Genomic DNA, 285,105 nt, shown 5'->3' on the forward strand with positions numbered 1-285,105 from the left:
ATATATCCATATATGTTTCATTAAGTAAGAGTAAACACTATGAAAGTCTTCCATTTGCTCTAGGTAAAAATATAATGCATCATATTCACACATTCTGGATGGTGGTAACAATGTTGCTACTATGTAATCTCATTTCTAAGAATAGGGTTATTTCATTATGAAAAAAAATTTAAGTTAATATTTACCTGCTAAATCTAAAGCTACTTTCCTAATATTCCATTTACTTTGAGTAATAGATGAGAGATCAAATTTATCATGGTTGACTCCTTTTCATTTTTAATAGATACAAATGCTCAACTTTGAAAGTCCATAAAAGTCTAATGAATGTCATTCAAAGCAATGCCATCCTATCCTTCATTGTATAAAGTTAGCAATGCTGTTAAGATAACATCTTATTTGAAGTAAAATTTTATAGCTTATATTTTGCCTTTACACGTTAACATGGCTTGGGGAAAAAAGAAGAGAGAGTGCTATTGATTCCATTTAGTTTAATAAATGTTTGTACTAAGCACTGTAGATCTACCAACCTCATTCTATCATGGGAAGAAAAACACATCAATCAATCAGTCACCTCCATAAAGTGCAATGCATGCTGTGAGAGAAGTCTGTAAATGTTGAGGAATTGTCTATCTATCCCTAAAGCCCAGTTGGTTTTGGCATACTACCCCCATGTAAAAAGTACATGGTCAATGGGCATGGTGGCACACAACTGTAATCCCAGCTGCTCAGGAGGCTGAGGCAGGAGAATCATAAATTCAAAGCCAGCCTCAGAGACTTAGGTAAGCAATTTAATGAGACCCTGTCTCAAAATTAAAAATAAAAAAGGGTTGGGGATGTGGCTCAGTGGTTAAGTATCCCTGGTATCAGTCCCTGGTACCAAAAATAAAATAAAATAAAATAAAAAGTGCATAGTCAATTAATTACATCAGCCACAACTAGTTACAGTTGTATTCACTATGTTTGAAAAATAATTGGAAAAAAAATTGAGAGACAAGATTTGAATTCTTGCCCATATTGTGATTAGTGGGGGATCTGGAATTAGAGTTGCCCACAAAGAGTTACGTAGATAGTGATCACTTAAGACATTAACTCCATTCTCTGCTACTACCTATCACGGTATAAACTGGAAATCCAAAAGATGCAAAATAAGCCACTGTTGCCATAAATTGCCTCACAAATGCCCATGTAAACAGATAAATTTTGTTTTAAGCAGCATCTTTAGAAATTCATTACAAGATGTGTATCCACATGAAAAAGAATGAAGCTGGACTCTTACCTCCCACCATTTACAAAAATTATTTCAAAATGGATCAAAGACCTGAACATAAGAGCTAAGGTTATAAAACTCTTTGAAGAAAATGTAAGAGGAGATTTCATGACATTGGATTTGTCAATGGTTTCCTTGGATATAACACCAAAAATAAAGGTGAAAAAAATAGATTAGTTGCACTTCATCAAAATTAAACATTTTGCCAGGCATGGTGGTACACATCTGTAATACCAGCTACTAGAGTGGCTAAGGGAGGAGGATTGCAAATTTGAGGCTAGTCTCTGCAACATGGGGAGACCCTGTCTCAAAATAAAAAAATAAAATGGCTGGGATGACAGAGTGCTCAAGTACCACACACACACAATCACACACACACACACACACACACACATACATGTAAATTGTAAGTCAAAAGGCACTCTCATAGTGAAAAGGAGCTGGGATGAGGCCACCCTCCTGTAATCCCAGCTACTAGAGAAGCTGAGGCAAGAGAATAGCAAGTTTGAGGCCAATCTGGGCATTTTTTCAAGAATTTGTCTCGAAATAAAAGAAGAAGGGCTAAGAATGTAGCTCAGCAGTAAAGCACTTGCCTAGCATGTGCAAGACCCTTGGAAAGATCACCAGTATAGAAAGAAATAAAAAATAAAATAAAAATAAAATCCATAGACTGACAGAAAATCTTTACAAATCATATATTTAATAAGGAATTAATATTCAGAATATATAAAGAACTCCTACAATTTAACCACAAAACTGACTTGTTTAAAAAAAAAAAACAACAGGAAAAGACTAGAGCACAGGTACATTTCTCCAAAGATACAAAAATGGCCAATAAGCACATGAAAACATCATCAGCATATTGTAATACATATTGTTAGAGAAATTCAATCAAAACCACAAGGAGACTCCAATGCATTAGGATTCCTATTATGCAAGAAACAGAAAATGATAGTGAGGACATAGAGAAATTTAACTCTGTGTGTTGCTGGGGAGAATGTAAAATGGCACAACCACTGTGAAAAGCAGTATAGTTGTTCCTTAAAATAATAAAGCAGAATCACCATACATGTCAGCTATTTCATTTCTAGATACACAGCCCAAAAAACTGAAAGCAGAAACTTAAGCAGATACTTGTACAACAATATTCATAGCAGCATGACTCCCAATAGTCAAAAGGTTGAAAAAACATGCATGTCCATGTATACCTATGGTGGAATATTATTCAGCCCTAAAGAATGGGATTTTGACACAAGCTACAACATGGATGAACTAAGGACCATGTGTTAGATGAAATAAACCAGACACAAAAGGTCAAATATTGCATAATTTCACTTATTTAAATTACCTACAATAGATAGAAAGTGCAATAGAAGTTAACAGGGATTAGAGGAGGGGGAAAACTAGGAGTCGGAGTTTCATGGAGACAGTTATTTATAGGGATAATGAAAAAGTTCTAAAGGTGAATGGCATTGATGGTTGTACAACATGCAAATACACTTAATGCACAGAACCGCACACTTAAAAATGGTTATGATGGTATCGCCTAAGAAGAAAAGGAAGGTAAATTCCTAGAATCCTAGCTTTACAAAGATCCTGGGCTCTTCCACCTTTCTCTTACTCCAACCTCTCAAAATCCAGGAGTCCTATTCAAAGCAACTTGTAATGATCTTTGTTGTTGTTGTTGTTGCTGCTGCTGGCAATATTGGTGAATCTAGAGGCACTACCACTGACCTCCATTGCCAGCCCTTCTTATTTTTTTTCTTTTTTATTTTGGGACAAGTACTTGCCAAGTTACCCAGACTGACCTTGAACTTGTGATCCTCCTATCTCAGTCTCCTTAGTAGCTTTCCTGGGTATAAGGAATCTTGTGAAGCATCAAAAGGCAGTTTTCTAAGTGAGAGGGAATAAAAAATGAGATATTATGTAAAGTGCAATAAATAGCTAATGTTTTGTTTCTCTTTAAATGTATTGCCAATCTTCATCTCAAATATAAGTCCTTTTGTGTGGGGAGAGTGACTTCAAGAATCATTACAAGTCAGGAGTGATGGCGTGGTGGCACATGCCTGTAATCCCAGCAGGATCTAAATAAACTATCAAACAGTGGAGGTAAGATCCAGACACTATACTAAGCACAGTTGTCACCAAATATAGAAGACGCCCCAGAAGATAAGATGAAAGGAAAGCAAGGAGCTGAGAACCTTTGCTTTTCACACTCCAGCTCTGGAACTTCTTATCCTCTACTTCGTAATGAATCGTTCTCATTTCCATGATCAAAAGCCAAGCCTCCGTCTTGAGACCCAGATGGAACTGCAGTGGCACACATATGAGCGCTCACATCTGGCACCCAGGTGCTTGTCCTTCTGTGAGTGCCAGATTGCCTATCTATGGAGACGCTGGATTCCTTGGCAGAGTCCTCCCAGGACCCCATAATGTGTTGCTCCATTATTGTGGCATCAATGTGCTGTTTTTAACTTCCTTTCTGCAATGTTAAATGGGCCAGGGCTAGGGCCCCAGATGGGTCCCTTGCAAAACCTCTAGTACAAGGTCTGTCAAAGATACTTCTCCATCCTGCTTCTACTGGGGCTGCTGAGCATCCTTTGGAGCCCACTAATTCAGACAGCCTCAAGAGTACGGATGATTGTGGGGCATAGGATAGCCCGCTGGAAACCCATCTCTTACCACCTCTTTGGCCCCTGTTCCTTTCTCTGTACTTTATGTCACTCTATCCCCCTGGTCCTTTCCTACCTCAAAATATCCTTCAATTCTCCACTCAGTCAATCTAACTCCTGCACAGTTTTCAGTCTCGATTACAAGATGATTATGTGATTGTAGCTTATCCAAACCATACAGAAGGGTACAAATTCAAAACTGAGAATCACTACCCTGCTGTCTTTTGCCCAATCTCACATCAAAAAGCTACCTGCTGTTTACAGTTTGATAAGCAGCCCTCTGGGTTTTTCTCTTATTTTTGTACCGATACTGGACCGTTTTCACAGGATTGCTAACTATATTGTCCTGCTGCTACTGAGCACTCCACAGCACATTCAGTGATGCTGTCTTTCCAAACCAGCCCCTTCAAAACCACCTCGTTCATTTCAGCATCCCCAGGCATCCTCGCCAAATCTCTTAAATTCCAGCTCTACTTCCTTTTTCTCAGGGTCTCACTGAAGAGCCCCGTTTTCTTCCCTTGCAGTTTTCCACGTAGCTATTTTGTGCCTATGTTGTTACAACTCACTGTTTAAGTTCTTGTATCTCCTTCCCACGTCTTTCCTGCCTTATCTCCCCCACTAGAATGTGATTCTGGGAGGACAGGGTCTGTTTCTGATATTTGCTTATCATTAATAGTCACATAAAGTGCCTCCCCAGCACACTCCCTGGAACATAATATGAACTGGGTGAATAATAAAAGTCCTAGTGAAACAGCTCAAAATACACACAGCATTCCATCTTGTTAAAAATCTAAAAACATAAATTGCCTAAGGATCAAGCAGTCATTTCTGGTGGTATGGGAGATTTTTTTATCTTATTATTATTATTTTTGTTTGTGCTTTCTGGTTTTCATACAATATTATATTCCATCTGCAATACGAACAAAAAGCACAATTTTATTTTAAATGTGTGACTCTATTGACTTGATGAAGATGACAGTATAGCATAGGGTCATAGCCTAATTCTGAGGTCAAATCCCAGCCCTGCTTCTTTCTATGTGATCATGGACATTTTATTTAAGATTTCTGATCTTTAGTTTCCTCGTAGATAAAGTGAAGACAATGATATAATACATCTCAGGGGTTATTGTGAGAATCAAAGAAGTAGTGAGCACTGAGTACTTAATTCAGTGCTCAGAACAGTCTATCTCAGTACCCATAGTGTCAGTGGCAGAGCAAGGGCTAGACCAAGGCTCCTACTTCCCACTCCAATGTCCTCACCACACTCTGAGGATCCTCCGAGGAGGAGAACCCAGGGGCTGATTCTCCCTCCTGGCAGGAATGCTGGTTTGTTCATCAGCAGAGAAGAGACTGACACAGCACCCAGTAATGAAATTAGAACACACTTGCTGGTGAAGGTGCCTTGCTGAGTTGGTAGAAGAATAGCTGCAGCTGTATCTTGGTGGCATACATCAAGTAGCATTGACTGCATTCATTTTTCCTTTTGACACAGTCCACTGAATAGAGAGGAGCCCAGTCTCAGAGTTGGGCCATCCTCCACAAGATGACTACCAACTGGGCCAACCCTTTGAACTTCTCAAAACATGTTTTCTAGTTCTACTTCAGAAGGCAACCCGCTCCCACAGAAGGGACGCTGAGACAATTCATGTATTCCCTGATCTATTCTGGATAAGGTGGTCCTAACCTTGCCATCCTTCATGGAAGTCTGCAAGGGTTTCTGAGAGACACTCTGAGCTCTGCTTCCTCCAAGATGCTTAGAAGCTGCTGCCTCAGCTCCACACTCTGTCTGTGACTTGGATAGCTCTACTCATGTCCTGTGCCTGCACTAACTCAGTAGCATCTGCTCAGACAATATATGCTTCCAGGGCAAGACCTTCGTGACCATGAATTCTAGAAGCCGTGAGTTTGTGAGCTGGGAAGAATCTTAAGGGATTCCTTGACCTTATCACCTTTCAAATAAGTAGGCAGAGTCAGAGAGATTCATTTCTTGATTAAGAGAAAGCTGATTAAAAACAACTTGCCACATTTCTACAAAGCTAACTGGTTAGCTTACCTGGAGAAACTAAGGCCAACTGTATATTGGGTACCTTGGGTAAGTCTTCAGGTCTACGCTGAGAGCTGAATTAGCCATGTGGAAGAATGAAAATTTAGATTAATTTATCTGTTGATGGAGTAATCCTCCCATTTTCTCACCAAATGTCTGGAACTTCAAAGTATACCTCAGACCCCAGTAGACCAAGGAGAGGAAAGAGCAATTCCATGTACCACAGAAAGATCATCATGGGTTTGGCTCTTTCAAAACATTGCCTAGAAGCAGAAGTCCAGTAATGACAGGCATGAGTGTGCTGAGAGATTTAAAGAAAGCCACCTTCATCTAATGTTAATATACTCATTATTTTGGCCTAAGGCTGATGAATGATTGAAAGTAGATTGGTTTGTTTTTTAGCCTCTTTTTTTTTTTTTAACATCATTTCATCCAAATGCCAGGTTAGCTTTAGCTGCTGACATCTTTATCCTGAATACTTCTTCTTCTTCTTTTTTTTTTTTCCAACAGAGCCAATAAGATCCCTGCACTCAGGGACTTGGGGAGACAAGGTAAGATGATCCAGATGTCTCAGATAGTCATACATCTGGTTTCAACCTGAATTCTACCTCTGCAAGGAGATTTTCTCTGACCACTCCTCTCTCCTTTCTCTTACTAGATTCTGTCTTCCTACTGTATGTTTAAATCCTGTACTATGCTGCCTCGTGTATCAAAAATTATATCATAAATATTGGTACAATATTCCTCCTCTTTGTTTATTATAAAACCACAAAGCAGAGAAGGTCTAAGCATTGTTTACCATAGTTTTTCAACATTAATTATTTTGCCTGAAATATAACAAAAAGGCTAGATAAATATTTGATAGATGGATGAATGAGTAGATGGATGGATGGATGGATGGGAGTTTCTATGAATAAATAGACTAATGATGGACATATGGATGGTTGGATAGATGAAGAGATGGGTAAATGGGTATTTGGATGTTGGATATGTACAACCTAATTTATCTAATCATTTCTTACCTCTTGGTTCTTTGATCTTTCATCCTTTTGTCATTGCTTCTGCTGGTGTCAAAAGCATAATATCAAATTCCAGCACCCATATCTGTCCTCTCCAATACATACCATGCAACTATTTTAGCATGCACTTTTTCCCAATCAACACAAAAATAAACCTGTCAGGAGAGTAATTTATCTTTAATGCAGCCAAAAGTGAAGTGAAGAGCTGACAATTAACCAGAAAATTCAGGCTGTGTAAACAGACAGAATGAGTCACCACTTCACACCAGATTTCTTTTAGTCTGTTATCTGGGTAATTCAGCCCATACATTTGGTGTGGTTTTTCCTGATTATTTGAGTAGTTATCTCAATACATCCCTCTTCTTATTTTTCCTTAAGGAGGAGTGAAATAAAAGAAATCGACTTGTAATTTCCAGACTGAATCAAGCCTTGGGGGCTTAGTTTGTTTTCCATGGATTTCAGGTCTAAAGATCACCTGAAATAGATCACTCATTTTTTTTTAATGTCCATTGACTTCAGAACATCTCTCATAGAGTACAGATGTGTAGAAATAGGACCTTTGTCTTGATTTGAGACAAGCATAGAATATGAAAAAGCAAAAGCATTTTGGTTGTACAATCCAGTATTTGAACTCCCTAATAAGTATAAAGCACAATTCACCCCTTGACTTTCTTTCTTTCTTTTTCTTTTCTTTTTTCCTTTTTTTTTTTTTTTTTTTTTTTTTGCCAGCTAAGGAAATCACATAAACTTGAACTCACTCTTGTACCTACCAGAAAGCATTTGAAATACCCAAAGATGTTGACCTTATTCTCAGTGACACAGTGACATGCTTATGACTGGAGACAAGTTAGCTCATTATCTAATGAAATTGAACTCCTAATCAGGGCTGTTTCTTGTATCTTGTATCATAACTCATCCCTGGTCAAGGCACAGCATGATAAAAAGTCTAGCACTTTTTATCTTATTTTGGTGGCATTTCAAAAATGTTCTTGGAAGTTCTGGTTATTTGGATAATAGATACTTCTAAAGAAGACCAAAAGAAACAGAGTAAAAGATTAAAAAAAAAAAATTATTGTTCCTTGCTTAAAGTAGGGCTCAATCTTCTTAAGGGTCATGGGTATGGAAGGGTCATATGTCATCCCTAAAGATGATCAAAATTCAAGGGAGTTTAGGATGCAAAATTCATATTGAAATTATGAACTTAGAGTCACTTATTTCTTTCTCTCTCCCCTCCTCTCCTCCCCTCCCCACCCCTTTTTGTATTGCTGGGGATGGAACCCAGGCCTCACTTTTAGGCAGTCACTCTACCACTGAGCTACAATCTCCCAGGGACTTTAATCTTGAATCCAAAAGAAATGCTGCCTTCTATCTAATTTTTCAAATAATCATTCTTCTGAAATCTAATGGTAGTATGTTAATTATTTAACACTTGGGAAATATGGAAGAATTCAAAATGAGAAGATTGAATTTATCTATACTCCCTCACCTAGACACAGTCAGTGATGACACCTCAATGGATATTATTTTTTTCCAGTCTTTTCCATGCAAATAAGAGTTTTTGTTACACAGAATAAAACAGATCAACTCCAACTCCTCCTCCTCCTCCTCCTCCTCCTCCTCCTCCTCCTTCTTCTTCTTCTTCTTCCTCCAGTATTGGGGATTGAATTCAAGGGCACTTTTAACACTGAGTTACACCTCCAGTCCTATTTATTTATTTATTTACAGGCAGGGTCTCACTAAGTTGACCAGCCTGGCCTCAAACTTGTGATCCTTCTGCCTCAAATTCTAGAGTACCTGGGATTACAAGTGTGCACCCTACACCTGACCTACACAAAGTTTTTTCACTTATTTTTTCTTAGTTACAAATCTTAACCTACTTTTAATGTCATTAAATGATTACCTTCCACGGTATTTTTTAAAAGTCTGTCTGATATTTTCATATGTATTCCTTATAAGTCAGAGCCTTTATTTCCTACTAACTTTTCTAGTAATGAGACAAATTCATGGCACTTGGATTCAGTTTCTAGTTTTACTAATCAGTTGTGTGTTTTGGAACAAGGTCTCTCTGGACATTGGTTTTCTTATCTATGAAGTATAGAATCACATAGTTGATTTTCTGAAGTCCAAAAGGAAGACTTCTGATATATAAATTATATAATGCAGTTTCTTAACTGCTACCCTTTGCCAACTATGTGTGTTCCATATGAGAGGGATTTCCTCTTTCCCTTCATCCTTTGATTTGTTTGCCTTTAATTTTTCCATTTCCTTTCCCCTGAAACAATGAAATGTGATGCCTTTTATCGCTCATCAGAAGATGGGTTGGCTTCACCAGCTTCTGTTGCAAACTCAGCACCAGTCTCCTGCTGGAGGTGAGAGGTCTGTTCTGAGCCCCAGGGATCATGTAGTTACTTTTACATGTGCTCCTGCCACCTGGCTCATCTGAGCTCCCTGCCTCTGAATTAGCAAAACCAACTCCTAGAGTTCCAAGTAAGTGGCTACCTTCTTGTAGGCTCCAGCCAGAGTAAAATTATGAAGAAATATAAAAGGCACATTCATTTTCTTTGGACCAGAAACAGTAAAGTTAATCTTTCCTCTTTTAAAAGACCCAGTAAGGATTTTGTGTTCCACATCAAAGAGAGGCTAGGAAGAGTCAATGTTTTCCACTGTAGCCTCTGAAATTGAATGGAAGCCTATGATTTGTAATATAAAGGAATCTCCAAGGTCTGATATCATAATTCATAGAAAGATTAGCCAGGTTTCCTGAAATTTTATATGTAATCCTGCACAACTGGGTTCTTGAGAAAATTTTTATGCCCATTGCCTGATAGAAAGGATTTCCCCTACAACTCCGACTAACCACTCATGTAACAGTCTAACAAAGATGTGGAGATTAGCACAGGTTTGCATTTTATCTCTGCATATCTCTGGTGTCTGTCAATTTGGGTATCTCAAAAAAGGTCAGCATTGGCTCACCAGAGAGTCTTCTGTAGCATATCCACGGAGAAGACACAAAGAAGCTTCTGATGTTTCACTTTTATCATGAATTCCACTGAGCCTAGAGACCTGAGATTCTGGTGTGAAATAGGAGGGGAGCGAGGAATAGCTCCAGTTCATCTCATTATCTCAGGAGGTGCTGAGACTCCCATACATCAGCAAGTAGGATTCTGGAGAATGACAGCATCCCACCAACAAGCATCTTCTGAGACACTCCCCATTTGACTCTTTCTCTCCCATCCTTGTTGATGTTACCAAACACAGCAATAATTGCCATTATTGCTGGGCACCTCTCCCTTCTATTGCCTGTGCTCCTAGCAGATCTCTTCTCATTGAGATGTTGAAAAACAAAATGAGATGAGAGAGAGAGAAAAAAAAAAAGGAGAGAGAAAACGCTTTGAAACATAAAACACTTTGCATATGAAAGGCACTGGAGATGTTGTTTGTAGGTAGTTCAGATGAAACTGGCCTTGCCTCAGTACAACAGTCAGTTATAATATTCCATTGTTGGGAATACAACTGCCTCGTGTTAGACATGTATCACAAACTTGGGTCAGTGAATTAACTCTATGGGGAAATATATTTTAGGTCGAAATGATGCAGTGCTTTTGAACATTTTAGAGAGCTTTTGAGCATTTGGAGACACTCAAAATAGAAAGGAGTGCCTAGAAAAGCAGAGGGTAAGTGGAGACCGCATTGTAGGAGCATCTAGCAGGAAGCTCTGGAGAAGTCTTTTGAATCAGACCAGAGGGCAGTGATGCAAACTTGGATGCAACACAGGAACAGTATTCAAACTTTTAGAAATGCTGTATAATTCATTTTTTCAAATTCCTGTAGATGTAAATATGTAAGAATAATCTGATGAAAGCTAATCCACTGGTGTTAGACCTCAAATTCCTGATTCTTCATCTAGTTCTGGCTTCCTTGTCTCATATGCCTCCTCCAATCCAAGGTAAACATACTTAGCAAATTAATATTTTAAAAAACAGAGGAAAGTCATGTGTGAGTGAGCACTTGTTGAGATTTGTCCTCTTCTAGTCCTACTGCCTTTTAACTCCTTCATTTCTTAGACTCTGTCTCTCAGGAAAATTAAGTCAATGTGCCTGGGCTACTTTCAGCCCCCAGAAGCTTGAATGAATTGAATAAAAACTCTTGATGGGAATTTATTTTATTATAGTGCTGCGTGTGGTCACTATCAGCTGGAATGTTCTCCTCCTTCTTGTCTCCATAACAAAATCTTACTCAGTCTTCTTCTCTCTGAATCTTCCCTGCCTGGTTTCACCCTCCCCTGGATCCACCAGGGGGATCTCTGCAGGATCAGGTATTTGCATTTCCAATTCACATTGCCATTTACCCTGTAGGCAAATGCAGTGATAATAAAATGGCTCTGTGGTTAAGGGCCATTTGAGTTCAATCCCGCCCGCCCCCCCCCCAAAAAAAAGGTGTATCTAAAGTATTAGTCAAGTGTTAACAAAATAGAATAAAAATAATTTCAGACCCGCAAAGTATGTGTTTACCTCCCACAAAGTCTTTCTACAGCAATAAAAAATATTTTAACAAAATGAAAATGGATCAAAGAAAAGGAGAAAACAGCAAAAGTGAATCTTGTCTTGGACACAGATGTAGAGTACATAAAAAAGAAATGTTTCAAATTAGAACAGCAGAGTATCTTTAAAAGAAGACAGATTACCCTGTAACAAATAATTATTAAAAAGTTGTATACAACATGATACCATCAATTGCTTTAATTAATGAGAAAAGAAAAGCAATTAGAAACACCAAGAAAAACAAAAAACTATAGAAGAAAGCTATATGATAAAAACTAGAACATGTCTGATTTTAACTAGTTATAGTAAGTATATAAGAAAGAGACTTCATCTGATCTTAAAACTTGGAATGTTTTTCACTGGTAAATGCATTTAATGACATAGAATCACACCTCATTCTGTAAAGTCTGGTTATGAAATTTTAATTCTGTGTTGAATAAACTTGATATGAATACATAATCATCTTAACACAAATATCAACTTTTAGAGTCAATTTATAGATGAAGTATAGGTGAGTTAATTTTGGTTACAAAATGGAAATACTAATTTAATATTGATAATATTAGTAGGTAGATCTGTCTATAAAAAGGTAGGGAGAAATATGGGGGTGCTAGATTCCTCAGTTTACATGGTAGGAAATCAGTGACATTGTCTAAAGATAATGAATCAAATAATAAAAATAAAGGTATAGTATTCAAAGTTATAATGATAACCAAAGAAAGCAAATCAATCAATGATTAGGAATTGATGAATTGAGTTGGGTGTAGTGTAATTGAACAACATATTTTTTGGTTTGAATTGATGGTCAATTTGTGTAGTTTAAAATGATTAAAATAAGAAGCAGCAGAACTATATTATATAAAATATGGAAATACCTACCCAAAATTAAAAATAAAGAATAGATATGATGCAAGTGGTTAGCTATTGAGAGATAGGAATATAATATAAATTTCTTTATTATATTCTGTTTTACTTGACTTTTTATTATTACATGACTTTCTATACATTTGTTTTTTGAAATTTCTGCTTTTTAGCAGAAAAGATCATTTGTATTAGAAGGTGCTAGCCCATAGCCATTTCTCCTGTAATGCTTGCTATGTCAGGATAAGATCAATCAAATCACCAAAATTCTCAAAAGGAAAATTAGGCTTTTTATTTTTTTGGTGCAGTTTACAGGGAGGCTATGAGAATCAAAAGAGACCAATTCCAGAAAAATCTTTTCATAAATGTTCACGCCTCAAGCTTCCAACCTTCAGCAGAGTTTTTGTCCGGCACAGTTTACTCCTTTACTCAAGAGTCCCAGGCATATGAAAGATTCAAACCCAAGCTGTGGGAAACTTTGCCAATGGCCACCTCACCTTCAGTCTATATAAGCCAGCAGCAATGGAAATGAGCTGCACAGTTTTATGTATTTATGGCATGCAAATGAATGTGCCAAATGTTGTTTAAACATCTCTGTATGACTTTTAGTCGGCAGCCCTAATGCTTCCCTTGGCAGAATCAAATTTCTACATGAACATCTTCTGAGGAAACTGCTGACTTATTGAACACTTTACAGCCAGCCACCCACACAGCTTGCAGCACATCTTAAAAAAAACACCCAGGAAGAGCCAGATACAGGATGAGCAGCTTCCTTCTCAGAGGTCTGCAGGGCCAACCTATCCTATCCTCCCTATCTCAAAAATGTGCTTTCTCTTTCCAGGTAACCACCCTTCCTAGTCCATTAGGTTCTGGTAGGATGGTGGAAGTCATCCTTCAAAACTCCTCTCTCTTCTCCTTGCATACTTGGCTCCCTTCTCTTCCAAACAAAGGCAGCTCCAGTTCCTCTCCCCACAGTGATGGTGTGTTTGTGGGGTGCATTGGGTTGGTGATGGGGGTGGACAGGAAATATACAGAAAATGGAAAACAAAAATGATTTGTGCAAATCCTCATCTGGGAAGCCTGCATTCCTGGTTGCCTGCATTTATAATATTAAGGGGGGGAATTACAAAAAGGCAGTCAATGAGTTAGTATGAATCAAACCTTTGTTCTTTGGCAAATCCTGCCTGGAAGGCTGAGTTCAGGCTTCTCATTGACTTGCAGCATCAATTTTATAGAAATGGCTTTAATATCTGTCCAAGCCCATTCTCCTCCCACTAGGCCAGAAGGAGTAAGAAAGGTGATCACACAACTGGACTCCCTCTGGTCCACTTTATGAAAGGGGCAACCTCTATAGTACCTCTATATTCCCCCAAAACACTGGAAAGGAGGTAGGAAAATGGTCCCATGGAGGGACCCTGGAACAGAGAAAGGCAGCCAAAGACAGTAATAATTCTCCTGGCTCTCTTCAATGCCACCCACATCCATGGGCTAGATACACTCTCTAAATGCCAAACCTGTCCTTCCCAGTCACCCTGCAGCCAAAATGTAGCTTGAGAAAGCAGCCAGAAAAATTCTGCAGTCCAGGCAAGAAAAGAGTTTGACTGGGGACCCGATGGTAAGGTTGAAAGGAAGAGAGGTAAATCATTTCAGGCATGTGTAAATGATTCCTTTCTAAGTTCAAAAAGCTTGTACTTTCAACACATTTGTCCTCCAGGGAAATTTTGGGAACAAGATGTATTTTCTCCACTTAATAAATGATGAATTTGAAACTCAGAGTTGATTTGGATGATAGCCAATTTGCACAGATAGGACTTGATCTATTCTTTGGCCTTCTTGCTTTAGGGCCTTCTCCCTAGACTACATTACCAGTAGATGTCATTCTCTAACCAGACAATAGGAATTCTAGCCACTTGGCTGGAAGTTAAGGTCCAGGGGAACTTGCTAGGGCCACACAGACTTGTGGTCATTATGCCTAACTCCACTGGACTCTGTCCCAGATAGTGTTTATGACTGGATACCTTTTGACGTGTTAACACTGAGTCTATCTGTTACTGTTTTTGCAAAGACTCAATTATACTTCACTGCCAGTCAGACATTCTATCCCACTACAGTCTGCCACCAACTCAAAGGAAGTGGTAGACTATGTTTTCCCTCCAGATCTCAAATATAATTCCAAGGGGTTTATTTTAATATTATTTCTATTATTATCTGTTGGTTTGGTTTTTGTTGTTGTTACTTATCCCTTTGTTCATGAGACTATTGCATATCTTCGAACAGGTAAGTCCAAGTTTTCTTGTTGTAATTTTAATTTACGTATGAACAAAATAGAATATTCACGGCTGCCTTGATGTCTCATTTCCCTGTGCTGATAAAAACAAAATCTCGACCCAGCCAACTGACCCTTCCAATCTTCCGCTCACTGTTCTGATACTCCTGCCATTATTAACATGGCAGCTGTCACAGCCGTTAGGATGGAAAGACCCATTAGCTCATCTGGTCCTATCTCCCTTCCAGGGCAGGATATAGGCCCAAAAAACACTTCCTGGTCTAATGACTGTTTTGGAGTTTATTTATCCTAGGTTACAGCAAACATGGCTTCAAAAAAAACAGGAAATAGGGTTTCATCTTAGCTAATTATGATACCAGTTATAACAATGTAGTGGAGGCGTTGTGGAAGTGAAGCTTGCATTTCCATACAAGGCTGTGAGGGAACTTCATTGACCACCAGGAAGCTGAAGTGTGTAGCTGTGACAACCTAACAGGAGCAGGGGAGGACTACCTATTCCTGCTTTCAAATTCCACAGGGCCATCAAAAGTAAAGAAATTACATCAGCTTGTGACATTCTTAAATTGGTACTTACTCACTGAGTTTCTCATGGGCAAATTCACCTTTCCTTGTGGCGAAACTTCAGACATACTCCATGAAATGTTTAATTAATTAAGATTGACTAAAAAGAAGCCCAAGTTTATCAGGAAGGAGGGGGAAGGAGACAGTGTGCAAGAATTCCCAGGATCATATCTATAGGGGGAGCTCCACTGAATACTATTTCAGCTCAAATTCCACTGGCATTCCCTACTAATGACTGCATTGTCAAAAATACAAAGAGCTTACTGGACATTTGCCGCTTGTCAGGTACTAAGCTGAGTATTTGATATGTGTTATTTTGTTCAACAAACTTTAAAAGAGGCAGTATTATTATTTCCATTTTGCTGAAAGGAAAAAGTGAGTCTACGAGGGATTAAATAATTTGCTGAAAATGACACAAATAAATGAAAAACTGAATTCAACTTCACAGAGTCTGATTTATAAGCTCATGTCTTGACTACAATACCATGGTGCCTTTCCATTTTTGGTTTATTTTTGGAGAACCAATGCTTTCAGAGAAGAGAAATGAGTGGCAACAGCATTGCTCTTATTCACTGGATAATTTCAACCTTATCCCTATATCTGAAAGGTGGTTGTTTGCCTTTCCCACTCTCCATGAGCCTCAACTGGCTCTCAAGTGTCTCCCATGCCCGCTCCACTTTCCACATTTTCTCATCAAAATTCTAAATGATGGTTGAACTAAGAAGCATGCTCATGTCATAGTCAATAAACTTGGATAACTTCACTTCCTTTGCATTCCTGTCTTGGGCTCAGGAGAGGAAATAATCTCTTAGATGCCATCTTTCAAGAATCAGGATGTAGCAACAATGAACACACAGCATCTTCATTCTTATTGTCATATTTGATGCACTGGATAATCATATGAGTTGGGCTGGGTGAGATTTTTAACCTATTTTACAGGTAACACAACGGAAACTCTAAAATCAGGTACAGTTAGAAGCTGAGCCACATCTGCTTTCAAATCCTACCTATTTTCCAAAAAATGATGATAGCAGTCTCTCCTGAGACTCAGAGGATGCCCATTCATGCCAATCTAAAATGTTGCTCAGTTCCACCAGGGACTTCAAGCTCCACCCTTGTAGCTCAGATGTCATTCATAGAGGTTAAGTGTTCTTGGTGAACTGAGGTTTCCATGAGAGTTCATATTTATGTTGGCTGCAGGATTGTTCCCCTCTTGCCATAGAAACCACAATATTTTGGTTTCCTTTGGTTGTATCTGTTTTGCTTTAAACATTGTCTTGATATAAAGAGAAATACAAGGTCAGTGTAAAGTTTACCGACAAGTCTAAACAGCAACATGTGCCTATAAATCCATGGTATAAAGAGCAGTGACCTGTGAGTCAAAGCACCTGGATTCTAGCCCAGGTCTCCCAGTGAATTCCATAAAGCCATAAGAGTGTCACCTATGCTGTTCAAAACTCACTTTCCACACAGGAATCAGCAAGGATGGGCTAGAAGACCCCTACAGAGTCCTTCCAGCATTAAAAACTCAGGGCTTTTATCATCCTTGGTCATGCTGACCCTGGTCTCAGCAGGAAAGCACATTTGTTCCACATAATTGCTGTTTTAGAAGACTAGGGTGTTTCCTTCCTGGGATGGCCAGGCAAAAAGTTGTACATGAGAAGATATCCAAGGAAGAGAATTTGTACTATGGGACTGAGTTAGAGCAAGCAGGTCTGGAGGGGAAAGCATAGAAATGCTAAGTCCTGAGTGCCCAGAGGACAGTGTGGTGCCTCCATGGGTGGCCCTCATGCTCTTTTATGAAACCTGTTTTCCGATAACTTAGCAGGATTAACTCATCCAAACAACATGTATTAAGCCCTCCTTTGTTCCAGATATTTGATAAGAAACAAAAATAAAAGATAAAGTAAGATTCTGTCCTTAAAGGGCTTGTAGCTTATCAGAAGAACAAATAAGATGTGATTTTCTTTTTTTTTTTTTTTTAGTGAAAGCAACTGAAGAGTTAGCTGAGAAAGGGTTAAGGAATCTATCAACTCTAAGGATTCACTCATCCCTGAAATGTATATAATTGCTCTATTTAAACATCACACTAGCTAGTGCATTCTTTTCCAGATCAGATTCTCCTTGTTTGCCTTCTCAGGGCTTGCCAACAGCTTACCTGAAATTCTACTGTCCCTCTCTATGTGACTTGGCAGTGTGCATTACTTTAGACCAACTTATAATGTGTTTTAGGCATTGAGGTGTGAGGAATCCTAGTTCCCTAACTACAGAAAAAGTTCTCCACAACCAGTCAGACTCATGTTTGATTTGTTGTTGTTTCTGTTTTCAACAAAACCTAACCTAATATTAAGCACATCAAAACTTGTTCATTGCATAAGTTATTCCGAATCTAGACACACTGCACGATCCTACTTCCTTGTTCTAAAATTGGGAATGTCCATAGAACTGATGAAATTCCAGCAGGGTCCACTTCTGGCAGAGGACCACTGAAGAGCTTTGGCCATTCTGTTTCTCTCTCTGGCATGTGTCAGGTAAGAGCTGCTTATTAGCCTGGAGTCTAGAGTACTTCTGATACCATAGAACCAAGCCCCCTGCCAACTACAGTGATGGTGGAGCTTGAGTGAATGTTGCTTCAAGATACTGAAGTTTGACTCTTGTTACCACAGCATAACATAACCCAGCAGAAATCTTCACCAGATATATTCTGATCTCTGTATTGATGACTCAAAGACAGAAGACAAGTAAAAAAGAAAATAAAGTAGCTTAGCAGTTGCCCTAATAAAAGCCTGGAAAAAAATACTTGGCTAGTTCTTTCTAATAGAGTAGTCACCCCATATCCACAGAGTAAACCTTACATCACAGATAGTAACAAACCCTACATACAGTATACTCGTTCTTGTACATACATACCTATGATAAGGTAGAATTTTTAAGTTAGGCACAATTAGAGATTGACAACACAAACTAATAATAAAATAGAACAATTGTAATAACACATTCTGCAATACAAGTCATTTAAAACTTGTAGATTTTTGATTTCTGAAATTTTCCATTTAATATTTTTGGACCACAGTTGAAAATGGGTAACTGCAACTGAGGATGTTGAAACTGCAGATAAAAGGGTGGGAGGGACTGTGCATGCTGTTTGCATGTTTCCAGGGACGCTCTTGACATTCCACACTTGTCAGCAGTTCTTTTGCTTTGAGGATGCTTTACTTTAGTGGGGAATGTCTCCCATCTTTGCCTGCAGACCTTAATGGTCAGGATAAGAAATCTAATGAAGAGTCCTGTAGAAAAGCAGAGAACTTTGGGAAGAAAGGGAGTGCACAAAGATCAGGAGGGAAGGGGTCCATGGAGGCAAAGCCTCACAAGGACTTTGTCAAACACCTCTGGAAAAGCATGGGGTATGGCCTGGTATGAGCAAGGCCCTGGGTTCCATCCTCAGCAGCTAAAACAAAACAAAACAAAACTGGAAATTACAAGAACTCAGCCCTCTGGCATCAGCCAAACCTAAGCTTGAACTCCAGCTACTTAAAAAAAAAATGTTTTATTTGTTCTTATTAGTTATACATGACAGCAGAATGCCTTTTTAACTTTGAATCAGCTATCGCAGGACTTTGAGCAAGTTACTTAACCCTTCTAACCCAGCAAGTTTCCTCATTTGTAGAACAAAGGTGAGAACAGAACTTAGCACTTAGGATTATTGAGAACATTAAGAAGACAATGCTCCTCAATAGCATGGAAATGTTTTTTATACTGGGTGCTTTAAAAAAAAAAGGATCATAAACAAAGGTAAGAGCCATGATTTTCTAGTACACTTAGCATAGTAACTACAACAAAAATTGTTCAAAAAAAGGGGGGGGGGATTACTCTAAGAAAATAAAAGGAGGTGGAAACATTCATTAAATGCTCATGAAAAGAAAGTCCTGCCCAGGTTTAGCTTCCAGGAAACTCTGAAACTCTCGCCCAGAGCAGAGTGATGTGGCCATTGGACTCATGCAACCTTGATGATTCTTTTTCCAGATACCAGAACTTACCTAACCCTCAACCAGTTTCTCTGTAAAGGGCCCAGCAAGGCTGGGGAAGCCAGAGTGACCACTGGAAGGAGAGAGCAAAGAAGGAGAACTGGTGTCCTGAAGACGGGTGTCCAGGCCTTGCCAGAAAGTTGGTGATGTTGGCCTTTGCTCTTCACCTGACTTTGAGACACTGGCCAGAGGCCTGAGAATGAGAGAGGAAGTCAAAGGTCATCTGCTGCTCTTCACTGGGCCAGCCTGGATTATCCTCTTATTCCAGCTGGATGTGGCCCCAGAAGTAGCAGTAAGCATGCTCTCTGAGATTTCCCCACTTCTCCTTTCTGTACCTTGTCCCTTAACAGGGGATCTTTCCTAGGGACACACATCCTGTACTGTCTTAGAGTTCTTCCCCCAAGAAAATTATTTTCCCTAATAGAGTGAAGAAAACAAAAGACTTGAAATTAAAAGATACCTGAATCTGAATGCTTTCACATGCCAGCTCTTTAACTAATTGTCCCAAAGCCTCAGTTTCCTTAAAAAAAAAAAAAAACACCTCACATTATGGGGATTATTTTGTTATCTTATGGTAGTAACAGATTCGGGTTTGATTTGAACAGCAGAGACAAAAAGGATGGATTCTTGCTCCTATAGGTGAAATGCAACTTCATCGGCTTGGATTAAAATCTCCCAAATTGCTCACCCTCTTCCTTCTTCTATCCATGCCTTCAACTTTTACTCTATGTGTTTATTATTGTGCTAACCAGTGCTAAGTGGCGACTGCAGAAAGGTCATGAGGACATAGTCTACAACATCATAGAGCTTCCAGCCTAAGAATGAATCTGAAACAGAAAGGAAGCAGATGCAGTGAGCAGAGTAGTCATGGCCTAGTCGGAAGTGCAATGGAGGATGACATCAGTTCAGGTTCATCACAGAGAGCTCAGGGAAGGCTTCCTGGAGGAGGAGGTGCCTGCCCCAGGACAAAATGAAGACTTAGACCAAAAGAGGCAGAGGTCAAGGAAGGCAGGAGTGGATGAGAGGAGAAAAGATCCGTTCAGGCAAAGGGAAGCAAGAATGTAAAGTGGCCAAGGAAAACCAGATTGTTGCTGGAACACTAAGCAGGAGGGGGAGAATGTGACAAAATATAGATTTTCTGACACTTGGCAAATCCTCACCTTATAAAGGAAAATCTAACACAAAACCCCTCTTCTTGCTCTACAATCCACACTCCATTCTCTGTAGGTTCCCAAATATGTTTAATTCATATTAAAATTATTAAAAATGGAAGGAAAAGTAAGATGTGGTCATCAAAATGTTCAAAGCTCCCTCCAAGCATGTGTGCATCTCTCTCTCTCTCTCTCTCTCTCTCTCTCTCTCTCTCTCTCTCTTTAGATTTCTGTCCCTTTTGTGAGCACCGAACCCCTCCACGGTAGGAAGCATTTGTCTAAAAATAGCCCTTCTCAAAGACCCAATCTTTTCTGAGTTTTATAGAACATCTGCTCAACAGTTTCCTATAACTGTTTTTGGCCATTAAATCAAAGCCTGCAGAAACAATGTTCTGTTTCTATCTTTCAAGCAAAGAATTGCCATCAGGTCTTCCTCCCAGACCCCACGACAATGGGCCAGAAATAGACACAGGAGGCTTTGAAACACCTAAGTCCTGAGTCTAAGCAGAGTTACTAGTGTCTTTTTTTTTTTTCTCTTTTTAGAGACACTGTACAGAAAAGAAACTTAGACAGGCAGAACCTCCTGGGAGAGGCGATGCCACCTCATGCAAATTACCACCTGCAGCGTGGGGCCATGTGGTTTGTGCAGCTCAGGGTTGGCAGAGACCAGAGACCGGTAAATGCCTCATCTTGGGCTGGCTGGGACAGCCACACATGTGTGGGGGCGGGCTGATATCTGACTGTGTGGTTGTGCTTGGTTCTAAGTGATGTCTGTGATATGTGCTGAGCTCCTATTTGTTTATATGCCACAGAATGTGGGAGTTTGCAGCCACCTGTGCTAATCCAGGGGAAAAACTCACAGGCATAGGGTTTAAAGTTCTGGTAGGTTCTGAACCGGCCATGCATACAACCAACCCAGAGTCCTGGGCTAGACATTTTTTCTCTCTGACTCTGTTGCCTCACCTGTGAGTTGCTGTAATGTGAACAAGCATTGGTGCAAAAATTGCTGGCCTTGCTTCCCAGACAGATGGCAAGAGGAAGATGAAGGGGAGCCAGGATCTAAACCAGGATGTCACCCAGAGTCGGGTCCAGGGGCAGGGTCTGCTCAGCAGCAGGGTGGTCAGGCACTAAGCACAGCTAAGTGCTGAGGATGTTCAAGGGGCCATCCTGGGGCAGAGCTAGACAGCAGTGCTAGAGTTGAGACATTTGTCCAGTTTTACAAGATCCAGTTAGAGGGTGGTGGAGGAGAACATGAAACTGGATGAAACTGGATCTGGAGCCCTAGGGGAAAATGCTTTCTCCCTCTAGGCCAAGATTTCAGTCTGTGCAGTCAACTTGAAGTTTAGGCAAAAACAAAACAAAACAAAAAGGCAACTTCTTCGTCTCAAGAGGCCAACACAGCAGGTAAGGGGATGAGGGACTCTGAGATTACCAAGCAAAAAGTTTATCCATGACATGCACCTACTGGTTTCATGGCCCATGCTTTTGACCTCAAGTCAGTGCTTTCTGAAAATGGGCAAATAGGCCAAAGTCACAGCATCCTAAGTGCCATCCTCAGGACCGACACTGAATGGAGATGAACCCTGGGGCCACCTTTACACCCAGGTGTACATAGATGGGGATGAGGAAAGCCAGCAGCGCAAGGCTGAGAGAGGGAGGACTTGAGGAGCACAGCCCTCTCCGGGGATCTAGGTCTGGATGCTTCCATGCACTTTCTTCAGTTTGAACAGAGCAGCCCTTGCAGTTTGGAGGAGAAACTGGTTTCCAAGATTTATGTCCATCATAATTTGTGATCGGATCATGAGACAATGCAGGCTGGGCCTTGAACCTGAGTGCACGGTTATGTGGTAACAGGTCTGTAGTTGTAAGAGCAGAATGAGAAGTGGGAGCAGGTGTATTCTTGTCATTGTGAACTTGCCCTGAATATTACCAAACTATGGTCACACCCAGGCAGAAGCCACCCTATTTTCTTTCTTTTTTCCCCCCTCTCCCTTTTTCCCTCCATCATTCTCTTCCTTCTCTCAATCACTTTCTCCTTTTCTTTCCTCTCTCTTTTCCAGTAGATTCCAGTTTGTATTAGTAACACTCTGAGACGAGTTTGATTTTTTTTAAGAAAACATGCAGATTAACGTTTTACCCAAACATTGAAGCCAAAAGTTAGTGCAAGTGAAGAAATCATCCCAACATCCCAACTATAAAACTCTCCAACAAAGACTGCTGCTGCCAGAAAAGTTGGGGCAGATCTGCCCCAAAATGCACAATCCCAGAGACACCAGCAACATCAGAGCAAACGACATAAAGACAGCCAATATTTTAGCTTGTTTGTGAAATCGTTTCTGCATGCTTGTCACTTTTTGAAGCAAAACACCAGATCTATTTATGGATCTATACATATTTGATAGAATAGCAACAGCACTGAATGAGCTGCTTAGGGACTGCCTGTTGCAAATTAAGTGAGCATGTATGTATGTGTGTGCGCATGCCAGGTCGGGGGGCAATAATAACTCCAGCCATGCTCACAACTCCTGAGTCCCTGTCCCACTCAAAGGCCTGCCTATCAGTCTTTCCCAGACACCATACCCAGGCTCCCAGGCTTGAGCTTGACCCTGTAGAGTGAGTGTTTCTGAAGAGCAAAGCAGCTCTGCTACTCAGGAAGCAAAAGCTCAGACTGAAAGAAGCTTGGGGCAGAGCATGACGTCAAGGGGGCCAAAATGGTTGGATCCAATATCCTAACTGGGGGAAAAGTTTCATAGATACTAGTTTTCAAAAATGAGTCCATTTCATTTGCCATTTGGTTCTACGTCCTTGGGGAGACACAGGAACAGACATGAATTTCCAAAATTAGGCCATGCATTACCAACAAGGTTGAACAACAGCTGAAAGATTATGGGTTTGACACAATGTCTAAACCAGGTGTATGTCCCAGTCCTAGCCCCTGCTTCTGTGCTGTACTCTCCAGCAAGTGTGGTGGTCACTGCTGTTCACCTGCGGCTGCCATGGATCCATCCTGAATTCCTGAAGAGTGGCTGAGTCTGGAAAAGCCCCTGCTGCTGCTCTTGCTGATGCCATAGTCACGGCATCTGGAGGAGCTACACAGCTGGTCTGACTGTGACTCTGGGCGGGTGCTCATCTTCTCCAGTCTCCTTATCAATGAGTTCAGGAAAAGCAGCCCTTGGGTCCTCCCCACATACACTTAAGGAGCCCTCTTAGTCCTCTTTTGTACCTCCCCCTCACTTTGGAGGTGGCTTGGGAGGCCGCATGGCCATGCAGTAATACTCAAATTCCCTCCAGGCCAACACTCCGTGTGCAAAGGGCAGGACTTTGGGCCTTTTGTTCCCTTGGAGGCAGCAGACTTCATGGGGCTGAAAAGGGAGTAGGCAGCCTGGGATCTCATAGTATGGGGCATTGGGAGCTCCAGGGTAGGTTTCATGACAATAAGGAAGCCTAACAGAGTCCTCTATAGGAATATTTAACCCAACTGGGCTTAGATCTAGGGGTAACAAGATAAAGTAGCCAGGGGCAGTCCTCCAGAGGGGAGAAGCAGCTGTCTGCACAGTGCAACTCCAGAGAAAAAACATAGATCCTCATGTGCATGCACCCACACCCACATGCACTTGGTCAGACAGACTTGGCTCCAGGTTGACTTTCCCGCCTGCTCTGAGTCTATGATTGAATTACTCAACCTCTCTGAGCCTTGAATTGCTCCAACGACAACAAAGAGATAGACATTGTAATCAAATTTACTTCACAATATGACTGTGACCATCAAATAAGACAGTATATCGAAAGTGGTCTCCCATTTATTCAACCAACACCTACTTAGCACCTATTCCCAGTATGCCTATGCCAGGTTCTAGAAAGACCCTGGGGAATAAAGCAACACACTATGGATGGGGTTGCAGTCCAGGGGGCAGAGAGGTGATAAACCTGTGAGTACACAGACAAATATGCCTTTCCAAATTGCAATAATGACCTCTGAAGGAATCTGGGTAAGAGCAGTAGGGAGAGGTGGAGGTCTCTCTTCTGTCTGGGGTGGTCCCTGAGGAAGTGACATTCAGGCCTCAGCCTGAGGGTGAGAAGGCACAGACTCTAACAGCAGCAATGCTGTGTTCATCACAAGCACCTGTCATGTAGCACCAGGTTCTGGGATGAAAAGGCAAAAAGGTCCCTTCCAGGGCTTGCAGCCTGGTGAGGGAAGAAAGACAGTAAGCAGAGAGCCTGCCTCTAAGGTCAGTGACTCATGAGGCTGAGGCAGGAGGGTCCCATGTTCCAGGCCAGCCTGGGCAACTTAGGAAGACCCTGTCTCAAAATAAAAAAATAGAAAGCACTGAGAATGTAGCTCAGTGGTAGAGTACCACTGGGTTCAATTCCCAGTACCAGAAAAATAAGTAAAGGAAATAATTAAATTCTGTGGGGGAAAGAGAGTATAGGATAATAGAGATGAGAGCATGTCGAGGGAGGGGACAGAGCCAGTCTCTTGCTCATTCACACAGAACCATCAGAGCAGGCTGTATCAATGGTGGTGGGTGGAGGAGATTTGGTACCTTTGAGAAAAGGCTTAAAGAAGGTGAGGGTAGAGGACAAAGTCAGGTGAAGAGCAAAGGCCAACTCCCTCCACACACACACACACACACACACACACACTTTCTGAACCATGACCTGTCTGTCCACTGTGACCTCTTCTGTGACAGGAGAGCAAGCAGGAGTCAGGGAGCCTGAGGGGCGGGGGGCAGCTATTGCAGAAGTCCAAGTGAGGCAGGCAGGAAGGTGGCTTAGATCAGGAGGACAGCCACATAGAGGGGAAGAAGCAGGTGGATCCTGGATAACGTTTAAAAGTAGAGCCTGAGAATTTTTTGACACGTTGGATGTGGGTTTCGAGAAACGGAGGAGTCTGGCACAGCTCCACATTCAGCCTCAGAAACTGGCAGTGTGGAAGTGAAATCACAGAGGGGGACAAGAATGGAACCAGGCGGTGTGTGGCAGAGAACAGGCTCTCAGTTGAGGTTGTGTGAATTCCAAGGTATCTGCTGCAGGAGCTCCATACAGGTATGTGGAGGAGAAGGGAGTTTGGGCTGGAGACTCCAGTGTGGGGTTCCCAGCCCAGAGATGTTTTCTGAGGACTTGAACCTGGTTGGGACCACCAAGGAGAAGTGAATGGGAAAGAGCAGAGGACCAAGAAGCTGACAAAGTGAAGAGGTTGAAAAGAAAACAAAGAAATGGGACATGGTAGCGCACGCCTGTGATCCCAGGGGCTCAGGGGGCTGAGGCAGGAGGATTGTGAGTTCAAAGCCAGCCTCAGCAATGGTGAGGTGCTCAGCAACTCAGTGAGACCCTGTCTCTAAATAAAATAGAAAATAGAGCTGGGGATGTGGCTCAGTGGTTGAGTGCTCCTGGGTTCAATTCCCAGTACCAAGAAGAAGAAGAAGAAGAGGAGGAGGAGGAGGAGGAGGAGGAGGAGGGGGGCGGCGGCAATGGACAAGCAGAAGGAGAGGAAAGTGAAGCCAGAGGGAAGCCAAGCATGTGTAGCGCCCTGAGACCCAGGGAGGAAGCACAGGGAGGACGAGGGACTGGCGGTATCACACTGCTGCCAGGGTGGAAAAATAAAACGAGGACCGAGCATCCACGATCTTCTTCCAGAGTGATCTAAAAAGCTTTCTGGTGTTGGCAGTACCCACCACCCCCACGTCCCAGCCTGAGATGCCTACTGGAATCCCTCCTTGGAGCAGAACTGTGATGCATGGGCACTGTGTCCGGGGAGGCCAATCAGCCTGCACCTGCAGATTCACAGAGACATCAGTGCCAACAACATAAGAAGGAGTCTGACATCAGAAAGTGGAACCGAATCCCGAGGGAAGGGGGTCAGTATTGGGAGGATTTTGAAAGGAAGGTGTGGGGGCACACTCCCTCCACACACACACTTTCGGAACAATTTTGAAATTTCCTTCTGATTCCTGTGCATGTCTCTTTCAAACACGTGGGGAGCCTAGTAAAGGGCACCTACCCAGACAGGAGGCCCGTGTTTACACTAAGAGGCAGCATGTGAGTGAGGGCGGTGAGGAAGGAAGATCCTGCAGGGGAGCCTCGTCTGCAGGTCCTGGAGCAGCCGACCACCTGCCCCCTGCTCAACACTGTTTATACAGAGGAAGGCCGGGGGCTGGGCCCCAGGGAGGAAAGCCAAGGCCTGGCCTGCCTGCCACTGATAAGTGATCCTATAAGACAAGCAGAAGGGTCCAGACAGAGATCTAAGAGCATCCAGATGCTCCGCGCAGCGGGCCCAGTTCCTGAGCTGTGACGGCCTTTAATGTGTGCCTCAGCTCCTGGGGAGAGGCCTTAGCTGCCGGCCCTCCCGCTCCCCAGTACAGACCCAGGCCCCCACACGGGAACCAAGACATTGTCTGTAAAAGGATCTATCCAGCCCCACCTGCTGCTTCTCTGCCCACCCAAATGCAGGATCCAGTCCCAGTACAGTTTGCAGAAATGAACATGAGGGACTTAAAAGCCACTGGATAATTGAAATGAAAAACATGTACCAGACACTGTGCCTGCCTCTTCAAATATTTTAATTGATTTAATTATCACACATGAACAATCTGAGAAGTAATTATTATTTTGTCTGTGTTTGATGAATGAGAAAACGAGGCTCAGAATGATGAAGTAACTTACCCAAAGTTGCACAGCAACTTGAAGCCAGCCCAAGTTATTCCCATAACTTCCCTAGGCTTGCTAAGACAGGCAGCCAGTGAACTGAGTCAGTGAGCTGATGGGTGTGGAGAATGAGAGTATGCAAACATTAAATGCAATTTTCCTTCTAAAGTGTTTTATTTTTAGAAAGAAAGGGAGAAAGAATCTAACAGAACTATGTACCACATACCAGAAAGCACAGCCCAGATGTTTCAAGGTTCTTCTTACCTGACATTCTTGTTTCTCTAGAAAGGGAAAAGTAAATTGCCTACTTCCTTCTCCCATGAATCTGACAGAACAAAGAAGCACAGGACAGAAATGAGGAAGGATGAAGTGATGGTACCACAAATCAACTTGTCCTCTCTCAGAAAAGCAAGGATTTAAACAAAGTCTTCCCATGTGCCTGGGGGAAAGAGGGGGTGCCCCAGGAAAGCGGCTCTCCTTTCTATCTTCAGACCACTCATCCTCCATGGGGCAGAAGGATGGGAACCCCAGGAGGTGAGAAAAGACACGGAGGCGAGAAAAGCACTGATTGATGGTGAATGAGGGAGGAAAAGAACCAAAAGATCACAGGGGCCCAGCAGGTGTAATTTTAAGGTATCTGCTGATTCTCCAACTCCATGGGATCTGGTGATTGGGAGGTAACCCAGAACCTGGTATTCAAGGGCTTCCACTAAAAACACCCAAGTGTCAAAGAACAGGCAAGTCTCTAGAATCTCAAACTTTGTGATGGACAGAAACCAAAGGCAGGCAAGGACCAACAGGGTAGAAACTGGAACACAGAAAATAGGGACAGGAGAAAGTGAGAGTGGATTGGAGATGTATAAAGGAAGGCCACTGGAAGACAGAACAACCAGAAGAATAGAGCTAGAAAGAAATACCAGTCTGAGAACCTGCCCTTGCTCCTGTACTCAATCTTCTGGTCCAAGATAGAGGTCTCATAGTTCTCTAGCTCAGGACCCTGGTTGCACCCATTCATGATCTAATAGTCCGTTTGTAATCCATGGTTTTTAAACCCCTTTGGTGTTTGAGTCTCACTAGACTGTGAACTTTGTGACGAGTGGACTCTGGGGGAATGTTGCAGGGATGGGTGGATGGATGGATGGATGGGTGGGTAGGTAGATGGATGGGTGGGTAGGTAGATAGATGGGTGGGTGGATGGATGAGTGGGTGGATGGAGAGATGGATGGGTGGGCAGATAGATGGATAGATGGGTGGATGGATGGATGGATGGATGGATGGATGGATGGATGGATGGATAGATAGGTGGGTGGGTGGATGGATAGGTGGGTGGGTGGATGGGTGGGTGGATGGATGGATGGATGGATGGTAGATGGGTGCACACGTAGGACTCTGTGGCCCAATATGACCCCTCTCCACAGGTCTTTCTCAATGTCTCACCCCACCACCCTGGGCTCTGAGACCCCATTAGGGAAACTGCTTCTCTCTCCTCTTGGTTTCTAGCTCTGTTTCCAAATCTGTCCCCACCTCCTCTCAAGCTAGCCCAGAGATGAGGCTTACAGAGTTGGCTCCTGTCTCATCTTTGTGTTCATCTGCTCCTCCAATCTGTTCCAGGGATGGAGAGGTAGGGGTTGGAGAAGAGGCTCTGCCATAGATATTTTAAAAAATTATTTATTTATTCTAATGTGTTATATATGATACCATGGATATTGAAGGAGGTGAGAATTTTAGCCAGAGACTACTTTTTTATTGCAACTAATAAGAGAAAATTCAGAAGGATAGAGATGTGTTTACCAAGCTGGTCCTTGGCTCAACACCAAAAGGCTGCAGTCAAAAGCAAAGTCAAGCCTCCAGCAGTGAGTCTGGAAGACAGGATCCTGGGTCTGGTACCAGCCGGCCCTTCACTCCCAAGTCAGATCCAAAGTACTTCTACTATATTTTCTCAATGAATCAAAATTCCATTCCAAGCCAACTATCTATGGTACTAGTGCTTCGAACAGGGCAGAAAGCAGTGTAGAAGAACTAGGTCCCTGTCCCAGTGGTACATAGCCTGCTGGGGAATGGGTCTTAAGGAAGTAACCATGTGATTGTGGTTGTAAAAGTAAAGCATAGGATGTGTTTTGGGAACATAAAAGAGGGGCATGGACACAGCCTGGGCAGTTTGGGAAAGCAACCCTTTGGAAGTAAATTTTGAGCTGAGGCTGAAGGATGACTTAGAGCAACTCAGTCCAAGATGGTGAAAAGAGATATCACAGGCAAAGGGCCTGGCTAGAAGAAGACTGGCCTGTCCAAAAGACAAAGAGGCCAGGATAACTACAGGGTAGTGATTAGGAAAGTGCAAAGGGAGCTCCACCAAGGATGGGCAAACAAAGGCAGGGGAGCTTAGACCCTCTTGTTTGTGGAGTCTTGGCCTTGGAAGCTGAGAAGTCCATAACAACCACAGATGTGCATACATGTGGCCTGCACCCACCTGAGACTTGCAGCCCAAGAACAAGTGAGTCAGGCCTGAGAGGCCCATTATGGCTGGGGAAAATTGGGATAGTGAAGGGAGGGGAGCACACAGAACCAAAGGCCAAGAGCTCCCAGCATTTGCAGAAGGCAGGGCCCAGGGTCCAGGCCCCAGGCCAGGCATCCAGTAACCTGTGTGCAACAGATGTGAGGCTGTGCATCACAAACTGTAAAGATGGCAAGCACTCAGGAAGAGAAGGGGACTAAAATAACTAGGGGGATCTCGGAGAAGGAGGTATAAAAGGTTGGACTTGAGGAAAACCAAAGGATGGTCAAGACTGATAGTTTCAAAGAGGGGAGTGTTCCCAGGGCGGATGAGAAGAACAGAATCAAAAGAGGTCTGTGTCCCAGACAGGTGGAAGCAGGAGCCAAGCCTGCAGGGTGCTGGGCCAGGACCCAGTGCATTCTGGTCAGAGGATTTCCAGGGTGAGAGGTGAGAATGAGAAAGAAGGAGCATTGACAGGAGCACTGGGGGATTTTGCAGCAAAGCAGTGCAAGTGGGAAAATGAGCTTAGACAGAGGTGCACAGCTAGAAAGGAGAAGGAAAGAGAAGCTGGTCACATACCTAGGCCCAAATCGGAGGGGACCAAGAGGTCCCCAGCAGGTAGGAATGCCAAGTGCCAAGTCTAAGAGGCATTTTCCAGGCATCAGAAGGAGTGAGGTGTGTGGGTGGAAATCATGCTTCTGGGTCTGAGGGGCTGGAGAACAGACGCAGTATCTAAGGAAGGAGAAAAAGGCAGAGGGACAGGGAAACAGATGGGAGCGGGGATACATTAAATTTGAGACATTAAATTTTTGCAGGTGCTGCCAACCTACAAGTCATTAGCTGCCACACTTTCTAAGCAGCAATACTTTTTCCAAACAACATCTTAGGAGAAAACCTAATGTATAAAATGAATTAAAAAGGAGATACTCTACTTAAAACAAGGGGTACTGTGAGTACTACCCCTCAGTATTCCTCTCCTAACCCTCAAATCTTGAGGACTTCTCAGAACAGTGTAGTAAAACCAATGCTACAGGCAACTGAAAAGATTGGCCCAACCTCAGGCCAGAGATTAAAGTCAGGGTTGAAGATTGGGGGTCTCCAGCTGAGAACTGATAACTAAATACATTTATGGCATCTCTGAGGAAGGTAGAGAGAGCGTAGTGCCAAGTGTGGGGACACTGTCAGTTAGGGACAGAAGGAGAGCAGCCTGTGACCTTGAGTAAAGCATCCAGTCTGGGTTACAGCATTTCAAATGAACAAATGTGTTAATTTCATGTTTGTGTGCAATTAACATCTTCTCTTCCCCAGAACTTTCCTTCTTGGGATAGATGCTCTTGTGATTCTGGTTCTAACTCCATCTTTCCCTCTCCCTTTGTGCACCTCTTGTCCAAGTGCACACTCCTTTCTTTTTCTCTCCTTTCTCCCCCAGAGCATCCTCATCTCCAGGTTCCTTGCTCTTGTCCCTCTCCAGTTCCCCTCCTTCCCTGCCCCTCCCTCTCGCCTGGGTCTCTTTGGACGGCATTTCAGGATTTATTCTTAGCTCTTTTGCCATCCTGAGGATGTGAACAATGCTCCTGAGTCATGGTTTTGCGAGGAAGCAGGGGCAGACAGTTCTCTGGACATCTCTGAAGATGGCTTATCAACTTGCCAGGCTTGCAGGGGTGAGAGCTTTATCTGCCAGTTCCTCCTTGGTATGGACTTTGCTCCTTCTTTTCCACCCCCCAGCTCGGCTTCCAGCTGCTACAAGCCGGGCGCTTCAGGCAGAGAAGCCAGCTGCTCCGGCTGGCTCCCAGGAAGCAAGGAGAGCTAAACTCACTTGTATCCACATCACATCCTCAGCTGAGTCGGTTTTAGGAAAAAAGAGATCAACGTGCCTCTGGTGCTTCTGTGATTGAAAACAGAGAGGAAGTCTATTCAGAGAAGACACAAGGTGAAATTGATTCTAAAGAGCCCTGAATTGGAGTCCAGAGACCTGGGTTCTGGGCTTGTCACCTTGAACAAATCATTTAATCCTCCTCAAGGAGTATTAACCAAATCCCTGGTGTATAGGAGACTCCCGCCTGCATTTTAGTTTCATCTGGGTAAAATAAGATGACTCTGCTAGAAAAGAATAAGGACTCTATTTATAGAGCAATCACAACCTGCAGTGCAACCTATGAGACCCTCAGAGACACTGACATTTCCCATAGGTGCAAACAAACCTCAAATGGATGATAGTGTCACACTGTAAGTTAGGATGTAAAATATTTTGGGTTTAATCCAAAACTGGAGCATGTCCACTTCACCACTCTTCCTCCCTGGACCTCTTGTAGCTCCAGTCTTCACTTGTCCTCAATGTAGAAGAAGAACAACTGAATCCACTTTAGGAACCCAGTGTAAAATCTAGTGTCTCAGGAGCTCAGAGTGATTAGGGATTTGGAGTCTCTGCACCCTATGGACAAAAATCACCAAGCAGAAGCCCACATTTGGTACCATCAGACAATGGCAAAGAAGCCCCTCTATCAGGAACAACCAGTGAAAGATCTAAACAGACTATCCCCCGCCCCCAATGACCTAAATGGGGAAGAAATGATAGTTTGTGTCTGTGATACTGTTTCACCTAATTCTATAACTATATTACAAGTGGTGAATTAAGTTGAATCTTGCACATAGAGTCAAATGTGGCTGAATTATTAAAATAAAAATACTATTACACTTTTAAATCTTAATGACACAGGTTCCTAGCCACCCCCTCGCCACCTTTTCTCTTTATTTTCTCTACAGCAACTCGATCCACTTCCTCCCCCACCACACACCTTTTACTACAACTTGAATATTTGAGTATCACTACTTGCCTATTAAATGCTTGGGATTTCCCAACAGAAAATATAAAATGATGTGTAAATCACAGGGCTGGGGTGAGAGGTGAGAATGAGAAAGAAGTCCTGAATGAAACACAGAGACTAGTTTCTTCCAGATGGACATGAACAATCCCAAGGGTGCTGCTCAGAGAGGGGCTGGTCGGCTGACCCTATTGCAAGTCCTGGGACTGGACTGATCCCTGTAGGATATTAGTCACTCTATAAAACCTCTAGGCCAGTTTCCCAGGCTATTGGGCTCTATAGGCAATTTCCCATAGGGTCTCAGGGCCTGAGAACCTATGCATCTGACATCTTGGTGGTTGGTTCATGGTGCATCAGATGTGATGTGTCTCTTAAATCTTGACTTCAGCAAATGTCCCAAGACAAAGCTGTAAACTTTCTTAACTTCTCTCACAGAGGGAACTGCATGACCCAATCTGTCACCACTCCTCCAGGCCACAAGTCCTTGCAGAGCCTGGAAGAACCCAGAGGCTTTGCCTCAGGAAATGCCACATGCTTATTTCCAAGAAAGTACACACTAGGCATCCCAACCCAGAGATGGTCTTGGGACAGATAAGATGACAGCAAAGAGCTGGGAAAAGAAAGTCAGGTCCCTAAAACACCTCTGCAAAGCACCTAAGGAAGAGAAAGAATAGAATCTCAAAGGGAAACCCAATTGGGTTTGTTGAGTCTTTATTCAAACTCCTTCTCCTCTTTCCTCCCCAAACACATTTCATCTTTGGATTCCTTTCCATGTTCTAATATTTTTTCAACAGCTGATAATCAAAGGGGATGGGGGGGTGGGTAGTAAAGATATCTCATCAATGATGGAGTAAGGGAATGTGTTTATTCATTATTCATTCCATCTGTCAACAGAAAAAGTCTCTTATTTATACAGAAAGGAATTCAGATTTAGATGAGGGAGAGAGATCAGAGGGTATAGAGATTAGAAGAGAAAGGGAGGGAATGTGGCCTAGACAGCAGAGAAGGGGCCAGTCAGCTATCTGGGCTGTGCTGCACCATCAGACCCATGGGCCCAGGCTGAGTCTCACCAAGGATGGACAGGAACCCAGTGAAGGAAGGGCACTGCTGAGATGTAGAGGCCTTTCTTCCTGCCTTGATCACCGGACACCTGAGACCTTGCATCTGGGTTTTCATCTACCCCAGAACAACACTTAAGATGAAGCCAAAACCTTTCCTCCTATAACACAACTGGTATTTTTCCAGTATTTTTCACTCTAGTGATGAAATACATGAACCATCAACAAAGTCACATAACAAATAAAAGATTCCTAGTAGCACACACCTGTAGTAGTCCCAGGACTTGAGAAGCTGAGGAGAGAAGATTGCCTTAGTCCAGAAGTTCATGGGCAGCCTCAGGAACATAACAAGATGCTGTGTCAAAAAAAAAAATAAATAAAATAAAACAGAAAGAAAGAAAAAAGAACAAAGAAGAGAAAAATAAGAAGAAAATCCAAGGCCATAACCTTTGTTACAACCACCATAAATGACCACCCACTTGCATAATGTGACCTTGAAATCTTTGAGAAAGTGGGTCTCCAAGCCCACCATTGTCCTTTTTTGAAGGTCTCACCCAAGAAAACTGAGTCTGAATCCAAGGATGAAGATAAGAGCAGAAGGAGAAATCTAGAAGCCTCGAAGAAACAAGAAGGAAATGGCCAGGTGGTAGAGGTCTATATATAAAATGATGTGCCATATCTTAGTCCAAGTTTCTGAGCTCTGATGAAATCTCAACTTTAGGTATGGGGGCTGATTAACACTGTCCTGGGGTTACTTCCTGTTTTTGAAGAAAAGACCTGGGTAGGAGCTCAGAGATGCATTCTGGGCACCAGTTTCAACACAACAGGATTCTCTTGATTTCAGCATAACTGGGCAGACCTGGTGAGATAGGATAACTTCTCACACAAGGAGAGGTACAATCAGATGAGCCCATGTACTTAGGAGAGGAACAAGATGTCAATGCAGAAGCTGGCTGGGGCCTGAAGAGGGAGGGACAGGCATCTAGTGAGCTGTCAGGGTGATCAGTTTGGGCCACTGTTTTTCAGTAGGAAACAAAGAACCCAGCACTGAAAGAGAGATGTATGCTGACCAAGGGGTGGCTTTCTTGCTGCTTATTCCCCCACTTAATAGTGAGATAGGATCCCACAATATGTGGCTGTCATTACAGGTTCCATGACAATAAGGTGCACTAGAATTCGGTAGGTTAGCCGCCCACATTGGGTTTTCTGGGCAAGACTCAGTTTCAAGTTGCCAGTCTGAATGTTTCCATAAGTAGAATCTAGCTTCCAGGCCACATATTCTACTTCAACAACAGGAGTGGGGTTGCAACAACCTCGAGCAGCAAGCAGCCTGGGTGGGAACGGGGTCTGGCTTGACATCGGGGATGCCCCTGCCCCAGGATCACTCCACACAAAACAGGACACACTGTCTATCAGGATTCCCTGCAGACTTTCTTTTTCTGAATAACGACAATTTCCATCACTTAACATTTTGCTCGTCTGTTGGTCTTTAGCCATCTTACTCCCAAAATGTAGTAAAGCATTCAATAAAGAGTGGTTAAAAGAGTGAGTCTGTGTGGGTATCTATTACAGTTTAAATACCCTAATCCAAATATCTAAATCTGAAATGCTGCAAAGCCCAAAACTTTTCAAGCACCAACATAATGCAACATGGAAGAAATTTCCACAACATGAAACTGTTTCATGCACAATATTCCTTAAAATAATGTATAATATACCTTCAGGCTAATTGCATAAGATGTATATGAAACACAAATAAATTTTGTGTTTAGATTTGGGTCCCGTCCCCAAGTTATGTCTTCATGTACATGCAAACACTTCAAAACTCAAAAAATCCAAACTCTGAAACATACTGTGTTGCTGTCACATTTGCCTCCCCAACAATTTCCATCTTCCTCCAACACTTTGTTTGCAGAGATTTTTCCCACACTAAGCTATTTCCATTCAGTGTTACCTGGTGTCCACATGGTTCCTAGCACTCTCATACTTCAGTCTACTAGACAGGCTTGCTCCTACCCCTAGACTAAAGATAAAAACCTCCTGGTTTTCCCTAGCAAGTCAGGCTCACTGCAGCTGATTGTCCCCAGGGATGAGTTTCTTTGACAAGGAAAGCCCAATAAATTTGAGGGTGGGGTAGGGAAGTATAAACATCCCAATTATCTTACTTCTTTGGAATGTCTAAAATATGCAGGCAGGTTATTATGAACCTGTGGCCTTTAGTGGCCATCCTGAGAACCACATGTTAATGTGTCCATTTCCATCTCTAAGGGGAAGATGAAGACACAGAAAGGCCAGCTCTCACAGCAAGCCTCTGGGGCCAAGTCCTCTTGGCCCTGCTCCCATGCACAGGGTCCCCATGCAATTGCTATTTGCTATGTCCAAAAATAAGGATCTGGGGTCTCTTTGACCCCAGATCTGTGGGAGCTCTGTGCAGGAGCAGGTACAAACCCTATCTCTGCTAGCAGATGCCTTCTAATTCCAGAGATAAAGGTGAGTAATCCAAAGGAAAGGGCCCCCAACCAAAGGGTATATTTATTTTAAGTAGTTTGACGTCTGTAGGAAGGGAAAAATAAGTGACCGAGGCCTGAATGGAGAACCATGACATTCACAGAGCCCGGCCATTGTGTAAAGAGAAAAAATTCCTCAAGATTGTGTTCGTCCAAGAAATCAGACAGTTTACGGTGCCCGAGTCAAAACACTCAAGGATTGGAAGCCAGAGTTTCCTGGGCTGAACCCAGTTACTAAATAAAATAAAAAGGAAAGAGCAATTAGATGCCATGAATTGTTGAGTGGGTGGAGTTGGTAGCCAAGGCTCCGAGGGACTCAATTCCAGGCCCTGCCACTCCCCACCCCCACGCTGCCCCACAGCCCAACCTGGCTGGGCATACTGGTACCACAGTGGGAGCTAGTTACTTATGGCTCCAACCCCACACAGGCCCTGGGACTCAGGGAGGCTGGGAGCCTAGCCAGGTCTTTAGGCCAGCTCATCCCAGAGTTCAAAGGAAACCCAGCTTCTCTTGCTAATTTGGGAAACAGTCTCCCCCCCATGTCTTATAAGGAATGGCCACCAGAAGGAGCACGCCAGCCCCTCTTCAGCCTTGTTGAAGATGTTGTGTGGGGTGGAGTGGATTTTATCACCTATAGGGAAAAGGACAAACAAGGAAAGCCACCCAAATGGGAACAGTAGGAAGGAAAAGTAAAGGGGGGGGGGTGCGATGGGGAGGCTGCCCCATAACACTCCAGGGCCTGTTCACCTCCTTCACATCTTCTAGCTCCTGTACCCCCCAGTGAGCTCAAGAGCCACCACTGAAAGCAGTTCATGAGCGCTCTTATCAGGACCACCCTGGCTGAGGGAACATGCAGGGACAGTGCTGAGGAAAGAGTGCTGCTTGACGTTGCAATGCCCTGTCTGCGCTCCAAGTCACCAAGTGTGACCTGTTTGAAGTAAGTTAGAATCCAGCTGCCTCCTGCCTGGAGAGGGTAAGAAATACACATGGCCCCCCGGGCCAGGCTGCATGTGTTTGGGGTTGCCCAGTGACCCCAGACGATGTTCAGATGTGTCCCACATGATCACACCTCTGAGGCCTTTAAGAAGTGGTCTCTGAATCAGGGATGCTAATGGAGCTGCATGGTGTTTGCAGCTTGAAGATTCTCCAGGGCTTCAGTTCTCACAATTACATTTGCTGAGAGAACCTGAAGCCGTTCCCTCAAGCCTTCAATAAGGTTGAGCTCAGCATTCAAGGTTATGACAATTCAGAGGGAGGTGTGAAATTTCTTGTTAAAGGTAAGATTCAAAAACATCTCAGAAATAAACGAAAGGGGGGAAAACCCTGGCCCAACCTGCAAACTATTAAGTCTGTTTATTAAAAAAAAAAAAAAAAAAGCTTATGGACTCAGCTTCTTTTCTTAATCATTTAAATGGCTATGGTTTTTGGTGGTTTTTTTTTTTTTTTAAATACATTTTAAGGCTATTTTTGCAAGTGACCCCCACTGAAAACAGAATTAGGTATTTTCCATAGTAGAGTCTGATTCTTCCTTTGCTACCAAAGAATGCTAAAGATTACCCATACCACATGGCAGAGGGCAGCCTGCACTGTTAGATCACATCTCACTGTTAGATCACATCAAATATTCAGATTAGGCAGGTAGGGCTGGGAGGGGAGACCGAGTTGTTTTTTGAAGTCAGCATCAGGAGATGCTATACGGGGACACACCTTATTTCATGGTGGGTGGTCTCAGAATCCACTTGCTCAAGATAGTCTGCCCTGAGCCAAACTGGAAGACAGTCCCTCATCCCTTTTTCACTTTCTGTCTTTTATCCTTTTGTTTCCTGCTCTTTTTTTTTTTTTCTAGTCAAGAAAGGAATATAAACTAAATCACATGAAGATATCAGAAACTAAACTAGTCATCCCTCCTGGAAGGGTCTGCATTTTACAAAGCAGAATTCAGGCTAGGGTTGTGGGAGACAAACAGCTGAATGTGAAGCTAGGAACACTAAGAGCAGAATGGGGGACCCTGGAGGAGATGTGGGAGGCCTGCTGGTACACCTACCTCAGGTTGGCCCTGATCTGTCTGCCAGTGGTGAGGGCTTTTTGATAAGGCTGAACTTGGGAGAGTGGGAGGAGACATGATGAGGGACAGAGCAAAAGCTCTCTTATCTGCACAGCCTTGCAAGCCCTGCAAAGGTGAAGAAAAGCTGAGTGAATTTGATCCTTGACCCTGGGCCTGCTGCTCAACAAAAATGGAAACTCTGATTATTTGCAGAGTTAGAATCTCAACATAGACACTCCAGTAGATGTGCAACATGGAAGCCACTTTACCCTCTCCACCCTGGAAAACAGGGATGCTCATAAGAGATTGTGGGGAAGAGCTGAAACCGACTAATGTGCTTGAAGGCTCTTTCATTTAGAGATGGCCTGGAAGCATTTGCCAGGTTACTTCTAAAAGCCACTGAATTGGGAGCATTCTCTATCTCTTCATTTAAAAGATGATTTCCCCCCCCCCCCCCCCAGTGCTGGGGATTGAACCAGGGCCTTGCTCACACCTCACACAAGGCAAGCATCCTACTACTGAGTTACATCCCCAGCCACATGCCCAGGGCATGTGCTCACACTCACTCCCTCTCTCTCTCTCTTATTTTATTGATTTATTTTTGAGGCACTGGCGATCGAGCCCAGGGCCTTGAACATGCTAGACAAGCACTGTGTAGCCACTGTGCTACACTCCCAGCCCCTGAAGAGTTCTCTTTCCAGCGGGGCTGGCTCTCTTTCACACTTGGTTTATGCCTGAGAGAAGGGACAGAGATACTTTGTGATCATGCTGTTGTGCACTGTGCATGGGCAAAAGGGCTACTGTGGGCCTTTTGTCAATTCTCCAAGAACTCTGGGGTTTCAACTCCAGTCCAAAACCCAGTGAGGCTGACTGTGGAGGCCAGTGTAGGTTTAGGCCAGGGGTCTAGAAGTGGACAGGACAACACCCCAAGTGGGCACTATTGGTGTTCCACGAGAGTAGCCTTGCCTGTTGAAAGCTTCTAGGAAAGTGACCTGGTTTAGAACCTCAAATTTGGCAAATAAGTAAAGGAAAATTTGGTCCTAATTATTTTCCAGGCCTCCCATGCTCTCTGACAATATTAGATTCCTGTCAGCATGAACCAGAGTTAAACATTTGTTTTATACTGTCATGGAAACAGGCTCTAAAACACCTCTCCTGACAAGGTTAAGGCTGAAGATTCTGACACTGATACCCTCTCCAGAGTTGTGTGTGTGTGTGTGTCTTTGTTGCTTCTTTTTTGTTTTGTTTTAAGGTAGCTTTATTTTTAAAGTACGATGAGCAAAGAAAAGAAAGAACACAAGTTGCAATAACCTTGACTTCTGAAAAGTCCTCTCATTCTTGCCGTGGAGCGATTTTGTTTGAAAGATCTGTTTTGTAATAAAGATAAAAGTCTTGGTAGTTTGGATTTCAGCCTTTGAGTTTTTCTTTTCAACATGAGTAATTTCAAATTGTACCGTGGGGTCCTTTTGCCCGGAACGCCATGAACATAGCTCAATGGCGCCCTCTGAAGGTCAACTGGGAAGGGTGCGGAACAAGAATATGCTGAGGCGCCTCAAGCCCTCCTGTCTGATCAGCCAATACAAGTTAGTATCTAGGCCTCAACAAAAGGTCAGCGTGCAGCAAAACCAAGTAGCTGTGTTACTAACCCAGTTCCCACACAACCAACCTGTTTATATACGTGCCCATGTAGCTGAGGAGACTGAGCTTTGGTACAAAACAGGAATTGGATTCAACTCCAGCGCAGATGTGTTATTTAACCTTGCTGATTCAATTTCCCTTTCTGTATATCTTAGAACAAAAATACAATCATCTTTTGTTATCTTCTTGGGATTGGTACCAGGACCTCCTGCAGGTACCAAAATCTGTAGGTGCTCAAGTCCCTTGTATAAAATATAACATTCACATGTAAAATATGCACATACTATCATATTCTTTAAATCATCTTTAGATGACTTATAATATCTAATACAATGCAAATGCTACGTAAATAGTTTTGATACTTTATTATTCAGGGAATAATAACAAGAAGAAAAGTCTGTTTAGTATAGATGCAATCATCCTAGAACTAACTATATCATATATAAGCCAAGGCTGGCTGGTTGAATCTGAGCATGCAGATGAAGGATAGATTGCAATACTTTTGTGATTGCTGACTATCTTTCAGCCTCTGTTCTTAGTTCTTAGGCCATTGAATCCTCACAAACCCCTCTGATTTACATACTGTTATTATCCACTTTGTACAAATGAGAAAACAGAGACCAAGAGGGAGTTAGGAAGCTCCACAGCTGATAATTGGCAAAACCAGGTTTGAACTTAGGTGGTGTGGCCCAGAGCCTGAACCCAACCACACAGCACACTGCCTTCCATACTTACCAGGCTGGGCCACTGAATGGAATGAAAAATATCAACTGCCTCACCGTGGGCCTGGCACAGAATAAGTGCTCAACAAACAGCAGTTAATACTTAGGTTCTCATTCTTGGTAGACCACATTCATAAAAGTTCCCATGGATCAGGGAATCATTTACAGGAGATGACTAAGACGAGCTTACTACATGTTAACAAAATCAGTGAACTCTTCTGTGATGGGCTTCTTTCACTTAGCATAATGTCCTTTATGTTTTATCCATGCTGTCACATATGTCAGGATACCCTTCTTTTTAAAGGATGAATAATACTCCATTGTATGTATATAACACATTTTCTTTATCCATTCAATTGTTGAAAGATATTTAGGTTGTTTCTGCATTCTAGCTATTGTCAATAGTGCTGCAATGAACAGGAGAGTGCTAATATTTTTGCAAGTTCTTGGATTTCAATTCTTTTAGATAAAGACCCACAAGTAGGATTGCTGGGCTATATGGTAGTTTTAATTTTTTTGACAAACCCTTCATACTATTTTCCATAGTGGCTGCACCACTTTGCATTCCCACCAAATATGCAAAGATTTGTTTCTCTACATCTCCTCCATTTTTTTTTAAAATAATAGCCATTCTGATAAGTGTCCTATGTGGTAGATAAAGTGCTATGCATGTGAAATGCCACAGTAATGGGTAAAGAAACACAATATTTGGACAACTGGTAGACTATATAAAAATTACTATGAGAAAAAAATTAATGAACTCTCATTATCTTTTTTTTTTCCTTCTGAATTCTTAGTGTTCTTATTAACCTGTAGCCATAGGAGAAACACTCAGTTCAGGAAGCACTTCTCTTTATGCACACTCAATGTAATACAGAGAAAGTCATTCTCTGCATATTGTATTTTAAAGAAAAGAGCCAGTGAATTTGGGATAGGAGAGGAGAGGCAAGAAGCTGTCTTCTGTGGGGATACAAGGGTCTGGAAACATACCTTCCAAAGGAAGGCCAAATTTAGAGGGAATTTCTTCTCGAAAAGGGAGGTGCTGGGTCTCTCTTCAGCGGTACTGAGCACCAGCTGGATTGACAGGGCAGCTGACTTCTTTACTAGGAGGTACCCCTTTCTGCCGCTTCCCGCGGCTGTAGACTTGAGAACCAAATTTGTGATCTGCGCTGCAGAGACCCCTTCTGGCCAGATGCTCATGGTGCAACGCAGCGAATTGAGGACATCTCGGTTGAGGCTGAGAAAGAGGCAGACAACAAAAGCTACGCAGGGACTGTCAGTCCTCTCTGGTCTCCTCTGCAACCTCATCCAAACCCTGGACCACTACACCATTCAATGAGCTCTTCCAGGGCTCCCGCTGAGCGCCAGGGACCAGACAGGGATCTACTGGGAACAGATGGCCACGTACTGTCCCATTCCATGAGGCGCTCAGAGCTGGCTGCAGGAGACAGCTTATCTGGGTTCATGGTTCTATAACCCGCAGGGCAATGACACTTACCCAGAGCCTTTCCAGAAGAGGGGCTCTCTTTACTGGTCTCCCCCAGTGAGCAGAGACCTAGGGAGGGACGCTGTGCAGGAGGGCACAGGAGCCTTTCCAGGATGGGGGGCATGCAGTGGCAGGGGTGGGACTAAAGCTGGAAAGGGACCTGTCTGCCCTGCTGAGGGTTGGTGGTTTGTTCTATGAGCAATGAGTGACCTCTTTTTGGTTTTTAGAGAATAAGAGACTGGACTCCTCCAGGATGTGCACCCCTGATCTGGGGCTGTAATGATTCAGGGGCAAGAGACAGGGTAGGACCTTCCCAAGAAGCCAGGCACATCTTTCCTTAGCCTCATTTTTTTCTGTCTGAATGTCATCATCTCTCTCCTGGGGACAACAGGATGCAAGTGTAACCAGAGGGACTGGCCATTGAAGCCTGTATGAATTTTTTAAAATTTGTTCTTTTTAGATATACATGACAGTAGAGTATATTTTGACATATTATACATACTTGGAGTATAACCTCTTCTAATTAGGAGCTCATTCTTGTGGTTGTACATGATGTGGAGTTACACTAGTCTTGTATTCATGTCTGAACATAGGAAAGTTATGCCCACTTCAGTCAACTGTCTTTCCTGTTCCAATCATCCCTCCCTCCCCTTCATTACCCTTGGCTTACTCCAGTGAACTTCTATTCTTCCCTCTCCTCCCTTATGGATGCTAACACACAATATATCAGAGAGGACATTTGGCCTTTGGTTTATTGGGGAATTAGCTTATTTCATTTACCACGATAGTCTCCAGTTCCATCCATTTACTGGCACATGCCCTAATTTTATTATTCTTTGTGGTCGAGTAATATTACATTGTGCATATATACCATATTTTCTTTATCCATTCATCTGTTGAAGGTAACCTAGGTTGGTTCCATAGCTTAGCTATTATGAATTGAGACTATGAATATCTAATTGAAAGCTCATAATTAGCTACAAAGAAAAATCTCTATCACCACCCCCCCACCACCAACATGGAACTTCTGAGGCCATTAGAATCCAACTCAGGGCTGATTTACAACAAAACAGACAAAACCAAATATGTGAAGAAAGGCATTGGCAAACTCTCCTTCAGAACACATGAAGTTTTGAAGGTAGGTAAATTACATCAGCCCAGCCCAGGTGACCCTTGTGATGGAAAAGTGACAGCTGAGCATGGCAAGAAATGGCAAGTGTCCTAGATTCACATTTATTCAACATTTTTGTGACTTTTAGAAATGTCCACTGAAACAGTGGCCTCAAAATAGAATCCTGAATCCCAGTCCAAAAAAGGCCTTGACATAGGGGGTTTTAACAAGTCCCTAGTCCTGTAGGGACATCTGGGAGCTGCCATGGGCTTTGGGCTCAGCCTTCTGCCACCTGCACAGGCTGAGCACAGAGAAAAGTCTTTAGCCGTTTAGCACAAAGAGCCCAATGCAGTGATTGCTGTCCTTGGCTAGAGAGCAGCACCATTGTGCTAGAAACTTCTTCAATGGCCAAACTGACCAGGAGACCCCAGGAACAACCCAGAGCCTCGCCAAAGTGGGCCCCTCACCCCTCAAGTCCTTTAGCTCCTCTTAGCTCTCTCACATGCTCAGCGGGGGCATGAGGTGGGGAGGGCATGGCCTCACAAGCTCCTATTACCATCAGGGGCCCCAAGTCAGGAAACATGATCCCTCCTGGGTCCCCACTCCCCTCTCTCTCATAACCCTGGCTGCCCAGGGGCAGACAGACTCAACACTGCTGACAGCCGTCTTTTTGGAAAAGAGCAGGAAATGGGGCTTTCTGAGATTCTAGAAGGGTCCATCCTCAAAGGTTCTTGTTGGCTGGGAAAAGGTGGCAGGTCTACCTGTTAGGAGGTGAGGGGGTAGGAGGCAAGGGGAGGTGTAGAAAGCTGTGGGGAAGTATAGAAGCAGCTCAGGGAATGCAGGGAAAGATAAGCCTTGATAGTTTTACTCTTCCTCATGAATTGTGAGTAAGAACTGTAAGAATCAGGGCCTGAAATATTAAGAGGAAACCGGAAGTGATAGAGGAAGAAGGTTTGAACCAGGCAGAAGTGTGATAGGAGAAGGACCTGACCTGAAACAGTTGAGGAGAAGCTGAGTTCTGAGTTAGAAGTCCATGAATTCTACTTATAAAATTGTAATTTAATACAGTGGTGCACATCTGTAATCCCACTGACTTGGGAGGCTGAGGCAGGAGAATCACAAGTTTGGGGCCAGCCTCAGCAACTTAGCATGGCCCTAAGCAACTTAGAATGACCCTGTCTCAAAATAAAAAATAAGAAGGCTGGAGATAATTTTCAGTGCTTAAGCACCCCTGTATTAAATCCTCAGTGGAAAAAAAATTGTAGTGAAAAAAAATCACAGTTAAATATAGTCAACATGGGGCTGGGGCTGGGGCTGTAGCTCAGTGGCAGAGCACTTGCCTTGGGCATGTGAGGCACTGGGTTCATTCCTCAGCACCACATAAAAATAAATAAAATAAAGGCATGCTGTCCATCTACAACTACAAAAAAAATTAATAAAAACATCATCAACATGGTTTTATGATTCCTTTTATCCCTACTATGCTTCCCAGGTATAAGACCAAAGGAAATGACTTGAAGAACAGCCAGAGTTGGATTTTGCTGGGCATGTGTGAAATTCATTCATTAAGCAAATATGTGCATATATATATATATGCATTTCATTAAGTATAGATACATATTTGTACATATATTTTGGTATATGTGCATACACATATGCCGCAGTCTGGCTGCAGCAAAATAACCGGGGGGTGACGAACAACTTGTGTAGATTAATGCAGCAGGAGTGGAAGCCGTTTATTGTAGGACAGGAGTGGTATTTATACATTCCACACAGCTTATCTTAATTAGCATAAACTAGATACATCAGTCAACCAATAAGGAATCTCCACACTTAATGGCTCGCTGGCGTTACTTCACAAACCACTCCCTCTGGCAATATGCCAGGCGCCATCCAGACTTATTTACAGACTCTAACACACATACATATTTGCATTGCACTACTCTAAATATTTAAGGTGAACACAATCAATGTCACCTCTGTCCCCCTGATGAGTATAACTCAGTGAGAGACACAGTGTCACAAGGGAACCAAGGGTGCTGTCGATGGATGGGTGGTCCAGACGATGAACCATGGGGTGTAGCACAGAGGGGAGGGAGACTTGGAAAGAGCGTGGTAGCCAAGAAAGAAGTGGAGAGGCCAAGGGACCAGAGATGTGCGTGAGTTCAAAGACCACTTGGTCTGAGGAAGGTCTTAAGAACACTGAAAGAGCAAGAGGCCAGTTAAGGGAAAGAACATTGACTTTGCTGGGGAAGAGCTCTCAATGACCGATGGAGGTTAAGCTGGAGAGGAGAGAAGACCACTATGGGGCAAGAGAGGAGAGGAGATGCGGGTCCTTGGAGCAGCACTGGGGAGCTGGGCCGTTAGGACAAGCCATGTGCCTACATATAAAGTTCAGTGGGTCACGGCAGGCAACAGGGAAGATGATTCTGAGACAGGTCCAAATCTGACCTAATGAGGAGAAACGGCCTGGAACATGCTAGAAGAAAGACAATGATGGGTTGTTTATTGGAGGGGCCAAATGGAAGATGAGCTTTTATAAAAACAGAAGACATGTGGAAGCAGTGGTAAATACTGAGAGAACAGTATTTTCAGGCCCTAGTGCACTGAGATCAGAAAGTGAGCAGCTTCCAGTCAAAGGGGCTCTCAAGAGTGTGCACTTACATCAAGGCATCAAGCAGAGAAAGTGGTGTATTACACGGGGCTTTCCAGAGAAACAGAACCAGTAGGTGGGGGTGGAGACAGAATTCAGGAATTGACTCATGATGTGGGGGGTTCTCTAGTCTGAAATCTTCAAGACAGGACCTTAGGCTGGAGACTCCGAGAAAAGCTGATGTTGCAGTCTTGGATTCAAAGTCATTCTGGAAAAATTCCTTCCTCCTCTTGGGATCTGAGTCTTTTTTGAGGCCAGGCCTAAGATTGGACAAATCCCTCCCCCAACAAACACTTTATAGATGACAATCTTCTTTACTCAAAGTCTAATGATTTAAGTATTAATTGCATCTAAAAAATACCTTCACATCAACATCTAGACAGGAATTTGACCATAAGTTGTGCACCACAGCCTAACCAATTTGACACATGAAATTAGCCATCTCAAGTAGCCTTTATAATACTAGAGAATAATGGAGAATGTGACTGAAGAGTGTGTGTTAGTTAGCATTTGGTTGCTGTGACAAAACACCTGAGAAAATCAATTTAAAGGAGAAAAGATACATTTTGGCTCCTAGTTTCAGTCCATGATTGGTTAGCTCTATTGTTTCCAGGCTGTAGTGAGTCAAAACACCATGGCATGAAGCATGTCCTTGAGCAGAGCTGCTCATCTCATAGCAGCTGGGAAGCAGAATGAGACATAGGAAAGGGCTGGAGTCCCAATATTCCCTTCAAGGGGACACCGCCAATCACATAACTTGCTTCCACTAGGCCTCACCTCCCAAGAGTTCTACCACCTGCCTATGCACATTTACCACATAGGCCTTTGGGAAACATTAAGATCCAAACTATATGGGTCCTGAGGCCACAATGGCAAGAGTTGGGGAGGGAAAATAGAAAGGGAAAGAGCTAAGAAAGAAGCACATGGAAGCAAGATGTTGAAAGGACAGGAGGGAAATGGAAATCTGCAGAGGGGAAGGGAAGGGGGTCATTCATAAATTGACCAAGCTTCACAGGAGTAAGCAACATGGCTGAATGTAGCCCACCTCAAACACCTGAATTTTGATGCAAACCATTTTGGTGCCAAAACTGACCTAGGATTCAAGGCAGAATTTGGACTGGCTTTCGAGAAACAAAAAGGCTGCCTGTTCTCTCTCAGGTTAAATGCCCCTCCTCTCCATCCTCCATCACCTGGAAATGGCTCTGGATTCTCTCTCTCTCTCTCTCTCTCTCTCTCTCTCTCTCTCTCTCTCATTCTCTCTCTCTCTCTCTCTCTCTCTCTCTCATTCTCTCTCTCTCTCTCTCTCTCTCTCTCTCTCTCTCTCTCTCTCTCTCTCCCTCTCCCTCTCTCCCTCTCTCCCTTTCTCAGCAGTGGTGCAGGGCCAGGACCTGAGTTTGGCAATAGAAAGCCTGGGACATCAAACACCAGGAGGGGCTTGCTCCCTGTTCACAGGGTCAGGTCACCTCTACCTGATGCCCTACATAATGACCACACCCAGCTGCTGGTCTGTGCTACGTGCTGCAGAACAAGTAAAACAAACATGGCACTTGAATTTGGAACTCACCAGTATAACACTGACAATATTTTAGTAAATTGCAGAAAAGATAAGCTGAACGAAATCTAAGACAATAATTATAATCCACATCAGACACATATATCTGACTTCTACCAGAAGGTGAGTTGAGAATCCAGCACAATCCTGCTCAAATTCTCATCATTCACTAGTGACCAGTGCTGGGGAAACCTGAAACGCATCAGTTTAGACTCTAGAATTTACTTCTATTACCGAAAGCCAAACCAGACATTGTAATACATCTAAGGTCCATAGTTCCTGGAAGCCTTCCGTTTTATTGAACCCCAGGCCATCTTCTGTAGGATTTAGCTGACCAATAAGCCACCTCTGCGTCAGGCCACACTTAGAGCCTGCCGCCTAGTGGCCACATACTGTAACTGCAGCGTCCAATTTCTCCATCACAGGGAAAAACTGTCCTGAGACCTAGAAGCCACATCTAAGCTGCCACCCCTTCCTTTCCCTTTCTCCACACCTGTGTCCATGAATTATAAACCACTGAAATGTAAAAGTAAACAAATAACAAAGCTTAGCAGAAATGGCCAAAGAACCTGAAAGGGCTCCTGAATGTCCCCTGCACTTGGCCTCCCCTCCCATCTGAGACGGCCACAGGCAGCCAGGGAATCTCACTTTTTAAGTGCCAAAAGCAACAGGAGCCGATGACCAGAAATACCTCTGCTTTTCCCCTCCCTTCTCTCTGGATTATTTTTCCATTACCTCCCGTCTTTACAGCAGCAATCGGGAGGACCCACGGGGAGCAAGGCAAGCTTGCTAAGTCAGGAAAATAACACGCTTGGGCCACATGCATGCATCCTTCATGTGACCCCAGAAAAGGCTATCTGGGGCTCTCCTGTAAAACACTATGATTTTTAATGGAAGTGGAACTGATAACTAGCTCCATGCAGACCAAAATCTGTGCCCCTCCAGCACTGAGCACCAGCCCCAGAGAATCAGTCAGCATTCTTTTCTTCCTTCTTTGTTACAGAAAGACCAATCCCAAAGAGGCCAAGATTGGTACAAGCAGTCCAAGGAGAAAGGAGGCTTTGGCACCTTGAACTTAATTCAATCACTGTCGAAAACCAAACAGAAGTTATTGGACTTCAGCTCTACTTACCCTGTGTCCCCTATTTGTTGTATTTTCCCTGTTGGATCACTGTGTGGACAAAATCATTATCTGGAATTATAGGTTTTCGGTAGGGTTTCTATCCCCTCAAAATGCCCAGCTTAAAGGAAAAATCCAGAACTCCTACAAAACTTGCTTCTTCCTTCCTCAACACTAGGCTTTAAATTATTCCTTTTCCTTTCTTCATCCTTCATTTTAGTTATGCATTTGTAAGAAAACCATGAGTATTGTATTGTTGATCTGATTTCCACAGTTAGATGTCTACTGTTTCATCTTGTGCTTTCTGCCTTAATCCCTTCACCTTAACTCCCACCTCCCTGGGACAGTGACTGGACTCCTTAGCTTCCTTGTGCAGTATCTTTCATTGTTCCCTGCAGCCCCTACACAGGGAGCTACCCTTTTCTCAGGTCATCTCATTCTCTCCTACAGTTATGGCCAAAATTCCTTCCCACAAATCCACTTAGAAAGTCTCAATTTCCCCTTCAAGTTCCTATTTAGCTCAATGTATTATGGAAATGTCACCAAGAAGGGTTCAGTGTGTCTCCAGACATGGGAACACTTTTTAATGTACCTTGTGACTATGGGCTCAGGCCTCTGTTCTCTGTGGAGGGGAGGGCAATGGATACATGTTCATCCACAAGTATCCAGGATGTAGAAATAGCATCATTGGAAGTCATAGGCATTCATGATTCAATGTGTTAAATAAATAGATGAATGGAGAGATGATAGATAGATGGACAGACAGTTCTGATGTACAACTTTCTCTAAACAATATTTCTGAATTCATCTTTTCTCATTCTTCAGATTTGTTAATGCCTATAAAAATCACATGTCCTGGGTTCCATCCCTTCAAGACCCTTATTGTGTGAGGGGGCAGGATGGAGACAGAGATTCTAATTCACACACTATAAAATTAATAATAATTATCCCCTCTCATTTCACATTTAATATTTCAGCAAATTCTTTATTGCCCTGACTTCAATAAGTGATTGTTGCACAATGTTAGTTTCTCTGCCAGATAGATCTGGATTTTGTAAGGCAGCAGGCAGATTTTGTAGCTCTTCAAACTACCCATAGGTTTTATACTGCTTGTACCAAAATATCAGCTTTATTCAAAGCTAATGTAGACCTGTGAGAGTCCCTGCCCCTCAAAGAGAACCAGGATGCCTCAAGATCTCTGAAATCCTGGTTTGGAATCTACTAAGGAAGTCTGAATTTGTGGGAAGTGGGGAATGGGGCAGAGAGATAAGGGTGGAAAAGGAAGGAAGTAAGAAAATAAAAGGAGGAAAAAAGAACTCCTTTGGAGAGTGTTCCATGCAATTTGTCTCTTCTCTTGCACATGCTTAATCCATGAGCTGAAAGCCTTTACAGGATATGTTGGTTCTGATGGAAACAGGAAGCTTGTAAGGAAGGCTCTAGGAGAGGAAGGACTGTTTCAGGAGATAAACCCACACCCTATAAACCCAGAGGTAGTGCTTGCTAGTGTATAAGCTAAGACAAACAGGAACACCAAAGGACCCTTAGATCGTAAAGAATATAGCAGACTAACATGGGTGGGGATGCCATAGGTGGGGGTCTTTCCTGATGCCACTACTGCCACCACAAAGAGGAGCAGTAGACAGTCATCTAGATGTGTAAGTCCCTTCCCCATGGTCTTTCCCTTAAAACACTAACTTTTCCATTCCACTCTGTTAGGAAATAATGCCTCATGGCCCAAGACTGGGATGGGGGTCAGGGGTTTCTCCTATGGGCCATCTGCAGCTCCTAGGACCAAGTTGTAAAGTAAACTGTTCTGTAATCACTCTATTGCTTATCCAAAATTCCTTCCTTACTGCATATGCATGGATGAGGCAGAGGCTAGGCCCTGTATTCTTTACTACATACACATGGACGAGGGCTAGGCCCTGAGTACTCTGGTATCCATAGCTAGCAAGACGCCTGGCATGTGATAGACATTCATTTGCCTTCCAGCAACTTAGACATTCAATGAATGTTTGTTGACATGAATCAAGTGTGGATTCCATTTAATAAAAGCAAATGTGGATGGTCTGCTGTAGCCAAGAGCTGATCTGAGCACTTCCAGTGTATTAACTCATTAGTCTTTACATCAACCCTCTGAGGTTTGTGCTAGTATTTTACAGACAAGAGAACCCAAGACACAGAGAAATGGAGTTCTTGCACAAGGGTACCCAGGAAAAAAAAGTAGCACAAACAGGCTCAGGACCTGCAGTCTGGCTAAAGAGCCAGCACTGGTCAACATTGCCACTTACACAGTGACAAGCAAACTCTGTCACTTTTGTCATTTTAGAAATTTCCAGTTCAACAAATATTTCTTTACACCAATTGTTCCAGATCTGGAGGTATAAAAAGATAAGGAAGGCATGACACTCCTTGAGGAATTTACAGAGACACCTGTGCTAACCCAGATCAGGGCTGCCCAAAAAACATTCATCCTGAGTTATTCCTTGCCATCCTCCTTGAATATTGAAAAGAGCATGCTTTGCCATGTTCCTGAACCAGGCTTTATGGATTGAACTTGCTACAAAGTTGCTCTACATCCCCCATCAAATCCCCGCCACCTGCCCATACCATGTACATCTATAAGAATGGGATCCTAACTAGAATAAGATATATTCCATGCTTGTATAATTATATAAAGATGGATTTTGCCATCATGTATAAATAAAAAGAGCCAATAATTTTTTTTTAAATGTGGAAAGCGTGGTCTTTATAGTACTTACAGCAGAGAGAAAGAAATTGAAGACTACTGTTAGGGTGAGAACACTATGTATATTTATTCCTTAAAGTTCATTTCACATGTCCCCATTTTATCCCAAACACTAATTATGTTGTTATAACCAGACTTCTTTTTCACAGAGTTTATGTTAACAGTACTAACTTAAAAAGAAAATGTAATTGGGGCTGGGGATGTGGCTCAAGTGGTAGCGCGCTTGCCTGGCATGCGTGCGGCCCGGGTTCGATCCTCAGCATCACATACAAACAAAGATGTTGTGTCCGCCGAAAACTAAAAAATAAATATTAAAATTCTCTCTCTCTCTCTCTCTCTCTCTCTCTCTCTCTCTCTCTCTCTCTTTAAAAAAGAAAGAAAGAAAAGAAAATGTAATTGTACTCAAAATATAATATGTTTTTAAAAACCTAAACTAAACAAATGTCAAAAGGGGCAAAGTAAAAATCATTGCTCATATAAGTTTTCAGGATTCTTCTTCTTCTAAAATATTCAAAATTATCCATGAATATTAAAAGGCCAAGTACAAGTTATAATTGATAAATATCAAATTTTAAATCAAAACGGGTTTAAAGCTGAAAATTTTATCTTTTTGAAAACTTAAATATTTTAAAATAATTTTACCAAAAGAAAACTCACTAGAATTCTAGCATTTAATGTCTTTCTAACTGCAAGTATAAAGAATAATTATCATACTTCATCCATGTGACGTCTAGACTTTCATGTGCACAAATATAAGAGTAGAATGAATTATTCAGTATTGCAAAATGCTTTTCAGGCACCATGTGCAACTGTTGCAAATACTTTTATTGCAAACACCATTCTAATATGTGAGTTTCCCCAGAACCACATGTCAAAACACTAAGACAAGCAAGAAAATGAACAGTGGGTGCACCTGGGAAATTATACTTCTTAGGCAAGGATCTCTTGCATCCAGAGTAGGGAATGGCTTCACTGGGCCCTGAATGGTGCCAGTCACAAGAGCATGTAGGTTCAGGGGAGGAATAGTACTCTTTTCTTTCTAGAGACTTTGCAATATCACTTTTGATTTCCTCTTTTAATACATGGCTAATCTCAGAGCATTAATTTCCTAGCAAGAAATTACTCTGGATATATTTTATCATCTATTTTTACTTAAATTTATGATTTGTATATAATCTGTAAAGACAAAAAATTACCTTCTTTATTTACTAAGCCTTTCAAGTATAAGATAATTTTTTGTAAATGTTCCTTTGGCATAGGAAAATGTGTATTTTTTAATCAAAGGATATGAAAACGTACATAATTGAATCTTGTATATCTTTATATACGTAAACTTAATATATGCAAATATGTACACATAATTAAATTGTGTTTATTAAATCATTCAATTCATCTATAACCCTACTTACTTTTGCCTATGTGATATTCCAAATTCTGAGAAACACACATTGTAGTTTTCTCTTATTATTTTTATCAAGTTTTTTATTGGTATGATACAAACTCATTCACACTTTATATGTGCCCATAAATTATGCTTTCCAGTTTTACATAACTGTGCTTCTTTTATCTTTTTTCCATACCTTTCAAGTTAAACTTTTATAACATTAATTTTATCCTTTTTATTGATTGATTGATTGATTGATTGTTAGCATTTACCTGCTGAGATGCTTCTTCTCCCTTTACTTTAAGCTAATCATTTTCACTCCAAGTGTTTTTCTGAGGGACAGTATATAACTGAATTGTTTTTAAAATTCCAGTCTGGGAGTTTCTGTTTTTCAGTACAACAATTCAATCCATTCATATTTATTGAAGTGATAAGGAGGAGGAGGAGTTGGAGGAGGAAGAGGGGGAGGTAGAAGAAGAAGATGATGCTAACTCACCTAACTACATGCTCCAAGCACTTCATGTGAGTGAACTTGCCTCTCATACCCTCTGGTGCTATTACTTTGCTCCAATTTATTGCTGATTTTCCTCCTTTTTCTTTTCTTATTTGATCAAGTAGATATTCGTTACATTTTCCCTTTATAATAATTCAGAGTTCTACTGGAATTTCCTTTCCTATGGGCTACCTTCATTTGCCAATTGTCCTCATTCTGATGCATAATTCTCTATTTTCATTGTTTGAAAACCAAAGACCAACCCTTCTCACTGCCAAGATATTCTTTTCCTGACCTTTCTCCATTTTCAATAGGATCAGACATTCCGAACATTGTGCTTCTCCCTACCCCTCTTTAATCCAATAAGTGATCTTTACAACCTACTATCATCCAATATTTATTAAGCCTTTACTATATGATGGATACTATTCAACCATTTTATATAGTAATAATTCATTTAATCTTCACAGCAATGTTTTGGGGTAAATACTATCATTTTCATTTTACAGATGTGGAAACTAAAGTTCAGAGATTGAGTACTTGGTCCAAATTCAAATATCTCATAAGTAATAAAGTAATGGGAACTTCAAGTCCAAACCAAACTCTATCTCCAGAACCTGTGCTGTTACCACCCACTACATATACTTTTTAAAAGGTTCAATTTGACTAGATCCTGGTGCCCCTCTGAATCTATGGACTTAGGTCTTTTCTCGCTTAAGGAATGTATTTTTCTTTGCTAGAATTTCTTTGAATATTGACTCTCTTTTATGTGTCCCTTTTGCTTCCAGAGCTTTCCTTTAGGAAGACTTTCTTGAAGCACACTGAGATTGGTTTAATTATCCCTATCCTCCACTCTCTCAATGTACCTTGAACTTACCCTAATTTAAATTTCAAGCATGTGTAGTTTTGTAGTACTTGTCTATCTCCACCAATAAACTACAAACTGCATAAGGATAGAGTGTCTCATTACTTCTGTAATCCCCAGTACCTATTTCAATGCATGATGTATGGTGGGCACTCAATAAATATTGATTATTATTAAACGAATGGAATAAAGTCTGACTTCCAAATATATGCTGAGATGTTGGTAAATAATCTAGCAAGTCCTCCAAACTCTTTCCTTATGCTAACCCATGGGTATTTATATCAGGGGGCCAGTTAAGTCTATGAAATTTCTTGAAACACCCGCCTGTCTAATAGGGTCACACTCAAAAGTCTCAGTATGCCAGTGGACTCCCCCCACCCAACCAAGCAAAGCAAACAAAACAATCTTTTTTTTTTTCACAATACTTTTAACACCAAACAATTCTCCAATTTTCTAAATACTGACGAGTTTGTCTCAATTCAACTTAACCTTCACAGTGCCTTCCTGGAGCTGTATCAGATCCCTATGCTGTGGGCTCAGTCCCACAAGAGAGCAGTGCAGAGAGCAGCCATGAGTACATGCCTCCCACCCTCTAACCAACGTGATAAATCAGGGATTCCCAGGGTTTGATTGTTTGATTGTTCGATTCATAGAACTTGTGGGAAAGGACTTGTTTTATTTATTTTTTTGATGGTTTATTGGTACTGGGGATTGGACTCAGGGGCACTTAACCACTGAGCCACATCCCCAGACCTATTTTGTATTCTATTTAGCGACAGGGCCTCACTGAGTTGCTAAGCACCTCACCATTGCTGAGGTTGGCTTTGAACTCGCGATCCTTCAGTCTCAGCCTCCCGGGCGGCTGGAATTACAGGTGTGCACCACCACACTTGGCCGGGACTTGTTTATTATTACCTGTATTACCAATTTATTTCAAAGGAGATTTTAAAGTATATAAATGAACATCTGGTTGAAGAGATATACAGGGTGAAAGGTCCAGAAAGGGTCCTGAGCATAGGAGCTTCTGTCTCTGACTTTTGGGTGCATCATTCTCCTGGCACAGGGCACATGTTCTTGTTCACCAACCTGGAAGTTCTCCAAACCCCATTGCTCAGGGTTTTTGTGAAGTCTTCATGTCATAGGTGCAATTGATTAAATCATGGGCCACTGATGATTGATTTAATCTCCAGCACCTCTCCTTTCCTCAGAAGTCAGGTGGTGGGGCTGCAAGTTCTAATCACACAGTCAGTTACTCTGGCAACCAGCCCCCATCTACCAAAAGTCACTTCATGAGCATAAACTCAGTTATGAATGAAAAAGAAACCTTATTATTAATAACAAAATGTGCTCCTTTCACCCCTTCCAGGAACCAGGGATGAAGCTCAAACATTTATTTCTTATTATGTTACAATTTCACATGGACTTTGGAACACTAATTTTTAAACAAATTTAAACACCCTTCTAGAAGGAATGGGACAGTTCTAGGAGACATAGGGAATCCCAGAATGCTCCAAAGGAGGAGAGACTATGCAATCTAAAGGTGGGAGAAAGTCCTGAATTTTAAGAGCCCTTCTGAGTGCTGCAAAAATAAATGTTCACTTCCCAGACAGGGGTTCATGTCCACCCACAAACCACCTCCTGCACATCAGTAGGATGGCTATCTCTCCTGGGCTTGGGATATAGCTCAGGAGTACACTGCTCTCCTATTCTGCACGAGGCTCCAGGTTCAATCCCCAGTCCCAGTGCTGCTGAGGATAGGGGGATAACTCTCAGTAGGATGACTCTTGCCATTTCCTCATCTTTGCCAAAATCTTTCATTTTAATTAAGATTTACTTCTGGGCAGAACAGGCGCAGCGGCCTGCTGAGGGGCAGAGCCGCCCCCTCCCCCCGCGCCTGCAAGGTAGGCGGAACTGGGACCACCCACAAAACAGGCCCAGTGGCCCGCAGAGGGGCAGAGATGCCAACCACGCCTGCAAGGTAGGCGGACCTGGGACCCACCGGCAGAACAGGTGCAGTGGCCTGCTGAGGGGCAGAGCCGCCCCCTCCCCCCGCGCCTGCAAGGTAGGCGGACCTGGGACCCACCGGCAGAACAGGTGCAGTGGCCTGCTGAGGGGCAGAGCCACCCCCCTCCCGCGCCTGCAAGGTAGGCGGAACTGTGACCACCCACAGAACAGGCCCAGTGGCCCGCGGAGGGGCAGAGCTGCCAACCACGCCTGCAATGTAGGCGGACCTCCGACCTCCTGGCAGAACAGGCCCAGCAGCCCGCGGAGGGGCAGAGCCGCCCCCTCGCCTGCAAGGTAGGCGGACCTGTGACCCACCGGCAGAACAGGCCAGACCTGCAACCGACAGACAGAACAGGCACAGCGGCCTGCGGAAGGGTAGAGCCGCCCCCCGCCCTGCGCCTGCAAGGTAGGCGGACCTGCGACCCACAGGCAGAACAGGCCCAGCGGCCTGCAGAGGGGCAGTGCCGCTGCCCGCGCCTGCAAAGTAGGCAGAACTATGACCACCGACAGAACAAGCCCAGCGGCGCAGAGGGGCAGAGCCGCCACCCGTGCCTGCAAGGCAGGTGGACCTGCTACTGACCGGCAGAACAGGCCCAGCGGCCTGCCGGCGTGGTAGGCACATTGCCCCAATTGGAGGAGGGGCAGAGCCGCCGCCCGCGCCTGCGAGGGAGACTTTGCAACTATACAAGAGCAATATAAATATATAGGGGGAAAATTCAATAGCACAACAGTTTCACCAAGCAGAAAGAAATGCGAACAGTATGAAGAGACAAGGAAAGAAAGGACCACAAGCAATGCAGGTCAACTCAACGTTAGAAGAGGTAATATCTGCAGCAGATGGAATGTCAGATAAAGAATTCAGGATATACATGCTTCAGATGATCTGGAGTCTCAAGGAAGACATCAGACAGCAAAATCAGACAATGAAAGATCACTTCAACAATGAATTACATAAACAAATCCAAGAAGCAAAAGATCAACTATACAGGGAAATAGAGGTTATAAAAAACAAACAAACAGAAATCCTAGAAATGCAGGAAGCAATAAACCAACTTAAAAACTCAATTGAGAATACAACCAGCAGAGTAGAACACTTAGAAGATAGAACATCAGACAATGAAGATAAAGTATTTCAACTGGAAAAGAACATAGACAGCTCAGCAAGACTGTTAAGAAACCATGAGCAGAACATCCAAGAGATATGGGATAACATAAAGAGACCAAACTTAAGAGTCATTGGGATACAGGAAGGGATAGAGGTTCAAACCAAAGGAATGAGCAATCTATTCAATGAAATAATATGAGAAAACTTCCCAGACTTGAAGAATGAGACAGAATCCCAAATCCTAGAAGCCTACAGGACGCCGAATGTGCAAAATCATAAGAGATCCACACCTAGACACATTATAATGAAGATGCCCAACATACAGAATAAGGAGAGAATTTTAAAAGCTACAAGAGAAAGGAAGCAGATTACATTTAGGGTTAAGCCAATCAGGATAACAGCTGATTTTTCAACACAGACTCTGAAAGCTAGAAGATCCTGGAATAACATATTTCAAACACTGAAAGAAAATGGGTTCCAACCAAGAATTGTGTATCCAGTGAAATTAAGCTTCAGGATGGAAGATGAAATTAAAACCTTCCACGATAAACAAAAGTTAAAAGAATTTGCAGCTAGAAAACCATCTCTTCAAAACATCCTCGGCAAAACATTACAGGAAGAGGAAATGGAAAATAACAATGAAAACCAACAGTGGGAGGTAGGACACTAAAGGGGGGGGAAATAATCAAAGAGGAAAACAAACCATGTTTAGTAACATAAATAAACAAATATGGCTGGAAGAGCAACCCATATCTCAATAATAACCCTAAATGTTAATGGCTTAAACTCACCAATTAAGAGACACAGGCTAGTAGAATGGATCACAAAACAAGACCCAACAATATGCTGCCTACAGGAGACGCATTTGATAGGAAAAGACATACATAGGCTGAAGGTGAAAGGTTGGGAAAAATCATATCACTCATATGGACTTTGGAAACAAGCAGGAGTGTCCATACTCATATCAAATAAAATAGATTTCAAGCCAAAGTTAATCAAAAGGGATAAAGAGGGACACTACATACTGCTCAAGGGAACCATACACCAACAAGACATGACAATCATAAATATATATGCCCCAAACAATGGTGCAGCTATGTTCATCAAACAAACTCTTCTCAAGTTCAAGAGTCTAATAGACCACCATACAATAATCATGGGAGACTTCAACACACCTCTCTCACCACTGGACAGATCTTCCAAACAAAAGTTGAATAAGGAAACTATAGAACTCAATAACACAATTAATAACCTAGACTTAATTGACATATATAGAATATACTACCCAATATCAAGCAGTTACACTTTTTTCTCAGCAGCACATGGATCCTTCTCAAAAATAGATCATATATTATGTCACAGGGCAACTCTTAGACAATATAAAGGAGTAGATATAATACCATGCATCTTATCTGATCATAATGGAATGAAACTGAAAATCAACGATAAAAGAAGGAAGGAAAAATCATGCATCACTTGGAGAATGAACAATAGGTTACTGAATGATCAATGGGTTATAGAAGACATCAAGGAGGAAATTAAAAAATTCTTAGAGATAAATGAAAACACAGACACAACATATCGGAATCCAAGGGACACATTGAAAGCAGTTCTAAGAGGAAAATTCATTGCTTGGAGTTCATTCCTTAAAAAAAGAAAAAACCAACAAATAAATGATCTCATACTTCATCTCAAAATCCTAGAAAAAGAAGAGCAAAACAACAGCAAAAGAAGTAGAAGGCAAGAAATAATTAAAATCAGAGCTGAAATTAATGAAATTGAAACAAAAGAAACAATTGAAAAAATTGACAAAACTAAAAGTTGGTTCTTTGAAAAAATAAATAAAATCGACAGACCCTTAGCCATGCTAATGAAGAGAAGAAGAGAGAGAACTCAAATTACTAGCATACGGGATGAAAAAGGCAATATCACAACAGACACTTCAGAAATACAGAAGATAATTAGAAATTATTTTGAATCCTTATACTCCAATAAATTAGAAGATAGTGAAGGCATCGATAAATTTCTTAAGTTATATGATTTGCCCAGATTGAGTCAGGAGGATATAGACAACCTAAACAGATCAATATCAATTGAGGAAATAGAAGAAACCATCAAAAGACTACCAACTAAGAAAAGCCCAGGTCCGGATGGGTATACAGCAGAGTTTTACAAAACCTTTAAAGAGGAACTAATACCAATACTTTTCAAGCTACTTCAGGAAATAGAAAAAGAGGGAGAACTTCCAAATTCATTCTACGAGGCCAACATCACCCTGATTCCTAAACCAGACAAAGACACTTCAAAGAAAAAAAACTACAGACCAATATCTCTAATGAACCTAGATGCAAAAATCCTCAATAAAATTCTGGCAAATCGGATACAAAAACATATCAAAAAAATTGTGCACCATGATCAAGTAGGATTCATCCCTGGGATGCAAGGCTGGTTCAATATATGGAAATCAATAAATGTTATTCACCACATCGATAGACTTAAAAATAAGAACCATATGATCATCTCGATAGATGCGGAAAAAGCATTCGACAAAGTACAGCATCCCTTTATGTTCAAAACTCTAGAAAAACTAGGGATAACAGGAACATACCTCAATATTGTAAAAGCAATCTATGCTAAGCCTCAGGCTAGCATCATTCTGAATGGAGAAAAATTGAAGGCATTCCCTCTAAAATCTGGAACAAGACAGGGATGCCCTCTCTCACCACTTCTGTTCAACATAGTTCTCGAAACACTGGCCAGAGCAATTAGACAGACGAAAGAAATTAAAGGCACAAAAATAGGAAAAGAAGAACTTAAATTATCACTATTTGCAGGTGACATGATTCTATACCTAGCAGACCCAAAAGGGTCTACAAAGAAACTATTAGAGCTAATAAATGAATTCAGCAAAGTGGCAGGCTATAAAATCAACACGCATAAATCAAAGGCATTCCTGTATATCAGTGACAAATCCTCTGAAATGGAAATGAGGACAACCACTCCATTCACAATATCCTCAAAAAAATAAAAATAAAATACTAGGGAATCAACCTAACAAAAGAGGTGAAAGACTTATACAATGAAAACTACAGAACCCTAAAGAGAGAAATAGAAGAAGATCTTAGAAGATGGAAAAATATACCCTGTTCATGGATAGGCAGAACTAACATCATCAAAATGGCGATATTACCAAAAGTTCTCTATAGGTTTAATGCAATCCCAATCAAAATTCCAATGGCATTTCTTGTAGAAATAGAGAAAGCAATCATGAAATTCATATGGAAAAATAAAAGACCCAGAATAGCAAAAACAATGCTAAGCAGGAAGTGTGAATCAGGCGGTATAGCGATACCAGACTTCAAACTATACTAAAGAGCAATAGTAACAAAAACAGCATGGTACTGGTACCAAAACAGGTGGGTGGACCAATGGAACAGAATAGAGGACACAGAAACCAATCCACAAAACTACAACTATCTTATATTTGATAAAGGGGCTAAAAGCATGCAATGGAGGAAGGATAGCATCTTCAACAAATGGTGCTGGGAAAATTGGAAATCCATATGCAACAAAATGAAACTGAATCCCTTTCTCTCGCCATGCACAAAAGTTAATTCAAAATGGATCAAGGGGCTTGATATCAAATCAGAGACATGCCGTCTGATAGAAGAAAAAGTTGGCTACGATCTACATACTGTGGGGTCGGGCTCCAAATTCCTCAATAGGACACCCATAGCACAAGAGTTAATAACTAGAATCAACAAATGGGACTTACTCAAACTAAAAAGTTTTTTCTCAGCAAAAGAAACAATAAGAGAGGTAAATAGGGAGCCTACATCCTGGGAACAAATCTTTACTCCTCACACTTCAGATAGAGCCCTAATATCTAGAGTATACAAAGAACTCAAAAAATTAGACAATAAGATAACAAATAACCCAATCAACAAATGGGCCAAGGACCTGAACAGACACTTCTCAGAGGAGGACATACAATCAATCAACAAGTACATGAAAAAATGCTCACCATCTCTAGCAGTCAGAGAAATGCAAATCAAAACCACCCTAAGATACCATCTCACTCCAGTAAGATTGGCAGCCATTATGAAGTCAAACAACAACAAGTGCTGGCGAGGATGTGGGGAAAAGGGTACACTTGTACATTGCTGGTGGGACTGCAAATTGGTGCAGCCAATTTGGAAAGCAGTATGGAGATTTCTTGGAAAGCTGGGAATGGAACCACCATTTGACCCAGCTATTCCCCTTCTAGGTCTATTCCCTAAAGACCTAAAAAGAGCATGCTACAGGGACACTGCTACATCGATGTTCATAGCAGCACAATTCACAATAGCAAGACTGTGGAACCAACCTAGATGCCCTTCAATAGACGAATGGATAAAAAACAATGTGGCATTTATACACAATGGAGTATTACTCTGCATTAAAAAATGACAAAATCATAAAATTCACAGGGAAATGGATGGCATTAGAGCATATTATGCTAAGTGAAGCTAGCCAATCCCTAAAAAACAAATGCCAAATGTCTTCTTTGATATAAGGAGAGTAACTAAGAACAGAGTAGGGACGAAGAGCATGAGAAGAAGATTAACATTAAACTGGGATGAGAGGTGGGAGGGAAAGGGATAGAGAAGGGAAATTGCATGGAAATGGAAGGAGACCCTCAGGGTTATACAAAATTTCATACAAGAGGAAGTGAGGGGAAAGGGGAAAATAATACAAGGGGGAGAAATGAATGACAGTAGAGGGGGTAGAGAGAGAAGAGGGGAGGGGAGGGGAGGGGAGGGGAGGGGAGGGGAGGGGGGATAGTAGAGGATAGGAAAGGCAGCAGAATACAACAGACACTAGTATGGCAATATGTAAATCAATGGATGTGTAACTGATGTGATTCTGCAATTTGTATACGGGGTAAAAATGGGAGTTCATAACCCACTTGAATCAAAGTGTGAAATATGATATATCAAGAACTATGTAATGTTTTGAACAACCAACAATAAAAAAGTTAAAAAAATTAAATTAAATTTAAAAAAAGATTTACTTCTAAGGTACTACCACCCAAATTTTTTAAATAAAAGCAAGAAATGGTAACTGGCTTCAATTTTAGCTCTTCAGACTCTGCCTGCCATTTTATTAACATTCAAGATAAAAATTCACAAGGCCAACAATGTAGGAGTACTGGCAGAATGTGAAAAGACTTCCCACTGATTAATCTGGTAGAACTTGAATGACAGAAATAGTCCACGGTATAGAGAACAGAGCAAGCTTGCTCTCAGCTCCCCCTCTGCCCTGCTTCAGGGATGCAAGGCTGGTTCCACTCAGCTATCCCTCTGTAGCTTAGGCAATTTCATCCCCAGGTGTGCCACTTGAAAAATCCAAGAATGAAGCTGGAGAGAAGGGCACACTGCCTCCCAGGAGTCATAAACACCAAAGACAAGCATAAAGGTGCACTCTCATGCCAGCAGACCAAACTAGATGAAGAATTGCTAGACCCTGGAATATAGTTCAGCCCCTAATGTAAATGAACCTGATATATACCTGATGAAATAGAAAGGGGATTCAACCCATGCCCAAGAGTGAGGAGAATAGGCACAGGCAATCCACACACTGTATATATTGGCCATCATTTGTTTAGTTAAGTCATGAATCTTCTGAAAAAAAAGTTAGAGAATAAAAGAAATGGACATCATCTTAAAGTTTCTGGGAATTATCACAGCTCTAAATGGTAGATTCAATAGAATGACAGAAGATGTGCTCCCCTTGAAATAGCCACAACAAGCCTAGGGAGAGAATGAGATATGATATAACCTAGAGAAAGATGGATGGCCCGGCATGGTGGTGCACACCTGTAATCCCAGTAGCTTGGGAGGCTGAGACAGGAGGATAGCAAGTTCAAAGCCAATCTCAGCAACTTAGCAAGGCACTTAGCAACTCAGAGAGACCCTGTCTCTAATAAAATATATAAAAAGGGCTGGGAATATGGCTCAGTGGTTGAGCACCCCTGGGTTCAAACCAAATAAATAAATAAATAGAGAGAGAGAGAGAGGAGGAAGGATGAATGGAAAAAAGGGAAGGGAGGAATGGAGGGAGGAAGAAAGGAAGGGAGAGATGAATAGATGGAGAAAGGAAAGGAAAGAGGAAGATCAGGAAGAAAGGGTAGCTGGAGAGAGAGAAAATACAAGAAGATGAAAAGGAGATGAGTAAAATAATGGGTGATTACAAGGGAAGGAAAAACTGTAATGGCCAAATAACATGAAAGGCAGGATCAAGTAGAATTGAAAGTGCAGAAAAGCCTATCTGTGATTAGAGAATGAATTTAAAAAGCTCTTCCAAAATAACAAGGGTGCCAATGAAAACAAAAAATGCTAAACTCAGAGGACTAAGACTGAAGGTTTTGTCTAAGCAAGATGTTCCTAAGGAATAAACCAAAGCTACTAAAACCAAAATTATGATTAGAACACTTATTTGAAGAGGGGGAAAAATGTTTTTGAGACTAAAAATGTTCACCATGCCCCAGGAACACTCAGCAACAAAAACCCTCATTCTGGAAATCCTATGTGGTGGATATCTTATAGGGATAATAGGGAGAACAATCTATGAATCTGAGATATGAAGATCTTGACCTCTATGGTAGAGAAACTAAGACTTACAGGTGCTTATGGAGCAGGTTGAAGTAAAGCAATTACATGTTTATCCATGCTGCCTTTCACATGTGAAGGCAATAAGAAAACGTTCTTGACCATGCAAGCATTCATAAAACAGATGCCACGAAACTCTTTTCGAACACCCACACCAAATGATGGAGGAACTTATGACTCATGGATGGGGTTGGCACGGTGACATCATTCTGGCAGGCAGTACTGAGAAGAGTTCCATGCAGCATTACACCTGAATAACCTTTTAAACCATGGTTCCAAAGTTAACTGCAAATGTCAGAGTGGTTTTAAAACAGATCATCCAGAATGTAAAAAATAAGTATTTTACAACCATCAGCTGGATTAAAATCTCATAGGGAAAATAAAATGGTTTAAGTGCATTTCTACAGAAAATGCTTCAAGTAGCAACTTGATTCTTCATTTTGGTAATTAAGAAATGTAGGTTTAAATAATGTTTTCCAAAAAATGTCAAGGTTACTTAATATGCAATTAAAGGCAAAGGGTTTCCTTTCAAACCACACCTCTCTGAAGTCTCTCTCTCTCTACTGAAGTTTTGAATTCTGTCTTCTCAGAACTTCACAAAATCTACCATTCCTTCTCTACCCTTTCATCTAGATCCCTCCTGACAACAATTCAGCTTGTTCAAACCTCTCCAGTCCTTAAAATATACATCAGCCCCAAGCATCCTTGACTTCCACATCTGCAGATTCAATCAACCACAGAATGAAAATATTATTTAAAAAAATCTCATTTGTACTGAAAATGTACAGACCTTTGTTCCTTGTCATTATTCTCTAAGAAGTATAATATAACACCTACTTATACAACATTTACATTGCATTAGGCATTATAAGTAATCCAGAGATGACTTAAAGTATGCAGCAGAATGTTTGTAGCTTATAATAAAACACTGGGTCATTTTATATAAGGGACTTTAGCATCTGCAGGTCTTGGTATCCATAAGGACCATCCACCCCCACCCCAAGAAGCAAAGGTACAACTATATTTGTATATACTTTCAGCCCCACATCTCCTCCTAACTTGGTGATTTTCAGTCTTGGTTACATGTCAGAATCTCCTGAGAGCTTTATAAAATAACTCAGTGCTTGAATCCAAGTCTGAGAGACTCTGATCTCATTGGTCTGGAGAATGGCCTTGGCATGGGAATGGTTTCAAGGCACTTCTCATAATTCTTGTATACAAAGTTGAGAGCCACTGTTAGCCCTAACTCCCTGCTCCCTCTCTCAGTAAAATTCATAGAAGCTTTTCATGAAAGACTTCATCCTCTTTTCTTCCAACCCCCCCATTAAGCTTCTGCCCCATCATGTTTATGAAATCATTCTGGCTAGACTGAATGTTCACACATGCCACAAAAGCCAACAGATATTTTTCCTCTTTACCTAAGTTGGCCCCATTGGAGCATAATATTTATTATGACCTTTCTTTTCTCGACACACTCTATTTGGATACTGTGACAGCACTGTTTGGCTTTTTCTCTTACTTCTCTGCTCCTCCTCTACAGTATTAGGAGAGTCCTCCCTACCCTGCTTTTGAAGGTTGATTCTCTCGAAGACCAGGGCTGTCTCTTGTGAATGGGAAACTCACATTAAGTCTTCTTCTTGAAGGATGATCTTCCTCATGCTATACTGCACTCTCATCTGGTCTTTCATGATTTCCAAATGTGTTTCGACCTTTTCTGGGAGCTACAAGCCACATAGTCCATGTCCTTATAACATCCTCCTGGCACCTGGGGCTCCCCAGCCCCACCCTGTACTCCTGATCCCCACCCTCAATGTGCCACTATGCATTCATAGACACAGAGTCAGACCAAAAGGTGCCTCTTGACACCTCTCTCTCTCCCTCCCTTTCTCTCTCCCTCTCCCTCTCTCTCCCTCTCCCTCCCTTTCTCTCTCCCTCCCTCCCTTTCTTTCTCTCTCCCTCTCTCTCTCCCTCTCCCTCCCTTTCTTTCTCCCTCCCTTTCTCTCTCTCTCCCTCTCCCTCTCTCTCTCTCCCTCTCCCTCCCTTTCTCTCTCCCTCCCTCCCTTTCTCTCTCCCTCCCTTCCTTTCTCTCTCTCTCTCTCTCTCTCTCTCTCTCTCTCTCTCTCTCTCTCTCTCATTTTCTCTCCTTAGCCTGTCCAATGCTGAGTCGTGTTCACAGTGTGTCTTCAACATCTCCTTCTTCTCCACTCCCTCACCTCCACTATCACTAACCCAAGCCAGGCTGTGGCAGACCCTCTGTCCTCCCACCAGCCTCGTCTCAAGTGCACCTGGCAAACCAGACCTATGACTTCTGCCCACCCACCCCCAGACCAAAGTTCTTGGATGCCTTCTCATTTTTCTCAAGTTCCCAAAGTTCTTAGTGTGGTCTCTAAAGTCTCTCCTGTTCTAGTTCTGTTCCCTCCAGCCCCACCACCATCTCTCCTGCCTCTCTACTTTTCAACACCACAGTGAGCTTGCAGGTCCTCAGATGTGTGGAGCTACCTCTTGATCACAGCCTTCCCCATTCCTTGCTCTCTGCAGAGAAGCATCTCCCTATCCTATGCCCCTCCCTCATCCTAGCTAATGCTTCCTCTCTGCCTGTCCACTCAAGCATCACTTCTTCACCTTACACCCCTCCATCCCATCTGCCCACAGGCAGAGATGCAACTCTACACTGTCCTAACCTTATGCACATTGTCTGTCCTTTGAAATAAGCATTATTTTGTAATACTGCATTCACATTTATGGATTTCTAAATGTCTGCCTTTCCAGATCATAAGCCCTAAAAGGGCCAGGACCCATCATCCCTATACCTTATGACTTACAAATACTCAATAAATGTTTGATAACTAAACTTTAAAACTATTTTATATGGCACAAGAGATAAAAAATGAAACTACGATAAATTAAAACATAAAATTGAACATTAAGCTGAATCATAGCAGCTTTGAAAATAAATATATTCAAATGGTTAAAACATGATGTCATTTAAAAAGGATTTTTCAATAGTTTCAAAGGACATATAAAATTTAATATAATAAAATAGTAAAAATAAAGCTTTGATTAAAAATCTTAATTTTTACCTCTTCCTCAAGAAAAACTGAATATGGATCTCAAAAGTATTAATAGTAGTTATTCTAGGTAGTAGAATCATGAATGATTTTCATTTTCTTCTTTAGATATTTCAAAATTTTCTGTTATTTATAAGAAAATATTTGAATTTTTCAATCAGAAAAAAAGTTATGTCAATTATTCTTCGTTACAGGGTACAGAAAAAATTCAAAGTAGCTTAAACAATAATAGAACTATATGGCTATGTTCACCAAGAAGGCTGTTAAGATTTAATAGTCATCCTAAAAATTTCCTTTATTCCTGAAAATTTTTTTTACTCTTTTATATTCAGTCAATTTCTGTGTTTGCAAATTCAGATTGACTTCCCTCATAATGGCAAGATGGCTTCAGTACTTCCAGACTTCCCATCCTTATACCACACCTTACAGAAGGAGAAAAGAATATACGCCCACTCTGATTGGAGCAAAGAACCTATGCCTACTCTGATTGGGCCAGCTTAGGACACAGGCCCACTTCTGAACCAATCACTGTAACTGGCTGATACCACTAGGTCAATCCCCCACAGTAAGAGCTGACAGGGCAGTCAGCTTCCCTAGGACCAGGTAGATTACTTCATAGAGGTTCCAGGCTGTTGAAAATGGGCACAGGGAACACAGATTCTGGACAGGAATGTCTGCCATTAACATTCTAAATAAAATATTGCTTACCTAGATAAAAATTGAAAGGCACTATGATGCAGTGAAAATGACATTAGGATAAAAAACATCAGGAGACTTAAGTTCAAATTTTGCCACTGGCTTTGGCCAAATATAAGACAGTTTCCCAGTTATTCTGCATGTTCTTTGCTCCATATAATTGCTATCTAGGAGCCCTTGCTCCGTGGTCATAAGAAAGAAGAAGGATAATATGGAGACAGATATAAGATAGATTGGCCAATTTGACGGCAAGAAGTTAAAGGTACTTCTATGTGGTGGCTTTCATTTTCTCAGTCCAATAGGACACAAGCACATCCCTCAGACAGGATTGAAGTAGGGGTGATGAAGCCTCTAGGGGAGCAGAGGAGATGAAAATTTGTCATTGAAAATGTGGAAAGTGAGCATGGCATAGACACCCTTACAAGGCAGCAACTCAATAAATATTTTTTTAAAACAAATAACTTTTCAAAAATTACAGCTACACCATAAAGTTTTAGAATTAAAATAAGATGTGAGAAATGGACTCAAATGTAAAATAAGATTAAGATAGAAGTAAATAGGTTTAAAAAAAAAATTCATTGACCAGACAGTTGCTTTGGATTTAGTAAAATGTGTATGTTCTTTTTCAGTTAGACCCTTTTATGGGACCATCTACAAGGATTTTTACATAGCTCACCACCATTCCTATACAATTTCAATTATGCCTGGGTGGCCTGGTAATTTACGTAGATTTTGAGTTTCCTCAGAACAAAGCAACTAATGCCAAACTCAACTCAACCTAGAAAAGATAGGAAAAGTTATTTTGAAAACAATAGCTGGGCATGGTGGCACACACTCAGCTGCTCCAGAGGCTAAGTCAGGAGGATGGCAAGCTGGAGATCAGCCTTGGCAACTCAGGGAGACCCTGTCTCAAAATAAAAAGTGCTGGGAATGTGGCAGAGTGATAGAGCATCCCCGGGTTCAGTCCCCAGTACTTGAAAGAGAGAAGGAAAGGGGGGGGGATCAAAAACAATAAAATGACATTTTTGCAGTCAAGAGAAAGAAAGTGAAAGAGTAACAAAGAGTATAGAATTAGGAATAAGTTCTGTAGCCACCTAGAGGAGTCTTCTGCACAGGATGTGGGTGATATTATTTTAAATCCCTCTTTTCTCCCCATCACACACAGGGCAGCATTATAGAAAGAGCAATTAGCTTTCTTCAAAGCCTCCATGAGCTTACCACCCCTGCCTCCCACTTGTGTCTCAATGCCTAGCATCCCAGTACTAAGGAAATTTACCTCAATGGAAAAAAAAAAAAAAAACACACACATTCTTACCTCTCACCCCAACTCTCAACAGGAATACCATGGCTGTTTCTTATGAGCATGGCAGTCTTGTTTGACAATATAATGAGATCTGGTTAAACAGATGAAAAATGCCTCAACCTGAGTGTTTACCTCAGCCCTGCCAAAGCCCTCAGCCCTCCAGGCACTCCCATCTCTGTAGAGAGGGTCAGGAACCTCGAGCTGCAGCCCATGGCTCTGAGCTGGCGTCTTGCTCCACTAAGCCACTTTTGCAATAGCAGAAGGCAGGAGATTCTGTCAGTTTGAATTTCCTGAAGTGTACTGGCCTGTGTCACAATCTCAATAGTGTCCGGGTGCAGTTTGTTCCGTCAAATCCCTGGAAAGGAATGGGAAGAGAAAGACACAAGAGTGAGTTATTTAAAACCAGCAGAAGATCAGGTTGGCAGGTGATGCTCAACAGGGTGTTTGTCTGGGGCTGGGCTGTTTTGCAGGGCTGGGATCCAGCCAAGACACAAACGTAAGAAATTTTCTCAAGGGCCTGGGGAACTAATCACATGGTCTGGGCAGAGAGTCCTTAATTCAGACTAATTGGTGATTCCTTTTAAGCCTACAGAGCACACAGCAAAAGGGAATGGAGGAAATGATACCATTAATGTATACAAGGCATATAGCCAATTGGGGTAAGTTTGGATAAAAATGCCATTGAACATCTGAATATCCAGTGTGAGAATCACTCATATCCATCTCTGATTTCCAAGTCATCTACTTGGGTTTATTGTTGTTGTTGTTGTTGTTATTATTATCATCATCACCAAATCTTTATCTTCCTCTGACCTCTAGCCTAGATCTCCAAACACTTATCATGCTGTGTTTAAATTGCTTGTTCAGCTTTCCCCACCTAACTGATTTCCTTGAAAGTGAGAATGGATGTCTAGTACAGACCTTGATAGATACATAGTAGTTTGTGCTGGTGGTGTAGCTTAGGAGCAGAACAGAATGCATGCTTAGTATGTGCCAATCTCAGAGAAAGAGAGATGCTTATCTCAGAATGTAGATACATAATGGTTAAATTAACCAATTAACTAATGAATAGAACATGGTCATTGAAGAAAAAGATATGCATCAAGAGAAGCACTGTGGGGTCTCCAAATCTGCAAAAAGTTTGTGTGAGACAGACTATCATACAAACTTGCCAATCACACACCAAATAAAGGGATTTCTTTCAGCACACACAGTTTTCCCACCTGCTTCTCAAAGAAATGAGTTTCATCCCCACTTCCTGCTACAGAGCTGGGAAGCACTGTCAACTTGGCTCTTGATTCCCTGCTCCCTACCCCGACTTGGTTTTAAACCAAGGATCAAATGACTTCCAGAAAGACTGTTGAAGGGATAGAAAAATCTAAGTGTAACTAGATATTCCAAAGGTTGGCAGGAGATATTTAAGCAAATTATTTTTATCTGGTGTCTATTTTCTTTCAATTGTTCACTTTATTTTAGAATGAATCCTATCCTATTGTATTCTATGGTACCATATTGTACCCCCTTGCAAAGAATTATATTGTAACTATTTCCATGAGCTGCCTCCTCCAGCAGACTGTAGGCTCCTTAAGGGCAAGTGGAGTTTTTACCCACCACAGTGCTTGGCAATCAAGAGTTACGAGCATTCACAGAGTAAATAAGTGGAGTTATTTGGGAATAAGCTCAAAGGGATCTAAGATATAGCTCTCGTTTATATTTTGCTCTGCCTTGCTTCAACATGGATGATGTTGCTGTTTATTATTCTTAATAATGCTGAACATTGTAATTTAGACGTAGAGGAAAACCATAAACCTCAATTGCCTCGTGTGAATTTGTGTGTGTGTGTGTGTGTGTGTATTTTTGTTTGGGAGGTTTTACTTTCTTTTTAAGGTGTGTGTAAGTGAAATGAACACCAAATAGTGTCAATTGCACAAATTTCCTTCCCCAAACGGTGGCTTGCCCAAAACCCAAAGGAATCAAATCTTAAAAATAAAGTGAAAAACTGCAGTGAAGAAATGCAATGCAATAAAGAGAAGAGGGGAACCAGGAATGGAGGTGAGCAAGCGAGAGGCAAGACCGGCGAGGACAAAGAAGAGGCGCATCACCATTTTCCCTGACAAGTGCCACCATGATGCTAGAACCGAAGTAAAGCTGCAAGCTCCTTGCAAAATTGAGTTGTCCCTTTTAAAAATGATCTCTCCAGTTATCATTGGAGCAGCTTGCTCCTCCAGGGTCGTTAACCTTCTGCCCTCCGTCCCTAACCCTGGGGCCCCAGTGGTATCTGTCTAAGAGACTGGCTTCCAGAGGGGGTCAGTATTCCACTCTTAAGAGCCCCCAGAGCAAATGACTGAACAGATTAGGACGGATTAGACAGATAACAACTCAGACCTTTTTACAAGCACATTTTTCACTCGACACTCAAATTCCCTTCTGTGCCCCATAGTCTCACACAACCCAAAGACTGGATAGTATTACTGAAATATCTCTGTGCCAGCCCAGTGCACGGAACTGTGCAAAGCCAGATGTTCTTGTAACCCTGTTTTACTGAGTTATTTATATCCATATAATATTTGACATTTCCTGTGTTGTTAAAGAGTTGGGGGCCCTTGACGTATTTTTAAGAGAATAGTGCTGACTTTTCATTTGTTTTCTTTGATGCCCAGCACCAGAAATGAGCGTTATAGAGGGGGCCTGTATTAAACAGATGCTTAGATACCTCGAGTCTACCTTTAATGCCTTTCATCTTAAGTGATCTTCAGGAACAGAAAGATGCTAGCATCATCTAGACATAGTGTACAAATTCAGCCCACCATGTGATAAAAACATATGCACACAGACTAAAACAAGCCAGCCAATAGACAAAGAAAAAAAATTTTTAATAAATATTGGAAATATAATCCGTGTTTCTAGGGCTAAACTTTATGGAGTCTTGATACATGAACTATACCATCTCTTTGAACTTGATAGATATGGAAAGGGCTAGTTAAACTTTTTTCAGGCTTAGTAAAATATTAGCTGGCAGATTTCTCTGACTAAATGAAATAATGGAAACTTTATAGAGTTGAAAGTATTTGGTTGATCCCAAGTGGTAGTAATATTTAAACTGGACTTAAAAGTTGATATCATAGAAGGCAATTGTTCTGCTTTCTTTGTTTATTTTAAGGATCCATTCACAAAATATGTTTTTTTTAATTTCTGAGATTTCCAAATTTTTAAAACATTTTCCCCTTGACAAAAAGGGAGAGGCCCTAGTTTACAGCCAATCCTTAGTATCTCTGGCTACTCATCACTGAACATAGGTGTCACTGAAAACCAGGGGAAGGAAAATGGGAGGTATTTAGGGTCTCTTTGATTTCCAGAGTTGCTTTATAAACTTTTTAAAAACTATTTATGTTAGAGTTTTGTTGTTGTTGTTTGCTTGTTTGTTTAAAGATAAGCTTCCTTTCCCCAAAACAGAGCACCCATCATTGTGCAGAAAAACTTTCAGAATACATTCTGTCTTCCACTCTATGTCTTATTCCTGGCCTGCTTACTCCCTGAAGGTGAGCACCCTGCTGACCAATCAAATCCCTCCCACCAGTTTAAGAAAACAAGACACCACAGCCTGCTGATGCCCATCTAAGCAGAGTAAGCCCACCTTCTGCAAAGCAGTGGTCAAACCCCCTGTAAATCTTCTAAGCTGTGATAATTCTTAAGTGTTCAAATAATGAGACAGATCCTCTTGGAGCAGATAGTATAGGACAGCCCTACAGGGCACAGGCTTGCTCATTTGGGTTGACAGTTGCCAACCCTTGACCCCCTATCCTATCCAGTTCTGTGCTAACAATTCCAGACGACTTCACAAAATGGCTAGGGAAGGCGTTGGGTGCCTGCAAGGCCATAATGCTCTGGATCATTGATGAGGGCACTTTATTCTGGATCTACATTTCTCAGAGTCTTCTAGACCAATGGTTGCTCATCTGGGGCTACAAGTCAAGATGTCTTCTCTACCTCCTAAAGCTTTTATTTACCCCCTCATTTATTTTCATTCAATCCACTATTCTTCTCTTTGAATGACAGAGGATTTTTTCCTCTCAACCTATGTCTTCCATCTTTGCTTCATTCCTAGTAACCTCAGAACCTGCTCCCTGCTGCCACTGACAACCTCTAGCAGACTTTAGAGAATCTCCCTAAGTTAGGAACCTAAGTTAGTGGGTCACTGGGACAAGAGCTGAAAGCTACCTAAAGCCTATTCACAACAAGTGGACCCTGGGTGCTGGACACAGTGTTTTTTGGAAGGGACAGAATTCTGTTCATAATATTTTTGTTCAATCAGCCTTCAAATCTGCACATCCACTATATTCTCATCCAGACTTTCCTTCTCTGAAGTACGAGTTTTGAGCCCTGAGTACAATTTTCTATTTCACTAGGTTGCCCTCAAAGGGACAAAGACTCAAGTTCAAGAGCATCTTCCTCCAGAAAAATCTGTTTCTTCAATGATATCAGTGGGTTCACCTGGTAGGAGCCTGGAACTGGGGAAACAAAGCCCCACAGTGTGACTTCAAAGTGGGAAAGTTCATTTTCCAAAAAAGCTTTCACAGTCACAAATAATCCCATTAATCTAGCAACATCTCCAACAAAATTGGACTTGTGGAAGTGGACAACTTAAGGTAGTCCATTAACAACACATGGAAAACAAGCAAACAAACAAATACTATGCCAGAGGAAAACTATACAATGTATCAACAATGTATGTAAGTCTAAAGCATGATATCTGTTACAATAATAAAGAAAAGGAATAAAATCCATTCAAGAAGCATTAGGAAGCATCTCTTCAGAGCATTATAGATTCTAGCATATGAGAATCGAATGTGAACAAGATAACATAAGCACAGAGCCTGATACAGTGCCTGTCTCATAACAGGCACTCTGTAAATTGCAGCTAGACTCATTATGATTATTACATTAGAGAACAGTAGAGGCTCAGGTTCAGCTAAAGATATGCAGGCATGGAGAGGAAAATGTTGCTTTCTGCCAGGCTCAAACCACCCCCCTTACTCTGACCCCAATCCTCACCCTCAAAGCAAATGCCAGCTCAGAGTAGCCAGAACAGCCACCTTTCAACTCCCCTTCCCCATCCTGTGAGCATAACAGTTAGAAATGCTTAAAAAACAAACATCCAGTCACCAGATGTCCCTCACATCTGGCTGAACCTATAAAACTATCCTCTAACACCATGGCCTCCTTCTTAACTCCAAAGGATAAGGGGAGGGAACCAGTCAAATCTCTGATGTAGCAAAATAAGATATTGACATATTCATATTTGTGGCCTCTTTCTCTATTTGTTGGATGTCCTGACTCTGTTCACAGCATTCAGAGGCATCCTCATGGCCCCACAGAAAGTTGACTTCTATGGCAAAAGGACTAAATGGAAAGAAGCTTTAAGAGCCTATTCCTTTTAAAGTTCTGACCTAAGCTCCTGGGAATCAGAAAGGCAAACCTTAAGCATATGACAGGACTAATGTATATGGCAGAGCCAGCTCAGAGTAGTAGCCAGGTGAGAGGAAGAACGAGAAGAAAGTGGCACCAAATCCTACCCTACAGAGATGTGAGGATGGTGCCGTGGGTTGGCAATAGAGCACTAGAGATGCTCTGGCTGGGACCTTGGAACAGGAGCCAAGACAATAGAAATAAACTGAGGGTATAAGGAGGAGAGGGAGGACTCCTCAGAGACAGCCATGCCTCATCCACAGCTAGCCACACTAGGGACTGAAGACCACTCCTCTCTATTCAAGGAGTGCATTTCAGCTGACCCCAACTCTCTCCGGTAGGAGCCCTCGATCTTACAAGAAACCCATGTCTCCTCCGATAGAAGGACCTGGTCAGATTCCAGGATTTGGTGAAGCCCCCAAAAGGGCAAGAAATGGTGAACATTCCAGGTCACTCCCATATCCCCCACTGCATCAAGATGACTTACCTTGCCCCTAACCAAGTAGCAATGGGATAGAAAGGTCCTTGGTCTGTCTAGACCAGGGTTTCTCAGTCTCAGCCCTATTGCCCTTTGGGTTGCATAATTCTTTGCTGTTGGATATGTCCTATATATTGGCAGATATTCAGCAGCATCCCTAGTCTCCCCTCTCTACATGGACATCACCACCTCCTAGTTGTGGCAATCAAAATGTGGAGAGGCAGAGCTACCTCGAGGAGAACCTCATGCTAATTAGATAAGCCAGACTCAGAAAGCCAAAGGTTGAATGTTTTCTCTCATATGCAGAAACTCAGGCAAAATGATAGAAGAAAAGGAGGGGTAGATCTCATGAACAAAGAAAAGAGATCAGTGGAGTAGAGGAAGGGGATGGGGGTGTGGACAGAGGAGGAGCGGGGAAAGGGAGGAACCATGGAATGAAATTGACCAAGTTATGCTAGGTACATATGTGAATATATCACAGTGAATTTCACCTTTATGTTTATCTACAAAGCACCAATTTTTAAAACAATAAATAAATAAATAGAAGAAAGACAAGTAGAGTAGAGGAAGGAGAACAGGGGGAGGAAGGAGGGAACAGAAGAGGAAGTACTGGGGACAGAAATGAAGTGAGCTACACTCCATGCATGTATGATTATATTAAAATGAATCTCAATATTATATATAACTGTAATGTGCTAATAAAAACGTCAAATAAAAAAACTACCTCCAGTTAAGAACTATTGGTCTAGATGGTTAGAAGACCCTCCCTAATTGCACTGAATCTGCACCTACCTTCAGTATTCCAGGGCAAAACATTAGATCCCTTACACCTACAACTGGTGACCAGCAAGCCACAATCTCGGACATCATCCCAATAAGTACATATATTTAACAGTTTCAAAATATTTGAAGTACCCACCACTTCCATTAATAACCCCCACACACAAACACACCCTTTTAGAGGTGTGGTGTAAACCAACACCAGCACACACCATTTCTTTTCCTAGTGCAATAAAGTTTCAGAACAGTAGTTAATTGTGAGGGGAAGTTTGCATGAGCTTAAGGACTTAGGGAGCAATAAAAGGAAGCTAAATAATGATGGTGTGAGCATAAAACACTGAAAAAGAGAGCAAATCTAATACAGAATTTGAGGCTACTGGCAATTTTTGTGGAATGGACAATTTTTGAACACACGCTTGGGCTATTAACATTATCCTCAAATATTTATTAGAAAACTCCACCACTTAACAGCTGTATTAGACTGAAAAAATTTATTAGTTTTCTAATGTTTTTCTTCATCTGTGAAATGGGGATATAACAGCATACTTTATAGGACTCTGATGTAGATTAAAAGAACAAAGTCATTCAAGCACTCAGCACAGCACTCGACAATTCCTCAATGAAGTCATCCACTATTGTTATTTTCATAATAGTAGATGGGTGGATGGAGCTAACAAGGGATGATAATAACAACATGCTATGCCACATGTTTTGTAGCTTTAATGTATCTGATCCTTACCCAGCTTTGTGAAACACGATGATCATCACAGCCCTTTATTGGGAATTAAACTCCAGAGGTGGAGCAGACACATACTTAGTATCTGGTAGCCTGAGACCCCAGCCCAGGCCTGAGGTCCCCATGTGAATTCCCTTTCACCAGACCCACTTTATACCATGCTGACAATCTAAACCCTCAATCAATTAAGATGATTTCAGCACTCAAATTACTTAAACAATGAAGAATTTGATTTGCTCATAGAACCGGACATCCAGAGGTCAGGCAGCTATGAAGAGGAAGCAATCGGGTCTCTGGCTGAATTTCACTGAGGTTCTTTCAATCTGCCTTCCTCTGGGCATCAACTGTGTTCTCTGGGTGGATGATAAGATATCCACCAGCAGAAACTGAGCCAGAGAGAGAGAGAGAGAGAGAGAGAGAGAGAGAGAGAATGATCACTTACCATTCTTCTTAAAATTGAAGCTTATGGTGCATATTATTTGTCAAAGCATAGATGGAGAAATGGTTAAAACTGCAAAACAAAGAGATAAAATTAATAAAAACAAGAAAAAATAATGAGAAAGAAGGTTTGCAATCTTTGCCACAAAGTAAAGTCACATGACCACCTCAGAGCCAAATGTTTCCTGGAAGGGTGGGCTTACTCTGATCTAGGAAGCCAAACCCTAGCCCACCCCAGGAATGAAGCATGATTCAACAGTGCCAGAGAACAGGTGGTATGGAGAAGAGGTACACACCAGGCCAAGGTGGTCTCAGAAAGGAAAGAAAAGGGAATGGAAGCCCTGTCAATAGACAGCCATCAACCCCATAATATATTTGACTTCAAAGTTTCTTATTAAGGATATTCTCCAGCTTCTATATTCTTTGGGGTAATCATCCAAAAAAAATTAAGTTAACATTAATAAAATAAAAATAAGTTGTAAATGAGTCTGGTAGAGCCTTCATAAGAAAATGAGTAAGATTTAAGGGAAGTTCTGAGAAAATTAAGGGAACCATGTACCCTTGAAGAGACCCTGGATAAATTGATCAAAAACAGGAGAAGGAAGAGTTCTGACTAAAAGACATGAAATGTACAAAATCCTCAAAAAGATGAAATTTGCACACAGTTGAATTCCAAATGCTCAAACATCCCACCAAGGGCTTCACAGGGCTTCACAGTGGTTTCTGCCATTTAATTTGCTCCATGCTACAGAAAGCAGCTCTGCGCCCTTGGTTTGTTATTAAACGCGTTGCAGGGAAGTTGGCTCATCCTCTTTTTATGAACAGTTTCTCTTCTGAATCATCATAAATCTTTAGCAGTTCTTCAAGTGTTGGATTTACTCTTTGTTTTCAGGATTTAGCTGCAGCTGATCCACAGATACTACCTCATAATGGCCTGAAGATGTCCCCTGAGAACAGAGATGAAGAGCTGAGAAACTCTTTCCTTCCATGCCTAAGAGAAGTGACTACTAGGAAATGTTTTCCTCATGGGCTTGGAACTCACCCTCACTCCTGTGATGAAAGCCACTTCTCTGAGTGTCCTGGGAGAAGGTGGAGAGAGGGAATCCCGTGAAACCAGAGGCACAAATGCATTCTTCCAGTCAAAGAACAAAAGAGAAGGACAGAGAAGTATGTGATGAAGGAGTGGGATTTTGCTATTGCACTGCCCTCCTGATTGTGCTCAACTACCCTCCAGGAGCCCACAACAAAGTGTGGGACAGGGCAGCTACGGGAACCCCATGACTCCCCAGGTCCCTTCACGACGCTGGAACTGTGGTGCTGTATGCAGTCAAGCAACTTTGCACCCTCCTTTCTTCCTCCATTCTAGCAAGGACCTCAAGTTGTAACCCCACACACAGGTGAGTCCTAAGAACAAATATCACAAAGTGGAAGAACAGAAGCCCAATGGTATTTTTTGGATATAAGCTGTCCCCCCAAAATTCCTATGTTAATATAGGAATATTCAGAGGTAAAATTATTGGATTGTAAATGTAAAATGATTGGAGAACCGTACCCTAATTACTCCATCCTAGTTTGAGTGGACTGACTGGGTGGTTACTATAGGCATGTGGAATGTGGCTGGAGAAGGTGATCACTGACAGCATATTCTGGAAGGATACATCTTCCCTTCAGCCCCTCCCCTTTCCCTCTCTCTGTATTCCAGCTGCCATGAATGGAGAAGAGCTCCTCCATCAAGCCCTTCCACTATGATATTCTGCCTCATCTTGGGCCCACAGCAACGGACTTGGCTGACCATGAACTAAACCTCTGGAACTGTGAGCCAAAATAAAGTTTCCCTCCTCTAAATTGTTCTCATCAGGCATTTTGGTCACAAAGGTGACTAACACCCAAGATATCTGACCTTATTGTTAAAATAAAGTTGTCTAGTCCTTACATTATATCCTAACTCTCCCAAACGCCATGCCACCAACACCCCTCCAGTCATATCCACTCTTTATTCTGAGCTAGCAATTTAACCAGTATGTCTGTAGCCATAGCCTCTAAAAATTCAGCCATCAACTCCAATATCTATGAACACAAATTCTAAAGGTGAGGGACGGGGGGATAAGAGAGACCATGTGTTTGTGAGATTTTTCCTGGTCCACTGTTTCAGTTGTATGCAGACCTCCACTATGGGTCTTGGATTTAAGGTCCCAGAGACATGTCTTAGGTAGGATGGTCAATGAAAGATGTCCATTGACATAAGCTTGTCCAAGCAGAGCAGCTCCTCCTTGCTCCACACATGTGCACATAAGTTATGCAAACTCAAGCCTTCTGTTTCTGTTTATTTGTCTTGCATTGTGTTGTTTTATTAACCAGAAACTTGAAAAGGAGGCTGTCTTTGTTGTGTTGCCATTTGGCAAGGGACTAGAGGTTACAGTAGCAAGCGGAGCCTAAACATTTTTTTTTTTTTTAAATCTTGATGAAAGTTCTTTCCAGAGAGAAAAACTATATCCGATTCCCTGTCTCCCATTGAACCTCTGAAGGACTTCCCACACCTTACCTTCAAATAACAGAACCCTAGCCAACGAAAATGGAAAAACATAAATTTTTGCACGTAAAATGAAAAATCAGAGGGTGCAGACAGGCCTGTGTCAACAGGGTATTTTTAGCCATCAGTGAACTTTTAAAATCAAATTTTAAGGCATGGTTCTCTGCACATGGCTTTGTGATGTGCTATTTAGGATCTTTGCCATCCATGGCTCTCTCACTACTTTCCACAGCAGATCACATGCCTATTTAAAAGACCAGAAAAACTGAGGCCAGGTGGGGAGCAAATGACTTGCATAAGTTCTCAGTGACCAAGAAACAGAGGTGAATGTCTAGAGATGACAACTCCCTGATCCCCACACCTCATGGGGCAAAGACACAACTTCCATTATCTTTCATCTCTCTTTCTCAATATTCACTCCTTTACTCTCACCCTAGAACCTAAGTTGTCTTAAAGTATTGTCTCTTTATCGTGCATTACTTTTCTCTTTCTCCAACCCAAAACCCAAAGTTCCCCAACCCTAAACTCAAAGAAAAAAAAAAAAAAGGACAGAAAGAGCTCCCCTTGCAAGGTTTGCAGAATCCTGTCCCTGGGTCCCAGAAGCAAGTTTTTGAAACAGAGGGTGACAGTGAGTGACGGGCTCTGGTGGGGGCTCAGTTATCTCCGGCCCTGCCCTTGTGCCAAGAGAGGAGATGAATGCTGCGGCTCAATTTTCCCTCTATTTCCCTCAACAGTCACGGGTGGCTAAGTCTCAACGATCAAGCTGTGGCAGTTAGAGGCAGGAAATGGAATCGGAGAAGACAGACTCGAACTTACCAACCATGGAGAGCCCAGGGTGTTTCTAACTCTTCCAGATCCAAAAGCCCCCAGCTCTGTTTGCACCTGTGCAAATCCTCTAGGGCTCAGGTGGCCCATCAAATTCCCTTAACTGCTTCTCAGCCTGGGACTGCATCTCTGCCAGCTGCTGCTGCACTGACATCTTCGAGGAACTGCCCTGAGTTTCCTGCAAAACTGATCTGGTAGGGTCGAGTCACATGCAAACTCTGGTCTGAGAATCAGGATGTATATTTCCCTCCTTGCTCCTTCCATGTAAAAAACTCAAAATTCTTCACTTTTATCCTCAGTTTTCATCCATCTGACATATTATGGATCTGAAAGTAAAAATATAGGGTCAAATGCACTTGGTAGTAGAGACAACTTGTGCCAGCAGCTGTATGCATATGGATGCTATACAGATGTCACTGATACACCAGAATGATAAAGATTTGGGGGTCAATAGAGGCAATTCTTCCAGTCATGCAAAAATTATGAAAGTGAAAAAGTGTATTTTAAGTAACTAAGCAAGATTGTTTAGAAGCTGGACTAGATGAATTCCTAAGGCCTTTTTAACTCCTCACAGTGTGTGTGTGTGTGTGTATGAACACATGTGTGCCCATAACTGAAAGCTTTCTTGCATTAATAAATAGTTCATGAGCACTCTTAGCTTATCATGCTGCCTAGTTCTGTTTAAAGTGAGTCAGCAATCAATCAAGTACACCTTTGGTTTTTCTGGTAAATGGCAATTTTAGAACACATCCTTTATATGTGTGTTGATTAAAATGCAAGTAATTCAGCAATTGTTTTATTAGACTTTTTCCAATGATGTTATTACATTTTTGAATGGGGATATTTTGGCAACTGGAACTGCTGGATATTTTAGAGTTTGATGTAACCACATTCATCAATTAAGTAAAATACATATATTTCAAACACTTATTATTAAAGTCCACTTATTAATAAAGTTAATATTATTAAAAATTAAACCTGACATTGTACTGTTTTAACACATAATGTAACTTTATCTTTACTAGAGCCCTTGGAGATAGCTGCTGTTATCTATTTCTAGTTTAATGATGGGAAACTGATGCTTGAGAATGTTAAATAAGTGGTCATATAACCAGTATGTAGCAGAGCTAGTACACACACTGAGAATCGTTTAACTCAAGGCTAGAATCTTAACCACCATATGACATTGCCTCGCTGTACTGTTGGTAATGTTAGTTTAACAGCAATTACTAAAGTTTCATATTTTTTAGAACTTAATATATGTTCAAAATTGGGTAGGTAGTACCAAGGATTGAATCCAAAGGCACTTAATCACTGAATCACATCCCCAGCCCTTTTTATTTTTAATTTTGAGACAGGGTCTCGCTAGATTGCTAAGGCTGGCTTTGAACTTGGGATCTCCTACCTCAGCCTCCTGAGCTGAGGATTACAGGTGTATGCCACTATGCCTGGTAATATATGTTCAAATTTCTAAAGATTTATCTTTCTCAGGGAGTTTCCTAGTGGAAAAAATAAAGGAGAGAGATACTTTTTAGTAACAAAAATAATCAAAATATAGGCAAAAATAAGTCTGTCTATACCATAATGCATGATTGCTCAGGTCTCACTTTGGAGACATGTCACAATTAGTCCCTTAATAATTCACAGGAGATTTATATTCCTATTTTTATCTCAGTACTGAATCATTGATGTAACACCAAATATTGATATTTGCAGTCCAGCTTTTGGCAATGTTGTATTATAACTTCTTTAAAAGACGCACTCCAATTTTTATATTTCTAAATATTGTTGAGATATCATTTCTACTCAATTTTATTCATAGGCTCAACACAACTCAATCACAAACCCAGAGGCTATTAAAGATCTCATCCGATGATTCTAAATTTTACAGAGTACAGATAAAGAATAGAATAGTGGTAGAATAGCTAAAAGAATTTTTTGCAAAAGAATAAAGTCAAAGGACTCGGGCTGGGGATGTGGCTCAAGCGGTAGCGCGCTCGCCTGGCATGCGTGCGGCCTGGGTTCGATCCTCAGCACCACATACAAACAACGATGTTGTGTCCGCCAAAAACTAAAAAATAAATATTAAAATTCTCTCTCTCTCTCTCTTTGAAAAAAAAAAAAGGACTCACATTTCCCATTCACACTATGGTTTTTGAGACTTACTTTAGAATCACTATAATTAAGACATTGTGTATTGGCAAAAGAATGAACATTCAGATGAATAAATAAGAGAAGAATAAATAAATAAGGCACAGTGGACCCACACAAATAAGGCCTACTGATTTTTGACAAAAAGCATAAAAGCAATACAATGGAGAAAAGATGGTCTCTTCAAATGAAATTATGGCATTTGCCTGTGAATGGATGGAACTGGAGACTATCATGCTAAGTGAAATAAGCCAATCCCCAAAAAGCAAAGGCCAAATATTTTCTCTGATAATCGGATGCTAACACACAATAAGTGAGGAGGGGGAGGTAAGAAGAGAAATTCAATGGATTAGACAAAGGGGAATGAAGGGAAGAGAGGGTGGAGATAACAAAGACAGTAGAAAGAATTGGACATAACTTTCCTATGATCACATATGACCAGTGAAACTCCACATCATGTACAACCACAAGAATGGTAGGTTATACCCCATTAATGTATAATATGTCAAAAAAAACTCTACTGTCATGTATATCTAAAAAGAACAAATAAAAAAATTTACCATGAAAAAATAAAGATAGTCTCTTCAACAAATATTGCTAGAACACTTGGATATCTGCAAAATTAATTGAGTAATTAAATAATGAACCACTATACATACCTCAACACCTCATATAAAAATGAATTTAAAATAATTAACAGGCTTAACTATAATTTTTTTTCAGTTGTTGATGGACCTTTATTTTATTCATTTATGTATATGTGGTGCTGAGAATTGAACCCAGTGCCTCACACATGTGAGGCAAACACTCTACCACTGAGCCACAACCCCAGCCCATAAAACTTAAAACTATTAAACTTCTAGAAGAAAACATAGAAGAATGCCTGCATTTCCTTGAGGATGGCAAAGCATTTCAAAATATACAAAAGCAAAATTCACAAAATTAAGAAAAACACATAAATAATTGCTCTTTGTCAAAAATGTAAACTCTTACTCTGAGAAAGACACTGTTAAAAGAATCAAAAAACAGCCAGAAATGGTGTCTCATGCCTGTAATTCCAGTGGCCCAGAAGAATGAGACAAGAGGTTTGCAAGTTCAAGTTCAAGGCTAGTCTCATCAAATTAGTGAGGCCCTAAGCAACTTAGTGAGACCCTGTATCAAAATAAAAAGATAAAAAGGGCTGGAGATGTAGTCCACTGGCTCTTGGGTTAAATTACCAGCAGAAAAGAAAAAAAGAAATAATGAATATAAAAAATAAGACCCAGGTAGAAAATACTTGCAAGCATAAATCTAATAAAGGATTTGTTTCCACAAAATATTTTTTAAAACTCTCAAAATTCAAAAATGTGAAAATAAAATAAATACTGGATGAAAGATCTGAATAAGCACCAGAGAGGATACATGTATGGTAAGTACACATTTGTTCTGCATCATTAATCATTTAGGGAAATACAAACTAAAATCAAGTACTGGTGAATTTTAAGATCTAAAATTAACACTTAAACAAAAGTGCAAAATATTACAGCCACTTCTAAAATCAGTTTGGCAATTTCCCTTAAGATTAAATATTTACTTGCTGCAAAGTTTAGCATCTTACTCCTAATTATTTAGCCCTAGCAAATTGAAAGCTCACATACAACCAAAAACCTGTAAGCAAAAATTTACATCTTTACTCATGTTCACTCAAAATTGGAAGGAGCCTAGATGACCTTCAACAGGTGAATGAATAAACAAAACGTGGCATATCTAAATAAGGGAATACTGCTCAGCAATAAAAAGGAATCTCACTAATTCACACAATAAGAGTGGATCTTTAGTGTATTTTGCTAAGTGAAAGAAGTTAGACCTTAAAGCCTACATATTGTATGAGTCCATTTATATGACATTGTAAAATAGGCAACACTAGGAGGACAGAAAACAAATCAGTATTTGCCTGGGTCTAGGGATAGAATAAGGGAGAGTGCAAGAAAACTTGGGGGTTGATAGAACTACTGTATGATACTATGGTGATGCTCTGCATTTGCCAAAACCTGTACAACTGTACACCACAAAGAACAAATGTTACTGTACATAAATTTTAAAAATCAATTTTGATTTCAAGAAAACCTGATATGGAATGAATGCTATGAAAACTGAGACAAACTGTATTACAAACAAATGAGGAAGATATGAGGAAAAAAGGAGATGGTATAAATAACATTGGAAAACAGTGCATGGATCCGATACTGTAAGTCTAAAGACCAGAAGAACCATGCATAGACAATGCACTACAGTGGGGTAAATTTGTCTCTCCCAAGGGTATGTATTAGCAATTTTGAAATTACTTTAAAGGTATGCTAAGCTTGAACAAATAAGTAAATATATTATAGATAATGCCATATTTCTTACTGTTGAGGAAATAAATTGTAAATAAGAAAAACAGGAAATTTTAGAATAAACCCTGTCGCACTAGATTGGCATTGGTTGTATCGGCATTAACTCATTTTGAATCTATACATACAGATTGACATCCCCATTCACATGTTGAGGCTCTAATCCTCATGAGACTGTGTTTGGAGTTAGACTCTGTAATTACAGTTAAATTAGATCTTTGGAGTGGGTCCATAATCTAATAGGACTAGTGTCCTCACAAGAAGAGGAAGAAACACTAGGAATGTAGGGCACAGAGGAAAGGCCATGTGAGGACACAGCAAGGAGACAGCCACCCACAAACCATAGAGAGAGAGACCCAAAGAGAAAACAATCCAGCCAACACCTTGATTTTGGACTTCCAGCCTCCAGAACTGTGAGAAAGAAATCTCTGTGGCTTAAGCCACCTAGTCTGTGGTATTTTGTTATGGCATGCCTCACCAACTAAGACACAAACAGAAAGGTACAGAAAAAATAATGGACATAGGTATGCTTATGTTAGTATACATACACAGTTCCTTGCTGTCTGCTGAGAGAGCTGGGAAGTACCACCCCTTGACAGTGAGCACAGCTAGGTCCCAAATTTGGCTTCTAAATACCATTCTTTGATAAAAGGAACCAAGGGTTCTTGGAGAAGCAGTTGATCCCAGGGCTGGGGCAGGGAAAACACAAGATGATCCTGAAGTATCCCGTGAGGCAGAAAGTAAGGAGGTGCTGAAGGAAAAAAAAAATTCAAAAAGAATAAAAAGTTCAAAAACATTATTTAAAAATGTCAAAAAGGATGCGGAAATCAACCTGAAAGAGCTCCTGAAGGCCACAGTCAGAATAACATGAGCCACAAAATAAACAATGATAGTACTACTGGATTACAGTCGAAAGAATAAAATGAACATCCCTGAGTCCATACTGAGATAAGTCAATGAATAAATGAATGAACTGACCAATCAATCAACAAATGAGAAAAGGCAAATATTCCTTACAAAAGAATTCCAACTGATAAATGTAGAAGGAATGTGTGAAAGTACACTCAGCACACCACAGTGATTATGTTCAACCTGAAATCCATCAATGAATGCTGAAATCAGTGTGCTAAAGAAAGAGCAAAGAGAAATGGGATATTTGTATAGCCTCAAAGAGTCTCCCCATAAAACATTTGGTAATTACAAATGCTAACTTTACAGTGGAAAACACTGGCAGGAGCACTTTGACCAAGCAACCAAGATTAACATAACTAGTGTTGTGGTTTGAATATGGGTATCATCCCCCCAAAATCAAAGACTTGTCCTATTGGGAGGTGCTGTGGACCTTTAGGGGTTGGGTCTTACGGGATGTCATTAAATTATTGTGCTTTTACAAGGGATTGTGGGATCCCAGTCTCTCAGTTCTGTCTCTGTCTACTTCCTGGCTCATGATACCAGCAATTTCTTTCTACATATGGCCATGGGTACTTTCTTGCCATGGCCATGGGTACTTTCATCCGAGGTCCAAAGTGATGAGACTGCCTGATCTTGAACTGGAAACTTCAGAACAATAACTTTAAAAGCATTTCTCTTTATAGTTACATTGCCTCAAGTCTTTTGTTATACTAATAAGAAGCTGACTAACACAACCAGTAATAAGACACATCAATGTCACATCTCCTGGCATGATATACTGCAAAAGACACATCACCTCTGTGGCACTTTTCCCCAAATACATAACCTCACTTTAATCACAAGTAAGCTTTGGAAAAACTCAAATACCCTCTGAGATATTCCATAAACTATCCTCTTACCGTGCTCACCAGTGCTCTCCCAAAATGCCAAAGTCATGAAAGAGAAAAGACTGTGGAACTTTACAGATGAGGAGACTATGGATATCGAACCATTAAATGCAATGTGGGTTTCTGGATTGGACCTTGGAACACAGTAAGAACATTTTAGTGTGGGGGGCGGGGGAGGATAAAGTCTGAATAGTCACTAGTTTAGTTAATAGCATTATAGTAATGCTAAGTTTTGATAATAGTACCATGGCTATGTATAAACCTAAGTGGAAGCTGGGTGGAGGTGTGAACTCTGTCTTATCTTTGCAGCTCTTCCTCTCAGCATGAAGTGAAGGGAAATAGAAGGCAACACTGGATGTTTCATACATGGAGAAAAGGGAGTAGTGAAAATCAGTAAATGGGTATCATCAGTGCACCAGTGCACGACCCTCACCACCTCCCAAAGGAGATAGAAAGTTCATCTGTGTCATGGGACTTGTTGCTATATACTCAACCAGGGAACGTGAGATTAGAAATTAGACAACCTGAGTAGCCCATCCCTGCTCTGTGGCTCACCCTGCAAGATTTGATAAATTACCTAATGTTGCTCAGACTCAGGTTTTCACATGAGACTCAGTTTTCACCAAGTCAAAGATAGTATCAACAATCATCATATCTTTTAATGAAATAACATTTAAATTTTTCTATGAAAACAAAAAGCAATTTGGGTTGGGTATTCTATTCATCTGGAAATTGAGCATGAATTTCTCTTGGGTCCTTTCCAGTCACATATGACTCTAAGCACTACATAAAATATATGACATGAATGCTATAATAGTAAAACAATGTCAGGTTTTCTATGTACACTCATATCTTTCTTTGACAGAAGTAATATGCTTGCTCCTTTATTAGCATGGGTGGCCTTTTCAATAGCACATATATTGAATCTCAGACAAAATTTATTCTAAAGATAAATGTGAGAGGTGGGGAAGGGCAATTCCCTTTACAAAAGTATTACTTATTTATGAAATTTTAAAAATGCTTAACCATGGAACTTATATAACTTTTTATATAACTTATGTAACTTTTAATGTCGCCAATTTAATGGTCATTTTTCACAAGCATGGCAGTGGCATCAATTAATGTCAGCTGCCTCTCCACAAAACACACAAACACACATGCTAAAAGTGCAAATGTGTGTTTGCGTATTCAAGCAAGTAACTATGCTTTTTTTCTTTTATTTTATGTTTTAGAAAGCTGTATTAGAATAACCACCTCCCTAGCTCTAGCTCACACCCTTGTTGATCTTGGTGGGTTCCACTTTTCCTACCACAGCAGTTGCAAAGGAGCTGAAATGAGAGGGCCCGAGTTTCAGCCATGTGTTCCCTCCATTCCTGTCCCCAAGGGCTGGCAGGAAATGCCAGCCTCCTCACAGGAAAGTCTGTTGTGGTGAGATTTCCCGATTTACTTTATAAATGCAAGAAAGCCAGATACAGGAGGAGATAAGTGTTTAAGATTGCAAGTGCTTATCATCTCGCTGGGTTCTGGGCCCCACAGCCAGGACCAGTTTCTCTTCTAAAGATCCAGGCCAAAATTTATTTTGGTTCTAAATTGAAAGGCCTGCCCAACTGAAAAATATGATCACCATCCACCCTTGCTGGTCCCTACAAGGAATCCACTCCAAACACCTTGCTGGGTTTTCACCACGAGAGGTTTTCCTTCCTTAGAAAGTTAAGAGAGCCTCATTCACCACTTGGCTGAACACTGGAATTATCTGGGGCTTAGAGGGGGGCATGAATAAAAGATTAGGGTACCTGGCTCCCCAGACTGCAAGCTGAAGTCTTGGTACACACTTAACTCTGCTGACCTGTGAGGTTTCCAGTAGGAACACACCCACCCCCAGCTCTGATGTTTCACTTTTGTTGCCATTAAGATAAAACATTTGGTAGAATACAAAAGGATAGGGATCTCAAAACCACAAGAGCCAGCAGAGGTGGCCAGTTGAGTTAATAAAGCTCTAGTTTAAATCAAGCATGTTTTGGTCCTCACACTCACTCTCTGGTCAGAGCTTGGGAAGGAGAGTATAGTAAGGGCTGCAGGGACATTAAGTACTCGAAGAAGAGCACTGCTTTTCCATGGTTCATTCCTTTCCAGTCATTTTATTCCAGTCAATTTTTTGCAAAGTAGAATCCCTAAAAATCGTCACCCAAAGAAGTCGCCTCCAGGCTGTACAGAGGGTGAAATCTAATCGCCCCTCTTTATAGCTCCACATTTCCAATCTCTTGGAAGCAATGAGAATTGCAGACTCAAATAGTTCACCTATGTGTCACCCATAGGTCTGTTTTTTTTTTTAAAGAAAAAAAAAAGCTTTGGCTATCTATGTCCTCCTTTCCCTCAGCCAAAAATCTAGGAGACATCTTAGCTTTCAAAGTCTGATTTAAAAACATACACCAAGAAAATGAAAACACTCTCCACATTTGATCTCTTATCTAGGAAAACCAGGTTCCCTCAGAGGGACTCTCAAGGCTGTGAATCCCCAGTGTTTATTGTGTTAAGTGGGGCACATTGTTTCGTGCTCAGCTGTAAGGTACAGTGAAGTAATAGTGGCCATGATGTCTCTGGGACTCCACTGTCCCCTGTCCATCAAAGTTGAGGGTTACCATAATATTAATAATAACACATCAGACCAGTATTTGGTCAGACAAATATTTACATAGCATCTTTTTCCTCTAGAAGTAGGAAGCATTTGGCCAAATGAATCTTAATCTGCAAAAAAATATCCTCTGACATTACTAATAGGGATATTATGTATACCTTCTCCTCATCCATGTATCACCCTGCACCTCATCCCACTCCAGTCAACCCCATTTAAAAATATACCCCCCAAAACCTTTATGATGAAATTGACCCAGTACTGACTTCTGTCCATGGTTTTGTTTTGTTTTTCTATTTTCTTTTATTTTTAAAATTGGGATCAGGAAGCAAGGACAGTCTCCTCGTGTGTGTGTGTGTGTATGTGTGTGTGTATGTGTGTGTGTGTGTCTGTTGGTGAAGGATGGGAATCAAAGGTCCAGCCAGGTCACACACCACCTGTAATCCAAAGAGACTCCTATCCACCCATTCTTCTTTCCATGGACCCTGCTCTGGTCACTGCCTCTATTTCCTGGACTTATCTCTCTCACCAGATTTCCCACCCCTTCTCTGTCCCTGAATATCCAGGAGCTTAATCTAGGGTTGCAGTCTGTCACAGGCAACAAGAGAACACAGATAAAGAGACATAAGTTTCCTTGTTGGCCACCCTTTAAAATCTGAAATTGTGCATTCGAACAGCTTCTTCTCCATCATGAAAAAGAGAAAAAGAATGGAAAATCCACAAAGAAGGCTGAAACTTAATGTGTCTGTAAACTTTATCCAAAGTGTAAAGAACCCTAAAGATAGGAACATGGACAGAAAAAAAAAAGACACTAATAAATTTATATTGACCATCACAGCAGGTTCTAAAAGAATTCAGTAAAATTGCTCAACATTGTCAGTTCCCTTTTACTTGCTTGGCCAACCCAAATCTATGGTAAAATATTATTTTCCAGTTATAGTAGTTTGCTGAATCTACCATATAAAATACTATAGATTGGTAGGCTTAATCAGAAATTTGGTTTCTCACAATGCTGGACAGTAGAAATTCAAGATCAAGGTGTCACCAAGTCTGGTGTCTTCTGAGGTTGTTCTCCTTGGGTAGCAGATGAGGATCTTTTCTTTGTGCTACCACCTGCTTGTGTCCTCATCTCTTCTTATAAGAACACCAGTCATATTGGATTAGGGTCCACAATTTGACTTCATGTTACTTCTTTAAAGGCCTGTCTCCAAATACTATCACCTCCTGAAGTACTGGAGGTTAGAGTTTCAGCATAAAAATTTTGAAGAGACATCATTCACCCAAAACACCAGTAACCTGCAGCAGAACAGTGCCAGAATGGAACCCAAATTTCTAACCCTAGATCACTGATTTGCCTTTCATTGACATTCTTTCTCAGGCCAAATAATTCTACAGAATTGTAGCATATTAAAAGTGGAAGGTCTCTCATAATGATCTAACTGTAGCCACCTTGTCTGCCAGATAAGGAAGCTTGAGTCCTAATCTATCTTACTCAGAATCATAGAGTCCCAGGATGACCCAGGAGAACACCACCCAGCTATATTCTTCTGCTCCCCTAACTTCAAATCTCCTGCTTTTCTGATCTCCACAACAGGGTTACCTGCTACCCAGGCTCCCAATTGCAAATCTGTAGCCCAGGGAAGTAGGTTAGAAGAGGCTGGTGAGGGAGCATAACTGCCAACTGAGAACTGGACCTCCCACTCTCCTTTTGGAAAGGGTTGGAGGGATAAGCTGTCTTTAATGAGTTCTCTCTGCTCACCCCTCCTCTCGTTTGCTCCTGCCTTATGGCAGCTGTTACCAATTTTAGCAATTTTCTTCTGGTGAATTGAAGGCTCCAGGTGACAAAGGGAGTTGGCCATAACCTCCTGCAGAATGAGATAGGCTATGTCCTATTCCATCCAGCCCTTAAGCTTAAATTGGGTAGTTGGGGCTCCCAGTGGGCATTTTGCAACCACTACCCATATGCATACACACACACACACACACACACACATACACATGCACGCGTGTGCACAACACATTTACACAAAGCAGGCTTCAGGTATATGTCCATTTCTGAAATGCAATCTAAAAGGGACTTTATGTTAGTTCTCAGTTCACTGTCTGCTCATCTGTTTTTCCAGGGCCACCAAGATTTTTAGCATTTGCTTAGCTACAGGAATGAGTACCCCAATCTGACTCTTGAAATCACAGGAAAAGTAGGAAATAGGAAACATACACAGAGAAAGGATTGGTACTGAACCTAGGACAACTGGCCACCTCTGTCAGCTGATCACACTCAGGATACTTGGGAACAGGGTTGATCTCAGGCTCCCTGGTTAAACCACCTGTGCACCATTGAAACAAACACATAAGTACTGACTGCAGAAGAAAATGAATCAGTATCACCCAGATGAAATGCTCCAGTTGGTGTTTCCTTAACCTCAATGTGATGATTTATTTTGTTTTATATTCCTCTCTTTAGTTATTGATCAGAAAGTAGAAGAGTAAGTAGTTAAACAATTGTTTCACTTCTCTATTTGACAATACCAGTGTAGATTTTGGGTATCCATCAGGTCATAAACAAAATGAACTGTGCACCTGCCCTTAGGGATCTTACAAACTAACCAGGGGAGACAGAAATTAAAGAGATGCACCTACAAATAAGGAGATCATAACTGTGAAAACAGAAGAAGAAAGGGAGAGTCTAGAAGGAGGTCCTTTAGAAATCCTCTTTTAGGAAGGAAGGAGGAAAAGAAAGGAAGAAACCAAGGATGAAGTATTAGGCATTTTGTTTTGTTCTCACTTTCTCTATTATAGCTGAAGGCCTCTTTTTCAAATCTCCAACTTATCCATCAACCTATAGAAAACCTATTTCTAGAATGCATGGCATCAGTATAGATAGCACAGGAGTACATATTATTTTATTTGCTGTTGTTTGGAAGAGTATGTTTGTACCTTTGGGAGGGAAGACATCTCCCCAGGAATCCCAAGAACAAAATTCTGGGAGCAGTGGCTCCTGTCCTTCTGTTCCCTCCTCTCCCTAAGCTCTGTCATGTTTTCCTAAGCAATGTTCAGGAATGTGCAGGGCGGGGGCGCCTGGTCGTCAGTGCTGAGCCCAGGCAGCCCCAGTCACGGTCCCAGGCTGGCCTTTCACCTCATAGCTCTCCTGGCTGCTCTTATTAAGCAGCAAAATGTTTCAATATGTGGAGGTTTGGGGGAGGGACAGGAGAGAAAAATCGGGATATTGTTGAGAAGGAAATAATGAATAACCCTGCCGCCAGTCCTTGTACCCCCCACGTGGGCAGATCTGGGTGATAAGTGTGCTTTCTCCTGAAATGGAATCCTAGCAATTGCCTTTTGGTCAGAATTTTCCAAAGCCAGTTAGGGAAAGTGGGTGACCGGTGTAGGTAGAAAACCAATTTTTCTTGAAGGCTCCAGAACAAAAGCAGTCAGGGACGTGGTTACCCAATGAGGAAAGGGGAGGAGAAAGTATGGGGGTGCATAAAGTTGTTGGGTTTATTTTTAAAAGCTGAAACACTCAGCTCTGCTCTGTCACCTCTGCCTCTTCCCCTTCAGTTAAATGGAGTTAACCTAACTTCTAAGACCTACCACTTCAGTCCCTGAAGGGTGTTTCAGGCAGAAATCTGGTGAGCAATTCCTTGTCACAAGAGACCCAGAGGGGAGAGTGCAAGGGTGTGAAAACTGCCCACTGGAAAACACAAAAGTAACTCAAGGGCAATTGTGGATCTGTTGTGTGGATGATCCAAGGGTTGGGCAGCCAAGAGGAAGCGTGTGAGCCGTGAACACCAAAGCGTAAGTCCCATTCAAAACTGGGTCTAAAGGGAAAGTGAAGAAATGAGCAACATTTTAAATCTCAAGAAAAGACAAATGCGAGGACGCCAAAACAACTCCTTAAGAAAAGTGCTTTAAGATACTTTTTTTTAAAAAAAATCAAAACTCCATTATAGAGGTGTCTCTATGACATTTGCAATCCACTTTGTTTGTATAGATAATGCCTTGAAAACTATAGATCAGAAGAAGGTTATTCTTGGGAGAGGTCAAATAAGTGAAAAGAACAACCTTTAGGTAGGTACATGAAAAGTGAATATGGACCTCACTAATATCGTTAAAGTCCGAGGAATGATCATTTGCATGGCAATAATTTGAAATTTTCAGAGAATAAATAATCAATTTGAAGAAAGCCTGGGTCTCATGTGCCTGGCTTCACATAGCTGTATTTCTTTATATGTGGGATATGTGTATGGTTTCTAGCATTCCTTGAAGTTTCCTAGTCATTTAGGGATGTTTCTGGAAAAGCAGCTGGGGGCAGATGGATGGCTGCCCTATTAGAACAATTCATCAGACAGTAGTTGAAATATTGATAAGAAAACGGAAATCAAATTACAAGAGGGGAAAAGAGAGAGGAAGAGGGAGTGGGACCTAGAGAGCCAGTGGGAGGCAACGAAGAGGAAAGCCGTGGTGTATACACTTACTCCAGCGGTTCCGGCAGCCCAGCACGAAGTGCCAGAGCTGAGGTCGCCTATCTGCTTGTGCTGGAAAGAAAGGCGAATTTTGACTGCCAGCGGTCAGCAAGGTTTAATTCTGTACTGCTAAGGTGTGGGGAACTCTGAGCAGAGACAATAAGCACAGACAACTGGAACACCCTGGAGTTGCAGGAGTTCGGCTCCTGCTGGCTTAGCAGGAAAGGGTGTCTAAGGTGAGTGTTTCCTTTGTGTCTGATCCTCCCTGGGGAATGGGTGATGCAGGGTCTGGGCACTTCTCTGCCATGGCTGCTTGCGCTGGTTGCAGTTGGGAAATAAGGAGTTTTCTGGAGTTGCTTTTTTCTTTCTCTTTTCTCATTTTGTCATCTTTTTACCCCCTTTCATATCCCACTGGGTCTTGCAAAGAAAATGGGGAGACTCTGAGAAAGGGCCAAGGAGTGTAAAAGCAGTGAAGGGAATCTATGAGCTGGAGAAACGGACTTTGTTCCTGAACTCGTGCGTGTCTGTTGTGGCTTCAGGAGCCAAAAAAAAAAAAAAAAAAAAAAGCTGGAATTTGTTAGCAGGGAGAAAACTGCTTTATCAGAAACACATTGGCTGCCAGAGAAGCTGTGTGCTGCCACATTAAAGATGGCTAAAAAGAAGGAAGAAATGAGAGCGAGCCATCAGACTGGGCTAAGGCAGGGACAGATCCACTCATACTGAGGCACCTGGCACCCTAGGGTATTTTTTCTCTCTCCAGTCCAAATATTCAGACTAAGACACCTCCTTTGCTACTAAAAATGGGGACCGGATATTCCTTGTCATTGTCTCTACCCACAAACCTGTTTTATTTCAGAAGAAGGAGGGCTCTTTCCTGGGAAAGGGCCTCCACAAACCTCTGAACCTTGAGCCAGTCTTCCTTCATAATCAATCTATCCACCGAAAGGGAAGAGTGCGGCAGTTAGCCTGAACCCTGGGAGGGCACAAGCATTGGCAGCTCTGTAATTATCTGTTCCCCAGGGCCTCAGGCTGCATGGAAGGTGAAATTTATCACCCCCCTGGCTACTTTCTCTCCAGTCAGGACAAATCTCAATGGTCCCAGGTGCAAAAATACACAAGCTCTGGGAAAGGCTGGTTTCTCTGATTGCAGAGGGAACTATAAGAAAGAGATCCAGAGATGTGAGCTTACTCTCAGTTCTCACCATCCTCTATCCAGAAGCCTTTCTGCAGAAGCGCAGGGAATTCCCTGGGACCCTCCCTGGCTGGATCAGATGAACCTGAGCCTTCCAACTCCCAAAGTTTTCTGCTTGCATTAGCTTGATCACTTGCTCCACTCTCTGACTAAATTTTCTCTCACCCAGGTTGGTTCTCGAGCCTTCTGGACCCTTTCTCACTAACGCAGGATGTTTCAGACAGTCCCTGACACATCGTCTTACGTCAAGGTAAGACATGACAGCATCTTTAAACAGGTAATGAGCCCCCCAACTCTCCTCCATCCCTCACCATAGGCCTATGGTCCATTCAGCCTTTTTCCAGGAAAGGGGGAAAGAGGAAAACCCTTGGGACTCGGGGTTTAAGGATAAGACTTTGCAATTCCTGTTTAGGAGACTGGGAAGCAGGGGAGCCTAGTGAAGACTGAGCTGGAAGAACTGGTCGCCCGCCCATGTCAGGTCCCAAAGGCTGGTGTTCTCTGCTCACTGCAGGCTCCCTGCATTAAGGATGTGTACATGTTTGCATGGGAGAGCAAGTATGCAGATGTGGGAGTATATGTGTTAGTGCGTGTGAGGTGGGCGGGTGTGCAAGTGGGCGGGTGCAAAGCATTTCTCCTATGGTTTGGACAACAGCTCAGCCCGGAAGCCCACTTTCCTCTGCCCGCTCCCACCCTGAAAGCGCTGATTGCTATATTTGACAGCACATGGAAGGATTTTTTTTTCTAACTTTCCACAACAGTTCCCAAGAATGTAAACAAACCAAAGCTGGGACATCTGGGTTACACGTTTAATGAAAACCCCCTGACTGAGCTGGGAGGAGAGTGCGCACCGGGCGGCCCTGCCCAGAGTAGGGATAGTGGCAAGGTCTTTAGGGCTGCAAGTTCCCCACCCCGCCTGGTCACGACCTTACACCTTCCGGGTAGGACCCCCGGAGCCCCGAGTACCTGAGCTTGCCTTAGAGCAGAGGAAGAAAGACTCACTCAGGTGCTGCAAACGTATGCAGATCTCCTTCAGCTCCTTGCCCCGCCCTCCATCTTGAAGCCTCGCCCCCTAGTGCCCCACCACCACCGGTGCCACTCGGTTGAGCTCCCTCCAGAGTCCGCTAAAGCTACCGCGGTGTCTGGGCTTGTTCGTTTGCACCTGATAAGTGTGCGGACTCTTAAGGTCTTGTCCAGGGGGCGCCAATTATGTGTCGACCCTCCTTAGATCTCTCTACAGGGAAACAGGTCAGGTAGAAATAAGCGAACATCTTTGCGCTCCCCACCTGAGATCTGAAGGAGTCCACGGAAAGCCGGATCCTGGAGGCTTGGCCGGGAAAGAATGTTTAATAAACGATGAGAGAGAGAGAGAGAGAGAGAGAGAGAGAGAGAGAGAGAGAGAGAGAGAGAGAGAGAGAGAGAGAGATCCTTCCATCAATGATTAGCGAATGGAGGGGTGGACGAATGACTCCTAGTAGGTGCTTGAGCACAATCTTCAGATTGGACTAAAACACACAAAGTTCACTGTCTTAGGTTTTCCTAAGAGGTTCAGGACGCTGCAGACCACTCCCAACTAGAACACAGCCCGAGGAGCTTTAGCTTCAAGCTCTTCTCTAGGACTGTAAATGGCTCCTGGATATGGAGTTGCAACCTCCCTTCCACACACACCCAGGACCCAGAATCTTAGGGATGAGGAACACCAAAGGGGCAACCGGAAGTCGAGGAGCCAGACCCAGGCTAAGGGTCAAGGAGAAAGCAAACTGGTTCGGGAGAATTGAGCAGACCAGCCTTGGGGGGTGGGGGCCGGCAGTCTGGGAGCTGTGGGCCGCCAGAAGAGCAGCTCGCCGCAGGAGCTCCTTTCAAGAGGGAAAATGGATTTTTCAGCAGCCACAAAGTTTGTATTGTTGCACAAAGGGGTGCATTGATGACGCTGAAAGGTCTGCGTAGCTGGGACAATCTTGGGTCTGTTCCCTGGTTCCCTCCACCAACCATTTGCCAGAGGGGTACAAACAGACTCAGGCTGCCAAGCCCCTGCCATTCCCAGTCCAGCACCCGGCTCTGGGGTTGTTGACAAACACAGCAGGCCTAGGCTCCTGGGCCCCAGGAGTCCAGAGCCAAGCTGAGCCCTGAGGGTCAAGGGTGCCCATTCCACAGGGCAGCGATCTAGATGGTGACTCGAACCCCTCGGGGCCCACAGAGCACTCAAGAGTACATACAGGGGAAGAGCTTAAGACAGGTATAGAACTGGAAGGACCCAGGGAACATGAGAGAGAGGAACTGAAGACCTTGACTCAGCAGTGATACTATTGATCCCTATTTCTCAGATACCCTCATCCCTGCCAGGCCATATTCTAAATATTGTATTTGTACCAACTCACTTATAATGAGCCTAACAGTTGGTCTCCTATTTTGCAGATGAGAAGGTACTGAGAGGTTAATGTGACAGAGCTTGTAAGGGGCAAAACCATAGAGATAAATAAGGGTAAAGTTGTGCTGCCAAGCAAGTTCTAGGTAACTTATTTCATCTGTAGAGAAAGCCCTTCAAGATGGGTTCAATTACAAATCCCTTGTATAAATAAGGACACTGAGGCCCAGAGAATAAACATGTTCAAGGCCACAGAGCTGTTAAGTACTGAGGTAGAATTCAAATTCAGGTAGCCCGATCATCCAACCAGAAGGTTCTTTCATGGCACTCCTCTGTGTGACAGGAAGAGGGACCAGGATACTTAGTGGGATAACCCTGACCAGCACCTGCCACAGCGGCAGTAAGCAAAGCACTCCTTTCTTCAAGTCTGTGGGTCATATCTCTAAGAGCTCCTCTCTTGTCCCTTGCAGGACTGGCAGGGTCCTACCCTTTCCTTCTTTGCTCATCTCCTAGACTCCCTGCTCTCCCTCCTCCACCTATCAGCCTGCTGATTGGGCCAGAGTAGCATTTGGGGGAGATGCCCTCCTCTGCCCGCCCCCTAGTTGAAGGGGGGCTGTTAGCCCTCATAATTTCACAGCCCCAAGGCCAGCAGATCCGAAGCTGCATTTCAAGGAAACTGGTCTTGGAATGAATAGTGTTTGGGACGACTAACTGAGAGGAAGGGACTGATGGGGATTGGAGAGGCTGAACCACCTCCCCCCCACCCCAAAATACACACACCCGTGTCCGCATCGGGGCGTCACCACTGGGTGAGGGTCCTGACACCTGGCTGGTCTCCACCTCTTGTCAGCCTGCGCTTTCTGGTCAATCTCGGACTCCCCTGAGGTTTCTTCGTCGACGCCGCGTGGTCTGGGGGCCCAGCCCCGGAGCGTCTGGGGTCCGGGGCGCAGAGACCCTCCCTCCCCCTCCTGGGCCTGCCCACCCCGGGCCCTTCAGCCGCTGCGGCCTCCCACGTAGCATTTTGAACCCGCTCGGCTCTAAGGCAAGAACGAGCGTGGGGAGCAGGCAGGGCGAGCAGAGGCTTTAAATCTTCCTTCAATCTGCGAGTAGATGAAGTCTGAGAAACAAATTCAAAGCAGGCGCGCCTGCAGAGCCTTCCTGCAGAAATATTCCCCGGCATTCAAGCGCATCCAGGGGCGGCTCGAGCTGCCTTGTTTGGCTAAGGTCAGACGAGACTCGAGTTCTCCAATAAAAATAAATCTCAAATTAATTATGGCCTCGAGCGAGAGGCCAGACACTTGAAGCTGCAGTTGTGCAGTCTGGAGTTTTGGCGCTCGCCTGCCACCCCTCCCCCCCGCTCGCCAGCTTCTCCCTCCCTCCGCCTCCCGCTTTGCCAGCTTGGATACCCGCTGCGGCTGCTCCGGACCAGCCGGGTTGGGGAAGACAGAGGACGAAGAAGGAAGGATCCGCCCGAGACGCTCTGCCAGGCCTGGAATCTTTCGGCGTTTCAAGTGACTGAGCTGTCCCCGAGTCCGGAGGCACCCCAGGGACCAGCTATGGTTGTCACGTCCTCCCTCCCCCAACCCAGGCTGGAACCTAAGGAGCCCGGGAAGCCTGCGTCTGGAAAGTCTTGACCCGGTCAAAAGGGCTGACATTGAGCGAGCCAAGACACGTTTCGCCCAGCCGTTCCCCTCCCGGGGGAAGCAGGACTTCCGCATCTTTGAAAATATTGTCAAGTGCGAATGGTGAGAGGCAAGTGGTCTCACCGACGTTTCAATGAAAATGATCCAAATCCAACTATTTCCTAAATATTTGCCTACATATGCACCCTTTCTATAGTCCTTAGAAAGATGTGGTGGGCTTTTTTTTTTTGGGGGGGGGGTCCTCCGGTTGGTAGCTTAAAAAAAAAAAAATGCTTGGCCTGGCTTCTTTGGCTGTGGGCTTTCCCTGACTTGAAAGGCAGGAATGGGTTGGTGGAATGGGCACTGATGGTACCCATACCAGATCCTGGTCACCAGCCCTGCCCAGTCTGGGAAAGAGTGAGGCCAAATAGTCCCTGGTGAGCCAGGAAAGAGGGTGTGCACAAGTGTGTGGGCACTAGGCTTGTAGACAGGGGAGAGAGGGAGGAGGAGAATGACAGGGAGAGGTTAGAGGATGAGGAAAGAGAAGGGGAGGGAGAGGCCAGAGTAGCAGAAAGCCCCACCCCACCCCCAACACACAAGATAGTTTTCATTTGTAGCCTCACCGCAGGCTCTCTATCAATTTGTTTCAATGCAAACATTCAAAATATGCTCTTTGGCTGCTCGTGAAAACAATGTGAGCTGCCAGGATCAAACCATCTTTCCAGATGTCTGGTGGTAACCACATTAAACAGGGCAGACTTGTTTACTGTTGTGTTTGGTTAGGGCTTTCCCCCCTTCAGGATTTAAAAAAGAAGCAGCAGCATTGGAGTGGAGCATGGAGCCCAGACTTACATAAGTGGGGCAAACTTGTCCACCAGCACATCAACATAGGAGGGAAGGAATCTGATATTCCCTTAGAAATCTGCTCAGAATTGGCTGGGGTCTTCTTTCTCAGAAAAGACCGTGTGAATGGGCAGTAGCTCCTTATGCAGGGGCTAGTAAACAGCAAAAGGCAGCTGCACTGGTGCCAATTTGAGAATCACAAAGGGGCAATGATGCCTATGTCTATGCATAGGTTGATGCCTCTGCTAGGCTCCCTTTCCCTGACTTCCAAAATTGTGAAGTTGCTATAACTTTGGTTTTATAGGCAGAAGCAGAAAATGCTGTTGTGTTCCGAAGCTCAGACAGAAGGCCAATCTTCATTTTAATATACTTTCATATTGAACACTTCCAACAGGAAAGGCAACTGGTACTAAATGGGATTGTGGGGTGTACTGTTGAGGTGATAACTGATCACTATAGTGAAGAGGACTGTTAATTGCCAAACCAACCAAAGTTGGAAAGAAAAACCTAGTGATTGTGTTTGCCACAGAGTGCCTTTAGGAGGAGTGTGGGGGGGGGGGGCGTGGGGGGTTGCTGCTAGCCGCCACGTGTGGGGTGGCCATTGAGGGCCTCTGTGATTGCCCAGCATCAGGAAAGGGGCCTCTTGGTGGTGAAGTTGAAGTCCTTTCTAGCTAAAAGAGGAGCAATGTGGCTGGAGTGCGCGGGTTTCTGGTGAGGTCCCGGTGAGAAGCGGTCTCCCCGCACCCTCCTGAAAGCCCTGTTGTCGTTTGAAGGTCGGTGAAGTCTGGGCAGAAAAGGAAACAATTTGGGGTTTGAAAGGATGTAATTCATTCTTCCTTTCCCTTTAACCTCTTTCCTCTCTGGAAAGCATGTGGAAACGCTGAAGGGAAGAGCAAGAGGGCGGGCAGCCGGGCCGCGGGAAGGAAAGGGTTAAGCCTGATTTCTTTTAATTGAACTCCAGAACTGGTGGCCCCAGGCAAAGGGGGGGGGGGACTGACCCCGCTAGCGGTAACCAGATGTGGCGGTCCCAGGGGAGCCCCGGAGCAGACCCCTGGATTGAGAAGCAGACTGGTGGGGGGAGTCGGCCCGGCCCCCATCCCACCAACCACCCCACTCCACCCCCCCCCCCCCACGCACACGGAGTCTCAATTGCTGGCAGGCTGCACCCGCCACTCCAGGTCTGGTCACGTTCAGACCCGTGTCTGTATTCGAACCCAAAATTGGAGCTGAATTGATGAGACTAATTTCGAGAGGGGGAGGAAGGAGGGAGGGAGGGAGGCGGGCGAGCGAGCTCTCAGGCTCAATTGCTCCTGAAGAAATAAAGAATTAATGTCACCTTTTTCTCCGCTGTGGACACACTTTTGAATATTTTTCTTTCCGTTTCACTCGGATCTTCTCTGGATTTTTTTTTTTCCTCTTTCCCGGGGCGGACTCTTAAATAAAAGTGAGACAGTCACAAGCGTGGTCTGCAGAGCGTGGACAAGGTAACCTGTTTTGGAGATTGGGGAGAGGGAATCAGGCCGAGAACGCCCGGACCACTGAAGGCTGCCCTAACTAGAGAGCGCGGCGGCCCAGCAGGGGAACTGGGAGGTCTCTGGGTGAGCCTGGCCGGACAAGTGGGTCGAGGAGAGGCTGGTCTCCCGGCTGGATGGGGATGACAGCCTGGAGCGCTGGCCCCCTTGTCTCATTCCGGGAGAAGTCTGGGTCTATGTGGCGCTGTTGCGTGCTGCGCTCCGGGGACCTGCTGACCAGCGTGGAGGGAACATCCGCCGTAGTGTCAGTTTCTTGGGGGCCATGGTAGAATTGCAAGAAGGACTCTGGCTTGGTTGCCGAGGCTTGGGCCGTCGGGTCCCGTTAAACGCGAAGGGATTAACCCAAGAAGACGGGGTAGATTGACTTAGGGTGCCGCGGGTCCCAGTCCTTCGCGGACGCCGGGAGCCGAGAGTCGAGGCGCGCCGCCAGAAGGGTGCCCCTTTCCTAACAATGCACCCGGAATCGAGTTGCGCCCCTGACGGCTCAGGTCAGCCTGAAATCGCCCCGAATCCGCGTGGATAAGTGGGTGAGCTTCTGCGGGAGTCCGCCTCATGTCAGCATCAGAGGGCCCGAATGGGAAAATTCTCATTGGATGCACTTTCCAATGGTTGGTTTGCCTCGGTCTGCGTCCGAATCTTCTCAGGAGTAAGCGCCAGGTTCTGCCTGCTCTAGTAAACTCTCCCGCGGTCCTCCCATTCCCAAAAAGTTTGACTCCGGCTGGAAAAAGCATTAATGAACCTATCTGTGGGAAGAAACGGAAAGTGAATGAGTCAGGAGGGCCACCTTCGGCCAACGGCCCCAGGAAAAGGAAAGAAGCCAAAGGCGTATGGTTTTGGATTTGGGGGGAAGGTGATGGGGGCTGGTTGCAGACTGCGGGGAATCAGGGCGCGGACGCTGGGCGTGGACCCCGTCATTGTTCCCAGCTAGCTCTTATCTCCCAGGAGCAAGTATCCTGTGTGCGTAGTGCATGAATGTATCTGGGCATCTCCGCGTATATTTATATAGTGTGTGATGCGAAAAGCAGGACTAGGCGAGAGAGGAAGAGGGGGTGTGGGGGAGGGAAGACAAGGGAGAGCAGAGGGGAGAGAAGAGAGAGGAGAGCGCGAGGCGAGAGAGAGAGAGAGAGAGAGAGAGAGAGAGAGAGAGAGAGAGAGATAGGACTTCCTCCCCGTTCGCAAAGTGAAGTCACTTCCCAAAATTAGCTGAAAAAAAGTTTCATCCGGTTAACTGTCTCTTTTTCGCTCCGCTACAACAACAAACGTGCACAGGGGAGCGAGGGCAGGGCGCTCACAGGGGGCACTCAGGGAGGGCCCAGGGCGCCAGGGAGGCCGCGCCGGGCTAATCTGAAGGGGCTGCGAGGTCAGGCTGTAACCGGGTCAATGTGTGGAATATTGGGGGGCTCGGCTGCAGACTTGGCCAAATGGACGGGACTATTAAGGTAAGTGGCGGGGCAGTGGGTGCCGGGCGGCGGGGCCCAGCAGCGCGGTGGGGCGGCAGGCAGGCTGGGCGCAGGGCTCCGGGGTCCCGGAAGACGTGGCCTCTCTCCCTTCCTTCCGCGCCCCCGTTTCGCGCGGTCTCCTCCACTGCTCGGATTGTCAGTCCCACTTTCGGGGAGGCCGGCCAGGCTCCCCACGGAGGGCGATCTCCCCACATTCCCTCTGCTAAAGGGAGTCCGGCCCCCTCCTGCCACTCTGCCAGCGGGTCTGCAGGAGCGGGCGGCGGCTTAAAAGCTGGAGACCCCGGGCGCGGATCAGAGTCAGGGGCGGGAGACCTTCGGGTCTACCATTTCCACCCGGCAACTAGGGCGCCCTGGCTGCGGCGCAGGGCTCTGGCGGCCAGCTTCCTCTCGCCAGAGGCCGAAAGCGGCGGGGGCAGGGGCAGTGGCAACAGCCGTCTCACTCCGGTCCCTGCCTGATGGGCCCCGGAGCGACTAAGTGGATTAGTAGCAGGCGGATGTGGGTGCAAGGGAGTGTGTCCGAGGGTCTGCCTGAGCGGGCTCTTCCTGATGGAAACCCCTGTTTACATGTCAGCGGAGATTGGTTTCCTTTCCCTCTCGCTACTTGTTGCCCAGTTCTCAGCACTCGGCTAGCCGGCTCTCCGGGACTAACGGTCCGGCCTCGCCGCTTCTCGGGCAAGGAATCTCCATCTCCAACCTTGGTCCGCTCAGCTCCTCTGTACCCAGTGCCTTAATCCTTCGCGCCCCGGCATGCGTCAGCTTCAGGGGACGGGTTCCGGGAGCTGTCTTCTCAGCGAGAGTCCCTCGCCCTTCAGAGACATCCCCCGGCGGTGGTGGCGGGTTCAGAGCCCGCGGTCCTGGCGCCTGCCTTGTCAATCCCAACCTCATCAGCGCCGCCACGCCTGGGTCTAGGTTGCAAAGTGCAGCCTGAGAAACTAGTGAGGGTCTTAAGGAGAGTTCACTGCTTGCTCCCTCTGAAAGGGGGAAGTGGACCAGGAACGGAGAGGAGGGACACCCCCTAACGCGACTGGCCTTAGAAAACCTAGGGGAATGAATGGGACCAGAAGTTAGCTTCCAGGCTGCCATGTAATACCAAGCAGGCGTTTGTCTGGAAAAACTATTAGGCTGGTGAGGTGAGGAGTGGCAGAGCCCGCCATTCCCCAGGACCCAAAGGAAACAACTCTGCTCAGGGCTGAGTGAGAGGAGGCTAAGGTGTTGGACTTAGAGAATTCAAGAGATTTTTATCATCTGGGTGGGGTCGTCGCGGTTTAATTTTCTAGGTTTTTTTTTTTTTTTTTTTTTTCTGAAAGTTTGAAAATGCTGACTTAGGTGAAAGACACCAACCAACTGAAGGAACTTGAAAATCTGTAGATGAGAAAACTGATTGTAATGGGTTAAAGGGAGCCTTTAAGAGTCTCTGGGTTCCTCAAACTAAAAGTGAGTGGGTGAGAGAGGTTACAGTACAGACCTGGGAGTAGGGTCACTGGGTCAATTGTACACCTATTTCTCTGTTTCCTTTTGGTGCATGCATGCAAGTGTCCGAATCCCTGAATTCTGTAATGAGATGTTTCATTCTAGACAACCCCCCTAAATTGAAACACTTAACCACTTACCTCAGCGATGCCCCTCTGATAGAGAAGAGTGGTAAGATGGCTCCAGGGTCTTGATGTGGACACCCTAAGGAGAAGTGAAGAAATATCTTCACAGTGCTCAGAACTCTAAGCAAAGGCCCTGAGCAAGGGGAGGAAGCTGTGGTTTGTGTACCCAGGATGTGCTAACCTCTTTAGATACACACTTAGGGATTGGCATGGCAGTTAGTGAGAACAGCCCTAGACAAGGAACCTGGCATTTCATGCCAAAGATGAGAGGGAAGGTCTCTTTTAGGGTACATGGTGGGAGACCCTGAGCCACTCCAAACCCTTTCCATGACCAACCACCCTTATCTCTCAGCCAGGTTACCTGGCTACAGAGTAACCCATAGAGCAGTGGCTTGTCCAGCTGTCTTCAGTCCCCAAGGTTTGGAAGGATTGAGTCCTTAGTGAATAGTTTGATATTTTGGTTATGTGTAAGCCACAGGTTCCTGTTCACATGTGACATTTGAATCTTGGGGTTCCAAGGATCCCACTCCCATGATGGTTTAGTACTGAGCTTGGAGAAGAGTGAACTGGGAGAGAAGCCAACCAATTCTGCTCTTATGTGAGAATGCACAATCTGTTAAACCTCTTTGAGCTTCATAATCTTTGTAAAAACAAAACAGTGGGACTGCAGTACCTCTGCAATAGGATCTTTCCAAGTTTTTCTATGCCTAGAATATTTTGCTCATTTACTAATACTTATCTGTATGTTCACTAAGTCCTGTGCTAAACTAGCAGGTCTAAAGACACTACAGAGCAGATCTAATTTGTAGACACTAACCCAGCATGTGGGTTTGCAGTTTGAGTGGCTTGAAAAAATCAGCTTTGAGTGATTCTGGGATGTGACTTTATGCACCTGCATATTTCTTCCTCAAACATAAGGCATGTGTATATTTAAAAATGCCTGTGGGTCTCAGCACTCTGGAAGTATTTGATCTAGGATGCCAGGACAGTCTGGATTTCTTCACACACACACACACACACACAAAAAAAAAAAAAAAAAAAAAAAAACAACCCTTATTTTGTGCATAATTTGCACAACTCCATGGGATTATAAATTCCCAATCACACTGCACTTGTTGCAAATCCTTTTGTATTATGTTCACTTGTCTTTCAAGAATATCTCCTGGGAAGGCTTTGAGTATCATATTGGGAACACTAAATTTTGTTACTCTTCTTTTGCCACAGTCAAGGTAACCTGTCATACTAAACAACACCCTACCCCACCCCTGTTCCCCACAGTGATATGATCAGTGTTGAAAAGCACGTGGTACTGCTTGCTGCTTGAAGAAATGACCTGGTTTTTAAAACTGCCTCTTAGTTCTAGGCAGGCTTCAGTTGAATCCAATTAATTTCATCCATGGAAACTTAAATGCATATGGTATCATCAAAGATGTGGATATAATCAGAAAAGAGGTAGACATGATGAATGAAATTGTGAAGCAGGAAAGGAAGAGTAGACTTGGAGTTTAAAAACCTGAGTTCTTTCTCAGTTCTACTGCTTAGTTTCTAGGTGCCTTATAACAAGGAACTTAGCTCTTTGGGTCTCAGTTTTCTTATCTATAAAATGGGGCCAAAGTGCCTCCTCACACAAGTCACAGTAAGGATGAAATAAAATCTGCTACCTTAGCTGGATACACATTAGTTCAGCTTCTCCTTTGGATTATGGTTTGTGTGGATCTATTGGTCAGAATATTAGATCACAGATCTGGATTAACCAAAATAATGTTTCATTAATTCAATAGATACTTTTGATGTGACTCTTAGGTTCCAAGGCTCTGTTTTATGTATTGTGGATCAAAACTGTCTGGGAGTTTACACCTGAGTGGAGGTGATGGATACACACAGAAATAGATTTATGTCTGGACGTTATATATTTTCTGGAGAGCCATAAAAGCAGGTTAGGGGCATAGAAAACGATGGAATGGTACCAGCTAGGATGGTCAAAGAGATTGCCTCTAACAGTCCCAGCTGAGCAGAGGTATTATCTGTTCTCATCTTCTATCTCAGAAAGTCATAGCACCACACAATCAGTAAATGATGGGAAAGTAAACTGGGCCAGAAAGGCCGGGTCACCAATGGGCTGTGTGTACCAGAGAAGAGTCTGCCTCAGATATGCTTGGGAGGGAAATTTAAGGAGAAGTTCTGGGGAAGAAGCAGACAAGTGAAGAATACATAGGCACAGACTTGTTCCTGTCCTCAAGGAGGGGGTGCTGCCTTCCACCTCACCCCCACCTTTTAACCTTCATGTCATCTAGATTGGAGAGCACTCCAGGCAAGATTTGGCCAGTTTCTCTATTCCTATGACCCATCCCCCAAGATAATTACCAAATGGTGAATTCTGGTTTTTTTTTGTGTGTGTGTGTGAATAACTTCCACTAAAAAGTTTCCTTCTACTCTCATTACTATTCTAATTCAAGTTCACGGGCTTGCAACTTTAGAACTTTAGGGCATATTTAGCCAGACAGTCTCATTTTATGGGTGGGAAAGCTGAGGCCTGGAGTGTTAAATGAAATGTCCAGAATTAGAGAGTTAACCTATTACAGAGAAAGGGTGAGATTTCAGGCCTTCTGACCCATTGGGCAGTGTCCTTTCCACAATACCATGATGGTATCATTTGATTTTGTTATATTATTGTGAATTTTATAATTCTGGAGGCAGGATATGTGTGTGAGAGAGAGAGAGAAAGAGAAGACTTTAAAAGAGAAATCATGAAGAATCTGGCATTTGAACTAAAGATGCTTCTGTTAATGAAAAATGCATTAGTATAATCTCAAATTATCTCCATACTTCAAAAAAAATTCCAAAGTTTCAGATAAGATTTATAGAACTGTTTTCCAAAATAAATGCTTTTTTTAAATTATTATTTTGGGCAAAGCAAACAAAGTCTTCATTACCAGGGAACAACCCAAAATATAATATTTTATTTAAATAATCAATAGACCCCTTTACCCAACATGGACAGGTAGACTGAATCTTTTTTAAAAAAACTTTTAATAATTGAATATTTGAATTTTAAATAAAATATATTTAATTGTACTAGGATGTATCTTATGGATCCATTTTCAAGACTGTGTAGTAAAAATACCTTGGATAACAATCACATTAGATAAAATATAGGATTTCAATGTCTCCCTTTGTTTGGGATTAATAGTTTCTTATTATTTGTTTTAAAAATAGGCTAATTTAAACCATCTTTTAAAAAATTATGGTTTTAAAAGGTGACTGATTTAAGCCTTTTTTCTTTTTAGAAACAGAATAATCTAATGCCCTCCCCACAAGTTTGAAAAATATTAATATTATTGAGCTACCAGATGGGATTTCTAGTGGATGGGGTATATATTCTACCTCAAATTTCATAACATATCTCCAGATTAAAAACTCACTAAATCTGAAACTTGATGTGTAGGTTTTTAGATTAGAATGGAAAACGTACTATTTTCTTAGTTGAATAATACAGGTACAGAACAATGTTTGTTTTGGATAACGTGAATTGCCATAGGACAACATCTATTTGGAAAAGTAAATATTTACACAAATTTGATAATAATTATTATTCTTATTTTAATTCTTTTGGAAGATTGCACTTAAAACAATCTTTCTAAATCTCTTTTTTCTTATTGTTTTGTAACAAATTGAGTAGACTAAAGTACATTGGCCATTATGTGCGTACACACACACACACACACACACACCTCATAAAGCCTTGAACTAGCCCTAATCTCAAAGCTATGCAGGTGTCTCTTCCTCTGCAGAAGACTACATCCTGTTTCATTTTCTATTGTTTTAATGATTTCATATCTATAGTGTTTATCCCATTTATGTATTGATTCATCAAAAGGATGGATTACCAAGTGATATCACTCTTTTGCATATTATAATTCTGCTACTGATCTGATGAACTCACCAGTATCCTGTTGAGGTATTTTGCCAGAGGCATTCACTGATTCCCATACTGTCACCTATAGGGCCAATATCTGTGAAGTTTGGTGGAATGAGTCTATTTATGAAATAACCCTTTTCGGTGCAAAATGAGCTGGTCTTAGAGGTATCTGTAACCCCAGCTTCATGGGCAACATAAACTGACAAACCATATTAATGTAATTGCATGATTGTTATTCAGAAACTAAACTAGGTGACTACATTCTATGAGTGGAGGATACTAGCAGCCAACAGGCTGCTGCCTGGGAGACCTAGCCAGTGGGTAAACTGTGCATGTGTGCCCACAGGGTGCAGTGGTGCTATGATAGTCCTGAGGAAGAAAAAAGCAATTACAGCTGAAGAGACAGGGAAAGACCTAATGATAGCAGTTCTTCATGTAGTTTCTTACTGTGTGCAGAGCACTTTCATGGGCACTCATGCATCTCATCCCTGCAACAGCCCTGAGGGAGGTCATATAACCACATCTCCCTTTTATATGGAAGAAATGAAAGTTCAGAGAGTGTGAGGCAACTTGCCCAAGATTATTGCTAAGAGATGAAAGAGCTGGGTTTCAAGCCCCATGCTTCTGATTGCAGAACACCTGCTTTTTCTCCACACACCAGCCACACTCCTCTTGGCTTAGGTGGATCTGGACCTGGGGCTTTGAGGTATGCATACACAGAAAGATATGGTCAAGGGCTTTCTAAGAAGAGTGGAATATTTAGGGTGGGATTCAAGGAGAAAGTGAGATTGGAAAGACTAGATAAAACTAGATTATAGAGGACCTTAAAAACCATAACTAATGATTTGGGTCTTATAAAATATATAAAAAGAATGAATGAAAACATTTTGAATAGAGGCATAATCTACATAGCTGTAGATCCTTAGTACCTGAATCTTTCCTACTCTTGTCCTCCCCCTTAGGAAATAGAGATGGGGGTGGATCCATTACTTATGGAATCCATATGAGAAGTGACTAGCCATCAGGATTAGAAAACCAGTGATAGGTTCAGACAACCAGAAATGTCATCAGTGCTCTTTAGAGACACCTGTTTATTAAATATGACATGCAGGGAGGGAGGAGAAATCCTATTTCACTAGCTCTAATAAAACTGTGGTTACCATTTTTGCCCCTTCAAATGTGTCTTCTTTCCCAGGGATCTGGGGATCTTATTCAGCTGGGGTTTTGTTGTTGTTGTTTGTTGTTTTGGCTCTTAGGGATCTAACTCAGGGCTCACACAATCTAGGCAAGCATCCCACTGCTGAACTACACCTTCAGCCCTTGAGCTTTTTTCAATCAGGCACTTGGTCCTAGGTTACAACTTTAGATACTTTTGAGAATGAATCAGCAGATAGTAGAGATGAAAAGGAAGGTTGTTTCCCTGAAACTAAAATCAATATGGAAATTTAGACAGGTCTGACATTCTCTCATGGGTTGTTTGAGTCCATTGCCTCAGTTAGAAATACTGACTCTTTGCCCGGAGTGGTGGTGCATGTCTGTAATCCTGGTGATTTGGGAGGCAAGAGAATTGCAAGTTTGAGGCCAGCCTCTGCAACTTATTTCTAAAAAAATATTTTTTTGAAAAATACATAAGGAATAAAAAAGGAAATAAAAAAAGATGGACATTTCATCCAAGCAAAACTTAAGAGACTTATCACTATCATTCCAAACTGGTTCAGGATTGAGGGTGTAGATACATTTTCAGATAATTCAGGCCAACTTTATAGCAGTTTCAAAATTTCTCATACCTATAAAAATGAAACAAAACACTGAAATATTTAAGATAGTTCTCATCTCCTGGGAACAATGTATCTGCCATTAAGTATATGAACAAAATCCCAGGGTATGAAATTTTTCAAACCACCTCAAGGAGAATGCAGACTTGAATACTGAAATTCTTTCCCAAGAGCAGGCCCATTTACCCAACCAGTGCTATGTGTCCAAGGTAATGAAAGCCTTTATGTCATATCTCAGTGCACACTTGCAAGAGGCCAGAATTACAGTTGCCAGGGGAGCTTTAACCTTGAATTTCTAGACATGTGTGGGTTTCACATGTCTACTGAAATCTAACATTCCAGTAGCAGAGTCGTTGGTTCTGAATACGTGAGTGTTCATTGATTTTATGTGGGAAGGAGTCTGAAAGTGAATGATTTTTAAAAACTCATGTGGCAAAAATGTGAAAACAAACAGGTTAATATTGTAAAATTATTCAGCTTGTGAGTTGTCTTCAAGTTATAAGCTGTAATAATCTGTATAAAAGCACATATTTAGATTTAGTCTGCAAAGTCATTTTGTCTTTTGACATTTATCACTTTAATTTATAGTCATCCATTTATTCATGCATCAAAAAACTGAATCACACTGCCAAATGTAGTGTTAATTAAAATGTTTCCTGTATCCATGTACATTTTAATTAACACACAAGTGAGCAAGAACAAGGTGTCTCTTCTAGAAGGTAGAACTGCTTTTAAGCTCTGACTATTGGTGATTCCAAATGAAGCACTGCCAATTGGGGCAGTTTTATTTGTAGATTATAAGGACATTTAGACACATTTCCCCAAAAGTTGCAGCCACTTGACAGGTTGCTCCTTTGTCATTGATGCTATTGGTCCATTGTATGAACTTTTGTAGAAAGGTAGGACTTTCTGGCTTCTCCCATTCAGCTTAAGTTCCTCTATTTATATATTAACATGGAGAAAAATACCCAAAGTAAAATGGAAAGGTAGGGACTAGAGATGTAGCTCGGTGGTAGAGTACTTGCCTGGAGCCCTGTGTTTGATCCCTAGCACTGCAAAAACAAACAAAGAGAAAAGATAAATGAGAAACTGTGAAAGACTATTTCTCATACTTAATGTCTTAAACAAAGAAACTACTTACAAATCAGTAAGAGAAAGATCACTTGATAGAAAATAGGTTAAAATGCTTATAGCAATGCTAGAAAAAGAAATACAAATGAAAAGAATCTCAGGTCCATGCATAAAGATATTCAAATAATAAAATTCATACACTTGCGACCTAAGAGGAGAGCAGAGATTAAAACAACTAGATAGTGCCTCATGTCAGAAAGCATGAGAGAACATGTCACTGTCTTTCCCTCTTGGTAGGAATATAACTTGGTATAATCTTCCAGAGGGCAACATCTATTTGAGAAGGTAAATAATTATGCAAACTTGATAATAATGTCAATTCTAAAAATTTATTTTAAAGATATATTCATTCAGATACCAAAGATATATATACAAGATATTTATTATAGCATCATTTGTAATGGCAAAAATTAAAATAATTAAGCATCTATCATTGGGGGACTGGATAATGAATGAGGGAAAATTCATACAAGAAAATACCTTGCTAATATTAAACAGAATAAATCAATTGCCATATACACTGATTTATAAAGTTCTCCAAGTATATTATTATGTGGAAAAAAAAGGCAAATTCTAAAATATATGGTCCCACTTATGCAAAAAAAAAAATTTAAACACACATGTAAGATTATGTGCTGACAATTTTTAGAAGGATATATAAGAAACGATTAAAAGTAGTGAGTTACCTCTGGGCATGAAAAAGTAGAATTTGCACATTTTAAGTTTGTGGAGTATTTTATGTTCTTAATCATTGTCACATATTAGTTTCGTAATTAAAAATACAAAGATGTAAAAAATAAAGGGTGACTACTCGAAATAGACTGTAAAAAAAAGTCATTCTATCCCAAATGTGTTGATCATAGTGACTTTTGGATCCTATTGTATGATTAAAACAGGGAAAAATAGTCTAGCCAATTCATAGCCCCAGCTTTACCTAGGACTAGATATGGGGTCTTAGGCAAATCACTTTACTTTTTCACTACTCATGTAAATAATTCATTCTGTTAAACTTTTTCTTGTGTATAAAATGAAGGCATAATTTCAAAATTTCCTTTTGGCTCTCATGTCCATATGACTGAACATGCACACACATTTTCTTCTTGCATCTCATTTTGGGATATGGATGCGTGAACCTCTCAGATGTTCTATCTGGTCCTACATGACTCTTTTCCTTCAATCTCAGGGCTAAGTTTCACTTGGTGGAGTGACCTCCAAGACCAGTTGAAGGCTAGGGCTCTTAGGAGATGCTTTGTGAATTTCTGGGAGCTGGTTGTCTTCATTGCCAAGTGACACTGGAGCTGTGCCAATCCCTCCATGTTAATGCAAACTAAGAATAGGGCCAGAATCTGCTCTGGGGTCTTAGACATTTTTCCAAAATGGGTCTTATTTAAAACCTAAACACATTTGGCCCCAAGCGCCTTTCCCCTGGACTTTTAAAAAATCCTGTTTAATTGAAGGGAAATTGAATTTGTCTGGTTTTGATTCATTTACACTTAACTCTTAAAAAAAATATTTTGAGGACTTATTTGATGTCCAAGAAGAATGTTGAACCTCTTAATGAATTTTCTGGATGACTTTTTTTTTTCTTCTTAAAACAGGAAGTGGTACTGTGCTATGGGCAAACACAGTCAACCCCAAAAGGCATCAGTTCAGTTTGAAACTGTATCACCCATCATGTGCATTGGCCCCAGTGGCCCCAGCTAAGGCCTTTTTTTCCATAGTACTTCCCTTAGAACAAGAGACACACCTTTCATCTAACGGAGAATAAAAATGAGGGAAAGTAATCACAGTCATAAGAAGAAAAAGAGCAAGTTCTTTATCTGGCTTTAGTGCTAATATTCTAACCTCTAGGACATACCCACACTTAACCCTTGTAACAACCGTATGATGTACTTCATTTTGGAGACATTTAGTAACTTACTCAAGGATATACATAAGCAAAAAAGTGGGAAAGCAGTAATTTGGACTGAATTCTGTTTGCCTCCAAAGTCCATACAGCTTAGCCACTGTGCTACGTCACCAGATTGACACATATACCTCCATGTAGCTTAGATTCCAATCCTGCCCCATCTGTTGAGGAACACCTTAGTTTTGTTGTTTGGTTTGTCTTTTGGTCTAGTGACCCCCACCCACAGTCTGCACTGATCAGAGTCATTACATTTCTCAGTACTCCAGTATCTGTTACTCAAGAAGTCCAGGTAAGAGACCTTAACTGGCTTTGTTCATCTGGCAAGAGACTGTGACACTAACAGGTTTTGTTTTGCCATAATGAGCTAAAGATGTGATTAGAAATTAGTTTTGTAACTCAAAAGAGAATATCATAGTCTTTGACTTGACCCTACTCCCTCATTTACCTCCCTGCCTTTTCTTTCTTTTCTCTCTTCCATTAACTCTTGCTCTTTTTTTCATTCTCTTTTACTCATCTATTCATAAAAAGTACACAGGATTTTTAAAAAATAACAGATTTAGGAGGTTATAAGAAACACAAAGAAGGGAATGTTCTGCAAGGTTAAAAGGAAATCATCGAGCAAGGCTGACTTCGGGCTCCAGTTTCTCCTGAATAGCATATCTTGTTATTTCAAGGCTGATTGACTTATAACTGCATCCAAAGCCACCTCACATCAGTTCCTTTTATCAGCCCAAGTGAGACTTCCTGCGGACTGGCCCAGCTTCCTGATGTATTTCCTTTTTCCTTTGGCAGAACAAAGAAAACTATAGCTCCAAGGATCCTTGGGAGCAAACATAATTTAGCCCTAAAGAACCTATTATTTCAAATTTTTCATTCTCGATGTGTAGGCCGAATGCCTGCCTTGGCATTTTTCACAGCGACCTGTGCAGCATCGTAATGAAGCCCATGCACAATTATTAGAGGTCAATGAGCCACTTGAACTCATCCAAGTTGTAGTTTGATTCCATTCAAAGAGGGAAAATTAACCCATTCTCCTCATTAACCGTGAATGAGCTCCCCTACCCCCCCCCCCACACACACACCTTTAAGAGTTATTTGGAATAACTTTCTTTATGTGGCTTAATCTTTTATTATCCTAATTTAGCATGACAGATAATTTTAAAAGAAAACCCCCTCCCCCAAATTTTAAAAAACACACAGGCCTCTCTCATATAGAGATGTCAACTTATCTGTGGGTTTGGCATTGTAACTCTAGGAACACACAAGGAGGAAAAGAAGCTTCAATGTGTATCCAAAGGTGTCATCAAAGTCAGTAGAAGAAGAAATTCCAGAAATTGGGATAAGGTCATTGCTTTCCTCTTTTGCCTGGAGTGTCCCATATCATTCCATGACATTTGGCCTCACTATCTGCTCTACATATCCTTAGTGAGAGACCTCTGTGCGTGACCCAGGATAGCACATGAGCACTGTTAAGAGAGCTGCTTATACTTCCACCTTATCTTCCAAAGCAACTATGACATAGTGTACATTTATAGTATCCTTCCCCATACTCTTAGAAAGTAAGGACCATTGTACAGGAAAGGTAACTAAGGCTTTGATACAATGCACCCAAAGATGAGAACTGGGTAAGAGACAGTAGAAGAAGAAATCAAGGATTCATGCTCTTTATTAACATTCCACAATAAGAGCAAAGATACCAAGGCTCATTGGACCCACAAGGACTCAAGCTCTGTCCTGTTTCCTGACCATTGTCACAACACACGTAGGGAACTGAAGAGGACACTTTCCATAGGGACCACTTAAGCATCTAAGAAATCACGTAGCCATCTGAATGTTATGAAAGTAGCCTTTTCTCTCTACAAGGATCAGATGTGGAAAGGGAAAAAATTAAAACTGTAGTATAGCTCTGTGGCAAGAGGCATCTCCAAGAGCACTAATTCATCTTGGTTGATTTCCTACTGATTTCTGCTAAGCCAGGCCTCAATGTTATCATCTCTAGAAGGAAATAAGTTGAAAAGGTATTCTCAGAGAGGAAAATAACTCAGAAGCAATCTGTTTTGAGGGGAGCGTTTGAGGGTGGGCATGGGACTGGCTGACATGCTCCACCTCATTAATCAGCTTCCGTGATGCTTAAGGCCCATATGCATGAGTGTCATATCATTCTTTTTCTAGCACTGTACTCTGACACCAGTCCTGTACCCAGGTCTATGACTTCCTTGAGCAAATATCAATATACTGTCTCAGGAAACACCCCCCATCCCTCAGGCCATTACTGAGATCTGTACAGAACCATACCCATCCGACCTTGTCCTTTTCCAACATATGAACACAAGTAGTCTTGCTCAAACATGAGCTTTAGAGGCCAGGGAAGTAACTCAGAGGTAGAGCACTTGCTAGCATGAATGAGACCCTGGGTTCAATCCGCAGTCTTGCAAATACATGCATAAATAAAATGGTGTTTTCAGTGTGCCAATAGACTTCCCTAGAGGTCAGCAATTTTTTTTTTAAATTTTTTAATATTTATTTATTTATTTTTTAATTTTGGGCAGACACAACATCTTTGTATGTGGTGCTGAGGATTGAACCCGGGCCACATGCATGCATGCGAGGCGCGCACGCTACCGCTTGAGCCACATCCCCAGCCCACAACATCTTTATTTTATTTTTTATGTGGTGCTGAGGATCGAACCCAGCACCCCACACATGCCAGGTGAGCGCACTACCACTTGAGCCACATTCCCAGCCCAGGAAAGTGAATTTTAATGTTCTTGGAGTGTTTATCATGTTTGCTAATTGTAGGTCCAGAGGTCAGCAATTTGAAAGTCACCTTTGCTTTCTACTCTTTTCTAGTAAGGAGAGGGCGAAAGAGCATTGGGGGAACATTTCTGGAAATGTCATTTTAGGAAATGGGCATGTAGGAGTTTTTAGGGTGCTTTGAGGAAGATATCCAGTCATGTAACATTGCTGCTCCATGCTTCTAAGCCATTTATTCTGGATATTTGTGGATCTCTACATATTTTGGGGGTGTATAGTGTGGTAAAGAAATTGCCATGATGAACCCTCCCTGCCTTCCCAGACTTTGCCCCAAGAAGATTTTATAGATGAGGCATGGACAGGCAGTAGGGCTGGCCTTAGAGCTCATTGAAAGTATTCATTTTCTTCCCATTAGTGTGGACTGGGTCTGACCTAGACTCCTCTCTTCCCAGAGAACCCTCTTAAAAAAAATTTTTTTAAACCCTGTGTGTATTTCATGGGAAATTTCACATGTCTGTTTCTGATTCACTTCCAATTAAAGACTCAAAATACTGGTTTTGTAAGAACTCTTTGATGATTCTGATTCTTGTTGGTTCATCTTTTCTTTCCTCCAAAATGTCCACAGAAATTTAATAAATGTTGTTCAGACATTTGCATGCTTAATTGTTAAAAATAATTGGAAACAGGAGAGAATGTTTTATTAGCATGCACCATTCTAGCACACTTACCACGGGGAGAGAGAGAGACAAAGCCCTTAGTTAAGGTGAACTGTGGAACGTGGGTGCCATCACCAGGGGCTTAGGGGGGGGGCGCTCAGATCCTATGGGAAGAGAGCAGGGATTGCTACAAGAAATGTTAGAGTCCCTCTAACTGCACTCAGCATCCATGTGCACTCAGTGGAAGGGTGGAGAATACTCCACCAAAAAGAGCAGGTGGATTGGCATTTTCAAGATATCAATGCTGCTCTCAACTCCCTTCTGATTGGAGGGGGTTGTCTGTAATCACAGCAAGCCTTGTTCTCCATCTTCTCCTTACAGTCATTGAAAAGCTCTGATGGTGAACCTATTGGGGCACACTTCTGTACTAGCTCCCCTAGAAGTTTCCATAGTCTATGCCTCAGTCCCTCCAAAGTGCTGAACAAACACCAGGTTTGGATCATGGCTGGGTGACATTGAGCATATTCCTCTCCCTTTCTTAACCTCAACTTCTCTGTCCACCCAGAAGAATTTAGACTAAATAATACAACTCTCTTCCCCAGTGGATTTGGTAAATATCTAGAGTATTGAATTGTTTTAAGTTTTGTGGAAAAAAGTATTAATTACTTCAATTTGTGAACTACTGTGTAGTTCATTATATGGTTGTCCTTTTTGCCAACTGTAAATCATTCTGATACTTATTTGAACTTTTTACCAAAGAGAGCAACCACACCCTCTCTTTATTGTCAAGGGCTGGTTAGCAATATTTGGTCAAAGTTCAAAGTGTAATCTTGTATGTACACAATGCAGTATGCTACAAGGTGCTTCCTCCCTAAGAAAAGTGACACACACACAAAAAAAAAGCTGGCAGGGAGTCATTGGAATGCTTTTCCAGATGATTGTGATGGTGGCAGAATGATTCTATAAAAGCCCCATGCAGTTCAAAGTTTGAAAATCTAGGTTGAATCTCATTTTTTACCTGTGTGATCTTGGGCCAGATATGAACTTCTGTGATCACCTTTCCTCTCTATAAAATAAGAATAGTAATTATAATAAGTAATATTAAATTTTCTATTTTCCTTACTAATTGTAAGACTCAAAAGAAAAATGGGAGCAAAAGTACTTTGTAATCACAAAGTGCTATGAAAATGCTAGTTATTTTTATCTTATTCTATTCAGGTCAATTCTTGAACATGAAAGATAATAAATGTTACATAAATTGAATTCATTGGGTTGCTTTTGTTCAATCTGTGAGACTTCCAAAGATGCCTGAATTTGGTTAAATGTGTCAATTAGCTGCTTGTTCATATCTCTTTGCCCATATATACACCATTCCTACCAATGTACAAATACAGATCAAACATCCCACATTTCTCCTTTCCCTTCCTCCTATCCGGCCATTGTTCTGGTCATGAAACTTCCATCCCAATCAATGGCAGTTTTACGTAAAAAGCGATGGCAGGATATGAGTGTAGCTTCAGGAATTCCAGGCTTGTGCTGCTGATAAAGAGACTTGTGTCAAACAGAAAACACCAGAGAAACAGATCCTCCTGTCCAACCTATGCTACTCAGCTCCACTTATTTATTTTGTTTGTCTCTGCCTTCATAGAGCCAAGAGCATCCTTGACTACAAAACATATTCTCTTTAACAACATTCCCTGGGGTATAGTTGATAAATGCCATTTGACTGGCCAGAACTCCCCTCGTTCACCTGTGCTACCTCTTCTATTCTCTATTCAGTGTTTTCTTGTAATGGGTTGAAGGAATACAGAGCCAGGCCAGAAGGTGGTCAATTTCAGCCCTTTCATACTCTGCTTTACCCATCTCCTTCCAGGAACAAGTTTCCTAACCTATGAAGGATGATAGAACTGAGCTTCCCTGATCAAAGAATGTGAATGTGTTTGGGTTGGGATGGTCTGATCCTACCAATTGGTTTAACTGATTAAATTGTGAGTGAAGGGGCAACAGAACCAAAGAAGCAATACACCTTGAAAAATGGCCCTCTGTTAGTATGAACGTCAGGAATCACGGTGGCATTTAGTGAGTCCATGCAAGGCAAGCTGTCTTTTTTCTCATTGTGCATCATCAGTATGTCACGAAAGGTTGTATCTCTGTCTTTGGGGATATACTAAGCCACCAAGTATGCTTGTGTGATCAGAAGTGAAGTGAAGAAGGAAAACATTTGCCTATACTCCACCTGCACTGCAATATTTGGTCAAAGTTCAAAGTGTAATCTTGTATGTACACAATGCAGTATGCTACAAGGTGCTTCCTCCCTAAGAAAAGTGAGTAGTAAAGAGATGGAAACAGGAAAATGAAGTTGGTTGTTTTCATTTCAAGGGTTCATCCAGACATTTAGGATTGAGATCAAGAACTTTTTCTTAAATCTTCTTTCTGAATGTGTTCAACTATGTATTAGGGTTTTATTCTTGGTCAGCAGAATTGGAATTTCAGAGCCCATGATGCTGGACATTGAGCTACTCAGACATTACAAATCTGTAGCCTTTAGGGAGATCTAGAAGGATGAGCCCTATTGCTTCTTGTCCCATGAATAAAAAAACAAACAAACAAGAAATGCACCAAGACCTAGATGCTGCTCTGAAAAAACATTCTGTACTTTCCTACACTAACCATAAAGTGAAGGTACACAGATTATACAGCATCTCAAATATGTGTTTCAAATTGCAAGACAAAATAGAGGCAATCTTTCAGGAAATTCACACAATGAAAATAAAGTAGTCATAGGAAATTCATTTGTCTGACAATGGTATCTGTTTTTGTAAGATTAGATTATACAAAAGGTCTACCATCTTTACCATGTCCTATATGTTGCCCAGACATTTACAGATCTGAAAATAGCTACTATATAACTTTTTAATCTTTGAGGGAAGCAGTAATTATTTTCCTAAACTGTAGAAGACTCAAATATCTCTCTTTTGAAGGTGTCCATGAATAGGAAGCTTCATAAGAGATGTACCTCTTGCACAAATTTTAAAAGAGATTTGGAAAATATCATCAGTAGTTTTCAACCTTCTTGACTGTATCTTAAAGGCCAAGGAAAGTGAAAGATTAAGAAAACTGTCATTTTCAGGGTGGTCCAAGAGAACTTTCTGCAAAGATGGAAATGTCCTGTTTTAAACTGGTATGTTATCCACTAGCTTAACTTTTTGAATGGCTACTGAGCACTTGAAATATGGCTAGTGTGAAGAGGAAGAAAATTTTTAATTGAATTGAATAATTTAATTTTAATTAATCTAAATTTAAATAGCCTCATGTGGCTAGTGGCTACCATATCAGACAGAGCAAGTCTATATAACTCAGGTCAAAAACAGATGTCAATTGAGTCAGAAGGGTATATTCACATGGATTCTTTTATCTGAGTCAGCTATGTGTCTGTTGTTGACATGGAGACTAACACTTCTGCTTACTCTCATGAAGAACACTGAAGCAAACCAAATGAGAAATGAGGCTTGGCACTGCCAATACTTGGCCTGGAGTTGGAGCTTAAGGTTACCATTTAGTTACCTCTTGTTATCACTGCTTCTATGCTGATCTTTAAGAATATAATATTTTATTTTTTCTTCTATAAAATGGGGGCATTTAGAATTTATCAAAGGGATATTCACAAATTGTGACTGAATGTATAATTGGGTTTGTCAAAGAAAGATATGGACTTCTTATATATACCCTTTCATTGAAAAAGAACCTTGGCCAAGGAGAAATGCTAATATAACATGGCAACATTGGGTTCCTCATTTGTAAAATACTGGCATTATCCAAAATTCCTTCTAAGGTTGTTTTCACCTCCTTTGCTTTTTGCTTTATGCCACCATGAAAATATGATTTACTATTACGTAGGGCTCTGTACTATTAACAGACAGTTTGCTTTTCTAGTTCCCACATCTCTATAACTCTTTCTAAGACTTCTCCTTAAGTATAAATGTGAACAAAGCAACTTAATTTAGCAAATAACTAGCTAGAGCAGTGGTATTGAAAATCCAATTTCTTCCAGTGTCCCCTAGGTTTGTACTGTTTTGTGCTCAATTCCAACTATCTATATCCTTACAATTCCAAGACGTGAGACAATCTATCTCTGGCCTTTATGCCCTCCCCTACAGATAATGGAAACATATGGCATGCTGTACCTAACATGGCTTTAGAATTACCATGAGGAATAAATGCATCTGTTCTCCTGGGGTGATCTAACCTCATAACTGAGGTCTTTCTAAATAGCAGAGCTATGGTGGATTTTACTTTAGAACTCTTCAGGTACATGTCATAGTGAAGGTCAGTCCTGAATCTGTGGTGTGACGTTGGGAGTTGAATTGCTTACATTCAAGATAGGCAGACTCCCCTGAGAACATGAGTCAAAGTTCTCTGAGGGATACACTATGTAACAATTTTAGGGGAGATGAACCACTGTGGTTCTGATTCTCACTCATACCAGCTCTCCAGAATGGATAGAATACAAATCTGCCCACAGGCCCCAGTGAATGCCCCATGAGTATCTATTAGTCTTGTCTTGATGGTACATAGAGTTCATCATGAATTCCAGAGTTCTACAGCTTGTGCCTTTTGAGAAAAATTTTTCTTTACCTTGAAGTTGTTCACCATTTTTTTAAAGATCATATCTTACATAAGCTGAAGAGTGTGTATATAATACAATTCTGTGGACAAGGCAATTTAGTTACAACATTTTTTAGGATCTAAGTATAGATTTTTAATGTTCGCTCTGAGTTCCGTGAGGGCAGAGACCCTGCCAGTTTGTTTTTGTGTCCTCAGCACCTGACACGTATTTATGGGCTTTCTGTTGTTTGTTTTGTGGTGCTGGAGATTGAACCCAAGGCCTTTGTGCATATGAGGCAAGGACTCTACCACTGAGCTATATCTGTAGCCTCATTTTCATTCATTAACTTGAGCACCTTCTGTGTGACAGGTGCTGGGATATAGTAGTTTGAAAAGACAGATGTGGTTCCTACTTTGACAGAAATTAGAGTCAAGCAGGTATTAGCCCAAAGAGTTCTGTGAAAGGGGAAGTATGAGGTACCTCAGAGAGTCCAACATGGGGACCTAACCTAGGTTCAGAGGTCAATGGCTTCCCTAAGGAAGTGACATTCAGGCTGAACCCTGAACCATAAACAGGAGTAAGTAGGAAAGACAATCAGCCTTCAATAAGTCTTTGTTAATGAGTGAATGAATGAATGGCTGCTTTCCTATGCAGCCTCTCTGTGGCCTTGCTAAATTAGGTATCAAAAGCTTAGTCATTCCCACCATAGTCCTTCGAGACATTAATTGTGTGGCCATAAGCTGTTCTCCTAGCCACTCTCTTCAGTAAATTCAAATAGAGTATAAAGAACACTGTGAAAGGACAGTTACCTTTGAAGGCATTAGCAGGATCAATGTTTTCCTTAGCACAGAGAGTAAGTGCTTAGAATACCAGTTAAAAGCCCTGGTAATTCAGTGCATCCAGAAATTTCAAGGCAAAAGTATCCTGGAAGGCTGACTTCCACCTTTGAAAATTTCAGCCTGGTTCCAACTTGATATCATGCCTCATTGGCAAAGTCTAGCAGCTCTTGGGCAAACAGCACCCTGGAAGATGTACTCTGTTTTTGACATAAACTAGTATCTGACCTTAAGCAAAGGCCTGAGTCTCCCCAGGCTTTAGTTTCCTCAACTGCAAATCAGACAAGATGCTGCCAATGATAATTTTACCTCGAAGCAATGTTGTAATAAAGATGGCGGTAAAAGCATTTTGCAAGATCAAAAAAAAAAAAAAAAAAAAAGCAAGAAAAAAAAAAACCTACTGAAAAGGCATGCTATCACTATCTGGTGTTTGCTAGCATTACAGAGGAAACTCTCTGATCTGGAGAGGTTAAAAAGAAATGGGATTGTCTTTTGAGATCTTTTCTGGAATTGCTGTGCCCTTTACCTAATTTTTACTTTGAAACAACTTTGGAAGGAGGGATCAGAAATGACAATAATAATGAGGAGGAGGAAAAGGATGTTTGTTGAATAGTTACTGATGAGTCCAGCATGGTACTGAACATTTTGAGGCATTTTAGCACTTCATTCCTGCCTAGAATGCATCTATGATTATACCCACTTTCCCAATGAGAGGAACAGAAGCATACAAAACTCAAGTGATTGCCAAAAGGCTTGCAGCTAGTAGGGTCTGCCTGATACCAAAGGCTTTACTCACAACATATGTGAAATAGTTTGAGCTTTTCAGAATAAGAGCTCCAGGTTGCTAAGTGACTAAACATATACAATTAATTACTCCTGCCCTGAAATACAAGAGTGTTAACATTAGCAGAAGTTTATTTTTGCAATTCCTTTGACCTTCTGGTGTTTCCACATGCCTTTGCCTCTTTTCCTAACTGTAGTGCTCTCCTGTTGCTTAAAGGAGGGAAAAAACTATTATCAAAGCTGTCCAATTAGAAAATGAATCTCATTTAAAGTAGTGAAAGCTGCTGTGAAGGACTGAAGTTGAGGAATCAGTGACATTTAGTGAGATCCTACTATGTAAATGCCATGGGAATGCTATGTCACAAGGTCTTAAACAATTTTTAAGTCTTTTTTTTTTTTTTCACTTCTTTCCCTGTTTCCCATTCCATCTCATTTTCTTGCATGATACAGAGAGCATATAACATTTCTACCTTCTTGGGATGGAAACAATAGGCTTTGCTTGTGTCACTTTTATTTCCCTACTGGGGAATCTGAGAGATGACTGATTGAATTCCACCCCTAAAGGCCATACTTTGAATTCAAGGCGGAGAAAAAAGTGAGGAAAGCATTTTGCAATGATACCCCATGTGTCCTGAACATGCTGAGGCCTCGCCTGGCTGCACTGTGGTCTGCTGATAAGGATAACGGGGACGACAAGTGGCACATTTCCAGGACAAAGGAAATTCTCTGTTTTATTGTTTAAAGGAAGCCAACATCCACTCAGGAGAGCAAGGGCTGGAGCACAGGCATAGATTTTCCTGCTGGTGGGAGGAGAGGCAAGACTGGCTGGTGGCACAGCAGTGGAACAGAGGGAGCCACCAGCCTGCTTGTGAGTGTATCTGTCCCTCATTTCATCTGGGGAGCATTTGTGTAGTTGGAAGTCAATAAGGGGTCATCGCAGTTTATGACATTTGTACAGGTTAGGAGCCAGCCTGTTAGAAATGGAAGCATATTGATCAGGTAAATTAAAAGCCTGATTGTGGCCCATTTAAGAATCATAGCAAAAGCACCAGGAGATTTAGAGAAGTTGATCTGGTTTTGAGTTTAAATTTGGGACCTCCTTCTCTCCCCACCCCCTCCAAGCCAAAATGTCAGAAAAGGGCCTGGTTTCCCTTTATGGAGTGCAAAATAAACAGATCTTCAACAGCAGGAGAGGGGCCCACTTCCCCAGCCCATAATGCCAGAGCTGAGGGTGGGGGGCGGTGGGGAAAAGCAGTTATTCTTCTGTCTGGTTAGTATTTGGCATTGACTTTCATTTTCTTCAACCTCTGTTTTCTAGAAGACTGCCTGTGAGGGAAATACAGGAATAAAAGAAAAGCCAATCGTGGGGGTTTTCTTGCCAGACTTCAAAGGAGGTGGATTTTTGACTTTTGATAATTTGGGGAGGCATTTCCAAAAACCTTAAGAAAGCACTGTGGGGGAATTGAACCCACCATCCCACCATCCTAATGAGCACGGTGTACTGTGGGCTTCTCACTCTGCTCTCCAAGCCCAGGAGAGTGCCCAGCCCTGGGCATCTCAGGGTCAGCTGTGGTTAGCCTGGCCACAGGGCCCTGCATTCCTTCTGGGCTTTGCTGGGTTTGGGTGGGTGTGACCACGAGTTTACTCTGGAGAAAACGGAGACAAAGAGTCTAAATTGGGCAGGATCTTGAATCTAATGACTTGTTTACGATCCTGTACTTTTTCCAGGGCAGGGAGGAGAGAGGACAGGGTAAGTGCTCACTGTGGGCATGGGCGCACTGTTGTTTTTCATCCTAAGGAGGTAGGACAGCTTCAGCAGGCAGCAAGGGCATCTGCCTGGCAGCCAGCGGGCAAAGCAGTGCAGCGCTCTGTGTAATTTTCCAAGGTGGGGAGGAAGCAGCAGGGGCAGCTTCGGCCTCTGCCCATCGGCTTGGCTTCCGGGGAACAAACTACTCCGAAGGGAATGCTGGTCCTGCCACATGAAAGGCTCCATTCCTCCCACTTTAGCTTGGAGTAAAGGGGTAGATTTACCCTCTTCACCTCCGCTTCAAGGGCACCCCAAAACCAGAGTACCCAGCAAGGAATGCACACCTGGGATATATCTAGGGAAGCATCCTTGGACCTGGGAAAGGGTAGAGGATTCTTTAGCTAGAAAGCAAATCAGGACAGTGGTGCTATAAGGTGGCATTTATTTAACAATTCCCAAGTACAGGAACTCCTAAAAAAAAAAAAAATGTGTACTGCAAAACTCAAGGACCTGTTCATTCAGATTCTTCTGGAACTCAAGAGATGCAGTTTCCAGGGCATTAAGATTTAGGCCCCTACAGTTTACCTCAAAGGGCAGAGTGGGACAACAGGGGAGGGCAGCCTAAGCATTCAGAGCAGTTTATAAACATTCTCTTCAGTTCTTTTGCCAATCCATGAGACTTATATTGCAATTACCATTTTTTTGAGGGGGGTTTTGGGGGAGGGGCATTCTGCCACTGAACCAAATCCCTACTCCTTTCTGTTTTTCATTTTGAGAGAGGGTCTTGCTAAGTTGCTCAGGCTGACCTCAGACTTGTGATCCTCCTGCCTCAGCCTCCCAAGTTGCTGGGATTACAGGTGTGCGCCACCATAAGCAGCTGCGATTACTATTTTTTGATGAGAAACTGAAGCTCAGACAGGTTAAACCATTGACTCAAGGCCATGCAGCTGCTAACTGTGTCATGCATTAGAGCCCCTTAGTGCTCTGTCTGAACAGGTTGGCAAGGTGAGACAGTAACCCATGTGTGTGCTTGAGCTCCTCAAACTGAGAAGAGGGCGGCCTTAGGATGCGGTCTGTTGTCTCTCCTGGATGGTTTCACTTGGGTGTGGCTGATTCAAAATTGTGCTTCAAAAGAATAAGTCCTAGTTCAAGAGTAGAGGAGCCCAATCCACAATGCACATGCTTGTTATCCAAAAGTCCTCAAAAGGTAGGAACTTCTAAGATGCTGCTAGGGATCAGGATGGGGAGTAAGGAAGCCTCAGAGGTCTCCTGGCAGGGTGGTCTCAAAATATTGGCATCCCTAGAAACTCTACTTTTGCAATGGAGGGGGACCCAAATTAAAGTTAGCACCAGCCCTGATGGAATATGTAGAAATAGAACAGCTGACGCTTTTTTACTTTGTCATTTAGAAACTCCATCTTGTTTAGTAATTCATTTGAAAACTGAGAGGTAGGTAGAGCAGCTGTCACAAAGGGGGAAAGAGGCCACCTGATGCCAAGGATTTGCATTCTCATCCCAATTCCTGCTGTCCTGTCCACAAGATGTATAGCCTAAGTAAATCCTTCAGCTTCTCCTAGCTTCAGTTTACCCATTTACAACATGAGAGTCTTTGTTTTCCAAGTTGCTCAAGCTGTAGAAGTGGGAGTTAGGTATGATCCTCCTTAACATTCTGAGACACCCCCGAGAGCTGGCAGCCCAAGCCCACTGTTGAACACTATAGCCTTTTCCTCCTCTATGCTGGCTGGAGTCTGACGAATGGGGAGCAGGTCTATGGCGGGAAGGAGTAGGTGGCAAGATTCCCTTCCACCAGTTTCCTGCACCTGGAGACAAGAACAGAGGCCATTATTCCATTAACTTATTGTTTAGAGTTTTTTTTGTTGGTTTAGAGTTGTTGTTGTTTCTAACCTTACTAAAAGAAACTTCCATAGTTTTCAAATTTCAATTGTTCCTCTCTGCTACCTATCCCAGCTCACTACCTTGTAACTGGTCAGTCACTGGATAAATCTCAGTGAGCGAGAACAGATTGTGTTATTTGTCTGTACCCTGTGCCCCAGAGGTGGAGGCTCAGTGAGACCAGAACAGCTGAGGTTCGACTCAGTGGAAAATCCAGAAGTGCAGATGTGGATCCAAATTGGGCTGCAAAATCTCATGAGATCAGGCTTTCTTGGACTTCCTGCTTTTAGCCTAAGCAGTATGTTCAATATAAACGAACTTTCGGTATTTTGAAACTTCCGTTTCTGGTCTCAGAACCTGGAAGTAGAGAACTGTTGTGAACATTTCCACAAATTTTGTCATGGTTATTCTGGAGGCCAAGTTGAAACCAGTAATTATGGAGCTTTGGAACTCACTATGGCCACAGCCTGGATTGCAAAAGGGGAGGGAGAAGGACACTTTGGTAGAGTCCAGGCTTTGGACACAGGCTGGACTATATTCAAATTCTAGTCCTGCATTTCCGACCATATGACTTAATGTCTCAGAGTCTCAGTTTCCTCATCATTATATAAATAAAATGTATCAGTTCATGATGTCATGAGGACAAAATGATGTAGGGGTGTGTGTGCATCACATATACATATGAGATGCATATGTGCATGTATATTTATACACACATATGCATACAAATATTTGTACATACATGCTAAATATATATATGTATATTTTTTATTTACTTATCTATAGCTTGAATAATTTCCCCTAGGATTCTCAGGCAGCCAATGTTGATAAATATAGCGTTTGAAAGTTGCTGACATCTACCTAATTAGCTCTCAAATGATGTTATACAAAGACAGCAGGGCTTCTACTTTGGAAAGGATGAGCTCTGAGATGGGGAGATTTCAGGAGGTGTCCAGTGATAAGTGAGAGTAAACTCTGGAAGCTGCGTTGCATTCATTACGTCAGCTGTTGTTTTGAGGGAGCAATTTTGGGCAGGCAGGCATGTTGGAAGCCAGGTGTTCTGATAGCACCACGCAGTCATCAACTAACATGAGCAAGAGCTGTGTAGAACAAGCAAAGAGGGAAGAGAGAAAGTCAGGACAGGGAAGGTGAGGTACAATGAAATCCTAGCCGAAGCTGCCAAGAAATGGCTCCCTTGGTGATCTTACCTCTGTGTGTTGCTACCTCTTTGCTATTTGTGGCTTACTTTGTTCTTTTACTCATTAAATGTATTGTTTATTTTTTAAAGTTTTTTAAATAGTGATTTCCAAAGTACTACCTCATGTGTGTATGAAAATTTTGCATACAATTTGAAATAATGAAGAAATAACCACCCCCCAAAAAGCAAAAGCATCCATGGTCTTGCAACCCAGAAAACAGCCTATTAATATTTTGGTGTATTTCCTTCCAGTCTTTTTAATGCAAAAATATGGATACATATGTCTTGTTTTAATGTAACCAAAATCATAGGGTTTTGTAACCTCCCTTTATTCTCTTAATAGGAAATTATGAACAGTTTCCTATAGCACTAAATATAATTCTACATTATTACTTCAAATGGGTATGCAGTAAAATATTAAATGAATAAGCAACGTTCTGGAGTATTTTGTTTTGTTTGCTTGCTTTGTTTGTTTGCAGTGCTGAGGATCAACGAACCCAGGGCCTTGCTCATGCCAGGCAAGCACTGTACCATTGAGCCATATCCCCATGTGCACTTTTGAATTGTATGTTACCCCCAGCTTCTGGACCTGGGATGGCATTTTGTAACAGAGCTAGACTTCTTTCTTTTTTAATTTTAATACAATATTCACTGTAGGCTTTAGAAATGAGCCCACATGAAATGCTGAAAAGGCAGTGTTATAGAAGTCACAAAGACCCCCTTGAGTCATAAAACCAGAAACCCTGGGGGAGGCAGGGCTGGGCCTCTGCTCACCTCCTTGTGCCTCTTAATGCAGCCCAGATGGAAGCCCGTCTGAGAGCAGATTGCAGGCAAACCCAGGACTGATCAGATGGCACAAAGACACCCACAACTTCGAATTTCCTGCTACCAGGAGGCCTATTTTTGCATAGGCTGTTTGATTTACACATTTGTGGAAAGCAGCTCCTAATAACAGAGGAGTCGCCTCTCTTCTTTCTGTGTCAGCTCCGCAGTCGCTGCTCAGTGACTCCCGCATCTCCAGCAGCTGTCTGCCACTCTCCTTCCCCTCCCAGCAGCAGGGTCAGCCAGGCTTCTTGTCAGAAAGAGGCCAGGCCCTCCCTGCCTTCTCTGTGTGTGGCAGAGGTTGGAAGGTAGCTTTCTGAGGGCTCTTTGTCTGGTGAGCAAGCTGGACCTGTGTGCAGCAGAAGCCCCCTCTAACTACCCCCTGCCCTTCCCCCCTCCACCCAGGCAAGTCCTGCCCAGGAAATGGTTGGTTTTCTTCTCTTTTAGCCTCAACTAACCTGAACTTGCTCAACCAATCTGGGGAGGCTGGAATCTCCTGGCAGCCTCTACAGTATCCGTATCCTTGCCAACTGGAGGCTGACGAGTTTGTGAGGGAGAATTCTCTGTGAGCCCCCCAAGATTAGCCTCTATGTCAGGCCCACCCCTGTAGAATGCCTCTTGGAGACCTGGAACAGTCAAGCCCTTCATTCAAGCCTTCTGCTGCTGTGTAGATTCTCATAGTGTCATTTATCCAATCATTCATTCATGCCCTATCTTTCCTTTGTGCCTCCTATTCCAGACACAACATTAGGGTGTGGGGATAGAATAGGGAATGAGACAGACAAGGTCCCTGCTCTCATGGAAGATACAAAGAAGGAAAAGAGAAGCAACTAGAATGAAAGAGTCTATGATGGAGATTACAGGGGAAATACCTGCCAAGTCATAAAAACCCAGGATACTCTTTGCTGTGTGTTTGAAATTGTGACTGGCCCCCAGTGTGGTTCAAGCTCACAGTTCAGCCGCTGAGCTGCAGAGAGACCATCTCTTTATAACAAGATCAATTATGGGCTGCAGAGCATGCCTGGCTCAAGCACAGGGCCCCGCAGACCCTTGTGGTCAGGGAGTTCCTAAATGAACTCAAACCTTTGGGGGCTGGGATCTGTTTACTCTTGGCACACTGGGATTTCCTGTTTCTAAGAAAATGGTCTTAGATGCTCAGCTGCATTAACCAAACAACATGTTGACGCAAATGAATCCGAAACTTGCCAGTTCTAGACTTTCTGGAAGGTAGGATTTGGGAATAAAAGCAACTGAGTGACTTTCTAAACTCTGAATTCCAAGCCAAATGAATCAGGTCAGGTATTAATTGGGGGAACCTGCTTCTCTCCCCTTTCTGCCTAAGGGGCTTTGGAGTCAGAAGCTTCATCTTCATCCCATGGATGGAAGAAAGGAACCTTTCCTCTGGCCATAGCTGGCCTTAGATGTAGGCATGCAAAGTAGTGTAGGGATACTCCAAAAGATCCATACCCCCAAATCTCCATCACCAGTTCCTATCCTCTGCCTGAAATCCTCACCATGAGCTCACTCCTTTGAACTTTCAGGAGCTCATGTCAAAAACAAAAGAGTTACTCCGACACAATTTAATTATTTGATATTTGACATACAATGTTTTGATACCTTTTGTATGAGCTTAGTCTAGCAAGGTACTGGAAATATAGGAAACCTGGAAAATTTTGGCAGTAGGGGAAGGAAAGAAGCTGACTTAGGTCAAGTGATACTTCTCAGACAGCTCTGACCCAGAGAAGGGAAGACAGGAAGAGAATGCTTGGATGGGGAGAGGAAGAGCTTGGTGACTGTGGACACCAAAATCACCACCTGGTTTCCTTAGCTAGAGTTGGCCATTCACTCTCTTGTCTGCCACCCAGGTGCCAGCAAACTTCCCTCCAGGGAAGGCAGTTCTATCTTCAAAGCAGAATTTTACCCTTTAACAATACTTAAGGTAAAGGATTTGTATGGCATCCACAAAATAGTGCAATTATGTAGTTAAACATGTATAAGCTATCAGAGATTATTTCATAACAAGAACTACAGTCACTGAGATGTTGCTAATTAATATTGCTAGAGAATGAGTTAATAAGTTGAGGGCCAGGTCCTTTGGGCAAACTGGGGGATGAAGGATGGACATAAGCATGCATAATGGTAATGTAGGAATATCTATGCCATCAATGATTTTGCATTCTGACCCTATATTAAGCCCTGGGAACTCTGGACTAGGGGAGTCTCCAAGAAATCAAGAAGAAAAATATCCAGGTCTTTGTCAGTTCATGCCATAATAACAAAGGGTCATAGACTTGTTGGCTTATGAACAACAAAACTTTATTTTTCACAGTTCTGGAGGTTGAAGGTCCAAGATCAGGGTCCCAGCATGGTGGGGTTCATGGTCTCTTCTAGATTGCACACTGCTGACTTCTACCTGTGTCTTCACATGGTGGAAAGAGGGTGAGCTAGCTCTCTAGGATCTCTTATATAAGGCCACTAATTCCATTTATTTGCATTCTACCCCATGTCCAAATCAGCTCCCCAAAGTCCCACCTTGTAATACCATCACATCAGAGGTTAGGATTTAACATGAATTTTAGGGGAATACAAACATTTAATCCATACCATCATTGGCAACTGTATATAAAGTACAAACCAACAGTGGAACAATGAAAAAGAATAGAGGAGAAAGGGGGGTGGGGGGCTTGGGCAGTATAAATGGAATCAGACAAAGGATTTCAGAAGAAAAGAAAAATCTCTATTTGCTTGGACTCATGTGACAGGGGTTCATGAAGGAGGTATCCTATGACATAGGAAGGCTCATCCTCATAGGTTTCTGTGTCTCCGGGTCATGAATCACTGTCTTGTAAGCATGGGACGCCCAGGAACATGGTGAGCAGGAATTGCTGTGGATATTCCAGAAGTTGTGCACAAGGATGGAAATATTTCAGAAATGGAAATAAAAGAAGTGCATTCCTAGCTTCATATGTTTGCTGAGCTCCAGGAGGTAGCCACGTGTGGGAAAAGAGATAAAAAGATAAAGAGGAGAGGTACAGGAATTCCCTGCTTGAGATTCTAAGAATAGATCAATGGAAGCCATATACTCTTTTGTTAATTTCATCAAGGAGCATTTGTGGAGCACCTACGATTTCTGGGCAGTGAGCAGCATTAAAAATGCAATTGTGCATGAGGGTTGGCCCTTGTCTTTGATGAACTCATGGTTCTCTGAAGGGGACAGGCATAAATGAGAACTAAAGCTAAAAACAGTGAGTGCTTTCATAATAGCACATGTGAAGTATCACAAGAGGCCATCCAAAGGAAGGACTGACTCCACTGGGAGGGGCCAAAGGAGTCAGAGATGGACCTACAGAGAAGGGACCAACAGGGTTTAGTTTTTAAAGATTCTCCAGGGAGAGGGACTGGCAAGGATAAGATCATAGACATAGGAAAGAGTGTGCCAGGTCAGTAGGGTCCCAAGCGGAGAGATAGGAAAATAGGCTGAAACATGACTTTAATGAATCTTTTATACCAGACTATAGAGAATTTGAATTTTCTTGGATTTGGTTGTTGATGACAGGAAAATTTGCGTGTTTTTGTAGAGCATGTTTTTGAACTCAGCTTAATAAATGCTTCTTGAGCACACTCTATGTGCAGAGCATTCACCAGGTTGGACAGTTGTATGGGTCATGAAAAAAAAAAAAACCTAGTCCAAGCCCTGAGGAGACCTCCAATAAATTTGGGAAGGAGTGAGTGAGGAGAAACAGTGAGGAGAAAGATGAGTGCAAATAATTTGGGTGTAAGAGGAAAATGGGTTTGTGGTTCTTGGAGAAGCACAAAGGTTTACAGAGGTAGAGATTTCCAACAGCCTAGTTTTGGCTTAATTTGGAGACTCAGCAATTTCTCCTTTCCTTCCCTTGGTAATATCACTATGGTTCTCTCTCTTCCCACCAGCAAAAGTGTTTTTATTAGGCCTAGAGAATTATGGGGTTCAAGTCAGAAAGCCACTGAATAGACGGCACACAAATGCCACCCCAAATAGATTTGCTAGCTCACCCTCCTGCTAGCCTCCCCTGCTTTTCCCAGGGTGTGACTCCAGGCCCCAACTCCAGGTGTTCTCTTGGTTCCAATAAGCACTGTCATTAACCACCACAAATAATGTGGGAGGGGGTAGGGAAGACCTGAATGTGACTCCTTTTTTTCTGACTTCAGTACATTTCTGGCTCCTCTTCTTGCCTCATGTCTGTGTTCAGCTCAACACTTATGGTTGTACATGCAAAACGACCCGCTGCATGGGCTTGAGCCCAATCCCTACATAAAACACAAACTCAATCAGTGTCTTCTGGTGCCTCCCTCCTCCTCCCGCTGCTTTGTGCCCAGTAGGTACATGTCGGTTATATTGGCACATGCACACACATTCAAGCAGAACATGTTGAGGGCCACTTCAGATCACTACCCAAAGTCTTGACCCTTTACAATTCACCTGTCACCCTCAGGCAGCCATGGGCATAGGCGTGTGAAGGTTCCCTCATCAAAGTCAGACTAACACAAATGCCCGCAGGCCCCTAAATGTGTCTAGGAGACTTTTGCCAACTGAAGCCTGATGGTGAGGGGTGGTGGGGGAAGCAAGGAGGCAGCCACAGAGAGCTTTGGGATGTAATAATGATGTACAGAAAGAAATTTTGTCATCCCTTTCTTTTATTCATTCTCTCTCTGAGGTGCCTCAGGGCTGGTGGTTTCAAAACTAGCAGCTGCAAACTTATGAAGGAAAAAAAAAAAAAACCCAAACCACAAAACCCCGTCTTGTGAAAACCGTGCACCAGTCTAAAAGTGGCAGTCCATGCCGGAGGAAAACCTGTTAACGTTCAGGGGCAGAAGCAGCTGGGTCTTTTTGGTGGAAAGGAATGTTCATGTGTCCTGGACACAGAGAATAGGGGCCAAGGATGAGGCATGGAAGGAGGTTGGGAGGAGGGAGGAGGCCCAACTGGCCTGGAGAGGCCCTCTCAGGAATGGCTCCAGCATCACCAAGCTCTCTGAAACAGTCAACTTCCCAAATGCAAATAAGACCAGCTGTGACTTCTTCCAGAAGACCCAAGGTCCAGCCCTTCTAAGTCTACTGGGAGCTCGTGAAGCACGGCTGACAAACGGTAGTTATAGCTTTGGTCCTGGTAATCATTCTCCCCTTCCCAACCAGGGTCCACTCATGCTCACCTATGTTTCACACCTTCCAGAACACCCCTGATTCAACAGAAAGACACCTCCCCAAACTCAACTCCAAACACCCACTCCATTACTAGTTTCAACCTACAACTCCATCTAAAGTGGGGAAGAGGAGGATGTGGTAGGGAAGAGGAGGGGAAGACCCTTTTGGAGAGAATCAGGTACCTGCGTGGCCCTAAGTTGAGCAAGGGACATCTTCAGAAGTTCCAAGAAATATGAAAGCTGAAAAGGAGAGTGAGGGACACTAACTGCCGTGAGCTATTTCTCTTGTCCTCCTGCCTAAGTTCCATGTCAATGGCATCTTTGGTCAGAACAAGTAGGCCCTTGAGTTATTTTGGCCAGATAGGAGACTTCCCTGCTCTGCACAGGAAGGGCAGGTCATTCACAGACCCCCAGACATGGTCAAAGGAGGCCAACCCAAGAGGCCACTGTAGATCACACATCTTGCGATACTTGGCGTAAAGTTACAGCTTCGTCAATAAGACCCAACTGGACTCTGGTTGTCAAAACAAAAGAAATCTAGAATATATTTGAGTATGAGTATTTGAGGAGAAGTAAAGTCTGTTAAGTGATCAACACTGGGTGGGGTTAATGAGAGCAAGCTTCAAGGAGGAAGTAAGTTTTGAGTAGAGGTTGAAGGAGGGGAGGGACATGCTGGGGCAGAGGAGGGGGAAGAGGAAGTGTGTACTGTGGGGGAGGTGGTTTGTCTTTGGAAAGGGTAATGCTGATTGCATGGTGGCCCCTGGAGCTGTGCTATGCTTGAAGGTCCTGCCCAGAGTTAATATCATTGGAATATGTTCTCGAGGAAGAAGAATCATGTTCAATATTAATGATAGGCGTGTTGTGTAGTGGAAAGAAAATAGATTTGGAAAGAGCAAACTTTGGAGTCAGACAGATCTAAGTTCAGCTGCCATTTATGAGCAGGGTAACCTATCAGGCCTCACCCTTCTGAACTATAAAATGAGGAAATCATTTCATAAGGCCATGTTGAGAATGAAATTAGATGAGATAATGCACACAAAGTAGTTAGTTTTGTACCTGGGAAATAGTGGCAGAATCCACAGTGGCTAGTAGTATATATTTTATAGCTCATGGATTAGAAAAGCAGTCACGGCAAAGTTCTTCAAATCCTCAAGAGGAAGAAAGAATATAAGGAGCTGGATGCTGAGCTCAGCATGTTAGGCCCAGTGTCAATATTTCCATGTAATGAAGTCATCTAAGACTACTGAATGCAACACAAGTGCTAGATCTATAGTCATGTAGATCTATAGTCCTGGTTATCAATAGGACTGATGGATTAGCTTCAAAAGCTGACCTGCAGTAGCCTGAGCCGCCAGTATCTGGGTTTATGTCCTCTTTGATTAAGAAGCCCGTACCTCCAGCTGCATGTGCTGCTAAATGTTCACCAACCTGCTCTTCAGGTTTTATAATGTTCACCTATTTCCATGCTGTAAATAGTCCCATTGTGGCCAATTTCAGGCTACCTGATGTCCCTGGATGTGGAGTTGGGAAGAGGTGCACCCCATCAGCTCTCAGGAATCTCCATAAGGTAGCTACAGCATACCTCTCTTCCAGTAACCCATCCCGGGGGCTGGTTGCAGCTCCTCTCAAAGCACAGTGGGCACCTGTCCTCTAGGCCCAGCCTTGCTTTGCTTCTTGTTTGTTTTTGTAGAGAGGCAAGGAGTTGAAAGGGAGGGAAAATTAGACATTCCTGCTCCCTTCTCTGAGTTGTGAGCTGGGCAGAAGTAAATCTCCCCTCCCAGGACGCACTTCCCCTCAGGCCAGTTCCATACTTACTAGCAAGTTTCTTTGCCTCACAAGCTGGAAAAAAAAAAAAAAGGCAAAACAAAAATGTGGCCCTTCCCAGGGGACCTTCAGCAAGTAGCTGTGTTTTAAGAGGAAACAGAAGGAGCAGCCCCAAATGCAGTGGAGTCTCACAATCTGCCACCAAACTCATCCCAGGGAGCTAACATAGCTGCCACCCGTTTACCCCTGCAAGTGGAGCAACGGTGATAAGGCCACACCTGGGCACAGGTATGCACTTGCAGTTTCCCTTTAGAGTAGGTAGCATCAGGAAGAATTACGCTTCATCCTTAATAAATTGCCCTGCAGGGGTTGTCACAGAGTCATGCAATGCCATAGCCAAAAAAAGATCTTACCCCCTTGCCGTATAGGTCAGGGTGCTGATGAGGCTAGAGTGCAGACCTTTCTGTTGTGTCCAACATCTAGAGAAACATCTTCCTCTCTTGCCTGCTGCTGCTGGGTGCTGCTCCTGTGAGTTGACATGCTGACATTTTTCTCACATAATTTCTTCTGTGATTGCTGTGGACCCTGTGATAAGCTATCTCAAGCAAGTTTATGCCTTCTATTCCTTATACATTGTCCATGAGCATCTAGCAGAACCCTGGGCATACTTGTGAACCAACTGGTAGATCAGATCTTCTCTGATTTAGCAGTAAAGTGAGCAGAGACAGGACAAATGCCCCAGCAAATCCTGTATTGGAATTTCTTGCTTTGGGTACACAAATAGCTTGTTTCCACTCTTCATTTATCCTAGTGTGCACCACAAACTGTACCTGACTATCAGGTAAATCATCATTGTCTACACCAAGTTGAGGGATATGATGAGCCACCTAAAACTAATAACATTCATTTAGTCTCCTGACTGGTTGGATGAGGGAAATGAGAGGAATTTGCAGGCTCCAGAGAACACACCCTTCTGCTTCATGTTCTTTCACTGAATGAGGGGAGCATCTCTTTGGATCTACACAGGATGCAGCTGCTCATGCCTGTCTTGGTTGGTGGAGAGCCCACTGAGCTCCTACATGAATCCTAAAGACCAGATAGCAATTTGAGTTTCCTCCTCAGGGGACTTTTTTCTGCTGGGTTCCTCTGCTTGTCACTGGGTGTGTGTAAGGACAACACTAGGACTCCCAGCTGGCTCTGCCAGGAGATTTTGTTATGTTCTGTGGTTCAAAGAAAAAAAGGTACAGGAGGGATTGATTAATAGGAGACAGGAAGTGAGCTTATTATATTTATAAACAATGAACCCACGTTCGTGTTTCAGGTGTCCTGATTTATCTCACAGGTGGGAGGGAAGAACTGCTGGCAACTCTTCTCTCCAGGCTCTGAGCTTTGGAGCAGGATTTCCTCTGCAAGTTGTCAAAGATCAGATAAAATCTTAATCTCAGGCACATGCAGCCACAGGCTTCAGGCCCTCCTGCCACTGTGTGTGCAGCTTTCAGTAATGAGATTGAACAATGGCTTGGAACCCTGTACAAGTATGGGGAGGTGTGGGGGAGTATCAGGGTTGAGGTCTGTGAGGTAGCTGGGGCTTCCTGTAAAAACTGCCAGTCTACCACACAGACTGTAGAATGCATACAGAGCTTAGGATAACCTGAGTGCCCTTTTACTCCCTTTGGCCTCCTTGTAGCAGGTAAAATAACACACTCAATAGAGGTCCTTACCTACCACTTTTTTTTTTTTCCCCCAAGGGTGGAAGCAAGAAGCATTCATCTTTGCTTTGCTGGGCTCTTGGGAACCATCCTGGAAAAATGTGCTCCAGGCATTGGCCGGTGGGACTGGGAAGATGGGAAAACTTCTAAATTGTTCCCCAGAATATTTGGGCTAAGGGCATGGCTGTTCTTTTTAAAATGTCTTTTATAATGTCTTTTCAGAATGGGAAGAACCAAGAATTTTAGGTACCCCATTTATTAAATGGTACCATGTTAGAGAATGCTCTGAAGGAAATGTATTAACTACAAAGCATTTCCCACAGCAGCATACAGCTTATCTGTGTTGAATGAGCAAGCCAATCAAGTTAGCATGAGAAATTTAGGACATAGAAGAGCTGAAAATCTTGAAATCAGGGGTTTATACCCCACAGGATTCTTTCTATTCTTAAGTCCCTTTTAATAATTTTCATATTATTATTTCCTGGACTATGACTGTCATGTATTGGGCATTTGTTAATGTGGATACTGTGCTATGAATTCCAGTTATATGCTCTCAGTCCTCACAACTCCATTGTCCCCATTTTACGGACAAAACCTGGATTCTTAAAGAGGTTTTCTAACTTGTCCTAGGTTACTCAGCATGTACCTGAAGACTAAAGCATGCTGGTATTTCCATAGCTCCACTGTTCAAAAGACTTATTTATTTCCATGCTTATTTATTAGGGACTGGGTAAAAAAAAAAAAAAAAAAAAAAAAAAAAACCACCTGGCTAAAGCCTAGGCCCAGCATCAAGAACATGCATTTGATCCTAGAACACTGATACATATTGGCATGATAAGAAAATTTCTTCCAAAGTGGGGAAGGATGAGGACTTCAGGGTGGACCCAATTCAGACGACATATTTTCCTTTCCTTTTGAGGATTCCCTTTGAGAAAAAGGTCCTGGCACCCATGATTTTTCTGTTCCCACTGTCTCTTGTATAATCTTGGGGGAGCTAAAACAAGGGCTGTGTGACAGACACACCATGAGGGATGTGTTTAGTTATTTGCCAGGGAAATTTAATACAAAGAGACAGAGCCTAATTAATGAATTTGGGAGGGGGAAACTCAAATCTGTGGGATAAATGATTTCCCCAGATGGGTTGTCTTTAGAGCCTCCTGGAAATCCTGCCTTTTTCCATTGCCATTTCCTATCCTTTCTGGGGCTTTGCTGAATGTGTCCGGAAATCCTTTGGAAAAGAAAATCTGTTCACCTTGAAAATGAAGAAACCAAAAAAGCCTAATGTCCCTCTTTTTTTCTCAATGGGAGTGACTCATTTTACAAGTACCTCTGGAGACTCTGAGGAAAAGGCACATGCCGTGCCCCCTCCCAATGTAAAAAAGCTCATGATAATCTGTGCAAAACAGCACCTTTGGATAAACACAATGTGGCTATATATACTTGGCCGTTTCCTGTTGCTCTCGCAGCTTGAGCAGGCTTGAAGGTAGGGGTGAGGCTGTGACCATAAGCCACATGGTGACATGTATATTAGCCCATGCCCTCTGCTTCCTGTGCTGCTTATAAACCCAGCTGGACTAACCCTGGTGTTGCCCAGGGGGAGGGAGCCCTTGAGCCCTAAAGGTGGGAGTGGGCGAGGTGAGGATGCTGTCATCTCCTTTCTTTGGGCACAGGTCGCCTGACTGCAGTAGATGTGGGAGCAAAAAACACAGGCCTGCGTGTCTAACGGTCTGCTTGTGCAACTTCTGTGCCACAAAGCAAGAGGTCAAGTATGAAAAGGGTGGTTAGCAAATTGAGCAGTCCTCTTTTCTCTTTAAGGGGCAGTCTCAAGGAAAAAAAAAAAAAAACTTCCGTAGTGAAATTGTATGAAGAATCATTTGGCAAAACCCAGAGTTCACAGCCATGTGGCTGGAACCCCGTCATGCTAGAAATAGTAACCATGATTTGAACTTCAGTATCGCCTCTCATCTTAGGATTTCAAAATGCTTAAGTAGACATTTCACAGTGTAATTTTATAGTGAAAGAACTAGGTGGTGAATGGGTATTCCACTTTACCAAACAGTGACATTAAGGCACCAAAACATGCAGCGTTTATCCAAAAACCTATAGGAGGCCAGAATAAAGTTCATTAGTACCCTTCTTTTTCTATTCACTCAACAAGTGATTAGCACATTATGCCCAACCTCCCACCCCTCCTCCTCATTTTGGAGATCTGGGGTAGAAGCACATATTTTTAAAAAAGCTCTTCAGGAAATCCTGATGTGTAGACAGTCTGGTATTCGATGAGAATTGCTAAATAAATGCTTACTGTTGGCCAGGCATTGTGCTACAAGGTGGACAGAATCAATGAAGTCTCTGCCCTCATAGAGCTTAACCTGCTGGGACCCTGAGCACATTTTTGTACCAATAAATATATATTTTTTAATGTGGTCAGTATTATGAAGAAAAAGCAAAGAGTAAGAGTATTCTAAGAAAGAATGGAAGGATGGATATAATTAGGTTGGAGGACTCAGGAAAGCCCCTCTAAAATAGGACATTTACATCAAGATGGGAGGAGGGAAGATGCTTCATTGCTTCCAACGCATAACCAGAGCAAGTTATGATTCTAAGAATCAAGGAGAAACTAAAAAAGAAAAAAGAAAAGTAAATGTTCTCTTGGGCTTGCATTTGGCCAGGGAACTGTTCTTTCTTCTTCTAGTAGTTTGGGAGGTTTATGGCAAAGTTTTATGGCAAGAAAGGAAAAAATAAATAAAAAATGGACCTGGGCAGGTGCAGTCCTTCAATGGCTTGTAATAATGGTTCAGTATTTCATTGCTTCCAAAATGTGTCTGATAGGTGTTCAAAGGCACTTTATAAAAACAGGACTCTGGTGTTCAAATGAGTCTAGGAAATTTAAATTTAAAATTTAAACAAATATAAAAAGTCTCTTTGCTCAGGATTTATCAGAGCCTTGAATATGCTAATGTATATTTTGAAGCTCCAAGGGGAAGGGGAGGGGCCATACAGTCTGCAGCATTTTCCAAACATTTGATTGTGAAACCGTTTTCTCACTGAGTACCTCATACACTGGTTCTGAAACTTGCATCTGCAAGACTCACTTGGGAGCCTGAAGAACATAGATTCTTTGGCTCCAGCTCCTGAGATTCTAATTCATTCAATCTGGAATGGTCCCAGGAATCTGTATTTTAAATCAACACTTTCAGGTGAATTGGAAGCAGCAAACCCAGGACCCAAACTTTGAGAAACTCAAGTAGGACTATTGTTCTAAAAAGCAACTCATTTGTTCTACACATTTCCATCCAAGACCTGCCTTAGCTTTCCCTCATTCCTTTTAACTCGGTTTATGCTGAGTAAACACAGCCAAGTTATTGGTTCAGAACAGATTAAAAAATAATAATAGCGGCAATATGTAAAGTGAGTCACAAACAGCAAATTCCACCAGAGGCTAGAATCTGGTGGGTGTCACACATCAAGTTACAAAGACTACATTTGGACTCAGTTGGCAGGAACATCATGTGTGGTATAAATTATAAATGCTGCACATTGAAAATTCCCAAAGCTGTCCAAATACAGGATACTGGATTCTGTTTTTTCCTAATTAACCTTGTCTCTTTGGCTATCTTCCTAAAATGGAACAGAGGTACCTAGAAGATACATCTTAATGCATTAATATTAATATGCAAAGAATTCTCTCACTCTTTCCCTCTTTTCCTTCTCTCTCTCCCTCTTTTCCTCCCCACCCCACCCCCAACCTATCAGAATGAAAAAAGACTAGAGAAATTGGCTCTTTTAAGAGAGGAGTCAGCCCCAACGTGCTTCTCCTATCTGGTTTGCAATCGGCACAGTGAGAGGGGTGACAGAGCACATGATCATGACTGGGGTTTGCAGCTGAGATGCAGGGGTTCAGATTACTACTACCTGTGCAGTGACAGCTTCCCCAGAGCTCCAAACAGCCACCCAACAGCAGACAGAAAATATCTTTGCAGTCACATGCTAAAATTTGTTAATACCATTGCCAGAGATTTAATACCAGGGCCAGGGGCAAAGGGGAGTGGAGGAGAATTCTAGAAAGGAAAATGTGAGAAAAAAAGCAGTGTTCTGTACATTAAACAGCCCTGCCTTGTCCTCCTCAAAACATTCCTCTAAAACATTTAGAAAAGATATGTGCACAGAGACCAAGATTATAGCAGAGGGTGGGTCTAAGATTGAATTTTTTTATACAAATACATACCTAGACACATAATTTAACCTGTTTAAAAGTGCAGGATGGTTTTGACTGAAACCAGGGCGAGAGGAAGGAACACGCTACTTTTCTTCAAAGATAACTGCAAATCAAATGCGTTCATCCTTGTGACCCAGGCTGCCAGCACCTTGGTGTGTTTTGCTTGGTTTGCACCAATGCCCTGGCTGGCGGTCACTGCTCTTGGTGGCCAGTTTCGTTTCCTGGTTTTGAGAAAATGGCTGTGAGGCCTGTTGCTTAGGCACGCTGTCACTGAAGGAAGTGTGCAGTTTTGAAAATGTCAAAGCCAGCAGGCTCATGTCCAGTACATGCCATCAATCAGCAAAAGTCCCTGGATCCCTAATGAGTCCACTGCAAGTTCAAACGGTAAGTAACAGACAGATAAAGATCTTGCCTTAATACTGCCTATAATCTAACCAAAGGAGCAAGATCAAAAGGAAAAGAATAGTAACATCAATATGGAAAAATAAATGGACTCACAGCCACAGTGTTTGTGGGCCAAGAATGTATCAGAGAAAATTTAGCCCCCAAGGAGAGGGCCTGATATCTGGAATCTGGAGGCCTGGGCTCCCACTTTTCATCACCAATTCTGTGATCCAGTATGAGGTCCTTAGTTTTTCTGCAACTTTATTTCTTTACCAGCACATTTGGGGAGGGGGATAGCCCTACCTACTTCTCCAGTTTATTGGATGATTAAATGAGATTATAGATGTGGGAGGCTCCTCTTAAGATCAGCCTTAAACTATAAAATAGTCTACAGATTTCACTTATTAGTATTGCTATCATAACAGAATAGAAGAAAGTAATTCTAGAAAATGCATTTTTTGACATTTCAATTAAAAAGAGAGAGAAACAGAAACTGAGGTGCAAATAGGAGTTATATGAGCCCAGAATTTAGGCTGCCTCTGTGTGCTTAAATTCCTAACAACCTAGAGATGATTGCGGTTATGAATCTTTTATTGAAAGGTTTAGGGTGAAATTATTTCTAAGACTTGGAGACATCTAAGAAAGTAATGTACTTCCTAAGATACTATTTGGTTTAAATTTTTAGAGAGCAAATTCCCAACTCAGAACTTTGTGACCGTTCTAGTTGGTATCATTCCTTGAAAGACCAATCTATGATGAAGAAATGATCATAATGATTTTCCACGATATCAGGTCTCTAGGTAAGATAGGCAAACACAAGTTAACTTTAACACACTGGGATCCAGTTCTTAGGTTCGTAAATGAAGCAAGGGCATAAACTCAGAGAAGAATTGTGAAGTTCATACATATTTCCTAGACTTTTCTGAGCCTTCTCCCAACTTGAAATGCTGAGTCCCCTTGGAAACTCATATATGATTTTTGCAAACAAAATAGTATTAAGAATGAGATGTTTTTCGAATTTCTCATAGTCTCATGCAAACTTGTTTAATTGCAGTATCAAAGGGAACTTTAAAAAAAAAAAAAGGACAAGGGAAAATTGAAAGAAGTAGTTAGGATTTGGGTGTTGTAGTTGGTCTTAATGTTTTCTGATACTTAAACCTCTACATGACATCCAGAGGTAAAACTGATCATCCTTTGCAAAGTTTCCCTGGTCATCCTCACTGAGACTGTGTATCCAGTGTAGTATTGAGACTTTGCTGTTTAAACCCTTCACTCAACCCTACTAAACAGGAAATGCAAGCTACTAGAGCCGAACATGCAACCACTCCCAAGGCCCCAACCCTCCTACCCCCACCCAGCCCATCAGTACATTATTCTTTGTTTTCCATTCTGATGGACTGTACACATTTGTTTAATATTTGCTGGATAATCAGAACTTGTTGGAAATAAAAGAGCTGGTATTAGTTCTTATATTCTGGAATCTTACACTTAGGAAACTTCCAATGGAGGGGGAAATATGAATTGATAAGCTACAACCTAGAAAGGTAGTGTGAGTACTCTGGCTTCTCAAACCCTTGAGGTCACGTAGCAGGCTTGTCACATTTGAAATTCTAATTGATGGCTTGATAGATAACCTGAGTCAGTTTGTGACTTGAGCAACTTTGGTTAAGAATATAGGAACTTGGAGAGATTTCTGGAGACACGTCCATTTCAGGCACACCCAAAATTATGCCAGGTACAGATAAAAATGTCCACTATCTCTGAAACATCTCCAAACAGAAGCCTATAGCTAACAGCATACCAGAAAACTCTGTTGTTTACTGGTTTTCTGGGGCAAATATTCAGCAAATGCTGCTTATATGATGAAAACTATTTTTTCAGATTCTAGAAAAGAGGGCAAGCCACTGCTTTGTGTGCATACTTTATGCTATAATAATATTTGCATAAGTTACATTTTTTAGCACAATTTTTAGTAGTTTTCAAAATGCATTGTAATTTGGGGGTATCTGTGTCTGTATGTGCAGGTGTGTGTGAGGGACCATGAACAAGACAAAGATCTCTTGTCACTGGGGGTAGAATCTGACTCAGCACCCTAAAACAACCCCTGATTGGTACCCTCAAGGAAGCACACTTAACAACCAAATGACAATGTTAAACTTCTGTCCCCAAATCCCACCCAAACATTTTCAAAAGATGTCAGTTTAGAAAAAGAATATGGATAGTTTTTGAAGCTCCAGAGGCCTGTTTCTGCAGTAAATTTAACTGTTAAGTGGGCAGGGACCTCTCAGGACTCTTTTCAAACTGAATTTGTTGAATCCAGTGTGGAAATGATGATGAAATGAAATGATGAGTGGGAGCCTAAGAAAACCTTGCCTGACATAGAACAGAGAGAGTCAGGGGAGGCCTGGATGTCAGCTCAACTCCATCCTCTCGTCTCTGAAATGGGCACACTCTCTGATTCACCAAGAAGTATTACTGTCACCCATCTTCATCAGAGCTGAGAAGGCAAAACATGAAGCCCACAGTAAGATTTTCATGTGTGAAACTTGGAGATAGACACACAGGAGGCAGGCTTCACCTCTCTCCAGGCAGGCTCTCTGCAGCCTGGTGCTCCCCTCTCACATCAGCGAGTCCTAGAATGTGAAATGACCCGTTGGTGAGAAGCTAGTCTAGCATTGTCCCTAAAACTTGAATACACCCATGAACGTTCCTCCTTGGCCCCTTTTAAAATTGATTTTGAATGAAATAGGTAACACATGAATAATTCTTTTAAAAGATTCAAGTTAGAGAACAAGGAAAGCCCCATAGTTGGCCCGCATCTTATTTCTCTACTAGACATGCGATCAAAGGTCTATTGAGGTGCCTAAGGTAGCTCATTCGAATGATAAATCACTTTTTTCCCTCTGTAAACTTTCTTTTAGGCTGAGTTCCAGTGACTTTTGCTGTCATTCTTGTAAAGTGTATGTGGATGGCTTACTTTCTATCAAAATGCAGTTGGACACCCTGGCTTATTGTATATTTGAAACCTCAAGGGATTGGCAATCAGAAGCAGGGTTACTTAATCAATACTTTCATGAAAATAGCCTCTTATCTTCATGAACATAAATGGCCATCAGTAGCTGCCCTCGTCGCGCTCCCACATCAGTACCATTGGATTTTGGAGACAGAAGGGCTGAACGACTGTGTCCAAATTCTAACATTGTGCTTTTAATCTTAGTCTTAAATCATGGCAATATTGACCTTAATCATAATAGTCATAATTTTTGGAGGATGTTCTCAGGAGGAGTAAACACTCTCCATGTTACCCTGAGTTTCCCTCCACCCTCCTGCCTCAGATGTCATTGCTCTAATTTTGTAGAAAGGAAAATTGAAACTTGGAGAAATAATCCTTGCCAAGACCCAATATTACTCAGGGTAGAGCAGAAAAGAGAACTCTAGACCCTCTGTCCAGTGCTCTTCCTGCTCTACACCACGTCTTCAACATCTGCTTCTTGCTAATATCCCTTACTAAGAGATAACACATAGCCAATGCATTGAAAAATATAAGGCCGCCAAGGCCCCAGATTTTCCCCATTACTCAAGTGATGTTAAGCTCAGGAGTTCCCTCCACCCGCCTACATCCACTGCTGCCCAGTCTTTTCAAATGCTTGGGGAGGGGGGACATCCAAGTTCAAGGTCATTTTATTTTCTGCTTATCTTCTAGTTGCTGAGTCTCTGCATGGTAATGAACAGAACTCAGCTTTATAATCAAAAAAATCTGGCTTTTACTCTTGGCCTTCCATTGTGACACTGGGCACCTCATTTACTCTAGCTCCAGCAAGTTTCTTTATTTGCAAACCATCTGTCCTCCCTACCTTGTTGTCATGAGGGCTAGATAACACAATGTCTGTAAAGGCGCTTTGGACAAGAATATGCTATATGCAGATTGTAATTGTTATCAATGTTTGGCTCATCTTTTTTACATCCAGGACTGAAAAGATTTTCTCTATTGATGTCAGAACCAAAAAAAAAAAAAAAATTTTTTGAACAAAGCAAAGCCCCAGGGCTGCGTTTCTGCTCTGGAGTCCCCTGTATTACAGTATCTGCGTTGGGCTTTCCAGTGTGTAAACTGAAACAAAAAAAAAAGAAGAAGAAAAAGCAGCAGCACATACTGCTTGGTTTTGCATTTTCCCTTCTGTTTTCTGATTAGAGTCTCCACAGCCTCTGAGTGCAGAGAGAACCTCAAAAGATTGTGCTTGCTGCCGGATAAGCACCAAGTCTGATGTTTATCAGCACTTATCTCCTGCAAACTCACTCTCTGGAGGCTTCAAAGACAGGGGGAGATCTCTCAGCCTTGCTCTGGGGAGAGGCAAGCACCCCTGCCAGGTTTCAGCCGCAGGTGTGGCCCGGCTTGCCCCATTCTTAGGCACTGGTTCTCTTATGCAAAGGAAGGAAACTGGAGGCTAGCTAGCTGAATGTTTGAGGATGGGCAATGGAGTAGGGAGCAGAAAAGGAGTAGTTTGAAACAAGCCCAGAAAGACTGAGAAAGAGGGTAAAGAAGGGGAAGGGAAGGCAGACTGCCTCTCCACCCAATGCCCCCACCCTCCCTCTCCTCTCCCTCCACCCTCCTCCACCCCTCATCCCCTTTCCCTGTCCCTCATCTGCATTTCCCTTCATCTGCTCCCAGCTCACCTTCCCCACCTCCTTTGGTCTCACCCATTATCCTCTATTCCCAAGCTTGTTGGCAGAGCAGAATAGTGGAAGGTGGGGGGGGGGGGGGAGGCCAGCGTTTTATTAGGCTGTTGAATTTGATTTATTAGGGGGGAAAAATCCTTCACTTTCTTGCCACACAGGTTATTCTCAAAGTGAAAACTCTATTTTACTTTGAAAAAAAAATGGCGAAAGTGCCTACAGTTATGAATGGAGCTCTTTGTTACCTTCCAGATCGACAAGACAGACGTTTGGTTCATGTCTGTGCACTAGCAAAGGAGTGCGGGGGCCTGGGAGACAGATGTGGCCTTAATTGCATGGAAATATTAGAAGATCGTTAAGCCATTTTGACAGGATTTTCCTCTTGCTGCAGGAGCAAAGGGCCATGTCTGAGCCGCATCAAGCCTGGCCAGACCCTCTGACTGGGCCTCTCATCCCCATGTGTGAGGGATACCTGGGCCTTGATTCACTTGCCCTGATAGTAGAAGGGAATAGATGCCTCCTTGTCACTGGCTCTTACCTCTTGTCTGTTCCCCATGAGTGCAGAGAGCAAGACTCCTAAGAAACCTTCTGACCCATAGTGGGGGTCGGAAAAGAAGCTGTCTATTGAAATGGCTTCATACAGATGCCCCTCAAGTTATGGTGGGGTTATAGCCCCACCAATAAATCCACTGTAAGCTGAAAATGCATTTAATACACCTAACCTACCAAGCATCCTAACTTAGCCATACATTGCAATGTCTAGTCTCAATTGTTCCCCTTGGGATCCTGTGACTGATGGGAGCTGTGGCTCACTGCTGCTGCCCAGCATCTTGAGAGTGGTGGTGCCACATATTGCAAGCCTGGCAAAAGATAAAAATTCTAGACTCTGAGCATAGTTTCTGCGAAGGTATATGGATTGTGTTTGTTGTGTTCAAGACCATCTTTATCTGAGAATGTGTGTATACGTGTGTGTGCCTCAGTAGAGAGTATTCAGATTGTCTCCAGACTGAAAGGTGTGTTCCACAAAGCTCCTGGGGGACCCAGGTAGGCCTGAAAAAAATGAACCTATTACTACAACAAATAATAGTGTCTGAAGACAAGGTCGTGAACATGAGGACCCCAGGATGGCACTGATGGCGTTCTAAGAAGAGGAAGAGAGACCTGAGTTAGCACACTTAGTGTCTCACCATGTGATGCCCTAAGCCAAGTTGTGATGTAGCAAGAAAACCCTATTTCTATTTGACTCTTCTCTTGACCCTTACTTTATTTGGTGGTTATGGAAATCATGGTCTTTGGGAGTCTGGAAATTGAGTCAGGACAATTCTTGAACAATGTTGCATTGTCAAAGACAAAGACCCCATAAATATGGCCAGCCTCATTTCTCCTAGACTGGCCTGGTCATTTCCCCCATATACTCTGTCCTCCTTTTTTTCCCACTTAAGCCAGTTAGTTTTCTGAATGTATAAAAAAGCAAATATTTTAACATTAGCTTAAATTAACAGTAATAGGAAGGTGAATCTGCTGGGAGAGAGGAGTAAGTCCTCCAAAACTATAGTTCAGTAATACCTTTGGGTTATAAGAATAAATGATCTAGATTAGATCTTTCTCAATTAGATAAGACAATGTACATGGTTGGTAGTTGGAGTGGATTAGCATGACATCGTCCTCCTTTCTGAGGGGTGGGTAGACTGAAGCATCCTAAGGGTCAAGGGTCACTTCTTAGGCTTGGGGTGGTGAGTGGTTGCTTAGGTCATATGTGGGCCATCTCATAGGGGTTGGATCTAGGTGATCAGTAAGGATAGTGGGTGAAGAAAGAAGAAGGAGAGAATGTGAAGCAGCTGAGATCCTGTTTTCCTGCAAATATTGTTATCCCAAAGGGGAAAGGGGAAGCACTATGAGCCATAGTTAGCATTCCAGAATCCCCAGGCTGAGCAAGCTAAAACTGCTGTTTTCCTAAGGGCTTCACCTTTGAGCACCAGTGATTTGTTAAGGAGTAGAGAGCCTCCTGTCTATGAGCTCTCGTTTAAAATACAGTCACTTCACTCACTCAGACTCAGGCTCTGGAACTTGAGTCACCAGCCCATCAGGCATCTTACTACAGGATCTTACCTCTGCCCTTCCAGATCACTCCAGATCTAAAGAACTGTTTTAGGTCCCTGCAGTGAGAGCCAAAACATTGTGCCCAATAGAGACAGTGCCTTAGAAATATTCCTTTGATGGTGATAAGTTCAGTGCCTATTTTAATCCATTTTCTGTTGTAACTGTTTTCTGTTGCTATAACTTAATTCCGTAGGTTGGGTAATTTATAAACAAAAAATAGTGGTTTATTTCTTACAGTTCTTCAGACTAGAAAATTTACAAGCAAGTTACCAGAATCTGCTCAGCATCTGCTGAGGGTTTTCTTGCTGCATCACAACTTGGCTTAGGGCATCACATGGTGAGACAGTAAGTGTGCTAGCTCAGGTCTCTCTTCCTCTTCTTAGAAAGCCATCAGTGCCATCCTGGGGTCCTCGTGTTCATGACCTTATCTAATCCTAGTTACCTCCCAAAGGATCCACTTCCAAATACCATTAATGTATGAATCTGGGCATTAAGTTGTCAACACATGAACTTAGGGGGTACATACTTAAACCATAGCAATCCCCTTCTTCTTGATGTATGCTCTGTAGAAGATGGTGTGGCATGTTTGCCCAAGATCCTTGCTGGCTCTTTGTGACCAGGAAAGTCCCTTGGTCAATGAAGTGTTATCATTTCTGTTCAGTTTGCTGCCTTCTCCTCCTCTGAAATTCCCCTCATTGGCAGTCAGTTGTGCCATCTCTCTATGTCATGTCCTGCCACCTTCTCATGAGGCAAGGGGTCAGCTGCCTGATTCGTTCTGAGATACCGCATTGCATGGGGTGGCTGGAGAAGCCCTTGCTTCAGACAGTTTTAAAAGCTTATGGGAGGGTTGAGGTTGTGGTTCAGTGGTAGAGCACTTGCCTCACATCTACTGGGTTCTATCCTCAGCACCACATTAAAAAAAAACATATGCAAAATAAAGGTATTATGTCCATCTACAACTAATTTTTTTAAAAAAATTAAGAATTTATGGGACATTAACAATGCACCACTTTGATTTGTAAATACCTTATACTTTCCAGAGTGGTTTTGAGGACCTTCTTGTCATTTAATCCAATCTCCACAGATATCATAATTCCCACTATAGCTAATTCAGTCTCTTTCCCTCTCCCATTGTCACCTTTCAACCTGTGAGTACAGCCTGTGTTTATGTTTTAGTCAGTTTTTTTTTTCATCTTTGTGACCAAAAAGACCTAACAAGAACAATTAGAGGAGGAAAAGTTATTATAAATAAACTTTGGGGATCACAGTTTCAAAGGTCTCAATCCATAGGTAAGTGGCTCCATTCATTGGAGCCTGAGATGAGGCCAAACATCATGGCAGCAGTGAGTGGCAGAGGAAAGCAGCTGGGAACGTGGCACCAGGAAGGAGAGAGAGAGAGAGAGAGAGAGAAAACACAAGGACAAAATATATACTCAAAAGGCATGCCCCTCAGGGACCCACCTCCTCCAGCCACACCCTACATGTCTATGTTAATTTTTTATTGTTGTTTCTTAATTTTGATTTTATTGTAAGATTACTGCTGAAATTAATTCCTATCAGGGGATTGATGCACTCATAACCCAATCATTTTACCTCTAAACTTTCTTGCATTGTCTTACACATGAACTTTTGGGGAACACCTCATATCTAAACCATAAGAGTTTACAGAGCAGATTTGCAAGGCCACTTACTTGTCCAGAATAACCATCTATACTCACAAAATAACCCACACATCTGTCACATAATAGTTCACTGCAGCCACATAGCCACTTTAATGGAGGAAAAATTCCTATATTTCTCCTAATTTCATAGTGCAGACATCCCTCAGTATTCATGGGCAATTGGTTATCCTCTAGGATACCAAATTCAATGGATAATCAAGTCTCTTTTATAAAATGACATAGTATTTGTATATAGCCCACTCACGTTCTCCTATATATTTTAAATCATCTCTAAGTTACTTGTAAGTACAACATAAATACTAAATAAGCAGTTGCTATATCATATGTTCAGGAAACAATGACAAGAAAAGTCTGTACATGTTCAATATAGACACAATATTTTTCAAAAATATTTCAATATTTTTGAATCCACAGATGTAGAATTTCACAGTGGATAAGGAGAAACAAATGTGATCAACAGATATAATTAAAATTCTCTGGTGCCATTTTTTTTTTTAAATTGACATATTCCCGACTTTTATCACAGTGCCTGGCACATAGCAGGCATTCAATGAACGCCTGCACCAAGGATGAATTTTGTTTTTGTATGACAAATATGTTTCATGATCTCCGTTTTTAACACACATGCAGTGACCTTTTCCCATTTTCAGTAGCACATAGTCTGGCCACCAAATACGAGTGTGTAGAACCTATGCTGTTCAATATGGTACCCACTCATGACCTGTGGCTGTTTAAATGAACTAAAACTAAATGAGGTTTAAAATTAAGTTGCTCAGTCACATCAGCTATATTTCAAATGCTCAATTGTTACACAATTGAACTACTGGCTTCTGCAAGACAGTACAGATTTATCAAATTGTTTCATCATTACAGAAATTTCCACCTGGCAGCATGTGTCTCTAGAAGATCAAATTAAAGAATTTAACTTTTTTTCTATGGAAAAAAAGAGGTTTGGGTAATTTTTTATTGTTGTTTCTTAATTTTGATTTTATTGTAAGATTACTGCTGAAGATTATACATTTGTTGGTCTTTTCCAGAATCCTTTAATATGTTTTAGAAAACATCCAGGCTAATGTTGGACTTGAGACCTTTCTTAGTTCAGGATTAGAAGAAGGAAGGGAGATCACAATATCCCCCATGGAAATACTTGCTCCCACTATTTCTCAAGACGGGCAGGATTGGAAAGGTTGTCACCATTGACTTTGGTCTTCTCATGAAAATCATCAGCCCCAAAGTGAACAGGAAAAATCTCAGTCATACAGAAAACCAAGTAGAAATAGCCGTATAAGAACTTGACAGCCTTCAACAGTGGGTCCTAAAGTAAATGGAAAAGAGCAGGGAAAAAAGCTAAGAAATTTTTTGATAAGGTTTGGGGCACTTCCTTAGGGCATCTCTACCTGGTAGGTTAGTTTCTAATTCCACATTAATATTTGGAATGTCAAGGATTAACACCCCCCTCACCCCTGCCACCATGAAATGTCCTTGATACAGACAGAAATGGATTCTGCTGGGCAAAGCCAGTACTCCAGAAGCTTCCAAGAGTAGAACACTAAGTGCCCTTTATGAAGTAACTAAACCAGTCCCAAACTCCTAAGAACTGTCAGTGGGTTTTCTGCTCAAATAGCTTTATTGAGATTGACAAAGAAAATATCTCCATGTAATCCCACTGAGATATTTTCATTGGAGGGCCATGGCAGGACTTGTTCACAAAATGTCTACTTTTCCTATAGATGAATGTGGAGAGACAGGAGGCCCCTGTGCCAGACTGCCTAGGTTTGGCACTTAAGTCAAACAAGGATGAAGGCCAACTCAGTGGGCGACAGCTTTGAGAGTGACTGCCAGCTGAGAGACCAGCTGTGTAGCTCCATGATGAGGGGATGCTTGGCTTCTTGTGTATAGACCAGGCTGTCCTTGCTTCCCCTCACCTCCTCCCTGGAAGAGAGATGAAGAATGACAGGCGATAGACCCACAAAACTGAGGCATACTGAGATATCCAAGTTTGCTCATAGACAGGGTGACTGTATAATGCATCATTTACACTGGGGTAATTCTGAAGTCAAAGGAAGCACTAATGAGCATTTTCTAGAACAGTAGGCATAAAGTAGAACTGTTCTAGGCAAAGGGGCTTGTAGGATCACTCCACCAGTAGACTTTAAGGTTGAAACCCTAGAAGGAATCTTGCAGATTATCCAGCTCAGTCCTTTTATGTTATAGGTAAGGAAACAAGTCCAGAGAGAGGATAAGTCTTTCCTATATTAGAACTTTATAGATTATAATAAAAAGATGGTGTTTGGGGAGGGCTTACTTACTCATGTGAATGGCGTGAGTTAGAATAGTGTTATTATCCCTATTTGACCAAAAAAGGAAATTGGGGCACAGAGAGATTAAAGAACTTGCCTAAGGTCACAGAACTAACAAGTGGTAAATGCAGAGTCCAGATCCTGAGAGTTTGGCTCCATGGGCAATGTCTCAGATGACAGCATACTCTCTTCTCTCATAAGATGGCACAATGGAGGGCCTCTTAGATGTGTCAACTCATTGTGGAAGTTAGGTCCTTGTGCCCATTTAATGGATGCAGAGACCAACGCCCACAGGTTGTAAGTGGTAATAATGTCTATAGAAAAACACAAAGAAAAACCAATCTCGAGGCATTTACAATGCCTCAGGTTGGAAAGACAGAAAATAAACGTATGGACAACTACAAAGTAAGTCAAGCATTAAACAGAATGAAAACAATGTGACTTGGCAGTCTGGGATTGGAGTGCCACTGTGGTGCTGGAGGTAGAACACTCAGAACACTTTGGCAGAATGAGAGGCTCAGAGAGGGCAGGGAGGCTTCCTGGAAGAGGTGGCATGACTTGACATGGAGACAGTTTGGTGAATGAATGAGATCTGATCAGGCACAGGGGATGGAGAAAGCAATTCTATGAGGGGAAACCTGGATTTAGCAAAGGGAAAGGGAGAGCCAATTTTCACATCAGCACTTGCAGACAATGAAAGAGCAATCCTGAAATGTATGTCAGTAGCTCAAATATGTGTCTAAAGGTTAGAAGTGATGGCAAGAAAGGGGCAGGGGGTCTGAAATAATGAGAAGCGAAACTGTTTAATATAGGACATTAGAATGCGGGAGAAAGAGCGAGAGAGCGAGAGCGAGAGAGCGAGAGCGAGAGAGAGAGAGAGAGAAGGAATGGGAGCATGAGACGGAAGTCAGTGAAGAAGACAGATGGGAAAATGAACAAAGGATGCCAAAGGGAAAGGAGAACCAGAACAAACAGAGCACAGGACTCAGGCAGAGACACGGCCCAGAGTTGCTGAGCCAGCCCCAAAAATGGACCTCTGAAGGCACCACCTCCTTCCAATACTCCTATCCACAAGGTTTTTGCCACATGTCTCTACAACAATATGGTAACCATATGTCCTGGGGCCACAAAACAACTAAACACCTTGGATAGAATGGTTCATCCAGATGTGCAACTTGGAAATACTGCACCCTCAGGACTCAAGGCAGAGCTGCCTCCCATTTTGATGGGCATGAGGTCACTGAGCGTGCCTCCTCAGCCATGAATCATGGAAAGGAAGCAGCCATGAAGAGCTGGGGGGATTGAGAGGTTCCCCCTTACCCAACGCCCTGGGAGGAAAGGAAATCAAATGGACTCTCTCATACTGTGCCTGTTCTGCCCATCAGGTTGAAGTGGCATCCTCCCTGGCTGGTGCCAGCCACACCAAATGGCTCAGACACTCCCCATTGTGTACGTGTGAGGCAGACCACCCTGCTTTGTGAGGCTGGTTTTACTTTCGTCCAAGCTGCTCCTTGGGGGTTTCTGGAAAGATGGGAACAGAGGGTTCCTCTTGTGTGCATGTTTGCCCTGGAATTTCTTATGAGTCTGAGGATTCCAGTTGCCATGGCAACTGTCACCTGAGGAAATGGTTGGATAAAATCATAGCTTCTAGGAATAGGACCTCAAGTGGTTGTTTAGGGAGAGTTGTCATTGGCTTCATGTTTAAATTTAAATGAGAAAGTCACTGAGTATGGCTGAATTAAAAAAAAAAAAAAAGATAAGCCTGGGGTAGAGAGAGGACAAAGGTCAAGGCTTCATCAACTTGCTTAAAGTAGAGAGAGAATGGGAAGTTTGGCTGGAGTGAAGTGTTGGTTGGGGAGGGAGGGTCTCTGTATTTCCTATCGTACTTTGAGGTTTTCATTCATTAAAATATATATATATATATATATATGTATATATATGTATATGTATGTATGTATATATGTATATTGTGGGGTTACTAGGCTCCAGGAAGTATACAAGCAACTGGGGATGAAAACGAATGAGATTGACATGGTTCCTCTATTCAGGGAGCCTGCAGCATCAGAAACGGTCTCTGAGAAAGAGGATAGGAAAGTTCCCATGACCCCAGGAGTCAAAGAAACACCAAAGGGCACATGCTACCTACACTTCTGCCTTTCCCTCCGCCGTGCTTAGGAAAAGTTGCAGAAAGTGCTATCTTCACCCCTGGTGGACAAGTGCATTTGTCCCCTGAGAGAACCATTCTTTCTGACCCAAAAGCCCTCACTCACACCCTTCCCTTGTCACTCAGAGTTCTCTCTTGTCCCTGCAGGCCAGACCCATAAAGACCAGGCCTCAAGGGAACTTCTTGGAGCCCTCTCTCTCAAGCAATAGGAAGGCTCAGGACCTTTACCCTTTCTCCCATGCTTCTCTATAATCCCTGCAGTGGGTGAGATTCAGGTGCTCTGAGGAAGCACTGAAGTCACCCCCGTTGGAAGACACATCTTCCAATTAAGTGTTCAGCCTTCTGTGGTCAGGGAAGTCTGGGGGTTTATCATCATTGAAGAACTTGAAAACTTCAGAAGGAAACAGTTAAAAATGTCTAGGAATTAAGAGGTTAGGTAACTTGCCCATATTCCCACAACTAATAAAACTTTGCATTAACCCAAATGGTAGCTGTTATCCTTTTGATAGAACAGATTTTAAAAGCAGCAACCTATTAAGTGAAGAAGCAATGAAATGATTTGCTTCCTTGACTCCTGACCTTTTAACCTTAACTCTAGCAAACATAGCCAGGGTTCCTGTGCAGGAAAGACACTGCTCCTAGCCTGTCTTTCCCCATCCTCAGCACTATTGCTGGTATCAAAACATTCTCCAGGTCAGGGACACATTCAAATCTGTAGCAACTCACGTGGTATAGATACCAGGGCACCCACCTATGAAGGAGCAGGGTGCTGGAAAAATACTCTGCCAATTGTTGGCCCTTCAGTTGTTTGAGGAGAGAGTAGGGAGAGGAGGGGACTCTGAGCAAGAGCAATTTAGCTATCTCTATGACAATGTCTGAGTCTTTTTTTCTGTTGTCATAAGTGAAAACAAAAGGCTGAGTAATTTATAAAGAACAGAGGTTTTTTTGGACCACAGTTCTGGAAGCTGGGAAGTTTAAGTACTCTGCACCTGCATCTGCTGGTAAGGCCTTCTTGCTGGTGGGGACTCTTGCTGGTGCAGGGCCTCACACAAAGAACTTGAGTCTCTCTTCCTCTTCTTATAAAGCCACTAATGCAATCATGGGGCCCCACCCTCATGACCTCATATACTCCAAATTACTTCCCAAAGCTTTCTCTCTACATATTACTTTAGGGATTCAGTTTCAACATGAGTTTTGGACAGGACAAACACCCAGACCATGGCAGGCCGTATTCCTATATTTTGAATGACCGGTACAGCCACTTCAGTGAAATCAGAGAGAATAGAGTCCCAAAGCAAAATACACAGGGAACCACTTCTGCTGGGATATCTTGGTAGCCTTCTGAGACTGCAGCCCTCCCTGCTGGTGCTACCCATGGCATCTGGGTTTTGTTGTGATATTTGGAAGTTCCCTTTTTTATTATCACCCTGTGAGCCAGCGAGGGCATTATTTAACCCTTCCTACTCATCTGAGTTGTCAGGACCAAACAGAAGAGAAGAACACTGAAGCTTCTTAACCACAGTAAGCTCAGCATTCCACCCTCTCCCTCCCTTGTCCCTTCAGCACCATAAGGATCACCTTAGGTCACCCCTGCCACTTTATTTTCTGAAAGGAGTTTCTTCCTCAGATGGTCACCTGTGACAAGTTATGCACAACAGAGCATTGCCCACCCTTTTGCTATTTTGCTGTTGTCATCAAGAGACAGCAGCCTGCTCAGTGGTCAGACCCATTGTAAACAAATAGAAAGCAAAATGTACTGCAAAATTCTGTCTTCCTGGGGCTCACACAAGCCTCCTATCCCCCTTCCTGTAAGTTTCCACATTCAGCACTTTTTTTCTTTTCAGCAGTAAAATCATTCTCTGTGGGAGGAGAACTTAGCTTTGATCTTTAGAGATGCCCTTTAAATGTGGTTAGGGTCAAAACAAAAAAAAAAAAAAAAGACTGAAAACTTGAAGTCAACAGGCAAAGGTACAACCCACCCATGGGAGACCAGGAGAAGCATCTAATGGGAGTCTGTGATTAACAGAAGGCCACGGCTCTGGACTCAGTTACATGGCATGCCCTCAGAGAACTCAGAGATCCTGTTCTCTGAACTCATTTAGGCTTGTTCCCTTAATTTATTAAACCCCATTAAATAAAGTACTTTCATCTGCAAGGGATTCTGAGTCTATTATCTGGGAACTTGACTGGCTGTGTTTACGTGGGTCATCACTACAGAAGCTCCTTCCCCAGTAAGTGGAGATTAAAGTGGCAGGGAGGGTGTCATGGTCTATTTTGTGCTGATAGAACAGAACACCCTAGGTTCGGTAATTATAATGAACAGAAATGTATTGGGCTCATGTTCTGGAGTTAGAAAGTCCAAAATCAAGGGGTCACACCTAGTGAGGGCTTTCTCCCGCCACCCCCACCCCCACCCCCGTGGCATTCCATGGTTGATGGTGGAAGGGCAGGAGAGTACACGAGAGAGGGAGAACTTGCAAGTGAGAGGAGACTGAATGCTTGTATAATAAACGCACTCCTGCAATAAGGACGTCCACCCATTCATGAAGGCAGAGCCTTCCTGACTCAATCACCCCTTGAAGTTCCCGCCTTTCAACACTGTTGCCCTGGGAATTGAGTTTCCAGCTCATGAACTGCAGAGGACACATTCAAACAATAGCAGAGGGGGAAAGAGCATTTAAAAGGGGAGGTGATGTTCAATGAGATGACTTTAGAAATTGGCTGGGTACTCTGAGATCCATGGCAGATTGGGCTGTGATTCATGCAGCCTAGGACTAGAGATGGCAAACTGGAAATGGTTGAGGGGTAGAGTATAAGCCTGCAAGTCAGGCAACCAGTGAGGAGGCTCCCTAGCTGAGGGATCTAGGGCAAGTGCTTAATCTCTTTAGATCTTGGTTTCCTTTTCAATAATGTGAAGATCCTAACTCATATCTTAGAAGGTTAAATGAGGTCATGATTGTAAAAGCTCCTTGGAAACTTTGTCTTAGCAAATAATACTTGTTCTACTTATTCTTTCTAATTTACAAATAGGGCTCTTGTTTGTTTTTTTGCTTGATGTTGTTTGTCTTGTTGTTTATCAGGATATAATTCTACTACATGGTTATTATATGAAGTCAGGCTGAAATTGATTCTCTTTCACCATATGAAATTAGTATGGTTATGCGTTGTGCCTCAGTTTCTCCACTGGTCAGCCATGGTGCTGATGCCTGCCAACTGTTGTCAAACAATTCAGTAAGAATATTCAATCATCTCTGAGTCCTTTGAATATGGGTTCTTTGGTGACTGGTTTCTGATAGGAAATGTTCCAATTTCTACAAAGAAATGACTAGTGTCATGAACCAACTCTGATGCTCATGAGTTATGTCAACCTTCATTTGGAGGTTCATCACTCACAAGTCTGAAAGTTGTTGCTGAGTGTGGGCTGGTGGCCTCAGCTCCTCTCAGTGTGGACTTCTCCATATAGTTCTTCTGCTCTGGCAAATTTGGGCTTTCTTACAGCATGGTGGCTCATTTCCAAGGCCCCCAAGAGAACAAAGGAATGATGATAAGCCGGTGGAAGTAGTAATGCCTTTTACCATCTAGCCTTGTAAGTCAGGCAAGGCCATTTTTTTTTTTCTAATTTGTTATATATGATAGCAGAATGCATTACAATTCATATTATACATATAGAGCACAATTTTTATATCTCTGGTTGTATACAAAGGATATTCACTCCATTCATGTCTTCATACAGGTACTTAGGGTACGATGTCCATCTCTTTCCACCGTCTTTCCTACCCCCATACCCCCTCCTTCCCCCCTCATCCTTTTGCCCTATCTAGAGTTTGTCTATTCCTCCCATGCTCCTCTGAACCCTAATATGAATCAGCCTCCTTATATCAGAAAAAACATTCAGCATTGGTTTTGGGGGATTGGCTAACTTCACTTAGCATTATATTCTCCAACTTCATCTGTTTACCTGCAAATGCCATGATTTTATTCTCTTTTAATATATATACCACATTGTCTTTATTCATTCATCTACTGAAGGGCATCTAGGCTGGTTCCACAGTTTAGCTATTGTGAATTATGCTGCAATAAACATGAGTGTGGCTGTGTCCCTGTAGTATGCTGTTTTTAAGTCCTTTGGGTATACACCGAGAAGTGGGATAGCTGGGTCAAAAGGTGGTTCCATTCTCAGTTTTCCAAGGAATCTCCATACTGCTTTCCATACTGGCTGCACCATTTTGCAGTCCCACCAGCAATGTGTGAGTGTGCCTTTTCCCCACATCCTCACCAATACTTATTGTAGCTGCCATTCTGACTGGAGTGAAATGAAATCTTAGAGTAGTTTTTATTTGCATTTCTCTAATTGCTTAAACTATCCTACAGAGCAATGTTAAACTTATATATATTGATTGATTGTATATCTCCTTCTGAGAAGTGTCTGTTCAGTTCCTTGGCCAATTTATTGATTGGGTTATTTGTTATTTGTTTTTTGTTTTGTTTTGTTTTGTTTTTAGTTTTTTTGATGTTTAGCTTTTTGAGTTCTTTATATACCCTAGAGGTTAGTGCTCTATCTGATGTGCAAGTGGTAAAACTTTGCTCCCAAGCTGAAGGCTCTCTCTATTCACCTCACTTATTGTTTCTTTTGCTGAGAAGAAGCTTTTTAGTGTGAATCCATCCCATTCTTAATTTTTAGTTTTAATTCTTGCACTATAGGAGTCTTATTAAGGAAGTTGGGGCCTAATTCAATATGGTGGAGATTTGGGCCTATTTTTCTTCTATTAGACACAGGGTTTCTGATTTAATTTCTAGGTCCTTGATCAACTTTGAGTTGATTTTTGTGCATGGTGAGGTATGGGGGTTTAATTTCATTTTGTTGCATATGGATTTCCAGTTTTCCTAGAACCATTTGTTGAAGAGGCTATCTTTTCTCCAATGTATGTTTTTGGCAATTTTGTCTAATTAAGACAACTGAAATTGTGTGGGTTAGTCTCTGTGTCCTCTGTTCTATACCATTGGTCTACTTCTCTGTTTTGGTGCCAATACCATGCTGTTTTTGTTACTATTGCTCTGTGTAGTATAGTTTAAGTTCTGGTATAGTGACGCTATCTGCTTCACTCTTCTTGATAAGGATCACTTTAGCTATTCTGGGTCTCTTATTTTTCCAGATGAATTTTATGATTGCTTTTTCTATTTCTATGAGGAATGTCATTGGATTTTGATAGGAATTGCATTAAATCTATATAATGCTTTTGGTACTATGTCATTTTTTTATTTAATTGATTTTATTTTTTTAAATACACAACAGTGGAATGCATTACAATTCTTATTACACATACAGAGCACAATTTTTCATATCTTTATATATAAAGTATGTTCAGACCAATTCATGTCTTTATACATGTACTTTCAGTTTTTTTGCATTACAATTCTTATTACACATATATACCTCAATTTTTCATATCTATGTTTATATATAAAGTAGGTTGACACCAATTTGTGTCTTCATACATGTACTTTGGATAATGATGTCTATCACATTCCACCATCCTTGCTAATCCCTTTCCTCCTCCCTTTCCTTCCCACCCCTCTTCTCTATCTAGAATTCATCTATCCCTCCCATGCTCCCCCCTCTCTACCTCACTATGAGTCAGCATGCTAGTCAATCCCCCCCCCCAAAAAAAATGCTGAATGTTTTATCTGATATAAGGAGGTAGTATGGTTATTTTGACAACATTAATTCTGCCTATCCAAGAACAAGGGAGATCTTTCCATCTTCTAAAGTCTTCTTTAGTTTCTTTCTTTAGCTTTCTGTAGTTTTCATTGTAGAGGTCTTTCACCTCATTTGTTAGGTTGATTCCCAAGTTTTTAATTTTATTTTATTGAGGTTATTGTAAGTGGGGTAGTTTTCCTTGTTTCCCTTTCAGAGAATTTGTCACTGATATATAGAAATGCCTTTGATTTATTGATATTGATTTTATATCCTGCTACTTTGCTGAATTCATTTACTAGTTTTAGAAGTTTTCTGGTGGAATTTTTTTGGTCTTCTAGGTATAGAATCATATTGTAGGCAAATTGTGCTAATTTGAGTTTTTCTTTTCCTGTCTGTATCCCTTTAATTTCTTTCATCTGTCTAATTGCTCTGGCCAGTGTTTCAAGAACTATGTTAAATAGAAGTGGTGAAAGAGAGCATCCCTGTCTTGTTCCAGTTTTTAGAGAGAATGCTTTCAATTTTTCTTCATTTAGAATGATGTTGGACTGGGGCTTAGCATAGATAGCTTTTACAATGTTGTCATATGTTTCTGTTATTCCTAGTTTTTTTAGTGTTTTGAACATGAAGAGGTGCTGTATTTTGTCAAATGCTTTTTCTGCATCTTTTGAGATGATCATATGGTTCTTATCTTTAAGTCTATTGATGTGATGAATTACATTTATTGATTTCCTTATCTTGAACCAACCTAGGCAAGGCTACTTCTATAACATTCTATTTGATGAAGTAATCAAAAAGTCTTGTCTGGGTTCAAAGGGAAGGGAAATAAACTCTGCCTCTTGATGGGGAGAAACAAAGATAGGAAACATTGCAATGACCACTTGGAGGAAAAGACATCTATGCCCCGTGCAAAGGAATTTTTACTTCATACTTGGTATCTGGCTGATGTTTCCCACCTTATTGCTTATCCAACTTTCTAGGAAAACTACCTTCTCTTCCATTTTCTCCTCTGCCCTCTAGAGGATGGCAATAAAGTGTAAGAAATGGGCAGATAGCTGGTAACTGAGGGGGAGAAAGAAAAAGGCTGGGCCTTAGCTAAAAGCAGTCACCCATTCTTGGAACTTGAGATGTACCTTGGAGTGACCCCCACTCTAGTCTGCAGTGCCTGCTGGATTCCCAAAGCAGAGAAGACAGGGCTTTGCTCCCAAGAATCTCGTCTGCATTTTGTATGCTTTGGAGCTGGCAAGACAAGGGACTTCATGTCATTATGCAAAGAATGTAATAAAAAGCCAAAGCCCGTGTGCTCCCTGTGGTGACCTGGGTAACGGATATGCCAGAGATTAGCTTTCCAGAGCCCTGGACTCAGAGCAGCTACGTGGACCCACTGAGCAGGGGCAGCAGCAGGGAGCTTGGTCTGGTTGTTTTTGACATTCCTTTCACCCACTGCCTCCAGCAAAGCTCATCAGCCACAGAAAACCATCCTGCTGAGATTCAGGTCAGGACAGAGAGGAATAAAAGGAGAAGATACCATGGGAAATCAGTGCTTCTTAGGCCCTATGTCTTGAGTCATTCCCTATATTGGAAATAAAAATTCAACCTAAGTGTAAAGATGAATAAAGGAAAGGGAAGTCTCTCCTCCATCATGGCAGCTAGGACTCTCTCTCCTCTACCCATTTTACCTGCACCTGCAGATGCTGTTTGCATCCTTCTTGCAAGTAGGACAATGATGAAAATTTCTTTTGTGTATTGTGAATAGAATTAGGAGATCTTCAAAGCACCCTTTTTACCTTTCTTGCCACTTTGGAGGCTTTAGCTAAGCTGCTTGGAGAGCTTTCTGGCTCATCATTCATAATCAGCCAGGCCATCCTGTGGCAATGCTCTGACCACATCCTCCATCACTCAACTGACAAAAATGGAGAGTTGTATTTGACTTAATATGAGGAAGGCAAATAATAGAAGATACATGTGTGATTGTTAAAAGAAAAGAAATATATACATGCACACATATATATATATACATAAACACACTTATATAGGATAAATTCCAAAATAAGTGAATTTATCATATATACTGAATTCATAATCAGACACAGAGCATTCTTCTGATATTCTGATTGAGTACACGTTGTGTAAACAGCAAAGTAAGCAGGTGCTGGCCACCTACAATTTTCATTGCCTTGGCAATAGATGCTTCCCCCTCTCATTTGCATGACTATGAGAGAAGGAGAGGCTGAGCCATGAACAACATGTATGGTTTGAAAGGAAAATGGAAATGCAGAATAAAGAAATAGGCTTTGTTTAGGAGGCCAGCAGATTCATATTTCAAATTCTAATTCTTATCACCAAACCGGCTAATTTTGAACTTTTTGAAAGGTTGTTGTTGTTGTTAATCATGGAATACTAGTCTATTTCCAGTGACTCCCGAACATGCAAGACACAGTGAGCATTCAGTAAACATCTGTTACAGGGATTAATAGAATTGTACTTTCTTCTTTCTGCCTCAGTCAGAGACCAGGCAAATAATTTACCAGGGTCTTCTGGTCAAAATTAATGGTGAAAGGTAGAACACAGGAATAGCAAGCCCTAGACTGGTCTGAGGGAAGAAGTGCAGAGTAAGGGAAAGATGGAAAGATGTCTTCCTCTGCAAGGAAGGAAAGATACTATCAGAGACATCTTTCCAAGATGTCAAAAGCAAGAGGAAGAGCATGGAACAGAACTTCAGGTGACCATCTCCCTTGCTCGGGAGAGTGGTGGGGGGCTGGGGAGTAAGGTACTTCAGATGCTCACAACTTTTTCTGAGTGACCAGTTAAATTCCTTCCATATTTAAGAGAGAATACAAATAATAAAGTAAGAAGTGGGGGTAGTATTTAGAAAATTACCATCCATGAACAAGAAGTTACAGAAGGTGTAAGATTTATCTTTTTTGCATTCCAAACACTTATTTATCTTTCTTCATATATCTACTAACTAACTCATTTATGCAACAGACACTTATTGAGCATCTGTCATACGGGGTCCTGTGCTAGGTGCTGGAGCCATCTTGGTGACAAGGCAGGAGCACCTGCTCTTTTGCTCACATCCCGAGTCTTACATGCAGTTGAAAATGGTTTCAAACCTGCACCATTGAATGGGTCAGTGAATAATAATCAAGCAATTTTTCCATTTATGAATTCACTTTCACTGACTCATTCATTTGGAAATAATTATTTAGTACCTATTGGATACTGGGCACCACTCTAGGCACTGGTAGAGGAAACTTAAGCAGAACATTATTATGTAACTTGAGGGCTCAAGTGTAATAATCAGAAAATAAATAATGCTCATGGGTCCAAGAGCAGTGATGGTATATGACTGTGGCAATGTGGTGTGAAATGACCTTGGTGGTACAGGAATCCTGGGCTGGAAATGGTTTGATCTGTCTGAAAGTGTCAGAGGGCCTCTCCAAGAGGGGACATTTGTGTCCAGTCTTAAAGGATGCACATAATGTCCATGAAGGACAGTTTAGTTCTTTGTCAAACTAGAGCCAGTTTAGGGGCTGGGGTTGTGGCTCAGTGGTAGAGCGCTCACCTAGCATGCGTGAGGCGCTGGGTTCGATCCTCAGCACCACATAAATGTAAAATAAAGATATTGTGTCCACTTAAAACTAAAAAAAAAAAAAAACATTTAAAAACTTATATATAAAAAAACCCTAGAGCCAGTTTAAGTAAAGGGGAGATTTTGAGAGCATACAAGGACCTTCTTGGAATCAGACAATAGGGTCCCCAAGGCTGAACAGTTACCCTTAAAGAACTTATGATCCAACTGGGAGGACAAAGTTCCCAGAAAAGAACTGGTGAATGATGGTGGTTACATGCCCAGGGAGCAGACTTGGATTTGAATCCCAGATCCCATTCATTTCCAGTGTGAATGAGCAAGTTATTTCATTTCCCTGGGTATATATTTTCTCATCTGGGAAAAAAAAAAACTGAGGTGATAAAAGTACACCTCTCATGTAATTGCTAGGAGGATTAAATTAGATTATTAATGTAAACAGTGTTTTACACTTAATAATGCTTTGCTGACTGTCCACTATTTCTATTTGTTTTCTGTAATGATGACACAAGTGTATTACAAGCAATAAGTTGATATGCCAAAGGCACCTTCCCAAAATTGGGTAAGAAGGCATGTTCTCACCCAGACATGTGTATCATCAGCCATATAAACCCTCTGGCTCACGTGCCAGCAGGGGATTATGGGATGGAAGCATTTCTATGGACCAAATGTGGGTCATCTGCTTTAGCTCAGAACTCAAAACTGCCAGCCAAGCAATTTCCCTTGCTGGAGCCCTCTGGGAAAGAGGCACCATGGGATACTAATGTGTGGGCACACTTCCCCGCTGGGAGCAGAGACTACATGCCATCCTTTTGGTCCAGGGCTTAGTGGCTGAGGGACCAGAGCACCTGACCTTCAGTCCCAGCCTTGCCAGTATTCAGCAATGGAAAGGTGCTTCTAAGGATCCAAATTACTGAACTATTGCAGGGATTCCTTTCATAATGACAACTACTGGGGCAAGAAGGACCCCCAAAGCTGGTGCACACAGGGACAGGGAACCCACTCCTCCCACCTTTCTCACTTTGAAATCAGTTTTTATGTAGCATAGTCTAAAGCAACATGGACTCATATCTTTCCTTCTCTGAATTAGATCATCAGTGCCCCAAGTTCATAGGAGAAGCAAACTCATTAAAAACTAAAGGAATTTATTCTTCTAAAAGTGGTTTGTGAATTTGTATGTTAATGTTTGTCCTGTATCCAGTCTATTGGGCAAGTGTTAAATGCTTATTGAATATCAGCAATGTGCTCATTTCTGTAAAGAGTTTTAAGTACAAGTAAGAGTTTTAAGTTTAAACTTTACAAACATTTAAGAGTTTAAGTAAAGAGCTTTAAAAGACACATAAAGTAAGCCTTGATATACAGCTTCACATGTATAACATGTATAACAAGAAGCAGATATTGTAATGGAAGTGCCTTAGGACATGGCTGCTCACCTGATGAGAGCTGCCCTCCAGTGCCTGCACCCACATCAAATTACCTTAGTGACTTTGGGTCCCCAGCAGTGATACAGAGGCCACTGCCATCACCCATCACCAATTCCCCTGTTTGCCTTCTCCTGTTCCACCCCATCTCTATCATTGAAGCCTACTATCCCCAAAACAGTTTGGAGAAGGATCTCACTAACACTGCCCAACATAAAGAGACAATATGCTTGTTAAGAGCCTGGTCTCAGGTTTGAATGGCAAAGGCGTGCTATTTACCTACAAAGGCAGCAAGAATAATCTCTCCAATTCTTATTTTTTTCCTGGGTCCCAAATCAGCTTGTTTGAGGTCCCAGCTCCCCAAATCTTCAATTTCTATTTTGTCACCCTCAGCAAATTCCCCTCACTATATTGGATTTTCAAATTCAGAGCAACAAGCCAGACAGGGAACCTTCTCCTTGATCTTCTCTCTTTTTCCAATTTCCATCAACAATCAATTCTTTTCTCTACTGTGTGTGTGTGTGTGTGTGTGTGTGTGTTATGTGGTGTGTGTTATGTATGGTGTGTGTGTGATGCATGCACGTGTGTGCATATGCTCAAGAAGTGTTCTCACCAGGCTTTTAAAAGGTCAAAGGAGTCAGAATGTATTTTCAGAGAAGGCTGCAGGGACTGAGGAAGACTCATGTAACTTACAGAATGGCAAGGACTGACTGTGCATCAGGGTAAAAGGGCAAAGAAAGGGTAGTCACAGCAAGAGGGAAAGTATATATGAGTAGGATTTATTTAGTGAAGCGGTGATAAGAGTTAGAATTGGCCAGAAGTTGTGTCAACGGGAACGTCATGAAACATAAGGGTAGGCAGGTAGGGCAAAACTGAGTTGGTGGAAAAGAGTAGGTTTGCCATGGTGCATATGAGTCTTGAGGTTTGTGGCTGGATCCCCACAGTATTCACAACTTTCAAAGGAGCTAGAGTTGACCAGGCACTGTGCACTGGGGACCAGATAAGGGAAGAGTGTGTAAGTGTGTAGCAAGGAGGAGTCTGAAAGAGGAAGGCAGAGGAGGTGCCTGTGCCTGGCCAGGACCATGGAATGGGCAGAATTAGGGTCATTCTGAGTGGATCACTCTCTTCCTCTGACATTGCCCCTTACTAAAGTTTCTTTTGATTGTGAATTACATTCTAAAGGAAACTTCTATTCCGAGATGAGTTCAAACCAGTTTTGTACCTACACTCTGTCCCATGATGTATTTTTTTTTTCTCACTGTGCATTGCTCACTTCCTTAAGAAGTCTCTCTAAGGTCTGTCTCTTGAACCCCAGTTTCCTGTTGTAAGTTTTTTGCTGCAAATCTTTGTTTTGCCATTGGTGTGTCCACCTTGAACTTGGTAATCCTGACTTCTCCTGTTTTTTGGCTTACCTTCTTTTGTGGTGATAATAATGGGATCCTTTTGCCCTTCACCAGAGCATTCCTATGACCTGGTCTGCCTCCCAGACCTCTTTGCCTCTGCTATTCCATATTATTCCCCTGACACCTAGAGGAGTGAAGTAGAAGAGATTATTTTGCTGGAAACTGCAAGATTCATGCAGGATAAACCAAGAGTATAGGCCACTCTCCACAGCAAAAGATGACACCTGATGGCTAAATGTTATTGCTTTTTGTATCAGAACTATGGGAATCACTCTTCACCTTTAGCACTCAAAGTGCACTTGTGGGTCCTGGGTGGTCATGTGCCTTTTGCCCCTGTTGTGTAGAACCCAAGAAATTTCAAATATTCAGAGTCAGCCCTCTGAGAGGTTATAATGTCATACTTTTCGATTTGGACCTATAATGCCTTGTACCCAGGTAACAGTTCAACATTTTGGGGGTATGTAGAGCCAGGATTGATCCTTAACTAAAATGAACAGTGGATGTAATAAACAAAAGAAAAGTGGTCCTGAGAGGCACAGTTTTCCTCTGAGCATTATATAAGAACATCAGGTGGAAAATGAAGGGTCCCAGCAGATCTCAGGTCTGAAAGAAGGGATAGCCAGGCATCTGGAAGGCATTTGTTCTGGAGGAGACCTTCAAGGCAGGAATGTGAATTCCACAAAGAATGTAGACAAATCTCAGACTTAAGAGGTGCTATTCATTTATTATTATGTTTTTAAGTAAAGGCAGTGTATATATTTTCTAGGGCTGCCATAGCAACATAGCAACTGAGTGGCTTAAACGATAGATTTGCTCACAGATCTGGAGGCTGGAAGCCCAAGGTTAAGTTGCCAGCAGGATTGATTTCCTCTGAATTTGTTGCCCTGGCTTATAGACAACTAGCTTGGTTAGCCTCTGTGTACACACATCCCTGATGTTTCTTTGTGTGTCCAGACCTCCTTTTATAACGACACTAATCAGGTTGGAATAGTGTCCACCTAATGGCTTCATTTCAACCTGATCACCTTTTTAAAGGTCTTATCCCAAATACAGACTCAATCTGAGGTACTAGGGATTAGGACTGCAACCTAACAAGTTTTTAGGAGCACAATTTAGCATGTAATGAATAGCCTACGGGAATCTTTGAACACGAATAGTTATTGCTGACATTTTTTTCATTTATTATGTGCCAAAGATTGTTATAAATATTTTTCATGGATTATTTTATAATCTTCTCCATAATCATATAGATTATAAAGATTATAAAACCATTTTTTTTCTGAAAGATGGTGAACTGAATTTGATGTAATTATATGGGAAATGTTGTACCCCAGAATCCCTGTGGTTTAATATAACTTAGAATAATGAGAGACTCCTGTCCTCATCTTTAGGTTGGTGGAAATCTCTGGAAAATGCAAGGCTTTCTCCCTCAATCCATGACCTCTAAAAGCCAAACCTGTTTCAGGGAGAGTATGGGTGGGTAGGCCATAGCTACAGGATAACTTGCAGCCCTGACTGCCCCTTCCATGTATCTATGCTTACTCCCATCTTCTTTGCCAGGCTGAATCATCAAAAATTAAATTAGGATGCACCAGCACATGCTGCAGAGCTCTCAACAAATTGCTGAACATTTAGTCTAAGCTATTCCAGACCTCCTCCTTGAACTGCATCCCCCCCGCCCCCAACACACCAAAACTCGGTGAAAAAAAACTATTCTTACTCCTATTTACAGCTAAGGAAACTAAATTGACCCAGCCACAGTCCTTAGTGCCACTCTTTCCTTGTATGACCTTCAGCTAGATGACCTCTTTCAGTGGGTCTCACTAACCTCAGCTGTAAAATAAATTCTCATTCTCATTCCCCCCTCATAGTTTGACTACTCTACACAGCTAATACAAGGCACTAGTGCTTAGGTCTGAAAGGATCCAGTGGTCAAGCCCCACCCCAACCCTACATTCATGTGGTGTAACCACTGTTTGTCTTCCCACAACCCTTCTCTCCTTTCTGGGGTTCCCATCCTATAGCCCCAACAAATGAGCCCACTTCTGTGTTCCATTCCTCCTTCACTGCCCAAACTCCAGAATAACCAACAGAGAACTCAAGTTTGCATATTGGTAAACGTGCCCCTGGGAGTGTGAGTCAATCAGCCATGGCACCGTGGGGACTTCCGGGCAAGCCCTCCCAGGCAGCCCTGGGCCACCCTGCCAGCTCAAAATGAGAATGCCACTCTCCTAGGTGAAGAGTGACACTGGGCTTTGTCTCTTCTCTGGCCTTACAGGAGGCTCTGTCGGTGGTGAGCGACGACCAGTCCCTCTTTGACTCAGCATACGGAGCGGCGGCCCATCTCCCCAAGGCCGACATGACCGCTTCGGGGAGTCCTGACTACGGGCAGCCCCACAAAATCAACCCTCTCCCACCACAACAGGAATGGATCAACCAGCCTGTGAGGGTCAACGTCAAGCGGGAGTATGACCACATGAATGGATCCAGGTAAGTCCTCCAGACCTGCATGGAGCTGGGGGAAGCTCCGGGTACCCTCCCTCCTCAGGTGACCTCGTCATGCAGATCTTCACTATGCAGCTTCTGGCACATAGGGCATTTGCAGCAGATGAGGCTCTGGTGTTTGGCCAGGGAGCTTGGGTCAGTCATAGAGAACTAAGGCAAGATAGGTTGCAGAACTGGAGGCTGGAGGTGAAGTAGGGTCAGGAAACCCACCTGGACCTCTGGCTCCATATGCATCCCATAGAGGCCAGTTTAGAGTGAGGTCCCAGGACCCTGTGCAGATACTCATGGAATACCAATTTTGTGTCAGGCCAAGCACAGGTCTGGCCCCCTTTGGGGAAAACTTAGTAATAAGATACTCCTCCCTGTCCTGTTGAAGATACTTAACATCTCTGGGTGAGTCTCACCAGAGCAAAGACGACCAAAGCATTCTAATAAGGGGGAGAACTGATGAGAAGGCAATGCTTGCAAGAGGGCTCTCTGTGCCAGGAGTGAAGTGCTGCAGTTGGACAGTGTGTTAGGAAGGATGCTAGTAAAAATATCCAGGGTGGCTGAAATTTTGTAGAAATGAAGAGAGGAGAGTCCAGGGGGAGAAAAATCAGAGAAGCAAGGAAAGAACCCAGCCTCTAGATAGGTAGCTTGAGTTTCACGTTCTGCCTCCCCATTTGGGGCAAATGCTCTAAATCCCTCTGAGTACTAGCTTTCTCATTTCTAAAACAGTGTTTAGAAATCTTCATAGACTTTCTTCATAGGCTTGTTAACTCTGGTACTGCAGGGAAAGGACCCAGGACAGTGCCAAGGACTCAGAAAATGCTCAATAGTGATAGTGACCATTATGCTCAAAGGCTTAAAAGAGAGAAAACATTAGTCTCACTCATTATCTTACAATTCCTGGCAAATATGCTTGGGCTAAAGCACATGGAGATAAAAATAAAAAGCAAGAAATGGTCCCAACTGGCAAGCTAAGAAAATAGGCCATTCATTTTATGGGCAGAGACTGACTTTAAGCACAGAAGTGACACTGAACATCATTAAAGACTAGTATGCTGACAATCATGGTGCACCATGAATGGGGACAAGAGAGTCAAGTGAGAAAGTTACTGATATGTCTCAGATAGGAAATAATAAAGTTCTGAACTAGAGTAATGCTAATAATTAAAGAAATCAAAAAGAATAGATACATAAGTGATATATCAAAGAGATGATTAACAGGACTTATGTAGATAAATATTGAAGTAGGTGAGAGGGAAGATCAGATATAGCTGGAGCCTGGATGTTTTGAAGAAGGATGATGTTGTTAGAAGACATAGGAAGGCAGGGAGAAGAAATGCTTCAGGGAAGAATGTCAACATTCCCTTAGAGATTCATTGTGAGCAATTAGTACAACATCCAGATAAAAATGTCTACTAGGCTTTGGAAATCAAAGTTCTAATAATATTTGGGAGCAGGAATGTAGGTTTGGGCATCATCTCTGAGGAGCTTTAACAGTGCAAGTAGATGAGTCATGGAGGAAACAGATCCAGGGAAAGAAGAGAGACGGGAGGGAAAGGGAGGGAGAGCTCCTGTCTCAGACCTGAACTCCTAGCCCTCCCACATTTCAATCCACTAACCAAAACCAGTGACTGGGATCCCAGCCCCCTTCCCAGATTCTAGGATTTTATAAAATCTCAGAGATTGTGGGACAGGAGCACCTCAAATGCATTTCTCTTGGCAGAGAGAAAAATTGCCATGCTATACTTCCCAACAGTCACAGGGCATTTTCTCATATTCTCTTATCACACATACCCCCATGCTCCCCCCCCCACACACACACACATACTCCTAGGAGGTAGATATTCTAACCCCATTATTATAAAGAAAGGCACTTTGGACTCTGAGGGAGTGCCTTGTTTAAGGATCAAGAGGAGGCAAAGCTAACACACATCCCAGGCTTTCCGGTCCCTTGGGCATCTTTGTGCCCCTCCCTCTCTGCCTGTATAACCTGTTTTTATACCAAGGTCTCATTTCTGCCAACACCTGCTAGTGAGGAGACCTGATCTGAGCAATGCCTCTCAAACTGTTCTGACCACATGAAGCTTCTGATGCTTGTTGAAAATCCAGATCCCACCACCGTAGATTCTTTGGTCTGCTGCACCTGAATCTGACCACCACCACCCCCCCACCGTCCCCCATCCAAGCCAGCAGTGCCTTTCCTGAGCTGCTGCTAGAGCATCCTGGCCTTTCTTCTTCTTGCCCTCCTGAAGTCAATTCTCCAGACAGCAAACATCCAGTCATCCTTTCAAAATATTTAACCCTCTTACTCAAAACCTTTTAATGGCTTATGACAAAACCCAAATCCTTAGCATGGCCCAACCATCCCTCCCACATGTTCTCCAGCCCCTCCCTAGCTCATTCCTCCCTCCACACCAGCCACACAGACTCTAGCTGCTCCTTGACCCCCAGGCACACTCTTTCTTCAGAGTCTCTGCCTGCAGATTGCTTCTTTCTGGAACATTCCTATTCCATCTTGTTGTATGACTTCTTGGAAGTTTCAGGACTTTATGGATGCCACCTCTTTCAGAGGCCTTCCTTGACTACCAGATCTAAAGTAGCACTCTATCATCACCTTTTAACCTGCTTGAATAGTTCTTAGTTCTTGTCACCTCCCTCACTAAGGTGTTTGCAGGGCTTTTGTTCACTGAACAATGTCTGACACATGATGGACATTAATAGTTGTTTAAATACATTACTAAATGAATGCAAGGCTAAGCAGACTCAAAAGTGAAGTCATTTATTTAAGGTCATGCAGGTACAGGTTGAGTCTCCATTATCTGAAATGTCTGGGACCAGAAGTGTTTCAGATTTCAGATTTTGTATATATATATATATATATATATATATATATATATATGTGTGTGTGTGTGTGTGTGTGTGTGTGTGTGTGTGTGTGTGTATGGAGAGAGAGAGAGAGAGAGAGAGAAATATGCTGGGATAGATACCAAGTCTAAACATATTTCTGTTTCATATACACCTTATACACATAGCCTGAAAGTAATTTTCTGTAATTTTTTAATGCATTTGTATTTTGACTATGATCTCTCATATGAGGTCAGGTATGGAATTTTCCACTTTTGGCATCATTGTTGGTGCTCAGAAAGTTTGGGATCTGGAACATTTAAGATTTTGGATTTTTGAAATAGGGATACTCAACCTACAATTAGTAAATAAGCCAGGGCAGAGACCCAGCTGCACTGACTTAACCCCTCTCATGTTGGTTCTGGGTTGGTGTTCAAAGGCTATATTTATGAGTCCACTGCTTCCTCCCCTGCTACTAGAGAAACCTCAAGTACTCAAGAATACTAATCCTGGGCAAAGAGGGTCCCCCAAGGAAATGGATGTTTAGAACCCATTTGCCAGCTGGTACCTGTCTCTGGTCACCAGAAGCCAGCTGGAGGAGAGCTGTACAAATAGCTCCATGAGCCATCTGGATATTTACCTGGCTTTGGTTGTCCAAAGCAGCCTCTGCTTAAGATTTACCTGTCCTGATGCAGAACATCAGCAGGAGACCAAGTAGTTTTGGAAGTATTCTCTCACCCACCCTGGGAACACAAAGGTGATCCAGTGAACTCTGAGTCAATAAGGCACAGCAGTGGCCAGCACCTCATAAATAATTAAGCACTCACATGTGAGTCATACAGTGGGAACAGGGAGAAAGGATTTTTAGAAAGAAAAGGGGGAGCCATGTCAGAGCCTATTACTTAATTATGCAAAAATAAATGACATGAAGAAATAGATACCAGACTATTTACACCTTTTTTCATCCCAAATGCTGTGCTGACCCTATTCTCTGAAAATTACTGATAATGGTTCTCTATTACTTACATATGATTTCACAGTTTTCAGTGGACTTATTTACCATAATACAAAAAATAGGTGAGGTTGTTGTAATGTTTTCTCACTTCATATGAAAAAACCAAAGCAAAGTACACAACTTGGATCTCATGGCTCATGAGTGGACCTCTGCTGTCCAATAAAATACCCACTAGCCCTATTCTGCAACCGAGCACTGGAAATGTGGATAATCCAAAATTGAGATGTTCTCTACATGTAAATTACATACTGGGGTTAGGAAACTTAATATGAAGAAAAAAATGTAAAATATCATGTGAATTATTAATTATGCTGAAATAATCATTCGACTATGTTGAGTTAATATATTGTTAAAATTCATTTCACTTGTATTTTTTTAATTCTAAAAATGTGGCTATTAGAAAGTTGAAAGTGGTCTGTGTGGCTCATATGTGTGACTCACAATCTGCTCTGATTGGACAGTGTTGGGTCAGAATGTTTTGGACTGTCCTGTGATTCACAGTGCATTCCCTCCATGCTCTTTGATAAACATGGATTTCTGAGTTACTCCTTCATGTTTCTTGGAGGCCCCATGGATATTTGTGTCTCTCTTAGGAAGGAGGTAGTCCATATGCCTGATGCTGCAATGCCCTCTTGCTTTTAATCCCAGCAGCAAGCCATCTGGACCAGGGGCAAAGAGTCAAGCAGAGAGCCTGAGGTCTGAGGAGCTCAGAGCAGGTCTGGGTTTTCCATCCCATGGGAAGTGTCTCTCTCTCTCTCTCTCTCTCTCTCTCTCTCTCTCTCTCTCTCTCTCTCTCTCTTCCTATCTTCCTGTTGTGGTTGAATCTGGTAGGCTGGGTTACCCTCAAACAGCCTGGTCCACAGGTACTATGTTGGATATAGATTTCAGCAACTTGAGCCAAGTTGTGGTATGCAAATAAATCAGCTGCATCCTGTCTCAAGGGGATTGGGGAAAACATCCCATGAAAGAAAGAATTATGTTTTATAAAAGAGAAGCTCTTGCCTTAGGAGTCTGGCATTCAGGACCTGAGTTGACTGTCAACCTGTCCTGACACTTCCTGGACTGGCCAACAGTATCAGGATGCACTGAACACCCTGAGATTCACATTCTCATGTTCTGAACCCTGCTACACATAACCTGAATGGGAATTCATCCTCAGGATTCTGGAAATGTTACCAGCCTCTGCAGTGTGTGGGGATGAGTCCCTTCACAGTCTGGTTCAGCTGCATATTTTTGGACCTTGATGATATAACTTGAGTTCAGTCGTTTTGAATGGGAAGTTAAAAAAGAATTTTGTGCAGTCTAAAGTGGTAGCTTTGGGGACAAGTCTTTGAAATCTCCTTTCATCCAAACTCCCAAGATTTTACTCCTTGTCTTAAAGCTTAACAGTTTGCAAGGCACTTTTGATAATCTTTAACAATCTATTAAAGGCAATGTTCACTGAACACACAAAAATAAAAGCAGAGGAGTAAAGAGCTTATGTCCCATGGTGGTGACAAAAGGCAGAGGCTACAGAGCCCTGGTCAGTTTAACTGTGGCCTGCTGAGCTACAGCTTCTGGTGGCCCTATGACTGAGAGACTCTGGGCTACATTCTCAGAAGCACTATGTCCTCCCTGCTCTATTGTGGCAGCCCCTATCCCTCTTGTCACCTGTCCTACTGCTGTCAGCTGCTTGTGGGCCCCAACCCCTTGCTAGCTGCAAGTGTAGTTCTCAATACAAATTAGCAGCAATGCAGGCAGGCTGAATGGCAAAGCCTCTTCCCCCGTCCATGCTCCCCCTCCTTCCCTCTCTCTTGTTTTCATTGAGCCCTCTTCACAGGCGCCAGCTGCCTCATTAAAGAGCAGTCTTTATGCTGGGCTTCACCTGTACCCACCCTTAGCAGTAGCTGTTGAGCCCCATGGCCACACTGTCTGGCGGAGGCACAGAGAATGGAGGGAAGTCTGGCAGGCGAGCGGGAGAGGTATGGCTTTCCTTCTTTCTTGCCCTGAGCAGTTGGAGGAGGGCCAGCCGGGCAAGGGCAATGGTCAAGGGTTGGTGGGTGTCAGGGCTTCTCCATAAGGATGCCCTTTGCAGAACCTGGAACAGAGAACTGGGACCAAGGACAGGGCCTTGTTCCAGAAGTTGCCCCTGCAAGACAGATCATTTGCCTGGCTAAGAAACAGGTGTGCCCAGGGCAGGAGGAGGGAGAGAGGAGGAAAGCTGAGCCAGAACTTCTGTGGGCTAGTGAAAAAGGAATTTCTACTTGCCAGACATCTAATGGCTGCCCAAGAAATAGAACCCCACTCCTGCTCTCACCCACTTCCCCAGTGATGCTTGTGACTCTTCTCCTTCCAAGGTTCTGAATTAGGCAGGCTTTACCAAATGTCTTAACTTTTTATACTTATTTTCCTCTATTCCTAGCACCAGGGACCAACCCTTCCATCCATACCCACTGATGGCCATAAACCATCAACAATCACTTTTTTTTTTTTTTTTTAGTGGTTCTTGAAGTTTTGATTTTCTCTACATGGCTAGGGCTCAGTTTTTAATTTTGAAATCCCTAGAGATCTGGCTGATGTGAGAAAGAGGTTTTCAAAAATTATCTCCCTGTATTCATAAAGGGAGAAGCCTATGGAAAAGGCTCCTCCCCTTCCACCATACCCTGCCCACAGAGTCTGGCTCTGGGTACCTTCCAGGGGAAGTGTGTGTCCTGTCAACCCCACCCTCTCCCACAGAGATCCCCCAGCCAATGAAAACCTTGCTCTCTTGGTTTCAGGCCAACTTAATCCTCCGCACTTCTCTGGCACTTGAACTGTTTCACATCTGTCAAGAATCTGGGAAAAGTTACCAGATTGTGTGGTGTGAGTGTGTGTAGTGTGTGTGAGTGTGTGCACTCATGCATACATATCTTTTGTGTCACTTGTGTACATGTGTAAGTATGTGTATTATGTATGTTATGTATGGTAGATGATGGGTGTGTGCACAGGTGTCTTCTGTATTCTATGCATGAAGATAGTATTGTGTGTGTGTTTGTATCATGAGAGAGTGGGTGTGTGCCTTTATGTGTATGTGTGAATGTATGTGTGCATGTTTTTCAGAGTGTGTACATGTATGCACATATGTGCGTGTATGTATGTGTTGTATGGTGGAGTATATATGTGCATATGTGTGTTTGTGTGTGTGGTGGAGTGTAGGTACATGAATGCATGTTTGCATTGTGTATGTGTGTCATAATGGGATATGTATATGCATACATATGTGGTAAGTATATACATATTTGCACTGTTTGTGTGTTGTGTGTGTCATATGTGGTGGAGTGTATGTGTTTATTTTGTGGGTATATATGTATTGTGTATGTGCATGTACACACATACATGGTAGAGTGTGTGCATGTTTGCATTGTATGTGGTGTATGTGTATAGGTGTGGTAGAGTGTGTGATGTAGAGTATGTGTGTGCATATATATGTGATTGTGTGTCTATGTGGTGGAGTGTGTAGGCTTATGAGTGCATGTTTGCATTGTGTATGTATGTCATGTGGTGGAGTGTGTGTGCACATGGGGTACAGTGTGTGCATGTTTGCACTGAGTATATGCGATGTGTGTTTATGTGTGTGTGTGGTAGAATCTGTGTGTGTTGGAGTGTCTCCTTGTGTATGTGCGTGGGTGCATGCGCACATGTGGTTAGCCATGGGGAGGGTGGAGGGGCTGCATGCTCGGGCCAGCTCAGCTCAGACGCGGCACCAGGGTTGACTGGGACTGCTTCATCTCAGGCCAAGTCCTTCAACAGCAGAAGCCAGAGGGCCAAGCGCTGGTGAAAAGCCCTGATGTGCTACTGCCTCCCCTCCGACTGCCATGGGGACATTAAACCTTCAACGATCTGGGACTCTGACGGCTGGTTCTTGGTTCTCTGCCTGGAAAAACAGTAGGCGAATAGTAAAACCTTAAATTCTAACATGTGTAAGTTATACATCTTATTTTCATTTTCAGCCCATGTTCCCTCTGTAAGACATCAGGAAAAAATTACCGTCTGACTTCTAATATCTCAGTGGAGCATTTATCTCCCAGCTATGATAAGTGATCTTCAATATTTTTTTCCTTTCAGATTAAGAAACAAATTCATTTAATTTTCTTTATTGAATGTGCTCAGGCCTCCCCCACCCTGCCCAAGTCTTGGGAAGCCCTGGGCTGTTCCCCTTCTTCCTGGGCTGGTAACAGCTCTCCCTGCTGTGTGGATGGGTGGGTCCCTGTCTGGCACAGCCCTGCTCCTTAAACCCCCTCAGTGGTCCCTTCCTGCCCACGGCAGAGTGACAGAGGGCAGTGGCTAGGCCTTTGGAATGTCCGGAGAGGTTAGCAGCGTGAAGTTGGAAAGCTGTAATCTGAACCTTATCTGACCTCCTTGGTCTGAAGGTCTGGTTTGGAGCTCTCAGAGTACTGGCTGTCTCCCAGGCTGCCAGAGCGGATGCTTGCTGCTTGGTGTAACCTTGGCTGCAGCCCCTACTTGGCCTTTCAGGGGTCTCCTCTGGTCCTGCTGCCAGAGGATCTAAGTGGGAACTGGACATGGCAAGGTGGCCCCTCCCCAGACACACTGGGAGATCCATGATAATGGACTGAGAGCTATATGGAGGGTTCTGCCTGCTTGCTCTGTGGCACCAAGTGACCACAGTGGGTGTGTCATCCCAGCTCTCCAGACAGTTGCTCTATCCCTATGCTGCAAAAGACCAGGTGTTAATTGGGTTGTGTCGTTTGTGACCATGTTAGGTGATTTGCTTTCTCTCTTGTGCATTTTCAGATTGCATCCTCTGTGAACTTAGTGATCAGGGCTGCAACACTCTATTGGGGCCACAACCTGTATCAGGTTGTAGTTCCTCGATTCTATTTCTCCTTCACAATAGCAATCAGTTCTTTTGCATGTGGGTTTTGATAAAGAAGCTTAACACTGAATATGAGACCTGCATCGTGTGTGTGTGTGTGTGTGTGTGTGTGTGTGTGTGTGTTGCTGGGTATTGAACCCAGGGACTTGTGCATGCTAGCCAATCACTCTACCACTGAGCCATACCCTCAGCACACATCCCCCAGCCTACATCCCCCACCCTTTTTTTTAAGTACTGAGGATTAAACCCAGTCCTTTATGCACACTAGGCCAGCACTCTACCACTGAGCAACATCCCTAGCCTGCATATATCTTTGTGACTCTGGGCCATTCATCCCCACCTCTCCATTTCCTTAACCATAAGAAGGAGATAGTAACCTTTCTGTACCTATCTTGGAGGGTCATTGGGAAATTCAAATATAACAGTGTGTGACAAATGCATTAAAACAAAATATATGTAAAAGAAATAGCTCACCAAGAAAACATTTATCACTCGCCTCCCATGTAAAGCACTATGTAGGCTACTGGAGATTAAATAAAGAATGTAATGACACCACCTCAAAAAATAATATGGCAGGAGGGGAGTTGATGCCAAGTTAAGAATCGCATGGTGTGAAAAGTCCCATACCCAGCACAGACACAGAGTGCTATGGGACTGCAGAGAAGGAGTGTCCGGGAGCAGGGACTAGAAAGAGCAAGAGCTGCCTGGCAATTAGGATAAAACTGCAAACTGCAGTGAGGTTGGGAGGGCCGTTCACTAAGGAGCTGCCAAACATTTTTAAGTACCCTAATTACAGGATTGGTCTGGGGTTTGCAGAAAGCTCTGGTGGCACTGTGGAGGAGGGAAGTAGAGCTTCATCATCTTCATCATCATCATTACACTCAGGTGGACTGGACGTGGCTCCACGGGTATCTGAGTGATTGGCCTGCCCTTCTGAGGCTGGGGCAAGCTGCCCCCATCAGGAATGACTTCCTCTGGGCTTTGTCTCCTCTCACTCTAGGGAGTCTCCGGTGGACTGCAGCGTTAGCAAATGTAGCAAGCTTGTAGGAGGAGGCGAGTCCAACCCTATGAACTACAACAGCTACATGGACGAGAAGAACGGCCCCCCTCCTCCCAACATGACCACCAACGAGAGGAGAGTCATTGTGCCCGCAGGTACCTTGGGAACCAGGCTGCCTGGCCAGCATTCACTTCACCACTCCTTGGGGGCTGTAGTGGAAGGGTAGGCCTGCTCCACGGGGCATTGAAACCTTACCTGGTACCCTAGTCTCCATGGAAATGCAAAATTAGGAAAGCTGTTCATCTTCCTGACTCCCTAGCTGCCATCCAAGACAGGGTCCCAATTTTCAGCAGAACACCGAAGTGCTGGTTTCAGAGCACATCACATACTCTACACCAGTGGCCTGGTACCCTAGGATGAGACCTGCTGAGGCTCAGAGGCAAGACTACCTCATCCCAAAAGGAGTCCCATGAACTCCCAGACCTAGCCATCCCTGTCTTTAAGGAGGAGGGTGGCTACTGATGCCCCCCCCCTTCAGGCATGTACTTCCTGGCATCTGCTGGGTTCCACCTTTCCAAAATTACAGCCAGCTCTTTCAGTTTTAAAATAGAAATAACTATATTTAACAAACGGAGTGCCTTCACACGTGTGCCACAAGTTATGTCATTATGTAAAAATAGTCTCTTTTTCCGAGGTATTGGTGCTGTTGGTTACAGAAAATAAAACCATTGTTCAATTCTTCAGTCCATTGGCCGGACACGCTGCCTGGGCTTGCACTCACTAGCAAGCCCTGCCACCCAGACACAAAGGGAGTTTGAAAACTGCCACGTGTAGAACGGGTGCCAGGTAGTAGGAGCAAGAATGTCCAGATCTTAAACAGAGTGAATTACAGGGAGGGGCCAAAACTAACCTTACCAAAATAGCTCCACCAAAGAGACTAACTCCCTCCATTTGTAAAAGTGAAAAGGCAGTTGTGTCTCAGGACAGAGGATCAGACGACTCTCTGAGGTAGTCCAGAAAAATGTGTTGGTCTAAAGGCACGATTTTGAGATGGGACCATCCTTCCAAGGAAAGCTGTACCTCACCATATCCTGGGACCACAGCCCATCCATGTGTTCTGGGCTAAACTCAAGGGGAGATGAAGGTGAAAAGTAGGGAAGAGTGAGGCAGGAGAGGAGGGGGTTGTGGGAATTGTTCTGTACCTTACAATATTTAAAAACTGTTCAAGTTCCTTCTTCCACTAACAAAAGAAGAGGAAGAAGAGTTTCATTTCTGGAGTGCTTTCCAGCTGCCAGGCATAAGATAAATTTGCTTTATCTTATGTCATTTAATGTTTGGTCTCCTGCCTCCTTCAGGGGATCAGCTGGTGATCATTAGCCCAGGTGCATCTTCTCCCTACTCAAAGACAATGCGACTATGTTGTTAAAACTAACATGGTGGGGACTCTCAATGCTTCCCCAGGCAAGGCAGAGCCTTCCTTGCTCACTGGGTATCAAGCTCTCCTGCTTCAGTCTAGCACAAGAAGAGAATCTTGGGGGACTAAAACATTAGGGGATCACATTGTCTCTAAACCAATTTGTTGGCACCATCTCATTTTGGTAGTCATTTGGGGTGGGCTTATGGAAAGAGGACACAAATGGCCAGAATGGTGGGTTGACCCTCTCACTCTTAATTGGTATTGACATGCTTTCAAAGGGAATAGCAAAAAGTTGGACTTCAATGGGGCAAGTGAACTGTAGCAGGAATGATGAAAATAGTGTCAATTCATATCAAACATTTTCAAAGCACTTCGCCTAAGGAATTCATGAGCTATGGATTTGCTTCATTATTTGGCCACTGGCTAGATCTTTAAGAATTATCCTCAGACATGTTGGCTTCCTCCTGGTCAGCCTCCTGGACATAAGGGAAAGTCTCATTTGGGCAGGTCCACAAATCAAAGCAATAAAACATTAGTGGAACAACCAATTGAATTTATGACGGGATTTTAAGACAAGTATAAATGAGCGCCCTAGTTAATGACTAGCTCCATGTTCAGATGGGAAGAAACTAGGACTAAATCATCCAGGAAATACATTTGGAAGAGTTTAGCATGATCCAGAGTGGAAGATTTATAATTCATTGTGCTGTAGAGGGAGAGAAATAATATTGTGATAGAGCCCAAAGCAAGGGAGGAAATAATAAAATAAATAAAATATAGGGTATAAAATTGAATTTGAGGCCTTGGATACTAAAAGTGAGGAATTAGGAGAAGTGAAGGATGAAATAATATGCTACATAATCCAACTCCCTCCAGGACATTTTTCTTTAGAATTCTGAAATGGTGCAAACGTATTTCCATTTACCAATGGTCCGTGCCTAATTGCTGCTGGAGAGTAAAAGTAAAAAAAGCAAGAAATTTATCTGAAAGAGACAAATGCACACTTGTACAATGAAGCTTTAGAGGAGCTCTGCTTTTTGGCACAAGGGCTTTGTAACTTACAGGTGAGTAATTGAGGATGGTGAGGAGGCAAGAGGGGAGGGGGCTTTGGGAAGACTTCAGTTGGAACCCCAACACAGATTCTTACCAGCTGTGGGTCTTTGTGCAAGAGACTTGAACATCTATGACTCCACTTTCCACCTGTAGAATGGGGAGAACCAATTTTGCCAGGTTTCCTTGATGAGTAAAAGTGGGATGAATGGAGGAGCTGATGCATCCCACAGCTGTGCTACCACTGGTAACAGGGTCGTGGATTGTTGGTATGACGTGCAGCAGCAGCCTGTGACTTTCATCCCCAAATTCTCCTCTTAAAGGGGTCCTCCAGCACACACACTGCACTGCTCCCATGCATGTGTGGTACTGGGCACATTGTAAGCCATACCCAGCCCTGACACCCAGATGCTTTCATATAAAAAACCAAGGCGAGATGGAGAACCCTGCCAAAGGCACACAGCCAGCAGAAGATCCCCCTAAAAGCTCTGGGCAATGCCCTCTGGTGAGGCAATAGAACCTTGCCTTCTTCCCTAGTGCTCTCCTAAGCATCAAACCCTGTTCCCATCTTTGCCAAGAGCCTTCACAGTCTCTGCAGAATGAGTGTGTGAATTGATTGCTAGGGAGCACAGATATTCCTGCCAAATAAGCATGCTAAATAAAACAGGTCATGTAAAAGTCAGGGGTGACCCACTGTCTTGTAATAAAATTCAAGTCTCTCCTCCTCCAGGAAGCCTACTAGGACTCTCCACATTCACATTCTTCTCTGCCACCCAGGACCCTTGAACTACCACCATGAAATCCACTGCTTAGTTATTGCTTTGCTACTATTTTATGATAGGTATTGGGTGCGGGCAGGCTAAGAGCCACATAGTTTTCTTCTACGATGAGCATAATTTAAGGTATTTGTTGGACCCAATAACAATTGGTTGACAAGTGAAGAGATGGGTTCCAGATGTAACAAGGGATAAGGAATAAGGGTCCTACTTAGTACAGAACCTGAAAGTGCACCCCACACACCTGGCTGAGGACTTGTGAGGGTCCCATGGTGGCATAGCTATTGTCCTTACCTTGCTCAAATTCACTCACGGCTAAAAGTTTCCTGTCTTTAACATCATTTCTAATCTTTGAGTATTTAAATATCCTAAAGATGTTTGGGGAATGATCTGGTAGACATTTCAACACGGCTGTCCCCAAAAGGGAAAAACCCAGATTGGATTCATATCAAACACCACTGGGTCTTCCAACCATGCAGATGGGATTGCTATAAAAGTTCATGCACAGATATTTCTTTTCTATAGACATCTGAGGGATTGGTGCTCTTTCTTGAAATCATTAATGTTCTTAAAAACACAGATGGTTCCCCTTTCCAGAGACAGTGGTCCCTGGATCCATGCAATTGTGTCTATTTTCATTTTGATGCCACTTTTCTCAGGGAAAGGTCTCAATTGCCCTCCAAGATCTTTAAGGGGCATCCTGTCAGGGGGCAGCTAAGAGCCTTCCCAGAGAGCTAAGTGGTTCAGGCAGCACCAGCTGCCATAGAGTCAGATGGGCTGCTCTGAGGGGGGTCATCTAAAAGGGAACTAGCAAAGGGAGAGAGAGAGAGGAAGGGGGAAGAAAAGGGGACAGGAGGGAGAGAAATGGAGAGAGGAAAGGGGAGAGAAAGAGGAGAGAAGGAAAAAGAGGGAAGAAAGCAGAGAAAGACATAGGGGAGGGGGAAATGGGAGGGAGGAAAAAAGAGATGGACAGAAAAGAGAGAGAGAAAGGGGAGAGAAAGGGAGAGAGAAAGAAAGAGATGGAGAGAGGAAGGGAAAGAGAAAAGAAAGGGAGAAAGCCAGAGACGGAGAGAAATGAGGGAAGAAAGAGAGGAAGATTGAAAAAGAGGGAAGAAAGAAAGAAGAGAGAGGGAGGAGGAGAGGGAAGAGAGAGAAAGGGGGACTTCTAGACTGTGTGAGCAGCCTTCCTTGCTGACCTCTCCTCTCCTCTACAGACCCCACGCTGTGGACGCAGGAGCACGTGCGGCAGTGGCTAGAGTGGGCGATAAAGGAGTATGGCTTGATGGAGATTGACACCTCCTTTTTCCAGAACATGGATGGCAAGGAACTGTGTAAAATGAACAAGGAGGACTTCCTCCGAGCCACCTCGCTCTACAACACGGAAGTACTGTTGTCACACCTCAGTTACCTCAGGGAAAGTAAGTGCCAAGGGCCCAGGTCTTGGAGAAAGCTCTGTGGGGCTTGCTGGGTTCCCCACAGGTCAGTAAAGGGGGTCACTGTCATTTGTATTAGTCACCTGGGCAGAGGCCTAGGAGTGGTACCCTTGGGGCTGCAACCCCTCAAGGTCATTTGGGCTCCTACAGACCCTTCAAGGGTCAGACTCAATCCTGAGTTATCAAGGGAAGCAAAATAGGCAATGCAGAAAAAGTAGGGTGCTGTGACATGGGGGTTGGGGGTCAACAGAGGCTAGTTACCCTGGTCCTATGAAAGCCTCATTCTAGAAGTTACTTCTGCTCATAATTATGTAGAAATGGAAGGTCTGGCTGGCGTTTTCCTAAGAAATGACTTAAAGTTCCTGCAGGAAACTGAGTTTGTGCATTTGGGATTTAAGTTTTGAAAACTGACATAGTAACTGCCTCTTATCCTGGGGCCACTCTGATGCCCCCTGACCCTGCCTTACAGGCTGCTTCATGCACACTTATTTGCTGAACAGGGAGAGTAGCCCATGCCACCAGGGTGATAGGATCTACAGGAAGCTTTCTCCTGGTATAGCCTGGAGAACAACAACATCAAAAAAGCTTTGGAAAAGGAGAGCTTAAGAAAGAAAGGGTTTATCTACTATGAGGCTCCCCAGCACCAAGTGCCCATCAGTTCAAGGTGAATTTCATTTGATATAAACTGTACACAGAGCAGAGAATGGGACCTGCTCTGAAAATCTCAGCCTTAACTCTTCACCAGGTGATATAGCAGTACTCTTCCTAATTGCTTTAGAGTTGTTCTGTGGCCCGAAATCACAGTACTAAGATTAGGGAGTTGAAGCCAGGGGAAGACAATGTGTGCTCATCTATGCAGGCGTATCCTCATGACCAGGCCTGTCCAGACAGTGGGCAGGCTCTGGATGTAGTATTGACTATTAGTGACAAAAGGGGCTGGGACTATTAAAGGCTTAAATTTTGGGAAAGAGTTTGTTGATATAAAGTCCCCTTCAAAAGCTGAGGTCTTAGTACCTACACAGCCACCTTTCCTGGTCTGGTGGCCTCTGAGTTGGTTTGTGCCTTATTTGCTTTCTGTTGCTCAGTGGGTCTTTAACTCCCCCACCCCCTTATGATCTGCTGTCTTAAGGCAACCGCACAAAGTGCACTGTGGGGAGTGGGGGGCAATTCACACTAGCTGGAAAAATATTTTAAATGTCTTTGGAAGTTTCCACCCGTCCTATCCCTCCGGGCTATCTGGTCACCTCTCCCAGGCGTCTGGGAACCAGTGGGTGAGAGTAGATGACGCAGTGTATGTTAGCACCAGAGCAATGACCTCATGTCTGAGTCTTGCTGCAATATGAGGTCAGTCCAAGAAGCAGCCGTTTCAGAAAGGGGGCCATTTTCCATCGAGTTTCTCTAAGCTTTGGATGATTAGCATCTTTCTAAGGATCTGTATGTATTTCTCCGGCTTTCAGTGTTCATAGAATGATGGGGGAAAGGATCTTTGACTGGAATCGTGCAATGATCCAGAAAGGGCAGGGGCAGAGGGAGGCCTACAGAAGGTGGGTGCGTGAAGAAGACAGCAAGGCAGAGCAGCAGTCAGATCTGCTTTTCTGCCCCTCCTAGCATCAGCAGGAGGCTGAGATCCCTGAATCTTTTCCTTCTTTGTGAGAGAAGAGATGACAGCAGTGTGATATTCATATCACACAGGTCACATTATATCATTTATGATATATATGATATGATATTTGATATACAATATCATATTCATATATCACATAAAGGACCTAGTAATTTTTGGCTCCACTGTAGAGACCTTTGTTGGGAGTGTGTTCAAGTGCATTCAGAGTCAATAAGGGGGGAAGCCCATTCAGGCCATGGACCCATAAGCCTGGTTTTCTGACTGGTCTATAAACAGCCCAGATCCTCTTGGTACTTCCTGTCACCAAGAACCTGAGTCATAGACACTGAAATAAGACAAATACCTGTGGCTCAAAAGGCCCAGGAATATGAGGAGGTGGCAGTTGGTGACCCTCAGGAGACTTCCTACTGGAGGAGGGTAGAAAGCAAGAGTGAATAGTAAGTAACCCAGTAGAGAATAAAGAGGGGGGACAGAGCTTGAAATATGGGGGTAAAACATGGCATGAAAAAGGGTTGCTTCTTTCTATGAACATATATAGACATCAAAGAAGATGACTCTAAAGCAATCAAAATACAAAATTTCTAGAAAGGGGATTAATAATAGAGCAACTTTCAGAGTTGAGAGGAGATGGAATCAAGCTTGGCTATGGAAGGCCTTGGAAAGCCCAGGACAGATTTCCAGAACCAGGAGGATGGTTGGGTGACAGCAGTGCATGGTGGGAAGTTTCCCTGGCATTAAAGGTTTACTGTGAAAAAAATCAGCAGTGCTTATGATACCAGCTGAAATGGGAGAGCTCACTGTAAGGTGGCTGTGCATCAAGGTCTGCCTGCCAAAGCAAAGATTAAGACAGTGTATTAAGTCTTTAAAAAAAGAAAGAAAGAAAAAGAAAAGAAGAAAACTTGCCCCAACGTAGTGTTGAAAGAGCCTGTTGAGGAATCTAGACTTGAAACTTCCTTATTCATGTTTCTTCCTCATTGGTGTCCTTCTTGGGGTCCAGCTTCTGGGACCCTCTATTTGGATGGTGGCTGGCTGCTAGGACATCTATCTGTAGGAGGCCAAGTGCCAGTGACTGTTAGCTCTCTGGATTGCTGTGGACTCCCTCAGGCTGACCAACGTGTCTTCAAACACTTTATAGTTTTTCCAGACTGACTTCCAGTAGATGATTTGCACTTAGGAGGGAGGCCAGTTCTTGGGGAAAAGGTTAAGTCAACTGAATTGAGACAAGGGGAAGGGGTGCTAATTCCTATGCCTGTCATCTTGTCCTTTTGTTGGAGAGGGGGACCGAGTGCAAACATTTATAATTTAGCAAGAAGTGGAAGAAAGATAGTGGAGATCCCAGATGCAGATGGAAGTACAGGAGGGTAAAGGATAGCCATTAGAGGAAAACTGGGGAGCAGAACCTGTGTGAGGATTGTTATAGATAAAAATTGGTGGCACTGTTCTGATCTAATCTTTCTGGATTATTCTAAAAAAAAAAAGGACACCTTGTAGGATAAGAAAATCTGGCATCAAATTTATACTTTCACAAAAAGTGCTTGACTGTTTATTCTGGTTGTCTGGGGAGGGGAGCTCTACTTTTAAATTTTAAATTTAAAGATGAATTTTCCAGGGTGAGGAAGAAATAGCAGTGTCTCAAGTCCCTCATGCTAGGATTTATCCAGCCTGCCTGGAGGTGCCTGTCTTCACATTCGGGCATTTCAACTGTCCCAGACAGAGTTGCTTTGTAACACCACCCACACTTGAAATTCAAGGACTGAGAGGGCTGTGTCTGGTTAGGATGCCTCAGTTCTTGGGGAATGCTTAAATCTTTAAGAATGCTTAAATCTCCTGGAAATAAGACAGGCCAGCATCTGCCTAGATGTCATTCACTTTACATAGACAGGGTGCCCCCTAGTGGACACCAAGTGGACCACTCTTATAATCCCCATTTCAAAGCCAAAGCAACTGAGGCCTGACACTCTTCAGGAATTGGTTAAGGCATCCAGGCACTGAAAAGCACCTGTCCTGGTCTCTAAGCCTCAGGCCTCTGAAGTCCTAGATTGTGACTTGACCCCAAGCCTCATGCTACTGCAGATGACAGATCTGTCTTGGCGAGAGATGCCCCGACCCACAGTCAACAGCAAGCCAACCTGCACCACACTTGTCTCCTCTTCGCAGCCTGAGAGTTAGCCTCACTCTTCCAGGGCTTCCGCTCAGAGGGCCAGGCCACTTACCCCACAGTGTTTTGTTTTTATTTGTACCAAGAGATAAGTGCTTTCCAAAAAACTTTCCTGTGGCCTCCTGGAATGAGGCAGATTAAGCCAAATCTATCCTCCGCCAACTCCTCTCTCTTCCCCACAGAGCCCCAAGCTCTGGGCTTGATTGGCAGCCCCACCAGAATCGCTCCCAGACACACCCCGTGGGGCAGAGGCTGTGTTTGCAAAAGGCAGGCTGCGGGAAATGAGATTGGGCCCCCGAAAGATGAGGCTGGGACCTGGCAGTTCAGCCTCAGGGCCACTGGGGGGAGTTTGGGGATGTCCAAGAGTCCAGAAGCTCCTGGAAGGAGGGGGCCCGGCCAGAAGCAGAAGGAAGAAGAAGGTTTTCTGTTTGGTTTGGTTTTTCCTTTAACAAACGAGTTGGGTTTGTATGTCTTTCTGGGTCTGACCTAAGAAACTGTGTTTTCAAACAGTGGCAGCTTAAGAGAATGAAATATATTGTGTGGCAGGGAGACCACAGGAAAGGTATCTATCTTGATTCCCATTTTTAATTTAAACTTAATGGAAAACACATTTTGCGTCTTGTAGTATTCCCACCTGCGACCTCAGATGGTCGGGCAAAGGTGATGGATCAGGGCAATCATGCTGGTGAAGAATTATCCCTTCCAGGTCCAGGTTTGGCCAGGAAAGAACAGGATTCCAGCAGGACAAAAGGCCAGATCGCCCTGGACTCAGCACTCAGCCAGGCCTGTTGTTTAGGAGTCTGACCGCCCTGCCCTGCCCCCTCCAGCCCATCCCACCCACACTCAGCTAGAGCCATTGACTGTGCAGAAAAGGGAGACCTGGCTCAATAGGCTGACGGACGAGGGATGAGGGGCGCTGGTGGATTCTATGGCAACAGCGAGGCCCAGACAAAGGCTTTGACATTGGGACGCTGCTCCAGGTGTCTCCCATGCTCCAGGTGTCCCAGATGAAAAGCAGGTTAGGCAAAGGGAATATGGAACTAAAGAAAGCACCCTCCTCCGTGGGTGGAGGTGGGGGTTGCCCCACACCTGCAAAGCTTCATGGTGCCCATTCCCATCTCCTTTCAGATCCCAGATTCTGTATCCGGGGACAGATGGACTCAAAAATGGAAAATTATCTTTTCCTGATGCTCCTACTTTAGGAAGGCAATTCCAATCAGCAGCAGTTACTTTGTGCATTTAAGAGCAAAATGTGCTGTGAATAAATAAATATATACATGCATATATATCTACACACATATACATATGTACATATATCAAATAACCAAGTAAATGAATGTTCCAATTGACGTATAACATACAGAGTATTGCAAAAAATCGCAAGGGCACAGTTGGGGGAATTATCACAAAAATGCATTCACTCACTTTTATAGGCACCACCCATCCCAAGTCAAGGAGTAGAAGAGAGGCATACTCCCTCTCTCCATCACTACTAACTCTTCTCCCCAAAGTTAACCACCACCCTGCTTTTCAACACCATGCATGAGTTTTGCCAGTTTCTTTGATTTGGCTTAGAGGCTGCAGGAGCTGATAGTGGGCTGAGGATTTGTAGAGAGATCAGATGGGATCCTGCCTTCTGCAACTTCTGGCTGTGTGATCCTGAGCAAATAACTTGTCTTCTTTGAATGTTGATCTCCTCATCTGTAAAAGAGGGATTAATGTGATACTGACTTTGTATGACTCATGCAAGGACTAAGAGAGAGAATAGATAGAAAAGCCTCTGGCACATCATACATGCATTGTCCAAGGGCATTGGCTTCCGTCTTTCCCATTCTACCCTGTTGACTCTGAGAATTATGGGTTAGGAAAACTTAGGAGATTAACAGTATGCTAGGTTGGCTCCAGGTCAGCCCAGAGAGGTCCTCAAAGCAGGAGAAATAAATTCAAAGCAACTAGGAAGGAGGCCTGACTCTAGGAAGGACTTTCCTGCATCAGAACAAGTTCCCTTATGAAAAGAGTCTCTATATCATTCTCTATAGCCTGGGGACCTGGTTTAAAAAATTAGAGAAGAGAATGTGGGTCCCTTGGGAGAGAGACAAGAGGCCTCTGGCCTGCCCCTCCTCAGGAATGAAACTTGAACCAAGAACAAACTTTGGGCAAAACCCTTTTCCTAGGTTGCCATGAAATATGTATTTCATGCAAGCTTTGGAGAGGTTACACGACCCTTTCCCTTGGCTTTCTGGGAGTTTCCTGTGGAATTCACATGTGCCCAAGGAAGAACTTTCACCAGGGGGGAAATTTAATAAATGTGGTTTATCTAAGCTTCGTGCTCTCCACTAACTTTGCACTAATGACTCAGGCATTTTGCTCCTCAGAGACCGTCATTTTTCTTTATTTGCTCCAGCAGTGAGGTTTCAGCCTCAGGGAGAGAATGTCGGGGACAGAGATGCAGACATTCTTTTATTCCTGAGATTCTTTTGAATTCCCTTGGAACATTTGATTCCTTTGCTTAACCTCCTTTCGGTCGCGGAGGATTATTTCTTATTGCAGCAGAACCCATTCATAACTCTAATTTCAAAAGGCAAGACAAAGGCTCAGCAACCTCTCATATAAAGGGTAATTGTGTGTGTCTTGGGAAAAGGGAAATAAAAATAGTAATGACAACAGCTATCATTTATTGAGCACTTACTATGAACCAGGATCTGTTCTGAGCTTTACACACACAGAGGATTTTACTTAATCCTCACAACATCCCTATCAGGAAGGTTGTTACTATCAATCTCTTGTCCAGATGAGAGGTCTGGGCTTGGATGAGATAAATGGATAGAGGTCATAAAGCTTATCATTGGTAAGAGGCAGGTCTAATTTTAAACTCATTTGCATAATGACCTCCACCAAAATGAAGCTATCCTTGCCCCACTTTATCACCGATATTCTTGAGAATGGAATCACCAAATAGTAGCCAATTCTTGGTATCACATTCAGGTGAGAGTGTCATTTATAAAACAGTCTCCACATATCTGCGCTTTGGCATATAGCAGTCTCCAGGAGTTGCCCCACTCCTGGCTAGAACTGTTTCAGGACTAGAAGGAACAGTCACCCAAGCTAAAAGTCATATGTCCTAGCAGTTGGAAGATTCTTCTAAAATCCTACTCCTCGCAGTCGGGTCTGGTAAGGCTCACAGCTTCTCTGAGGCACACAACCAAACGCCCACAGCTGGGTGAGGCAGTGAGGCGGCAGCCCTGCGTCGGCTTCCCCTCCATGACGGGACTAAAAATAGGTGTGTCTGACAGCCCGTTCCCAGCCTGGCACCCCGTCAGTCCCCTCAGCCACAAGCAGCAAAAGGAAGGGTTGTTTCGAAAGACTTTCTCAGCCTCAAACACATGTGCCGAGCTTACGGTATCCTTTGTGAAAGCAGATCCGAGCCTTAGTTCTGATGGCGTTTTAAAATTTCCCCAGGAGAATCATGACAAGAATTCCTCAAATGCTTACATTTTATAAAATAAAAACATAGCCTTCACTTTAAACAAAAGAATAAATCTAGTTTTAGGAGGAAAGGGAGGATGTATTTTATATGCGGCAACACAAACTGATATCCCTTCAAAATGCCTGGCCTGGTACAGAATAGGTATGCATCAAAGTGTAATCTTAAAAAGACTGTGTGTCAGCACCCTGGGATGGCAGGAAATTCAGTGCCTGGCTCCTCATGGTTAGTTGTGTTCTCTTAGACATAGGAAAAAGGAGGCAGAAGTTCCTATTTATAGTATCACCATCCCACCCCCTTCCCAACTCCCAGTGTCCTCTCCACCAGTACCCACCATCAGTCAGTGAGTTGGTAACAGATCCAAGACAGATCTGGGTGGACTGATTCTCAATCCTGTGTTTCTTCCATGACATGGTCATGACATGGTGCCCAAGAACGTCAGGGTATGAATGTGGCCAACTCAGGAGGGCGTAGACTTATTTCTTCAACAAGTAGTCTGTTCTGATCTACCTTGGCCATAACTCCATAAGCTATGATACTCCTGCATGATTGGCTCTAAGCATATAAGTTGCTTTAGCTTATTCTTGCTCTCTGGAAGTCTTTTGTCTACTTTTCCTCTCTCCTTTTCCCCTCTTCTCCCTTTTCATGCCATCTCCTACTCTGAATCACAGAGCAATGATTTGATTTTAATGTGTATTAGTCAGCTTTCCTTTACTGTAACAAATGTCTGAGATAATCAACTAATAAAGAGTAAAGTTTTGTTTTGGCTTACAGTATTGGGTTTCAGTCTATGATCCATTGGCCGTGTTGCTTTGAGGCTGTGGATAAACATCATGATAGGAGCACATGCTTCCCTCACAAATGGGAACAAAAAAGAGAAATGGGAGAACAAGGGTCCCAGTATCATCTTCAAGGGCACACCCCCAGAGACTTCAAAACCTCCCATGAGGCTGCACCTCTTTGGTTAGTTTTGCCAGCTCCCAATAACTCCACACTGGGAGCTGAGCCTCTCAGTGGGCTTTGGGGGTACATTCTAGACCTAAACTATGGCATAATCTTTGTCCTTTTTTTTCCCTTTGCTTTTCAGGTTCACTGTTGGCCTATAATACAACCTCCCACACAGACCAGTCCTCACGACTAAGTGTCAAAGAAGGTAAGTCTGTTTTCTCAAGCACTTAGAATTTTCTTCAGTCCCATACTGTTAAGATTGGGGTGGAAAAGTTTAGATCTGCACACCAACTTCCTTGTTACACTCAGTCTTTTCTGGCATACAAGACAAGAAACCAAAGCTTTTCTCACTGTGCCACCAATTGTAAGGCTACATTGAAGAAATATCTTGTAATGATATCATAAAGATAAAACTTGAAGTTATTATTCCATAAAAGAATATGTGTTGTCCCTGAAAAGAAATGAATACTGCCTACTTCAAAGCTGAAAGTTGGGGGTTTTCTCTTCTGAAGATAATGAAATAAAGATTTCAAGGATTTCAGCACAGCCATCTTTTTAAGGTTCTTTTCCTAACAAATTTTAGTGGTATCAATTCATGGTTCAAATGGAGATTTGAGGATTTGATCTAGTCTGGTTTGGTTTGGTTCAGAGAGAAAGAAAACTGTCTCAGCACATTATTTTTGCCAACAAGGATTTTAGCACACATCACAATAGCATTTCTCAGCATCTTTATCAAATCATGTCATGAAGATTGGTCCTGACACTGCGTTAAATTTTAACCAAGTGAATAACTCATGGATCCAGGTTAATGGAGGAAAAAATGTGAACAAATGGTTATTAGAACCTAGAGAAGAAGTGAAAAAAATCTTTCTGAGATAAAAGAAAAATTCCACGGAGGAAGGGTTCTTGAGTGGGAGTTTTCAGAATGATAGGAGTATGGCAGTCAAACTCTCTCTCCTCCCCTATTTTCTGTTTTTTTATTAGTTGCTCATGACAATACAACGATCTTGACATATCATACATTTGAATCAATTAACTCACACCTGTCATCTTATAGAATAAAGGCAGGTTTTGGTGTGTGTTGCATATTGCGTAGAGCAGAACAATGTTTCGGAGATGCACCAGGCTCTTCTGAGGGAAGAGACCGTTTGGTTCAATATCCTCATGGGATACAGAGAAAACAGAGACCCAAACAGCCCCTGTGTCTTGTCCAAGGCTACATCTTTGATCACACAGGACTTGACATTTGCTGTTAAGAATCTATAATTTAACAATGACCAGAACATTTATTTAATGCAAGAAATATAGATTATAATGAATCTACTTTTAAACATTTGTGTTTTTCAATTGTTCCCTTCTTCTCTCCTACCCCACCGAGGGCCAGTCCTGCTTCTGCTATTGTATATTCTTTCCAAATCAGATCTATTGAATCGCATCATGAAAACTGAAGTTGTATTGACTCATTCTGCATTCTAAGCCAAACTTGACTTGATGACCTATTTTAACATCAGGTTTCAAATGTCTATAAGAGAGAACATCTATTTTTGAGGCAAATACATTTGAGGTCAGGGAAGCTTTGGCTTCCTTTGGGAAAACCACTCTCTCCCCTGAGCCTCAGTTGCCTGTCAAGTGCAGGGGCTGAACTAAGTCAGTAGGAGCCAAGCCTGATTTGGGAGTTCTTATTGAGTCTCACTTATGAAGTTTCATTTCATTTGCAGATTTGGAAGGAAGCAAGAGAGAGACAAAGGAAAGGAATCATTGGAAGGAAGAAGAGGGGGGAGGGAGGGGAGAAAGTAATGAAGGAAAGAATAAAGAAAGGAAGGAGGGAGGCAGTGGAGGAAGTTAAATCTTCCCATTGCTAAATGAAGATTCAAGGTTACAACCTACAGGCAACTGACCACCTCAGAAAGTACCAGTGAGGCTCTGGGGCAGGCAGAGCCAGTGGGAGATTTAGTACTGAGCTTAAAACACAGGTTTTAGTTTGGAAACTGGGTTAGGTAAGTTGAAATGTGTTGTTAACCTACCATGTCCTCTCTGGGGTGTCAACCCTCAGCCCTCTTCTCTACCTGCAACACTGCATCCCTGACCATCTCTGGGCCCTTTTGTGTTTGGGGAGCACATTTGCAAGGCTTCTGCCTTATTCAGGCTGATTGCAAGAGCAGCCCGCTCTTCCTGGGTAGCAACCCCTCTTCTGAAATGAATTAACCAGAGTATCCAGGCAAACGCACACAGCCAGGGCCCCATTCAGGTGGTGCTGGGCATTTATCTCCCAGCATCAGCCCTGGCCTCTAGAGTCTATTAAGTCTGGGCTTTGCAGGTGCATCTTTTGTCCCCTATAAAGCTCTCCACTTGAGCCCCCTTGCTCCTCTATCGCCTCCCCCCTGGAGAGATGGTCTGAATCTGTCTGAACAACCCAGCAAGCCACAAAACAAAGTGCATTAGCAAGACAAAGCTTACCAGGCTCCTCTCTCCCTCCCTTTCACCCTCCTCCCCACCTCTCCATCTCTCTTCTCTAATAGCTATGTTTATTTTTTTTATATATTAAATGAAAAAATAAAAAGGAGACATTCTGCTGCAACCTTGGCTCCATCTTCTTTGAATAATAACACATACATAGCCCCAGAAAAACTCAGAATTCAGCAAAAGCACGGGAGCTGGGTTCTGTGGGTGGGTATAGACCTGCACACACGTGCACTACCCAAAGGGCAGGTGCTAATATCAGGTGCAAAGCAAGAAGTTGAGGAAAATATGTCTATTAATGTGTCTTCAAAGAGCTTATCAAATTAGAATGCCTCTTTACTTTAAAATGGCATAATCACTCTTCCAGCTTGCCTTTTAAAATTATAGCTGCAATTCTTAAGGGTTATTTGTTGCCCAGACATTTAAGACTTGGTTTTAAAAATTAATTTATAGCAATCTTTATTATCTTGAATTAAGTATTCTGGGGACATGAATCAGACCCAGCTAGAATAGGGGTGCTCTCCCCATTTTTGGTCATCCAAGTTAATGCGCTTAAAAATAATAAATAAATGAGTATGGAAGTAACTGTTGCCCATTTGCCAGATCAAGCATAGGGTCACTTCTACAGGATTTTGGAAAACAGTGGACACTTTCATGTACTTTTCTTTTGAGGCTTGCATCATCCCTGTGAGTTAGTTATTGTTATCGCCATTTTATAGATCAATATCAAGTGACTCACAGCTATTCAATGGCAGAGTAGGGACTCAAATCCAGGTTATAGGACTGAAAGTCCCTCAGTTCCTAAATGCTGATCTCACAGAAGTGAAGCAGAATAGTGGCTGCTAGAGGCTGGGAAAGGTGTGGAGAGAGGATTGCTGATGGGTACAGGGGTATAGTTGGAGAGGAGGAATAGCACAGTAGGCTAACTAGGGTTGATATCAATTAATTGAATATTACAAAATAGCTAGTAGAGAGGATATTGAATAATACAAATCCTCAATACAAATAATGGTAAATGTTTGAGGTGATGGATGTGCCAATTACCCTGATCTGATCAGTGCACAATGTATAACCTATATTGAAATGTCACTCTGTACTCCATAAATATTTTGCATCATTTAAAATTTTTCTAAAAATTAAATGCCCCTTTTCAGATGGTCTTCCTAATAAATAGGCATTTCCTTCTAGTTGCCTTTTCATAAAAACAATACCTAGCCTCAATATAATTTGAACAAAAAGATGAATTTTTTCTTTTTTTTTGCATTCTTTTTCCGGCCCTGCAGTTTCCCAGGGTCACCTCCAGCTACATGCCTAAGAGTTCTCATTTTCTGAAGATGAACTCATACACAACCTCTACTTAGCAACACCCTCTGGTCCTGACTGCACAAAGGAACACGTGGAGATCTTTGTAAAACACTGAGCCCTAGGACAAATATTAATACAACTCCAGTCATAGGAGACACCTAGAACAGTCAAATTCAAAGAGATGGAAAGTACATGAAGGTTAGCAGAGGTTCAGGAAGGAGAGTGCCACTGAACTGTACACTTAAAAGTGTTTGAAATGGTAAAATTTGGATCATACATGTTTTGCTAAAGCAAAAAAAAAAAAAAAATTAAAAAGCCTGGCCCAAACATGACGGATTAATTCTGAATCTCCAGGAGTGCCTATGAGGCCTTAGAATTTGTTTTTTAAAGTTCTCCAGGTTACTCCTGCCCTGCAGCCAGCTTTAAAGCCCTGCTTTGTAGCACACAGACACACCAGAAAGAGGGTAAGGAGACAGACTCATCTCAGAGCCAGACCAGGTGATATTGGAGATACACTGGGATATTGATCTTTTTTTTTTTTTTTAAAGTTCTATTCTGTTTTTAATTGACACATAATAATTGTATGTATTTATGGGGTACAATGGGGTGTTTTGATATGTGAACATTGTGTAATGATTGAATCAAGGTAATTAGCATTTCTGTCAGCTCATACATTCATTATTTCTTTGTGGTAAAATCTTCTCTTTCAGTTAATTTTATTTTTTTTAAATTTTTTATTATTGGTTGTTCAAAACATTACAAATTTCTTGATATATCATATTTCACACTTTGATTCAAGTGGGTTATGAACTCCCATTTTTACCCCATATACAGATTGCAGAAGGGATATTGATCTTGACCTTGTTTGTCCCCACATCATCCCAAACCCAGAACCTATGGATATATTGATAAAACCATGGAGGGAGTGAAGGGACCACTTGAGCATGCTTAGGTTTTCCATCACGGTTATTGATGATGATGTACTCATTACCAATTTTGACATCTTTATATTCATTCGCACTTCACCTTTTAGAAATCTCATTCTGCTACATCTCTATTTGGTCCTTTAAAAAGGAGATATTGTATTGCATACTTGATTTTACAGGACACTGAGGTTCTAGAAGTTAAGTGATCTATCCAAGTATTTATGGTCCCAGAGCTACTGACTCTGTACTTCCTTCTCTCAGGTTCTCCAGGCTGCAGACCTGAGCACGCTGCTCTGATAGCAGGTCAGAGCTTCTCTGTTTTCTGGGGAAACCCAGCCTGGGGGCCTTCCCAGTGTGCTCAGCTGGAATAGCAGTAGGCAAGAATCAGCAGATGTCTTCTTTAGGGCTGCTGTGCACGCCTAAGCCCTCATTTCCTTAGCTCCTCATGCCGAATCTGTTTAAATACCTCTGACTCCCCAGAAGACAGAGGATATTGAGCTCTTTGTTTATTAACTCCTGGAACTCATAAACCCAACAAGGGCCAGCAGTGCGCTGAGCTGCTAGCCCCAGCCTGGGAGCATTTCAGAACCTACTTCTGAGTCAAAAACCAAAAACCTCGGTCCACTGAGGGTAGATCGTCTGCCTGCAGAATCACCATCACCAGCAATTGCCTTAGCTAATGGATAAACAGTCTGTCTCTACTGGCTAAGAATGGAAAGGAGAGGGGGCTGGGAAGGGGGGAAGAAATTACCTCTCTGTGTTCTCTATAGTAAACCTAACTTGGACTGAAGACCAGGCTAACAAGTGCCTTGCTTCTCTCAAAGAGATTTCTTGATGGCAGGGGCTGTGAATATACTAACAGCCCCCTTTTTGCAGCCCTTTATTGTTTGCAGAGTGTTTTATTGTCTATTAATTCATCAGTGCAGAGCCCTTCTGCCAACACCATCACCATGAGACAGCAAGGCTGTACTGTTATTGTTCCCATTTTGTAGATAATGAAAACAAGGCTCAGAGCTAACAGCATTTCTTAGAAGTAACCCCAGGTCTTAGGTTCTTTTCTCCCTCCAGGCTGTTTCCCACATTATTATCTCAGCATATTTAATTCAGGCATCTGACAGCTTCTTAAACATTCTTTAATTAATGCCCCAATTTACTAAGGGCAGGTGTTCATCTCATATTTCAATATTACGGCATATTAAGTACTCGTGCTCTGGACTCAGACTGTGACTTTGGTTTCCCCATGTATAAAATGAAGATAATTATAATACCCTTTAAAAGATGATGCAGTACTCATAAATCAGCATGATGTCTGATATATTCAACAAAAGTTATAATAAGGCATTATTATCTAGAGTAAAACTTACAATAGTAATTAACATTATTGCAGAAATATAATATGTTTGAGGGTTTACCAGTTGCTAATACTGTGAAGGGCCATAAATGGGTCATGAAGGGCTATGCAGGATACTATATCATGTGTAAGACAACCGGGTGGTTTAAAAATTTATTAGGGAGAGGCACCTATAGAATAGAATAACAAAATTGCATGTAATCAAATATAAAAATGCGTGCTACAGATAAGAAGTCCTCTGAGTATACTGAGGGGATGAAAATCAGCAAGTGCTTTTTAGTTGAACATCAACTAGAACAGCTACTCTAAACTTTTTATATGACAGAAGAGATCTAAGAGTGAGGTCACACAGGGAGTGAAAACAATTATATGTAAGTCATGTATTGTTAATCTGAAAAACTCTAAAATCTAAATCACTTCTGGTCCCAAGCATTTCAATAAAGGATATTCAATTTCTATAAATATATTTATGCATTGGCAGGTATTGTAGATCTCTGGTACACCTTAGTCAGGAGTGGACCTAAATTCTGGGAGTCATGCCCTCCTATACCTCATTCATTCATTCATTCATTCAGTCTGTCAGTTATTCTTCATTTATTAAGAATCTACTCAGTACAGAACACTAGGCTGAACCCTGAAAATATAGTAAGCCTAGTACTGACCCTCAAGAGGCTCTAGTCAAATAGGTAAAGAAGGAAAGAAATACTGTGTGTTGGAATGTGAGTGATACATCACCAAATCTTTCCATTCTCCCTGCACTTATATTCTCTGTGGAGGTAACCTCTGTGGTTTAATTTGAGAAGTTATGATGAAAGATGGAGACCTCTAGAAACACACAGTGTAGTAGAGCTAGCGATGGATATCTAAACAAAGTCAGGGTGGACACCAAAGAAACTATGGGTGGGGGTCTGGGTGCATGGAGGACTGTGTCATTTCAGGTTGGATCTTGAAGAAGGGAGCCCAGGTGAGTCCCTGTGAGAGCCAGCAAGGCCCACAAGTAACATGGACCTGAGGAAGAGAGCCTTGAGGACTTAAGCAACAGTGACTTCCTAGGAACTGGGAGATGGAGGAAGGTTAGATGTTACATTGTGAGACAGGAGGCTCAGCAAAGGAGCTGGGAGCCAGAGATTTGCCTCAAAATCATCATAGCCAGAGTGGGCAGTGCAGCTACAGTAAGATTGGGGGCAAGTTGTAATTGTTCCGGGAGGGTGATAGGCCCTCAGGGCTTCATTAGCCTTTTCTACTTTTATGTAGCTTTGAAATTTTCCATAACTTTAAAGGATGCCTTGAGAAGTTTTGTTTTGATGAGAGAACATTTAAAGAGCAGAGAATCTTGGTTCCCAATGCTATGTACCTAAGGGTCACACAGTGAGAGAGGGCAAAGTGATTTCAGGTTCAGCACTTTGGAAGGACAGCTTTTGGCAGCATAGTGTGCATTTGTGTGTGCGTGGGAAGGCAGTGAGTCTAGAGCTCAGGGCACACATGGCTGGGGGTTTGGGGGGCTGGTGTAGCTCAGTGATGGGGTGATCGACATGGAACATGTGCGCCCAGAGGAAAAGCCCTGTAATACTGTGAGGTAATCTCCTATTCTTTTCAGGGAGTAAACATCTCCTGTGTAGCAGGTTGTGTGGCTGCACAGTCTCCATCTATATCACCAGATGTGAGGTATGGAGGCCTCACTGGAGAGCCTGCTAAGAACTTTGTCATTATATGTTTTTCCTTTATGATGAAATACCCCTAATTCATTTTTAGCAATAGCAGGGGTGGTTGCTAGATGTGTGTATGTGTGTGTGTGTGTATGTGTGTGTGTGTGTGCGCGCGCGCGCGTGCGGGAACACACACTATTTCTGTGGTCCAAAGGCAAGATTTATGATTATGGAATAGACAGTAGTTTGCTCTCTCCATTTTAGTTTTAAAAACTGTTTTCCTTTGGAATTCCAGAGCTAATGTTTTGTCTGCTTTCTATCTGACTCTCTTTGGAGAGTTGTGTGTGTGTGTGTGTGTGTCTGTCTGTCTGTCTGTGTGTTTCTTTTTTTTTTAATCACCAGAGAGAGAAAGAGATTGGGGGGGGAGAGAGAGAGAGAGAGAGAGAGAGAGAGAGAGAGAGAGAGAGAGAGAAGGAGGGAGGGAGAGGGAGAAAGAGAGACTGGAAACAAAGAATCCTTGTCTCTAAGCCCTAGCAGGCAGGAAACCCCAATCCCGAGGGAATTTATCCAGCCAGCCCTGTCCCGGAGTCAGACTCCAGCCCTCTGAATTCAATTTGACAGCTTGTCTGGGACACTTTCTAAGTAACCATTATCCTTCCTTTCTCTAAGTAAAAGAACTGTTATTCCTTTCCGTGGGTGTGCTGTGTGCACTGTTATTGCACACGTGTGGTTATATGGTGACGGGGACACACTTTCTCTAAATTATTGGAAACAGTTAGCATGTTTTTTAAGACAAGTGTAAATTTATTCCAGGATAATGAGGCAAAAGACTTTTAGTATTAGCCATTGCCTCGTTAGAGGCAGTCCTATTTCAGCAGAAGAGAAATTTTGTTGGGGTGTTGGGTGTATGCATTTCATTCCTTTGAGAATTCCTTTGAAACTGACACAGACAAAAGTGCCCTCTGATGACCAGTGCCCTTAGTCTCTGCATAGACTGACAGATGATAATTTTGAATAGATGTGTCACCATACATCTTATTGTAAAGGGAACTCAAATGTACACTTATGACCACAGCAAGGCAGAGGTTATGGGGACAAGCAGGCACAATGAGAGGTGACTGCCTAGAGTTCAAAGGGTGCCCTGTTCTGTCTGGAAATGGGGCCATACTAGGCCCTGGTGACTTTGCTGTCATGTTGGGAGGGACTGTGCACAGCCACCCTTCCAGTCTATTTGTATTTGAATACCATCCAGAGGCAGTTCTGTAGGATCAGTCCAGGCATAAGTTCCAGAACAATCTGGATGACCTGGAAGCTTAGAGATGCCACAGCTTTGCCCAATAGGATTTTTGTATTTTACCTGTTTACATTCTGACCAAAAGATTTGCCCTTCAAATAAGAATTGATTCCTGTAGTCTGTCTGTAAAGTACAATATGGACTGCTTCAACATTCTCTCCTTGCCTAGTATACCCTTCCTCCCCTGCCTCACCCCCAACCCCACTATAGTCCATATTCTAGGAAACCACACACACCTTTAAAGCTCCAGTCAGATGGTGCTGCCTTGTTTATAGTCCCATCTGCCCATTCCCCAAGGTGCTTTGAAATCAATTTCATTTGAAAAATGAGGGCTGAAGATGGATAGCAGTCTGATAAATCAAGCTGTACAAATTACAGACAAGCAACCCTCTGTCCTTGTAAGCTTCATAGCTCTGTGGTTCTCAACAAGGAGTAAAAAAGGAAATCAGAGTCATTTGGGGATGCACCTCAAAGACACTTGCCAGGATGTTCAAGGGACCTACCCTGCCCCACCCACCTTCCTGCATAAATTCTGCAGTGTACCTGGTAGGTGAAAGAGCAGGCAGGACGTTGGAGCGAGCCCTTGTGTTCTTAGAATAAGCACCTTCTGTTGCTTCTGAAATGTTCTCACCTCTTTGCTCCAGCATTGTGAGCTAGAGTTTTAGTCAGCACTTAATGAAGAAGACTTGTAGCTCCCTAGCTCACATCAGCCTCCTTCCTGCCACCATGGGTCTACTTCTTCACCCCCAACCCCTGTGCCAGAAGGCACCAGTCCCAGACCCATTCCTGCTGCTCAGAAGTCCCCCCTTAGACCTTCCTCTTTCCTCAGGCATGTCTTCTTCGGTCTTTATGCCTACCAAAGATGCTCTTAGACGCTCCCTGGAGGGGGAAAAAAAAGGACCTGGCAGTACTCATTCGTCCTGCAATGTTAATGACAACAACAAATGCATGAGCCCTGATGCACTTTAATAAAAGAATGTGATTTTGTGTGAGCCTTGAAGGGGTGGGAGAAGGTGGGAGGCTGTGGAAAGGTAGTTGTGGGTGACTTGGCCCCCTGAGCAGGCTTCCAACCAGACTCAGCCTCCGACTACACCTCCCACACAGCTAGGGAGGGGCCCTGAGACTGTAGCGCTCAGAGGCCTGGAGCTGCACTATGCTGATAGACTAGTTTTTCAGTGGCAGTTCATACTTCCGAAGTAGACCTTCCAGGTTTTGCATTCCGAATTCATCTCTAGACTCTGGGCAATGACTATTTCAGTCCTGCCATGTCTACCAAGTTTCACTTTGACTTGGGCTCTCATCCCAGTCCAGATGACAAAGCTAAGACTCAAAATGAAATTGGTCTTAGTTAATGTAGCTGTATCAGCACTGCCATGTGGTCTGGCTTTGTAACTCAATGTGGCCCCTATTGGCTGTGTTCAGGAACAGGAGTCCAAAATACCTTGAAATAATTGAAAAATAATTGAAATAAAGGGAGAGTCCATGAGTCCATGGGGTTCCAGACGACCCCCTGGTGGCCACCTCTTCAAAGACTATCCTAAACATGTTTTGCCTGTATGTTGATTTAGAAATCCCATGATAGGGAGGTAGTTTGGAGGGCATTGGTTATTAGAAAATACAGGCAGTCCTTCATATGCAGGGGTTCCATGTGCACAGATTCAAACAACCACAGACTGAAAATATTTGGGAGAAGAAATGCATCTGTACTGAACTTATACAGACTTTTTCTTTGTCATTATTCCCTAAATAATACAGTATAATAACTATTTGCCTTGTATCAGGTACATGAGAAATCCAGAGATGTCTTAAGATATATGAGAGAATGTGCATAGGATGTATACAAATAATACACCCTTTCATGTAAGGATTTGAGCATTTTTGGACTTGGAGATACAAAGCGATGACTATATTCTTGAAAAGTTTGTTTAGTCCCATGCTCATAAACCAAATTCTATCTAGCCAGCTATCACATATCCATTATCTGTATATGTATTTGTCTGTCTATTGTTCTACCTACTATCTATCTGGAGAAAGAGAGACAGAGGATCTTCTCTCAGGCCAGTCAGGGGTACCAGGGCTCAGGGCATCTTCTAGAGAAAAGCCAAGGTATACATAATATCATTTGCTATTTTCATACCAAAATCTTTCCTAAGCTCTTTTCATAGATGTAACAACTTCCTTTCTTCAGAGAAGCCACAATCTAAGATAATAGGGAGCTCTCGTATTGTGAAATATCCCTGTGGAAGAGGGTGAAGTCTTCAAGAAAGAAATCCTGGGGCTACACTAACCAGGACAGGAATGGTCTATTCCTCTCTGGTCTTTGGGAACAATAAACTCCCACACATGAGGATCAAGAAGTTTAACACGGCTCTTTAATAAAGTTTGAATTTTTGTCAGGCATAATCTAAAGAGAATATGATAATATTAAGTGGGACAATTACTTTGTCAAAATCCAACACGCCCTTCAATGCCTGATTCATTTCTTCAGCCTCCAGCTCTATTTTTCCTTATCCCTCGACTACAGCCTCTTTACTGAACTCCCCACATTCATAGCTATTTATGAACCTAATTGCAGATTACCTTTTAGTCTCTAATTATGAGTTTTGTCCTGAATTCTTTCTTCCAGTCCTGTAGTTATTCGGTAAATACCATTGACAGTTGATGGATTTATTGGGAAGGAGAAAAATCTAGTCTTTGTTAATTTAATTAAATTTACTCAGTCTTCTATTTCCACTAAAGAAAGAATGAGAAGAAAAGAGCTTTGATTAGCACAAGAAGGGTTAACTTCTTGTCTCCTGTGAAGGAAACTCTGGAGCAGAATAGTATGTAGCTACTATTGTAGCAACTCCATAGGATACTTTGAAATACATAAAGTGCTCTCACATGCGTGACCTTATTTATTCTCTACAGATCCCTGTGAGCACTAAATTCACTGTTTCCTTTTACAAACTCTTAAATTTAGGAATAATCAATTGTTTTCCTATCTTTTAAAGATATACTAATGAAAATGCAGAAAGATTACCCTAAATTCACACAAGGCATAACTGAGAGAGATGGGAGGCAGACTGAGTTCTGACCCCCAATCGAGAGTCTCTCCCTTTACAATGAGCTGTTTCTCTATTTAGCCTGAACTAGAGAAATTATCTTTTAATAGCTCTTAATAACAGTAGAAACAGTTCTGCTCTTGATAAGACTTAGGTACCACTCTTCTGAAGAGTTGAAAATCACTGTTGTCATAATTTTGAAAAAATCTTTGAGCCTAAAAATTTGTTGGCCTACCTGAAAAATAATTTTCAGTCTTGCCCAACATCCTAGAGGAATTTAGAGAAATACAGTTTTGATGCTATGAGTCATATTTTCAATTTCTATTAAAATTCTTACATGGCCACATGTGCTTTTTCTCAGCCTTTGGGCCTCCAGGCCTGGGCTAATTTGCATGTCTGGTTCAGATAATGTCTGAGGTCCTTACAGTCTGAAATGGAGTCTCAATTCTATGATATAGTAAGTGAGACCACATTCCACCTACTAAGAATGGATGGTTCTTTTTATCTTAATTACTGTGCCTCTGTCTGATACATAGATGCAGGACTCAGGGCCTGATGCATTTCCTGCTTACCTTCCAGGCCACAAGAAAAAAACACAATATTCTTTAGGGATGAACTCACCTGTTCACTTCCCCCACACTGACCCCAGAGTCTTGTTCTTTACTGCAAAACACTTCAGCCATCTGTCAAAAGGCAAATCCTAGGAAGTGTTAGGTTTAAAGTTTCTTGATTGTAATGGCAATCATAAATCAATGTGAGTCTAAGACCACAGACTGGAAAAATCACCCTGCTTACAAATATGCAAAAACTGGAAGAAATATATTTACATTAAGCAATGGACTGGGCCCAGCTTACCTTTCCCTATCCCTCATCAAAACATCAAGAGATGCTATGAGCTTTTCAGCTACCCTCTGACATAAAGCAATTATCATTACATAAAGAACTAATATAAAGGAATTGGCTTTCCAGAACTATGGGATCAATGTAGGGCCATTCAGGCATGTTTCAACAGAAAATCGTGGAGCCTTAGAAATCTTTTTCATCATGTTAGACAGATCAAGTTTTTGCTCTAATTATACATTTTCAGTGAGACCCTCCCAGGCTAGTGCTGCCTACACCCCTCTCCTGCTTTTCCTTCTCTTGGTAGTATTCATCACCTTCTAATCTACAATGTAGTTTACTGTTTGTTTTGAGTGTAAGCTCCACAGAGGAAGGATGTTTGTCTAGCCCTCATTGTATTCTCAGCACATAAACATGTCTGGCACCATAACAGACATTCAATAAAACTGAATGAATAATGAATGAATGCAGATAGAATATATCAATTAAGTCCAACAAGCTGGTGTTGGTGGGGAGAAGCAAGAACTAGTTTGGGGGTAAAACAAAGGTGATAAAGATACAGTCCTTCTCTTCCAAAAGATTATAGCCTAGTGATGGAGACAAGTACCTAAAGAATGCCACTAGAAGACTAGCAAGACAAGGGCAATAAACATAGTGTGACTCACCAGGGAGCCCTGACATGTAGAACTTTGAAAGACAAGAATGCAAAAAGCTGAATTGTTAGGCAGACACCGAACTAGATCCTGCATGGAGAGGGAAGGCGACCTCACTGTGAATATCTCAGCCTGGGAAGGTCAGATCAGGGCTCTCTGCAGGGTACAGGGGGTTGAGCCGCTTATTTATTCTCAAGCCTGGTTAGCTAAGTGAACTGTTGTGTTTTCTTTTTCCAACCTGGAATTCTCTTAAACCCGAGGCAGAACTGACCAAAGAAATATGCAATTTAGTTGCATCTACATGGCTCAGAGTGGAAGGGAGTTTTTGGCAAACACCCAATTCATCTAGTCAGTATGAATTGCTTTTCCACATAGGGCTGGCCCCCAAACCCTACTTGAGGTCTTATCAAAATAAGTAGTTCATTCAGACATCTGTGTCATTTGGACACAGAGCACACAGAAGAGACAGTGGAAGAAGGACCCAGCCTCTGCAGGGCACCTCACATGACAGTGGCAAGACTAGGCCTGGCACGCATGCCACTTACCTTTCCAAACTTTTCATATTTAAAAACCATCCATTTCTTTCAGGCATTTTGCTCATGTCTATTTTTTTCCCGTCTGCACATGTAATGTCTGAAACACTACCACCATTATTCTCTACGCAGCAGGCCGGTTCTGAGGCTGAGAGGCTGTTGGATTCCAGGACAAGATCTGTGGGTGAAGGAAATCTGATCCAGGATAGTTGTTCGTTCTCTCTATCTCTCCCCCCCCCCCCCCCCCCGCTTCCCTCCCTCCCTTCCTTCTTTCCGTCCTTCTTTCCTTCTATGAGTTCCAAGCTTGGGGAAAGGCTGCCCTGGATAGCTTCTTCCTCCTGAGGTCTAGTGGAAGCCAAGCTCCTCTGTGTTTCTTTGAAACATAAGGAGCCACAGAAGCAAAGACTAGGGTGTCTCCTCTAGAATGGACTGAAATGAGGTGAGGTCCTAGTCCTGAGCTTCAGGGCCCACAGGGACACAAGTAGCTGATAGATAGGAACAAAGAGGCTGGATAATACCTGGGCCTCATGCCACACTTTATTCATGTTTGGAAATCACTGATTCAGAGGCACTCATTTGGAACTCTCCCTCTCCCATTAGGACCCTTGGTCTTCTCTTCCTTTTAAAGCCCTCCCTAGAGGAGTTTTTTAACCTTATTTCACCAAGGTAGACATTGTAGAGGTGCAAATAAGATAGAATATGATACGTATGTATGGTGGGAATTTTTAGATCACCATTTATCAAATGCTTGTTTGGTCTTCATGGCAACATTATAAAACATTTGTAATATATGCTTTTTAGAGAAGTAGAGCTTGAGGTTCCAAAAGACAGAGAAATGTGATCAAGATCACTCAGCTGAATAATGGCAGAGCTGGGACTGGAACAGGGCTAAGTGATGTCAGGGCCAGGTTGTAGCCACTGAGATAATCCTGACGCCCGCCAGAGAGAACAGATACCTCCATGGTGGAGCCCTAAGTCCCACTTAAGTTTTACTTGTCGGGCTGGGGATGTGGCTCAGGTGGTAGCGCGCTCGCCTGGCATGCGTGCGGCCCGGGTTCGATCCTCAGCACCACATACAAACAAAGATGTTGTGTCTGCCGAGAACTAAAAAATAAATATTAAAAAAATTCTCTAAAAAAAAAAAGAGAAAAGTTAAGTTTGAAAATATCATAAGTGGCATAGCAGTTGAATTTGCTTTAAAAAAAAAAAGTTTTACTTGTCTTTGCACTAATTTTGAAGTGGGAGGACAAACCAGTAGGTCAAACCAGTAGACAAGAGAATGTCAGGAGTGGTGTGGCCACTGACAGAGCTAAGGGCAGGGGCTGTGGCACAGACCATCACAGCAAGCTGGTCCTCAGTTTTGGGCTGAGAAGGTTCATGAAGCACTATAGGCTTTCACAGGAGGGACATGGTATAAGGAGAGCCCAGAGCAAAGCACCCAAGTTGGGTTGGTGGCCAGTACAGTCTGCTCTCCCTCAAGTCAGAGTCCATTAGAAGCACAGGACATCAGATGGAGATGTGGTTTAGAGGTCCACCTTGTTTGTCCTCCATAGTGGGCTTGGATCTTGGTTGAAAGTAGAAGGCTTTGGGTCTCGAGACCCCCATTCATTTGAGTATCTTCCTTTGGCAACCTCACTTTCTCAAGAAAGGACATCTGGATCTGGCCATTAAGGTCCTTGCTCTGCTTGAAGCAGAAATGGCCTTGCCCATTCCTGGGCTGAAAAGCCTGTATTCAGAAGCAGGGCTTTCCGAGAATAAACAGGGTTCAGTGTTGCCAGGCTTCTCAGCAGCAACCAGAAATTAAATGAGAAGTTTCAGGGAAAATGCATCTTTTTCCACCAAATCATTGAGAGTGAAGCCTTATGTTGTCGGGGACCAAGAGTGAAGCTCCTGTGTGCTGCTGGTGTCCCTGCTTTATTGGCTGCAGGGTGAGATCATAACAAAGTGAAGAGTCACATGTTGGCTGGCACATCTGGGCCTGCAGACAGCTCACTAAAGGCATCGAGGCAGAAAGAAATGTCTATCCTGAGACATTTGGCCATATTTCCAGGACAGGTTTAAAGGCTTCACACAGAAAGTGAATTAACACTGGAAGGTCTATGCCAGGGTCACATCCAGCAAAGACCTTCCCTTCCTAAAAGGAACTTGCAGGAAGAAAATCTCCAAGCTCATATTTCTCTATCCTGGGAGGCTCTCCTGGAATCTAAGAGAGCATTTAGTGTCAAATTCAGCCACACTGAGCATTGCATAATAGAGAAACTGTTTAGGCCATTGTATATGGGAGGCTGAATTATCCACAATGGCTGGCAGTGCCCTGAATCTCCAGAACCAGGCTCAGGTCTCTTTGCTTTGGCAAAAACTGATCTCGGGACTGCCTGAAACCAGAAACCCCAGGCAAAGCTCTTTGGTGACTCTTCTGAAAATGAATCACAATAGGATTTGTCATCTTGGTACTCCATAAAGCCAGGGAATGTCAGCCTTCACTAAAGTAAAAAGTGAGTTTGTTAGAATCAGTGTGTGATTTTTTCTGCTGATAAAGCATCTGCCACCACAAGGAAGTTCTGAGATTGTCAACTACTGTGCTGGTTGAAACAGGCACATTTTTGCACACTGTATATTTGGCCTCAAGTTTCTCTTCTCAAAAGTCAGTTCTCAGAATGTAGCCTCCTTGCACCATGTTCAGGAACTCCACTGTGCACATTCAGGCTGTTCCTTGGAGCTAGTACACCATACTGGAGATCTGGATGCCTAAGAAGCCAATGCAGATGGTGTCAGGCTCTGGAAGGGGACGGTTTGTGCAGGAGTGTGAGCTGCTAGCTCCCTTGTCTACCTTTTCCACGTTGGTTGTAGTCATATTTCTGTTGGTGTGTCTGGTACCAGAACTGATCACACTGCCAGGCATCCGTGTAACATGAAGTAGGAAAAACAATACCCTGAACCCTCATTTCAGCAATGACATTGCACTGCTTAGCAATGGGACACATACTATCATGCTAAGCAAAATAAGCTAGATTCAGAAAGTCAAGGGTCCGATGTTTTCTCTCATATGTGGAAGAGAGAGGAATAAGAAAGGGAGCTCACAAAAAAAGAAGGGAGACTAATAGAGTAGAGGGAACAGGATCAAGAGAGGGGAGGAGAAGAACACATGAAAGGACTGGGGAACAAAAATCTACCAAAATATGCTATATCCATGTATGAATATACCACAATGAATCTTGATTTTATATAATCATAATGTAGTAATTAAAAGAATAATAATAGAAAGGAGATCAGTAGAGAAGAGCAAGTGGATAGTGGGAAGAGAAAAGAAGGGGAATGAGATTGATCAAATAAATTATGCAATGTGCCTATAAAAATATATCACAATAAATCCTACCATTCTGTATAATTAAAATTCACCAATTAAAAAAACAATGGTATAGATTCTAATAAATGCATGGTTAGGTGATTTCATCCTGTAAGAACATCACAGAGTATACTTAGACAGACTAAGGGAACTGTGACATCACTAGGCAATACAACCTAATGGGACCATTTTCTTGTATGCCATCTGCTGTTGACAGAAAAATCATTATGTGGTATATGACTGTATAGGAAATGAAATGCAGGCCACTTAATCAGTGGCATCCAATCCTTGACTTCCCTGTAGGGTCAAACTTTTAGTCTCTACCCCAAATATGTGGATGGTTGTCCAACACACTCAGAGGGCACACAGGGTTGACATAGTCTATGTTCCTTATCACTCCAAACATAAATCACCTGAAGACTTATGGGGGGTAGGAAGAAGTCAAAGTAGGAATCCTGGATTCTCTTTAGCTAATAAACAATGAAAGGAAGGGTGTACATTTAGCAAGGAGAAAATATTGGCCCACTTTTCTCATTCATTCAACCAATAATGTATGCTTACTGTATGAGTCAGAGAACACAGCCTAGCTCCCTGCCCTTGGGGACCTGACTTTCAGGTGGGGAATACAAACAACAGAAAGCTAACATGAATTGATTATTGATTCAGTTAGGCTATAACTGGAAATATTAGAAAAGCAGAGTAAAAAGGAGAGAGGAAGGGGAAAGATTTGGCATTTGGGAGGCTGGCCAACATGTTTCTGAATGTGAATATTTCTTTAGATATATAATAAGGGTGCAAATCCTAATACTGATTGCTAATTTCTAGGAGGTCAACTCTGTGCTAGGCACTGTGTGGAGTGTTTACTTGGATATCTCATTTTGTTTCATGGCTGTGTCAGTTCTTCAAATCTCTAAGGCAGGATGCCAGACCTTAGGTCTTGGCCTCAGCCTTCTCCATCTTCATACTTTTGTCTTTGCAGCAGGAATTGCTTTCAAAACATTGATTTTAATTTCAGTCTTCCATTGAGTGGGTATCCCCAAGAACTCTAGCACTTACAGAATACAGTGGTTAAATCCTAAATAAATGGGCTCTGGCTGTCCTTTGAAGATTTAGGTAGAGTGGTAGAATTTTTCATGGAAATGGAGGGGAATGAAAAAGCAAAAGGGAGGGAGCCCTGGGATCTCTGTTGTTTTGACTCCACAGACCACTCCACTTGTTGGTTGGCTGAAGAGGTGCTGACGGCATGGGCCGTAGCTGTTTATTGCTCTATTAACTTCACAGTGAGAACAAGTTCAGGCTGATTGCTGGGTGGCCTCCCTGTATATGTCACTTCTTTTTTTCCCCTTTTTTAACTTTTGGGAGGACTGTATGGTTTGTTGGGATTTCTAGGCTTTTGCTGTGAGAAAGGTCTGCCAGAAGGTCTGGCATCCCTCCTCAAGACTGAGACATGGCAGAAAAGATGGGACTGCCAGGCCACTTCCCTGGTTTCGAACTTTGATTGGTGACTTAGAAAAGAACCCATTGACCATCTACCCACTGTTGGTGAGAGGGAATTCATTCCTACAATTCTGGAACTTTCCAGGCCTGCTCTGTCCCTGGAGCTAGATAAAAGAATAGGAAGAAAATCTAATAAGAAGTCAATAGCAACTGTACCCATGATGGGCCATAATTTGGACTCAAAAAATATAGTTCTGAGTGGTTTTAGCATAGCTTTCAGCCAGGATTGAAGCCTTAAGTGATTTAGTAGAAAAAATTTGAAACAGAGATTTTTATCAGTGCAGTAAGTGAGAACACAAGTCAGGACTTCAGATGACACATATAGATTCCTTGAACTTAGTGGGATTTTCTTTCTCTCTTTCCTTTTCTTTATAATTTTTTCATTTGTTCCAATTAGTTGCACATGACAGTAGAATGCATTTATGCACTTTGATAGATCATACATAAATGGGGTATCATTTTTCATTTTTCTGATTATACATGTTGTAGAACCACATCAGTCATGCAGTCATATATGTACATAAGGTAATAACGTCTGTTTCATTCTATTATCTTTCTTATCCCCATATCTCCTCTCCTCCCTTCACTCCCCTCTACCTAGTCTAAAGTAACTCTATTCTTCCCTAGCACCCCGCCCCCCTTATTGTGAATTAACATCTGCATATCAGAGAAAACATTAGGCCTTTGGATTTTTGGGATTGGCTTATTTTGCTTAGCATGATATTCTCAAACTCCATCCATTTACCAGCAAATGCCATAACTTCATTCTTCTTTAAAGCTGAGTAATAGTCCATTGAATATATGTACCACATTTTCTTTATACATTCATCTATTGAAGGGCACCTAGATTGATTCCATAGTTTAGCTATTTTGAATTGAATTGTTATAAACATTGATGAGGCCACATCACTGTAGTATGCTCAACACCAAAAAAAAAATAACCCAGTGAATAAATGGGCTAAGGAACTGAACAGACACTTCTCAGAAGAAAAAAATACTATCAACAAATATAAGAAAAAATGTTCAACATCTCTAGCAATTAGAGAAATACAAATCAAAACCACTCTAAGATTTCATCTCACTCCAGTCAGAATGACGATCATCAAGAATACAGGCAACAATAACTGTTGGTGAGAATGTGGGGGAAAAGGAACACTTATTGCTGGTGGGACTACAAATTGATGCAACCACTATGGAAACCAGTATGCAGATTTCTCAGAAAACTTGGAATGGAATCACCATTTGACCCAGCTATCCGACTCCTCAGTTCATACCCAAAGGATTTCTTTCTTTTTCTTGAATTTGTCACTTTCAATTTACTTTCTATAGTGTTCTTACAAAATGCCCTTCCCTTATGCTCCCAGATGCATCCTACACACTACATGAGGCTGTTCTCCATTGCACTCTGATTCCCAGGTACCACTGTATACCTGAACCCTTTCCCTCTTTGACTTCTCCTGTCTGAATTACCAAGTTTACAAAGCTTACTTAGCTTCCTCAACATGGCCTTGACTGACCCTTTCTCCTTGCTCTCTCCTGTCCCTCCACATCCCTCCTCTTTGGTCATGCACTTGACATCACACCACCCACACCTGCAAATTCCTGCTGCTGCTTTGCTCACACTGCCCCCTCCAGTGAGTCCCCACTCAAGTCCACCATCCCTGTGAAGGTATCTTTGCTCCCAGTTCTACTTGCCTCTCCCTCCTTAACCTCCAGTAACCCTTGAAATCTCCACCATGCCTTTAGCATGGAACCACATTTCTTCACTATCTTGATGATCATCTCAGATCTAAGTGCAAGGCCAGGAAATTTGTTTCATTATTCTGTCACATCTACTTTGAGGCTGAGCATAATACAGTGCAGAAGTTCCTCCCAAATAAATGACTGGAGGCTAGCCTCCTCCCTTTCCCCACCCAAGGACAAATCTTGGATGACTCTCACCTTCCCCTTTGTTTATCCCACCACTGACAGACCCCTGCAGAGCCCTTCAGGAAATGCCCGTAGAACCTTCATCCTCACTCCAAGTTCATAACTAGATGGCTTTCATTTTCTCGGTTTGTTTTTAAACAAGAAGAATCTGTTTTCAGGAGGAATCACAAAAGAGATTTTAAAAAGTCAGAAAAAAATAAAGACAGATGACTTAAAGGAGTTAAATTTTGTCTCTTTGTCCCCTTCCCTGGCCTTCCTCTGCATCCCCCTCCCCCTCGCTCTCTGTTTTGCTTTTCATGCCAATTGCTAAAGACTGTAATTTAAAAACTGAACTGACTTTTCCAGAGCCATGAAGAATGTGCATCTGCACGTGGATTTTTCCACAAGAAAATTGTCCCTGTCTTTTGGTTCTCCTTAGCCAGTAACAGTGAGAACAGGCAATCGGATGCATCCATCCATATTCCCAGTTCTTATTCTAATTTGTTGGAGAGGCTCAGAAGGGGTCAAAAGGGATGGTTTGTGTTTCACCCTGTCAGACTGCTGTTTGATGAGGTTTGTGCTCCATTTGTTCAGATGGTTTTTATGGTTTCTTTGTTGTTCGTGGAAAGACTTTGAAAGTCATAATTCTGTATCCTTAAGCCCTCCTGCTATTCCTGCTCCAAGTCTCAATGGGACTCACACCACGAGAAAGGAAATGACGAAAGTATCCAGCCAGATAGTTAGGCAATTTTTGAGCAAAGTTCTGTAGATGTTTGGACTCTTTGAAAAAAGATTGGGGAACACCAAAGTTCAGGTTCCATGGAATTTTCTCCAGTATATCCCAGAAGCAAGCTTCTAGTCATTTCCAAGCAGGAACCACAATTCAGGCCTTTTCCCTTTCTCTATGGTCATCAAACCCAGCCCCCTCTACTACCAGCAGAAAAGTCTGAGAGACCTAAGACAGCCTGGAATAGGCTCACACTCTAAGAATCCTCTGACAACATCAGTGTGCTGCAATAAGAGGCTGGTGGTGGCCTCCCAGGGATGTCAAAGGCTTAGACTTTGAGATATTCAGCCATGGAACTTTTCATCTGGACATTCCCCATCTCTTCAGAGTTGCTCAAGGGACTTTGCTATACAACTATGGACACGTTTTCTTTCTAACCTCTTGTTAATTTATATTTGTAGAAAACTGTATAAGGTGCTTTACATACATAATCTCATTTGGTCATTAGTACAACCCCATAAGGTAAAATTGTATTTTCATATTAAAGACAGTTAAGGCTCAGAGCAGTCTTATGATTCATTAATCACCAACAGATAAGGCAGAGATGGAACTTCAACTGTTCCTCCAACTTCAAATTTAGGGTTGTCCATACAACTTCAGCTTCCGGATAAGACTGAGACCTTCTCAAAATTAGTGTTCATGTTTCTTCCACCACCCCACCCCCAAACCCAGGGGAAAAGTACACTTCAGGAATTTAGTGATGTTTAAAAAGTTATTGCTAAACTAAATTTAATTTCTTCTGATCACTAAGAGATAATCTCCATGCAACCTTTTTGCAAAGCAAGCAAAGCTAACATATCCCTATTTATTGTTTTTCATTAGATCCTTCTTATGACTCAGTCAGGAGAGGAGGATGGGGCAATAACATGAATTCTGGCCTCAACAAAAGTAAGTAAATGTCATAGCATTCTTTGGGAGGAAAGCGTTTTTCTGAGGAGAGGGGTGGAGAATAGGACCATCAGATAAAGAATAGGAGCAAGCACCATGCTTTATGAGTAGATATCAACATTAGGAGCTGGGTATAGCTCAATGGTGGAGCACATGCTTAGCACATACCAGGCCCAGGGTTCAATCTCCAGCACTAAAAAAATATATTAATTTTCAACTTAAATCCTGTCCATGATACCCACTCCCTGAAAGATTGTATGGGATTTTTTTGTTTAAATCTTTGAGATTTATTTCATTGCACTTGGTTTTAGAATTTCTGGAGTTTGAAAGGTTTCTTGGGACAACTTTCTGTAGGAATGAAAGGTCACTGGGTTTGGATTCTGTAAGTTATATCAGGATAATGAACCTCTAGACTTTGTTCCTCTAGTTGATGAGGTTTAGTCAAACCAATGTTTCTATCCTTATTTTGTGAATGACTGAGATGCAAGATAACCTGATGAGAAGATGGTAGAGGTCAGAGTCATCAATTTGTCCACCAGCTGGTGAGGATATGACAGTTAACCCAATACTTCCCATTAAGGGAGTTAGGAAAGAGAATGATTCATGAGTTCAGAACCAAAGTATGTCAATCCTGTTGTCTTAGGAAGTAAAATATCAAGCCAATGAATTAAAGACAATTCTTTTGAGAAAGCACTTACAATTCCAAATGAATGCCTAAGCAATAACTAAGATCCCTTTTGGCTTTATGTATTCATTATTTGCTTACTCTGCACCTAGCACTTGGCTCCTTGGGACTCACAAAGATGAATCAGACAGGGCAGGGCACAAATCATACACTCCCATTTTTTCATCTGGATGATATCCAGGAAGACTCTGTGGACCTGCTACCATTTAAGTTAGCTCTGGAAGGAGATGCAGGGTTTGCACCTGGGGAGATGAGGTAGAAAGGCACTTCAGTAGACAAGGATACAGGAGGAAGGCATTGGAGTTGGTATATCTGGTTAGAACCCTGGGTTCCTGGAGTTCAGTGAATGTGGTAGAAACCTGGAAAGGTAAGAATGGGATTGTGAATGATGCTATGAAGATGGACTTACTTCTCAGGCAACCAGGAGTCACTAAGGTTTCTAAACAGTAAAGTAGATGATAGGTCTGAGGGAAGAGTGAAGGGTGGTAAGGATGCCACTCAGGTTAAAACAGAGATCACACAAGAAGCAACAGAGATCCAAAATGGAGAAGCAAGTGTAGGAATGGGCGGGCGTGGGTCAGAACTATCAAAACTTACAAAGCATGGAATCATGGGATGCGGATGACCTTAGCTCAGATATCATCTTCTCGTTGAAGACCTTTCTAAATGTCCTATTTAAAAATTAACTCTGTAGCCCCAGTACCAACAGACACACTAACCTATTGGTTTAAAATTTGGGGTACCAGGGATTGAACCCAGGGGCACCAAAAACTGAGCAACATCCCAGCCCTTTTTTTTATTTTAATTTTTTTGAAACAAGGTCTTGCTAAATTTATCAGGGCCTTGCTAAGTTGCCAAGGCTGGCCCTGCGATCCTCCTTCCTCAGTCTCTGGAGTTGCTAGGATTTGGGCATGGTGGCACATGCCTATAATCCCATGCCCAGCTACTTCTTATTTATTTATTTGTTTGTTTGTTTCCTTAATTTTTTTTGTCTCCCCTGTTAAAATGTAAGCTCTACAGCAACTGCTTGTTCACTGCTGAATCTCCTGCACAGAGAACAGGGCCAGCACATAGTGATCCTTGATAAATATTTATAAAATGAAATGAATATGAGTCAATGGAGACTGAGTGAATGGAAGCACAGGCATCCGCCTTCTGGCTTCTGATGTTTCTTTCCCTCATGGAGAATGTCTCACCATCTTTTCTCTCCTCTGCTCAGGTCCTCCCCTTGCAGGTGCACAAACGATGAGTAAGAACACAGAACAGCGGCCCCAGCCAGGTACTTGACTTAGATGTACACTCTCTCCTTTGCTTCTTATGAATTCCACGTGGTCCACTTCTGGATGGAGGATTTAGAAAATATGCAGTTGGCCCTCCATACCTGTGGGCTCTGCATCCAGGGATTCAATCAACCTCAAAATGAAAAATGGTCAAAAAACCCAAAAAAGGGCTATAGATGTGCTGACTTTTTTCTTGTAATTATCCCCTAAATAATAGAGTATAACAGCCATTTATGTATCATCTACATTGTACTAGGTATTATAGTAATCTAGAGATGATTTAAAATATATGGGACAATTATGTAGGTCATATGCAAATACTACAATACATTTCATTGGGGGCTTGAGAAACCATGGATTTTGGTATCTTTGATGCAGGGGAATAGGCATGGCAGCTGGAACCAATCCCCAATCTATGTGGAGAGATAACTACTATGTATGTTATGTCTGTCTTCTTTCCAAAAGAGTCTATATTTGATTCCTTATAATATATCTGTGAATTAAGTAATAAGTATTAAAATCAGACAGACTTGTTAAATAATATAGGTGAAAGGAACTTAAAGATTGAAGTTCCAGGGCCCAGAAAGGTAAGTAATTTGCTAAAAACTACACAGCTGGTGTATGAAAGAACTTGAGTTTCACCCAGCATCCTACATTCTTGTCTGAGCCTTTTATGCTTCACCAAACCATACTTTCCAAAAATATCCTCATCCTTTGATGGATCTATTTAGCTTAAGACAGAAGACACTTTTAAACCATGGTCTTAAAGACGTTTAGTATTGGAATGGAACTTAGAGACTCAAGCCTATTGACACCTTCTATAATGTTTTGGTCCTACACTTAACTCACCTTTAATTCAATACTTACAGAAGAGCAGGGAGTTGACTACTTAGTTCAGCTCAATTCCACTCTCTGAGCCAAAGTCCTCCCAATACCTTCCTCTTCAAATTCCTTGTTTGCCCTCTGAAGAAAAGCCCTATATGAAAGTCCTTCATGGATCTAAAGTCAGCTGTTGTACCCAAGCCCAGACCCCAGCTTTACCCTGTATTTTTTACATGACACAGCTGCTATTAAGTCTGAACCAGCCATCTGTTTTGAGATGAGCTAACATCATTCTCCATCTCTACCCAAGACAGAACAAGAGAAAATTGCCCAGGAAGGTAAAGACAAAACCTGATGTGAAACACAAGTCAGATGTAGAGAGTTTCAAATGAATTCCAGCAACAACAAAATTAGACACTACCTGCCAAAAATATTTTATTTATCATACTAAAAGTGTGATTGAAAAAAGTGGACTAAATGGCCTTAAGGACTCTTCAAGTCAATTCCTGATTTTAAGTAGAAACCTAAAAGTCGTTCTGATTTGTTTAAACTGCAATTATAATTGTAAAAACAGTCAAATCCTACAGAAGAGTTAACATGGCCAAGTTGAGATCCAGTTCTCTACCATGATTTCCTCAACTAAAAAAAAAAAGATGAATATCACCTAAACCATACTGCAAAAACTTTTTTATGGCTAAATAATCACATAAGTTGCAAGTAAACTGAGATTTTAAGAACAGTGATTTTAGAGCTAAAATACAAATTCTGGTTAGTGTTGTCCTTTCCAAGTTTCAAATCACAGAGTGTTGTTCTAGAAGGGAACTGAGGCCAGAAGCCCAACCTACTCATTTTGCAGATGAGAAAACTGATACCCAGAAATTGTCCAACAAATTATTTAGTTTATAACAAGGTTGGGGCTACAACTCAAATGGCTTGGTTTCCAGGCATGTGGTTTTTATGCTCCATCAGTAATGTTTTTAGTATTAGGTGGAACTATTAAAGACCAGCTCTCATCATAAGACCTTCTTCAAACCCATTTAATAACTGATCCTTCAGTTTACTCACTGCATGGTTGAATATTAGTCAGCTCCTTTCCAAACATTTCCATGATTTTGTTTTGGGTAATGACAGTATAATCTATAAATTTTAGAAACCAAATATGAAAAAATGATGCCGTCACTATTCCATGATATTTCAACCATACTGTGATCAAAATCTTGGAAGTCTTTAAATAAAAGCAATGAAGTTTTCTGAAATCAGACTTTCCTATGATATTGCAATAAAAATAGAAACCATTGGAGTTTTGTTATCATTGATGCTATTGTTATATTTTTATTAAAAGCAAAGCCAACTTCCTTTTTTTTTTCGTTAGATCCATATCAGATCTTGGGCCCCACCAGCAGCCGTCTAGCCAATCCTGGTAAGTGCATTGGCCTGCAAGCCTTTCTTTGCAGAGTGTCTCCAAGCTTTGGGTGGTCATGGAGACCTATGTCCTGAGGGCAGACACCTGAGTGTGGAGTAGCCTATGCTTCTTCCCTTGAACCTGCTAAACACCTGTCCCAGGGTATAGCAACATCTCTGCTGAGGTTCAAACTACTAGCAAATGGCATAGGTAGAAGTTTCAATAGGGAAAAAGGGAGAAGTAAGAAAGGAAACAACTCCTCTGAGATCTGTTATCCCATCCATGAAAGAACCAAGTGAACAAATATTCCAAAAGTGTTTTAGGCCAGGTATGGTGGCACATGCCTGTAATTCCAGCGGCATGGGCAGCTGAGGCAGGAGGATCACGAGTTCAAAGCCAGCTTTAGCAATGGTGAGGCACTAAGCAATTCAGTGAGACCTTGTCTCTAAATAAAATACAAAATATGGCTAGGGATGTGGTTCCGGGTCAAGTGCTCCTGAGTTCAATCCCCAGTACCAAAACAACAACAAAACAATGCTTTAGTTAGTTTGTTTGTTTTTGCTTTTTGAGGTACTGGGGATTGAACCCAGAGGTGTTCTACCATTGGCCTATAACCCCATCCCTTTTTATTTTTTGAGACAGGGTCTCACTAAGTTGCCCAGGCTGGTCTCAAAGTTTAGTCCTCCTGCCTCAGCCTCCAAAATGGCTGGGGTTATAGGCATAGGCCACTGCACCTGGCTAGTGTTTCAGTTTTGATTTTAGAAAGTGTTGTAGAATTCTCTGGCCTTCTAAAAGAGCTATGACCCTGAAAAGTTGCACATAAAGTACACTTGACATTGTGTCAAGGTTTATTATTAAAAATAACTCCTGGGTGAGTTATTCTAAACAAAAACTACTAGGACTGGGAGCTAATAGACCCTTTGCAACAGTGAGGCCCACAAGTCTTTCTGTTGCAGGGAACTAAGTACTGCCGGAGTCTCCCTACCTATTCTTTCACACCTGACCAAGATAAAGAAGCCACCCAGCATCTCCTCCTACTCTTTTTCTCTCTGTTCAAGTTCTTCTGCATAGAACTTAGAGCTGAGAACTAAACACTAGAACTCTGCTAGGGAACCTGGTTTGGTCAACCTGAGCCTGTAAGTGACTTCTCTCTATGACAGTTGACATTGTTGACAGGGAAGACCTTGGGTGACTTCATCACTTAGTAGAAATCACACAGTGATTCAAGTCTAACTACAAGGGAATCAAAAATCTTGCCAGAAAGGACATAGGAACTTGACTTGCCCAAGTCCACAATAGCTAGTTTGGGACAAAGCCAGCACTTTATTATCAGGTCTTTGGGCAAATTATCTTAAGATCTAATTGTGCTTATTATGCCCTTCTTAGTGATAACCACTATACAATAATAATTTAGTGTACATTTCAAACTAGTTAGAGATTTTTAATGTCCTCATCACAAAATAATGATAAATATTGAGGTGAGGGACATGCTACTTACCCTGATTTGATTATTACATACTGTATCACCCTGTACCCCATAAATACATACAATTGTTATGCATCTTTAAAAAGAAAAAAGAATGGTAAGAAGGGTGTGTCAAAGTGATTCTCAATGTGAAAGGAAATGAGGTTTCTTACAAAGGTTGAAAGAATCCCCATCAGGGAGTTGGGCTCTGAGTTCCCCAGGCTGAGATACTCTTCTCCCGTTTGCCTCACTGTCTGCAGGAAGTGGGCAGATCCAACTGTGGCAATTCCTCCTCGAGCTACTCTCTGATAGTGCCAACGCCAGCTGTATCACCTGGGAGGGGACCAACGGGGAGTTCAAAATGACGGACCCCGATGAGGTGGCCAGGCGCTGGGGAGAGCGGAAAAGCAAGCCCAACATGAATTATGACAAGCTGAGCCGGGCCCTACGATATTACTACGATAAAAACATTATGACCAAAGTGCATGGCAAAAGGTATGCCTATAAATTTGACTTCCACGGCATTGCCCAGGCTCTGCAGCCACATCCAACCGAGTCGTCCATGTACAAGTACCCTTCTGATATCTCCTACATGCCTTCCTACCACGCCCACCAACAGAAGGTGAACTTTGTCCCTCCCCACCCTTCCTCCATGCCTGTCACTTCTTCCAGCTTCTTTGGAGCAGCGTCACAATACTGGACCTCTCCCACTGGTGGGATCTACCCTAATCCCAATGTCCCTCGTCATCCTAACACCCATGTGCCTTCACACTTAGGCAGTTACTACTAGAAGCTTACTCATCAGTGGCCTTCTAGCTGAAGCCCCAATTCTCACTCTTCCTGGACACTTTAGACTCTAAAGGACATATGTGGCCTTGAAGAGAAAACAAAACTGGATGTTCTTTTTCATTGGATAGAACTTTTGTATTTGTTCTTAAAAACATTTTTTTTTAATGTCAATAACTTTTTCTTCCTCTACCTGAACAAAGAGATGGAACATTCCATGGGCCAGTACGCCATTTTGGATTCTCAATCTCCTATCATCATATGAGTTGAGTATTTAGATGACTGGAATGGTTATATCATGGTTCTGAGAAAGAAGCTATAATTTTCTTTATATTTGTGTGAGCAGAGCAGTTTCTTATCAACACACGGGTCTCATCATTGTAGAATTCAGTACAATAATAAATCATGGACTTAACCAGTCATGTTCTGGTTTGAGACTTAGTGAAAATAGACACAGGAAGCTTATAATCTTTTTTGGGGGAACCTAACTCAGTGGATGGCAACTGGAACACTGGCTGTTAGCCAGTGATGTTTTCACCCAACTGGAATTTGAAAGAAAGAACATATATGTGTGTATTTAAGAAGCCATGGGCATTGCAAAATCCCATCAGTGGGCAATATGTACTCACTGACCATTCTCTCTAGAAATAGTCAAGAATATGAACTAAGAAATTTTAATGCAAATACAGACATTCCTAAAAGACAGAAAATTAAATAAATTTTTTAAATGACAGTGGGTCCCAGAACTTTGAAAAGTCATAGGGATTTCTAACTTGAACAGATTCGCAAGCGCTGTGCGTTTGTCAGGCCATCAGACCAGGGTCAATCATTCAGAAGGCAACTTACTGTATAAATTATGCAGAGTTATTTTCCTATATCTCACAGTATTAAAAAGTAAATAGATTAAAAAATTAAAAAGATAAATAAACGAGTTGACCTCGGTCACAAATGCAATTTTACTATCAAATCAGTCATTGTTATTTTTTTAATGTAATTTGTACATCTTTTGTCAATCTGTACATTTGGGCTATTTGTACGTTTTTATAGCTGGTTTTTAAAAAGCATAATGTGACTATTGCTGAAAAGAAAACAGGGCGTTTAAGTCACTGATTTACTGGGAAGAGAAGCACTGGTACAGTTATTTAACAGGAATGCACAGGCAAGAAAGGGCAATCCATTTAAATCTTTAATGCTTTGGAAATGTTTGTAAATAACAGAACTGCAATAATCTCAACGCTAAAGAGAACAACCAAACTTTCCCTTGTGGAGACGAGGGATTTTCCTGCTCCATATATGCAATATATTTTTTAGACATTAAAATATATATAATTTTGCAGGTAATCGTTGACTTTTTAACTATATTAAGTGTTAAGCTGACAACTGTCAATGAAGACTATGTTGTAAAGTAATTTGACTAAATAAATTGTGCCTTCTTCTCTCAGAACTGCTGACACTGTTTTTTTATTTACCAACTGGTCAAATGGTTTACCCAGGGCAAGTTTCCTACTCAGCACTTATAACAACAAGAATTTCTTCAAATACATACACAATTCCTTACAGTAGAAGGTATAAAATCCATGTGGGTTTGCATTGTTGTTGATAATATTGGCAGTGTTTTGGGGTTTTTTTTTTTTTTAATGCTATTAAATCTTCTCTCAGTCTGAAATGGTTTTATAAGAGGAGAGCAAAGGCCATGGATAATCTGTGTCCAAGGACCAGAACAAAGCAAACAGATCCATTCAGGATGGACCTCGTCCATTAGACTTCATTCCATTGCACCTACCAAGCACTTCAAAACCAGGTGGTCAACCTCCTGACTTTCCCAAAAGAGAACAAGAGCCCAGCTTCCTTTTGGTCCCATGCCAGGATTTTATGGACCATGCAGATTTTTAAGGTCCTTTTCCTTTCCAGAGAAGAAACTTGCTTCAAATTGCTTAACTGTTATGTAGTTTGTTTTCATTTCCTCTATTACACAATCAAAAGGAATGAAACCCTGAAAGTCCTTCATGTTGCAAGGACATTCACAGCATTAGCAACCTGTGGCATTCTCAGGTAAAATGGAGTACATGCTGGTCCCTGTCTACCAAATGAAAAGAGATGTGTTCCAGAACATTGGTGTCCATTTTTTTAATCTTGCACCTCACCATTAAAAAATATGTTAAACACATATTTTCCATATATGCACAATGACATATACAACTGTTACATTATTACTACAGGTGACTCTCTACATTTGCAGATTCAACTAACCAAGGATTGAAAAATTTCAGAAAAAAATTTAAATTGCGTCTATACTGAACACGTACAGAATTTTTTCTTGTCATTATTCCCTAAACAATTGTTCACAAAGAATTTACATTGTATAGATATCTTAAATAATCTAGAGATTTAGGGAAGGGCATACATAGTTTGTATGCAAACACTATACCATTTTACATAAGGGACTTAAGCATTCATAGATTTTGATGTCCTTAAAGGGTCCTGGAACCAATCCCCCCACAAATACCCAAGGGCAAATAATACATATTATGTATTATAAAACACAAAACATAATATTTTATATTATATACTTTATATTGCATCAATGTGTATGTTTATGTACTTGTATGAATTTTCTAGTGCTTTTTAAGAAAGAGAAAATAAAAACTTGGTATTAGTGGCCCGAGCACAGAAAGAGAAATGATGAAGGCCAGGTATGTTTAAGAATAGTCTAATAGATTCATTTAGAATTCTCCATTTCAGGCAAGGAATTTTCACATCAATTTTAAACTCTGCAAAATATTCATTAGGGAAAACAGAAGCATACATTTCTAACTGCTCTAACAAACACAGATGCTCATACCTTTAGGAGTTTATCCTTTTAGGAGGGTTTTTTTTTTTTTTTAACATGTCTTATCCAAACCCTGGCTTTTGTTTATTACCTATACAAAGTCTTGAAACTTTTACCGAAACTTGCATCCTGATATGTTCTACAGTAATTTATTCCATGGTTCAGAAGCCAGTCCACTCACTGAAAGGACCGTGATGCATTTTGCCCTTATGTGCATTTGTACTGAGGGAGGACTGAAACTTAGTCCCCTGTAATGCCAAGACTTAAAGTTTACTTGCTGGCTCACAGGCATCCAGATGCCTCGCTGCCCCCAACAAACAGGCTGTTTACCCTCCCAGCTGCTAGCCAGTATTTTCCCCACTTAATCATTCTGTACCTGTAGCATGAAGTTTATATTGTCTATCAAACAGTGAAATCCAAGCGGAGAGGTTCTCAGCAGGCCTGTGAGCAATTCTAAGGAAAGCTGATCCTCTCCAATTCAGGAGACCAGCCAACAGCCCTGGGAGGGGAGGTTTTCTTAGTCCACTCAGGAGACTATAACCAACTATTGTAGACTAAGTGGTTAATAAGCAAGAGAAATGTATTGCTCATAGTTCTGGAGCCTGGCAAGTCCAAGATCAAGGTACCATTGGATTTGACGTCTGGTAAGTTCTCACTTTCTGATTATGGCAGCTTCTCACTGTGTTCTCATAGGGTGGCAGGGGCAAGAAAATTCTCTGGGGTCCCTTTCATAAGGTACAAATTCCATTCAGGAGGGCTCTACCCTAATGACCTAATCACGTCCCAAAGGCCCCACCCCCAAATATCCTCTATTGGGATTTAGGTTTCAATGTACCACATTTCAGGGATAGGGAAGACACAAATATGCAGTTTATAGACAAGGCCATCTGTTTTTAGTGTCAAAAAATATTTTGATTCCCACACAAATGAAGTTATATTTTCAATAACTGTTGTTTCCAAATATTTTTAGTGGTCATGAGGAATGCATGAAGGGTGGGTCTTTGGATTGTGTATCTTTGGTTTAGACTGAATGAGATCAGGAGGGTCTAGAACACCAATAAGGAAAGGAACATCTGTCCACCCCAAGCCAAGGCATTGGTGAGTAGGGAAACTTTCAAAAAGTAATAAAGTATAGTCAGTCCTTTTTATCAACAGGTTTCACATCTGCAGATTCAATTGCAGATTGAAAATACTTTAAAAATTGATTGAATCTTTACTGAACATGTATAGACTTTTCTCCCCTTGTCTTTACTCCCTAAATAATACAGTACAGTAACTATATCCATAGCATTTTCATTGTGTTTGGTATTTTAAGTAACCTAGAGAGATTTAAAGTATATGGGACATATGTGTAGATTGTATGTAAATGCCATGCCATTTAATATAAGGGACTTGAGCATCCACCAGTTTTGATATCCTTGTGGAATCCTGGAACCAATTCCCCACAGACTCTAAAGGATGATTGTATTTCTATGAGAAGACTATGGATTTTGTTTCACACATTACTTCCTCTAATATCTGTTTATTAACAACTTTCAAGTAAGTATGTTGCCTTGAAAACTATTGTGCACTTTGGGAGAACATGCCCGGGAGAAGCAGCCTTTGAGCTTGGCTCTCTGCTGTCCAGCCTGGCCCCTGCACCTCCTTGAGGTCTTCCTCTCAGAGGTTCCTCCACCCTCCACGGCACCACTAGGCTTCTGTCCAGAGCTCCCACAGGAGTTGGCAGTGAGATGGTGTGGAGTCTCCCCAGGGAACAGAGTGAGTTGGAGGTGAAGAACTGGAATGAGGGGCCAGGGAGCTGGTTCTGGTGAATATACAGAGGCTTTTCTCTTATCCAGGAAGGAATTTGTGTTTTACAAAACGCATATTGGGTTTTTCATCACATAGCAAGCTACTGAAATTGACACTGCATGCCTTCAGCCAGGGAGTCCCCCTAAAGGATTATGAAAGGTCGACTGATTCCAAGACTACAAATCCCAGGCTCCCTCGGGGGACAGACACTTCTGAGAGGAAGTGGTTTAGCCAGGCAAACCTCTAGGGTTTCAGCCAATTGAGAAAGGATATGGAGGGAAGCTTTTAAAAGGAATGTCGGCTCACATGCCTGGGGTCTGTCTCCCTCTCTCACTCTTACTTGGCCTCCTGTCTTAATTGTTTCAGTCTGTCTGAGCTGGTAAATTCCTAAGCACATAGTCAATTTACACTTAGCTTAAAAGCTCTAGGGGGAAACAGAAAAAGTTTCCAGTGAGACCACTCACTTACCTACAATTGCTAGATTAACCTTCTGGATTTTAACTGAGTTAACTCATGTGTTTTCTTAGTGGGAGGAGAGAGGCAATTTGGGAAGATAAATGAGCGTGTGTGTAATGCTGCAGACCCTGGGTTCAAATTCTGGCCCTTCCACCTACTGGGCTTTGTTTGCATCTATTCACTGGAGAGCTAAGTAGAATCTAATACCTCACAGAGTCCCTGTGAGGTATTAGATGACAATGCGGAAAGCGTGTTGGAGAATGCTGCACAGGAAGTATATATGGATGGTTGCTGTTATCTGAGAGTATTTACTAGATCAGGTTTCCAAAAAGATATATTTCAAGTCTTTGGTAGCTGCTGAGCACTCTTTTTGAGGAGTTCGGTGTGGTGTAGATTTTGTTTTGCGGTCAGAAAGGCATTTTTCAAATGAGTGAAAAGTGGGAATAAATTGGATTTTCCAGAGAGCATTGCATCTTCTCCATCCACAACCCTCACAGCGTCCTGCTTGGGCATTTGCCTTTCACTGGCTCTCCGTGTCTACCTAAGTCAGCAGAGCATGCAGCCAAGCTGGAGGATGCTGCAAATAAAATGAGATTGTTCTAAAGGAATGTTAGAAATGTACTTTGTCAGAAATGTTGGATGGGCTTCTTAAATTGGCTAAGAATTAGAGGTTGAGAGCTGGGATTTTATACCTAATAAGTTTGGATCCAAATTTTTTACAGACGTAAAGCCACCTGGTAGTTTTGTAAGAGAAGGGATTGTATGTATCTATCTTGTATGCCATGGTCACAGTGACACACAGTAATTGGTCAACAAGCCAGTGATAAATGAATAGATAAAAATCAGGTCCATAGTCAGAAGACGCTAGTTATGAACCTGAGGCTGTCCACTGCCAGAGTTATGACTGTCTCTGTGCTTACTTTCCTCATCTGTAAAATGAGGAACATGAGAATACCATGCAAAGTTATTATTGCAGTTCAGTAAAATAAAGTACGTAGAAATGGTCTCTGTGTTGAAAAGAACTACAGAAATACCAATAGTACAGTATCATCTTGGTTGATAGGCAGCTCCTCTTTATGGTTCCAAACCCAATACAGGGCTCTGGTCCTCTCTGATATACAGAATTAACTACACTACTCCATTCTATTATATATAATGAATGTACATCTTTTTTAAATTAAAAAGAACTGTAAAAGCTCAAGTCACAAACTTTTACAGAAAAGTTGGAAAGTACAAAAAACATGTTTTACTGAACTGTTTTAGAATTAAAAGTTTCCAACCTGATGCTCCATGACCCCCAAACTTGAGTAGGTATTTCTGTCCAACAACCATATCCTCCTGGATACCCCAGTACAAGAATGAGAATCAAAAAATTCATGGGAACAGATCACTAGTACATGATCCTCAGGCACCATTCTCCTTTCGCTAATTGTCCCCACTATAGTCTTTGCAGTGGAAGGGTCTCATTCTAAATCACAGATTGCATTTAGTTGGTCTACAACACTCAGTCTTTCCTTGACTCTCAGGACTTTTGTCAATTTTTAATATTACAGGCCAGCTATTCTGTAGAATCTTCCTCAATTTGGGTTGGTCTGGTATCTCTTTGTGGTTATCCTCGTAGCCCAAAGGATAGCACCTGATCTCAATTGATCTGATTATTGATGAGGTTTATTCTGATGATCTGCTCAAGGTTGTGTCTGCCAGGATTCTCATAAGTCACTCTTTTCCCCTTTGCAATAAATAAGTATTTTCTGGGAATGTTTTATGAAATTATATAAATACCCTATTTATTATAAAATTTCAATACATGCATTCATATATATTTAAATGAATTTCTTTAGATGTATTTTAGATATTTTTAAATAAATTTCTTTAGATAATGACTCATATTTACTATTTTGTTGAGTGGACATAATTTCTTCTTATTCTTATTTATTTAGATGTTTATTTTCTCCCTTTATGAGACCATTCAATCTGATTTCTGTCCTTTGACACGTTCCCATCAATCTTTGAGCACTTCCTTACTTTGCCCCACATTTGGACTCCCTGTCCCAGCTTTGGAATCAGTCATTTTCCCATGGATTCCTGGTTTGTTTTAGTGGGAAATGATATTCTGAAGCCAACATCTGGGTGCTAGGTGTGTTCATTGCTATAGTAGTGACCCTGTTCCTAGGTGTACATAGTAGACAAAGCCAGGCAATATATGTATACACATACATGTATATCATGTGTCCACATACATTCACATATACATACACATACAAAGACATTTATATACATATGTGTGATATACTCTATGTTTAGAGTATATCTATAATTCCCATATTTGACAGTGAGAAAAACTGTGTTCATTTAGCTACCTATGCACTTTCACATCAGTCCTCCTGCAGGTAGCCAGTCTCTTACCTTGCAGCACCCCTATCCCTATGCCACATGTTCTTTTCTCAGCTTGGACCCTAAATTGCCATCCTGGCATCCCCACTTACAGACACCTTTCTCATCCCACCCCAGGCTGCGCCTCTGTATGGATGTCACCCTCAACCTGTTCAACTTGACGCCCCAAGCCAGGCTGCCCCTTCATAGGGACACGTCCTCAATGTGCTGGAGCCCTGACACCAACGGCAGTTCACACTATCCCATGCTCTCTTCACCCTGCTTGGTCACTAACACCTGACACTAGAACCTGATCCCACTGCATCCTGACATTTGCCTTGCTCGGATGCACTTATGGTTCCAGGAATAAATATTTTCGGAAGGGCAAGGAAATGGAGGGGAAGATGATGACAGGGACTGCTACAAGATTCATCAATTTGTGACCTTTACCTATGTCTGTATTTACACACACACACACACACACACACACACACACACACACACCTTTTGAGAAGATGAATCTGGGGAACAGTTAAAGAAATTAGAGGGAGGGATGGGAGAAGTAGCCAACTAGAGAGGCTCACAGGCTACGAACTGCCTAAAAATGGGGAACAAGTGGAGAAAATGAAATTTCTAAAATCCTGTCCTAGGTATCCAGGGGAGAGATGGGAAGACAGAAAGAGAACAAGGTATGGCTGGTGGATACGGAAAAGCAATGTTGGGTTATAACATTAACATTTTAGATAGAGACTGGGTAAGGAATGCATGAATTTTAAATTAATTGATCATTAGGCAGGGAGGGCAGTGACAGAGCAATGTGAGACTCCAAGATGGATCTGTGTTTGAAGGTCTGTGTCCACCGTTCGACAATAAGGGAACAAAGGGCAGGGACTATGTCTGGCTCCATGCCTGGTTTACAGAAGGATCCAATACATGTCTGTTGTTTGTCAAACTGCACCTGCTGGACAGAAAGGGTCCACAGCTCAGCAACTACGAGAGGCAGAGTGAGGTGTCTGCTCTGTTCAGTTACTGTTAACCCCCAGAGATATACAGAGAAAATAAAAAACCATAGAAGTTGCAGTCAAAGCATAAGATTAGACTACTGTTAGAATTTGCTAGAAATTTTTTTTTAACCAAGCCCATGTTTGGTGTTAACTGCATCCCCAGGAGATGCAGTATTTCTTTCCCCAGTGATTATTATATTTCCCAGAACCCCTGGCTTTCAGAAATGTTTAATCAAGCATCACATATATTCCAGAAATACTTCCCAGACTCCTCAGCTTTTCTTGACAGTTTCACCTTCCTTTGCTCTTTCTCTGTCTTTTTTCACAACATAAACTTATCTAGCAATTTTTCTGCATAATGTAAAGATTTGTCATTTTTTAAAAAAAATCATAATAGAACATATGACCATTAGCAAATCAATCTGCATCAGACGTCCCCCTGAGAACTTTAAAATGTGGAGAATGCATACTACCCATAGGGAAGAAATATGGACTTGCCACTAATTTCCTAATAACCAAGTTAATTGGATTATAGCTTAAATTTGCCTTTAAAAGATTATTTCTGATGATTCTCAGGCTGTTCCTTTTACACTGAATTTTTACAAACTTCAGTGATTACCTAATCAGAATCCGAGATCCAAAATTAAGATGGATTCAATTTTTCAAGAAGGTTTCAGTTGAGCAACCAATTGCCCTTTGTGTTCAAAGCCAACTCTCAAAGGTAGATGGGATGAAGAAGGAACAGGAGAGAAAAGCAGGGGTTTTCATCCCCTTGATGAGCTACATAGTCAAAGACACAGTCATCCCACAAGCTGCCCTGCTCACTTAGGAGACCTGCACTCCTAGAAGTGCTTTACTGTTGGGGAACTTTGGCTGATTCCAGGAGGCATATCATGAGCATCTGCAGAGTTTCTAGAAAACTCCCAAGTGCCACAAAACACACACACACACACACACACACACACACACACACACACACACACTTGAATAAAGCATGCAGTTAGATTAAATCTTACTTTGCAAGAAATATCTAGTTTGCAAGAGATCAGTTATTCAGATGGTTAATTACACATGGCATATGGCAAAAGGCAATAGAAAGAAATTGATATTAAAGCAACCACCCCATAACTTAACATGCAGTAGATCCCTCAAAGGAGCCTTTTGCATCTCCAGCATTTTGGGAACTCAAAACAGATGGACAAGTACTGATTGCCCTGGGAGAAAATATGACACAAAGACAAAAGCATTGGCACTGGGTTTCCAGGATACACATGTAACAATCTCAAGGCAAAAATGCAGGTTATTCTATCACAGCCTCTCTAGAAGGTGAAAACCATCCCACAACTATCCTGATCTCTGAGAAAAATGGAAAGATTGACCTAACCATGGAATTTCCTGGTCTTGGTAGATTTATGAGCAAAGATCCAGCAGATGACCCAACTCAAAACTGCTGGCTGCACAGCAAATTCAATTATCCCAAATTCCGACACACCACCCTTCTTCCTGTCCCTCACCCCTTTCTTATCATAATCTTTCCTGGGCCATCGACCCCCTCTGGGTTGTCTAAGCCCATGTTTAATCTTTCTGCAAGCTCAGGACTAAGAAGGGATGCTGAGGACATTTCATAAGAGAGAGAAAGCCACATTCTTGATGAAGAGCAGCGACATAAATTCAGCCTCGCCTGGCCCAACTCTCACAAACAGTAAGTAAATCAGTCCTATCCCTCTCTCTAGTCATCTCCAAGGACAAAGAAAACAGCATTAGGACATGAGGAGTTAGGTTTTGTTTTATTTTTTATGTCCCTGCCTGATAAAGAAGGGAATCTCCTGAATTAGTTTTATCTGTGAGCCACCATTATGCAAATTACATACCTATCATCCATCTGCATTCACCTTGCCTGTCATCCTGGCCACATATGGTTCCTGGAGTACTGAGAAATCACTATAAAACATCTTTGGCAATGAAGGAGACAGGAACCTCCAGAGAACAACTCTTGAAGGTCAGTGATTCAGAGCTAGGACTAGAAAGCTACTTGCATTCAAAAGATTCCAGGGAATTTCACTTTCTCATGACTCAGACCCTTTCTCCCACCTTTTCAATTGCCATTCATCCCATTACTACCTGCCTCAATCTTTCCATAATTCCCATCTAAAATGTTTGATAGACATAATCCAGCTTACTTGGCTAAATACTGTCACTTCATTCTGAGCACCTAAGGGTTTATTTGAGATCTATGAATTGTCTGTCTCTTGTATGGGGACTACTGCCTGGGGCCAGGAAAGTCACATGTCAAAGAATAACATAGGTTTGTTCCCAAATGGACCTGTGGGTATGACACACACCCTGACTAGCCAATCTAGGTTACTCTACTGCCAAAGTCAGGACAATGCACGGAATATTCAGTGCAGCATCTCCTATGAAAGGCATCCTATGCGCCAGCTTACAAAACTTATTTAGTCTCCCTGCTTCACCCTGAAACTTTAATTTATCTCATGGAAAATTTCACATTACAAAAGAATACTAACTTGTTACTGGGCCTCGATAAAATGGTGGGCATTATCAACTCAATTCATCGTTGAGCCTTCTGAGGCTCTGGCCCCTGACCTGTGGTTGTACCCTTTGTGACCTAGCAGCCCCTTCTGACTCTCCTTAGGCTTTTCTATCTGTGTGAGCCTACCTCTTTGACACATGATCCACAGGAGACAAACTGCCTCAGTTGTTCCCATTCCAAATCTGATATACAAAGTACCTTACAGTTTTCAGAGCATCTTCACACATTTTCCAGTACATACATCACTGTCTATATATTTCAACTACTTGTTCATCTGCTGTCTATCACTTTCTATTGAAACATGTCCACAAGAATAGGGTTTTGTATTTTTCTTCCTTTCTGCACTTTTGCACCTAGAACAATGCCAGCCCACTTTACACACTCAGATGCTTCCTCTTTAGTAGTTGTTTTTTTGAGAGGGTGTCTCCCTATGTTGCCCAGGCTAGTCTTGAATCCTGGGCTCAAGCATCCTCCTGACTTCTGGGATTACAGGCATGCACCACTGAGTCCAGCTCATACAATTTCATTTTGTTTGAGTTGTTGTTTTGGTTAGGGATGTGTGTGTGTGTGCTGTTTGTTTGTTTTTTGGTAGTGCTGGGGACTGAACCCATGACTGCACACAGGCACTTGATAGGCAAGTACTCTACCACTGAGCTACATTCCCAGCCCTACCATCTCCCGCCAATGCACTTTTTTTTTTTTTTTGTACTGGGGATTGAACCCAGAGGCATTTTACCACTGCACCACATCTCCCAGCCCTTTTTAAAATGTTTTTAATTTGAGAAAGGGTCTTGATAAATTGCTTAGGCCCTTGCTAATCTGCTGAGGCTGGTCTTGAACTTGCAATTCTCCTACCTTAGCCTACCGAGTAGCAGGGATTTTAAGTGTGTGCCACCATTCTGGCCCAATATCCATTTTTAAATGCATCCCTTATCTTTGAGATGGGCAAGGATTGGTCCTTCTTCTGGAGAAAAAAATAGAAGCCCTTCAGCTCCTCTGAGGAACTCTGGCTCTAGGTGCACTCCGCTCTGCCTCCTGTCAAATAGTGATTTCGAGATATAGATGCTCTCTTGGAGAGAGGAGGAAGCTGCTGTGGAGTTTCTAGATGTCTACTTTTGCAGCAACATTTGACCCACCAAAGAAAGATTTTCAGTTTGTTTTATTTTGTAAAAGCTTCCTAGGAGCCCCCAATCTCTCTACCAAGCAGCTCTCTATCCTCAGAATGGAAATGCCCTCTAGGCAGGGGCTCGAACCAGTTCGGCCTGACCACCCCGGCAGGCCGCGGTCTCTCTCTTACCCAACCTGGGGTCCCTCCTCCAGCCCTCTGTGAATCCAGTCCATTTAAAATTTCCTTTGAAAAGGTCTCTGTTTGGGTGAGTTCCTTGGGTTCTGCCTAGAGAGCGGCAGATTATCTGAAAATAGGTGTTATTGATTACAACCAGGTGGTCTTTGTGGAAAGGGGTCCACTTGAACCAAAATAAATATTTGCCAGCACAAAGAACAAGCTGGTCCCTGTGCGGGGCGGGGGCGGTCTCCGCGCAGCGCCAGCAGCCAGCGGCCCTTTCTGGCCCCCGGGCTGCCGCGGGGCGCGTCGCTGCGCAAAGCCCGGATTGTGTTTCTTCAATCAGGACAGAAACGCGCGGGGGGTGGGCGAGGGCAGCACAAAGGCCCCGCTGGCTCCGATGCCAAAGGCTCGCAGCCCACGGCCGGCTGCAGGCCCGAAGCCTGCTTAGAGCTTGGAATTGTATTTTCTTTGGCTTTCTGGCGCGCTCTTTATTATTTATTTCTTTTCCCTCTGTTTTATTTTTATTTTCAAGTTTGCCGGCCGGGCTGGATGCCGTCCATTCACCCCGCTGCCTTGGAGCACGGCGCGCAGACAGCCGGAGCCGGCTCGGGCTCAGTCCCGCGGCCCGCCCGGCCGCCGCCGGCACCCAGGGGCGCGGGGCTTGGCGTGGGGGTACAGGGGCAGCTCCAGGGCGCAGCCTGGCTCAAATCCTGGCGTGGAGATGCAGGGGCAGCTGCGAGACGCCGTCCAGGGTACGGAGCCTCCAAGTGGTGCAGAGCAGTGCACACCACCAGGCGACGCGGGGGCGGGGGTGGGGGGTTTACTGGCTAGGACTGAAGGAGTCTAGCTTGGCAGTGGGTCCCTCCCCTATACTGGAGTCACGTGACCTGGCAGCTAATGTAGTTTTCTTGAAAAGATGATATTAATTGGAGTGAGATGTGGGAGTGGGTTCAGAAGGAAGCTGAAAATGACCCTTGCTGGGGTCCCCTCTCCTCCGTTCTCTTTGCCTCTCCCCACCCAGGGCAAGCAGACATTCCCCTCTGAGACGCGCCCCAGGGTTCCCACTGGCTGTTCTCCAAGAGACTCTGAAAAGTCTCCATTTTCTTCTCCAGATTCCTACCTCACCTCTCAAGAGCTGGTGGTGGATAATTTGGGGCTGAGGGGGACTCATGGAGAGAGTGGAGGGGTTCCCTTCTCTGTTAGTTTAGGAGACTAGAGTGTGGGGGCATAACCAGCATATGGAAGAGACCTTGGGGAGCCCCACAGGTAGCCAGAGGGTCTTGATCAATGTCAATGGTGGAGGACTGGAGGCTGCAAACGGTATGGGACATAGGAAGCAAGAAAGGCTTAATTCTGAGAGTTAGGAAAACAGTGGAAAAGCTGCTGCAGTTAGAAATAACAGAGTCGGGAAACCACCTAAGAAAGAAAAATGGAGTAGATCATTCCTGTCAAGGTGGGATCACCAAAGAACAGAGCAACTTGAGGCAGGAACAGGATGGAGAAAGAATTCCACAGCCACTGAGACCTTGTATTACAGATCTGGTACTGACCCTGCTTATCTACAAATTACAAACTCCTTTCTACCCCAGGCCCCTCTTGCACAGCCAGAGAAGACATTCCTGGTATTGGCCATCAAGCTGCCAATATATGAAATGTTTTAAAGGAGAATTTAAGGACAATGTAGTCTACTTGAAAACATCTCTGCCTCTCTCTGGCAGCAATTTTCTCTCCTCCCTAAATCATAGCAAGATCTACTATTAAATATGACGTGGCAGCATGTCCCAAGCCAGCCCCTGTAGAGCCAGGACAAATTTCCAGTAGTCAGAAGAGAACACAGGACACTGTAGGCTCCTCATGACACTGTGTGCTTGTCAACTTTCCCCTGGGAAGTTACTTCAAAAAGGAAACCCTGGCTACCCTGTTTCCTCCAAGCCACAGAATCACTGGCCAGGGAGGAGCAGCTAGATACAGGGCCCTACCACCCCAGAATGAGGGTGACTTAACACCCAGGATAGTGGGAAGTACCCAGGAATGTCAGCAGGCTTAGCAGAGTAGTGCCCAAGTTCGGAAGGAAGGGATGGCTCAGTTGTAGATAATAGTAGCAGCCACTGTCACCAGCCTTAGAACACATCAGATGGCAACCATAAGCAGTTACTTTTAGAGCTAGAAATGACCTAAAAGGACATGTGATCCATGGGTTCCACCTGAAGATTCTTCTAGGGCACCTAAAGATTCTGATTCCAGAGGTCTGCAGAGGGGCTCAACAATTCTGCATTCGTAACAAGGGTTCTCAGGTGATTGTGGGCAGAACATTGCCTGACAGACATGCTCAGGGGTGTTCTTACACATGTTTACAATCAGTTCTTGGAGGGAACAAAGGTGGAGGGCCTGATAGTGCTTGCTGATTTCCAGGATGTAAATATTTCTACCACTGTAGATTTCAGAGTACCAATGCAACAATTCAGGGTGCAGAATTGGGAAAAAGATGCCCTCAGTGGACTCTTATAAACTTCTTGCACCCTTCTCAGAGGCCCACAAAAAATGAAATGACACAGCACCTTAGAGACAGAGCCAGGAGAGGGGCCAGATCCAGGGCTCTCCCCACCTTTTTCTAGCTGTCTTTAGGTGATTCTAACCAGGACCTCAGAGACATGGGGATGTTGTGATGGGTGTAGGGAGCAGAACAGGGGTATGCTGAGTGAAATGGGACAGAGAAAGATAGAGCTCACCTTTCTTTGTTTTATTCAGAACCTACATAACCAAACAATAAAAACTGAGTTCACATGGAAGCTAGTTAAAAATGGAAAGATAAGATCCTCCAAAACTCTGGGAGTTTAGAGATGGTTATTATTTAGAGACATTGCCTTGCATAGAATCAAGTTGCTAACTGTTTTGGCCACTTTTGGTTCTTCCTCATTTGGTACTCCAAGTCATAGAATTAGCAGCTAGAATTCAAATTTCCTAGGTCTAGTCCAGGTCTAGATAGTAATTTCATTCTCCAGATATCCCAAAGTACCATCAGTAACTTACATTTTATCATATATATATATACACATATACATATTAAAACAATATATATCCATGATTTGGAATGTATAAAATTCAGAATATTAGAAAATGATCCTTAAAAGGACCATTTTGCCACCCTTCAAAGTTGATTTATCATTGTGAATCTCTTGCAGTTGCTAGATCAGTGGTTCCCAAGATCCCTGTACATTAGAGTGGCCAGGGGCTGTGAAAATTCCTGTGGAGATCTCAATACCCAGGTTGTAACCCTAACAATTACATCAGAATCTGGGGACAAGGGTCGGCAAGCACCAGTATTTTTTTGAAGCTCCCATATGATGTTGATGTGTCCCAAAGATTGAGATGGTACCTTGGCCTACAATGCTCTCCTCCAATGTCTTTGAAGCTCCCTCCCATTGGGTCATTCTGAACCCATCACCCTTTGTAATTTTTTCATGGCATATGTCACTATTTGAAATTACCTTAATAATAACAGACGACAATAAAAATAATTAATAAATTAGCACATGTTTACTTATTTTCTGTGTCCCTCCTCTAGGAAGTAAGTCCATGTGGGACCCTAGACTGTCTTCTTCACAGCTGTATCCTACTGACCTTAGCAGTCCCCAGAACCTTAGGCTCTCAAAATACACTTAATTTTGAATCAATGAGTTTGTGGTTAGTTCTGAGTCTGTGTGTCTGTATTTACATATGTGTAGATATATATGCACTTATACACATACAAATATTTGGACACTAAACAAAGTCCTAGGGACATATTAGAAAATAAAATGTGACAAATGTAACAAAGTAATTATGTTTGAAAAACTATTTCGTGCTTAAATATAACAATTTTAAGTTCAAATGTTTATAATTTTTGGTTCATTTTTCTTTAATTTGACATTTCTTTTTCTTTCTTTCTTTTCTTTTTTTCCTTGAGCAAGGATCCTGCAGTGTTGCCCAGGCTGGTCTTAAACTCATGGATTCAAGTGATGCTCCAGTCTCATCCTCCAGAGCACTTGGGACACAGGCATGCACACACTCCATGCTTTTAAAATACGGGACACATGTTTCCTTTTCCAGGAGCACCCTGCTCCCTTGACCTTTGCCTTTCTCTCCTAACCCCTCCATCACTTAACCAATTCTTTCCTAGGCTTCAGCTTCACCTTGAAGTTGTTTCCAGACTTCCAGACTTGAAGTTGTGCCATGACTTCCCTTCAACAATTATGTTTCCCCTAGAATATAAAACCCCTGTTTTCTAGTGTGTCCGCAGGACTTTGCTTGGTGCCTAAATAATTGTTGAAAATGGCATAACATTCTACCCCATTATGGTCCATACTGCATTAACTCATTTCCCTTGGTACACTTGGGTTTTTCATCACTACAAATAATCCTGGAACAAACATCCTTATGCACATCTATATGTGAATTACCTATAGGTATCTACCATAAAAATAATTCCTTAACATAGAATCTTGCTTTATAACTAACACTGTGTTGTTGTAGATGTTTTCCTGAATGATCTTTTCAACATTGATGTGTGGTTGGCTTCATTACCATAATATTACAGATGAGAAAGTGACAGCTTGGAGAGATTCAGTGATTTACCAAATTCATGTGAAAGAAACTGGAAAAGTTGAGATTTGAACTCAGGCTCCCACAAGGCAGAAGCTGACCTGTTTTGGAGTAAAACTCATGAGTTTTGACACAGCTTGACCTGTACTCATGCTACTTTCTTGTTCTGCCTCTGATAGATATTATGAGGATGGAATGAATAAATATTTGTAAAACACTTAAAAGAGTATCTTGCCCTTAATATACTCTACCTAAATGATACATACCTGCTCTTCCTGACTAGCCACGCTTAGACACTGGGATTAGTATCTTAAACACCCTGGACCACTGTTTTCATTTTTATAAGATGGAAAAATAACAATATTATTTCAGCTTTATTGTAAGGAAAATGTAAATCACATAGAATATCATAGACTCTTAATACATGAAAACAATATTCTCTTCATTGAATCCTTAGAGAGTTGTAAACTTATATATTTATATCACAATTCAGTTTTCTGAAATCTTTCATTTTATCAGCCCAATGACAATGAGAGGAGCGGATATTTTATCTCTCTGTTAAATATTGTAAACATTACAATAGCCACTGAAAAGCTTTCTGGGTAAGGGCCACCCATCTCTCCACTCCACTTAATCCTTGCAGGCAATCAATTTTTCAACCAGATGAGTTTCACTATAAGGATCTGGAGGTATGTAGCACCACCTGCTGGTCAAAGGTGCACCTCCCCTACAAAGTGCAGACTTGCTTATGATTGACCAGAGGTAGGCTCCCCTTCTTTTCCCTTTCCCTCCAGTTAGTTCAATAACCCACCCTACCTGTCCCTGCTTCCCAGACACTCAGGGGAATGTCAATGTCAGAAGCACAGGTAGGACTAGCAGTCAAAACTTTTGCCACCTGATAAGGCCCTTAGTTCCTCCACTTGTAAAACAATGGGATAGGATCAGGGTTTGCCTAAGTCTCCTTCACTGCTAAGCCTCTAGGATTCTGCACATCCACAGCAGAAACTGAAGCAGCAATGGGAGGAAGGTGAGCTATTTTGTCTCTGGTTATGATTAAGGCTTGGAATAAAAGTTAGGGAGAAATCTAAAAGTGAGAAATGGTGAGTTTTAGGGCAGGGGTAGCAAGAGCACACTGAGGACACACCTCAATACCAGTCTTTGCCTGTCATCACTGAAATTCTCACCTCAACATTGTCACTCAAACTGCTTGTTGGGAGCCTATATGAAGCACAATGATATAAAGCTTATGACTGACCCTGGGGAGGTTCCCTTTCCTCTCCTTCCTCTAAGTGCTTTTCTTGTTATTTCACACTATCATGCTTACAGTAACCCTTTGAAGTAGGTATTATTGTTATCACATGGGGATAAAATGTTTAGAAAGGCTAAGAACTTGTTCAAGATAATGTGATCAGTAAATGGGAAAGCTGGGGTCTGCACTAAGTCCTCTTGTCTTCAGAGCCCCTGACCATCACACTGTGCCTTCATCTCTGTTCCTTTCTTGCCTGCATTTTTTTTACCCTTCATGTTTTCATTAGGAATTTTCCTCCAAGGTCACCATAGGTTCACGTTGCACCTGGCCATGACCAGTGATGTAGAAACGGAGCCACGGGGATGATTGTGGTCTCTGAGCTCTACTTGCAGTCCAGAAGGCACCATTGTGACCATGGAGACAAGCCTCTGACTTGCAGTGAGGGTTCTCAGGCTCCTTGGATGCCATGTGCAAAGGTGGATGCAGGTGGCCTGAATCCTCCAAGGAAACAGCTCAAAGACATGGTGCCTTCTCTGTGCTATGGATTTACCTGCTCTCCTGGTCCCTGCTGTTCAGGTGAGCTTTCCTTCAGGATCAGTGACCCCAGGTGCAAAGTCTGTGGGTATCCCCAAGAAAGGGAGAGGTGCAGAAAGGAGCACTGCACTAACTGGAAGACAGAAGCCCTGGGGTACCACTCCTGCTTCCCTTCGCATAGCTTTGTGAGCTGGGCAACTCATATGGTCTCTGAGCCTCAGTTTCCCTTCCTGAAAATGGTAATGGCATTTCCATAACTCCCTAGAAAGTTAGATTCTGTCTCCAAACTTTCCCTCATGCCAGCGTTGTACTCCTAATATACACATATAATCATGTCATCACTCCCTTCAGGACTCCAGTGGTTGACTAACTGAGCCATGACTCAAACTCATATCTGCCTGACCCCAAATGTCTGTTGACCGATCCTATAATTCCCTCTAGAGCTCCACTGACTCTAATTCCCTCCCATGCTGTGGTCACACCAATCTGCATATCATTTCTCAGAACTCCATGCATATTTATACCCTGTGGTTCTGTTAGTCTGGGACATCTGGCCACCTGGTTATTCACCCCGCTACCCTTACCTTTCCCTATTTCAAATCTTATCCATTCTGTAAGCTCAGATCAGGTGTCACCTCCTTCAGACACCTTTCCCTGCCTCTGCCTCACTCAGCAATGTTTTCATATTTCATTTTTAGCATTTATTCACTAATTTTACTAATTTTAATGTACTTATGCATGAAATTTTGTATACAATGGGAGGCCTCATGACCCCCAAATCCCCAAGGGTTCATAGACCCTAATCAAAAGGTGTTTACTCAGAATTCCCTGGGAATTGAATCACCTTCACTGTAGCCCCCCTAGACCATGTACTGGAGTGGGGATGTCTATCTTGAGGACACCTGTTCTGACTTTCTAACCAACCAGAATTCTGAAAGTTTTGATTCTTGAATAGCTGCTAGTCCCAGGAAGATTGACTTGCTGTGGGAACTTTGGCCCCAAGGGCCTGCTCATTACTGGGCTGGGCAGGGAGAGTGAACACTGCAGGGACCCCACAAAGGGAGCAGGCTGTAATGAATGCAAGGCATGTCCACGATCTCTCAAGATCAAGCAAGTAGGTCCAGGCCTCCAGAGCAAGATTCTAGCAGTTACTATGAAAGCAACAATGAAGGGAAAAGGGGGGGGGATGGATCCCACCGATGTAGATGTTCTCAGCAACTATCCTCACATGATGATCTGCAGATTAGGGTATTAAGTGAAAAAAAAAAAAAAAAGGCAAGACAGTGCTTCTGGACCCTACCCATTGTACAGAATGAAATGTAAATTCATATGTATTGCTTATATTTTTTCAAAAAAAGACCACCTCATGATCTATTGCACAGTACAGTGACTACAGCAAGGAATTATGTGTTGTATAAATAGCTAAAAGAGAATTTTAAGTGTTCTCACCATCAAAAAATTATTAATATTGGAGGTGATGGACATGCAATTTAGACTAATTAGATCATTCCACAGTACATACATGTATCACAACATTACATTGTACCCTGTAAATATATACAATTATTATTTATCAATTAAAAATAAAAACTTTAAAAAATGAACAGTAGTAGGCTACATCTAGTAAGAATGATTAGCTTTACATTAGGAGAAGAGAAATGAGCATAGGGCAGAACAGAAGTGAGATTTCTAAACTCTCTTCTATCACTTTGAAATCCTGGAGAGTTTTTTTCATAATTTTATAAGAAAACAGTTAAATCACAAAAGGAAAACAATAAGCAATCCAGCAATTAGAAAGAAACTAAAGCAAATGAACCTGAATCCATATCAAGCTGCTACATACTGACACTGAGAGAATAACTACGAGTGACTTCAAAACAGTTTGTTGACTGTTCATCCCTAGCAGGGTAAACTGTTTTAAAGCTTAAATAATTTTAAAACTATAACTAATAATAGATTTATTGTTAGCAGTAGGGCCAATATAATTTTTTAAACCATAAGCATTATTACATAAGGCAAAGGAGTGACTTTCTCCACAACCAACAATTCTGCAATTTAGCTCTGGTCCTCCGGGCTGGTTAAGGCCCAGGATCCTTCCTTCCAGTGAGCATGATCCCTACTCCCTCATCATGGTATCCACAGTGTGTGACTCACAGGAAGCTCCATACAAACATCTGTTGGTTTGCAATGAAGTCCAAGGACCATGATCCTACTCCAGTGCCCCCAGTTCTCGCCCCATCCCATCTCAGATGGGCCTCTGGGTGCTCTCACCTGTTCCTCGAGGCTTCCTCTGATCTCTGGTAGAGCCCTGCCTCATGGGTCTGCCCTGTCTGTGGGCCAGTGCCTTCCCTGCATCCCCCTGGGGTTCAACACTATTGCTCCTGCCCTGTGTGGGCTCTTCATTTGCCCTTTACTTTCTACCAAGAGCAGGTACATCTATCATTTTACTCATCTTTCCTCAACTATATTTTAAAATTCCATTTTATAAAAAAGGAAACTGAGATTCAATGAAGTTAAGACCCCTATCAAAGCCCCTCAGCTAGAAAATATTGTAGCTTGATCAAAAGGTCTTTGGACAGATCTAGGTTCAAATCTACAATTAGCCATGTACGTTCTCGAAAATTATTTATTCAAAAATGTTTGTTGACTTTGTCAGTAAGTGTGCTGGTGCTAGGAATATAGAATTGAATAGAAAACACAGACCCTGTTCTGCAAGGATAGTTGAGGCTCCGTTTCTCCATTTATCAGAATAGGAATAATAACTGTCTCCACCTTAGAGAGTGAAATAGTGATGTGTGTGTGTGTGTGTATATATATATATCTGTATTTAAATTATATGCAACTGGTACATGTATTGTGTGTGTGTGTATATATATATATACACACTACTGACATATATGTAGTATATATAATATAGAGAGAATATTGTACTATATATACACATATGTGTGTGTGTGTGTGTGTGTGTGTATAGTATTGAGAGGATAGTTTGTACCAACGGGATAGGCAAATCTTCAGGATGCCCATGATACTTCTGGAGACACACTAGACAGGTTACCTAAAATCCCTGGAAAAACACCACGTTCTCCTAGAACATGTAATTCCATTGGTGCTTATTAAGCCCTGAACAGGGGATCTAACCTTTGCTAAGCAATGAGTGTTTTCGCTAAAGTGTAAGACCATGCACCAACAGTGGGTTTCTAGTAAATATCTGATGGCGTCCGTGAGTCTTCTCAGAGGGCAATTCATTTTAAGACATAGACAAGTGATTTTAAACACTTGGGCTTTGAAGACAGACCAACATGGATGTGAGTCCCAGCCCTGCCATTTGCTACTTCATGACTGTAGACAAGTTCCTTATTTCATCTGACTCATGTGAAAAATAGGTCTAATACTACTAATGACCTCGGAGGATTGTTGTGAAAATTAAATGAGTTAGTGTACATAAAATGCTTAAAAGACAGCCTCAGACATAGAAAAAGCTTGGCAAATACCCTTATATTAAATTTTTCTGGTACCATGGCACAAGTCCACTCGCCTGAATGATCCTTGTGTCTTCTAGAACATTCAAAGCAGTCAGGGATGCGCTGGATGGAGATGCATACCAGCTCCCAGCCCCTTCAGCGGGTGTGCAGATCTCCCTCTCTACAGGGCTCAGCTCCAAGGAGCCCAGCTGGGTGCATCTGGCTAGGGAGATTAAATTATTTTTGAATTCCTAACTGAATGTTCTTTTAATGGAAACTTAATGACAGGCATTGAAATAGATTTCCTCCATAACCCCTCCTCCCACCGCGCCCCCCAACATGCCTCTGTGTTGCGCAGTTCCCGATAACCTTTATTCCCTACCCCTGGACTTTTATCTCCCCAATGACAAACAGCCCTTGCCGGACAGAAAGAGGAAATTCCAGTCATTGTTCTCAAACTTCTGGCTTCCAAAATAAAATGTTCTATCTCCCCTGTCAAGCTTTGATTGACACACACTTCCTGTAATGGCAGACAGCAACGGCCCAGGGGCGGGACCAAGCGTTCATTTGCATTCTTTTCCATCAGAGGCTTCCCTACTGTTTCTAGAGGAGGAAAGATTCTCCATGTTATTCACTGCAGCATCCTGTTGGAGACCCATCTCTGGTTTTATGAAAACTCTCCAAGGAAGATGCCTCCGCAATTGTCCCTACCATCTACTTGGGAAGCTTTTCTTAAGGTCCTGTGTCACACCTTTTAGTGATGGAAATGCAGTAATCATATCACTTCCTTGATTTGACTGGCCACTTAGGATCTTCTCTTTTTTTCTCTTATTAGCAGCAGTCTCTCAGATCTTCACTCTAAATATTGGTCCTTGACCAGGAAAGTTAAACTGGGTTAGGTGTCTCTTAAGTCAAAATCCCTAAAGCAACAGAGATAAATTAGGCAATTCAAGGGGAATCGTACCAAGGAAAACTTTCAGTATAATATATTGTAGAATGTACCTTTTCTTAATGTAAATTAATATAGAATTGCTTTTGAAATGGAGAAGTCAGCAAATATAATAATATGGCACACCTGTAACAACATGAATATTGATGTGGTCAGGTTCTACTGGGAAAAATGTCACTACATTGGAATAAAACCCCTACCTTTAGCAGTGGCATTAACCTGTAAGAAATTTGGTTTCCTGATGATATCTGCTTCCCATTTATTTTCTTTATTCACTGAGCCACCCTTCACACACACACACATGTTCTTCTTAACTCCCTTTCAAAATGCCCAGTTGGTTTCTTTTCTCTTCTCTTTCTTTCCCTCTCCTCTCCTGTCCTCCTCCCCCCACCACCCTCCTCCTCTCTCCTCCTCCTCCTCCTCCTCCTCCTCCTCCTCCTCCTCCTCCTCCTCTCCTTTTCTTCTTCTTCTTTATCTTCTTCCTCCCTCTCTCTCTCTCTCTCTCTCTCTCTCTCTCTCTCTCTTTCTCTCTCCCCCCCACCCCTCTCCCTCTCTCTTTCTCTCCTTGCTAAGAGTCCTGCTAAATTGTTGAGGCTGGCCTCAAACTTGTGATTTTTCTGCCTCAGCTTACCACAGTTTCTTATGCTTTTGGGGGGTTCCAACTTCCCCTAGAACTATCTAAAGTTATGTGCCCACATCCCATTTCCTAAGGGTTTTATTGGATGTATTTTAATGGTTGTTAGATGTTCAATGAAAATTTGTATTAAAAAGAGGTCTCCAATTGCAGGGTGTCTTAATCCTAATAAAGGAATTTGGGGAAGTAGACAAGCCCAGAAACAAAAGCCAATCACAAAGATTCCTGTTGGATTCTTTAAGCTCTCTTAACAACCAAAGGGAATGGATTGCTTCTGAGCATTCACTTCCAGCTGTCCCCAAGCATGTTACCAACCAGCAGAACAGACCAGAGGAGCATGTTCTGTTGTGAATGACTGAATCAATACATTACCCTTCCATTCTATAAAGAGCCAAAGAGCCACAGAGTCACAAAACCTCATGTCAATGGGCCAGCGGAGAATTGCAGCTTCTTCAAGTTTGGGATATCTGATTTCTATTATCTTTCCCAGCAAATTAAATTATGATATTAAAGTATTCACAGGCACAGAGTAATCTCCTGTGAGCCAGTTGTGTCCATGGCCATGGCCACAGAGAAGGTGTACAACCCAAGGCCATCAGAATTCCCTCTGGTCTGGGTCAGAAGGACTAAAGTGTGTGTATATAGATTTGTACAATCTCAACCCCAGGCCTGGAAAAATAAAGCCGTCGCTACTGACAACTGCTGGCAGCTGCCCCTACATGTGCCAAGACTCACACTGGAGAGATTTGATGGAGTTGTACCGGAAGGGGTGTGTCTACAGCCAAACTCATTTACTCTTGGGGAGTCAAGACAACAAATGTATCCTATTTGCCTTCCTCCTACCAGTCCCACCCCTTCCAGGAGAAAGTCCATCCCTGGCAAGAGTATTATCGTCAGTTTTCCCATCATAGTTAATACATATTAATGGACACTTTTGGACAGTGCCTGAGCAGTTTCAGAAATTTAATATATTAATCAATGCACTGAAAACATTTTGATTCCTAAGCAGCTTCAAGTTCCATTTTTTCCAGGATACATTCAAAATAATGCATGTGGAAAACTGAACAAGACATTCATATTAAAACCTCTCCCTAAAGGTCAATATCAAACATTCTATTTAGCAAGAAAATGTTCACTGAGATTCTTGAGTATATTATTATTAGCCTCTGTCTAAACATACTGCATGATATCATTTGGGCCAAAGTTCAGTGGGGACCTCAGCATCTGGATAGGCCATAAGGCAAAGCAAGTTTGGTCCCTGCAGAGTCCTTGGACTATGCCTTCCTCGCCTCTCCTGAAATAAGTGTGACCAAGATTCAGACGAAGTCTCCAACAACCAGAGTTCAAGAAGGTTAGAGCCTCAAATCATTCATTGTGTAGCAGTCTCTTCTTATTGTCATTGATTGGTTATTTCATCTCCCCCAGACTCCAAAGACAATTTTTTTCCAGTGACAAAAGTCCATGTTAAAATGAAAGTGACATTTTTTCTCCTTAGTAAAATCAAAATGAAAATATGGTTGCTCCCTGATCCTATCTAAAGCTCCTAACTTCTTCAAAGAAACTTTAAAAAGTATCACTTTTGATCTGTCCTTAAGACTTTTGATGATTTGGCCTGTTCCCATCAACATTGCATAACCTCAAATAATCATATTCAAGATTCCAAATGAGCTCCTATCTGGCTTCCATATGCCAGATTAATATAAATGCACCATGTGTGCTAATACAATAGCCTTGTAGAGCTTTGTGATTTGTAGGATCACAGTTATGAGGCTCAAGTGTCCTTGTGCTGGTAGACTTTGAAGGGTCTTTCATACCCCTAAACTGTTGATTACGTTCTAATACTTATAGTCACTAGATATCTAGAAGACTTTGCTTTACTCCCGTTAAAAAGCCACTGCTACATTTTGGTGTCATCTGTCTCATCGACTTCTGACAATATGAAGTTGGGGTTGTCATAGCCTTTCTTCATCCTGGTTCTAGCATCTCTCTCATTGTAAAGGCACATGGCACAATGAGGGGTCTCCACTTCCACTGTCTTGCTAAAGTTATGGAAGTCCACTCGGTATTTCCCTTCCTTGGTCTTGGATACTATGGGAACAAAACGGTAGCCCCAAAGCACCTCCTCTGGGACATAGGATGTCCGGACTTGGCAGGTGGCACTGGTTGATTCCACTGTACCATCTAAAAATACCACTAATTCAAAGTCCTGCTGGGAAAGAGTTTCTGCTGCCATGTGGAAGAAAGGGCTGTTGTGATCAATGACGTGGTAAATTGTCAATGGGGAAATGAAGAATAAATTTTCATTGCCAGCATCGACTACAAAGTTGATATTGATCTGATCCAAAATAATGGTCTCCCCTTCAGGAGTGACTGTGGTCTTCAGAAGCTTGCCATATATGTGACTTCCAATAAGGAGGCTCTTTCTAAGATTAGCTACTCGGATTAAGAGGCAAAGCTTCCCACCCCGCTTGCTGATCACTGCATTCTTGCTGAAGGTAATGGTCTTGGCACGCTTTTTGGGTCTGGAGATCTTGGCTAAGATGGCACCACACATGAAAGAGTTGATGATAACTCCAAGGATAGATTGGAAGATAAGCAGAAAAATGGCAGTGGCACATTGTTCTGTCACACACCTGAATCCATATCCAATGGTCACTTGAGTTTCCAGAGAAAACAGAAAAGCTGAGGTCATGCCATTAATGTTCTCCACACAGGGGGTGTGATTGTCAGAAGGATGGAACTCTGGGAGGTCTTTGTGAACGTAAGCTACCACATACCACAGGAGACCAAAGAGGAACCAACTCCCCAAGAAGGCTGTGATGAAAACAGTCATTTTGTATCTCCACTTGAGGTCAAGCACAGTTGTCCAGATGTCCACAAAGAATATAAACCTTGACTGCACATCCACATTGCCAAACTCTATGTTGCACCTTCCATCCTTGGAAACTAGCCTTGACCTCTGCCGAGAATGTACAAAAAAATGAGTGACAAACCACTTCCGAAGATGTTTGAACATCCTTTCTGTCAAAAATTTGATCTGAAAACACAACAGAGGGAAACAAAAATAAGATTACATCTGAAGCAGCAGTGACTGACTGACTCACATAAAGACAAGTGCATGAAAAGATCATTCAGAACGGTCTGGTTTACTGGTCATTTGAGCAAGCTGGATACAAGTTTATTCTGGATACTGCAACACTGTTTCAAATAGAAATTTTTCATAGGAAAACCATATTACTTAAATATAAAATTAATTATGGGCCGATAGAAAGGAAGGGATCATATGTTTCAGTATTTCTGGACCTCAGTAAGTCACACACTTTAAAAATGTTTGGTCATGATTGGTTGTAATGACCAATTATGACCTGTACTTTTATTTATTTGATATAATTCTTCATATTACCTTCCCCTTTTCTTTAATTTAGCCTTCTGCTAAGCTATAATTTCTATGAAATTATAAGCTTGAAGCAGTATTTATATTTTTGTGATGCACAAAGAAAAAAAGAAATGCTCATCAATATGCTGCCTGCATTGTCTTGAACACTACTTGTCCTGGGACTCATACATCAAGAGAAATCCTGATCCAATTCTGCTCTCTCATTTATCAAATAAATGAGGGAACTGAGACTCAGAACATTTAAATGACTTATCCAAAGTCATATAGCTAACCAGTGGCAGGATAGGACAAGGTTATGAGGAAACGTGTACCACAGTGTGTCTCAGTTATAAAATTTTCTATACTGAACTTATATTACCTTAAAAGCCAAGTACAGTGTGGGTCAAATTTCTTTTTTTTTTTAATGATCAGTACAATTTAGAATAGAGCTCAGAGCCCACCAGATGATCTCAATCCTGTTCCTTCTCTCTCTCTCTCTCCATGGTTTGCCAAGACATCCAGAAGGAATAATAGGAGGGCAATTATCAATATCTCACATTTCCTTCCCTGTTGCAGATTTGCAGGACCAATGAACACTGATTTAAATAATACTCTATAAAGGTAGAACCCATGTTTAATTCATTCCTAGAGCCCAGCTGCTACCACAGTCTATGAGCACTTGTTATTTATTCCATCAAAATAAATGGAATAATTTAGTGAATGCATTAAGCTTTCCAAAATACTATCTGCTCCAATGGTTTCTTTTTGATAACATTTTTATGTGACTTCCATTTTACAGCAAAATGGTGAAGGAACTTTTCCCCAAACAGCAACAATGGTGAAAATTAGAGGTCACAAACACTAGACTACCTCTTCCCCTACACCAAAGAAAATCAAGGTGTGCCTACTGTGGTTAGCAATGTCTTCATGGTATTTTTCAATAAATGCAAATATGTTTTTAAAATAGATCTCAAAATCCCCCTTCAAAAGTGTATTTATTCATAAAAACTAGGAAGCGAAACCGACTTAATGATGCCTTTTAAACAAAAGTGATATTCCACAATGTCTTGTTCATGGCCCTAGCTCAGGTAAATACACAAGAAACCAACACCAAGTAGGAGTGGTAAAAAGAAAACCACAGTGTGATTTGAAATGTAAAGGACAGGTTCTAAAGATATAAACAAGAAAGGGCTACCAAGAAAGCAAACAAACCTTCACACATTCAGAGGGCCCCAGCCCAACCCTTCCTGAACTCAAGTCCCCAAAGAGGATTAGGGGATGGTCCCAGGTGAGGCACTTAGCTGGGAAAATAGTCTCCTTCCCTAGTCACTCTCCTTGCTTTGCACAGGCATCTTTTAACCTGACCTGCCCCCTCTAGGGACTGACTCCCTCTCCCAGGTGCATGGAAGCTCATACTGTTTACAAAGTTCTTTATAGAGCAGATCTCACCTTAAATAATTCTAAAAGTAACATTTGTCAATGGAATCCACATTCTCTTTGTCATTCCTTATAACTTCAGAGCTGACCCCTGAAACACTAGCTTCTGAGTTTTTCTTCCCCCACACCTTTCTCCATCAACTTCCATGAGATTCATTTCACTTTCAAGGGTTAAGAATATTTCTGTAAAGTACCTTCTGATTCACCTCTTTCATAAGTTTGGGTTTCCATGAGTCTATTAATAATAAAACATCATTTGCCTGGACTTATAAAGAAGTGAAACAAAAGCAACCAATCTGTAAAGCTTTCCCCAGACGATCTGCACTTACCAGCATGCTAAACAAATTCCGACCCGAAGCATCCATGGTTGCTACAGGCAAGGAAGTGGTGGTGTTGAGAACTGGTCTCTGTACAAGTTGATTTCTTTTTAGACCCAGCCTAATTTATCTTAGGTTTTAGCCCGGAGTCTGAGGCTAATTAGCTTCAAAACATTTGGTTCAATAGTAGAGTTGTGTGCTTTAAATCAAGGCAGGTGATTGTTCACAGACCAAGCCCTGAGCTGGGTATATATATTTTTTCAAACTCACATGGTTTGAAATACCGTCATGCTAAGACATGACAAACCACCAGTTAAGGTCCCTGGGCAGCAGGCGTGGACTGCCCACCTCTCCTTTGCCATGCTCCATTGCTCTCCTGCTGTTCTCCCAAGTCGTGCCAAGTAACTTCTGGCCCGAAACAATTAACTATCATCATTCTTCTAGCCTATTTAGTCTCTGAAACGTGCTGAGATACTGAATTTTTCCAAGAATTCACAAAGATACACGTGAATATACAGACATAAACAGGGACATATTCACAAGATGAAAGTAAGATCACACCAGGAAGAAACAAGATACCGTGTTAATCTCTCTGTACAAGAGCCACTGTTATGTAAGAAACTGAGATTTAAAAGTAATCTTTATTGTTGGGTTTATTCTGGAAAAACTGGCATTTACCAAAGGTGCTTTTTATATGTACTGGATTAGCAATGCTATTGGTTTATTTGTTCAAAGAGTGAAAAGAATTGTACTAAATGCAAGGACACAGGATAAATTCATCCACTAACCAAACCCGTCATTCACTCAGCAGACCTATTATTGCACATATCCTACTCTGCCTAAACAATGGCATTTAATCCAACCACAGACCGAGCCAATGTGTATTTTATGAACTACGGGGTGATTAGAAATCGTCCCTGGTATCTGGATTGTATAACATGCCAGTTTTTAGGTTCCTTTCTATTGAAATCAGTAAATCTAAATAGCAAGCAAAGGGTTGCACATCAGCTAATATTTATCAAGGTATTCTTGGTAGCCTACAAAACAAGTGGATTACACTATTCCCGCATTTTCTCTAATGCTCCAGCATTCTTGTGGTGTAATTAGTTCATGCTCAGAAAACAGACTTTTTGTACACTTCTCAAACATTGATTGTGTGCTTATTCTGTAGGGTTTCAATGACAGAACTCTTCCTGTTCTCAAGGAACTCACAAATGGGGAAGTGAGCTTAGTGCATCAGCAATCACAACGCAATGTGGTTTGTATAATACCAAAAAGCACAACTTCTCTACAAGATCCCTCTTAACTGCAAATCTGGCCTCTGAGAAAACATTTCAACTGGCAGCAAACTCACTGTACTTATGTATGCATATATTTATCCATTGTTGTTCAATAATGATATTTTGATGTGACTATGTGTGCCAGCCATTGTGCTAGTCATTACAAAGGCAGTCTACCAGACACAATCCTTGTCTTTATGCAGCTCCCTGGTGAGTAGGGGGCGGGAGTGCAGATAAGCCCATAAACACCCAAATGCAGAGTGATGTCGCCATGATATGTAACAGTGGGAGCACTCCGAAGACCATCAGTTTTGAGAGGCAGAGCAATAACACCAAGCCCAAGGCCTGAAGATGTGTTAGAAGTCACACGTAGCAGAACTCCATAAATATCTATTGAACGCTGATGAATACATTAATCAATGTACAAAAATGAGGAGTTTGCTGACACACAGATTGCTTGGAAGCCAAAGGGCTCCCTGTCTAATACAGATATTCTAGGAGAGGCATTCCCGTGCCTGGCAGTAGTCACTCTGAATTTAACTGTGTATCTGGCTCAGGCAGGAGTGACAGGAGGAAACAAGCACAAAGAAGCTGAAAGAAGTTCCAGGAAAACATGTCATTAGAGTGCCATGGGGCGTTGTGAGACATTGGGCTGGTAAGGGTCTAGTCACTCAGCGCTCCAGAGTCATTTGTTATATTTTTGTTGCAGATGTACAGGAGAGACTGGGGTAAAGAACACCCATCTAGCTGTGCTCTAGGGACAATTCATAATTCTAAATAAGCCTGAAGCATCCTGTTTCAGACCTTTCGAATTCTTGAAAACTAACATATCTTTCTCCTGAATCTCCTTGTCTCCATAAAAACACATGCTTCGTAAAAACACATGCTTCATTTGCAAGCAACATCCACTAAACCCTCTTTATTTTAAGTGAGGTACCAATAGTTGATGCTCATGGCTAAAATGTGAAGAACCTAGGGCTGGCTGTTGTTGCTGTTGCTGTTTGCAGGCATCTACCTGGGAACAAGCCCTTGTGAATTGGGGATTTCTTATAGCACTTATTACACTGCTACCTTTCCACTCCCAGAATGCTTAGCAGCCACTGTATCAGAGAGGGGGTGGGAAACCCAGGCGCTGCTTTTATTACCTCTGACTTAGAATTACAAAGGCTATTATTTTTCTATAAAAATGAACAAAAAAGGACTATGTCTTCCTTTTAGCTAAACCTCTCACAGCTCATACACAACCTTAGTTAACTTCAGGACATTTCTGAGGGTCAAAATTTTATGTTAGAGGTAGGAAATCTGAGCTATGTGGTCTGAAAGCAGACGTCAAATGATTTTGTGTAGTCCCTTGGCAACCGTGGTGCAAAAGTAATTCAAGTTTCTGTGAAATTTTACTACTTTGTTTCAGGCCAAGAGTCAATTGAATCAACAAATATTTCCTGAGGACCTTCCATAGCAATGCATTCAATGGGATTACTGGGTACAATCTCTGCCTTCTTAACCAGTATTTATTGAACGTCTACTATGTACCAGGTGCTATGCTTGGAGATGAACAAGGTAATAAGAATTCCTGCTCTCACGTTGTTCCCAGAGAAGTAGTTTAATAATTGCAACACAACAGGTTTGCTGAAAGCACTGACACCAGGGTGAAGGCAGCCACCAAAGAGGGGACCCAATGGCTGAGTGTAGAGCTTGTCCTCTTCAATAGTAGAAGACTTCCAGTTTTCTATGAAAACCATCTTGAACTTTTGGATCACAGTCACCCAGCTAGATTTGCAAATATTTGGAGCATCAAGGAGCATTAAGTCATCCAGCTCCCTGGACTACCCCTATCACATCCAGAGTCTATAGTAGACAGAGGATGGCATTTTCTTTTTGATTGGAATGCCAGAGAAGTTATCTCTACTGTCTTTCTCAGGCAATTCACTTGGGGTCACTGGGGCTCTTTTTAGATAGACCTTGGCATGGCTGGTAGAAACAATCTTCCCTGGCCTCTTATGTATAAAAAGAGGTACCTGGGCTCCTAGCCTCTTCCAGGCTGGATTGGAGAACACACTGGGGGAATCCTCCACCTTTCCTTGGGGTAAGTGCCCTCCTGGCACCTCTCTGCTGTGAAGTCAGTGTATCTGGGGTCTAAATGCAGTGCGGGCCTTCCCCATCTCCTCCCTCCTTGTAAAGAGGAGGAGCTGGCAACAAGAGCTAGGGAATAGCAAGGTCTGATGGTGTTGGCGATCTTGTAGGCACTCTGTGTCCTGTAGATATCTCCAGGGACAGCTGGTCTTAGTGGCATGATCTGGAAAACTTGGTATATTGTGCATGGAGCATCATGAGAAATGAAGAGACCTGGGCCAGGAATGTTCCCAGCACAGATAACAACCAGAGGTAGCATGGCAGAGTAGAAGGAGCTCCAGGTTAGGTAAGCAGGGACATGGACTTGAACCCTATCTCTGCTATTTAATGGCCAGGTGACCTGAGCAAGCCACTTATCTTTTCTCAGCCTCAGTTTCCTCACCTGTGAAATGGCTCTAATAATAGACTTGCAAAAGTCACAGTGTGATTTAAATGCAATGGTATCCATAAAGTTCCTGGAACATTGCAATATGCAGTAAATAATGGCAATTGTTATTAGTGCTTCACAAATTTAAATTAGTACAGAAGTTTAAACAGTTGGCACTAACTCCACAGCCACCTTGGATTGATCACGCAAAGTGAAATGGGCTGTATGGGAGACCACAGCAAAAAGGAAAAAAGGCTTTCAAGAGAGGGCAACTAAGGTTCTGACCACACAATATGTCTATGAATTGGGCCGGTCCACTTCCCAGTATGGAACAGAAGACCTAAGAATTGCACACATGTTTTAATAAAGGATTTGTCTGTAATCCAGGTGGAAGCCTTATCTTGGAAAGGTAGGACTGAGACAGAGGGAGAGAATATCCTTGGCAAAGCTAAACAGAGGCATGGTACCCAGGGACGATGCTGTTCCTCTTTTGCCATAGGCATTAACTCCGGTTTGACCTGAATCAGAAGCCATACATGTGTTCAGAGAAGAAGAGAAGAAGTGAAAAGAAGACGGCTGCCCCTGCCATCTGGGAGCTGGGCTGACACTCAAGACAAGATCTTGCTGTTCTCATATTGAAGTCAGACAACTTCACAAACATCAGCATCAGGCAAGACCACTCTGACCATGATGGATCAGGATGAAAACAAGCCCTCTCTGTAATCTTGTTCGAACACAGACAAAAACATGACTGTTGTTCAAACCACAAAACAACCCCAAATCCCCCTGTACTGGCTAGTTTGAGTGATTGATGCATCTTTACCCAGAACATGCCAATTCTCTTTCCTTCTGGATAATAAGATTTATTATCGTATCTAAAGAATTACCCCCCAGTTCCTGACAGCACTTAATCCAAAGCACTCTGTTGCTTCCTTAGACCTTGCCCAAGTCACCTAAATCAAACATAAATTCTACTTAAACCTTGGTGAGACTCCTAAGGATGTTCATGGCACATGTTCTCACTAGCTTCTAAAAGCCCAATTTGCCCAAATACAGGGTGTTTCTGTGATCACTGACTGTAGGACCTTGGCAATACAAAAGGTCATAAGCACATAACAAAAGAAGAGGAGCGGCCCAGCACAGTGGCACATGCTAGCCATCCCAGTGGCTTGGGAGGCTGAAGCAGGAGGGTTACAAGTTCAAAGCCAGCCCTTAGCAAGACCCTAAGCAACTCATTGATACCTTGTCTTTAAATAAAATAAAATAAAAAAACATCTGGGAATATGGTTCAGTGGTTAAGCACCCTTGGCTTCAATCGTTGGTACCAAAGAAATAAAATAAAAATAAAAAAATAAGAAGTGGAACTAAGAGATAATAAAAGCCAAGTGGTAAGAACCAGCCCCTTTGGTTGTTTCCAGAAGTCATACATGCTTATATACACTTAATATGAAGATGTGAAGAATCAAGGAAATAACCCAGCTAAATACAAAAAGTCATTAAAAGAAATTAGAATCTTTAAGTTCAGATTTTAAATTCCATCTAGCTAACTTGTTTACCAGGGTCCTTGTTTAGCCTGAGATAATTAAACTTTCACTACAAAAAGCTGTACCTCTTCATGGGTCCCAGTGGGAAACACTGGGAGCTGTGATGTTTCTATCCATCCAGACAGTCTGAGATCTGGCAAAGCTAGACCCAGGGACAGTGTCCCAGAGAACTTACTCATCTTTGGTGACAGTGTGTATTTTACATAGAGTCAGAAAATAATGCTTTGGAAGCTGAACATTTATTCTGTGTGCCTTTCCAATGTCATTTTCTATTGTTTTTCATAATTGCTTCTTTTGAAAATGCTAGCATGGCACAACTATGCAAAGAAGGACAGAAAGGGGACACTGTCTTTGCCTCTTTCTGAGTTTTAAAGAGAGTAGTACAGCCATGGGGGCTGAGGAGGGTGGCAGGAAAGTGAGAGAGCCCTAAGGAACAAGAGAAAGTTGCACAGTTGAAGGCACTTGGCTCCTCCAAAGATTTTTTTAGAATTATTCTTAAACTTAATAGAGCATGGCATGTTACCAAGGGGAAACGTTGTTTTCTTGGGTGTGAGTGGACCGTGCCAGAGTTACTTACTTTTTCCAGTAAGACAAGGAAAAAGTGGAGGTGCATAGCTCAAAACGAATGACTGGAAAGAGCAGGACTGAGAAAAGTCTCCCGGTGTCAGTATCCTGTTGCCAGCTCCAGGGGTTGCACAGCTGCATTCTGTGTGAACAGCGACCCCTAGAGCACAAGGCAAATAGTGCCTTTCTTTAGTAGTGACATTCTGGGCCCTGAAAGAGTTGCCCAGGCACAGGTATGAAATCTCTGACATGCAGTATCATATTCAGATCTCAGAGTAATTCTAAGAGTCTGGAAACTGAGGCTCAGAGAAGATAAGCAACTTGCCCAAGGTCACAAAACAAAAGGCCAAAAAAATCAAAAATTAGAAGAATCTGGATCCACCTGATGGAGAAGTCTTTGCTTTTAGGCCCTATGGCATACTCCACATAGTTGGTAAACAATGTGGAAAGAAGGCGTACATTTATTAGCATCTGCTTGCTATGCCTCAGAAATGATGGCTTTTCATATATTGCTTTGCTTCATGTAAGAGAACACATCAGAGGGAAAGAACTAGCAAGAAATAAAACTCTTATTAGATACTGTGCCTTAAAGGACAAGGAGGACTTGGTTACTGGGGAGGGGATGGGTTTCTAGAGACAAAGAAGAGTATTCAAATGCACCAAAATAGGTGGAGAGAAGAGGTGGGGCAGGCAGAAGGTACAGGGTATGCTGGATTATACCCAAGGGTGTGCATTGGAGGAGAAGACCACAGGCCCTGATGTCACTAGAGGGAACTCAGAGTTCCAAAATGGTCATAATATTGATGGAATTAAGGGGCAACTGGGGATGTTGCTGAAGATCTTATACCATGAAGCACTATGCTTCTTATGGAAACTTCTACAGGTAGTCCTTTGAGAAAACTGTAGGCAATAGCCTGAAATTATAGGAAAGGCATCTTCCACTTGGAGACATTTATAAATCTCTACAGGGTATGGTTTGGCATCTTCTACAGTCAAAAGTTTATTCTGATGACAACGGTTACTGTGGGAAGATGGAGACCCTCCAGCCCTGCTGGATGAGGAGAAGCAGGTAGTGGCAGTGAGCCGAGGCTCTTGCCTCCACTGCTGCAGCAGCAGGCCCAGCTTTGGCAGACAGAGGAACAAAGGCAAGAAGACACATGACCACAGGTCCAGCCCTGCCTGGTTCTGACTAAGAAGCTGGGCAGTCACTCCACCTCTCTGACCCTGCCTCCCATGTTATTTCCCCTGCTGGGGTCGCCAGGCACTCGCTTCTCCCCACACCCACCTGACTTCTTGACTTCAATGAAAAAGTTATTTCTGAAAAAGAAATTTAAATGTCAGCTTCTCAAAGACAGAGGAGTTTCCTGACCACGACCCCCATTTCAATCTGCATGTCTTCCGTGTGATATTTAATGGTGCTGTGCTTTTCATTTGCAGCATGAACAGTAATAATCTTAACATGACCTTTACTTTTGGGCTGATCTGGGGGCACCAACACCAACTGTGTCCTCCACTGAAACCTCCCTATTCCAATGCTAGGTAGAGACCAAACTCAATAAATATTTGTCAAAGAAATACTCATTGAAGTTGAGGAAGATTCAGAGTGGTTATTGATTTTTCAAAAGGGGACATGATGAGGGCAATATCAGTTTAATGCTGCTCTCTTAATGGTGGGATTCAGTCTCTGTAAAACCTGGCTAGGACTGACGATTGGAAGACAGGCTTTGCCTCAGTGGCTTCACCCAACCAAATGCTTACCAGCTTTCTTGTAGCCTGAGATGTTCAAGGGGTTTCTTATTTAGAAGTCAACATGAAATTCAAGTCACTGCCTCTGTCTGAAGAGGTGCAGGAGATGATTTTCAAAGTTTCATATAGAGTGAACCTTGATAAGGCCAACAAGAGCTGCCCTCTTTGGGATTTAAGCTGTTGGGCTTGGAACTTGCCAAGATGTCTTGGTCAGGACCCAGGATGGAGGTGAAGACCCAGTCTGGAAGATCCCTAGTAAAACACAACAAACATGATTACTGTACAGAGAGAGAGGACAGGTCTCTACAGAATCCTGAGTAAAATTTTAATCAGTGTGCACCAGGAAGAAATAGGGCCTTCCACACAGGAAAGGGTAAAAGGGTCATATCTATCTCTGGTGGACTTGATTTTAACTCGGGTTCTCAGACCACTCTCTTAGTCTCAGTCCAGACCTTCCTGAAGGTCACTACCCTAAAGTAAGTTCTAGTTTCTAATGAATTTAGGACTGAAGACTAAATGATCCATAGTCTGCTCATCTTTATTCTCAATACTATTAAAAAGAACGTCATTACTTTGAATATATAATCTTATATTGAAAAGTATGTGTGTCCCAGAAGATGGTATATGAACAGAAATTGTGTATAGTAAAGTCATGTTATATACACAATAGAATATTAAGTATTTAAAGGAATCCTATAGCATTTTTTTTGTAAAGTGAAGAATAATTTTTGCAAATCAAATACTCATCCTCCCCCTTGTTTATTTTGTAAAAGTATGTGTGTTTGGGTAGAGGTTGTTGTTCTGGAAACTGGACCCATCTGTAATGACACTATTCTTAAATTTCACATATTGAGCCACCCACCTCAAATGGCACTGCAGTTTAGTGAAAATTTAAATGTTTATAAAAAGTTGTATTTATGATGTGTGCGGAGATCCTGTTATTAGTCTGACCCTTCTAGTTCTCTGTGGTTTGAGTTGGTATTACATCAACTCAGTCTTTCCAACCCAGACAGGAATGAATTCCATGTGGACAGGAGGCCTGAACATACGGAATGTCTACAACAAGAAAATACACTTTGCTTTAAAGAAAATATATACAACTCCCAAGCTTGAGATGCACAAAATGGGGAAATACCAGCTTGAGTATCAGGACTTGGGACTAGTGTCCATTTCACTGCATCCAGGCAGTGAGAGTGGAACCACCCAGTTTGATAGACATGCAAGGTTGGAGGCATAGAACACCAGTTCTTGGATTCAGAGGGGGATTTTAAGTACCATCTAGTTCCACATTCTAGCTCCTGTTCAAAATTTTCCTGTCATAGTCCCCATCAAGTGACCTACTAGACAGGATGTAAGAAGTAGGTTTGGGGGTTTGAATCTGAAGTCAGTCACTTACTAGAGTTAACAGTGATCGCTACATAGTCTTGCAGAGTGTCAATTTCCTCATCTGAAAAATGCGGACCTTCATATGTATCTTATAGATGGACAGAAAGAGCTTAGACAACAATGGGATATAGGAAGTGATCAAGTTGTTAACACCTTCAGTAATATGACCTCCAGCTCTAGTTTCTCTTTCAAGTTCCAGCCATGCATAGAATGAAAGAATCCAGCCATGTCTGTATCTGTGCTGCATTTAATTCTGGGCTTTTCTACACCAGTGTCAAGGCTGCACTAGCATCACCTTCCCGCAAAGGTGACAAGAAGGGCAAGGTTTTAGGATAAAACATAGGGCAGTGGATTTGCTGGAGAGCCAGCCTTCCTGTAGATTCTATTGCAATGCCCCAGGGAGACTTGAGGGTCAATGATTACCGGTTTGGGCTTGAGTTCTGCGGAGCCATCAAAATCACATTAATGGGGCGGCACGTCACCTACCCTTCCATGTCCAAGAACTTTCTGGGAAAACCCTGGGGCCAGAAGGAAGCAGAGCCAACAGCCTGGATGACCCTGTTGTTCCATGCCATAGAGTTGTCCTTGGGCACATGCTGGATTCCTCTCATAGGAGCTCTTCTTGCTGGCAGTTGGTGTGGGCTCCGCAGAGCCCACCCTGGGGAGCCCTCTCAGCATGGGGGCCCTGTTACAGAGACTTCCCATCTTGCTCCTCTCAAGGTGACCCCAGCAAGAGACTTGAGCAGCTCTGCACCTATTCTCATGTCTGCCACTGAAATAAAGAGAGTGAGCAGGAAGGGGACATCCCTCCAGAACTCAGAGCCATGCCAGGGCTAGGCAAACAGCCCCCTGCCCCCAGACCCGCCTCCAGAGGGAAAGCAGCAGTGCCTACCACGGGCGGCCAGTGACGCACGCTCACTCATTCATGCCTTTCCTCAGCTCTCCTTGCCCAATCATGTGGATAACGACCAGAGAAAGGTGAAGCAAAATGCCCCTTTATTCTCCCTTATTTGCCCTTCTACCATAGTCACAGCAAGTGGAGAGAAGCTTTTCAGTTTCAAAAATGTTATTTCACCTCCCTGAGCTGCAGTTTTTCAAAATGAGATAATGAGTCGGTTATAGTGGTGTTGTTGTTATGGAGACCGAATGAAATATACACATGTCCCCACAAAAGTCACAAATGTTTACAGCGGCATTATTCATTGACCCAAAGTGGAAACAACCCACATAGCCACCCACTGACAAATCAATAAATGAGGTATAGCCATGCAATGGAATATTATTTGGCCCTATAAAGGAGTGGTACATGGTACACCATGGATGAGCTTTGAAAAAATTATGTGAAATGAAAGAGGCCAGATACTGTCTGATTTCTTTAATATGAGATGTTTAGTCAAATCTATAGAGAAAGAAAGATGGGTGGTTGCCGAGGAGATGGGGAATGACAGCTAATGGGTATTGGATTCTTTTGCAGGTGATGAAAATATCCTAATGTTGATTGTGATGATAGTTGTGTAGCTCTGTGAAAATGCTTAAAAAAGAAAAAAAAAACCACTGATGTGCACTCCCAATGTGAATTATACGTATGGGAATTATATCTGGATAAAGCTGGCGTAAAAGAAATACACACGTGAAGTGCCTGTGACATGGCAGCGACTCTACAAACTTCCCTTCCGGTCCTCATTCGGCTTCCCTCAGGCCTTTGTTGGGACCTGGGCTGAACTTGGCACTGCCTTTCCCTAGCACATTTGCTAGGGAAGTGTGATCCTAGAAGCTACTCCAGCAAAATTCTTTTCTTCCTTATAAGAACCCTCGAGTTCAGAAAGCATGTTTCTGCTAACCCTCACTCCTCAACAGAAGCCGTGCTAGCGTGTGAGAGATATCTCTTCTCCCAGGATGTGTTAATTCTCCTCCAGGGTGCAGGTGGAGGTCACTTGGACAAGAGAAGGAGAGCCAATGGACTTCCACCCATCGGCCCCCACCAAGGATCCTCTGCGGGAAGGCCTTTACTTCCCACCAGCACAACAGTCCCAGGGCCTTGGGTCTCCCATGGTGGAAGGAAATTCACCTGGCCTTGACCCTAGCACCACATTTCAGTCTTCCGTGCGCATATGCTCCCCAGTGCCCTTCACGCTCATCCTCCCTTAGGCTTCTTTGAGAACTCAGTTTAGTACTTTCCCTCCTCACTTCTTTTCTCAATACATCTTTGATTTCTATTTTCTCCAGGGTTTTGTTCCTTGCTCATAGCTCTCTGTATTCAGGAGTTAGCGGCATTAATATTCTAATCCCTTTGAAACTGGCATCTCTGGGGACACAGCACTACTCCAGAGAAGTCAGAATCCCATAGGACCACCTAAACCCCCTGCTTGCTCCACATTTCCCTTATCCCAGCCTTTCCCTTTCCACCCCACCCACACTCAGGAAAGATAAGGATGGGGCAGAAAGCATGATTGGCATAGGAGTGGGAGGGAGACCGTTCTGCCTTCTTGAATGGACAACCTGGTAGAAAGCTGGTGTTCGCTCCAAATTTAGGGAGAATGACCAAAAAAAAAAAAAAAAACATTCGTTGCAGTGACAGAGGATAGTCCCTTCTCAGAGTCAGAGCAGTACTCCTGCATGATTCCTGAAAAAGGGCCACTATCAAGAGCAAGCAAGAATGTACCAGACCACCATCCCTCTATTTTCAGTTGTCTACCTAAAAAAAATAATGATAATGATACATGATGATCTGCTTAATGACACACTATCAGGACCAGACTTAGATTATATTAAGTAACATAAATACATGATGGGTTTGGGGAAAAAACTCAGGGAAATGCAGCCCTATCACATTGTGAGCCTTAATCCCGATAGAAAGAAAGCCTGTTTACCTGCAGACCACATGCAGGCTCCCCACAGTCTCCAAGTCAGGCTTGAATTCCTGCCTTGTCACTGTCCCTAAGAAGCCTGTCTGAGGTTTTTACAGAGCTAATTTCCTGATATAATCATTAAGACTGGAAGATGAGGGTGGCAGGGGGAGAGAAAGTCATCAAGAATTCTCAGAAGCAATAAATACCCTAGGTCTTTTAGCAAGTTTTGTCTTTCTCCTTCCTTCCCTTTTTTCTTTTTATCCCGCCCCATCCTTCTTTCCTTCCTTCCTCCTTTATTTTTTGACATGTCTGTCTCACTTTTCTACCCAGACCTAAATTATATACCTTCTAGCCCACACTGCCATTTCCTAATTTAATTTTCTAGTTCCTCCACACTCCCAGTAACAGTACCGTTTTCAGCAATGGTTTTATTTTCAACACTGTTTGAACCCTGACATATCCCCCATTAATAATATTTCCCAGGAAGACAGGATGGAAGAAAGACCTCTAGGAACTGCCAAGAGGTCGACAGTGGGGCTTAGCACAGACTGAAGAGTTGGCCCCCTGGCACCTGGTCACTGTGAGCTCCAAGCTGAGATCAGCATAAAGACAGAAGAAGTCATTCAAAAGGCCTGCAAATGGGGCTAGCAAAGCAAAGATGGGGTTCAATGGGTACCCCAAAATGTAAGGTGGTGTAGACCTTGGTGTAAATGCTACAATTTCTGTTTGTGAACAGGGTAAATGACTTTACTTCCCTGAACCTGAATGTTTTCTTCCATTAAAGCAAAGATACAAATACCTGTTTGACAATCCTGAGATAGGATTAAGTGTGGGGACGCCAGCAGAGGATACAGCACAGGGAAAGCTATGATAATGTCAGGTTTCTTCCTTATTTAGCAAGGCTGAGGAGCCCTAATGAGTTCAGGAGTGGGGAGAGTCAAAGATTGAGTTGGCATTTGGGGAACAATTTTAACTCCCAGGTCTGGGTTTGAGCAGGCAGCTGGTCCTCCTGCCAGACCTAAGGACAAATGCCAGAGCTGCGGAGAAAAGGCAGTGAAGGGCGGATAGTCCTGCTTGGACAATATGCCATGTGTTGAGAACTCCTCTCTCCCTGTTGCCCTGTCCTCCTTGGCTCCTGAAAAAGGGTCTTCCTTCAGAACATCTTGGAGGGAGACAACAGTGGGCTCTGGGATACTTTCAAAGGCCCTACACCCAGCATCTATACATATGTGAAACCCAGAGACTTTGTGTGTATCTAGGTACTAGGCATAAATTAACAAAGGGGGTAGGAAAGCTGAGGATCAGAGAGGAAAAGATTGCCTATAAAATGGTGAGATTAGATTAGGCTGAGAAGATATAATTGTGCCAGATCAATTGAATTTCCTCTGAGGTTAGCATGACCTGTCTTCCAGACTCAGGGGCAGCCAGAGCACAGGGCTTGGTGATTGACGCCTGGCACCATGCTTTCTCTAAATACCCTTGGCTGGGTTATGGGCTGCATGGTGACGTCACCCTCAGGGTGCCAGACATAGTAGAGACAGTGGGAGAAAGCAATGGCAGTCTTCTGATACATACGGGGGTAGCAAGTCTAGGCACAGGTATATTGGGATGAAATTCCTACTCTAAAAGAAATCTTTCTAGTAACCACTTGCTTCTTAGCACTTATATCTATTTTGTCTAATTTAGACCTTCTTCAGCTCTGCTTGAAGTAAAACCATAAAAAATTCCATCTTGATTCTTTTCTTCTTCCCCCATATCCAATTGATAGGCACATCTTGTCTGCTCTTTCTACAAAATATATTCAGGACCAACCTGTCCTTCACTGCCACATTTGTCCAAGCCACTGTAATTTCTTGGTTGGGCTATATAAAGCATCTGCCACCTCTCTCCTCTTCCTGGTATACACCCTATTGTCAGCCTGAGGGATGAATCCTGTAAAACAGATCATGTTGCTGATTTGCTTAAGCCTCTCTCTCTCTCTGCTGCTTCTCACTCACATGCCCTCAAGGTCCCAGGGAAGCTGGACTCTGCCATCATCCCTGGCCCCACCCTTTGCCATCAGTCCCCTGATGTGTTCCCACCAACTCTGTTCTGTAAACATTCCATCGGACCCTACCCTGATTTGTGACATTTGATGTTCCCTCTTCAGGACCACTCTGTCCTGGATCTTCCTATAGCTCGCTCCTCAGGACTCATGAAACTACCGTGTCACTGGGGACTCAGCTCCCTCATCACTCCTCTGAGAGCTTTATAGCATCCCATCTGAGACAGCGCCCACTGCCTCAGGGGAAGCTCAGTTCTGTCCTGGCTGCTTCTCTTTTTTTCTCACTATGGCGTGCCACCGTATGCATTGAACTCTTGTTCACGTATCGTCTATCATGCCTCTACTAGAAATTCCCTCCAGGAAAGCAGTCCATCTAGTTTTCCCCTGAATCCTTGAACCACAGTAGAAACTCTGCAAGTATTTCTTGAATGAATGAGTGAAAGTGAGCGAACACCATGCTGTGGGCAACACATCAGCTGGCACCTGTCTGCCCTGTCTCTACTTTATACCTAACACCAGAACTGGGCCTCAGTGGTCTCTCTAAATAGAGAAGACCAGAGGAGAGAGAAGTTGCTTTTTTCCAGGTCACAGATGAACTCATGTTTTACCTGTTCATACAACTAATGACCAAGCAAACCTCCAGGGATGGTATGAAAACTACACACGGTGCATTCATAAATGCCGACAGTGACACGAGGCCAGAGATAGTGCCTGCTCGTGGGCATCAGGTACATCTGTGGGCATTTCCCCTTCACCTTTTAAGCTAGGCTTACTTGTGTACAGTGCATGTATCTCATGCATTTTGAACTCAATATTGTGACTGAAAACACATTAAGAAATGTGTTTCTGAGCATTTGTTTACATTGCCCAAAAACATCCATTTTAAAAAAGTTTTGACTCATCAAGGGCCTAAAAGTTTCTAAAGTACAAAAACAGTTTGTTATAGTTTGGATCTGAAATATCCCCAAAGGATCATGTGCTTGGTCTCCAATGAAGCAATATTCAGAGGTGGGGCTTTGGAAAGGGATTGGATCATGAGGGCTCTGACCCCGTCAGTGGATTAGTTCATTGATGGAGTCATGTCTGAATGGACTATTGAGAGGTGGGGGAACTGTAGGAGGTAGGACCTAGTTGTATGTCCTTGGGGTTTGTATTTTGTCTCCAGCCCCACTCCCCAACTTTCTGGCTGGCAGGAAATGGTAGACTCCTCCACTACACACTCCTGCCACGATGATAATTTAGTCTCACCTCAGTCTCAAGACAATGAGGCCAGTCAACCTTAGACTGAAACCTCTGAAGCCATGAACCAAAATAAATCTTTTCTTCTTCAAGTTTATTCTCTTAGATATTTTGTCACAGCAATAGAACTGACTAACATACAGCTGTACCCTATATAAAAGCTTGGGGAAACTAATGAAAATGTGGGTGAAATAGAGAGCTAATGGCATGTAAGAACCCCCACATGACAAGGCACACAGAGACTATGGGCAAGTGAAAGCAGCTGGAAATGAAGAGACATAACTATATACTAAGGACCAAGCAGAAGGACACAGAAAAACCCTCCTCCTTAAGGAGGGCTGCAATACAGCAGTGAGCCCTGCAGTGAAAGATGGGGGAGAAGAGCCATCTAATGATCAACTGCACTGTGTACTATTAATACTTAGCCTCTGTTAGAGTGACGTGCATCTCTCTGTCTATAGTTAGGATTTGTTGAATGAATGAGTGAATTGATGAATGAATGAAAAATGGAAAGGTAATATACCTTTCAGAGGGGTTTGAAGACGAAAGGAGATCAAAAGCATTAATGTAACTAGAAAACCAGGAGTGTTCCATAAAGTTATCTTGAGCCTACTTTAGTCTTCAGGATAGTTTTTTTCCTAACCTGTGGGTGGAACAACAGTAACTAACATTTATAGATCTTACTATGTTTCAGGCTGCTTAATGGGTAATCTCTATGGTTATATTCACTCTGTGAAATGGGCAACCATTATTAGCAGTATTACTCCCAGATATAGAAGAAGAAACCAAAGACCAGAGACACCTAGTGACTGATTCATTCACAGAGCCATAAAGTTGGAATTCAGCCTATTGTAGTGCACAGTTGATATGATATACACTTAACCTTGTGTTTAATTATTAGCTGAAACCCTTGCTTTGTGACCTTCTTTGGTAGACTAGAAGGCCAGAAGTGTATATTCTGCAAGACCTGCATGATGGATAGCCAAGAGGGTTACCCCTCATACATGATTGAAGACACGCTTCATTGGGATTGGAAAATTAAATTCTTTTTGACAAAACATTATTGCAGAGGAACAGAGTTAGCACTTGTTGAATGTACCAGAAACTGGCAGGGCTTTGTGGGATTTATTTCATTCAGTTTTTACTGTGACCCCCATGAAGTAGGTACAATTATCTCTATTTTATAAGGGAGAGAACTGAAGTTTAGAGAATTTTTTTCTCCAGTGTTGGGGATTGAACCTTGGGCCTTGTGCATGCTAAGCACATGCTGTAGCACTAAGCGGCCCCAGCCACTTAGAGATATTAAATAGCTCATAGGAGGCAGAACTGGGATGGTCCAGGTCCCAATCCAATGGTTCTAACACAAGTTTCCTAAGGGTGTGGCCCATAAGATGAATGAATTCTGAGATGTACAGTCGGGGAGGCCTCGAGAAAGAGCTGCCATTTTTCTACTTCCCTTCTTTTCTTCCTCACTTGCCCTTTCTTTGCTGGGTCTTTCCTTCTTTTTCTTGTGTCTATAAATATTCATTAAGAGTCTATCATGTTCTGGGCACCCTATTAGGAGCTGGGGACACAGCATTCAAAGTCTGTACACCCAGGGAGGTGGGGGGAGGTGGACAGATACTAAAAAGGAACCACACAAACACAGCAATTATAGATTGTGATAAGGACCAAGACAGGGACAGTAACTAGAGTGACCTTGAAGAGTACAAGGAAGCAGATGGGCACAGGGTGCAGAGAGTGCTGTGGTAGCAGCCCCAAGATGAGTGAGGAAAGACCCTCATCCAATGGGGGCTCAAATCCTGCCCCCTCACAATCCTCCCTCCTGCAGAGGGCACTGCTATGACGGGTTTTAGCATTTCAGATGGCCCAGAGTCTTGGTGAGCTCTGGAAGGAGACCTTTCTAGAGTGGACTTGGGTCAAGCCTCAGTTTTCTCATCTATGAAGTGACAATAATATCTACCTCTTAGAGCCATTGTACAGATTAAATGCAGCAGTTTTGGGGAGAATTCAGATGGCCAAGTGACATGCTACATATAAAGGTGACTTGAATTTCTAGCAAGAAAGAGTTTGGTTAGACCTAAGGAAGGACTTCTGCTGGAAAGGACCATAGATCACTATGGCAGATTACCAGTGAAGAATCTTACTAAGTTGTCCATTTAAAACAAAAGTAGTAACTCCCTGTTGGACATCAATGCCTGATCGTTCGTAGTATGAGATGAATACATGAATTAATATAAAAATGAATAAATTTTTTAAATGTGGGAGTGACTTGGGAGGTGAGATGACTTAAGGAACTCAGGAAGATTCTATCTGAGGAAAAGCCATCAAATGGACTATGGAAAATCAGCCTGTTCCCACTGCAAGGGTGGGTCCCGGTGGCCCACACCTGCTGGTCTGAGGGGCCTGGAGACACAGAAGCCTAGAAGCAGGGTGACTCCAAGGGGCAGGCAGGATGCAATGAGAGCAGAAAGAAGAAAACTTTGTCCAGAGCTGCTTAGAACAGTAAGATGGCTTCAAAACCCAAGCATGACACATGGAAAATACTATAGAGACCATGAGATCTGGCTCTACTGAATCCACTGTCCAGTGAGCATCTGCTGTCATATGACTGCTCCTTTTCTTATGTCATAGTTTCCCTTTCTAAGTGCTGGGCATCACATTGCTGGGGTCTACTTAGAATGCTATGAAAGCAATTACATAGTTTGTGCAATGTGGGGATTTTTTTAACTCCAGAGCTGGAAATGTCAACAATACAGAGACAGAGCTAGCATCTCTCTGTTATGCCTTCTCTTCATCCCAAGAATGGCCCACCCTCTACTCTCTACTCACCGAAGAAGTATACATTGCATTGTTGTATCTGTGTTTAGAAATTAACCCATCTAATTTCCAAATTAGGCTGTGAGCATCCTTGGGGGCCCCTGATCCATGTTGCTAAGTGGGTTAAGGCAGGATTTAGTGTGAAGCCAGCTTCTGCCCTTGGCTGTTTCCTGGAATGAAGCGCTGGTGAGGGGACTGGATCAGGACTGCTTCCCCAAACAGCCTCGCTGCACAGTGATGGAGGATCAAGAATCCTAGTAGGTGTCCATGCACCATGAAGAGACATGCATTAAAATATTCAGACCAGAAAAGAGACATGCCAGAGAGAGAAGGCAAGAGCCACAAGCAATGAGTGAAGAGAGATGTCCCTGGGGCCTCAGACATTAAGGAAGCTGCAAGAGAAATTGGTTTTGTTGTTGTTGTTGTTGTTGTGTTTTGTCTTGGTTTGGTTCTGTTTGATTTGGTTTCTTTGCAGTACTGCACAAGCCAGGGCCTCACACCTGCTAGCCATGCTCTACCACTGAGCTACACTCCGAGTCTTGGAATTTATACCCAGGTTCATTAATGGGGTAGACCCAGGCAGCCTGAAAAGATACTCAGCAAAATAGCCCACAGGGACTATCAGCAGTCAAAGCTTAAACCACAGACCATTGGAAACACTGTTGTGCTGAAAGACACCTTAGCCGTGGACAAGTGGGACTTCATGTCCATGGTATAAGAGCACAAGACGAAGGGTGACAGGCTTATCATAAGACTTCCAAAAGCACTAATGCCTGCCCCACCCACAAGCAGGTGGCCACCAGCACCCTTCCTAGGGAAGATGGCTGCAGACTCCACATTTATAAGAGAGTCATGGCCAGCAGTTCATCTTCATTTCTCCTTGTCTCACAGCACCCCTGTAGACCCAAGCATCCTCCTGACATCAACCCCAAAGCTCTCAGCTAAGGTTTAAATCTAACATCATCTCATCTTTAGAGGTATGAGGAAAACATCCCTTTGCATATTAGGAAGGGTTTCAGCCCCCAACCCTCGATGGTCTCCTTGGTCTCCTTGGTCTCCTCTGATGACCACCCATTTCCAGCTTACTTCAGTGCACCTGGAGTCAGCCCTGTGGAAGGAACCTGCCTGCCCACTCTGCTTTGAGTGCCCAGATGGCTCCACTCACACCTCTCTAGCACCAGACTGCACTGGGGCTCTGCCTTCTCCCACTCCTCCCCTCACGGTCACAAGATACAGGCGATCCCCAACTTATGGTGGTTTTGCCTAGGATTTTTCCATTTTATGATACTATAAAACTGATACTGCATCAGTAGAAACTGTTCTTTGAATCTTGATCTTTTCCCAGGCTAGCAATACATATTTGATACTCTCATGAGTTCCGAGTCTGTAGTACCAGGTCTGGCACTTAATCAAGAGAAGTAACAACTACTCTACAGTGCACTGCATTGCTGAGCCAGGCTCTTCTGTAGGTCAGCCGAGTGAGATGCATTTTCAACTTATCATATTACCAATTTATGAGGGGTTTATCAAGTTACAATATAGGGGCATCTATATTGAAAATGGAATTTGTAGAAATTCGCATCTGCACACACCACCATTAACTGTGAAACACCCGTGCACACATTAATAAGGAGATTAAAATCCAAATTCTGTGCATATCTCTCTCTACTTGTTAGTAGCTTCTTTCCCTGGTGGACTTCACTCAGTCTGTCTCTTGACAGTGGTGAGCACCTGCACTAGCTGAGTGTGACCTTGATTCTTGTACACAATTGATTTGGGCAAGGCCCAGAATGTGAAGAGCTCCTAAATCTAAAGGGATTCTCAGACCTGTTCCAAATGAGCATTCTGAGTTAGGATTTCTTGTAACTTGTCTTCTCCTGTCCACTTAAGGGGCTAGAGAAATTATGGAAGAAGACAAACCTTTTTTTTCTGGGCCTGTCCTACCAATAGATTGGGTGGGAAGTCCCAGTCAGGTAGAACGCACTTAGTCAGACCTTTCTGCTGGGCAACATAACAGACTCATGCTTGTCATGACATCTGTCCTCCCAATGAGACTGACACTTTGGCAGAGCAGGGACTGTATTCACACTCTACACAAACCAGCATGGCATGGGCTTCTCAGAGGTCTTCTACTGTGATCCTATGACCATGCCTGTGCCTTATCTCTGAACCAGATTCAAGCTCTCTATATTTCATGCATAATTCATCAGCAGTCCAACACCCTAATAGCATCAAAATACCCAGGACCCTGAAATGGTTGACTGTGCCTCCAAGCATGGGATGGGGGTCACTCTTATCTCCCTGAATATCTCATCATGGAGTCTTTTCCTGTGAGAAGCTAACAGCAGTGATTCATAGTTTCCAAGTTCTGTTGGGCTTCCCAAGGACAAATGGCAGATCTGGAAAGAGCCAGAAAGCTCCCAAGAATTTCATCAAGGGTAACGAACCATGAGACTTCCCTTAGGGGTAGTCACCTGAGAACTTTGGTTGTTCTAATTCTGCAAAGGCCATATTAACCTGTTGCTTTCAACTGGGTTGTGTTGTATATTTAAATCATTTCTCAGAGGATAAAGTTGCATATTGACATACCCCAGTAACTACAATTCCTGAATCTAAGCCAAAAAACAAGTTTGTGCAAATGGAGATGAAAAGTCATGGACACTGGAAATTTCTGACTAGATGGAAAATTCTGGCTTGTATGTCAGAATATTCAGAAAGAATCTTCTCTTAGAAGTAAAGGTGGTTCACATGTATCTAACCAGAAAGCAATGTTTACAAAGCACCCTACCCACAGGACACAGCACAGGGCAGATGCACATGGGCCAAGATGGATTCTGTTGCATCCTGGGAAAACATTTCAGGAAAATAACAACAAACTCCTTTGAGTAAGAGCATGTTGTTAGGAGAAATGTTAATTCAGATTCAGATCTTTGAGCAAGTCACTGTCTCCTATGGGCCTCTGTTTTCTTCCTTTGTACAATGGATGAGGGGGACTCAACGATTGTTTAAAATGAGCATTTCAGTGCTATGTTTTTTAATGGGGTGATGTTGGGTTGGGTTTTGTATTTGACAGCTAGAGCTCTTATAGGAGTTTTTGAGCTACTTGGGGCAGAGCATCTTTGGATTCTTGATGCTTTTCAAATTGCCTATTTCTGCACCATAGTGGGTTTCTTCTTCCTTTTTGTTTGAAAAGAATTTAGGAGTTGTGTGTGTTTGTGTATCTGTGTGTGTGTGTGTGTGTGTGTGTGTGTGCATTGTTCCTTTTCTTCTTTGTTAGAAGATTCTGACAAGGCAATGGAAAGATGCCCAATACTCTCCCTGAACATCTCAGCAAGGATGGCTTAGGACCATCCTAGCTGGAGCAAGTGCACCCAGCACTCCTAGGACCCCTTGGCCCTCTTTACCCTAAAGATTACTTTTTGTTTACTATTAACTTTTCTAAGGATCTACCTCCATACATTTCCACATAAATTCCCTGCATTTTTTAAAATGAAGATTCTTATTTCTTTGAATTCTGTTTTACTTCCCCAATTTCCACATTCCTATTTGTTCACGAAGATTTCTGAAACACAAAATCCAGCCAACCATTTCGCTCTTTCAGAGCAGAGCTAATATCATTCATGAATCGTTTCTATTCCAGGAGGCAGACTGGGAAGACCTAGGCTTCTTTTCTCTTCACCTTTGGCTTGAGCTACATCTGCAGAGTTTTGTACTTTCTTTTCCCAATCTGTAAAGTAGAAATGGTCTTCTTATTTGTAAAAATAAATCTAGTTTTTTTTTAATGAAGGTATATGGTCCCTGTGCTTTGTTACCCTATCACTTCTACCTCTGAAAAAGCCCAGCCAATATAGGGAAAAAGAGAAGGCAGTGAATATCCAAAGAAGCCATTAAAGTCAATCATCCTGTCCAATGATCCCAAATTAGCTATTGGGGGAATTTGTTGATCTCTGTGCTAATAATTCATTCAGTAGTGACTTGAGCTCACCACATGATGCTTATTCTGGCATATTCTCCTCGGGTTTTACATAACCTATGCTGGAATCATTCTGCGTCGCTGTCAGAACCTCAAAAGTCAGTTAAGCTCTAGGGACAAAGGTTGCCTTACAGTGGCTAGCCTGAAGTCCGTCAGGAATTAAACTATGGTTATTTTTCCAGACACTCTGGACTGGAGGGCCTCACCATGTATTTCAAGGCCTATAACCCCACTTGCAAAGTGAAGGAAGAAGGGGTGGATTGAGTCAGATAGATCCAAGTCTGAATCCCAGCTCTTCCGTGTACTACCTGTGTGTCTTGGGCCAGAGTCTCTCAAACAGGGCACACTGAGGGAGTGTTATGAGTCCCAAGAAGATGATCCCCTCAGTCTCAAAGGTCAGGAAGTGCCGAGACAGTGTTCCCCAGGTGCGGCAGCCTCCAGGTTCATGGGTCTGCCTCATGAGCACCATCAGGTTCCCTGCAGCCAGGTGAGGAAAACTCAGAAGGCAGAATCAATTTCCCTTTACCTCCCTGCTGAGGGGGACTGAGAAGTGTGGCTGCTCAGTGATCCCCAGGAAAGACTCAGCCCAGAGTCTAACCTTAGGCAGGGCAACAACCGGGCACTGAATGGTAGGAGCAGAAACAGTTTACAGGGGGTTCTGCTTTCAGCAACTCAGTTATTATTGCTGACTATCTTGGCTCTATGCTACCATATTAAGGAGCAACACGTTCTTTGCCCTGACTCCTACAGCAGGGGTGACACTGTGGTTTAGCATAGATTCATAAATAAGATTGACTACAGATCCAAGACAATGCCTCATGTAAGACCCAAGCACCCAGGGGTAAAAGACTCAGGCTGAGACATGTCACTGTGCTGAAGCCTCACCTTATCCTGCAACATGAGTGCATTTCATTGGTGTGGAAAAGAGGAGGAGGCATTTGAGAAGCCAGTTCCCTTCCCTACATAACCCTCACTATCGTAACATCTAGGGAGCATACTAGCTTATCTCTCTTAGGGCACCATGGTCACGTGAGGGTTAAATGAAAAGAAAACGCTCTTTGCCATTCAAAGTACATTCATCATGTGAACACTGGGGACATTGCCGCATCTCAGGCTCCACTTTATCCTCACCTGTCCCCTTCCACAGCCAATCAGCGGCTAGATCTTTACCTCTTGGTGATCTTCTGCCTGGTTTCCCTGGCAACAGTCTAACCCTACTCAGCCCACCTTGCACTTCACAGATGAGCAAACTTGCCACTATGTAACTAGGATCTTACCATGGTCCCCCACTGCCTTGCAGATACTGCTGAGCTCCTCATGTGTCACACATGGGCCCTTTATCACCTGCATTTTGTGTGTGCTCATCACCCACTCCTGTCCCCACTGGGTACCATCCTGCCTGCCCAGGGCTTTTAGGATCACGAGTCCATGAAGTCTTCTATAGGCCAAGTACAAAGCTCTGCCCTGTGCATTTAGCAATTATCCCTCCACTACACTCTTGTGTAGCAGTCCCTCATCATCATGGCCTTCAGGCACATACCCCTCAACTCCAAGTGTCAGATCACCACAGCAAAGCACAGTGAGCAATTAAAAGCATTTGCCAGGCCATTCAGTTTCCTAGGACCTAGCATAGCTCCCAGAACATTGTGTTTGTTTATTATAAGCTTGTCAGAAGGCAAACAAAGAAAAAAGTATGCATAATATTAATATGAATGAGAAGGACAAAAATGAAGAGAAGAAAGACAACAGTCATCATCAGCATTTTACATTGCACAGCAAAGAGGAGTTAAATAAATCCAGGATCAAGCTGCTGAGACTATAAACAGCTCCAGAGAGGGCTCTATGAGAAGTCTAGGAGAAGGAATTAGGAAGCCATCAATCCATGGATGCCACAGGGCAAGGAAAAGGCAAAGCATGTGAGTCACAGCTGAATCCTTGGGAAATCCCTGAGCCGTGAAAAGGTCCAGGGTATGTTTGTGACCTAGTACAGAAAAATGTCTTGCAGAGAAAAGTAAAGGGTCATGCATGGAGAATTTTGAGTCTCAGGTCTCCAGAGGAAAGCATGCTTGGCTATTATAAGCAACTTATGTTAAAATTCTTTAGAAACTCAGAGCAACCCAAAAGCTACCAATAGTATCAAAGTTCCAAAAACCCTTCACAAACAGTCCATATACTCTGCTTCTTTTTAAGTTCAGCCTTGCACTTAAACTTGGTTTGCTTCCTTAAGCAGAAAGAAATTCATCTTCATGACTTATCAAACACAAGAGAGAAAAGACTTTTCTGATGGCCATACTTTTCCAGGTGCTCTCATCTCCACTAGACTTTTAAAAGCCGAAGTGGACTTAGAATATATTTACACAAAACACTGTAGAGGAATGAAATGCAAGTAGAGCCCTTGGCCAAAGGGAACCCTCAGAGACTGGGCTGCCCCTCCAACACAAAAGTGTCTAGCAAACTCTTGTTTACCCAACCACTATATTTTGGTCCATTTTCTATGCCCAACCAAAGGGGGAAACTCCATTTTTTCTAATTGAAAAAGTTGCAGATTTTCTAATTTGCCAAATGCAAAAGATTAACTTCTTTTGAGCAACTATGCCCTATCTATAAGATATAGATATTTGTAAAAGGAGCTCCATGCCTGTCAGAGCATAGGGAAATTGTTGACATCACTGTCACAAAGCATTTGTCACAACAATATTTAGGAAGCTGAACAAGTGTTGAGAAATCCAACTGCATTCACTTGAAATGGTGCAAAATTCTATAAAGTGCTGTCAGGAAATGGAGTGAAGGTAAACAAATGTTTTACTAACTTGCCTTTTCCAGATAAAACTCCATGTTAGACCCCACTAACTCTTTTATTCTCTACTATAAAGATGAATAAGGCTCAAGAGATGCTGGAAGTACTCCATCAGACATAGAAGAGCTATACACATGGCTGCTGCAAGAAGACTTTGGAACCAAGTGTGTTGCAACCAAAGATTTTAATTTCCTTCCATCTGCAGGGCTGTGAAATGGCCCAGGGAAGGCAGGGTGCAGCTCAGAGCTAATAATCACGTGTAACCAGCAGATCAGGAGCATCCAGTGAATGAATTAAAACCTTGCATTTATCCCCTGGGAGTGGATGGACAAGTCTGTCTAGATTTGAGATGAGGAAAACAGGACTGAGTTTCCCCAAGCATTAACTCCTGTTTTCTATAAAGAGACAATGAGGCATTTCTCCCCTTACCTTGTGGATTGCCAGTGCAAATGTAGAGACAAAACCTCATTTTCTTGATCCCCAAAGAAGCAGCCAGATCCTTGATGTGAGCAAGTTCTTGAACTTTTGATCCAAGAGTTTGGGTGCCTCAGGTGAGGGTACTTGGGGCCCTGTTGGTTTTTATGAGTCTGTGGGTCAGCTCAGACCGGCTGTTGACTCATCTGTATTCAACAGCTCTCAAAGAACATAGTTTACTTTATAACCGGATCCAACAAGAGTAGGCGTGGCAGTTAAATGGGCTAGATACACCAAAGGTGTTGAGCTGCCAAGTCTAATTAAGAAAGATTTGTTTATGGAGCCAAGGTTTGGAACCAGGGGGCCATTGCACTCATGCTCATGGGGACTAAATCAAATGCCTGAGATTGGGCACGTGCGCACAAGGGGCTAGATGCTCCAAAGTGAGGAACCAGGGGTCCTCGAGGAGCCCTCCAAAGTCTTACCTGCCTGGGGACTAAGTCAACAATCCCAGAATGCCAGGCTGACCTAGCCTCCATTGGCCCTTCATTTGTCACTCCAGTCATAGGACAATGTAGAATTTTGTAACACAGGTTTTGCAGTAGACAGGCAGGGTTGAGACCCTCTTCCACCAACTGCATTACCCAGAGCAAATTACCTAGCTTCTTGCCTAGTCTGGGAAGTCTTGGTGGGAGGTAAGTGAGATGATGTGGGCAATGCACCTGCCGTCAGTAAACATTGCTGAAACTGAATGTGCTCCACTCCCTAGAGTCATCTCCCCATAGTTCCTACTGGGACAAAGGAGTTTTCATCTTCTATCCCTTCTGAATGGCTCTCTTCCCACTGTTCCCCAGGCCACAATGTCCTCTACAAACCAGCGTACTTCAGGACTGGTCACCCTCCAGAGCATCTGAAAATAGTCCTTAGGAAGCTGCCATTTCACATGCAGCAGCAGCAGTGGGTGAATATGGTGGGCAGGCATTCCTTTCCTCTCTGATGATGGGAGATACCAGCCTTTACTCGAGAGTGGGAAATGATGCAAAGAGCAGGAGAAACATCCAAGTGGCAATGTAGCTTGGAGACCAAATGCCGAGGATTCTGACACCACTGCCTTCCACAGGAGAAAGGATACATCATGATGTTCACAGTGAGGTTAAAATGGAAATTGATGCAAAATTACATGGAGAAGGAGATTCTAGTTTCAAACACTTATAAATATAGCCAGTTGTTAAAGAGAAGGAAAAAAAATATATATATATAGTAGGTTGCTATGGTCTCAATGTTGAAACAACTGACAATGTAAAACTTGTAAGTGGTAGGGCCTTTGGGAGGTAAATAAGTCAAGAGAGAACAGCCCTCAAGGATGGTATTAGGACCCTTATAAAATGTTTTTTGATGGAGTAAGTTCACTACCTTCTGCTGTAAAAACACAGCACTCATCCCTGCTTTACACCATGTGAAAACTCAGTGTTCAAGGCACCATCTTGAAACAGAGACTGAGTGCTCACCAAACATAGAATCTGCAATTGCTTTGATCTTGGACTTCCCAGCCTCTAGAACTTTCCAGTCTGTAAACAGTGAGAAATGAATTTCTATTGTTTGACAAATTTTTCAGTCTCACTTATGTTATTATAGCAGCACAAACTAAGAAATAAGTGGAAGAAAAACCACTACAGTAGCATTTCCCATGTGAAGTTTGATTGATTATAAGAGAACTTACCAGGAAGCAGCAACAAGAGAAGAGATTTAAAGCTTGTACTAAATATCAACTTTATTTTCCATAGAAGTCCTCCTCCTGGAAACGCCAGTTCCCAACCATTGCTACCTGTCCCTAGATTTATTCCTTTCTCCAAAAGTACTTCCTTTTTCAAACCCCACTGCATGACTCTCTACTTACCTTTCCAGGTCTCTCAAGTCCACCCAGCGGGATACTCCCAAACCCCGGATTAACCCCACTCCCTCTCCAAGCAGTTCACCTCCCCAGTCTGGGTGTGGGGGCCACCAGAATACGCCCTGCAGACCTCCAAATGCAAGGAGAGTAAGTGCTCAAGGGTCCTAGCTATGGCACTCTGAAGTGACCAAGCACAGAAGGATGCTAAGCTAGTCACTTCCATGAGAGGTGGGCTCTTCTAAGGGTGATTTGGGCTAGAGAACTTCTGCAGGGGAAGTGAAATCTTCCTTAGACTCATCAGAGGTCTAGAACATTCCTGCAACCTGCCCTCCCTCTCTCCTTCATCCAGGGTCAGACCTGGGTGACATTTACTTCTGGCTTCCTGCCAGTTTCTCTCACCTGGGCATTTGGCCTTAATCTTTGCACTTTTAATGCTGTCTTTATGTCTCCTTCTTGTAGGACCTAGACTTGCTTATTGAGTTATTCAGGCCAGATGGGAACTGTCATAGAGGTTAGTGGAACAGATAATGGGATCCCACAGAATATCTCAGAAAAAGATTTTCATGATCCAATGTCCAGAGCAGCAGTCTCAGGAGTTAGATCTCCTGCCTCCCCCTACCAGTGTGAGCTGTGGGGATCTTTTCATCCTCCCAGTTATCCAGCTGATGACTGTGCATGTGCAAATACACATACAAACAGCAACCTCTCAAATGTGAACCTTACTTCTCAGAGGCAGTACAGAATAGATACCAAATGAGGAAGATAAATGCTTTTGGAACTGCCTTATTCATTTGCAACACAGGACACCTCTTGCACAATGACATCTGTATATCTCATTATTATGCAGTCCAGGGAGTGATCTTACCTCTGTCCCCCACCTACTACATGCTCCCCCCACCACTTCAAAACTAGTCCCTTTTGTACTTGCCAGGAATGAAAAAGAGGCCTGTTGCTAGGCAACCGGGAGGGCAGGGCTGATGCATTCTTTCTATTCCACAAATCTTGGTGATAATGAGCAAGTGAAGACATTTGACCTGAAGGATAGTTTCGCCTTCTGTAAAACCAGTGTGATTGTTTTCTTCATCTTTCCTCTTACCTGGTTCATGGAGAAAATCTGTTCAGGTTCCAACCTGTCTGCTGCTTTATCACCTCTATGGTCAAAGAGAAAGGCTGGGTCCTTTCTGGAGCAGCAGTTGGTGGCAAAGTGAGGGACAAGGCTCTCTTCTTCCCCTCCACCTCTCCCTTTCCCCTCCCCCAGTCGTCCTGGTCCCCTGTGGCAGGCCACACTGGCATGCTGACAGGGAGAGAATCCCTATGCATCCACCTGGAGTCTCTTCACCTCTGCATGAGGTGAAGGTAGGGGGATTAAGGTAGGGGGAGTGACTTTCTTTATTTTCCTTAAAGAATTTTGCAACATTTCAAAAAATATTGTTTTATTCATGACAAAAATTCCTACAGGAACCATTTTGTTAAACCAAAAGGCTTAGAAGTGCCTGTCTGATTTGGGGGGAAACATGACATTTCTAGTCATACAATGAAGAGAGTATGTGACAGGTTCTAGGGGACAAGACCCCTGGAGCAGGTGCAGGGGGAGAGGGCAGGGAAAGCAGGCAGGACTTTGCAAAGCAGAACCAAATTCTGGGTCCTGGGGAGTGAGAGGTGTGTGGTGGACAACCCAGGTGAGAACAGCCAATCCCAGCAAAGCTGCAAGTTCTTCCTGTTCTGAAAGAGGAAGGGGGAAAATTCATAAGGAGTGAGCTCCAGGTCTGTGCTAGGAATTTACATACAGCATAATGGCTCATCCTAGTCACTTTTGAAATGTGCAGGATTTTAACCAATGTGCAAACAGGAATGACCAAAAAAATTGCTTCTGGGTACGTATTCAGTGTGTGATCAAGCTGGGGTTCAAATTCAAGCCTAATGGTGATAAGGACGTATTCCTCAAATATTTCCTCACAGTGGTGATTATAGACAAGCTGAACAAGATATGAGTGAAGGAAGAGAGATCTGAGTATTTTTCCTGCTTTTGCTCCAGTTAATTAAAAAAAAAATGTTAACTGTAGATTTTTGTGGTACCATATATTTTCTATACAAAGTCCTGGGCTCATCATTTTGGGAATCAGGGAAATATTTTGAAAGAATCTTAAGATAAAACGTGGGGGACTAAATACATATTTATTTTTGCTCTTCAACAAAAATGGGAGGAAAGGAACCCAAAATAGAAAAAATCCGCAAAAAAGAAAGTATGAAAAGAGACAACAGCAGTCAAGGGGTTTTCACAAAATTTAGGAAACTGGAAAACAACTAAAGAGATCAGAGCTGCAAAAACTGAACCCAGGGCCCATGGAGGAAGAGATACGCCAAGAGCAAGCTGCAAGCTCTTAAAAGCTGAGGATTAGAAGGGACCAGGCACCTCTGAAGCCAGGACTGATGTGTTGGGCCTGAAACAGGAAAGTTAGTTGAAATTCTTCATAGGAAACAGGTTTCCAAAATTTGAAGTTTACTCTGGAGAAAATCTGAAAGAGTGTGAATTTGGGTACTTCAAACATATGAGGTGACAAACATGAGGTGACAAGGCCCAATAATGCAAACCAAAGGTGGTTGTGTAAAAATCTGAACCCCTTAAATGGGATACTCAGAGCTCCTTTCTTCTACTCAGCCCTCAGGTAGGTGCCTGACCATTGCCATGCAGGAGGAGGGCTAAGTTCTCTCTGGGAAAACTCAATGGGCAGAGAGGAAAGACCTCTGATACCTGAAGGTCCCTCCATCTGGCAAGATCAAATGTAGCCTCTCTCTCTCACCACTACCAATGAGCTTGTTGGTGCCATTCTCTTAAATGGCAGGCAGTCAAGGGTCATTAGGCAATCGAGGAAAGAACATAAAAGAGAAAAATCCAGAAAAACATATAAAGGGAATCTGGAGTAAACAGAAACAAATCAGGTAGTAAAATGAATTTTTTAAAACCCACACATCTTTCCACAGAAGAGATGATATTATAGTCATGAAACAAGAACAGGAAGCTAGGGGAAAAAAGATTTACAAAATGAGAAAGAATAGAAACAAATAATTGTAAAAAGCCTAGAAACTTTCCAGGATTTTTTTTAAGGACCAATGATAAGAAAGAGGGGATACAGAAAGAAAAGATAAATGGGAGATACTTAGCATCCAGATAAAGGCTGACCTCAAACTGGAACCAGTGGAACCCTTCTCAGCCTCTCTTCCAAGATCATACTCCTGTAGGCTGCTCCCAGCCACTGAGTGAGGTAGGGGGACCATGTTAGGCCAGTTTCTGGGAGAGATGAGACTATCAGACAGTTTGATTTAGCTCAGGGATGGCAATCTACTAGAAGGTATTCTCTCCAACCTTCCTCCTTTCCCTCTCTTTTTCATAGGATTCAGACTTGTTGCCCCATTCCCCAATGTTTCCTAGGTCCCACTCAGTATCCAATCACAGTCATCCTCCTTCACAAAGTCCTTTCATCCTGCTCTGGCACCTGTTTCCTGGAGGACCCAGTATAGTCCTTACAAGTTCCAGAATTACTGGAAAGACAGAGGGAACAAATGTTGTCATCCTCAGAACTAAAATCCATGAATTCTAAATTGAAAGGGTCCACTAAGAACCCAGAAAAACAACCAAAAAGTTTAAAACACCCACTTCAAAGAAATTTTATGAAATTTCAAAACATTGGAGATAAAGCAAGAGATATATATTGAACACAAATTATTAGGAACAATTATGAACTCAAAGGGCTTCTGAATCCCCAGGAGCAACACAAGATACTACAAAAACCACTGGAGGAATTCTAAATTGATATTGTGAGGAAAACTGATTCTATACATAATTTAAACCCTCAACAAATGTGCAGGTAGATCAAAGACAATTTCAGAGATACAAGATTCAAATGTTATCTCTTCTAGGAAATTACTAGAAGATGCCTCTGCCAAACCCAGAAAATGGGATACAAGAAATCCCAGATATATGGACCCCAATACAGGTGAGAAGCAAAGAGGCTTGCTTACATGATGAGGAAGGACCACCTCAGAAGACATATGCCCAGCCAGCCCTGAGGACAGCCAGTACAGAGGAGGGGCTGCCTCTCAGGGACAATGGGATAGATCAAGTTGCCAATGATGATGTTAAAAGGAGATTTATGGTTTTGAAGATTTCCACAATGAGTCAATAATAGATGCACAGAGAACTAGGTAAATGAGAAAATTGTTAACCTCACTAAATATGAATATGTATAAAGGGAAGAAAATATATTTATCGGGCACTAACTTGATTCAGCTATGAACACTATTTATTGAGTCTTAATAATAATAAACATTAAATATTGATCCAACACATTTTTTATATAGCTATATAGGGAGGATGGAAAGAAGGGAACTGTCATATGAATGGGGCAAATGAGAGCATTTTCAAACTTCGTACATATACTACTGTAATAAAAATGGAATAAATTTGAAAAGCACAATTTCTTTTTGTCTTTGAAGAATTTAGAATGCTTTTAAGCAAAATGGAGCAAGTACAGAGACAGTGAATCTCTATTGTTATGGTTTAGATCTGGAATGTCCCACAAAGGCTCATGTGTTTGGTCCCTAATGTAGCAATGTTCAGAGGTGGGGATTTGGGGAAGTAGGTGGCTCATGAGGGCTCTAATCTCATTAATGGATCATTGATGGGTTCATAATTGAATGGACTATTTGGAGGTGGTAGAAACTGGAGGAGGTGGAGCCTCTTTGGAGGAAGTAGTCATTTCTGGCATGCCCTAGAATGGCATATTTGTCCCCAACTCCTTTCTGTGTCTCTCATCTCTGCTTCCCCACTGCCATGAGGTGAGCAGCTCTGCTCCACCATACTGATACTCTGCTTCAACACAGACCTAAACGCTATGGAACCAGTTAGCTATGAAATAAAACCTTTGAAATCATGAGCCAAAATAAAACTTTCTTCCTTTAAGTTTGTTTTTCTTAGATATTTTGTTTCAGCATTGGAATGCTAACTAATACATCTGTCATTTAGAAGGAACCTCTGACCTCCCTTGAATCAAAACTCCTAGATCCCAGGAAGCTGTCACCATCCTTCCCCAGGTAAAAATGTGCCACAGTCTGGCTGGCCACAAATGCCGCAGTCTGGCTGGGCACACAATCACGAGCCACCACACAGCTTGTAGATTCAAACAGCAACTCTTTATTCCCGAACTCACACCAGCCATCTACCAACACGTTCTGGGGAAATCCACGTTCTCTGCCCAAATCCACGTTCTCTGCCCAAATTCACCTCCACTGGGCTTCTATCTCCAAAATATACTGTCTGAATCCCGTGAGAACTCAAGGGGAACTCAGGCAGCAGGATACGCCCTATTCCCAGCAGGAATAATCTTAAACCTTAAACCTGGAACCTAAACCGGGAACGCCCTAATCCGCCTTGGTCCTTAAACAAGGTCACCTACATTCAATGTCACTGCAACATGGGGTACACTGGCAAGGAAATTGTCATACCTACTTGGCTAATGGCTCCCAGCATCTCCCCCCTTCTGATTAATTAAACAACAAGCAATGTGGCTTAAGGACCGTGCCTGGTAGATTGTCCAATTCAACATATGGTTCTTACCCGTCATCGGAAAACTGACCTTTAGGCGTCAGCCTCCTGTCTTAGGTTGATACCACTGCAATTGAATCATACCCGTCACTGACTACCGGTCCAGCATACAGCCATACTTGTGGATAGGTCTATGCACCAGTGGGGGGGTGAGGTTCTTTGCCTCACCTCTGTTGGCCCCCAAATTTGGCCTTGGTGCCAGTGGGGGAGTGAGGTTAATGTGGCTTAAGGACCGTGCCTGGTAGGTTGTCCAATTCAACATATGGTTCTTACCCGTCATCGGAAAACTGACCTTTAGGCGTCAGCCTCCTGTCTTAGGTTGATACCACTGAAATTGGATCATACCCGTCACTGACTACCGGTCCAGCATAAGCCATTGGCCCCCAAATTTTAGACCATCACTAGCAGAAGGGAGGAGGATACAGAAATGCCACGACACCAAGCCAATTGACGGCTCCTTGGGAAAAATTGCATCACTGGTGACACCATCAGCAAAGATATGTCAGCACTACCACAATTAACATGGGGTGCGCTGGCAAGGAAATAAAAATTGCATCACTAGTGACACCATCAGCAAAGATATGCCAGCATTACCACAATTCGCTGCACCAAACGATAGTTACATAGTCCAGGCAAGTTCTGCAAGCAGTTCAAAGCGGAGGAATCTATCAATATGTCCATTTCCTCCCAAAGTAAGTTAACTCCTTGATTGAGCATTACTTGTTGAGTTATATTCATTGATGCATCAGTTTATACAGTTTACTGTGATAGCTATCATAGAAGCTGTAGTCTGGTTGTATCTTTGTCTTCACCGGCACTGGGATGAAGATAGGAATTCTGGCAATGATGCTAAAGAGACATTATCCTGAAAAGAATTATTAAATATAATGAAAAAGAAAGGTGAAAGTAAACAAACAGATCTGTTAACCTACTTTAAAAACAATCCTTAACAGCTGTTTACCTAATTTGAATTAAACCATTTAAATCACATGAATAAAAAAAATAATAATAATTCGGATCCATTTTTTCATGAGCGCTCCTCATATAAGAAATATGGACATACGCACATACAGACATACAACACAAAACACAAGAGTGTACGCAAACGTACAACACATAAGAAAATAGTAAAGGCCTTGTAGCTTTACCTGGGTGAAATCTCCATTGCAATGTTTTAAAACTCCACAGTCAAAAAAATAAAACTGATCAGAAAAACATTAACCTAGGTTTGTATGAGCTCAAAAAAATAAAAATAGATGTGGAAAAATGCAATAATAAAATAGCTATTGAAAAAAGCATCCTGGTTAATCACTGTCGCAGATGTAAGAATGGCCAAGCTGGAGTTCTGGATATCAGCTGTTATGGATTTGAGTCAAATCATCTTCTTTTCGATCTGTAGAAATTGTTTTAGTTAATCTCTCTGGAATCCAAATCGGCTGCTGTTCTCCCTGTGGAAAAACACAAACAGACCCCCGACTCCAGACAATCACTGGGTCAGGACCTTTCCATTGTCCTGTTAGAATATCTTTCCAAAGTACTTTAGGCTTATGCACATTTTTTGGATACATGTGCCTTTCCGCAGCACTAAGTCCTGATGAATCCAAATTTAAAAAGTTTAGAGTAAAAAGCGTTATTTTAAGTTTATCTTTGGGGGATATATACCCCTTTCCAATTCCCTCTTTTTGCTTTAATAAGTATGTTTTAATAGTTTGATGAGCTCTTTCAACTATGCCTTGTCCCTGTGGATTGTATGGGATTCCTGTTATATGAGTAATACCAAATGATGAGCAAAATTGTTTAAAAGAGGTAGAGGTATAGCCAGGACCATTATCGGTTTTTAACTGTTTAGGAACGCCCACAGTGGCAAAATTTTGTAAGCAATGAGCTATAACATCTTTAGTTTTTTCTCCGGCATGAAGGGAGCCCATCAAAAATCCAGAAGAAGTATCAACTGTAACGTGTAAATATTTTAATTTTCCAAATTCTGGCAAGTGTGTGACGTCCATCTGCCAAATATGGTTAGGTATCAGTCCTCTAGGATTGACTCCAAGATTAACTTGTGGTAAAAATGTCACACAATTTTGACATTGTTTTATTATATGTCTGGCTTGTTCTTTAGTTATTTTAAAACGCTTTTGTAAAGTATTAGCATTAACATGAAACCTTTTATGAAAATTTGTAGCTTCTTCAAATGTAGAGAAAATATGTATGTCATGTGTAGTTTTATCTGCTAAATCATTGCCTAAACTAAGGGCTCCAGGCAATCCTGTATGTGCCCTAATATGTCCTATAAAGAATGGATCTTTTCTGTCCCAGATTAGACTTTGTATAGTGGAAAACAAAGAGAAAAGAGTAGAAGAAGGGGAAATCCTACCAGCATCTTCAAGAGATACTATAGCATTAACTACATACTGACTATCAGAAAATAAATTAAATACAGAATCTTTAAACATCACAAAAGCTTGTAAAACTGCATTAAGCTCTACCTTTTGAGCTGATTGTTTGGGTACTAAAAATGTAAAAGTTTGATCAGGGGTAACTACTGCTGCTGTACCATTATTTGACTCATCAGTGAATATATTTGGAGCATTCATGATAGGTGTTTTTCTTGTCATTTTAGGAAAAACTACAGGATGCTTAGACCAAAAAGACAACAAAGGATTAGATGATAAATGATTATCAAATGTAACATTAGATTTACACATGATTATTGCCCAAGTATTTAACTCATTAGCTAACTCATCAATTTGATCCATAGTATATGGAGTAATAATTTTATTGGGGGAAATTCCAAACACTCCCTTCGCTGCTTTTATTCCTTTGAGTATTAATTGTCCTACAGCCTCAGGATACCTAGTAAGAATAGTGTTAGGAGAATAAGGTAAATAAATAAATAAATAAGATAAATGTATCCACAATAATGGACCTTCTTGCCAGTTAATACTGCTCTGGCAGAGGCGCAGATGTCCAACCCTGCGCTCCCTCGGGTTTGTCTGATGAGGGATTTAATGGACAATGTGTCCTGGGCACTACCCTGATGGTGTTGCTGGGTTCCTCCACTGCCCCGTAGATTTGTGGTTGTGGGCCCCGGGGCATTGGGCCCCCCTGTCCGTTTTTTGGCAATGGAGCCTGATGCCTTTCTCCACGATATCGTGGATAAATACCTGGTCTTTGTCCATTTTTTGATAAGGGAGTACCCTCTATGGTGGTTTGAGAACGGCATTCATTAGCCCAATGTCTCCCTCTACGGCATCGTGGGCAAATACCCGGTATTCTATTCCTTTGATACCTACTTTTGTTAAACCCTCCTCCTATGGGGCAATTCCTTTTAAAATGTCCTGTTTGTTCACAATCATAGCATGTTTTTGGCCTGGCATCTAAAGCCTGTTGTACTGCAGCTGCCAAGACTTGCCCTTGTTCATTAATATCTCT

General features: G+C 42.5%; 2 protein-coding genes and 1 long non-coding RNA gene across 4 annotated transcripts; 1 reads left to right on the plus strand and 2 right to left on the minus strand.

Moving 5' to 3' along the window:
- Positions 1–99,620: 99,620 nt before the first annotated feature.
- LOC114100686 (uncharacterized) lies at positions 99,621–104,007 on the minus strand. The gene is made up of 3 exons (XR_003584123.3): positions 103,886–104,007; positions 100,620–101,558; positions 99,621–100,067 (listed from the first exon to the last, which is right to left on the minus strand). It is a non-coding gene; the product is annotated as an uncharacterized lncRNA (long non-coding RNA).
- On the plus strand, positions 101,730–221,637 carry Fli1 (Fli-1 proto-oncogene, ETS transcription factor). 2 transcript variants are annotated; one of them, XM_027945466.2, is made up of 9 exons: positions 101,730–102,254; positions 168,460–168,671; positions 178,386–178,540; positions 182,843–183,046; positions 191,415–191,480; positions 213,688–213,753; positions 215,658–215,717; positions 217,913–217,960; positions 219,668–221,637. In XM_027945466.2, the coding sequence occupies exons 1-9, from the start codon at positions 102,237–102,239 to the stop codon at positions 220,195–220,197; spliced, it is 1,359 nt and encodes a 452-aa protein (XP_027801267.1). In that variant the 5' UTR covers positions 101,730–102,236; the 3' UTR covers positions 220,198–221,637. The 2 variants fall into 2 exon arrangements, with proteins under 2 accessions (XP_027801267.1, XP_071472959.1); XM_071616858.1 differs by lacking the exons at positions 101,730–102,254; positions 178,386–178,540 and having other exon boundaries at positions 168,578–168,671.
- A 24,154-nt stretch (positions 221,638–245,791) lies between these two features.
- Kcnj1 (potassium inwardly rectifying channel subfamily J member 1) lies at positions 245,792–249,072 on the minus strand. Its single transcript, XM_027945542.2, has 2 exons — positions 249,037–249,072; positions 245,792–246,931 (listed from the first exon to the last, which is right to left on the minus strand). Exons 1-2 carry the CDS (start codon positions 249,070–249,072, stop codon positions 245,792–245,794), a joined length of 1,176 nt encoding a protein of 391 aa, XP_027801343.1.
- Between the last annotated feature and the right edge of the window lie 36,033 nt (positions 249,073–285,105).

This window comes from Marmota flaviventris, chromosome 9 (assembly GCF_047511675.1).
Source record: "Marmota flaviventris isolate mMarFla1 chromosome 9, mMarFla1.hap1, whole genome shotgun sequence".
In the NCBI taxonomy this organism is placed as follows: domain Eukaryota; kingdom Metazoa; phylum Chordata; class Mammalia; order Rodentia; family Sciuridae; genus Marmota; species Marmota flaviventris.

What these genes read in the sequence shown, in the direction of transcription:
- Kcnj1 (XM_027945542.2), bottom strand. Translation starts at nt 249,072, where the DNA reads ATGGATGCTTCGGGTCGGAATTTGTTTAGCATGCTG. An exon ending in GGAATTTGTTTAGCATGCTG is followed by an intron (nt 246,932 to 249,036) that starts GTAAGTGCAGAT and finishes TTGTGTTTTCAG; the next exon opens with ATCAAATTTTTGACAGAAAG.
- Fli1 (XM_027945466.2), top strand. An exon ending in GAGAGTCATTGTGCCCGCAG is followed by an intron (nt 178,541 to 182,842) that starts GTACCTTGGGAA and finishes TCTCCTCTACAG; the next exon opens with ACCCCACGCTGTGGACGCAG. An exon ending in AGAACAGCGGCCCCAGCCAG is followed by an intron (nt 215,718 to 217,912) that starts GTACTTGACTTA and finishes TTTTTTCGTTAG; the next exon opens with ATCCATATCAGATCTTGGGC.